At 36.6% G+C, this 245,649-nt stretch overlaps 4 protein-coding genes across 5 annotated transcripts; 3 read left to right on the top strand and 1 right to left on the bottom strand.

Annotated features, from left to right (window-relative positions):
• Positions 1-8,398: 8,398 nt before the first annotated feature.
• LOC110675611 lies at positions 8,399-9,788 on the bottom strand. Its single transcript, XM_021841074.1, has one exon. The coding sequence runs from the start codon at positions 9,721-9,723 to the stop codon at positions 8,704-8,706; it is 1,020 nt and encodes a 339-aa protein (XP_021696766.1). The 5' UTR covers positions 9,724-9,788; the 3' UTR covers positions 8,399-8,703.
• Positions 9,789-33,601: 23,813 nt separating this feature from the next.
• Positions 33,602-34,386, top strand: LOC110675610. Its single transcript, XM_021841073.1, has one exon. The coding sequence runs from the start codon at positions 33,655-33,657 to the stop codon at positions 34,177-34,179; it is 525 nt and encodes a 174-aa protein (XP_021696765.1). The 5' UTR covers positions 33,602-33,654; the 3' UTR covers positions 34,180-34,386.
• Positions 34,387-34,535: 149 nt separating this feature from the next.
• LOC5579064 (protein yellow) lies at positions 34,536-196,132 on the top strand. Of its 2 annotated transcripts, XM_021841070.1 has the most exons (5): positions 34,536-34,674; positions 88,427-88,972; positions 194,395-194,727; positions 194,793-195,462; positions 195,520-196,132. In XM_021841070.1, exons 2-5 carry the CDS (start codon positions 88,776-88,778, stop codon positions 195,979-195,981), a joined length of 1,662 nt encoding a protein of 553 aa, XP_021696762.1. In that variant the 5' UTR covers positions 34,536-34,674; positions 88,427-88,775; the 3' UTR covers positions 195,982-196,132. The 2 variants fall into 2 exon arrangements, with proteins under 2 accessions (XP_021696762.1, XP_021696763.1); XM_021841071.1 differs by lacking the exons at positions 34,536-34,674; positions 88,427-88,972 and adding an exon at positions 170,989-171,262 and having other exon boundaries at positions 195,520-196,036.
• On the top strand, positions 59,113-60,502 carry LOC110675609. The gene has a single exon (XM_021841072.1). It carries the CDS (start codon positions 59,129-59,131, stop codon positions 60,338-60,340), a length of 1,212 nt encoding a protein of 403 aa, XP_021696764.1. The 5' UTR covers positions 59,113-59,128; the 3' UTR covers positions 60,341-60,502.
• Positions 196,133-245,649: the final 49,517 nt, after the last annotated feature.

Raw genomic sequence — 245,649 nt, 5'->3', positions numbered from 1 at the left:
CGTGATTTTTTTTTTTTACGCGTATCGTTACACAATCCGATGACCCTGGAGGGATCGGTTTTGCTTTTTACTGGTTGTTGAGCAAAAATATTACTGCACAATCGACAAGCATTTCGCGAAATACTATTTATACTATAAATAAGCTATTGTTTTCTCTTTTGATTGCCGGCATTCAAAAGATTAATTTGAAAACGCTTAAACAACAAATATTTATGGTCTATCGCCAGCTTTCTAGGCGAATCCTGACAATATACCTTCCCCAACCTCCAACTCCGTAGCACTTATGAGGGTGTCGCTGAGTCGGTGGCCTCTCATTAAGTAAGTGCTACATCAACATTTCCTTCCCCTATCCCAAGTTACGGTAAAGATGGGCGTGGCCGGGAATAGCGATATTCATGCTTTTAGTATTCTTGTTTATGATTTGAACAAGGTATACTCCCCTGCCTTGTTCTTGAAAGTAGTCAGGATGAGATTATTAAAAAGAAACATGAATGTTGCTAGTATCCAATCTACGAAGTATACCGTAACTACGCTAACGCTAACGCTAACGCATTATCATATTACAAAAATCTAAAGTTGAACCCATCAACATTTTTCATTTGGACCCCTAGAAGCTACTGGAAAGTTTGAACGAAATTCATCAAGTCTAAGGGGAGGCTCAACGAGCTTGTAGTTAATATGGAAAAAATTGAAAATGGGAAACTGGAACAGTTAAATTTACGGCCAAAGATGAAAAGAAAAAAATGTCATTATTTTTTTGTGTAGATTCTTCAACCAATCAAGGAAGAACTGTAATAAAACGGGTCTTTCTGTTTTAATAAAAATGTGCATAGTGAAATCTAAATGCTGTTCATTTTGAAACTTATAATTTATTGCATCCATTTCTTAACTGTTTGGGGAATCTTCAAGCTACTGATGAAAAAACATCTTTGACTACAGCGTACCCGTTGGCCAAAAATGCAGTTTCTCTCTTACAAGATAAGAGCTTATTGAAAATCATGTCCAAGCATATTGAGGTAAGGCAGATCAGTCGTTCTTTACCAAAAGGAAGCGTAGTAGTGCATGGTCGTTTCATGTTCATAGAAATATCTGATTAGTTAACTCAGATAACGAACGTGGCTCAAGCACTTTGAATAAAACGCTATCAGCAGTTAGATGATTAATATCGCAGGTTCTGAAAACGGCGGTGTAGTGTGGCCCGATAATACGATAACCAGGGTAATCTGCAAAAACAAATGCTTTGTTCTCTTTCTTCTCTGTTCTTGACAAACGAGCCCAACAAAAAACGTTTGTCAGCCAACGAGAAGCGCCACAAAACAAAGATCGTTCATCCCGCGTGTATCGATCTCTGAATGCATATGCAATTTACATTACAATGGTACTTCTGGACAAACATTTGAAAAGGGCCCAAGAGGTCTTGAGCCTTTTTTTAGAAACGTTGCTGTTGAGCCCTTCTTAGCCCGCCCACGCAAACTAACACCACTATCAGAAAGATTGGTATTAGCTCTTTCTGATAGTGGTATTGGTGAGCGTTATCGAGTTGAATTGGGCGCAACAGCGTCTTACAAAGCCAATGTTTACCAATGTCGATGTGCCCTTTTGAAATGTTTGTCCAGACTTAAGCATTCAAATAATTAAGGATTTCAGTTTGCATCCTACAATACAACTGACTTCTCAAAATGTTGCGGAACCAGTACTTTTCAGTACTATTTTTTGTGCCTATAGTGTGTCCCAGAAAGTATGGGCACGACTTTGATAACGAAAATCGTAAAAAAAATTCAAACAGACTTATATTTTTATATTTATTTTTTCTTGAACATTTTAAATGCTACCTGTGAACAAAAAAATGATTAAAGAAACTTTAACCCTGCCTTTTTTATCTAAGAAACTCAATTCTTATTTGGCCAGCACATACCTTACATTTGAGTTTTGTCAGAACTTCACTAGTAATGAATGTTTTTATCAAAATTCTTCGATGCGGTAAGTTCAAGTACATTGTATTTTAGATGTAATAAAATAATAATGATGAGAATTGAATCGCTATGAGCAATCAGTGCGGAGCTCTGGATACATTTTTCGAGCAAAAAATAGAAGAGGCTTCTAGCCTAGGCTCTTCGATTCAAATGAGAAAGCGAATGCGATGCCGTTAACCATTGTCAGTATTTCCCAATTCGGTTGATTAAGGCATCAGATCTTGAACTCCAATAAGGAAATCAAGTTTTAGGAACTAAATGCGAAAGAGGTCAAAAATATGCTATGTAATTTGGAAGCGCGTCTATTTGAAAATCAAGTTATTCAGGATTTTTACCCGTAACGCGGTTAGATCACTTTTTATTGTACTCTTGTTGTATAAGTCTGGAAACGACGATCGATTTACTACATAAGATACTTATAAATTATTACGTAATGTAACATACATGCTTGATGTCTTACTGTACTTAGAATTTCTGAGGAGAAATAGCTTATCAAGTGCAACGTTTTTAGCGGCCTGCTTTTTATACATTTCGGACACCCTCATTTGTATATAATTTGGACAGGGGCATTATTTTAATATCCATATAATGGATTTCTAAAATGACGGCAATAACATAAAGATTTTATATGTGACTTATGCATTTTTTTTGCTTGTAATCATCGAAACCTTAACAACAGTTTTTCTGTTCAAAACTAAAATTTATCTGACAAAAATGAGTTCACTGTATTTCGGTTGAATAATAGAATAAAGTGAATACATTTTCAACAATACAACAGTTTCATGATTTTAACGAAAAAACTGGCTTTCAAATTTCTCAGATTGATGACGGATCCTACCCCCTTAAAGTAGTCTCCCAAAATACTAATGGAAACTTGCATACTTACAGAAAGAAGACCATCAGCAGTTCAATCAGAGATTTCTACATGAACTTTCTCAAGATCTCTAAGAATACTGAGCTTAGAAAGCTCAGAACGATGACACAAACGAACAGACAGAAAACAGTTGATATCCACGCTTATCAATTTCTACTTATCGTGTCTTGTAGTATGGTATAGTAAAATCCTTGGTTTTTTCATAAAGTTATCGCTAAATGTTATCTAAAGTATTGATCTTAGTTGATCTGCTCAAATAAAACATTTATTTGGCGGTTTCGCGATTTGAACCAAGAAGTTTCATATATGATCGTAGAAATTTATCCGCGTGGACTTAAACCGTTCCCCGTTTGACTGCATTGTGCCAGTTTATGAACCCAAGTTTGAACCGAAGTACACATGTACCGGGTTTGGTTTGAAACACTGGTACACTCAGAAATAAAAATAGTCACAGAATTACTAAAGTTAATGCATTAATCACTATTTTCTATCTGCCTCTCTTTTATTCTGCTGTGAATTTCTACACTAAATGTCAATTCGCCTGGGTTGAAGCTTAGCGATGCTTCAACCCAGGCGAATTGACACATAGGAATAAAATTCCCTGCAGAATGAAAGAGAGGCAGATAGAAAATAGTCATAAATATAAAAAAAATGTTATTCTGTGACTAGCCGTGTTTCTGAGTGTACAGAGAAGAAGCGTGTTAGCGGTTCAACACTAGTTGCAAGGTTCAAACCAAAGTTGCACTTCGGTTCTGTTCATGGGAAGACTTCTTGTTTTTTATGATTTTCGTGGTTTACGGCTAACTAGCTGAGTGGAAGCACAGACAAACAGACGTAACACTCTAGAAATTTCCATCGACCACTCATTTAACGATCATTTCAAATACGCTATGTTACAAATCTCACAACCAGAGGCGTGCGCATCGTTTTTCTTCGCGTTTGACGTTTCACATTACCGCCATCTGCCGGTCTCATTGCACGAAACACCTTCTCGTGCAACATGCTCACCAGATGACGATGGTGTAAACTGGGCGATGGATTTTGAAGAAATTTGTTCTAATTGTTACGTCTGTTTGTCTGTGGTGGAAGTTTGACAACTACTGAATAACTAAACATTACATATACTCTGCAATTGGATTAAATGGACAAATTGATGTGAAGTTTTGCGAAAAAGTTACACGTCTTCTCGGTGAGAATCGAACTCACGACTCCCTGATCTCTAGTTAGGGCGCGTTACCCCTACGCCACGAGAGGACTCATGGACGCAGAAGTTAAAGTTAATCTCCCAACTGGTGGTGAACGTGCCTTTGGAGCCGGCCTTCTGATACCCCCACTGGGACAGAGCCTGCTTCTCACACGGGTAGAAATCAGAATCCAAAAACAAGATTATGACTCATGATATCATGATTCCAGCGTGTTTTCGTCTTATGAAAATACACCATGATTTGGACTCATGATATCATGAGTCAGATTGCCGTAACGCAACACACGCGTTAGGTTTTTGTAGCTGATTGCTCGGAATCATGATTCAAATGCCAAAAATGCTGAGTCGCGCATCCGTTTATGATCGACAAAATAAAAAAAAATCAAAAAGCATACATTGAGATACGAGCCAAGAACCTTTCGATTGTAAGCCACGTACTCTACCACTCAACCGCTTCGTCATCTTAAATTAAACGTGATCGATACGAATGAGATGAAGCAGAGTGCGCCGCTTAGTGTTTTCACACTGGATGTTACGCTTATGAGGAATCATGATTATGACTCCAGGAACCATGATTTGTGATCCTGATATTATGACCTACCCAATTTATGAATTTCATGATTTGTAAATCATGGTGTGGGGATCAGATTTTTATCCGTGCAGCTTAGTGTTCTTATGAGCACTTCCATAGTTATTAACTGAGAGCTTACTATGCGAATGACCATTTTTGCATGTGTATATCGTGTGGCAGGTACGAAGATACTCTATGCCCAGGGAAGTCGAGAAAATTTCCAACCCGAAAAGATCCTCGACCGGTGGGATTCGAATCCACGACCCTCAGCTTGGTCTTGCTGAATAGCTGTGCGTTAACCGCTACGGCTATCTGGGCCTTATGAAATTTGTGAAAAAACCCTAATCACGTGGTCCTCTTTCGCAAAGTGCACCTCTTTCGGAAGAATTAGATGCCCATCCAAACACAACGCTTACTGTTTATATCCAATGCCTAGCCCGAGAGCGCATTATTTTTTGAAATACAGTGAAACCTCCATGAGTCGATACTGAAGGGATCATCGACTCATGGAAATATCGAGTCATGGAACAGCAATCCTTTGGAAAGCTGCTTGTAGGGACCATCATAGTAACCATGAAATTTTGTTTTTAATATGGTACCATGAGTCGATATCGAGTCATGGAACATCGACTCATGGAGGTATCACTGTAACACACTAATAAAATAATAATGCGCTCTTCATCAAGTTGTTCAAGGCAGAATCTCAAAAAAAAAAATACACTGCGCAATTTGAAAAATATCTTATGGTATAATCACTAATAAATATTGTGATTGTTACAATGATTTCCGGTTAAAATTGCTGGGATGACAGGGAGCACTTGAAAAAAAAAAAATTCTATGGAATATCATTAGTGGATTGGAAGACGAATATTGGGAAGAATTGTTAAAAAATCATTAAACATTTCGAAAGAATCTTTGCATACATTACTGGATTGCTTCATGAAGGAACTTTCTTGTGTTGTTGAAAAAATATATTTAGGAACTTTTAGTGAAGTTATTTAATAAGTTCCTTGTGGAATGTTTGAAAACATTTCATACAAATTCCTGGAAGAATAAGAGAAGTCTTTAATGTATCATTGTTCCAAAGAAAAATTAAAAAGAAATCAATAGCAATTCTAGCAAAAAAAAAAATCAACTGAAAGAAAACATGACCCGAGAATAAGGGAATATAAGAATGACGTTAAACGAAAAGACAACAGGACATGGCTAGCACACCACACATTATTTGACGGGCAATGCTGACCAGGAAAGCAGGATCGTGGCGGAGACGTTCCATATCAAATTTGCAGAAGAAAGCAATACAGTCAACCTACAACGTGAGTGTGGTTCGTTCAACACTACCTATAATTCGTTAGAAGTTAAACTACGACAAGTGACCAACAACGAAAGAACATGAAGCGAGAATGATAGAGGACGTACACCACAACAGCAAAGTACCTCTCTGAACAGTTGTACGTGATCTTCCAGCTGGATTAGAAGGATGCGGTGATTAATATGTGAGTTGTGGTGGAAAACAGTGATTGTAAAATGTTGTGTCAATTTGTGTGTTTTATAATAAAGAATTTAAGGCGTCTGAAGATGGTCGAAATAGTGCAGTAGGGCGAAACGTCACAAAACAATAATACAATGTTTTATTTGTTCACCGAAAAACATCAATAACATCAATAAAAATGATAGAAATCATAACAAAATGTGAGATAAAATAATTTTATGAAAATTAACAGAGTATTGTCTGTGGACAACTAAAGTTTCAAATACTTAGGACAACAAAACCGTCGCTAGTAAACAAATCAAAGGAGGTGATTTGCCGTTGTGTTGGTAAGACTGGTGAAACGTCAAATTTGCAGTGGCAGGTTGGCTGACGACGATTTTGGGGACGGTTTTACCAACGAGTTTACAAATCGTGGCGCTAGATAAGGTGCAAAATTTACAATAATAGCAAATTACGATAGCACTATATTATTACTTTAATATTTTCATATAAAAAAAACATGAACATAAGTAACTTATTAGTTATTTGTTTTATTGAGACACTAGTGCTATGAAATCAAAATTAGTAATCATTGTGATGTTTGATTAAGAAAACGAATTCACAATAGTGATATCTGGTAGCGTTATATTTATGATTCATTGTATTTCAAAAAACATCAAGATGTAGATCATGCTCAAATATTCAACTCAGCATTATCGACGGAGTTTTTTTGTGCTTCTCAATAGCTTAAAGATAAAAAATATTTCGTTTTGAATAATACGATGAATTTTAATACAACTCTAATATAATTTTCCCCTCAAACAGGTGTCAAAATCTTATGAACCAAGAAATTGTTTGTTTACTATGGTTCCATGAGTCGATATCGAGTTTCCATGTAGTAAATATGTAATGTGGTTTGATGGACATATAAAATTTGAATTTCATATATCAACCCATTGGTTCATATTCCCATACCCCTGGGCGTATTCTGACAACTTCATCGAGGCAGATTTCTTGTGTGAACAAGTTACAACATGGACGTTTTAAAGTGCCAGAATGAAGTGTTGTGCTTGTAATGATAACTTAATGACGTGTCGTCGTGTTATCGAATGGCCGATGTGAGAATATTACCAAGAACTTCTCACATACAATAAAGCTGTATTGCCCTACATTGAAACATTAAGGTTTTCGCTTTTTGGATTTTTTGTCGACATTATTAGATATTGCAGTTTAGTTGAGATGTCCAGACTTCAATTTCTTTCAGTGCCATGCATGGCAACCCAAATAGCGAATTTTGTATGACTTAAGTGTAGGCCAATACTGCAATGAAGCATGTTACAATCACTTACATATCTTCTCTGATTATCCGTGTTTCCATAACTAACCCGCAATTACTACGAAGAAGAATTCATCGGAGAGAAAGGGTATCTCTTCCCATGGCGGAAGATACGATAAGTTTTGGTAAACATGATCCATTTATTGGAAGAATGAATGCTTTCCCTTAACTCGAATGTATGTCAAAAAATCATTCTGTTACCAAACAATTATTATGAAAAAAAAAAAATCCTATTTAATAACCTGTTTTTATTACTTAGATGAGAAGCGTTACGTCAAAGAGAATAATAATAAAAAAGCCGAACCAATTTTTAGCGAAAGCCTCAAAATTCAACATGCTGAGTGCTGACAAGGTGAAAATCTCAATATACTACTTAATATCTAGATAGCGTCCAAATCCAAGATGGCTGCCTCACTCAAAATAATACTGATATTCTTTAATTGGCACAAATAAAAAACTCATGATTGAAAACTTGTTCATCTTTTGTACAAAAAATGATGTTTGCATTGTTTGTACTCGCCATGTATATCAAAATCGTAGAACATGGCTTGGAAAATCGTTATTTTATAGGGCAAAATACCATTTCCTCAAATGATTGTTAGTTACTACAATTTTTCATCAACATCAACAAAACAGCCGGTTATATCTTCTTCTTCTTTTTCTTCTTGGCATTACGTCCTCACTGGGACAAAGCCTGCTTCTTAGCTTCCACAGTTATTAACTGAGAGCTTTCTTTGCCAAAGTTGCCATTTTCGCATTCGTATATCGTGTGGCAGGTACGATGATTCTCTATGCCCAGGGAAGTCAAGGAAATTTCCATTACGAAAAGATCCTGAACCGACCGGGAATCGAACCCAGACACCTTCAGCATGGCTGTGCTTTGTAGCCGCGGACTCTAATCACTCGGCTAAGGAAGGCTCCGGTTTAAACCACAAAGACAAATTTCGGATTCATTTATACATACAAGTGTTGTTTGGCAACAATTCACAGAATTTTATTATCACGTTAAAGTCTAACCCTCACTGCGCAGTTAATGTCATTTTTTTTAAATATCTAGCTTAACATTTATTAGTTGGGTTTCAACTGTTAGTATTGCAATTGCTTCATAAATCTAAAATAACTGACCTATCACATTTACTCCATAATATATTACATATATTGCTCTCTATCTAGTCTCGTCATTCTCTCAATAAAAAAAAATCAACCTATCATCCTATTTAATACAAATGACTCATATCGGTCACCTATTCGGTTTAAGCAAATCAGCTTGGCTACTACTCTCCATCGACAGAATTCTGATCACCAGCGTCGCCAGCAGCGCCGCGACGAGCTCCGCCACGCCTCCTAGTGCGGACTCGTCGACCTTTCGCAGCTGGAGCGCCAGCTCGATTAGCTCCTTCCGGTACGCCATCCTGTTCCGGCTGTTCGGCCAGATCGGCGATGTCCGCCTTCTTCGCGCAAGCCAGAGCCAACGGAGCAGATTCCAACTGTGGAGCTTCAAAACTCTGCTGATTCATAAGGTTTGGTGCTCCGAATAATGATGTAGGTGGTGGATTACAATCAGAGAACGCTTGTGGGGCCTTAAACGCGGATGGGGCTCCAAAAGTCGTACCGAAGGCTTGGTCAGTTCCACCGGCAAACCCTAGCGCTTGTGGTTTGTATCCACTTGGGGCAGGAGGACACACCGCAAGACGTTTCACTGGTTCACCTCCAAAGAAGCACTTTGTGACACGAGGAGCAGGAACGTACGGAGCGTATGCGTTCTCCTTGGCTGCGCACTCTTTGTTCACTGCAATATCCAACGCTTGTTCAAGTTTCAGCGTTTCGCTTTCTTCGCACAGTCGATCCAACACTTGACCAGGACGCAACCCGGTGATAAACTTGTCCAACAGCACACTTTCCAAATTTCCCGAAAATTTGCAGTCCACCGAAAGTCGCTTCAGCTTTCCATACCACTGAGTCACGTTTTCGTACGTCTCCTGACGGGCGTTGTAAAACTTGACCCGCTCGCGGAAGATCGAAATCTGCGGACTGAACTGCTTCCGCAGTAGTTCACACAGGAACTCGAAAGGCTTATCCTTGGGGAGGGCCGGGTGGCACAGGTCTCGCAGACTCTTGTACGCCTCGGACCCAATCACACTGATCAGAAAGGCACTCCGTTTTTCGTCTGGAACTTCATTGACTTCGAAGAACTGCTCCAACCGCTCGTAGTATACATTCCAATCGTCCAGGGAACTGTTGTACTCGGCTATCGATCCAATCATCTGCTTCTGGCTGCTTCCCATGCTGCACATAGGGGTATGGTACTTGTGGTTACTACTTTGAATCGAAGAAGAATGGAAACTGTCGCGCGACGGCCATCCACTGGGTCGCTTTATAGACTATGAAACGAACGCATACATTCGATGCCACTGAGGAGGTGCGCGAGTGGTAGTTCAGCTGACTAATACCACCAGCGAGTAGTGCTGCCAATACCAGCTAGTTGAATGGGTTAGTCAGTCGGTGTTTTCGATTTGATTGTGTTTTGCACCACGTCATGTTTGCTCTTGTGGTAGCTTGCCGGCGGTGAGATCAGAATAAACGCGTGTTGTGATTACGAAATAGTAATTGAATTGCACCGGTTAATGGCGCAGGGAAAGGCAGGATGTTTCTTTGTGTAATTATAAACACATTTGGAATGCATTCGATGATAACACTGGAATAGCAGGTAACAGTGAGATGAATCAACAAATGGGTCCCTTTATTCGATGTTATCAAACAGACCAGAAGGTGTTTGTTTGCTGAATGCTTCAAATGCGATATTGATAAGATTCGCAACTGATTGGATTTTGCAAAACAGTTATCTGAAACTTTCATTGAATAGAGAGTTGATCATATATGAAGGGCAGATAATGATTGCGTGTCGTAAAATAATAACTTTAGAGACCTCATACATAAACAGAGAAAAAAAGAAACCAAACAGGAGCCAGGAGGTAGGAGTTTTAATACAGATTTCTAGGAGAATTCAACTACATTCTTTTAAGAAAGAATTCTTCCTTCGATTTGCTAAGACATTTTTTAAAATTTTCTCCAAATTCGTCGTTCTTCATTTTTTTTGACATTTCAACTACGATTTTTTTTCTAAGGACACTTTACTGCCCATAACCGCATATTTGTAACATTCGACTAAAGTATGCATTGAGGAAATATAGTACCAAATGTGTATTTTGTGACAGTGTGGAAAGAAACTAAAATTTCTAAAAATTACCTAGCCCTCAACAATAATTATTTGATATATTTTTTATTATTGGTAATTTTCGGTGATCATCACCGAAAATTACCAATAATCAAAAAATATAAAATTCGACGGTGACCCAAGCCAGATAGAGTAAAAATAATTATTTGAGGATGAAATTATGTACAGCTCATATTGTATATTGAATGAACAGTCAGAAAATAAATCTGATAGAAATGTCATAGCTACTACATTATGAGGCCCATGTATAATCTCAATGTGACTGTTACGCGGTTACAATTACCAATGTGACAATACAACTTGATTTTTTTAATTTTCTAGAACAATCTCACAGATTTCAGTAAATTGATCGAACATGTTTTTCATTTGATGACCCTCCACGGTATTAACCCGAAATTGTTTAAAATGTCGAATGTGACATATATGCAGTTATGGGCAGTTTAGATGTTACAGTAATTCAGAGTGTATTTCTCCCCAACTCGACTTCTGTCTTCTGTACATCTCCCCAACTCGACTTCTGTCGAGTCTAGTAAACGACACTGAAAACGGCCTTACAGTTGGGGTCAAAATACGCGTATTTGTCAAAAGATACAAATTATAATGGGATTAAATGGTATAGTACTAAATTTATTTCACATGATATACTAATGCGAAAATGCCAAGAAAAGAAGAAGAATATAGAAACAATTAAAATAAACTGTCTCTTACATAATTCACAAAATTCTGAATTCTACCGGTTTATCAACAAGTTTTAAGATTTTTGAGACTTCATTCTGATTCAGTGTTTCCATATTTAGTGAAAAGTATATTTCTTCATGTTAGGAAACCTGCCACAGTAACTGGTCAACTTCAATCAATATCAATATCAATCTTCGTACCTTCCACACGATATACGCATGCAAAAATGATCATTGGCATAGTAAGCTCTCAGTTAATAACTGTGGAAGTGCTCATAAGAACACTAAGCTGAGAAGCAGGCTCTGTCCCAGTGGGGTGGGGACGTAACGCCAGAAAGAAAAAGAAAGAAGAAGAACTGGTCAACTTCTCCCCATAATCAAAAATTCATTATTACATTTCTAAAAAATGTTTAGGTACGTTATTATTATAGCATTTTGCCGAAATATCCTTCAAGTGATTAATATCCAGCCAGTACTGGTTTCAATAAATGCATCCCACCAGATTTTACTGAACAGAATCTCTCAAAAATAATCAACTTCACTTTATCTTACGGTACTCCATATAATTTCTTCCATGATTTTAGAAATTCTTTGGTAAATTTCCCAATGAATTCCTCAAAGAATTTATACGAAAATTCTCCCAGGAAATTGCCAAGGATTTTTCCTAAAATAATCGGAAAAAAAATCTAAATACAGTCGAAGCTCGTTATAGCGACATCGCAAGGGACCGTCGGTATAAGGAGATGTCGCTTTAAAATCGTCGTTATAAAGAGGTTGAATGTCGTTATGGAGCATGGAGGAATAAAACGGTCATACTATGTACTAAAATAGATAAACGAATGTCGTTATATTGAGTGACTATTGAATATAACACTAATGTCGCAATAGAGAACGGTCGAAACAGAGAAATGTCGCTATAAAAGTTGAAATTAGTATGGGAATTTGAAGGGACTATTGGAAATGTCATTATAGAGAGATTTGTCGCAATAAAAGTTGTCGTTATAACGAGCTTCGACTGTAACCGGGATGTAAAAGAAATCTTGTCTGTATAAATTCCATATGAACTACTGCAACGATGCCTGAGAAAAATACTGTGCAGTTAGAAATAATTAAGATTACACGTCTTACAACTATCTTCATTTATGCGATGTAAATTTCAATCCGAAGTCTTTTAAAATTTTGCTAAATGTCACGTAATATTACACAATCCTGCTAGATTACATGGCATATAATTGATATGCCACGCTCCAATTTTGTACATTATATGTCACAGAAGTTCACACGTTTCGTTCAAACCGTGTGGGCTTTTGAAGTAATCTTGGATAATTTTCGAAATAAATTTCTAAGATGATATTTTGAAAATCATCTGGCAGAATCTCTGAAAATTAAATAGAAATCGTTATTGTGAAACCTTAAACTCATATTTTGAGAATCCATGGAGATTTTATTTCTGAGAGTTCTGTAATGATTCCTAGATCCAAAAATTTTGAAATTCGTATGGACTGTTGTCCCAGCCAGACCCCTCTCCCTCCACATGGTTTGAGGACGACCTCTTTAGCATCATTGCGGGACACAGTTTGTAAATTTTAAAAAGGAATGTGAGTATTCATTCACAAATTTCATAACGCTAAAAATGGCAATTTTTGATACCCATCCAACTCCTCTGAACGCATATTCTACAATTTTTGTTCGAGCCGTAACATCGTTAGGATACCCACCTACACGGAAAAAATCCGTTGCTGGATTGATGACTCAAAAGTTTATGTTTCATAAAATTTTATGTTTCATGATATCATGACTAAAAGTCATGATATCGTGACTATTATACAAGCCACTTTTTTCACCTAAGTCAACGCGTCCCATGGCAATCGGTGATGTTTTCTAGTGAAATCATAAAAAGGTTGTTTTTTATAATTTTAAATTAAAGACCATGCTCTTCAGAATCATGTCATCATATCGAGGAGATTCCTGGTGAAATTTATGCGAGTTCTTTCCCACATTGCTTCACGACACAATTAATCTGCCGGAGCTGTTAGATGTTCCGAGATGTACTTGAAAGCCTTCATCCTAACTATGCAGAACCGGACAATGTTTGACTTTGAGCCAGTGTTTGGATTTCGATCCGAATAAGCCGATCGAACCATATTCTGGGTGTGTAACAGTTCGCGAACCATAACAGTTCGCGGCACAACGCATTCGGAGAGCCCTGTGAATGTAAACATTGACTCTCTCGTTTGATACGTGGCACGAGAGCATCCAAGAGCACAAACTCTCAAAGACTGCCACAGTGTCGAGCCATTCGGGTGATTTATGTTCTGCATAAAATTGGTAATAACTTTCATATTTTGTGGTAATGCAACCTTTAACAACCTAATTATGATCTATTGGACCATTGCACACGCCTTTGGTTGCAAACATAGCACAGAAAATGGAAAATATTCGCCTCTGTTTCTTGATCAGTATGAGTATGTGTCAGCGAATGTTACAAGTGGTGGCACACAGTGATCGGCGCCAAGCAGTGGGTGGTGAGTGCCTGTCTTGTTTTCGTTCGTGGCTTGATATTTTCCACGAACGACAAAGGTCATGCGTATTGTATGAATGCAGGCGGATAAATTGGATGAAATTATGGCTTGTGTGTCAATGATCGTTGAATTTTCCATAGCCTGCTTTGAGCGAAGATTTTGCTTGACATCGTCGGCGATTTTAACTATTCGTCCTATAACAGAGCAGACCACAAAAGGCCTTCGGAAGCTGGATGTCTGAGTTCCACTTTCCACATCCACAGTGCAATTCACCAGCATTTTGTGAGCCCAGAGACCATTTGCCAATTCAATTGATACTCGAAACAACATTTTGCGTACAAACCTAACCACTGAATGTTCACGTTCCTGCTAAAGATGTGGCGCTTGATAGGTTGACATTGGTGGAATGTTTTCACTGTTCATTACGAAACTACCGGCACAAAAGCCGTAACAATTCTCATCTTCATTTTATTTGTTGACCAATGAAAAATATTAACTGCAATCTTAATTAACGAATAATTATAGTTTCCATGAAATCAGTTCATGATTCAGCGATTCATAATATTATAATTTCAATACTCAACTTTCCACTTTTCAGCACCAAAATCGGAATCATAAATGACAGGCATCAAATTACATGAAAAGTGCTTATGATTTCATGAACTGTGTTCATGATAGCAGATCTTGTTTCATGATTTCATGACCGAAATTGCCACTTTTCGTCTCAAAAATAGGAATCATAAATGACAAATGATTGAATCCATGAATAGTTCTTATGTTTCCATTAATTTTATTCATGGTTCCAGCATACATGCTTCATGATTTGAGGATTTCAATTGACATTTTTCTTCGCTAAAAATTGAAAACGTAACGTACAACCGGCGTTACGGCAAAATGCTTCATGATTCCATGACTTTTGGTCATGATGTATTTTCATAACATCCCGGATTTGTTGAAGAATATATCCATCAATTTTCAAAATGATCCTTGAAAATCTCCTGAAACTATTTCCCAATCAATACTTTGAGTACTTCCTTGTGAAATTTCTCAAATATTTTCTGATAGACTGCATGAAAGAATCTTGTTAGGAGTACCTGTAGTAATTTCTCAGAGAAATGCCTTGTTTAAATCTTTGAATCATCAACGGAGGTAATCTTACTAAATCAGTCAAATCACTGGAGAAATTACTAGTTGTATTCATGAAGATGCCTTGAACGGATATCTTGGACTTAATACAGACGAAATTGATAGAAAAATATTGCAAAAGTAACTTTGGAAGAATTCCTGAAAACAAAATGAGTAGAGGAATCTCTGAAGTTGTTCTGGAGTAAAACCAATAAAAAAGGTTGAATTTCTAAAGAAATCTGAAACGAAATTCATTAAGGCTGTTAAAAAAAACAAATAATAAATTAATTCCTCAAGAAACCTTCGAAGTGAGAAGTGTTTGATCCGTTGAATCTGTTGAATGCTCTTTTGTGGGCGATCGATGGAATCCGGATCAATTGTGTCCGGTTCGCGTTTTGCTTAAGAAAAAACGAAAACAAAGTGTGCGAGTGAAAAAAGCAACGACGCGTCAGAAGTGATTGATCCGTTGAACCTGTTGCATGCTCCTTTGTGGGCGAGCGACGGAATTCGGATCGTGTCCGGATCACGTATTCATTTAAAATTATATATCTATCGTTTACCAACATATCCAAACTCCCAGTGTTTTCTTGTGGAAGTGCAGAGGACTCCTCGGCTTCCATAAAGCAAGTAACACGTTAACATTTCCCTCCCATTCCCAAATTGACCTGCATGCGGACGCAGCCGGCGCCGGTTTGTTTGTTATAATAATGAGAGCACCAGTACTTACACATTGAGGGTGCTACTGATCCTGAGTAGCGTCTGTTGGTTCCCTGTGTAAATACAGTTGTTCTGGCTAACTACTCCGTTATTAGTAGCAACTGCGGGCGGTTAATCATGCTCATGCTCATGCTCAAGAAACCTTCGAAGTATCAAACATTGAGCAAATAAATTAATTAGTTTCAGAAGCAACTCTTGAAAAAAAAAATCTTAGAAAATGCATACAGCAGTTCTGGTAGAAGGTCTCTTTTTGGAGACTTGATTTCTATTTTACTGCAAGTATCTAAAAAAATATATTTTAATGGTAGTCTCATTTTTTTAACCAAAATGGTCTTGTCCTTCTCCTTGATTCGAAATACCTAACCAGGAATGTCCACCGTGATTACTTGAAAATCTTACACAATGCAAGTCTATGATTTCCTTTGGAGATTTTTCTACTAAAGATTCCTACAGGATTTCTTGCAAAATACTCCTCAAGGGTTTAGGTTTTTTTGATTTTTCGAAGGAATTTGTTAATAGTTTTACAATAGGAATACCTCAAATAGCTCAAACGCCGTTTTTCTCTCAGTAATTACTCCAACCGTTTCCATATGAATTCACGATTAGTTGCTCCAAAACTCTTGCATGGATTATTTCAGGAAATATATTTGGAATTCTTCTATCAATTTCGCAATGCACTCAACCGCGATTCATCATTAAATTCCTCCCAAATATTACCAAGAAATTGCTTCAACATTTCGTCTAAGAATGGAAGTCCTGCAATGCAGTTCTTCCAAATAATTTTCGAGTTGTTTTCCAAGCAAAATATCCATGGATTCTTCAACATTATTTAAGGTTTCACACCAGCAAATACTACAGCAATCATTCCGACCATGTCTACTAAAGTTTCTACAGGGATTTTGTTTAATGTATGCTTTCAGGAAGCCCTACGGGATTTTATCCAAGAACTCAATTCATTATTTATTACAATAATTGTCCCACACATTCATCTATGATGTTAAGAAATTTTAGACAGATCCTGGCAAAATTCCATCAGGAATTTTGTATCAGAGTTCACTGTACGATTTGTTTTAGCAATACTTTCCGAGCTTTTTCAGGGATTCCTCTAATAACGTCTTGAAAATTCCTTGTAGAAATCCCTAAAATCCTTTAGAATAATTTCTCCAAGACTTTTTGCTGGACTTTGTGAAAAAATCTTAGGAGTAATGTTTGGAGTTATTGCTAAAGGTATTCTTAGAAAAATTCTTGGTTGAAATCTTTAAAAAAAAAAAAACGGAACAACAATACTGAAGGAATTTTTAAGAAACCAACGAGAGTATCTCTGAAAAAAATATTGCTTGATTTTTTGAAAATGTCCTTAACAGAAATCTTTGACAGAATCCTAGTAAAATGGGTTGATGAATTATTGGATGAACTTCAAGGTTGTTTTGAGAACAATGAAAGAATCTTTGGAAGAGTTCCTGAAAAAAAAAATCATGGTGGAATCTTTGAAGTAAAATCCAGGTATCTTGAACTCATTTAGCGAATTCTTTAAGAAGACCGCCAAGGAATCAATGAATTGAAAATTTGGGCAAATAACTGAATTCATTTCTTTTGAAATTCCTGGAATAGTTCTTCAAAAACACATACTTTAACATTTAAAATTCCCTAAAAAATAAAAAGTATTCATTGAAATATCTAGCTGATTTTTTCTTAATCATTGATACATCTCATGTCTGGCTGTATTTTCAGAAATTAAAAAAAAAACTTTGATCTCCTTATTTCCTTTTTGGATTGTTTTCGTTTTCAAGGATGTTGGATGATTTTCTTATTCCCATTCAATCTCTTTTTTCATTCCTGTTCGGTTTCTATTTTTCAAACATAAGGTCCCTTAAGTTCATATTATGTCAGAGGTACTTAGTCGCTACCAGCCATGATACAGTGACACTTGTCGTTATGTCATGAGTAATACTTGCAATACTACCCAAGGAGATATGCCTGGCCAGATATTTTGAAAAAACTTGTAATACTTTTACTTTCTGGTTTCCGTATGGTCTCTATTTAGTTCGATCTCTTTTTTTATATCAGATCGGTCTCATGTTTCAAGCAAGAGCTATTATTTTTAAGACACTCAGTCGCTACCAGTCCAGCAACCTAGCACATGAGAGCGATGTGGATGATTGGCAAAATTCAATGAGAACTTCCAGGTTCTTAATATATTGTCAAGATTATTAACCTCGTTGAAAAAGATCTGAGGTACATGCAATTTCGATAATAATTGATGTTTTGACACTGTTGAGAAGAGTTGTAAAAATCTTCAACATGTTCAGAAATTACTGATTATGTAAAAGCAATGACACTACATTTTTAGTTGTGGTAAAAAAACACAACGGTGATAACTATCCACTGCCGGTGTAATATCATGACTCAAAATGTTGAAATACTTAGCGAAAGTTGAAGGTCCTTTCCGGTGCCTACTGAAATCAATTGGATTTCTCTCAATTCTTTGCATGACAAAAACCATTCAACTGAGTCTGTCTGTCGAAATAAACAAATTAACTAATGCAAATTTACTGATTTAACTCACATACATTAGCGATGTTATTCCGATGACATCAGGATCTACAATTTTCAGTTATTTCTGTGAATTTCCATTTTACATCATCGACCAGAATAACGGAACATGCATACAAAATTCCATTCATGCGAGGCTGCTGAATACAGTGTCAAACTTTACAAATAATATTCCGAATGAACAAGCTGTTGCATTGAAATTAAACCAATGTCAAAAAAAGCAAAAGCAAGAACACATTTATCTTTCATCCGATATCGATTAATTCCAGAATGCTACAAATCCCATTCGTGACAAAATTCATCAAAAACCCCTTTCATTAACGTCCGAGCGCTATCTCTTCAGTGGCATCACCCGATTAGGTACAGGGAGCTGCAACACATGTTGTGAAATTGTAATCCCGCTATGCCGCCGTTTGCCGCAATTAGCTATATGAGTCAGTACCGACCGGCGTTTCTTGCCAAGCCACGCTCCTCGCAAACTAGTAAGGCAGTGTGTCAGTAGTGGTTCAACTACCACTACACGCAGCACCAGCACTTGCTGGTGTGGATCGATTTTGCTTCAATGACGTCAACTTTGAGGGTATAAATATTCCACCCGGTGCACTTACTAGCTCAGTCTCGTTTTCAAAGATGTAAAGTGACCAACCAAGTTGCAGTGCAGTGGGAGAAAATGGTTCCCTGCCCATCACCACCGAATTGCAGTTGATGGAACTGTATCATCCAGAAGGACTCCGACGTGGATTCGTCAACTCCACACAACAAATCGTCATCGACCACAGGCGCCGCGATGTAGACCGATTCGTTCCGGTTTCCGCCCCTCTGATGGGATGACGTCCGAGTGATATCTGAGCACCTTTCTGCGAGAAACGAAAATTGTGAACCCCTGCGGATAAGGAAATCATGTGCGATGCGGAAACTGACTCAGGAGAGTCGGGAATGGATGCAGCCAGCCAGCGTCTACGAGATCTATTTGTTCGAGTGAATCAATCAATGGATCAGATGCAGTAGCAAAATCCCGTTTCCAGACCCTTGGAACCAGAAACACCCGCATCCCCGGAGAGTACCCCTTGGGTGCCCATTTTTGCGACGTAACAGATCAGAGTGCCGTGCCTCGGCAATGCAGGTTTTTTTTAGCGCGAAATCTGTTGAAATAGCCTTCCCGGTTGATTCCAGATATCGCACAACCCCGGCTCAACTTCGGTTGAGCCAACCAAGGTCTCAAACTTTATTGTTTGAGAAAACAATCGAGATACGTCCTTACAGGATAATTCTCACCCAAACGGACACTTAGTCCAATCAGAAATTTGCAATCATGCAACTTTGATTCTGCGGACCGAGGTCACCTTTGAGGCAACCGTCTGCAAACTCCTCTAACCTCTTCATCTTGGATCATCATCAACTGTTGAGGCATCTCCGCTATCCAGACCGGTCAATCATGAAACCAAATAGAATCCGACTTGAATAATATCAATCATTGTGAGAAAATATGAATTGGAAATGCTGTTCGCTCTGTGTGGCAATAGCCATGCTTAACGGCACAGGAACATTCAATTCCTCGTTTCTCACAGTTTGGCAGATCTAAAACTCCGCTTTTATTTGTGGCGATGTGAAGCATGCATGTGGGACAAGCGTCGAGCCATTGCTTCCGGTTATCGACGGTCAACCAAGTCACGAGTCGTCCAAGAGTCGAGAGCAGACCCAACCAAGAAGACACCCCGGAAAGGAGAAACCCCCGTCTCCTTTCGCCCCCTGCCTTCATCCCCTAACAATGAATGGCTGTCACTTCCGACGGTTCTCCTCCTCCCAGTGCGTCGTCGACGGAAGAACTGCCACACGAGCTGGACGGGAGTCGATTCGAGCTATACGAAGGAATCACCAACGATGTCCTGTGGGAGTTCGGCTAAAGTGAAAGTCGAGGCAAACAACGACGAACAAGCAGGAGAGAAAATCCCACTGTTGAGCCATCGCTCCGTGGGACCGAAAAAAAATGAAACCAATAAAAAATAATCAACAAAATTTCACCCCCAGTGAATACCAAAACCTACATGTTTTCTCAATTTAAATATCCGAAATGTCATGTAACTTGATTCAAATTACAGTATATTCATTATCTTCAATCGAGGCATCCAAAATTACGTAGGATTCAAATATGCTGTTTTAAACTTTAGGACTGCTCATTTTATAAAGTGGACACCTTGTGCATGCTATATTAGGGCAGTTCAAAAAAAAATCCTTTCTCCCATATCTTTTTTATCATGCTTACCATAAAATTAGTGTTCTTTGAAATTTTCAGCTCTCTAGGTGGTGATTTAAAGGTGGCCCAAAGACTATGTAGGTTTATATGGAAATTACTATGTAGAAATTTTGAAAATGGTCCAAACACGTTAGTACTGGAATGTTAGTACAAACTTATCATTCCAAAGCGAAAACTCATTCTTCTTACCATAATGAAGAAATTTGCTGATGAGTGCAACTCAATCGGACGGATAGGAGAATTGATATTCATAAGTTTATACCTACATTACAATGCTAACATGCTTGGAACATTTTTCAGAATTTCTCCATAGTAATTTTCATATAAACCTACATTGTCTTTGGGCCACCTTTAAATCACCACCTAAAGAGCTGAAAATTTCACAGAACACAATTTTTACGGTAAGGATGGTAAGAAAACTGAATTTTCAATTTTTATAAAATTTTGAATCGCCTTAATGCTATTTCATTTTATTTCGTCAATTACATTGGACTCGGTTTGCTGTATATCGTTTCACTTAAAGCCTGTCCACGATAAATTTCGGACACCCAAATAATGGCAGCAAAAAAAAGTTACTCATAATTCAACAAAAACAATTGTTTATTTCAGAATAAAAGAGTTATATCTACAAAATAAACAGTTGACAAGGATGTTAATCCTTCTTTCTGTAAAATTCTCGAACTTTTTTTTGCTGCCATTATTTGGGTGTCCGAAATTTAACGTGGACAGGCTTTACAATTTACCTACCCCTTCATAAAGTTGCATATTTGGTCTCCACGGTTTATTTAATGCACAACAGAGAAAAGGCGTTATTTTTAGAAGGCTCGAAGTACAATACAGGTTGTCCTTCTATCCGGGAAAAGCGAAAACAACCCTGGAATTTAAAATAACCGAGAAAAATACGGGAAATACCCAGGAATTTGGAGAGAACTCTGGGAAAATATGTATTTCAAACATAAGACTATCGGTTTGTTATATAGAAATTTTGAAAATGGTTCAAACACGTTAGTACTGGAATGTAATTACAAACTTATCATCTCAAAGCGAAATCTTATTCTTCTTACCATAATAAAGAAATTTGCTGAAGAGTGCAACTCAATCGGACGGATAGGAGAATTGATATTCATAACTTTATACTTACATTACAATACTAACATGCTTGGAACATTTTTCAAAATTGCTCCATAGTAATTTTCATATAAACCTACATTGTCTTTGGGCCACCTTTAAATCACCACCTAGAGAGCTGAAAATTTCACAGAACACAATTTTTACGGTAAGGATGGTAAGAAGACTGAATCTTCAATTTTTTTAAAAATTTGAATCGCCTTAATGCTATTTTCTTTTATTTCATCAATTACATTGGAATCGGTTTGCTGTATATCATTTCACTTATAATTTACCTACCCCTTCATAAAGTTGCATATTTGGTCTCCACGTTTTATTTAATGCACAACAGAGAAAAGGCGTTATTTTTAGAAGGCTCGAAGTACAATACAGGTTGTCCTTGCATCCGGGCAAAGCGAAAACAACCCTGGAATTTAAAATAACCGAGAAAAATACGGGAAATACCCAGGAATTTGGAAAAAGCTCTGGGAAAATATGTATTTCAAACATAAGACTATCTGTTTGTTTAAATTCTAAGCGAAATAATGGCGAAACTAGATTTTTTCCAGGAGACGTACGAGTCCTGTCATGACTAGCTTTCGGTGAATTGAAGAGAGATAGTTAATGATTCAGATCATTCAAATACTTTTTGAAGAGTTATTAGGGATTCCTGTCAAGGTTCTTGGCGAGATGCTTGTTAGATGGACCGAAAATTGACCAGTTTCTTGAAAGTTATCTTTGAGAGATCACTGAAATGGTTGTTAGAAGTTTTCTCATATGTTTTTGAATGAATTCTAGGAAAAAATATTGACTGATCTTGCTGTAAATTCTTACTAAGTTTGTAGAGGTTAGCGAAAAGCTGAGCCAACAACATTTTCGGCATATCTCTTGGGAGGTCTACAGAAATCCTGGACAGATTTATTAAGAGTACCATTTAACGAGTAGGTAATAATTCTGATTCCTGATGTAGCCTTATCTGGATTCCTGGTTTGACTAAACCTTGATCTATGACATAGTTTTTATGACGTTTCTGACGAGGTTGTATGGATTTCTGCAGATTCACAGCGAATTCTTATAATTGTTCCCAACAAATAAATAAATAAATAAATATTCAACATGAGTTTTACTAGATCAAGAATTTATCCGGGAACCAGAAGGTAATTGGTTGGCTATTGAACTTTGCCCTTCTGTAGAAGTTTTGATACTGAGAGCAGAAATTAGTTTATACAGTTCCGAAATATTTTTGAACTTCCTATGCATTCTAGGAGGTGGATGGTCTTTTTTAAATACCACTACAATGGTGGATGAAATCGTTTGATCGATGAGTTTCCTCGCATAAAACGCTATTTTATGAGTTCATATGTACATTGCTTTTCGCCCCGTATACTTGTACAAAGTAAGTCGGATTAATCCGTAGCAGCTGTCAAATAAATTTTGTTTTCATAGATTAAGTCGCATAAGAGTACATAGGGGGAGATCCCCCAGTACCGGACAGCACCCAAAACCGGACAAAGTCAAAACATTGAGAAATCATCGTCCAATCAAGATGGTGTATTAGTAGTAAAGGAAGCTGTTATGGAGACTAATGTTTGCGTAGAATAACACATCCTTGAAATATGCATGCCTTTTTAAAAAAGTACAAAAGATCGGACATTTCAAAAAATTTGACGTATTGCCTTAATTTTGAGCCTATTAAGTAATTATTTTGAATATGAAAAAATACTTTGGATCACGCAAGCATATTCGAACATGATCCTAATTTGATAGTATGAATGTATTTTGTACCATAATTGGACTAAATATGGACAAATTACAATTTTGTTTAAGCACCTCCTGTCCCCCAGTTTCGGACAACCTTATTTGTTATATGATATCTTTGTAATTATTGCACGAATGTCTCAAAATACATTCATTTTTCATGGATTCCGTCGATCATGGTTTCAAACATGCAATAAAATTAGGAAAAATGAACATTCAGAACAACATCGTAAAATGTGCTATTGTTCATCATATAAGAAAGAGGTTTTTGATGGACATCTTGCAAACTACGATATACTCAAATTGTTTTTGTAAATGTTGCAAATGCATTGAATTGGTAATTATATACTATTCCTAAAGTAAACACATTCAATGATGTTCAAATTTACAGAATTCGAGGCATTTCCAGATTGTGTCCGGTATTGGGTGCCACCTTTCAAGATCGATCAATTTGGTACTAAAATACATCATCAAAATGCAATGTCAAAATTCATACTTATATTTTCAAATTTATTTTTGTACACTATAAAAATGATAATATTTATCAGAAATGGGTAACACGAGCACATAAAACCAATATTTTTCGAATTATGACTTTAGTGGCTTAAGTGTCCGGTACTGGGGGATCTCCCCCTACTAATTCGCAAGAAAATCTACACACTCGCATTGCATGTTATGTTTCATCATATAAAATATGCACGTATATCGCCTCCACTTTTGTACGTATAAAGCATTTTCGCGACATCCTATACGTGAAACTGCACATATAAGCATCGCATAACGCAAAAGGTGATTTGGTTATACGTACATTCTGGTTGACTGGGTCTTCATCGATCCTCTCTTATGTGAATAAAGATGATAAGATGCGTGTTTGTTAGTATTTTTCACTCCAGGACGCTAGGCATCGATGCAATCTTACGTCCTGTGGTGAAAAAATGCTGACAAACTTGCGTCTTGTCGTCTTTATTCACAGAAGAGAGGAACGATGAAGAGAAATCGACTATGCAACTTACATCAATTTTAGTAATTTATGACTATTTCCTATCAGCCTCTCTTTCATTATGCAGGGAATTTTATTCCTATTTGTCAATTCGCCTGGGTTGAAGCATCGTTAAGCTTCAACCCAGGCGAAATGACATTTAGTGTAGAAATTCACAGCAGAATGAAAGAGAGGCAGATAGAAAATAGTCATGAATGCATAAACTTTAGTAATTCTGTGATTATTTTTATTTGTGAGTGCATGTTGTATCACGCCGTCTTCAATTACACTAGCGCAGGGTTTCTCAACCGGTGGTCCGCGGACCTTCAGGGTGCCATGTCACTCCTTCAGGGGATCCGTGAAGTCATTGTAAATAAGTGTCGTGATTGATTGATTGATAATCAAACATAACGAATCGATTACCTTATTCGTATTTAAAAAGAGTGTTGTTTTCGAGCTGCATTTTTGATACTGCTAATTTTTGAGAATGCAGGACAGGTAAATTTATCTTTCCAGTGGTGCTTAGTTTTTCAGTGCGAACTTGTAAATGGAATTTTAATCGTTCCTGAAGGTATTCGTAGTAAAATCCAGGCATATGTTTGACTTGACTCTTGTCAGATTTCGCCAGAAATGTTGAAGAAATTCGAAATCCTTCGATATTATCACTCAAATCTCCTTGAATCTACCAGCAGGATCTGTGGTGAGATTTTTGACAAATCGCAGTATTAATGATTCTTAGAAGAAAATTCTTGACGCATATCTCACAAGGTTTTTAAATTTTTATTGGTCGACAATATGATTCAGAGAAGAAGGCCATGAGAAAGTTAAAACAAAATATGCACATTAGCTACTAGTGGCAAATTTTGGTGGACACTTAAAAACATTTTTGTATGAAAAAAGTAAAAAATAAATGATCTTCGTGAATTTCTGGTAACATTTTTGGGTATACACGAGGAAATCTTTTAAGGTACAGTGGGGGAAGTGTAGCAGTGGGGTAAGTGGATCATTTGTCAATATAAAGCCTAAATACTTGAATATGTTGAATGTTTTCGTACCATTGCTTCGTTTTAGGTTATATTCTTACGCCCACACTGAAACTATTGCAAAACTGGTACTACACGTACACTAACACAAGCAAACTTGTTAGCTGCAAAAAGCAATTAATTTGAAAATTGTTTTCCATCAATCAAAAATTCATTGTATCTCTGTCTAAAATCGAATTCTATTATTTTTTTCGACACATGGTGAGCATTTCAGTTCTAATCGAATGAATCACAATGAAAAATATGTCATTTTTATAAATAAATACAAATATATTGGACATGGTACACTTACACCTACTTTTTAATGGGGTGGGGTAAGTGGATCAAGAATAATTATCATTTATTGGCAGACTGCTTACGAGAATTTTAATAAGCTATAATATCCGCAAATGTTGTTTTCCTTTATTTTGTTCCATTCCCAGCTTGAATTTGTCAAATTGACCATAGAAAATTTGAATTAATCCACCTAAAAGTTTTTTTAACCTTTCTTGTATAAAAAAAATATAAAAAGAATAATAATTTCAAAATTCACACGAAACTTTTCGTGGTTTATCTAAGCTGAGTTGTAAAAGAGCATAATATACTTATTTTCCAATCGAAAGCATAGTATCGTACCTTATTTGACCATATAAATTGTTCTAGACAGATGATAAACATATATTCACAAATAAAAAAGAAGGATTTCAGTTTGTTATTCAAAAGTAAATGTAACTAATATTTTTAAACCAAGAGTGTTTTTCCAAAATATCTTTAAGAATAATCCTACAATACTTCTGTATAACTTATGCGTATAAATGGATGAATTTTCTCAAAATTTTTCTAATTACAATGTTTTTTTTTGTTCAAATTAGAATGAATTAATATATACATACTTTTTATAATATTTTGATTTAATAAAAATACTTTTCAATTTTAAAGTACTAAAATGTAACATATACAACTAATAACAAGAGCGAGGGTAACATCATTCTTATTAAACATAATCACACTACATTTGTTTCGAGAACAGATTTTTTTTAAAGGTGATCCACTTACCCCACCATGGTGGGGCAAGTAGATCATTTGGCGCAAATTTTTAAGTCTCTCATACTCAATGCATAACAATCAGAAAAATCGAAATAAATGACGATTTTAAGTATAATAGTCCCTTATTTGTTATCCACAGAAAAAAGTTTGAGTTACATTATTCACGTTAGCTGTACATAACAATGAAGTTAACTATTGATTTTTCTGTATCCACTTACCCCACGGTACCTTAAATATTTTGAAAATCTTTTACTTTTTGAATACTTTTACTTATTTTTATCTTCATATACTTGATATACTTGTGAATATTCTGAAGAATTGATGGAGGGAATTTTTGTTGGAATCTTCAGAGGAATGTGAATTGCAAGCTTTGCTGCTGGATTCCGGCCAAATTCTCAGTGCACTTTTCCACAGGTTAATATTAGAATTCTTGCATTATTTGTGGTGCATTACGTATGTCATTTTTCAGTGAGTTCTTTTGCAGGTTTGCTAAATCGTGTATTAAACAGAATCGGAGCTAGATGTATGGGTATTGGTAAGATTTTAGACGAATATATTTATCCAAGTGTAGTTATTTCAGTCAATCCTGTTGGGTTATAATTTTAAGCTGTATGGAGTTTAATTTACTCACCCAGACAACCAAGAGTCGCATAACAGTTCACGTAATAACTCCTTTATTCATACAAATTGCATCACACTCGCACTACCACTGTTATCATAGATTAAGTCACATAAGAGAAAGTCTTAAAAATAACATAGTTAGCTCTGATAGCAAAATTTATATATATTTTGTTTTTGATTAAATCAAATTATTTGTCATTCACCTCCAATCGGATGGAGGCTCAATCGGGTACATAGTTGGAAAGGAAATTTTTGGATAACACGTAATCAGAAACAAGAACGTTCATTTATAGTAACCGAAAAATAAACTATTTATTTCTTTAAGATTTGTTGAACATTCGAAAGAACTGTTTGACAAATAACGTAGTTCTTAAGGGAGTAAGGAAGTGGACAACTTTCATCCAGAATCAATCAAAATTATTCGAGCTCGATAGACTTCGATTTGGAAAAATATAACAAATAATTCGAAGTAGATGAAAAAACCGAATTTAGTACTATACCATTTAATTCCACTAGAGTTTGTATCCTTTGACAGATACGCGTAATTGCAGTCTAGTACACGACACTGAAGACGGCCTTACAGTTGAGGTCGAAATACGCGTATCTGTCAAACGATACAAACTCTAGTGGAATTAAATGGTATAGTACTAAATTCGGTTTTTCATCTACTTATAGGTATTCTACTTAACAGCTCGAAGATTTATTATCAAAACAATTCTAGTTGTGATAGAATATAAAAGTTTTTTATAGATAATGACACAATTTTGATTTTAAAGTATCTTCCAAATAGGGCTTGTGTGTTTTTCCATGAAAATTATTTAAAAATGTCGAATTCCGGTCGTTTTTCCAGAACCATCAGTTCCGTAGCTAATATTATTCAGAAAGTTGTGTGTAAAATAAAGTGAACAGACGTCCCGGATTGTGCGGGACACTCCCGGATTTGATCAACGTGTCCCGCATCACCAAGCGTCTCGGAAAACGTGAAGAGATAACCAAAGATAAAGGAATTTATATTTGAAATATGAACAATGAAATGTTCAAATGTTCTTACACTAACTTTCAAATGATTACAAATTGTGTCCCTCATTGAAGCCAAACATGTCTGGTTACATTAATGTAAAATCTCAAGGCTCTTTTTAGTAGTTTCTTCAGTGTCAAAAAGGTTGCATTATCTATGACTTCAAAATTCAATACACATCAAAGCGCTTGAGTTTGGTGACTGATCTATTCGACATGGAATTCGTCAGAAGTGGAAAAAATATTGGAATAATCCCTGCAGCAATTAATCAGATAATATTTAGCCGTGGAGGATTTTTTAAATATTAAATATTGACATACATAGGTATTTGTAATCCAATTTTTAAATTAAAGTTTAAATATGATACATCCGTTATTTGAGCGGGAAAAAATGCTAAAGTAGTAAGAAGTAACATGCTATTTCGTGTTATTAAATGAAAACAAGATTTCATTAAACATTTTAGGACCCTATTTAGAGCATTATTGGTAACATACGATAATGAGTACTTGTCACATTTCAGTTTGAGTTAGTTATTAAAATATAAAAGTTCATTTTTGCTCCGAAAATCTGTACAATTTTGATAGAATTCTGTGAGCAGAATCTGTTAATCTGTAATTTTCTAAAAAATCTGTAATCTACGTATAGGGTCGATGAAGCCTTTGAGCAATTCCACCGAACATGACGAATTTTTTTTTAATATAATTTTTGTATTTTTTGAATCGCCTGAAAATTTGCATACAGATTCTTTATGACCAAAAATGCCATTTTGCACCTTCAGACCGCCATTTTGAACCTCGCCTTAATTTTTAGAAGGGCGTATCGGAAAATGCATGGCAAATCTTTTAAATACTGTAACTCTAAAACGGTTTGTCCTATCGATTTGAGATCTTCTACAAAGTTGTAGGTATTGCTTAGGACTATATGGAGAAAAATATGCACGGTAAAAAAAAGTTTACAGATTATTTTTTATTTTAAAAACAAAATTTTAAAATCAATTTTTTCCAGAAACGCAGTTTTGATTTTTTTTATTTTTGGATATGTTTTAGGGGACAACTTATGTGATTTATTGCACAATGTTTCAAAATGGAAGAATGATGGACAAAAAAGTTATGATTTTTTAAAAAATTACAGATTTTGAAAAAAAAATCGAAATAGAGGAAAACAATAATTTTTTTATGTAATTATTTGAAAGTAGAGAAAAATTGCAATCGAAAACTACTTAAGTAATTTTTTTCTAGGTTGCATCGATTTCGAGATATACTCATATTAATATAAAATTTTCAAATAAAAAAAGAAAAATAGGCCCTTTTCAAACATATTTCGTGTTTCTCCATTCCAGAAATATTTTATTTTGATTGAGTGAATCGTAGCTGAATTTTTTATTGTTTGATCAAAACCTATTTACTACAGTATTTAAAAAAGTATGCACGGTAAAAAAAATATTAACGAAATTTTCAAATGAAAATTTGAAGTTCATTGTTCTTAAAAACCGCAAAATTGATGTTTTTAATTTTTGGATATGTTTTGCAGCATATTATTTGTAATTTCTAGCACAATGCCTCAAAACGGAAAATTTTTTGGATAAAAAATAAATTATTTAAAAAAATAAACAAAACGAATTTATGTAAAACGATATTTTGGTGCGTTTTTTTAAGAACAGAAAAATAACTATGTATTTTAAAATATGAAAAATTTCTATCGAAAAATACTCAAGTAAAAATTAGTTGAGATGCATCACTTCCGAGATATACACGGTAAATCTAAACATGGCATTGAAAATGTGATTCTATCACAACGGTGTAACTTTGGTCCCCAGGGCTAAGCCCGGCTAATGGGTAAAGCCCTCTCATCGCGGCAAGATCGTACAACCATGGAGAAGAAGTTTGTTTTTTTTTTTGTTTTTTATGTATATATATATATACTGCAATTTAATTTCTTAATTATATCAACTACTTTCTGGTTATCGTCACAGCTCGAAAATTGTCTAACTTCAATTTGTGTTTCAGAGATAGGGATAAACGAGTGATATTTCTGAGTGCCTTGAACTGTTTTTGCACTTGAAAATAGTTGGTTAAGTTCTTGTGCAATGATATCATATTCCTCAGTTGTTGAATAACAAAAGAAGATTTGTGTAAGCTGCTCTTCTTTCCGATTTTGAGCCCAATCATATAGTTCCTTAGCATTTTTTATCGGATGTTCACGTTCTTTGGCAAGACTGGCTCTGGTAGCCATACGTTTGAGTGTCCCTCCTATGGCATCGCATGGCCCTTTTCCATATGATGTTGCAAAAAAATGCTATTTAACTTCTATATCATATTTGATTTTAAATTGCCAAAGAGTTGAAAAGTTCTTCCTATTTTTATACTGTGATGCAGACATAAAATATATCTTGTTGACAGTTAATTTGTGACCTAGAAAAATTTTACTAAAGTACTCTTCCAATGCATTTTTTGTACTATCAAATAAACATATAAAAATATTGTTTTCCTTTATTTCGATTTTTTTCAAAATTTGTAATACAGGTCGGACTCGATTATCCGGAGACTCGATTATCCGGGGACTCGATTATCCGGGATTCGATTATCCGGAATTTTAGACTCGATTATCCGGAATTTGTTTTTTGATGTTCTTGTTTTTCAATTTTCATGCATAAATCTGAGATAATTTGGTATTGCAATATACAATAAGAATGATTTTGCAGTTTTGAACGTATTTAAGGAAAGGTGGGTTTGAAAAAGTGTTTTTTTGTGCATGTTGATCAAAAATTATTTTTTCTTATAAAACCCTCTACAGTTCCTAGAAATATTTTTTTGGCTACGCCACCGCATCATATAGATAAAACAACGAAAAAAGGTAATATTTAAGTTCTCTTGTCGAAGATTTCAATTTTTTTCTTAGTGATTCGATTATCCGGAGGATTCGATTATCCGGAGTGAAATAAAAATCGATACTCCGGATAATCGAGTCCGACCTGTATTTTATAAAACTATAACTTTTTTGTCCATAATTCTTCCATTATGAAACATTGTGCAATAAATCACATAAGTTGTCCCCTAAATCATGTCAAAAAATAATAAAAATCACAGATGCATTTTCATAGAAAATCGATTTTATTTTTTTTTTATTAAAAAAATCTATCATTATTTTTTACCGTGCATATTTTTTTCAAAATAGTCCTAAATAATACCTACAACAACCGCAAAATATATCCAAAAATTAGAAACATCAATGTTGCGGTTTTTAAGAACTATTAGCTTCAAATTTCCATTTGAAAATATCGTTTATATTTTTTATCGTGCACTCTTTTTTCAATACTTAAGGTGATTATAGAACAAAGCCACACCTCAAATTTTCAAGAGCACAAGACTTGAGAACCAAACAGTGCTCCGCGTTGAAAATCTATCCCCTTGGTCACCACCAGCAAGCAAGCAATTTGATTGGTTTTTAACGCGAACTGTTGTCAGATACTCTCGTCTTGTGCACTTGAAAATTCAGAGTTTGGCTTCGTTTTATAATCACCTTAAGCATACATGTTTTGATCAAACGATAAACGATTTATCTACGATTCGCTCATTCAAAATAATTTTTTTCTGGAGTGGAGAAACACGAAATATGCTTGAAAAGGGCCTATTTTTCTTTTTTTATTTGAAAATTTTATATAAATATGAGTATATCTCGAAATTGATGCAACCTAGAAAAAATTTACTTAAGTACTTTAAGATTGCAATTTTTTTGTACTCTCAACTAATCACATAAAAAAATATTGTTTTCCTCTCTTTCGATTTTTTTTTCAAAATCTGTAATTTTTTAAAAAATTCATAACTTTTTTGTCCATAATTCTTCCATTTTGAAACATTGTGCAATAAATCACATAAGTTGTCCCCTAAAACATATCCAAAAATAAAAAAAAATCAAAACTGCGTTTCTGGAGAAAATCGATTTTAAAATTTTGTTTTTGAAATAAAAAATAATCTGTAACTTTTTTTTTACCGTGCATATTTTTCTGCATATAGTCCTACGCAATACCTACAACTTTGTAGAAGATCTCAAATCGATCGGACAAACCGTTTTCGAGTTACAGTTTTTTAAAGATTTGCCATGCATTTTCCGATACGCCCTTCTCAAAAATAAGGCGAGGTTCAAAATGGCGGTCTGAAAGTACATAATTGCATTTTTGGTCATAAAGAATCTGTATGCAAATTTTCAGGCGATTAAAAATATACAAAAATAATCGTGTTTGCGAAACGGCTGGAACCGCTCCTCTGTAGAAGTCTCCTATTGTCGAAATAGTAATTTTATATGGCCCTTTTGCTTTGAATATTGCAAAATAATTGTTGACATGAAGGACAGGAGGCATTTATCTATGTGCCATTGATGCACAGCTCGAGTTTGCTCAAAAAATTATCGAAGTAAATCAAATAAAAATTTAAGCTCCCCTGCACATATATTTGACCTATTGTACCCATAGCACAAACAAATATTTTTTTATTGAACAAAATAAAGAAAGAATTAAGAACTTGTTTACATCCATCGAACGCTTTAGATCATTTTTATAAATAAAAGTTTTATAAAAATGAGACATTGATTTGTGTTTTGCCTGCGCCGTGTAGCTATTGCTGCAATGAGAACAGAAATTAGAAATAGTGTTACTATCCACAAAACCAAGACAAAAAGCTTACAGACGACGTAAAAATAATGGCGATGGCTATGTTTTTCGGTTTAGTACAACTATTTTTGGTATACTGATTCTATAGATTCTTGGTCGTAATAAATTCCAAAAAATCTGTAAAACATAGATAAATCTGTACATGTGACAATAATGCTTGAAGAATTTCCTTAAAGAATTCCCACACGATTTTATTCAAAAAATCAATCATGAAAACGCTGTTGATGGGTTAAGAAAGTGCCAAAATGTTGTTTTGTGTGAAATTTATTATAATGGAATGATGGAATCTTTAAATATTGGATTCCATCTTAAGTATTCCAGAAAAGCCATGCTATTCAAATTCCTGTTGAACTTTTATTAATCTATGAAGTTTATATTAATTACAAATTTAACAAAGTTACTAAGGGAAAGTTCACATGTCTTAGCCAACAAATGTATATTGTGTAATTTTGATTATCAAATATTGTGAAATTCTTTTGCACATAGTCTACGTCATATACTGCTTTCCTTACTGTTTATTTATCCTGATCATTCAAGTTCATCAGCTTTCTCTGCAACCATGACTCACTTCTATTCATGTTCCTCCCTGGAAAGCACAGACCGACTCAGTGTATGTAGATTGAGTAATCAAAACAAAAACGCGCAAACCCCATAATAATAGCATCCGACCAGAGGGGATTCCCCAAGCTGAGCCGGGCACACACCACCAGACGCCATGTGTGTCGGAACACAAAAATCCAATCGCGACACTGTAAACCGTGTACGAGAATAACTGAATAACCGTATAAACGCGTAAGCCCCTCGCGGACACTTACACCACCTTGAAAACGCCGTTCATAAAAGCAATTTTCCGGCCGGTCAAACCACTCAGTCGATTAGTTGAAGTTTCGTTGAAGACAAGAAAAAACAAACTCTCGTATCGCAATGGCTGGACAAAATCTGATCGGTTCCATTCCGGAGTTCTACGGTTCGGTCGATGACTGGAACGTGTACCAGGAGCGGTTGGAACAGTTTTTCGAGGTGAATGATATCGCCGAAACGAAACGGGTAGCCCTGCTGATCAGTGTCATCGGTGGTGAATCGTACAAAACCCTGCGAGATTTGTGCCATCCGGTGTTGCCCAAGAATAAGACCTTCGATGAGTTGTGCACCCTCCTGCGGAAACAGTACACCCCACAAGTGGCCATCTTCCGGGAGCGAACGAACTTTTACAACAGCCGCCAAGAACCGCACGAAAACGTGACTCAGTGGTATGGGCGGTTGAAGAAACTGTCGGTGGACTGCAAGTTCGGCGAGAATCTGGAAGCGATTCTGCTGGACAAGTTTGTGACCGGGCTGAGGAGTGGGCAAATTATGGACCGGCTGTGTGAGGAAAACGAATCGCTTAAGCTTGAACTGGCTCTGGAGCTGGCCGTGAACAAAGAGTGCGCTATCAATGCATCGAGTTAAAATGTGATAGGGGGAGGGGATTATAGTGAGTGGATGAATGTTGCGAGGAACGATAAGAGAGGATTGAAGAGCTTTAAGTATTAATCGTAGAAATGTGTGCAAGAGTGTATTTATTACCTTAGCATCTAAGGTCACCGCAGTTAGATAAGAAGCTTAATTATCTAGAGATGTCGTAAAATAAATCAAACAACATGAAGCGAAACGAAACATGGCGTAATTGTATTTTCTGGGAAAATGAAGTGAAAGAATATCCTCTCTAGATGTTAGCTTTAGGACATTTGGGACTGTCATTTTTCTGTGCGATGAGATTGAAACATTGCGTGGATGCGACCGCAAAACGGAACCTGTCGAAAAACCGAAAGTTGATTTCGTCTGAGTGAACGAGCTGAGCAATAAAATCAACATCGAGTAGAGTGATGGCTGAGAAAGCAAAGAACTACCGGTCGTGAAATGATTCTTTTGTTTTTACTGGGGATGACGATGGAGCTTGCTCTGGTGAGTTTCGATTTTGTTTTAAAGCTTATGGATTGAACTGTCATTATGTGAATTTTTAAATTTGATAGAAAATAGTTGCAAATGTACTGCCCAAGTAACACAACATTTCTCATACAAATCACAGTGACTTCAATATGACTAGGAGTAATTCTCGCTGCGACCAGGCCGCCATCGGCATACATCATTAGAATTCCAATTTTAGGTCACTTATTACTAGTATATGCTAAAACTAGAGGGAGGTTGTTTTGGTTTTCTCAAATTGATTGACCCCTCGTATGCCAGCTAGCTGAACAGTTTGCGAAAAAGCCCATTTTTTGATGAATCATGGGTATTTCGTTTCGTGATATGTGTCATATTACCCTTGAAACACATAGCAAACTTAGTGGCATCGTATAGAGGAAAGATGTAACTTTCAATGGAAGCTATAAAAAATTGTGGTGCCCATTTAGAATTTGGCCACCATTTTGAGTTTTGTCAAAAAAAAAAAGCTTTTTGACCAATAGCGCTCCGCTGGTTTTGAATTCTGATATTATCATCAGAAAGCTGAGAAAAACCTGAGCACGATAGGCTACAAAACTAGGCGAGCAGTGGTATTCACCAATAGAAATATTAGTAGTAGAACGCTAGTGGCGCTGTTGTCACAAAACTGATTTTAATTATTATTACCTTAAATTATGGTTCTTCACTGTTTGTTCAATACAATGTCGTTGTTTTGGTTTTTTAAATTATTTTGACACTTTGAGGCCCGGTACTCACGCAGTCAGTTCGTGGCAAACAAGATGTTGGTAACACGAATAGCAGCGACATTAGCATTCTTAGGTTAATGCTTCTACTTATTTACACGATGATTTGAATGATTTTCTCAATCATCTTTTACGATTTTGACCTATATGGCGAGTGCAATTAATGCAAACATCATTTTTGTACAATAAAGATACAAGTTTAAAACCATTGGATTTTTTGTCAAGTCGAGTGAAGAATTCAAATATTATTTTGAGTGGAAAAATCTGTATGACATCTTGATTTCAATGTCATCTTGGTTTTAAGTGATAGAATTAGTTTCTCACTTTATTAGCACTCAATATTGTGCATTCAGATTAACTTTAGACCGAAGTTCATAAGAGAAATGAAATATCACTAACAAAAGTGAATTTCGGCGTCGGCATTCTAACGAAGTGCTATGACGACAAAGGCATTTCTTATGCACCGGCGAAGCACTTCGTTAGAATGCCGACGCCGAAATTCACCGAAGTTTTGAAGTTTTGTCTGATCAAAGTACCGTTTTGTCTCAAATTCCGAACAGACTCATATTCCGAACACTCAGTTTTTGTATGGCGGTTTGGTTGAAATGTTTCGCTGAAATATGTCACCAAATGACAAGGAAATGGCAGTCAATTGCAATTCAATTTTAACGTCTCCAATATAATTTATACCGCGGCAGTAGTGATGATTCTCTAGTTTGAGACCAGTAGAATAAGCTCAGATGAATTTATTTGCGAAATTATCCATTTGGATACGATTTATTCGTGCTGTTCGGAATTTGAATCAAGGTGTTCGGAATATGAGACAGAATGAAAACAGTGTTCGGCATTTGAATCAAAATGTTGTTCCATACTTTTGCGTAAAAACAATACTAAAAATAATTAAATCAACATTATTAATGGTACACCCAACAGCTAACAGTTAGGCTTTGCGAAGAAATTAAAATAAACACTAATATCAGTCAATTTATGCCAATCAGATGTATTTGAAGTCACTGTTGGCCTTAAGTGTTCGGAATATGAGTCAAAACGGTACAACAGTGAAACCAATTGCCTGTCAAAAAAGTCGTTTTGGCAAAGGCCTACTTTCACATCATTGAGTTGGATTGCAACAGAGCACTTTGTTGGCCCACAGTTGCGCACGGCCAGACAAAACCTCCAAATTTTATGTTCTCAAAATCACGTGTTAATATTTGTTATAGACTTCTGTTCCATTAAGTGACGTTTCCTCAACATTTGAGACTGATCAGTTTTGTGTTCGATTTTTGACAGCTTCGTAAGTGTCGTAAAGTCAGCAAAATTGGACTGCTTCAAATTCATCAACTATAGTTTACCTTCAAATTTCAAACAGCTGTATCTCAGTGAAATCATAACCGATTTAAGCTCAATAGGTTCCATTTAAAAACATAGTCTTAAACCTTTGGTTTGAAGACAACAAATCAATTTTTATAACGATAGGTTGTTGCTTGTAACAAAAAATATTTTTAAAAATCCTTCCTAAAAAATTTTGTCCGTTTTATGTGAAATGTTTCGTGAAACTGAGTCACCCACTTTTACGCAGCAAATAATCCATACTTTCAAACGAATAATAGTTTTTTCTTGGCCCTTTTTGCCCCTAGAGGTGAAAGTTAAATATTTTGCTAGTTCATATATTAGAGGTTTCATCAAAAGCTTTGAAATTTTTCCAATATCTTTTTGTTTCAAATCTATTTATACTCGATGTTAAGTGTACCACGGATGATCTTACAATACTAAAAAAATACTGAATTGAGAGCAAAATAATTAAAATTGTGACAATTTTCTCTAAAAATATAACCTGTTATGAAGCTGAACTTTGAAAAATATAGCGTCCTCTTTTGTATGAGCCTTGATATCTGAATTTGTTCACAATATTCGCCTAAAAAATACTGGAAGCACTGGCTTTTGTATAGTCAAGGTAATCGACTGAAAAACAACGGGCCAGTCTAAGTTGAGCTGTCACGTCCTGTCATAGCTGAAAATTGGTTACGCTTCATCTTATAATTATTCTTCTTTTTCCTAGTGTTAGTCCTTACTTTAACATAGCCTACTTCTCAGATTAATTAGTACAGTGGGATTCCGTTTTTGGCAACAAAGTCGAAATTTTCAGTTGCCAAAAACGGAACCTATATTTTGAATTTTATTTTTCAACTATTGGATTCGAAAACATCATTAGAATGTTATTACATGATCCATATGGAATCATATGACATTCGGAACGGTTCACTTCGAAGCAGTTTTTCGTAGGATTGTTGTATGCTATGGATCTATAGCTCCGTAATGTTAGTTCTGGTAAACGTTTAACATGAGGTGATCCATAATTGCGGCTTTTTATTTTGTAGAATATCATTTTTACTTGAAATGAGCTCGAAATTTGTATTACATATACCTTATGAGATCAACATAAATTTACAGGATCCCGCTTTGAAACCTCAAGAGCTTGATAGAAATCTTCAGGTGCTTGTAAGGTATCTACAGAAAAACGATAGGGCTCTGAAGCATCTTGCTAGAAATCCGTAGGGTCTTGCCTAAAATTCTCAGGATCCCGGTAAGGATTTTGCTAGGAATTAGCATCTTTGGATTCCTCCAGAAAAACTAGAAATATTTTTAGAAATCCAAATTATCCCGCTAAAAATTACAGGACGAGTTTATTATTATTATTTTTTTTTTTTTTTTTTCTATCTTTATTAACGAGATTTTTAGCCCTGGGCTAGTTCATCTCGGGACGAGTTTATTAGGAATCACCAGATTTTGGACATAATCCCTAATAACCAATTATACATTCTCAGGACACCGCCTGAAATTCTCAGTGTCCGCTAGAAATCTACAAATATCCTCAAGAATCCGTTGAAGTTTCTGAAAAGTTCCCCAAGAACCGAGATTCTCAAAGGATTTTCATAGACCCAGCTCAAAAGGAACATTTTGATTATGTTCTGTTCCGTATTGTTGATTAAAAATCTTGTATAGAATTCTGGATCGTCTCTTAACAAATCTAACGTATCACAGAATCTCTAACAATGAAGGAACGCAGCTGTAAATAGTTGACGCAGAAAGATCAATATGCATACCAATACCACAGAAAGTTAAAACACTGTCAATCGTTTTTTATCGCACGTTTCAATCATATTATTGAGAATAAAGTGTAGTTTGGACTGTTTTTACATTTGTCATGGTACTGGTGGAATTCTTTAAAAAATAATACAGAATGTAGTAAAATATACAGTCTTTTCATGGATTATAAACATTGGCACTTTTACAATTCTCTGGAATAACGCAATTCGTTCAATAAAAATCCTTAAAAGTTATGATACACGACATTTTTCTGTATTTATATAAATTACTGCGATGTGTTTTGACATATGCAATGTATGTTAATCCATAATAATAAAAACAGTGAGCCAAAAAGCAGAGACGAAATTGCAACTCAGTGTGAATCATAGAATTTTTGTTCCTCTTATGTCGGTGCTTGTGCTCAAACAAGCTATTCCAAATATGAAGAAAATGGTTTGTTTATGTATCAGCTACTGGCAGACTCAATTGGGCTGGTCACTCAGTATGAATGCTTAAGAAAAGAGATTGATCTCTAGTTGAGATACTAGTGGAGATTATTTCTCACCGAAAAACATTTGAAAAGATTAAAAAAAAAAACAAATAAAACCAGTAAATTATTAAATTGTTACTAGGGATAACTATAATAATCAGTTTCATTAACTCGTTAACGCCCAAGGTATCTCATAATTCGAATTCAGCTCCGTTTTTGTTATTCATAGTCGTATTCCCATAAATTAAACCTTATTTCACCAAAAAAATTTAAGTCTATGGTGGGGATCCAAAAAAAAATCTTGAAAGTTTGTCGTCCATATCTAGCTGTTCTATAAGTTTATTTTCGAGATGAATCAAATATATTTTCATGCAGTTCGACCCATTACAATGTAAAACAGTTGGAAAAACTGCTCGTGAGGGGTAATTCATAAATTACGTCACGTACAGAAGCGCAAGGAGGGGGTTACAATGAAACATGACTACCCATATAAAAATTGGAATCCATACAAAAAGTGTGATACAGAGGAAAATTGAGGAGGATGAATATGGCAAAACTTTGCGTGACGTAATTTATGAACGTACCCTGATAAAAAATTGCAACATAAAGAATAAAAATTTCAGAGGCGAAAGGTGCAAGCCAGAACTAAATCATTTAATGACTTCAATTCAATTTTCTGCTCTACCACGTTAGTAAGATACAGACATACATACATTTCCATACAAGTACATGTACAATTATGCACACTCAAACCATTTATAACAAAAACAAAATAGAATCTTACATCAAATATTTTGACTTAGAAAAAAAAACCTACAGATGTTTCAGAATAGTCTTCAAAAAGATTATATAGAACTTGCCAGCTGATAATGGAAACATAACATGATCGAAATATATATATTTGACAATATCAGAATTTCGTTAATGCTGATCAAAAGTTAGTCCTTCAGTCCAATGACAGTCAAATATTGGACTCCAACTATTACATGCTTTACAGATGTGAATATTTGAAGCCAACATTATTCGGCTATAACGTTGAAGTTACTGCATCACTAATGCATATAGTCTTATTCACCGATAGAACCGAATCCACGCGGTCCAGGATTTTTGACACTAGAGCTGGCCAGAATACCTGGGGAGCATACTGAAGCGTGCCCGCTCAAATGTCACAATTCTTGGACCGAATGAGTTCAGCAAGGAAGGCTCTTTACTGCCACCTCAACGCGTCGCTGGTTCTAAAAAGTAAACAGCCATACAAAACTACGACCAAACAATGGTGAAGGCGTAATAAATTATTTTGAAAACTTTCATTTTGGGAATTAAGTAGAATTTTCTGATTAAATTGGCAACAACGCACTGCAGTAGCGCGTAGTAAATAACTGCTAGCAAACAATATCTTTTAAGCGCATTTATTACCTGTAATTTTGCGAATAATTATTTTTACTTTTCCACGATTAAGTCATAAAACTGGTTCTGGACTTAGGTTGGCGGCTATTCAATTTTACTCTGATTTGACAGCCGCCCTTCATCCTTGGAGTTCAGTTCATGGATGGATAAGTCAATTTGTCGGTTTTTTCGTTCTTCACTCCCTTCAAAAGATCAGAAGATCTAAATGGTGTCAAGGTTCATCTAAAAATGTAAGGAGCATTGCATCCTAAATAAGCTCGAATTGATAGTAAGTATCCATTGTTTTGATCTAGGCAGACCAATTTCTTATTGGTTGTTTTCTCGATGTTTCGCACATCAAAGCAATTCCCAGCTAATATGTTTTTTTTGCGAAAATATCTCCTTTAGTTGATCATCGTTTTCGAAGATACCATATTTTTCATCACTGAATTTAAATCATGAGAAAGACTTCCAAATTAAGAAGGTTTAAGGCGAATAGCTTTTTTTGGATTTAATCAGTGGACTGATATATAAGCGAATGAAATGTGTGCCCAGTAGTGCCATCTAGATGATTTCCGAAGTAATAAGTTTCCAGACGAATAGGTCTCATTCAGTTCTCCAACTTTGTCTAAAACACTAACTTTGTATCCAATCTCTAGATTGAGATAAAAGCAAATAATATGTTTGTCTACTAGCGCCACCTTGGGAGAATTTTCCAAACTACTATGTTTCTGGGCGAATAGATCCCATTTAGTTGAACACTTTTGTCGAAGATACCAATTTCGAGAGTTCGATTTTTTCAGTCTCATCGCTGGACTGATATTAAAAAAATAAAATCTTTGCCCACTAGCGCCATCTTGTGAGTGTTATAAGGTTTTATGTGACTAAGTATCATTTAGTTGCTCAACATTGTCGAAGACAACAATTTTGTATCTCATAACGGAACTGAGATGCAAGCAAATACAATATTTGTCCACTAGCGCAATCTAGTGAATGTTTTCCAAACTAATAAGTTTTCGGGCGAATAGATCTTATTCAGTTGAACACATTTGTCAAAGACACCAATGTTGTATCTCATCACTGAACTGAGATATAAACAATCAAAATGTTCGATCGCTAGCGCCATCTTTTGAGTGTATTCCGAACTAAAAAGGTTTTAGGCGAATATGTCTCATTTAGTTAACCCGTTAACGCCCAAGGTATCTCACAATTTGAATTCAGCTCCGTTTTTGATATTCATAGTCCTATTCCCATATATTGAACCTTATTTCACCAAAAAAAAATTCAAGTCTATGGTGGGGATCCAAAAAAAATCTTGAAAGTGTGTCCTCCATATCTAGTTGTTCTATAAGTTTATTTTCGAGATCAATCAAACATATTTTCATGCTCTTCGACCCATTACAATGTAAACAAATTGAAAAAACTGCAGGTGAGGGGTAATTCATAAATTACGTCCCGTACAGAAGAGGAAGGAGGGGGTTACAAGGAAACGTGACTACCCATATGAAAATTGAAATCCATACAAAAAATGTGGTGCAGAGAAAAATTGAGGAGGATGAATTCGGCAAAACTTTGCGTGACGTAATTTATGAACCCTGATAAAGAAATTGCAAAATAAAGAATAAAAATTTCAGAAGCGAAAGATGCATGCCAGAACAAAATCATTTAGTGACTCAATTTTCTGCTCTACCACGTAAGTAAGATACAGACACACATACATTTCCATACATGTACATGTACAATTATGCACACTTACACCCTTTATACCAAAAACAAAATAAAATCTTACGTCAAATATTTTGATAATAAAAAACCTACAGATGTTTCACAATAGTCTTCAAAAAGATTCTATAAAACTTGCCAGCTGATAATGAAAACATAACTATCAAAATATTTTTGCTGGGTCAAGTTATTAGTATACAATGTGGCTCGGATCTGACAGCTATCGAAATATATATTTGGCAATATCAGAATTTCGTTAGTGCTAATCAAAAGTCAGACCTTCAGTCCATTGACAGTCAAATATTGTACTCCAAATATTACATGCTTTACAGACGTGAATATTTGAAGCCAACATTATTCGTCCATAACGTTGAAGTTACTGCATCACTGATGCATATGGTCTTATCCACCGATAGAACCGAATCCACGCGGTCCAAGATTTTTGACACTAGAGCGGGCCAGAATACCTGGGGAGCATACGGAAGAGTGCCAGCTCGAATGACACAATTCTTGGACCGAGTGAGTTCAGCAAGAGAGGCTCTGTAATGCCACCTCAACGTGACGCTAGTTCTAAAAAGCGAACAACCATACAAAAATACGACCAAACAATGGTGAAGGCGTAATGAATTTTCACGAACATTCATTTTTGGAATATAGTAGAATTTTCTGGCAACAACGCACTGCAGTAGCGCGTAGTAAATAACTGCTTGCAAACAATATCTTTCAATCGCATTTGTTTCTTGTAATTTTGCGAATAATTATTTTTACTTTTCCACGTTAAGCTATAATACTGGGTCTGGACTTAGGTTGGCGGTTATTCAATTTAACTCTTATTTGACAGCCGCCCTTCACCCTTGGAGTTCAGTTCATGGATGGATAAGTCATTTTGTCGGTTTTTTCGTTCTTCACTTTTTCAAAAGATCATCTTTTTCATTCGACGGCTAGAAAACAAGGTTCAGCTAAAAATGTAAGGAGCATTGCATCCGAAATAAGCAATTGTTGCTCGAATCGATAGTAAGTATCAATTGTTTTAATCTAGGCAGACTAATTTCTTATTGGTTGTTTCCTTGATGTTTCGCACATAAAAGCAATTCCAAGCTAATAAGTTTTTTTTGCGAAAATATCTCCGTTTGTTGATCATCGTTTTCGAAGATACCAAATTTTTCATCACTGGACTTCAATATAGGCGAATAAAATATTTGCCGACTAGCGCCATCATGAGAATGACTTCCGAATTAAGAAGGATTTAGGCACATAGCTTTCTTTGGATTTGATCAGTGGTCTGATATACAAGCGAATAAAATTTGTACCCAGTAGTGCCATTTAGGTGATTTCCGAAGTAATAAGTTTACAGGCGAATAGGTCTCATATAGTTCTTCAACTATGTCAAAGACACTAACTTTGTATCCAATCACTGGATTGAGATATAAGCAAATAAAATGTTTGTCTACTAGCGCCACCTTGGGAGAGTTTTTCAAACTACTATGTTTCTGGGCGAATAGATCCCATTTAGTTGAACACTTTTGTCGAAGACACAAATTTCGAATTTCATCGCTGAACTGAGATATAAAAAAATTGACCGCTAGCGCCACCTTTTGAGTGTTTTCCGTACTTATAAGGTTCTAGGCGAATAGGATTCATTTAGTTGTTCAACATTGTCCAAGATACAAACTTTGTATCTAATAACTTGACTGAGATATAAGCAAAATAAAACCTTTGCCCACTAGCGCCATCTAGTGAATGTTTTCCAAACTAATAAGTTTTCGGGTGAATTGATCTCATTTAGTTGAACACATTTGTCGAAGACACCAATGTTGTATCTCATCGCTGGTCTCAGATATAAGCAAATAAAGTTTTGGCTCACTAGCGCTATATTGGGAGTGTTTTCTGAATTTATAAGGTTCTATGTACCGTTTTGACTCATATTCCGAACACTTAAGGCCAACAGTGACTTCAAATGCATCTGATTGGCATAAATTGGATGATATTTGTGTAAGTTTTAATTTCTTCGCAAAGTCTAACTGTTAGCTGTTGAGTGTACCGATAATAATGTTAATTTGATTAATTTTAGTATTGTTTTCACGTAAACGTATGGAACAACATTTTGATTCAAATGCCGAACACTGTGTTCATTCTTTCTCATATTCCGAACACCTTGATTCAAATTCCGAACAGCACGAATAAATCGTATTCAAATTAATAAATTCGCAAAGAAATTTATCTGAGCTTGTTCTTTTGGTCTCAAACTAGAGAATCATCACTACTCCCGCGGTAAACATTATATTGGAGACGTTAAAATTTAATCGCAATTAACTGCCATTTCCTTGTTATTTGGTGACATATTTTAGCGAAACGTTTCAACCAGATAGCCATACAAAAACCGAGTGTTCGGAATATGAGACTGTTCGGAATTTGAGACAAAACGGTAAATAGGTATTATTTAGTTGTTCAACTTTGTCGAAGACATCAATTTTGTATCTCATCGCTGGACTGAGATATAAACGAAGCAAATATTTGTACGTCGGAAAGTTGTTTCATATGTTGCTTATATATGCAACATTTGTTGGCATCTGTGCGCCACCAGGTGAGTTGATTCTGAATTAAAATACTTACCAAGTGGAAGTCAGCAGTCCTGTGATCAACTTTACAGAAGACAGTTTTCTCGCAAACCTCTTTATTTTCAAGATATTTGCACTACAAGTACTGTCCTATTTATAGGACGCTGGGCGTTCGAGGCTTCTGTCCTATTTTTAGGACGCTGGGCGGATATGGGTTAATCAACTTTGCCGAAGACATCGTTTTTGTATCTAATAACTGGACTGAGATACAAGCAAATAAAATCTCTGCTCACTAGCGCCATCTAGTGAGTGTTTTCCCAACTAATAAGTTTTCGGGTGATTAGATCTCATTCAGTTAAACACATTTGTCGAAGACACCAACATTGTATATTATCACTGAACTGAGATATAAACAATCGAAATGTTTGATCGCTAGCGCCATCTTTTGAGTGTTTTCCGAACAAATAAGGTTTTAGGCGAATAGTTCTCATTTAGTTGATCAACTTTATCGAAGACACCAATTTTGTATCTCATAACTGGACTAAAATATAAGCAAATAAAGTTTTGGCTCACTAGCGCCATCTCGGGAGTTTTTTCCGAATTTATAAGGTTCTATGCGAATAGGTATTATTTAGTTGTTCAACTTTGTCGAGGACACGAATTTTGTATCTCATTGCTGGACTGAGACATAAACGAAGAAAATATTTGTACGCTGGAAAGTTGTTTCATATGTTGCTTATATATGCGACATTTGTTGGCGTCTGTGCGCCACCTGGTGAGTTAATTCTGAATAAAAATAGTTACCAAGTGGAAGTCAGCAGTCCTGTGATCAACTTTGCAGAAGACAGTTTTCTCCTAAACCTCTTTATTTTCAAGATATTTGCACTACAAGTACTGTCCTATTTATAGGACGCTGCGCGTTCTGGGCTTCTGTCCTATTTTTAGGACGCTGGGCGGATATGGGTTAAGAAGTTTTGACGAAAGCACCATACATTATTTTTTTCCTTATAATCTGACTTTTGCACCTTGCTCTCAGAAGATTTGCAATAAAACATGATCATTTGTTTGACTGATTTGAAGTTATTTTTCACACAGTTGTGTCCAATTCAACTCAAACAAATAAAACAATTCGTTCCGGTTATCAAACACTTGTCGTTATGTCAGATAAAATTTATTTCACCTAGCTTGTCGCTCTCTATGTCCCTATTCGAAAAAAAATTGCCATCATATTTTTCTGATTGTGTTATTTTTACCCACATGAAAGAGGTCGGACGAAGGCCAGAAACGACAACTTTATCATATTTCAATAGCAACCCACACAGACGAAGTAATTGAAAATAATCTATATACAGTGGGATTCCGTTTTTGGCATGCTCCGTTTTTGGCATGCTCCGATTTTGGCACCCCCCGATTTTGGCAACAAAATGGATCCGTTTTTGGCAACATTTTTCAATACCATTAAAATTTGTAATTTTTTGTAAATATTATCGTGTCTGTTGCTTTAGTCATTTGAATAGCATGTCGACTCCACACCAATTACATTCCAGAGCTCCATTTTCGTCGATATTTTCCCAAATCTCACCAACTACTAAGGACTCGGATACGCGCTTATTTACTTCAGGATGGTCATTGGTCGTACATTGACAACGTTCCATGAGACCAATAATCTTCAACAGTATATTTTTTCTAAGGCATTCATATCGAGTGACCCACTTGAGTCTGCCAATAGGTGATACAATAAAAAACACTTTTCTTCAGATTTGGAACAGCTTGTTCGAACAAAGCACCAGCACCGACATAAGAGCAACATAAAATCTATGACTCACACAGAGTTACAACCTAATTAACTCTAGGGCGTCCTGTAAATTTTAAGTAGGATAATGTGAATTTCTAGTAGTATTTTTAAAATTTATGTCAAAAGCTTGGGGAGTTGAAAAGATTCCCAGAGGAATTTGAGGTGCGCTAGTGGCAGCCTAATTATAATAAACTTCAAATGTTTTTTTCATCGGAGACCTGAGAATTTTCAGCAACATCGCAGCTGAATTCCAAGATGTTAATTCCTAGCAAAATCCTTAGCAAGATCCTGAGAACTCTATGCGAGATCCTACGGATGCTTGGCAAGATGCTTTAGAGCTCAAGCGTTTTTTTTCTGTAGATCCCTTATGAGAATCTGAAGATTCCTATAAGGTTCTTGAGGTTTCATAACAGGGTCCTGTAAATTTCAGTTGATTTCGTAAGGTAGGTGTCAAACATATATCAAGCTTAATTTAAAATTATTTCAAGTAAAAAATAAATTCTACAAAATTACAAGTCACGATTATGCATCACCTCATGTTTATATATGCCCTTTTGATTGCAGTCAACCATTCATTATAAAATGCTTTACTTTGTCAGAAGCATAAATTGAAGGAGCAATTCTAAACCGCCCGAAATTTTCAAATTTCACGCTAAAGTCCAAAAGTTAAACTATTTTAAATGTTCATACAATTAGAAAAAAAGCTAATACCGCTTTGCAATACCCAGCGCTTTTGATTCATAAATACGTCTTTATAAGAAAACAAAAAAAAAATCATTTTCTCTCATAGTTTTAAGAAAATGTCGAGTTCTTGAATAAAGGTCACTTACGCGATTATTGGTTTTACAAGGCCCTCTTATACAAAAATTATACTTAAAGCTTCTAAAAAATAATTGAAGACGTTGACGCCACCAGAAAAACATTTGCCAGATTTAACATTACAGGGATATAGATTCATAGCACAGTATAACCCTTCGGAAAAATGCTTCGAAGTGAACCTTTTCGAAGTCTCAACGCCTTATGATTCCATAAAAATGATATATTAACATTGTAATGATGTTTTCAAAACCAAAAGTTGAAAAATAATATTTGAAATATGGGTTCCGATTTTGGCACGGTTCCGTTTTTGGCAACTGAAAATTTCAACTTTGTTGCCAAAAACGGAATCCCACTGTATTTAAGCCTCTCGTAATGTTACCTTTTCGGTGCGATTGATGTCCTCCGAAATTCAATCGTTCATTTAGCTTTCCAGAGAGTGAGGTGTTCATTGCCTGTCGTTTCACGATCACACCCTCGTTTATTTAATTGATAGCTGTGGGTGCCCATTGGCATGGAGATGCAAGAAATAAAATTCCAAACCAGACGGGTTCTAGTGGGGCAGGCCGAAAAAATCAATTATATAAATTACTGCAAAATTTTTGCATACAGTAGGAAAAAGTCAAACATTTTTATGACGTTACCCATGGAAATTCATCACTCGTGATTGAAAACGTTTCGCATTGGTTATTAACATTATTAAATGGCACAATTTACAGGCTTTTCTCAGTATAATTCAAGTGTTTTTTTTTTTGACTACGGAAACGTTTTGCTTTCGGGTGAATTTACCTTTTTTTGCGATTCCAGAGCTCATTAAGCGTAATGATTGATAGGTTGCAAACACCCACGATAGATTTTTAATCACGTGAAATTCTATCCATCAAGTTGGGTCATCACCGTGCAATTATCACTTTTTTCAGCTCAGTTATCCATAGTGCATCATAGTTTGTTTGACTTCCTCATTCGGCGAAATTTTGATGATAGATTGTTATTTATTTTAATTTCCACATTTAATGTTTAATCGTTCAGGGAAGAGCGACAAAGATTTAACAGTTAACGCATGAGTAACTATTTAGTAACAGGAATGGACAACATTTAAAAGCGGACATCGTTTGGAAATAGAGAATTCGTAATCCAATCAAAATGTTGTGCTAGAAGAGGACACAATTATTACAGAAAATAATGTGTGCCAAGCATAGCACATCATTATAAAATGCATTTTTATTATTCAGGAAATACAAATGTTTGGAAACTGTTTAAAATCGCTGTTAACTTGAACTTTATTACTAATGCTTCTGGATATGAGATACCAATATAGAATATTTTTCAACAGATATAAAGAAGCTACAGAAAAAAAATAGTCTTATAAATATATGCACAGACCTTCTTGAGGCTTCACGATCACCATAGATTGCTCAAATGATCAGTTTCGTGAATTCACTCACGCACGTATTTCACGATTTCACGCCGACCGATCGATGGACATAGATTTCGGAGCGGAGCTGTATCTCCGCTGTTTCTCAACCGATTCTTTTCATTTTTTCTGTGACGAACTTCAAATTTCTTCAATTTTCTAACTAAAACTTGTTTGAAAACTCTTGATTCGAAAGTTACAGATAGGTTGAATTTTGACATAAAAAATGCACCAAGACATCAAGTGATGCAGCAGAACAACTACGCGTCGTAGCATCTTGGTGTCTTCAGCGCATTTGTTCATTGCGTGATAAGAACCAAATACGCTGAAGACACCTAAAGGATACGACGCATAGTTTGTTTGATACCGTAAATTCGGGTGTAATTGATCAGTAGGGTGAAATTGATCACCGTGTCACGCGATTTTATTTCTTACTAATAGTGCACCAAGCTCATCACAAACTATAGTAAATGAACGTTGTTTGTCTTAAATAATGTCTAATTGTGTATAGTGAAGTTTTTTGTGCCACAGAATGTTTATTTCCATGAAAATAATGTAAAATTCTAGAATCAATTTTAGTGTGAAATTGATCATCATCTATAAACTTCTAGTTCTAAACAAGGATTTGGACATGGTATAAACCTGAAAGTTTGTGAGGATGCTAACAATATATCTCCAAAACAGATTTTACTATCAAAACTCTTACCAATTTGCTCGTTTTGTTGAAAAATTCAATTTTCTGCAACAAAGTAGGGAAATCCTTTGGAAATTGCCTACATTTAGGCGTTTTTCGCGGTATTGTTGAAAATTAATTATTGATTATTTCCATATATATTGTCTCGTTAAGAATTTGGCAAGCATATTTGGATTCAGGAGGCCCAAATTAAGGATGTAAAGTTGATTTTGAAACTAACAGTAATAACAATGATAAGTGATCAATTTCACCCCGAAATGGGATTCCCCGATTTTTAATTTTAGACCAGATTTTTGGCACTAACATCACATTTGTTAAAAAATTTCGGTGTATGAGCCAATGAAGTTCACCGTCGTACTTGTTTTACTGCATTTAGTTGTATGATATTGATAACATTTTAGTAAGCATACAAAGAAAACAGTGAAAAATGATCAATTTCACCCGAAATTACGGTACATTACTTTTCGTCTTGGTGCATTTTTTATGTCAAAATTCAACCTATCTGTAACTTTTAAACTAATAGTTTTCACACAACTTTTTCAATAGTTATCGAAAATTGAGGTAATTTGTAGTTCGTCACAGAAAAAAATGTGAAAAAATCGGTTGAGCAACAGTGGAGATATAGCTCTCTGAAGTTGACCATTTTGTATGGGAAAACGGCTTTGGTGCATTTTATATGTCCGATACTGTATTTGCTACTGATTTAATTGCCATTTCTTCGGTCAGGCAGAAAGTTCACCGTTCGTATTCGCTCTCAGTAGAGCTCGTGAGAGTTTATATAATGTTAGGGTGGTTCAAATTCATTGCTTAATTCTAGGGTTAATGGGGTATTTACATATTTACAAATTCACATTAAAATTATGATCAGCTGATACTGATCAATTTCCATAATTAATACACCTACCCTAGTCTATTCCAACTTTTTCAACTCATTTGAAATCATTATGCTTGTTGCAGATTCGCTTGAACCGGTTCCTGGGGCATCAGATAGGAACCAAAATTTGGTCAGCATAAATCATATCGTGCGACGCACCAATCTTCAAGATTTTACAACAGAAGTATAATACAATGCTTATTGTGTAATTGTATCCCAGACAACCAGAAGTTGCATAACAATTTACGAAAAAAGTCGTTTACTTGTGCGAATTACATCACTCTCGCACGACATGCTAAATTAAATCGATTGATTTTCTTCGCATAGAACGCTATTTTCTGAGCTCATCAGTGCATTTTGTTTCGTTCCGTATAAACGTACAAAGGAAATCGAATCAATCCGTAGCAGCTGTCAAATCAACTTTGTTATTATAGACTAATTCGTATAAGGTTACAGATTGATTCGTAATGAAATCTGTAAACTCGCATTGTATGTCTATTTTCATCATATAAATTATGCACATATATCGCCTCCACTTTTGTACGCATAAGTTCCTTGTACGGATAAGCATTGCATAACGCAAAAGGTGATTAGATTAAATTCTGGGACCCTGGAAAAAGACATCAATCCGATGATTGCAAACCATATCATGCGACACATTTTAAAGGTTTTTCACCAGGAATATACTATGATGCAAATTGAGCAATTTCTTGCAATATAAGGTAATTTACAAGTACTTCCGAGTTGTCCTGGAGTCGATTCCAGGACCCTGATAGGAGACATGACCTCATGTTGCAAGAAATTACTTAATATGCATCACATGTTATACTTCCGGTGAAAAATCTATACGATTGATGTGTCGCCAACCATAACGGCCGCTATGGAAAGCATAGATAGCGCCACCGTAGCCTTGTGTGTTTGACAGAACAGCAATGCTGTCACAATGTTAAATCCCATATACAGTGGCGCCTTTGTTTTGATGCAATGAGCACTGACAAAAATTACCTTCAATGATCCATTGAAAAAATCTGAATAAACTAATGGCTTAAAATTCAGCTACAAATACTATCATTTTGTTCGATCCATGCAAAATAATTAAATAAATGTCTCAAATGATCTTCCGACAGATCCCACGGAACATCCGTAAAAATCCGAAACCAACCATCCTACTTTGGATCCCAGTACAGGTCACGAAACTTGAAAAGCGTTGTGGTATCGTATATACATTTGAAATAGGCTGAAAATGGTAGAGATAAGAGCCCAAAGATCACAAAAATTTGATTGTAGAATAGGTTAGGGACACAAAGGTAACATATCACTTTCCTTGAAGAAGAATCAAATAAAATAATTTATTCAAGATTGTTTCAGGTATTGGGTATTATAAAATTTGATACTTAAATGTATCATCAAAATACAATTAACAAATTCGTTTTGATACAGTAGTTTTTCGATTTTATCACTGCTCGGTTTAACCCGTTAAAGCCCAGCGTTCTATATTGAGGACAGTGATTTGTGCAAATACCTTGAAAATGACTCATACGACACGAATGCACTTCGGTGTAAAGTGTCTCTAATAAATAATAATAATAATAATTAAAAATGACTCAAAATATAATGATGTGATGTTTGGAGAATTACAATAAAACGAAATCCAATGCGATGAAATATGGTATTTTAAACATGAAATTTTTTGTAGAAGTGCGGTTTTAGCAGAAATTGAGTTTTTTTGGTTACACTCAAAATTTTTTTACTTAAAAAAATTATAATAAATACTCTTTATTTCAAACTATTTGCTTATAAAACCTAAAAAAAAAGAAAAAAAGAAAAACGATGACATGTAATTTAATTACCGTAAAACGGGGTAACTTTGATAATGCGGGTAATTTTGACAGTGCGAAACTCTCAACATACTATACGAAATAACAAAAATCCTGTTAATCTGTTAAGCAAAACGAATGCAAAAGTAAAGAGTATTAGTATGACACTTCATGTTAAAGCTATTTTCGTTGGAATCAAGTACATTTGAGGATTTATATGCAAATATGGAAACTTTATAAGATTTTAGCAATTTTGTAATGCTCTCAAACAATCTGTTCTACGATCACTATTTGATAAATTCATAATGAATTCGTCACTTATACTTGATAGCTTAGTTATAGTAGAACTCGAATTCGGTCTCAAATCTCTTAGCGAAAACTATTTTTACAAACTGGGACCATTTTTGTAATCTAGGTAAGAAATTTCCATATAGCGTTAAACGCCTAAAGGTATGCAACGCCCTATAAATGTTCCATAATTCATTCAATTCTGTTCGATTGATGCTCCATTATCAATGTTACCCCAAAACAGAAAATCGACTTTCGATTATATGAAAAATTATATACCCATCAAGAATAAATCTTTTGGAAATCTATCAACTGCAATCGATAGTTAGGATACCAGTACTTGTTTTAAAAATATGAATTAAAATTCTTTGAAACAGCATGCATAAATATTCAAGTTTTCTTCGAAAAAACTATCAAAGTTACCCCGTTTTACGGTACCATCAATTTGACTGGAGTAGTCCAATTAACATTTTTGAGTAGAAATATAAAGACACCGATACATTAATGCTTCCAGTGGACGGTTATGTGTTTTGAAGGACAGCGGACTAGCATGCAACACCCAGTGGCCCAATCGGAAAACGTTCCTGACGGGATATTATTGTTATCATTTTTTTTCTTGAAAGTTCAGAAAATTTTACGTTAACTGTTAAGTTTTCGGCGATGTGTGTTTTTTATATTAAAAAAAAATCAGTCATTTTATATCGGCACACATTGTAGGTCTTCTTCTTCTTCTTTCTGGGACAAAGCCTGCTTCTCAGCTTAGTGTTCTTATGAGCACTTCCACAGTTATTAACTGAGAGCTTACTGTGCCAATGACCATTTTTGCATGCGTTTATCGTGTGGCAGGTACGAAGATACTCTATGCCCTGGGAAGTCGAGAAAATTTCCAACCCGAAAAGATCCTCGACCGGTGGGATTCGAACCCACGACCCTCAGCTTGGTCTTGCTGAATAGCTGCGCGTTTACCACTACGGCTATCTGGGCCCCACACATTGTAGGTCTCAGTGCATTAGACATTTTATTTGAAAAATAAATCATAACTTTTGAACAGCTCAACCGATTTCCAATCTTTTTTTTATGCAATGAAAGTTTAAGATTTCAACTTTCCAAAAATATATAAAACTCTAAAAAAATTAACATGAAAATTTATAAAAAATTCTAGTTTTTTGAGAAATTTTTGGTTGATTACACTCGAAATTTTTGCTTAAAAAGCAGGAAACCGAAGTTTTGAGCATATCAAAGCGATTACATATATTTGTTGGCATTAATTTGCTTATATAAGTTTGGTTAACATGTTTAGGGTAAAAAAAAAAACAGACACACTCAAAACTTATTTTACTTAAAAATAGAAGAAACCCTCAAAATTATTTGCTAATTCAAACTTGAAGCGAAAACATTCAATTTATTCAATTCGACATATACTTCCTTCTAGAAATCTAGAAAATATTTTTGAGCAGGTATATAAATATTGAAAAACACTCAAAATTTATTTTACCTACTACCGTACTAAACAACTTTAAATCATTTTTTTTAAACTGTTTGCCTGTAAATCAAAATTCATGGTTATTACATGTTTTTTCTTAGAAAATGCATTGATTATAGAACTCTAGTCAATGCGTCAGTGCAGAAATAAAAACACTTGTTAAGACTTATTTTTAACCTAAAGAGCTATTAAAAACTCAAGGTTTTAGCCTGTTAGTCTGTAAATCAAACGCAGAGCAATGATATGTTTAGATTTTTACAATAATTTGTCTTTAGATATCTAGTGGACATATTTGAGCAAGAATTGATTTTTAGAAAACACTCAAAATTTATTTCACATTAAAAACTGGCAAATATCCAACTATTTAACCCCTTTTACCTTAAATCAAAGCTCAAAGCGATGGCATGTTTTTTTTATCTAAGTTTGTTTGCATAAGATGTTTGTATAGAAATTAAACGATTTCACGAGTCATCGCATTAAATTTTGGATTGAAAACAATGCTTCTTTCATAATTCTAGTAACTCATGGATTTAGCCTCAATCTCAATATAATAATATATATCGGCAATTAGGTTAAAGATGGGATATGCGTCATTTTCAAAATTGAAACCATTTTAGAGAGTAACCAAAAAATTATGTTTCTGCACAAATAGTGATGTGCTAGTATCCATCGTATTAAGCTTTGATCAGAGAAAACCTGCAATTTTCCTAGTATTGCAGTGAATGATGCTGATACAAACAGATGTCAAACAATTCTTTCCCAAAACGGTTTTTGCATTATACAATAAGATTTTGATAAATCTTGATCGTCTTATTGTAAATAATGCATTAAAACTGCATCGTGTCGTATTCTCAATTCGTCGTATCGTTTTAATTTCTGTCGCAATCTGTTTCCAGATTCGTCGCACAACTTACGGCTCACAGTGATATAGTGAGGGGTCAAAATAGAACATATCAACACTATAATAAAATGTTTTACTAGAATATATAGATCAACGGGCATCTTCCTCCAATTCTTCAGCATGATGAAATATATTAATTTCCTTTAAAATTCATTGTTCGCCATTAAAATTCAGCTCAAACATATTAACACAATTCCTTTTGACCCGAACAATTATGACATTTTCTCACAGTGCAGCGATAACAACACAATCAAAGGAACCGTTTTTTTTACACCGCGCACAAGATTTTTGTTTCAGTATGACGGATGAAACTTTGTTTATATTTTCAATTTGACGCAGTCGTTGAGGAAATTTCATAAAATTTCGTGAATTATAGTACTTTTACGGCATGTGATTGGAAACAAATCCTTCAGTGAAGAAGTACGAAGGTTTTCCATAGTGAAAATAAGTGCCCGGTGAATTAAGTCACACAGGGGGGCGGGAAGAAACTTGTATCATAAAGTGGTGTGACTGATGTCGATCGCTAAACATTTCTCTCAAATCGTGTTCTTCTATGCGATTTCGGTGAAAAAGTGCAAAGTTGATAAGTGAACTGAAATTATTTATCGAAATATTGCATTTTTGGTGTATAAGTGTACGAACGAAATAACACTTGGAATATGAATCACTGTAGCAGGTAAGTTGAAATATCCGCCACTTTAAGTTTAATACAACGAATAAAGGCGCTTACGACGAAGAAGAACGAAACCCTTTATTCAATACATTTCAGCAGTCATATTTCAGTCGCGAAATTCCCCAGTTATTGCTTTGAATTTGGCTTTATAAGCTTACAGTGTTGAATTTTTTTTTAATATGAAAATATTTTGAGTGTAGTCAAAAAAATTTATTTCTGCTCAAAAATGTTTGCTGGGCTCCTACAATCCAATTTTTGTAGAAAAAAAACTACATACCACAAGGTTAAATTTTCATTTACAGGTAAATAGATTGAAAAACAGGGTTTTTGAAGGTTTCTTGAGTAAAATAAATTTTGAGTGTTACCGTTAGCGTAATTACGGTATACTTCGTAGGTTGGATACTAGCAACATTCATGTTTCTTTTTAAAAATCTCATCCTGACTACTTTCAGGAACAAGGCAGGAGAGTATACCTTGTCCAAATCATAAACAAGAATACTAAAACCATGAATATCACTATTCCCGGTCACGCCCATCTTTACCGTAACTTGGGATAGGGGAAGGAAATGTTGATGTATCACTTACTTAATGAGAGGCCACCGACTCAGCGACACCCTCATAAGTGTTACGGAGTTGGAGGTTGGGGAAAGTATATTGTCAGGATTCGCCTAGAAAGCTGGCGATAGACCATAAACAATTGTTGTTTACGTGTTTTCAATTTAATCTTTTGAATGCCGGTAATCAAAAGAAAAAACAATAGTTTATTTATTTATTTTACGAAAATACGCGCGAAACCGTGAGCAAAATCTATCGGACGACGCAAAACCGAACTGTCCTGCTTGGGCTTCACGAAGCACTACCCACAGCAAGACGCTCCAAAACAGAAAAAAAAATCCCCGGCGACGAAAACACGCGCGAAATCGTGAGAAAAATCTATCGGACGACGCAAAACCGAACTGTCCAGCTTGGGCTTCACGAAGCACTCTGAGTAAAATAAGTTTTGAGTGTAATCAAAAATTCATATTTCAACCCAAACATGAGAACTGTGGTTCCGGAACTTATTTTCACCAAAGAAACCATAATTTATCATCTTAAATATTGTTACATTGCTAAAATTGTACCGTTCCAGATAACACTAAGGGGCGATCCATTAATTACGTAAGACAATTTTCGGGGTTTTTCAAATCCCCCCTCCCCCTATGGTAAGATTTTTTGTATGAAAATCAAAAATATATTGTATGGCGCGTAAGAAATCTCAAAACCTCCCTCCCCCCATAAACCCTTACATAATTAATGGACAGCCCCTAAGAAGAAAATGTTGTTAAAAAAAGCTTTGGGTATACTATCTTTTTGAATAAATTTTAAATGGATTTTGATCGCGAAAAGTGTCCAATTCCATTGGTGCAAAAAAAAACAAAATCGCTAAAATAGGATAGAGATATGCATTGTCAAAGTTGGACTTTTAACTTTTTCTCGACCCTTTGTTATAAGCTTAAATTTTCTCTCTCATGGTGATGAAAGAGTTGAATATATTTTTTACAGCGCTTACTGTTTCTAAAGGATCAACTAGCATTTATTTTGTCACAATAAAATGCAAAATAATTCTTTAGAGCTATCAGATGTCGACGACACACTTTTGAGAAGTTTTTTCGGATCCTCACCATAGACTTAAGTATTTTTTTATTGTTGAAACTGTGTTTATTTTATGGGATAATAACAATTTCGGGACTTAAGCACAATTGTGGGATACCTTGGACGTTAACGGGTTAATATCGCTTTAATATATCATTTAAGCACGGTTATCTGTTCGATTTTAACACGCCACAATAATTGTATCAATTTCATACATTTTACATTGAACAACCATGATATATTTATTTGACCCATCATTCACGGGATTTTAATTTAAATTGCTCTATTTCTGCAACATAAAGCTCAAATTTCGAATCAAGCTATATAGCAGAAAACACATGTTCATTATATCACGCTCTGGTATATCATGCTAAAATTTTTTGGATCCCTGATAGAATCGTAAAATTACTGTATTTTCGAATGAAACAAAAGTGCTCATATTTATAAGAAACTAGTAGGCTGTTGAAAAACGCTTTGGTCGGTTTCGTACAAAATGACAGTTCCGTTCACTCCCGTATTTCCCGACCTTTCCGTTCAAGCACCTGTATACACAAACACGTCGGAACACTTTGGGAACATAACTATGAAAGAATCTTCAGAATTCGATAGCCCATTCTGAAGCCATTTCGTGACATACAAACTCCATTCCATTTTAATTTATACTAGTGGTCCCAGCAAACTTCGTCTTGCCATCAAGTAGGCTGATGGAAAATGTCAAGAAATCCCCTATACAAAATGATACTTTAGTCTTCTCCCGTTTTCCCCATTATTCCGGAGACTTTTCGGAACTATTTCCTCGCACGAACACGTCGCATCCCTTGTGGAGAGCAACAGTGAAAAACTTGCGTCAATCCGATGACCCGTTCTCGAGCCATTTCGTGACATACAAACACCACTCCATTTTTATTTATATAGATAGATATATATAGATATAGATAGATGGGTAATTAAATAACATAAACTCAATAGTTTTGGAGATTGGAGTATAATGGCTAACGTGTGGAGATCTTCCTCTAAGTGCAACGAATGAGTCATAATTTTGATAGTTTAAAGTCAGCATTTTGCAATTGCCCATTTTGATTTGAATATGTAAAATAATAGTAAAACCATCCAAAAAAGTATCCTGTTTTTAGTATGGATATTTTATATAATTGTATTGTAAATGCGCATAACAACCCCGTGTTTCTATAGTAAAAACATCATTTAAAATTATTCAACAACACACAACAATCGAAAAGACGGCGAATCAATCAAAAAGAATTATAATAACTACATTTCGTTATATGATAAACCTGTTGGAAAATTACTGTTGCTCTAATAAAACCTATTATTGATTCACAATGTTTTTTGGATCAGGAAAGTCATTTGTTTATTATCAAAAAAATATAAAACTCACCCTTCAGTGTTCCCTTGATAGTGATTACACAGCTTCCTTGTAAATGATGACTCATCATCCAATTGAACTTCGATTGATAAGGAAATATAATACAGAACTAAAAACATGCACAAACAGGTTTGGTCATGCAGACTCGCTATTTACAACCACTAACACAAGCGAGGGGTCTCTCAATGTATAGGGCCAGTTTTGCGGCGAACTTTATTCCCAACTAAATCAGCTGGAACGGATATCTCAAGAGCAGAGATTGAATTCAATCAAAACAAGCGTATTTGTTTGCCAACAAACCTAACCTTGACACACCCCTCGTAAGCTTTCTTCGTTCAACCAGAACCAACTTGAGATAGCGCTGAATCACGTTGATGCGCTATGCGATCGTCAAGCCGGCCGGCATTTTCCACTTCAAGTGTATTAACAAACAAACCAAGCAATTGCCCCACACTGACGCAAGATTGCTCATGTGTGGTGAAATTCATGTTTGTGTGACCGCACACTTGAAAACATGACATGCTCATGTCAGCGGCGGCGGTGAGTCATCAGCGCTACATCTCGCGCGAAGGTTTACGCGCGTGACATGAAAAAACATGACCAACGTGTTTGTCTCGCCGCAGTCATGCGCGGATAATGATAACGAATTATATATACTGCTGGGTTGCGTATAAATAGTCGCTGGGGTGGCAACTGGATGCATCAGAACGCAAAGATGGCTTCGAACAGTAAGAGCATCCCGGCCAGTCAGCAGGCTCAGTTTGTTGGAATCATCCCCGAGTACGATGGGGACTGTGATGATTGGAGCGTTTACCAGGAGATTCTGGAGGAGTACTTCAAGGCCAATGGAGTGCCGGACGCCAATAAGGTTTCGGTGTTGATCAGCGTGATTGGACCCGACACGTATCGATTGCTGCGAGATCTATGTCACCCGGATTCACCAAAGAACAAAACCTATGTGGAACTGTGCGAGATGTTGGCGAAGCAATTTCTTCCGGAGATTGCCATTTTCCGCGAGAGGGCCAAGTTCTACCGGGCTGAGCAGCAACGTGGTGAGGATGTCAAGACGTGGTACGCCAGGCTGAAGAACTATTCGGTGAACTGCAAGTTTGGAGAGCATTTGGAACATTTGCTTCTGGACAAGTTCGTAGTCGGTTTGGCACCGGGACCGATTCAGGATCGCCTGTGTGAGGAGAGCGAAAAGTTGACCTTGAAGGAAGCATTGGATTTGGCAGCCAATAGAGAATCTGCCGTTCAGGACGAAGAAATGGTGGACGATATGGCTGAAATGAACTTGGATGAACATCGTCGCAGAGGTTGGAAACATGGCGGTCGTCATCGTCATCGAGGAAGACACCATGGACACGACCATTTTGGCCATGGGCATCCAGGTGGTCCAGGGCATCACGGTTGTCATGGACCGCATCATGCTCGTGAAATGGAGTTTGGATTTGGTCCTCGTGGACCACACGGCCCACATGGACCACATGGACATGGCCCCAGTGTTTGGGGACGTCACCCGATGGGACCGATGATGATGGGACGTTTCGGTCCCGGACCAAGAGGATTCCACGGCTTCGAAGGCATGGTGCCTTGGCGTCGTCACGAGATGAAACATTGGGCCAAGTTCTGTCGCAAGATGCAAGCTCGGAAGGCTAAGGCAAGTTCAAGCTCGAGCAGCTCGAGTAGCAGCAGTAGCAGCAGTTCCGACAGTGAAAGTGACAACGAAGAGAAGAAGTGCAGAGGTCGACGATCGCACGGAGGACACAAGAAGCACCGGCATGGAAAGTTCGGTCATCATGAAGCCGGAAAGTGTCCAAGAGGCAAGCGACGTGGAATGGACGAAAAGAGACAGAAAGAGGTGGATGCGGTTGTGGCCGAAAACACCGAACCGGAGCTGATTGAGTAAATGATGAGATCTGAGCAGTTATATGTCAACTTAATATTTTAATCGCTAATAGGTTAAGGACAAACATAAAAAATATAAAAAATGTTAGATGAAAGTATACGAAAAAAAAATACAAATATGTTGAAAAAATTCAATAAAAACTTATAAAACGATTGAAAATGTATCATATGTTTTGATCGATAAAAATATATCACATTCACAAATAGCTTGTGATTTTAGTGTTAGTGAAATAAAAATATTGAAACACTTTTATTTAAGTTATCAAACTTAACTTCATCTGAACAAATTAATTGGAACACTTCTCATCGTAACGGTATTCTACTTGAATCGACACCTTCAGAGCTTTTAGTTATGCTGCAATATTATTAGTTGGATTTTGGAAGCATTAAGAGAACTATTCCATTTTTGAAAGTATGAAGAAAAAATATCCAAGCTTTTTTTTTGCAATCTACTACAGATAACCCGCAGTCTTCGTCCTTTGGTGAAGAGGCCTGTGTCAGCTGCAAACAAAGATTTTTGACATCCCTGATGAAACTCTGGTAAGTCAGATGTGAAAATATTGTATAATATTGGTCCCAAAATGCTGCCTTGTGGAACACCAGCTCTTACAGAAAGTTTTTCCGACTTGAAGTTCTGACAATTAACCTGAAGTGTACGATTTGACAGATAACTTTGAATTATTCTAACAATGTATATTGAAAAATTAGTGGTTTCAAATTTTACAATCATGCACTGTCAAATGATTTTTTTATGTCTAGAAGAGCAGGACCAGTAAAATAGCCTCCAGATTTGTTGGAACGGATAAAATTTGTTACACGTGAAAGTAAATGAGTGATCGAATGTCCATGGCGGAGTTCGAACTGTTCATTGGCAAACATTGAACTTTAGTTGATATGGGCCATCATTCTGTTCAAAATAACCTTTTAAAAAGTTTACTGATGGAAGAATGCAAACTGATTGAACGAAAGCTAGAAGCTTTTGCTGGGTTTTTGTCAGGTTTTAAAATTGGTACAACCTTTATCTGGAAAATATGCTAATTGAAAACTTTTGTTGAATATATCAACCAAGAATAATAAGCTACTCGCTGGAAGTTTTTTAATGAGGATGTATAAAATTCGATCATCGCCAGGAGCTTTCATATTTTTGATTTTTTTGATAATAGTTCTCACTTCTTCCAAATCAGTCTCCCTGGAATTTTAGATTGGACTAGTAAGCTCTAAATTAAAATTGTGCGCGCTTTCAAACTACATAGCAAGTTTTTGAGCTTTTTCAAAATTAGTTAGTAATAGGGTAGGTATACCAGTTATGGCCATAGTGGTTCCTTATTTCGCCATACGTGATATCTAGAATGCCTACACATTTTGAAAAATCCTTTGTGTTTCAGCAGAAAAACAAAGGATAAATCTTGATGTTGAAACATTCAAAAAGATCAAAAATATGAAAGTTATCAAAATTGTGCATATGGCCAAATAGGGAACCACTATGGTCATAGCTGGTACACTTTCCCTAATTTGTTTTCCTGTTTCAATGCCGGTATTGGCTTCTGAGGTTTTTTCAAAATGTTAGATAATTTCCAAAAGGGCTTGAAAAATCTTATTTTCAAAATTTTTGTTTCTTAATAGTGCAAAACGTTTCTTCATTTCTTTCTGCAAATCCTGCCATATAATTTTCATAGCAGGATCGTGAGTGCGTTGAAATTGCCTTCTCCTCACGTTTTAAAGATGGATCAAGAGTTTAAGATCATCGTCTATAATCACGGATACAAATTTTACTTCATACTTTGGAATTGCAATGCTCCTGGCTTCAACAATGGAATTTGTGAAAGTTTCAAGAGTATTGTCAATATCAAGTTTTGTTTGTATAGAAATGTTAGCATCAAGATTAGAGTAAATATATGTTTCATATATATTCCAGTCGGCTCGAAAATAATTGAAAGTGGAGCTGATAGGATTGAGAATCGTTTCATGGGATATTTGAAATGTAACAGAAACATGACCAAACTCAAAATCAGCATGAGTAACTGATTGGCTTCAAAGATGCTAGAGTCGGTTAAGACCAAATCAATCGTAGATGGATTTCTAGAGGAGGAAAAAGACGTAGGGCTGACAGCGTATTGAATTGAGAAATATCCTAAAGAGCACTCAGCTGTGGTTCAACAGAAACGCCTAAAGTTTCAAAAACTTTAGTTTCAAACGACGAAAACAGTTGATTACAGATATTACGATAAACAAAAAAGTTAGGATCTGTTTTTAAGTTTGAATCCAGGTTTTAAATATGTTTCAGTACTAACTGCTACATGCACGTTATCAGCTGTAAGAAAATTAAACAGCTCGCCCTCTTTCCCATTCAAGGAACGAGCATTCCAATTTAAAATAGTTAAATTATTTATTGGATCCATTAGAAAAACGTAATACAATAACAATTTGATTTGTAAATTTTACACCTACTTGGACTGCTTCAGTCATAGTGGTGGCTTGTAACATTGCATCAATCATTAGATTCAATTGTTCAGTTAGAAAATTAAAATTCAGAGGCAGACATATCACTTGAAGTGTGTACATTATCTGATGATTTTCCGTTAGAATTTTTGGTAGACGAAGAGGCGGAGTAGAAGTTTCTTGTGGCGGCAGGGTTTTTTTTTCATTTAATTTGAAACAATTAGAACGTACTTATAGTACTCATAGTATGTAAAGGGGAGGAGTTCAAATTATCTGCTACGATATCGGCATAGGATTTGCTTTGGGTAGATCCATTCGAAATCAAATGATTCGAACGGCTACCCGACGGAATAACATTAGTTTGTGAATGAGCATGGTTATAATCCATCTGATGGGTATAATTCCTATTTAAGCGATCGTTAACTGAGAAATGAGCACTATTCGATACTCCACCAGGTAAATTCTGAAAACGACCGTTATCATTACCGTTCATCTGCCTGGCACGAGCCTCGACGACTCGCTTACGCGAAAGGCAATTCCAAAAATTTGACTTATGATTACCCCCGCAACTTGCGCATATTAACATTTTGGTATCTTCTTTCTCAGAAAAATCTTCCTTAGCGTGAGAAGAACCTCCGCAAATCATGCATTTAGCATCCATGCGGTAATGTTTGGTACCATGACCCCACTTGTGGCACCGACGGCACTGAGTAGGGTTCTGAAAATTTCCTACAGGTTTCTGGATTGTTCCCATGTCAGACGGACATCGAACATATCTCTTGCTTTTTCTAATGCTTTATTATTATATAGCTCACTTTTGTTAAAGAGAGCTAAATAATAATCTTGAGAAAGCCCTTTCCGACGAATGCCGGATTGAGTTCTCTTCTTCATAATGATTACTTGAATTAATCCAAATTTGGACTTGGACTTGAGAGAACTGTCAAGACGACTTTGAACAAACTTTCAGTTTTATCGTCATAAGTAAAAAAACTTGCTTTTTCTCTTCTAGATGTTTAAGAAGAAATTCGCTTAGAGATCGGGTTTCCAGCAATACGCGACGGACTCCTTTCTTTGCAATTTGGAAGGAATCCTTATTTTCGCTATTAGAGTTCAAGATCTCCTGCCTTAATTCTCCAAATATGGAAGAACTGACCACGATAGGTGGCACTCCTTGTTTCTTCACATGAACCAAAGAGCCTGGGTAAGAGGATAATTCGATTTGATGTGCGCAAAATTTGTCGAAAGCATCAAACTGATTGCTTAATGTTGATAACCAGTATCCCTTGGAAGGAAGTGTGCATTCCGCAGAAATGTTTCTATTTTTCATTTTTGCTACGTTTAATGACAGTTTTCAAACCCACCGTTTTGGAAGAAAGTTGTGGATTCAGAGCTTCACCCTTCCTTTTGATTGTGGTTGCAGCCATGTTTAGTGAATAAACGAAAGATGACTCGATATTTTAAGAAGTTTTTTTAATATCCAATGAAACAAGAAATAAACGATAACAATTTGAAGCGTCAAACTTGTTGAAAGTTCCATTCAATAACTGTCCAACAGATACTACATTGACAAGCCATTGTTGAGGTTGATTAAAAAAAAGCATTACATAATTACAAAGATCTGAAAAATCATCCATTCACGTATGACATTCTATTACCTCGATTAAATCAATTCGTCATGTGATGTGCAACTATACCTTCATAGCACGGTTGATTTACATATTTTCACCGAGGCATACCAATTCCAGCTTAATCCAACGTTTTTTAAATGATATCTTTCAAATTTTCAAAGGCTTTACTACGAACTGATAATAGCCGTCGATTTGATGATTCGTTTGGTTGGATTATTCCACTGGCTATTGAGCGTGAGTAATTGAACTGCAGATCACACGCATTTTTTACATTACACAACCTAACAAACCCTCACAAAGTATACCCGTCCCCAATTCAAGGAGAACAAAAAACGTCGCAAGCATAATTGAGGAGGTTAGAGGCAAAAAGGTGTAAGTAACGAAAAGCCAGTTTTGCGAAGAAGTTGCGAACAAGCCTAAAAAATTATATTCTTCAAACTCTGTTTTTCTCTCTGTTGAACGGAAAAATCAACAAATATTGCCGCCAAAAAGCTTGGACACAGTAGAACTTTCCAATATACTTAACCAAAAACCCACCAAAATGTCATTTACACCCCTTCGCATTTGAACTCCTCAATTGGTAAGTTATTTCCGTTGCTGCTTTATTCGTTTTCTATGAATAATGTATGGCGAAAACCGATGTTATAGTGTATGTAGCTCAAGGTTCAAAGCTCGCCAACAAGTGCTTCCTCAGAGGGTTCTTGACACATTATGAGGGTGCAGAGCGTGTCACTTGCACTTAAACTTGCATTATATGTTGCACACTCCACTTTGGCGGGGTTTTACTTTCGCGCTCATAACACGCTGCTGATTCACTTTCATCTATTGAAATTTTTCTCGGCTGCTTGCGGTTCCACTTTTCGCTTGATTATTCTTGCTAGCTTGCGGTGGAGGATGCGTGAGGAAAGATTTCAACTATCGTTGAATGGTGTTCAAATTTACAGAGTTATTTTTTCGCTGATTTAGTGGTTGAAATCGTTTATCGTCTGGATAGATGATTTCAGTATCAAAGTTTATTCTAAGAAGTATTTTCATTTTTGGAAGCACTTCTTTTGACACTGCTGAGTGGTTATTTTGCTTAAAAGTCGAGAGATAGGAGACATACATATAACAGACATAGTCATAGAGATGTTGCTAGCAAATAAAAACAGTATTAAGGCCTGTACTAGAAAAAAAATGCCCCATTTTTATCCGTGTGTAACTTTTTTGTCCGTGGGTAAAAATTGATGAAGATCTGGGTATAACTAGATTGGAGTGTATTGTTTACATGTGCAAAATTTCATAACAATAAGGTTCAGTGATTATAGAGATAGCATCGAAAAAAGAAAAAATCGCCGGAGAATTTTGCGCGCCATCATGGAAAACCTGACTGCGAGCTTGACATGCATCGGAAGACAACTGGGAATCACCCATACAACTGTATCTCGGAACAAATTCTCCAAAAAATACATGCTTTAGCAGGCCTTATGCAAATGCGGTAAACCTGAGTAAACTATACATTACGGGGTGTAAAAACCACAATGCAGCATTACCAGCTCTGTCGTCCTGCTTAGTCGACGACTAAGAAGCTTTTCGCAGATTTGTTTTCACAATTTTCACCCTAGTTCATAAAAAAAAGTACAGAGGTTTGCGAAATGACCTACAAACTAACGAACCAAATTAATACTGTACCAACACTTCTTCTTTCTGGCGTTACGTCCCAACTGGGACAGAGCCTGCTTTTCAGCTTAGTGTTCTTATGAGCACTTCCACTGAGAGCTTTCTTTGCCAATTGACCATTTTTGCATGTGTATATCGTGTGGCAGGTACGAAGATACTCTATGCCCTGGGAAGTCGAAAAAATTTCCAACCCGAAAAGATCCTCGATCGGTGGGATTCGAACCCACGACCCTCAGCTTGGTCTTGCTGAATAGCTGCGCGTTTACCGCTACGGCTATCTGGGCCCCAACACTCTGGAGTAATTTAACCAACCCCCCCGCGCAGTGACAGATAACGCAATTTTCATGTACCTACTTGCAACGTAAACAATGGGGTCATCCACCGCTGCCGGCACGATTTTTCACTATGGCAGATCGGAATTTTGTTTCGTTGTTGACGGATGCAAAACAACGAATGGCATGAAATGAAATAAGGGCGAATCTGAGATTTTCGTCTTCCAATGGAAATAAATTTAATAAAATGATGATTGATGAAGTTTAAGCACCAAATGAACTTAAGAGCGCACCAATTCGTTCGATGAAAAGATTATATGACTTGTTAGTGCTTTATTTTGCGGGAAAGTAATCCATGATTAAGGCAGGTTTGCTACTGACAAGAAAAGGAATCGCCTATCTCGATTCGTGGAAAATTTCTTCCCAAAAATAATCCAGAAAATCACATTTTTCTGATCGCAGTACGCAGTTGAGAAGAAATGTCATTTCAAGTGGAGCTCTCTGTAGGAAATTTCTTGACTCATTCAGTCAAGGAATTTCTTTACTTTTCTTGAGCGAAACAGCATACTTAGCTTTAGGTGGATCGCTTTTCTGCTTTCAAAAGAAATATTGTGGGCCTCGCGGTCGTGCGGTTAGTGTCGTCAGGCATTTAAGCGCATCGTGTCATGGGGTGTGGGTTCGCTTTCCGCTTCAGCCATTGAAACTTTTCGTCAGAAATGTTTCTCAGTCGTGCCACTAGAGCATGCTTGTCCGTTGTCTAGTGTTAAGTTACAGTTTGTGCAGCTAAATGGCTGAGGACGGTGTCCTTGTCTTTTTATTTGAATGGGTTTCAATGAGATCGAATCAAGTCAAAAAGTGAATAAATTTTATTTGCAGATTTTTTTTCTATGCGGCTTTGAACACTTTTTCTCATACTCACCACCAAAGGTCTAAGTTTCAATCAAATAAGCCTATGAACTAATGTACGATGACGTCACGCTGCAACTTCCAGCGAGAGGAAAACCTCTACTGCATACAGAAAAATGTATAAAAATGTATGTATACAGAAAAATAAACGATTTCGTTGCACATTCATCCACGCATTGTTCATCCGGTGAACATTCGTGTTGGTACGGATGTCATTTTATGTAAACATATTTAGATCGAAAAAAACGACAAAAAAGAAGACCGTGTATAAGTCCATTGGATGAACTATCCAGCTTTTCAAAAGCGGTATTGTGAATAAGTGCGAGAATGCAAACAAAAGTGCGAGAATGCATCGAATCATGTTGGTGTCTTCAGAGCACTTTTTCTTTGGATTGCGAAGACACCGACTCGATTTTATGCAATCGCGCACTTTTGGCAGCGTTTCCGCTCTTGTAAAAACTTCTGCGATAGTCCAGTTGTGAAAGAAATGCGCAATAATGGCCGCCAAAAGTTAGCACATTTTCTGGTAGGGATCCAACACATTGACGTTTGGTTTGGGTCCGGTCCAATGAGAATATATACCGAGGTGTGGAAAAGACATTTTAGTGTGCGTGACATCCGTGTACAGTGCAAAATGTTTTACAACTACAAGCGAGTGAGCTCCCATAAGAAGCCGTGTAAATTAGTGACGTAGTTATTTTTGTTTACGTTTTTTCTCCTTACTTATACATTGCCATTGCTTCTTCTTCCACACCTTGGTATACAGTTGTGTTCAGAATAATAGTAGTGAAAGCCGATTTTCATACAAAATGCTCAACTTTGGCATGCTGTAACTTATTTTCCTTATGAGCAATTGGCATGAAATTTTGGCAGTAAACTACAAATATACTCAATTTCATTATCACAAAATTTGAAAAATTTCACACTACCGGCTAAAAAGTTAAGCACCAGGTGAAATCGCTCAAAATAATAGTAGTTTTTCTTTTGTAAATTTTTGTTCAGCATCAATTTTATAAAAAATTGGCTTGTTTATACATTTGTAGCTTGGATGGAAATAGTTATTAAAACTGCTATTATTTTGAGCGATTTCACCTGGTGCTTAACTTTTTGGACGGTAGTGTGAAAATTTTCAAATCTTGTGATAATAAAATTGAGTATATTTGTAGTTCACTGCCAAAATTTCATGCTGTTTGCTCATATGGAAACAAAGTTACAGCATGCCAAAGTTGAGCATTTTGTATGAAAATCGGCTTTCAATACTATTATTCTGAACACAACTGTTTATTCTCATTGGGTCCGGTCAATTGACTTGTCCACCGGGTTGATAAATTCACTCGATCCAAGAATTTTGACACTTTAGTAGGTCGCGTTTCTCAATAGTTGTTTCTGCGCTCGTGTACATACATGTTACATGTCACCAACACTACCTAAAAATTGCTGGTGGAAAATATAAACAAATATCAGCTGTTCCCAGCAAAATCAAACAGCAGTATTTTCCACCAGCAAATTTGTGCATGTGTTCGTGACACCGCTCGGCAAGAGCTCAATGCTCCCCACGTGTTTCGGGCAAGTGTCAAAATTCACGCACTGAGTAAATTTGGTGCACCGCTGGATAAGTCCATATCAAGCGACCCATGTCAAACGTCAGATCACTGGATCCCTTTTATATAAAAGTAGGCTAATTTTTGGTGATATTTGCGCTCGTATAAAGCTGGATAGTTCATTCAATAAGTTTATCTGATTGAAACTTAGATATCTGGGGGTGAATATGAGCAAAAAAAAATGTTAAAATCAGCAGAAGAAAATGTACTGCGAGTCAAAAGCTGAATATGATTTCAGATTGATTTCTAGCTTATTCAGCTTTTTAACCCATATAGGCCTGAGTGAAAGCAAAAATTCTAAAACCCTCACCGCTCAGCGAATTCTTAACGGATTCAAATGATTTTTTGTCAGTATACTGGCACCAAGCTTATGAGAATGCATTTTAGGTTACAATTATGTTTGATTTCTACTTTTTAAGAATTGATACGGTTTAGTATCCAGCAAATCTATGACCGGTTCCACAGGGCATTACGTCCGAATGGCCACATCCGGTATATTTTAAATGGCGCAAAACTCTTTATTTATAACGTTGAATATCAGATCTTAATGATTTATGCAAATTAGAATGATTGTTATTGCAAATAAATAAAGATAAATTGGCATGCCCCAAAAAATAGCCCTTTTTTACCCGACTTGACCCAGTAACCCACCAGAATAACTCCGGCCACAGAAATATTTCCGAGTTCCTCTGACCACTTCTAGAAACAAGATATGTGGGCCAGTGAACTGATAAAAAATCATTTGAATCCGTTAAGAATTCTCTAAGCGGTGAGGATTTCAGTATTTTTGCTTTCACTCAGGCCTATACGGGTTAGAAGCGCTAATGGCTGCCGCAAATAGGCTCGCTTTCTAGTAGGGATCGGTCGATTTGACATTTGGCTTGAGTCGTTTTATATTATTGAGCGGACCCAAGCCAAACGTCAAATCGATCAATCCCTACCAGAAAGCAAGCCTGTTGGCGGCAGCCATTAGCGCTCGTTAAAAGCTGGATACAGTAATGTTTTCCATAAATTAATAATTCTCGTGAATATTTAAGGGGTGATTCAAATATTACGTAACGAAGACATTTGCCAATTTAAATTCCCTCCCTCCCTGGAGTAACAGATTTTGTATGGAAGATTTCAATTTATTGTATGTACCGTTACACTACAAAATACCTCTTCCCTCCCCCTGTTGTGTTACGTAATATTTGAACGATCCTTAACAAATTAGTATTTCGTAAACAAAGGATCGGTTATTATATTGTCAGTGCAGACAAAAGCAAGAACGAAAACTAACTTCGCTCAACTATTTCGCGCGACCGATACGTCGCTGGGCGCTGGCTTCCTTTTCATGTTAGTGCTCGAGCGAAATAGGCTATTTCAATGCGTCGCTGGACCACTAAACTGCAAAGCGCTCAACATTCCAGCAACGCGACAGTTGAGCGAAGTTGCAGCGATTACCCGAATGCCCAATAAGCAACTTTACAGCATGCGGACCACATCACACCACTACCCAAAATACGCTCATGGGCCATACAAAATCTTCCCAATGGCCGTACAAATCCTTTCAGAGAATCGTAATTTGGTGATTACACGTTTATAATGATATTACAAATGCCTAACAAAAATTGTAAAACTTTTTTATGTCCATCAGCATAATTCTAGTTTACGCCCTATTTTGAGCACACTCCATGATTTCATTGAGTTTGACAGTACCACGGACCAAAATTTTTCGGTACACTGACGTTGTATTGCAGCTGTCATGATGCTCCCGGGTTGAATTTAACCTTACCATATATAGATCAGATGCATCTTAACGCCCTGTAGATCTGAATCTGAAAATAATAAGCTATATAAACGCTCATGAGTAAAAAAGACCTTACTCCACGAGGATCAGATAAATATCTAGTGCTTTTCAACGCCCTGACATCAATCTAAATTGTCACGCAGTATTAACACTCTGAATAAATTTTGACTTTTCTCCACATAGATAGATGCGAGATCAGGAGCATCTCACCGTCATGTAGAAAATCAATCAAAATTTGCAAGCCGTATCAACGCCCATGAGTACTTTTGTTTCGAATAAATCAGGTGCATATGTTCGGCCTGTAGGAAATCAATTCAAAATATCATTCTCCAAAATGGCTATGAGTATATCGGGTGGATCTTAACGCCCTCTAGAACATCAATTGAAATTTTCGAGCGGTACCTACTCCCAGGAGCAATTTTACCTTATTTCGTGTAGATCATCTACATCTTAACGTCCTGTTTGACATCAATCGAAATTATCAAACTGTATCAACTCCCTGGAGTAATGTGACCTTGTTTCACGCCCTGTAGAACATCAATAGAAAAGCTGTATGAACGCTCTCAAATGGTCTGGCCTTATTCTAAGTAAAGCATATGCATCTTAACGCCTTATAGAACATCGATTCAAAATTCAAAACTGTATCAACGCTTTGGAACTATTTGACCTTATGTAGATCAGATGTATGTCAATACTCTGTAGAACATCTTTTGAAAATAGCGAGCTGTATAAACACCATGGGATAGGGCCTTTTTCCACGTAGATCAGGTGCATCTTAACGCACTCTAGAACATCAATTTAGAATTCAAAGCTTTATTAACTCTCTGGAGTAATTTGGCCCTATCCCATGTAGGTCAGGTGCATCTCAACGCCCTAGATGACATCAATCGGAATTGTCAAGCGGCATCAACGCCCGGAGTCAGTATCGTAGTTATGGGAGTGCGGTGGGTGCGGTCCGCACCGGGCCCCGAGCTTATAGGGGCCCCCAAATTGTGGTAAGAATTTAATTTGATATTATGAATTTGAGTTCTAGAAAACTATAACACGTTAACAAGCAGATAAAAAATCAGTTTGAAGTTGACCTTAATCGGCAATATGTAGTGGCTACATGATCAATGATATTAGTGATAAGACTAGCCGAAATACCTACAGTCCAAGCGCGTTATAACGACATCGCAAGGGACCGTCGCAATAGAGAAAAGTCGTTATAGAGAATAGTTATAACATCGAAATGTTTTTCATGGGACCGAAAAATGTCGCCATAGAGAGCTTTTGTCGTTATAAAACTTGTCGGTATAACGAGCTTCGACTGTATTCAAAATGCATTCTCGATAACCCGTTTTTATTATTGTAATTCAGACGGATCTACCTAAATGTGCGGGGCTCGTAATCGTACCTGGAACTGATTCGGAGGCACAATGTTACAGACCATTTGATTCTACCCCATTACCTCGAAGGCCCTTACCCCGAATTTGAAATCCGCGAACCTCGAATGACATTACCCCGAATTCCGAAATCTTGGGGAAATGTCCTCAATTTCATCATGTCAAAATTATTGTTAATTCGGTGAGTTAGCATTCGGGGCGATGGATTTAGGGGTAATGGTACAATCGGGGTAATGACATTCGGGATGATGGCATTCGGGGTAGAATTGGTTTGTACACATTCAAGGCTGGCAAGTATCGATTTATAATGGAAGGTCTTGAAAGTCTCCAGTTTATGCAAAATGGTCTCTAAAGTTACTTTTTTATATACTGCTTGCATTGCACATTGGACCGAATCGACAATTTAGCCGGAAAAAAGTGTTATTTCTGTTCTCGTCGAATTTAGACGTTTGATGTCTTCAGAGAAGTTATTCGTAATTGAGTTTTGCATCTTTTAAGGAAAAAGTTAAATAGGGTGGCCCATATTTAAGCTAAAATTTTGACTCAAACTTTTTTGTTTGATGAAATTTGTGGCTGCGCTCTTCTACAAACTTTTAGAAAATATTATTTTGAACAACTTTGTCGAAGACACTTTTGATCTAACTCTTCATTTGAGCTAAGTTAATTGATTTTGAAAGTATTAACTTAGGGTGGACCCAAAAAATCAGTTATTTTGGTCTAACTTTTTTGTTTTCAGTTTTACGTGAATGCGGTCTTCAGAAGAGTTGTAGAGGAAGTAAAGATACATATTTTTGCTGAACATCGCAAGTTTGTAATTCTTGTGATTTTGAAGTTATAAGCAATTTTAAGTGAAAAACTATGAAATCTTTAGATGCCCATAAGTCATGGAGTTAGTTCGATAAAATTTTTCTTTAAGTGCCATTTGAAAGGCCATACAATATGCAACTTTTGCTGCAAAAACTGCGAGAACGTATTTTTTGTAAATTGAGAAAATTCACTTCAAAGATACACTTAAAAAACTCGAAATTCGCTTGTAACTCACAGGATTTCAAAGTAAACGGCGTGCTATCTTCAGCAAAGTTGAAGAATTTCATTAGATCTACAACTTTCCCATACACCAATTTTAAGAGAAATGTGCAACAAAATATGAAGAAATGATGATACGATTCAGATGTAGGTCACCTTATATTTATTACTATAAAACATTAAGTTAGTATATCAGCAGTCGCTTTCATATACTTGTTGTTGTAAACTTTGTATGGTATTATGATTTTATTATTATTTTATCAGTACTCAGTGGTATAATTCACGTATAATTTAAAATGTAAAATGATGCCAATGCAATATAAGAAACTTTAACTGTTTCGTCATTGTGACTGCTATTATTGTGACTGAAAACATACAATAGTGTCCTGGGATACAGAACTGTAGAAATGGTGGAATAATCTAACATTATTGAAGAAGCAAAGGTTATCAAAAAGTGTGCAGGTTTGGAAAATTATTGATAGAATAAAAGTACAATTATATTGCTACTACTTGAATAATTTTGTATCAACTAATAGTAAAATGTATTACAAGTTCTTATATTTTTGTTTCACATTTCTCTTAAAATTGGTGTATGGAAAAGTTATAGATCTACTTAAATTCTACAACTTTGCTGAAGACAGCACGCCGTTTACTTTAAAATCTTGTGAGTTACAAGCGAATTTCGAGTTTTTTAAGTATATTTTTGAATTGAATTTTCTCAATTTACAAAAAATACGTTCTCGCAGTTTTTGCAGCAAAAGTTACCTATTGTATGGCCTTTTGAATGCCACTTGAAGAAAAATTTTATCGAACCAACTCCATGAGTTATGGGCATCTAAAGATTTCATAGTTTTTCACTTAAATTTGCTTATAACTTCAAAATCACAAGAATTACAAACTTGCGATGTTCAGCAAAAATGTGTATCTTTACTTCCTTTACAACTCTTCTAAAAACCACATTCACGTAAAACTGAAAACAAAGAAGTTAGATCGAAATAACTGATTTTTTGGGTCCACCCTAAGTTAATACTTTCAAAATCAATTTACTTAGCTCAAATGAAGAGTTAGATCAAAAGTGTCTTCGACAAAGTTGTTCAAAATAATATTTTCTAAAAGTTTGCAGAAGAGCGCAGCCACAAATTTCATCAAACAAAAAAGTTTGAGTCAAAATTTTAGCTTAAATATGGGCCACCCTATTTAACTTTTTCCTTAAAAGATGCAAAACTCAATTACGAATAACTTCTCTGAAGACATCGAACGTCTAAATTCGACGAGAACAGAGATAACACTTTTTTCCGGTTAAATTGTCGATTCGGTCCAATGTGCATTGTTTTTCAGGAATTTCCTTTCCAGATTCCGCGAGGAATTCATCTTGTAATTTCTGCAGAACATTCTCTTTTGATTCCACCAAGTTTTCCAAAAACTCTTCCGGTGTTGTTTCAAGGGATGGTTAGAGATTTTTTTCATAATTTGCTCCAGGAAATCCATGAGCACTACAACATTTTTCTTGACTATTTTGATTTCCCCAGTTGTAACTATAGAAGATCTTCTAAATTTCCTACAGGAGTTCTTTTGAGAAAATCATTTGGGGATTTTTCTAGGGAAATCTACGAGAATTTCTAAGCCAGTTTCTTCAGTTGTCCTTTCAGGAATTTTTATATGAATTCCTTTAAGGATTCATCCACATTTACCTTAGGAATTGCTCCTAAAATTCCTTCAAGGCTTATCCGAGCTAATATGTTTAATACTCTTCCAGGAATTCCTTTTCAACTTTGACCTGAGATTCCTCAGGAAGCTCCTTCAGAAATTTTGCTAAAAATTTCTCTAACATTTCATGTGAAATTGCTCCTGCAGTTCTTCCAAACAGTTTCTCGTATATTTTTTTCAAGTAAAATCTTAATGGTTTCTTCAAAAGTTCATCTTCGGTTCTACATCAGCTAATACTACAGTGAATATTCTAGTTATTGCAATCATCAAAGCAATTTATCTAAAAAATCCTTCCAGACTTCCTCAAGAGCTCAGGAGTTTGTAGTGTCCAGGTTTAAGAAATTGACTATCTATCATAAGATAAGTAAAATGTGTTGAGCGTGTGTATTTCAGCATCAGCGAGTTTAGCCCTTGAGCAGGGTTGCCACATATACAGATTTATCTATATTTTACAGATTTTCTCGATTATTTTGTGACCAAGAATGTGTATATACAGATTACAGATTATTCTGAAAAATACAGAAATACAGATTCTGTATACAGGTTTCTACCAATATCATACTGATTAATACAGATTGTCGTCCAAAAATAAAATGTTTATATTTGAAAACCTTTAAATTCCAACTGAGAATTAACAGTCCGGCACTGTAGTAACAATTGATTGGTAATTCCTTGAAATTCTTGTGTAATTGTCATTATTTCTTGTTTTTTTTTTATGGATACAGATTTAAAATACAGATATTTTGCTCCATGATACAGAAATACAGATAATTCATGAAGAAAATACAGATTTTAATGTGGCAACCCTGCCCTTGAGCTTTGACGTTTCGCGTTGAAGTTGGATGGCGAGAGATGGAATTGAATGCGAAAAAGAAAAAAGGAGCGGAAAAGAGAGAGCTTTATTCGATCGAAGACGGGTTCGGTTCGGGCTCTCGACTTTGAGCGCCAGGGATGCCAAGCCAATTTTTCAAAAATCTGGAAGATTTTGAAAATTTGTCTGGAAAAGTCTGAATCGCTCATCTCGCATATGGAGAACCTTACAAATTATTTACAAAACTTTACAAATTCGTTTCAAATTTTATCTGGATCTTCCAGATTTTTGTAAAATGGGGCCTCAAAAATCTGGAATATTCCAGACAAATCTGGAAGGTTGGCAACGCTATTGAGCGCAGCTCTGCGTTTTCAGTCTTGGAAATAGTTTGGAATCGAAAGGTTCAGTTTAAGCGATGAATGTGATGAAGTGAATTTATAATATTTGCCGAATTCGTTTACGACATGGCACAGCCGGTAGCGAAGCCGACCCGGAGGAAAATGTGATAAGGTATAAGCATTCAGTGAATAGTAGGAATCTGATCCCGATTTTTGAAATAAATGGACCTCGATTGAAAAGGCGAGTGTCTATATTTGACCCCGACTGGAAAGGCGGGTTTCATAAACCTGGACGCTACAGAGTTCTTTCAGAGTTGCGTAGGACTTCATCAAGGATTACTTTCAAACTTAATCAAGTTTCATCAGATTTTACTTTGAGATTTCCTTCTGAAATATCTCCCGGATTTTTGGAGAATTTCACGAGTGATTTCTGAAAAAAAAAACATTTCTTAAATAGGGCAAGTGTACCAGTTATGGCCATAGTGGTTCCCTATTTCGCCATACGTGATAATTTGAATGTCTCAACATTTTGAAAAGCTTTTTTGTGTTTTAGCAGTAAGATATAGGATATATCTTGATGTTAAAACATTCAAAAAGATGAAAAATGTGAAAGCTATCCGAATTTCGCATATGGCCAAATAGGGAACCACTATGTCCATAACTGGTATACTTTCCCTAGTGAAACATAGAATCGTGTTAAGTTGTATAAACTGACAGATCGTATATCAATCCAGAAAGCATCATATGAAATCGCAATAACTTAGAAAAAAATTGCCACCCAAACTTGGTACCTATCTGCTGACGATCGGCCTCAAAGAAGAACATAGCAGATGTCACTGAACATGAAAAATGCATTAACATTGGCAAATAATTGCATAACTGTTATGTAGCTCGTAGTGGTACAGTGGTAGGGGAATTCGGGGTAAAACCGACACCCTAAGCTTATTGATAAAATTTATGTACTTTAGCTTATTAAACGAACCCAAAATTGTTGTAGAATCACATATTGGTTATAAATCTATCAATCCTTGCAATCGCTGGATGATATATTTAGGTTATATAGTGATTTAAATCAAATTGATATTGCATCATTTTTAGATGAGACAATTGAGAGTGCGGGTAAGATCGACACCCTGTTGGGGTAAAACCGACACATGCACTTTGAGTAAAATTTATACGTTGTAAACATCACCATCACATTTCATATTCGAAAGAATGCTTTAAACATGACTTTCGACATTTATGACCCCTTGCTCTGAAGGATCATACACATATTACGTAAATTATTGAGAAGAGGTCAAAGATCCACTAAATAAATGTGAAAATTTCAAATGTTCCATGCTAAGATTATAAAGTTGGGGTGAATACACATGGATATTATTAATTTGTGTTCATGTAATGTTTACGTAGATAAAGTTGTAGCGAATGATTGGTTGTGAAAATAAACACTGTTTTATTTTTACAAAACAGAAAAGTGTAATTATTTTTAGATAATAAAAACTGTCGAACCTCATGGTTTGTAAATAAATAATAAGATTAATTTATGTGAAAATATTTCAAATTCTGTTAATTCTTCAATTTTAAATGAGAAATTTTTCTTCAAGCTTCATCAAATAAGTTGAAACGTGATAACATAAAAATATTTTTTAATACTTAATAATAGCTTGTAACAAGTTACATAGTGTCATATTTTACATGTTAACAAGTTCGCCGTCCATGAACTTCACTGGAATTCAAAAATAAAGACTCACATAAACTACAGAGATAGTCCTCCGATTAGAAAGATTCCCTAAAATTAGATTATGAAGCAAAGAAAGGTGTCAATTTTACCCCAAATGAAAGTGTCGATCTTACCCCGAGTGGACATTTATTTTTCAATAGCGTTTTCAGCTGTCGTAAAACCAAAAAATAATTTCTCCTTCATGTTGTATCAACGTAATAATAGTAAACGATGATGTAGACGCAGAACAAATAATGACATTTAAAAAATTTCACATGCGAAATAGTTAAAGAATAACAGCCCCATTTTGCAACTGCTGTTGCTTCTATGTTATCCAATATGATTTTGTTGTTTATTTTGGCAGTTTATTGGTAGCGTAAGTTGTAATGTCATTCGAAACACAATATTTCACAAGTTAAGATAGTGCGTGGTGGGAACTGTATGAAAATCTGCTCAAAACATGAAAAATCAAAGGGTGTCGATCTTACCCACAGTGTCGGTTTTACCCTGATTTCCCCTAAGGTGCCCGATTCCTGATTCAGAGGTTCCGTGTTCGTACCAAGTACGCATATAGCCCACACTTTGGTAGGCATATAGCCTTTGCGTGCATTCTATACGATTGAATTGATTCATATAGAATGATGTATAACAAAAGTTATACCAACCAAAATGTTGACTGGGTGGTTACATTCCTGAAGTACTTATGATTTTCTTGGAAAATTTCTATAAGATGATTTGGAGGAATTCATGATGAAATCTCATAGGTTATCCTCAGCAAAATTCTACGTTGAATTTTGAAGGTATCTAAACGGCCCAAAGAAATCTTTGGAAATTCATTTTGTAATTTATTTGAAGTAAACTTTGGGCAAACTTATTGATTTTTAAGGCATTTCTATTTCTATCAACTATCTCAAAATCAATTAGGACTCAAAACACACAATTTTGAAAATGTTCGAATTTTCATGGAATTCCCAATCAAAGCTATATATGACTCATTGTTTTCCAGGGATACTTCGCCAGCTAATATTTCCACTTCCATAGTAATTCACTGGAAGTCCTCTCGATGATTTTCAGTACACTAATATATTTCTGAACAAGATATAAGAAACGAAGAACTGTAGACTCATTCATTGACATATTTACCATTCAACTACTACAACAACATATCAACATAAGTGCCATCACTTTAATTATAATTCTGCAAAAGCTGTTTATCGTTTATTTCGACATTCGATTTTACATTAGCGCAATACATTTCGACGGCGTTCACCTTAATTTTGAGGGCCCCTAAGTCGAACTCCGCAGCGGGCCCCAAAAACCCTAGCTACGCCACTGCCCGGAGTTATGTGACCTTGTCCTCTGCAGATCTGCTGTAACTTAATGCCTTGTAGAACGTCAATAGAATTTTCAAGCTATGTTAGGCCCAAGGACTAAGGAGTTATAGTTCTTTGTGACGTCATGAGTATACCAACGCCCTAATGCTCAGAAATTTCTATTGTTGCATCTGATTCTGTAAAGATCTATGTAAGATAAGGTCATGCTTTTCCATTTTCGTTTGTTGTCCATCAAGGCGTTAACAACATGTACCCGATCCCTGATATTCTTTATTATTGAAGTAATTTCGGGTTAAATTATCTGGAGAGATCCCTGTGGTCGATTCGGAAGGATTGGGACGTAATACTCAAGAATTGAATAACGTGGCTTATGGATAGCGCCTAATTTCTTTGTAGAAATTCAAGATTATCAACTTGCAAGTCTATGAACAAGTTGAAAGAAAATTGAAATCAAAAAAGTATTTGTGCAAAATTGCCTATGTAAGTCTCAGTGTTGGTAAACTCACACACTCAAATCTCAATCACGCATGAGGTTTTGATGCAAAATCACGTGTTCACGCTCATGTCGCCAAAAATTATTAAGTAGTTAAGCCCATCGTATATCTGTCAATAACCAATGTTATGGTTTACATTAGGAAGGTTTGATTTATTTCTAGTAGAATAAGGGTTTTGTGTGACCAAACTGGGTAAATAGAAGCCAATGAGTCAAACGGATGATCCAACTCATGCATGATGTTTTGGTTGTTGAATTAGGTGAGCGTGAAAAACTTCATGCACAAGAAATGAAAATTTGAGATTTTCGAAGTTTCGAAGATAAGTCAAATCCATTCAGATAGCAATTGTTGATATTTGATGAAATATGTGAAAGTTTGAAGTTGGAAAAACATACAACTCATTTGGTTTAAAGACAGTCAGTTCATTTTATTATTCATATTGGACCATCAAGTATTATGAGATAGCATTTCCGTTTGTTCTAAGTTCGATGAAGGTAGTTTGAATAGATCCGTTTTGGTAAACGGATGGAAATCTAGTGATCATGATAAAACAAATGATGCATCGTGGTTGTTCTTTATCATGCGATCATAGCAACAACGATAAACCCTTAGTCGTCAAGCCAGCACAACAAACTCCGCTCCACGAAGATGAATCGCTCGGCCTGTGAGCTGACGATCAATTGTTCGCCAATTAAAGTCATTATTTTTGAGGATTTTTATGATTGCACTCCACGATTTGTCTCCTAGCTTGTCGTTTTTAATGTGAAAGTCAATTGTGCATGGTATGTGAGAATGTTTAACCATGAATTTTCAATAGATTTGCCTTAATCGCTACATGTTACAATGTCCGACAAACCCTTTGTCCTACGACAAACAGTTCATCAGATGCTCGATATATCTATGATTAGCGCGCGTGGTGAGGTGTTGAAATCATGTTGCTGCATGAGCGACGGCCCTCTTGGACCATTCAAATACCGTGTTGTTTGTCGTTAGAGCTGACTTTTTTCCATCCTTGCCGTTTACACATATTACAAAACTTGAATAAAATATATTGGAATCCAGAGCATGTGCATGAACTTGAGCATGGACATTCGCTACGTAGTTTCACTCCATGATTGACAAAAACTATCGAAGTTGCACAGAGATTTGATGAATGGGGCTTGGGATAAGCTTACCATTCTTAATATGCACAAATCGAAATTTCAAAGTTTGAAAGTCAACAATCTCGCCGGCCTCGCCCAATGCGGTCATCGGGGAAGGGAAGGAATGTTAGTTATACAACCATTGTTACTAGAGACCGAATATACCTTTGCATCTCCACAGTTATCATGTAAAAGAGCAAACAACACAACTAATGGATCACTACTGACTCGATAACGCCATTTTTTCTACGCACCGCGCGAATTCTAGATCGAGAGTAGTTTTTGATCCGTTGAATCTGTTGCATGCTCCTTTGAGGGCGAGTGACGGAATCCGGATCAATTGTGTCCGGATCGCGTTTTTCGGAAGAAAAAACGAAAACAAAGTGCGGGTGAAAAAAAAGAATCGACGCGTCAGTAGTGTTTGATCCGTTGAATCTGTTGCATGCTCTTTTGTTCGGATCATGTCCGGTTCGCATAGTAATCGCACTATCGATATCGATCATTGTGTATTTGTTCACGTAATCATTTAAAAATATATCTTTATCGTTTACCAAAACGAATCCTTTCCCATATCCAAACTCCCAGTGTTTTTTTGTGGAAGTGCAGAGGACTCCTCGGCTTCCATAAAGTAAGTAACACGTCAACATTTCCCTCCCATTCCCAAATTGACCTGCATTTGGACGAAGCCGGCGCCGGTATTGTTTGTTATAATAATGAGAGCACCAGTACTTACATATTGAAGATGTTACTGATCCTGAGTAGCATCTGTTGGTTCCCTGTGTAAGTACAGCTGTTCTTGCAATAACGGAGTAGCAACTGCGGGCGGTCAATCATGCTCATGCTCATGCTCATGCACTGCGCGAATTCAAGATTGATCCATTTTGCACCTCTGCAATCTTTCTAGTCTTGTTTTCATAAATATTAAAAGTTTCTTCGTGAGTTTTGATTTAATAACATATATTTTTTCAAGTTTGTTTCATACATAACTTCACGTTCAAAGACAATCGAACATTCTTAATATGATATCTTTAGAAAAAAATCATTGAAATAAATGAAAATGAAATAATCATTTCTTTAAATCACGGTTATATATGTTGAGTGGTGCCACCAATATAAATTGTCGTTACTTAAAAACTGTAGCAACAATTTGCTGCATTTTTTCACAGTATACCTTCATTAAAAAAAATTAGAGTGCATTATCGAAAATGAGAAAAATATTGTCTCCTAAGACATTTAACCCGTAAAGGCCTGAGTGAAAGCAAAAATACTGAAACCCTCACCGCTCAGCGAATTCTTAACGGATTCAAACTATTATTTGTCAGTTTTCTGGCCCACATATCTAGTTTCTTGAAGTGGCCAGAGGAACTCGGAAATATTCCTGTGGCCAGAGTTATTCTGGTGGATCACTGGGTCAAGTCGGGTAAAAAAGGGCTATTTTTTGGGACATGCCAAGTTATCTTTATTTATTTGCAATGACAATCATTTTAAGATCTAATATTCAATAGATAGATTTGTTGGATACTAAACCGTTTCAATTCTCTAATAGTAGAAATCAAACATAATTGTGCACTAAAATGCGTTCCCATAAGCTTGGTACAGATGTTCAGATACAAATTGACCACTTTATCGTAAGTTTGAGGCGTCCTGGGACCTGAAAATGGTCATTTGTAGGATCAATCAAATGCAAAACTCATAGTTATCCAATTCAATCGTTTCTCATAAGGTTTAAACTGATACAATTTTCTTAAAACTCCGTCATATAGGGACCACATTGAAGCCGATTCAGGAAATTATCTATGACTTGAAATTTGCCTATCTCCATAAGGGCACAAACGCACAGACCCAGTGATCCACCGGAATAACTCCGGCCACAGGAATATTTCTGCGTTCCTCTGTCCACTTCTAGAAACTAGATATGTGTGCCAGATTACTGACAAAAAATCATTTGAATTCATTAAGAAATCGATGAGCGGTGAGAGAGTAGTGCTTTGTGAAGCCCAAGCAGGACGGTTCGGTTTTGCGTCGTCCGATTGATTTTGCTGACGGATTCGCGCGTGTTTTCGTCGCCGGAAATTCTTTTTTTCCCCTGTTTTGGAGCGTCTTGCTGGGTACGTATTTGGGAAGGCCAAAGCAAGACGGTTTGTTTTCGGGACGCCAAGAAGTTTTGCTGTCAGTGTCAGTTTTGTGTTCAGTCGAGAATGGATTACCAACTGGTGAGTTCGTTTCATGCTTATGATAACATATTTTTTCTTGAAAGCGTAACTTTTATGTAATATTAAAGCAAACCTTCTATGGTTCGTCACTATAAGTGTCGGCATTATGCTTTTTTCTTATACAACTTCATTATACATATATTTTTCTCTTTTTGACATTAATTAAAATTATCTCTTGAATTGTTCGACATTGTGAATGTTGACGTATTTTCTAAAACTTCTACCTTATCGAGACAAAATGCACAGTAATATTCATACGTAATTTTCAAACAAACTATGTATGGTTCGTCACTACAAGTGTTGGCATTATTCTTGTTTCATATAAGTTAAAATATATACATGCAATTTTCAGTTTTCGTCATTAATAAAAACGTCTTTTGAATTGTTCGACATTATAGATGTTAACGTATTTTTTCCAAAAACTTCTCGAGACAAAAATACAAAACTAGCTTTAAACACAAGTCGTATATTTCCCCCTTGTCCATGGATCGCATCACCGACCAGAGGTGACTCCCAGATCTTTTCCTTCCTCACTAATAAACACCCTTCCCGTGGTGATTGTGGAGATGCAGAGGTATTCTTGGTCTCTAGAAGCAACAATCATTACACCCTAACATTCCTTCCCCATCCCAACTGACTGTAAGGACTTGGCCGGCGCCGTTATTGATCAATAATATTAGATCTGTTAAAATTGCACTTCGAGAGTAAGCGGAAACTCCCATCCCTTATTCATTTGGATCGTAGTGCAATTCTTACCAGTTCCGATCAATCACGGAGTAGCAACCATTGACATGTACAGTCAGTCTATGCTATGCTATGCTATGCTATGCTATTAAGAAATCGATGAGCGGTGAGAATGCTTGCTTTCACTCAGGCCTATACGGGTTGAGTGGAAAGTGGCTACTCGTCGGTCCACCAAGGAATTTCGGAATATCCCCGGAACAAGAAGACGAATGGCCAATCCAACAAACATTCAATATAAAAGAGATTTTGGAGAACTTGCAGAAAAATCAATTTCTGAGAAAATCCTTCAGAAATTTCTAGAAATTTGTATCATGCTCGTAAATGATGCAGTCATGAAAACTTTAACCGGGAAAATTTTCCATATAATTCGGTTCCTGAATATGTGTAAGCTTTTAAAGGTGTAGTTGAACGAGTAAAGATTCATAATAAGTTAAGATATTAAAATGTATTCGAAATCTATCTTCTTCTTCTTTTTGACATTACGTCCTCACTGGGACAGAGCCTGCTTCCCAGCTTAGTGTTCTTATGAGCACTTCCACAGTTATTAACTAAGAGCTTTCTTTGCCAAAGTTGCCATTTTCGCATTCGTGTATTATGTGGCAGGTACGATGAAGGCACGATGAAGGTACGATGATACTCTATGCCCAGGGAAGTCAAGAAAATTTCCATTACGGAAATATCCTGGACCAACCGGGAATCTAACCTCGACACCTCCAGCATATATTTGCTTGGTAGCCGCGGAATCTAACCACTCGGCTAAGGAATTCGAATTCCAAATGTCTAATTGTTGAATTTAGTAATGAGAAATCCTTACAATACATGCATTGAAGGAAATGAATCTATATAAATAAAAATGGAATGGTGTTTGTATGTCACGAAATGGCTTACGAACGGGTCAACGGATTTCAATGATTCTTTCTCAGTTTTGTTCGTCAGGGGTTCCGACGTGTTCGTGTGTATAAAAATCCTAGGATATTCACCGGGAAAGATGAAAAAAACGAGCGCGAACGAAACTGTCATTTTATATGGGACGATCAAAAGCGTTTTTCAACAGCCTACTTGATGGCAAGACGAAGTTTGCCGGGACCACTAGTAAATAAATAAATTTCAGAAAAAAATTTTAGAGTACAGAATGATGTTCTGATCAATTCATGGTAATAAATAAAAAAGTCCCAGTAATTTCAGTGAACAACGGTCACACAACGCGAATTCCATCCAGAATGAGTCGAAAAATAAAAATAAAAATCGTGCTCGATAGTCTTCGATTTGAATTAAATTTTGCATATGTTTTTGGTATGGTAGAATATGTGTTTTCCATAGAAAAATTGGTCATTTTATGAGATGACCTCATCAACGCTTGGGAGTAGAAATGCCCCCTGGGTTACTGCAACGCCCCACACTGGGGCAGAATTGAAAAAACGCGGAAACAACCTGTAGTTCTTCGGAATGAAGAGATAGACGTTTGGTGTCTTCAGCGAAAATGATCCTTTCAATGAGGCCGATGTTTTGAGATAAAGTCATATTTTTTAGTGTTATTCGCATAAATGACTGAAATGCCATTTCGGTCAAATGGCAGTTTAGGTGTATGGTTTCTTCGGCAAAGTTGATCATTATTTTATACTGAAAATAATTGCTGAAGACGTAAAATTTCCAAGGCCTACTATTTTTGAAATATAGACAATTATTTAAAAATATATTCTTAAATCTGAAATATTTGACTTTTGCTTGTAATTTTTCAATTGAAATACCATACATCGCCTATGACTATGTCATTAATTAACATAAAACAGGTCTGGTGAAAATTTGATGGTAAAAATAAAATTTTGTTGGACTTTTTAATTAAATTTTCAAAAAACAGGGATATTGCGTATAGGCCATTCTTGCGATCGGGCAAGTTCGGGCAGGTGTTTTCGTCGCCATCCACTTACGAAAGGTCAGAGAATTCATGTCTAATTTTTCCAAGGATATGATATTTAATATATTTTTTCTATGTGATCTGAAAGTATGCCAAGCTTATGAAAAGGTTCAAAATTATTTTACATGACAGTGTAATAGTTTTACAATGTAAACAAACGTTCAATATAATCATAAACATTCTTGCGGTTTACTGGTACCCAAATGCACTTAACTATTTGCTTTTTGCATTGCTTGTAAATTTGCTATTCGCAAAAACGCCCTAAGCGCCTGACTCATAATATCAAACAATTTTGGTCGAATGGAATTGTAGGTATATGATCGCTTCGGCAAAGTCGGCAAATGGCATATTTTTCTGTCGCTTGTATTTTTGTGTGGTTTGAAGATGCATAGATGTTTAGAACTTTCCTAGAAACTAGAACTAATAGAAAGTTGAATGCCGCCGGACGCATTGAGATTCATTGGAAACCTTCAGAAACATGAGCATTTCCGTAAAACTGGTTCCATATTTTCGGTCAAACATGTATTTTAAATCGAGACGAGTCTAGCCTTAGAAATACGCGTATCTGTCAAAAGATACAAACTCTAGGGGGATTTAATGGTACAGTAAATTTTGTTTTTCATCTGCTTATTAAATTCTTACCAGCTCTGCCTCATGCCAATGAATGATACAATCATAAGCGATAAATGGTATTTAAACTGAAAAATCACAAAACTTATGTATATTTTAGCACAATTTATCCAATTTTTGTCAGTTTTTCAAAATAGAAGGCTTTGGAAATTTGACATCTTTAGCAATTGTTTACAGCTTAAAATAACGATCGAATTTGCCGAAGCAATCATATACCGTAATCCGGGGTAACATTGATCAGTTTTTGGGATATTTTTTAAATTTTTCATTTGAAAATGCAAATGTCGCAGGTTTTATATTTTTAAAACAAGTACTGGCACCCACCGCTCGTGACCATATATTGCATTTTGATTTATATATAAACAACGTTCGGTAATATTGAAAATGTCGTTGCTTACTTGAATCATGGCCCCTGAAGCCGAATATGAAGACCAAACTCTTACAAGTCATTTACTTTTTGAGTTATTTCAAAAATAAAATCCCTTTGAACCGTGCAATACGCCTAAAGGTAGGCAATTTCCTAAGGAAATTCTAAATTCCCAATAGTAGTTCGTTAATGTTGCTAAATTGACTAAAATTATGAAAGATTTGACAACGGAGTCGTTTTCGGCGATGCCATTTCTAGTAAAAATCACATTTTCCTTGTTCATACCATTTGCAGAACTTGTGTGAGACATGAATCTTTGGTACTGTAATCCATAAAGATAAAAATCATTGATTCAAAATGTTGATAAATTTACGCATGAATTAAATGCAATTTTCACAAAAACCTCAATTTTTATTAGCTTATGAATGTAAGAAAGTGTGGCATCATTCATGCTTTGAAAATATTTCATCAATAAATGATGATTTTAACTTTTTACGAGAAGGATCATACCGATCAATGTTACCCCGCTGATCAATGTTACCCCGGATTACGGTACCTTCATTTCCATTCGACCGAAATGGTTTGACATAACGAGTCTGGTGCTTAGGGCGTTTTTGTGAATAGCAATTATACAAGCAATATAAAAAGCAAATAGTTATGCGCATTTGGGTACCAGTAAACCGCAAGAATGTTTATGATTACATTGAACGTTTGTGTTTATATTGTAAAACTATTACATTGTAATGTAAAATAATTTTAAACCTTTTTATAAGCTTGGCATACTTTCGAATCACACAGAAAAAATATATTAAATATCATATCCTTGGAAAAATTAGACATGAATGCCCTGACTTTTCGTAAGTGGATGGCGACGAAAACACCTGCCCGAACTTGCCCGATCGCAAGAATGGCCTATACGCAATATCCATGTTTTTGTTGAAAATTTTACTTAAAAATCCAACAAAATTTTATTTTTACCATCAAATTTTCACCAGACCTGCTTTATGTTAATTAATGACAAAGTCATAGACAATGTATGGCATTTTAATTGGAAAATTGCAAGCAAAACCCAAATATTTCGGTTTTTAGCACAATTTTTTAAATAAATGTCTATATTTCATAAATAATAGGCCTTGGAATTTTTACGTCTTCAGCAATTATTTTCAGCATAAAATAATGATCAACTTTGCCGAAGAAACTATACACCTAAACTGCCATTTGACCGAGATGGCATTTCAGTCATTTATGCGAATAACACTTAAAATATGACTTTATCTCAAAACATCGGCCTCATTGAAAGGATCATTTTCGCTGAAGACACCAAACGTCTATCTCTTCATTCCGAAGAAATACAGGTTGTTTCCGCGTTTTTTCAATTCTGCCTCAGTGTGCGCCCCCTAGAAAAAGAACGACTAAGCAGCTCAAATTTTACGACGACAGAGCTGAGCATTATAAATTGACAAAGCTCTTGAAACGTTAAATAATTCCATTGTAGACGCAAGAGGCATTGCAATACCAAAATTCGAATTCGTTATTATGGACAATGATCACACAAGGATCCAGGTCTTAAAAACGTGTGGGAAGGCAATTTCAACGCACTCGCGATCTAAAAAATAATAAACTATTTTAATTTTAGAATCAAATCAGTTGGATTCTCCAAATGTTCCGATGTGTTGTGTTTGTTCGAACTAGCGGAAATAATCTCAATTGGACAACAACAAGTTGCCCGACATGGTTCTAGTCACGTCATCATGAAAATGTAGATTCATCTACATATTCGGTTCGGTTGAAGCTACTGATAGTAGCAACTGTTGAATAATAGTTAATTTCGATTGGTTGGAATAAACAACTGGGTTCCAACATGTTTCCATCCTCGGTAGGTCGGGAGGCCAACCAATAGTAAAATTTCAACATTCGGCTCCTTTATTCCCAAACTAATTAGATTTTTTTTCTCATTACCGTTTCAGATCATTAAACCGCTTTGTCCACCGTAATCAAAAAAAAACTGACCTAGACCAATCAATTTGATAGCAGCTCGTTGTATAACACTTCCTTGAATTTGACACACCCCTCGCTAGCGAGATGCAAAACCATCAAACCATTCAGATGAATCAAAGTTGCTTTCGTGTTCAATGCGAACCTTCCAGGAAGCTGGCCGGAATTTCACCATGGGAACTTGAAACCAAAACAAATCGGTAAGGCGAGACCGTAGGTCACATGATCGGCCTGAATATGTGGGTCAAAGAGGATGTCACGACGTCGTAGGAATGATGCGTCAAATATGTCGCAAGATGCAAGCTCGAAAAGACAAATAAAATGCTTGTTCGTCCAGCGCAAGTAGCAGTTCTGATGGTAAAATCGAATTCGAGAAGAAAAAGGGCATCGCTAATGGCTGTACAAGAAGTCCTTGACGTAGAGAGATGGAGCATCACTGCAAGAGAATATCTATCAAATGCCCATGGCGTAAACAACGCTGCTCAGTCTGTCTGTTCAACATGGACTTCGCCCCCCAAGTTAGTCAAGCCTATTTATGTTGATGCAACCGTTTGACCGACTGTCAAAGTTCGTTGCAGCAATACTTTATCTCTACTCATGTTTTGATCGATTTCGGCAAGTCTAGTGGATATGTGATTGTTACTTTTAGGAATTTTACCATTTTTGGGGAATAATCATGGTAAGGAAGATCAGAACTTTCTAAATTTGAGTACCGGAAGAAATAAATATTGATGAGGAAAGCCAGTTATAATTCACACCAAGTACTTCATCAAAACTCTAACATTATAAGGGGAATATTCTGAAAAGTCATCGGTATGGTCATTTTTCCTAACATTTTCACCCTCATTCTTGTTTACGGTGTATCCAACTTTCGATCGAATCCTATTCGTTCGAATCCACGGCCCACTTGATTTTGCTGGCGTAATCGAGAATGCAAAACGGTTTTCGATCGAAAGAGCATTCGAACGTAAACAAGAATAGGGGTGTTTATTCAGAATTTTTTAGTGGTTTCCTCTAGTTATTCTAAGATTCCTCCAGAATTTTCATGATACTTTTGTTCAATTATATCATTCGTTTAGAAATTCCTTCCGAAAGATCAGCTGGAATTTCTCGTAGGATTTCATTAGGAGTTTCTCTAGGGATACCTTTAAAAGTTCTTCCAGGAATTCCATTAGAAAAACTTTCAAGTTTTCATCAGAAGTTATTGTAAAGATTCCACCAGAAATTAATTCAAAGATTTTTTCAGGACCTCTATCAAAATTTACTCCAAGAATACCAGTAGTAGTTCCTTTAGGAATTTAAACGTGTTCGCCCAGAAATTCCATCAGGAGTACTTCTAAAGATTCTATTATGAATTTCACGAAGGATTCCATCAGAAGTTCTTTGAGGGTTTCCTCTAGTGATTTGACCTGAAGTATCTCTAGTAATTCCATCTGAAGTTCCTCTAGCGATTCTATCGAAAGTTTTTCTAGGGATTCTGTCAAAAGTTCTTGTGGGGATTACATCAGACGTTTTTCTAGCGATTACATCCGGAGATCTTCTAGGTATTACAAAAAATTTCCTCCAATGATTCCATCAGGAGTTCTTTCAAAAATATCTTTACTAATTCCTCCAAGGAAACCACCTAGAATTCTTCCAGAGATTATATCAGGAAATCCTCAAAGGAATGCATCAGGATTTCCTTAAGGGAATTAATAAGAAGTTCCTCGAGAGCTTTCATAGGGATTTCCTTCAGGAATCTTATCAGAAATTCCTCCTGAAATTTCGATTGGAGTTCCTATACGGATTTTACCAGGAGTTCCTCTAGAGATTACATCAGAGGATCCTTCAGGGATTTCATGTAGAATTTCTCCAGGGACTCCATCAGAAGTTGCTTCAGGGATTCCATCTGAAACCCCTCTAGAGATTCCATCAGGAATTTCTCTAGCAATTCCATCAGAAGTTCCTTCAGGGATTTCATCAAGAGCCCATCCAGGGATTCCATCAGGAGTTTCTATAGGGATTCTGTCAGGAGTACCATTAGGGCTTCCAGCAGAGGTCTTCTGGTGATTTCTTCTGGATTTTTTTTTTCAGGGATTCCATCAAGAGTTATTTCAGAGATTCCACCTGAAATTTCTCCAGAGATCATATCAGGCGTTCTTCAAGAGATTTTATCAGGAGTTTCTAACGGAATCCATCAAATATCTTTTCAGGAATTCCTCCATGAATTTCATCAGGAGCATCTATACGGATAACATTGAAAGTCTAGATATTTAATCAAAAGTTTCTACAGATATTCCACCTGGAACTCCTTCAGGAATTGCATCTAGTTCTTATAGGGATTACATCAGGAGTTCTATGTTTATATTTTTCATCTGGTATTCCTCCAGGGATTTTATCAAAAGCTTCTCTAGGAATACCATAAGGAGTTCTCCTAAGTCTTTCTACATGAGTTCTCCTAGGGAATCAATCAGGCGTTCCTCAAGGGATTCAACCAGAAGTTCCTATAGAAGTTCAGTAGGTAACTCCTTTTGGGATCCCGTCAGGAGCTCTTTCAGAGATTCCATTAGGAGTTCCTCCAGGGATTACATCAGAAGTTCTTCTAGAGATTATATCAGCAGTTCCTCTAGGGTATCCATGAGAAGTTCTTTCAAAGATTCTACCTGGAATTACTACAGGAATTCTATCAATGATTTCTTCAGGAATTCCTCTAGGGTTATTCTGGTTTCCAACACGCTATTTACTACGGATTACTCGCGGAATTAATTAAGGGATTCTACCACAATTTTGTTCCATGGGGTTCTGTAGGAAACTCTTCAAGAGATTCTTCCAGAAATTCTCCAAAAGAATCCTCCAGGAATTCCTCAAGAGATTCCTATCGGAATTTTTCAAGAAATTCATCGCGGAATCCCTGAAGGGATTCCTCCCGAAATTCCTTAAGGAATTAATTCCGGAATTCCTCAAAGGATTCCTCTCAAAAATTTTCAACGAGTCTCTCGCGGAATACGTCCAGGGATTCTACAAGAAATTTCTTTTAAGATTTTCACCAGTAATCCACCAATATATCCTCCAATGATTATATCAGGAGTTTCTCCTGGGATTCATTAACGGAATTCCTCCAGGGGTTCCTCCAAGGATTCCATAATTGATTACACTAGGAATTTCTTGAAAAAATCCGCTAGAATTTCCTCTAAGGATTGCAATCCAAAATCCCCCGCAATCATTCGAGGATTTCTCTCCATTGAATTCATCTAGAATTTGCCCAGGTTATTCTCCAAGATTACCATTAGGTGAACCTCCAAGGATTTCAGCTGAAATTATCTTCGGGATTCCACTAGAATATCTTTCAGAAACTCCATCAACATTTTTCCGATGGTTTTATCGGGAATCCAAAAAATCCTCCAGAGGTTCTACCAAAATATTCTGAAAAAAAATTCCTAAGGATTCCGAAAAGTTGTTCTTCAATGATCCCATAACGATTTTTATTAAGGGATTCGACCATAATTTCCTATAAAGAATCCACCAGTTATCCCTTCAGAGACTTCAACAGTTTCTGTAATTAATTCACCAGTATTTGAAGAGAGATAGAGAGGTTTTTTTGAGGAATTTCCTTAGTAGTTCTTTCACGGTTAATACTGGGAGTACCACCAGAGTTCAGCCAAATTTTCCACCAGAAGCATCTACTAGAGTTTCATCAGAAGTTCAACCAGAAAATACTTCAAAGGTTTTACTAAAATTTCTTTTCTTAGAATTCATTCAGGGTTATCGCACTTTCCTCTAGAGAATTGACCAAAAGGTTCCAAAGAATCTTGCTCTTTAAAACATCCAATTTTTGCGAGAGAATCTACCAGGAATTCCAAGAAGCAATGAACTAGAAATTCTACTTTTCTCTTCTCTAGGTATAACCTCAGGAAGCTTCCACAAAATTCCAAAAGATTATTGAGCCAGGTATTCCACTGATATTTACTCAGAAGAATCAACAAAGGATTTATCTGTATGCCTCCTGATTGAATCCTTGAAGTAATTTGGAAGATTTTTTTGGAACATTTCCGGAAAAATCCATGGCGAAATTTCTTGAGAAATCCATGGACGAATCACCAAAAGAAATTACCTGAGAATTCACAGGAGAAACTTCTAAATATATCCTTGGAAGAACTTTTAAAGCAATCCCTGAAGAAGTTCCTAAAGGATTCCCTAAGGTAATTCTTGTTGAGTTCCTTGGAAAAAATCCTGTAAGAAATACTGGAATTGATGGATACATTTCTTTTATAGTCCTCGGAGGATTTTCTAGTAGACTCTTGACGTAGTTCCTGAAGAAATCCCAGGACGAATGCCTCGTAGAACTCCTTCAGCAATATCAGGAAGAATCTTTGAAGGAAATACTGGAGGAATTTATAAAAGAATTTATTGAAGTTTCCCTATAAGAATCCCCGGAGAATAACCTGGTAGAACCTCTTTAAAAAATTGCAAGCGGAATCTCTAAATAACTACCTGGTGGAATCCCGTGGAGAATATTTTGGTGAATCCTTTCGCAATATTTTTTGGGGAATTCCGGAAGGGTTGCTGGTGGAATCCTTGGAGAAATTTCCTGGAGAAATTCTTTGTTGAGAATTCTGGGTAGAATTGATGTCACACTTCCTGGAGTAAATCACTACATTTATTTCTGTAGGAATGTAGGAAAACCGTGTAGGAAACCCAGTTCTTGGAAGATTGTTTGGATTGTTTGCTGGAGGAATCTGTGGAGGAATTTCTAGGGAAACCATTAGAAAAATCACTGGAAGATTTTTGGTAGGAGGAAGAGATTTTTTGAGCAATCTCTTTGGAGGATTTTTAGTGGAATTCTTGAAAGAAGCATTAGAAGGAATCCTTTTGGACTTTTTGGATAAATACCCTGAGGAATCTGTAAAAATATTACTAGAAAGAATCGCTGAGGAAATTCCTGGTGGACTTTCTGATGGAACTCCTGGTGGAATTCAAGGAGGAATCCTAGGAGAAAGCCCTGACAAACGTTCTGGTGAAAGCCTTGGGGGGATTTCTGATGCCATATCCCTAGACTAGTTTTTCAAATAATTTGTTATGTGCTTCCTGAGTAAAGCATGATGAAGTCCTTGTAACTAACTTATAGAGGAGTTCCTGAAGAAATCTTTGACGAAATTGGAGGAATTCTTGGATGCTGCCTTGGCGTAAGCCCTAAAGAGTTACCTGAAGAAATCACATGACGATTTTTTTCTGGATTGATCGTTACAGAAATCACTGAAGGAAGTCCTGAATAATTTATATAAGATCTTTGAAGGAATCTTTGGAAGAATGCCAGGATGAATTCCTGAATGTATGCCTGAAGGATTCTGGTTGAAACGGTGGATAAATTTCTGCAGGAATTATTGATAAAATTCCTGATAGGACTCCAGGAAGAATTTCTGGTGGATTTCTTAGTACAAGCATTTTAGTAGAATTTCTTAAGAAATTCCTGCAGCATTACCTAAAGGAGCTACTTGTAAAATTCCTGATGTTATCCTTGAAGAAATTCCTGGTACAATCCCTTGAGGAAGTTCTTCTTCAACTTTTGATGGAATCATAAGTTGAACTGCTGGTGGGTTTGCTAAAGAAATACTATGAAGATTGTGGGAAATCGCTAGTGAAATGTTTAGAAACAACTCAAGAACGCAAGGTCGCCAAGGTATCGACACTGCATAAATTCACGCATTTGGCTTAACACCCAACACATCGTGCAACATCCCTACAGACAGTACGATCAGTTCGTCAAATATTTGGCTCCGTCCAGCTGAATCAAACTCATTTTATTTTGGTCAACCGATTCGCCAACCATCAAATCGGTTGCACAAACTTTCAAATTGGTCTGTCAAGCAGCATCACACACGGTCAAACATGGCACCAACGTGGGGGCAGAATCAATGATGGTCTGAGTCGTCTGTGGGCTGTATAATCAGGAGTTGCCAGTGAAACATATATTTGCTAATGAATTTCACCAGAAAATCTATCAGGTCAATCCTTGAAAGAATTTCTAAAGGCCCCTTCGAAGATAGTTCCAGGCGAAGGCTTTCATTGTGCATAGTAGTCTGAATATTTTTTACCGTCTGAGTAACTCAGCAAAATTAAAATTTTCCTGTTGAATCAGTTAGTTCTTCTATTTGATCTGAAATGGCTCGGTGTTCTCAGCACAAGCGCAGTGGCAATGTATTTGGCCACTCTTGGATTAAAAAACCAGAATTTAGAGAAAATGTTAAAATGCGACACTTTGTTTTGGGTGTAACTTTTTATCGCGTGGGTAAAACTCAATGAAGTTTTGGGTAATACTAATTTAGAGTGTTATGTTTTTATGTTTAATTTTATCGCAATCTGTCAAGTAGTTTTCCAAATGCATTCAAAACAAGAAAAGCTACGCCAGCAAATCTTAGGCGCGGTGATCGATAATCCTGTCCAGTCACACAGATTGAAGGGCAAAAGGCTTGGAATCCATCATTCCTCTGTGTCCCGCGTTGTGAAGATGTTCCAGGATACGAAGACTTTCGAGCGGCGCGCTGGAAGCAGACTAAAACCGAAAACGGAATACTCAGAGAAAGTGCGGAAGACAAGACAGTATTTTAGAAATAACCTGAACCTTTCCACCCGAGACGTGGCCAAAAAGGTCGATTTGTCAAAGTGGTTCGTCCAGCAGACCGTGAAGTGGGCTGGGCTACGTGTTTTTAAGGACAGGAAAGCACCAAACCGGACTGCCAAACAAAACACAGAGGCCAAATTGCGTGCGCGGGGTGGCTGAATAAGCCAGGCTGTCTCGTCATGGACGACGAGACATACATCAAGGCAGACACCAAACAAATCCGCGGCCTCGAGTTTTTTGTCGGTACGTCCCGCATGGAGGTTCTTGCAAAGTTCCGGAAGAGAAAGATGGACAAACTCGTGAAGTACCTGTTGTGGCAGGCGATCTGCGAGTGCGGACGGTACAGTAAGCCGTTCGTTGATCTCACGAGCAGTTTCAAGAGAAATGTACAAGCATTCAGCTTGGGGGAGGAAATGCAATAAATAAATTATGCCTATGTTTCGGCTAATATGGTTCCGGGTCATTTGGCCGAATGCCGTTTGGCCGAACGCCATTTGACCGAAAGGGTCATTTGGCCGAAGGCCATTTGGCCGAATGCCGTTTGGCCGAAATTGAAAACAAAAGTGAACTACAGTTAGCATGAATTTATGATGAATTCCAATGAACTTATTCAGCTTATTCATAAAAAAGATAAATCATCATTGATATACATAAGCTTTTTAGTGTTAGTTGAAGAAACAGTCAGTGCTGAAAGATCCTTAATGTAAGCAGTTGTTCACAGCGGTAATAGCCACCAGCAGATGTTTTGGCATCGCGTCTGTAATTAGCTTTTGACAGTAATTAAAACGGTTTAAAACTTATTCGTTCTTCTGCTGGATCGGCTTGCTTCGATCTCTTGAACCGTACTAAGTAATATATGTCATAATTCTGGCATCAACAAGTCTTGGCTTCCTTTTTTCAAAACGGAGAAACAGTGTGCTTCATTGACGTAAGTGTTCGTCGAGTCGTTAATTGCTATACTCAAGCAACGGTGCAGAGTTCAGTTCTCATGTTGTAATCTTAATCTTGGAGGAGAATAACATCTCACCTAAGTTAACCCTTGAGCTAAAAATATATGTTTTGAATAAAACTTATTATAAGCTTTAATTCCAAAAACTATGAAAAATATTTCTCTCTTGAAAGAAAAGCCTATGATCAAAAGAAGGAAAAATCTCTTATGAAAATTTAAGCAAGTGTAATGCATATAATCATTCCATCAGGACAACTACAAAGAACTACCGATTATTTAAAGAAGGAAAAATTTGCAATTAAAATATAAGCTAAACCATTACCGTTAGTAATGGGACCAGTATACCTCGAAAGAATAGCCTTTGTTTAAAAGAAGGAAAAATTTCTGATGAAATTATTAAAAACATTTGAAACCTTTTTACACCGTTGGTAATCCAGTGGCGATTCAATCATCACTTCAGAGTCTTGACGCGAAGTGTGTTGTTCACAGCTTCGTCCTGAATTAAAGATTCGATGTTATCATTCTCTTGGAGCTCATATAGTGGCAAACATGACGTCCTGTCACATCATAAAAATCGACATATTAATTAGCTTATCAGTTATTGGGTCACACTTATGAATCCTATACATCAGCGTTGTAGCAATTTTTTTCATGATTCGGCCAAACAGCATTCGGCCAAATGCCCCTTTCGGCCAAATGGCATTCGGCCAAATGGCGTTCGGCCAAACGGCATTCGGCCAAATGGCGTTCGGCCAAATGGCCGGACACCAGCTAATATAGAGTTATGAAAGTTTGAGAAATATCCGACTCAAAATGAATTTTTGGTGATTATTTTTTCTGAGTCAAGTCTTTAGTAAGCCCTTCCCAGCAGCAGATACATCGACAACCCTCCAATTAAAATCAGCCTATGTCAAAAATCTTCATAGCCTATGAAAATGCAGTGGACTCCATGGAAGAAGTAGACCAGTAAATGAATCATAAATTCCTCAAAAGTCAAAATAGAAGATCACAAAATCATACACAAGATTGTTTATCAGCCCCAAACAGTTCCATGTCAATGCTGGACTAGCAACCATAGATTAGTCAAACGCTGTCTAAGAATCTGCGGGAAAGTTTGCTGGGAAAAAGTTGGTTTGAATGTTGTCGCACCTCTATTTTCGAGTCTGATGCTGTTCAAACGAATGTGCAATCCAAATAAACCATGTGGGTCTCTTTGAACACGGTTCACCTACTTCTAGTAGATCTGGAGAGAGTACTTCTTACGTTATGATACTTGTTTTGAATCGGAAAACTTTTGGAAATGGAGAAGCCCCGCAGCGCTGTTAACTGGAATGTGAGCATTTCTCGGAAGGAAATTTCAATTCTATTCACGTGTCGCGTTGTGGCAATAAATATGCCGATTCTGCACCGATAAAGTTATTGATTTTCCCGACGATTATCATTTATTTGATGATGTGGGAAAAAGCAGGACCCAATTGAGCGGTATCGGGAAACATATTGGAAAAGTTTTCCTCCCTGTCAATGCCTGTGTTTATCACAATACTATTCTAATGAAAAGGATGCTTCAAAGATGGATAAAGTTTGAACGTTTCTTGTTGGACGAAGAGAGTGTTAATTGACTGAAGAACGATGTTCCTGCTTATTTCCTGAGTAGAAGATAGTTCTTTGCTCATGGGAAGACATTCTTCGCAATAAATACTTGGGTGAGTTTGAAGAATGTGCTGCCTACTTTTCTTCCAGAAAACTCGGTCATCGTAGTTGGAATTAGCTTGTAGTGTTCAACATCGGTAAGTTTAATAAATAAACAATGGTAGTTGGTAGGCTAAAAGAAAGTTCAGTAGTTGAACCGGAAGTTATTAAACTAAATATAACATCATCAAATACAGGTTCAGAAATTGCTTCTTAAAGTGAAACAATTATTTTAAGCCTTGTGTTTTATCAAGGTGTTCTGTTTTAGAAAACGCTATCATCCTAATTTGGTAAAACTTAAAAATGCATTTATAAACATTTTGTTAACAACATATTACATTTCATTTGCAGTAGCAGTTCAGAATTTTACAGGTGAGTGTATTTCAGCTGTTTATAAGAAAAAAAACCGCTTTCAACGCAATAATCGTGGTTATAGAAATTGCAACGATTTTTGCCTAAAATTACTAATTATTTTATTTGACATTCGTTCCAACGTCTCAACACTGGATATTATATGTAACGCATTAGTACTATACCAGACAGAGAGCTGCAGAATCATTTCCAAAATTTTATTTTGAAACCTCTACAGAGATTTCTTTCTGGTACTACAACAGCTAGTCCATATTGGTACAGCATACAACATGGCTGGCCTCAAAGTTTGTTTGAATATCATAAGCTAGTTCTTAAGACAAAGTTTTGATCATCTTTTAATAAGGAGATAAAAACATTTTACATATTTATTACATTTGGTTTGAATGTTTTCAATGTTATTTTGAATGTTAATTTTTTTCTAGCTTGAGTCCTAGGCATTTAACTTCGTCTGACTAATTTATAAGAATCCCTTTCATCGTTACAACATGTCTACTTGAAGGTTTCAAATACAAAGCTTTTGGTCTAAGTGGGAATATTATAAGTAGAGTTTTGGAAGCATTAGGAGAAATTTTTCCTTTTTGCATATGTGAAGAAAAAATATCCAAACTTTTTTTTGTAATCTAATACAGATGGCACGCAAGCTTCGTCCTTTGGCGGAGAGGACTGTGTTATTTGCAAACAAAGATTTTTGACATCCCAGTGGTGACTCAGGTAAGTCAGATGTAAAAATATTGTATAATATTGGCCACAAAATGCTTCTTCGGGTATTTCATCAGGAACTCTTACAGGGATTCCTTCTTCGACTCTAAGATATTCCTCAAGGAATTACTCCAAGAATCACCCCAAAGATTTCTCCAGAAATTTCTCTTGGAACTCGTTAAGAGATTTTGCAAAAGAATTCGTTCAGATTTCTCCGAAAACTCCTCCAGAGATGCAATCTAGTAATGGATCTTTGACGGTAACTTTTTTCGACACTCACTGCAGCAAAACAAAGGCACCACTATGTTTGCGATTTGTGACAGCATTGCTATCTCTGTCAAACACACAAGACTACGGTGGCGCTATCTATGCTCTATCTATACTTTTCATAGCGGCCGTTTTGATTATTTTAACGATCTATTCGAAAAATATCTAAAATTATCCTCATGGTTCCTGGAGAAAAACTTCTCGAAGTATTTCAGGTAAAATTCTTAGAGGAATTCCTAAAGGAAATCACTGAGATAATTACTGGTGAAAATTTTAGTAAAAATCAATGGAAGAATTAATGCAACAAACATTCAAATTCGCATTCCTTTAGGGTTTGCTACAAACAAATTTTCTGGGTTTTTTGCAGAATACCTTCAGAATTCTTCCAGAAGCTCCTTCAAAGATTTCGCTAAAATCCTCCAGGAACTACTCTAATAATTTACATAGGGAATCCTCCATGAATTTGGAGGCTTCTCCACCAGAAGTTCTTGCAGAGATATTCAAACGAATGGTCCCAGGGGTTTCTTCATGGATTCTTCTAATAAATTCCTCCAGTGCTTTTTACAGGAATTCCTTCAGGGACTTCTCGAAGAACTCGTACAAGAAACCCTCCAGGAATATCCCAAGCTGCCTTCGGAATTCCTCAAGTAATTTCTCTTAAAATGTCTCCAATAGTTTTCATATTTTTAAAAGATTCATCCAGAAATCTCTTTAGAAATTCCATCAGGGATATCTTGGGGAATGCCTACAAGGTTTCATCCAGTTCATTTTCAAGAAATTCCTTTAGGAATTTCTCAAGAATTTCGTCCGAGAATTCTCCAAAGTTTTTTCTGAGGATTCTTTAGGAATTTTCTGGAGCGGAATCTCAGGAGAAATTTCTAGGGGATTTTACGAGGAATACCTGAGAGAATATATGGAAAACTCCCTGCAAGAACTTCTAGAGCAATTGAGCAATCCATTGATAAATTATTAGAGGAGCGCTTATTAGAAGCGCTGGAAAAATATTTAGATGAATTTCAAGAGTAATAATTCTGAAGGTATTCTGCAAGAAACCCAGAACAATTTTTTGCAAATTTTGTTTCTTTAGAAACATCTAGAACAGTCTCAGGAGGAACATCTGAAGGAGTTCCTGGAAAAATGTTAAAATTATTTCCCTACGGAATTTTTGGAAAAAATGATGGAAGGATTTTCCTAAGAAGATCTGAAGAAATTTAAATCCGATCGCTTTCTTCAGGATTTCTTCCAAGAACTCTTACCAAAATTCCTCTAGTAATTCCCCCAGAGATTCCTCCCGAAAAACCTTCAAGGATTTTTCAAGAAAATCCTCCAGAAGTTCCTTCAGGTATTTTTCCAGGAGCCATGAGGGTAGTTTGAGACAGTTTTCGAATTATTGCATCCCTGAAGGAATTCTCGAAGGTATCCATTGGGAAAATCCTGGAGGAATTCCTTAAAAGAGGATCCTTCAAGGAATCCCTGGAAGAACCCCTGGAGAATTCTTTGGAAGTATTTCTAGAATAATTCATGAAGGAGGAAACTCACGAAAAAATTCTTACAGGAATTCCTGAATGCTGCCCAACTTCATGGGCAAGCCCTGGATGAATCACTTGAGTTATTACCGTAGGAATCTCTTTGGAAATCTTCAGTACAATCTGTGGTAAGTGCCAAGAACAGAATGAGCCTTCATCACATTCGACAACATCGCACATCTCAAAATTGAAAGCGAGACTTCCAAGACCGAACTGAGCTGATCCATCTACTTTCGGACAGTCAGCAAAACATTCACTGACAATTGATGGCTGCATTCAAAAATTAACATTATTCCAGATAACAATCCTTCTCTGGATAATCAGTAGAAACAAAGGTACCCTCAAAGTGCGTTAAAAAATACGGGTTTGGAAAAAAATTCAGCCTTTGCTCCAAGACTTGATGGCACCAGTGTTGTGAAAAACTCAAATTCTCATAACTCACTCCTGATTTTTTTCATGCGTGAGTTGCCAACACTCTTCTGGAATCATCATTGCACAAGAGAGATTTAAAAAGCATGTCTTAGAAAATTTCATGATGATAATGATAAATTCAAATCCTCGCATTTCATTGCTCCTATGATCATTTTAGGTAAAGAATTGCATCATTGATGCAGATCATTCTAGCTGCCCTGGAATCGAATGTTTTTGACGATGGTATATTGCATCAAGTGATTTCAAGGAATTAATTCAGAAAATGAACACTAAGGAAATTATCTGATCTACTTACATAAGGGTCCCATAAATCCCATATCCCAAAGGATAAATTATTTTCTTGAAAGAATTTAACCATTTGGAAAACCATAGCGTATTTATCTTTAGGAAGGAAGAATTTCAAGAATGTCAATTTAAAAGAAGTTGGTAAGGACTCAAAGGGTCAAAACAATTTCGATCATTTTTCTCCACATCCGCAACACCGTAGAAGGGGAATTTTATTATACTATATGAACAGTATTTACCAGAGTCGGATATCAACTAAAAATAAATTGTTATACGTGTGCCTTATGAGGGTGATCTTCGGTGAAAATGTCTCAAAAATAACACACTCAAACAGAGTGTGAGAGTTCGGTAAATAAATTTACCGAAACAGATCGGTAGTTTACAGAAATTCCAAAATTTCGGTAATCTATGAGGAGTTTTGTTTGATCCTTCGACCTTGACGCTTGCTTCTTCGGGAGCGGGCTTGATCTTGTCGCTTGCTCCTAAGAGGGCGAGTGACGAACACTTATTTGGCGTTCAATTCGTTTATCGAGTAATATCGCGAATCCGGTTAGACGCATTCATTTCAAATTATATATTTATCGTTTACCAAAACGAATCCCTCCCCCATATCCAAACTCCCAGTGTTTACTTGTGGAAGTGCAGAGGACTCCTCGGCTTCCATAAAGCAAGTAACACGTCAACATTTCCCTCCTATCCCCAAATTGACCTGCATTCGGAAGCAACCGGCGCCGTTATTGTTTATTATAATAATAAGAACACCAGTACTTACACATTGAGGATGCTACTGATCCCGAGTAGCGTCTGTTGGTTCCCTGTGTAAGTACAGCTGTTCTTGCAATAACGGAGTAGCATCTGCGGCGGTCAATCATGCTCATGCTCATGTTTCAATTATTTATGTTTTTTATTTCGACGTTGAATTTTTGGTGGAGTGCATGCTCAAATCATTTACGTGCCCTAAAGTTTTACTCGATATGGATGCGATGGAGGTGAGTGAGAAATAGATAACAAATGATTAATGTATGGACTAGCAAGTTTTTTCAATCTCATTATGCAAATTTTTCAATCTCATAATGAAGCGATAATTGCACGGTTGCTATGCCTACTACCAATGTTCGTCTAATGTAAGGAGCTGATATTTTTTTAGATCATTGATGCAGTATTTTTCCGAAATGATAGGAGTAAATCAAAGCAATGTTGGATTGGGAAAAGAGGAGTGTGCATTTGCCTACTCCTCAAATTATTGCTCAAAGCAACGCAATGCAAAGGATATTTCGAAGACTGGCACATAACACTGAAGACGGCCATACAGTTGAGGTCGAAATACGCGTATCTAGGATACAAACGCTAGTGGAATTAAATGGTACAGTCAGTGGCGTAGCTAGAGTCTTTGGGGCCCGGTGCGGAGCCGGATTTGGAAGGAAATCTTCTTTGGAAAAGGAAGGAGGTTTGTAAAATTAATTTCTTACCGAACTCACACGTACTTTCCACATTTTTTCGAAAACTTTCAATATATAAATAATTAACTCATTGCGCGTGGTAAAGATGGATGAATTATGAGTGAGTAAAAAACTCACGAGTTCAGGTGAGATTCGAACCCACGACTCTTGTATGCGAGACGAATGCTTCACCAACTAAGCTACCCAAGCAACACGAATGTTATAATAGAGTATTTTTAAACTATATATGACCAAATTGAGTCATACACAGCTAAAAATATGTTGTAAATTTAAGTTTATTTTCATGCACATATTTGGAGCATCAAAATAATCCTAAATTTCAACGACCAATCCATTATTATTCAATCGAATTCACTTTAACTTTACACGATCATGTAATATTCAACCATTTCTAGTTGAAAATTGAATGTATATTCATTTAAATTTACATGATGCTGTAACAACACAGGAATTTGATTTATTTTTACAGTAGACTTCAGTTTACATCACATTGAAAATTAAATATTTTTTTCTGTGTGTATCAGTTGATAATGCTCAATTATAACATGTGTGCTACTCAAATACCTAGTTACTTGGCTATTCATTAACTCAGAAGGTTAATTCAAACCCAATATTTGTAAAAAAATAATCGTTATTATATGGTCAAAATAATCTCTGCCTGTGAAAAATCACCCATATCAGGGCGTAACTAGAATTTCGTCCAGTATATAGTTTTTATTGCTTCGTCTTGTGAAATTAAAAAAATATATTTTTATGTTTTTTATGTAGATCTAGCAGGCTCTGTTAAGGTAGCCCGGGGCAAGTGAGAATCCGAGGTAAGTGGGACATTCCGTCATAGCTCGTTTAGGAAAAGTTTTTCAAGGGGGTATTGTTCTAGAAAGTTGAAGATACAATGATAAGGAAAGTGTTTACTACAAACATTATTGTTATTTTTAATACCTTGTGCTACATGTAACAGTTTTCAGCTCTGCACCATTTTCAACTTGCATGATAAATTGTGACACGTTTCACGTTCTGCATTGGCTCGCAAAAAATAATTGTGCTATAAATCGACTTAAAGTATTGTTACAAGCTGCTTACGATAAACAGGTATTTTGTTTTCATTTTATATGAAAATTTCTATAGTCTAACTTACCTCAAAATATATTTGTACCCGGGGTAAGTGGGACCCTGGGAGGGAGAAACCGATACGAAATTTATGTACGTCAAGGTGAGCCGAGATTCTGCTGTCACGAACTGTCACTGTGAGCCCAGATCTAAAACAATGGACAAACATGATAAAAGTGCGTAATAGATTTAAACATATTTTTGCATTGTATCAAATGTGACAAAAAATCGATTGAAAAGCTATTCATGCTTATTCAAAAGTAATGTCACAATAAAAACTTTTATTCTGATTGAATATAAAGTATTTGAAACGCATCATTTTACTTTTTCCAATAAAATCGAAAATGAAACGCATAGAAAACTTTGGCCCTTTTTCCATGTCTGTCCAGAACGATCGAAGGAACACAACAAATGAAAACTATCGATTTTCATCAAGTCTGCCTTGATTGTCGTTGGCAAGCTGGAGTTTTCTTGCAGTTCGAAATAACTTTGTGTCATATTTCGTGTCTAGTATCGGTGCCTCCCTCCCAGGTGGGACCTATCGAAACAAAAACCAGAATCAAAACTTTTCCTACACGTTTCAAACATTTTCTTGGATAGTAGCTCTAAAACATTCAAACGAATGATTTTTATCAAAAAAAAAAAATCTTATATTATGTAATTGTTGAATAGGGAGAAAAAATTACAAATCTGTCTAAATATTTGTTTCTATTTGTATTTTTGAAATATAAATTTAAAATTGAACGAAGACCGAGATAAAATTTAAAATACATCATGAGAACGATTACTTTACTATTTTTTTTTTGAACTTTATTTGATATTTCTACCAAATTCAATAGTTGTGGAAAACAGTTCCATCTCATTAAGTGGTTTTCCGCCATGAATAGAGTAAGGTGGGGCAAAAGTTCGACCTTAGTGGTATAATCAAATTTTCCAGGAAAACAATAGCAGTTAAAACAAAACAAATACCATACAGTGAACCTTCAACATATTGGCTATAATTTTGCTGAACAAATTTGTGTCAAAATATTTACTCATTTTTAGTTATAACAGTTTCAAAATTGATTGTCTTATTCGAACTTTTGCCTCACCGGTGGGGCAAGAGTTCGAATCTAGTGTGGGGCAAAAGTTCGCTGGCTAAAACACAAAATATCGATCCTTTTATGACAGGCATACTTTACACCAGCCGTAAACTTAAGTTTGCCGAAAAATACACACTAAATTTTAATCAAAAAATTGCCCAAAACCAGGTTAATTGTAATATATTCAAAAATAGCAGTTTTTCGCAAAACTAAGTGAAAAGGTAAAATTTTGGTGAAAGTATTCACACGATCAGACAAATTTAACTAAATTTGAAGATAATATGTGGATTTTAGACAATTTGCAAATTTTTCCGTGATTTTATACATGGGTCGAACTTTTGCCCCGCTGATTCGAACTTTTGCCCCACTATGGGCCAAAAATTGTTTTCAAGCATTTATGCAAAAACTAATACACCTCAAAGCAACCTTACGATCGGCCTAGAAACGCCCTTACATAAAATATTGAGAAAGATTTTATCTGCAATTGGTTCCATGCAACGAAATTTTGACCAAAAATTACAATATTCACATCAAAAAACAACAAATAGCCATAACTTTTCCAAATCTCAATCGATTTTTATGATATTTGGAGTAAAAGTCTCTTACTTGAATAGCATTCGAACCACCATGACATTTATAAGATTTGTTTTGAATTAAGCTAGAAATCTTAAAAAGAAACTCTTACCCCACTCGAACTTTTGCCCCACTTTACTCTAACAGTAATAACAAATAATAATTAAATATTCAAAAATTCATCAATTATTGAAAGTTTACGTGCTACATTTCGATTGATAACTTATAAACGATATATTTCGAACATGTTTTATACATCTTTACGCTTTTAATGAGGAATTTTTAGTTAAAATTAAATGCGATGTGACATAACCTTACATTTACGTTTTCTTCCTAAAACGTTACGTATTTTATGGTTGATTCCTTCTGTACATCAAATATGTACTCAAACTTGTAAATCCGTGATTTGCAAATCCTATTATTGCAATGGTTGAGTTACTGATGTGGTTTGACGCATGAAACTGGATGTGTCCCACTTGCCCCGTTTAGTGAGGTAACTGCTCTAATGGCTCATTGGCCATCTTTCTTCTAAGGTTTTCACAATTTCGAAATTATTCGATCAAATTCATCCACACACCAGCAAATATGTTGCCAAAATGTGACCGTGTTGTTGGATTTGCAAAATGTTGACATTTTTAAATAATATTGAACAATCTGTTTAAACTATCGTTTTTTTATGTCCCACTTGCCCTGGGGTACCTTATGTTATATTATGAGGAATTCCCAGCGAAACTTATAGAGGTATCCCAGAGAAAACTTTTCAATTCTTTGAAAAATAAATTATGCACCGATTTTTCTGTGGTAAAAATCTGGAATTTCTGTCTGGAACACTGAATTTCTGTCTGGACTCTGTCGAAATTCCTTAATTTTTTTCGAAACTTTTTGTAAACGAAGTCTTAGAAGAAATTTTGCAAGAATTTTTAAAAGAATGCTTAAAAAACTGGTACTACCACTAAGGTGCTCTGGGACAATTTCTGCTTCAACCCCTTGAAGAACTCCTTGTAGTAATGAAAGATTCCAAAAAGGGTTCACTGGAAAAAATGAAAGACGAATCTCAGAAGATTTCCATTTACCTGAGGAATTCTCGCAATTTTTTTAACATAAATACAAGAAAAAAAATGTCAGGTAAATCTCAAGGGGTATATTTGAAATAAGTAAAATAATTCGTAGAAGGATCCTTGGAGTTAATGTTTAAGAAATACTTGCGAAAACCACGGGCTTGGCCAAAGGTACGCCAAGAAATCCCTTCAGTGGTTTTCAGGGGAAAATGTTCAAAGGTCGCCTCAGTGAAATTCTTGGTTGAAACCTTGATAAATTCCTAGAATAATTCCTGTAGGCAGTCTTGAAGAATCCTTCAAAAATAAATAAAATAGACCTATTCGGAATCTCTGTGGCAATTTGTTAAAATCCCGTAATGAATTGACGTCCATGTAGGAACGCCAGATAGTTTATTACTAGCTTTATCATAGTAATTTTAAGCCTTGTTCAGAAATTAATAAAAAAAAATTCTTGATAGCATTGCTCAAAACATTCTATAGAGTTTCTACATGAAAGCACTGGAAAAAGTTCCCTAGATATATGGCTAATCTAAATTCTGTAGGAATCCAGTTAGGATTTCTGCAAACATTCCTGAAAGCATTCAAAGCGATATCTTGAAATAACTTACTCGTATTTTGTAGGAAAATCTCTCGAAACATTTAACAAAAAAATAAATGTTGGTAAAATTCATGGCAAAATTTTGTATAAATTACCAGGAGAAATTTTCAAAGAAATATCCTTATGAATTATGAACCCGACAAAAAATTTTGATGATTTTTGATTGGTTAGAACGATTCAAAAAATAATATTTGAAGAAATTTAGATTAACAATAAATTTCATGGAGCAGTCATTGAGGATTGTTCAGTGTAAGTGATTATTGTAAGAATAATCAAAATACTTCCTAAAACAATTTCAACAAGTTATTTGTTTACATTATAACAGACACCCTGGAGAAATATCTGTTATAATTTCTAAAGGATTGATTTTGAGATAAGGCAGATACATTTTTTCTTCTTTCGTCATCACGTCCTTTTGAGGACGAGACCAAAAAAGATTCATTGCTCTGTTCAACCCTATCAGGGTATTAATGTTTTTAATTTCAAATAACCCCATGGAACAACAACCCCAAGGACAACCTTGGAACACAAAGAGCGTATTGTTCCGTCTTATTTCAAGAAAAAAAAAAAAAATTTGCTAAAATTTCCCTTATTTATGTATTTTATTTGTTTACACCCCACTTTTTACCCTGAATATTTTCCCCGCCTTGGGCCACCCAAACGCTTACCACTACACCACAGACGCCACTTATCGAAGTGTCAGTTTTCTCATGAGTGCAATCGATTGAACAGCATCAAGGAAAATTACTTACAAAACAAATATTGCGCAATTCTTTCACCACTGGACTACCGCAAAAGTTTTTACAAGTGCGGAAACGCTAATAAAAGTGCGCAATTGCATCAAAAACGGTAGGTGTCTTCGGGAGACTTATTCCTCGCAAATCAAAGAATATGTGCTCTGAAGACACCAACAGGATTCAATGCAATCCCGCACTTCTATTTACACTTTCGCACTTATGAGACCGCACTTCGCAGTCCAGTGCACACTGTAGCCATCGCTGAAAAAACGTGATCGAAATTGTTTTGACCTTGAAAACATGATTTTAGTACTATAGTGTCTTCGGGAAAGTTTTTCCATAAAATAATCGCTATTTTATGAAAGTGTCAATTTGGTGATTAATCCACCTAAAAGTGAGAACGAAATTTTATTTTTCGTATTTATGAATTTAAATATAAACTTTATTCGGGAAAGTTGTAGGTAATATTAGAAGAAACAACTTCGCTGAAGACACCGTATGCATATTTTTTGATTTTCATGTACATTTGTGGATTTTTTTGTGGAACGCCCCTAAAAATCACTTTTTTCATCATAACTTGGTTGGATGATTTTGTACAATTTTCAATTGTTCTAGTGTTATTTGTTACTTGCAAAAACGCATAACTTTCTCCAAAAGAGCATATTTTTATCTCTCATACTTTTCGAGTTATTGAAGGTTTTATATAAAATTTCGCACCTTTTTGACACTAAAAATCATTAGGTCGCGCACATTTCCGCAGTCTGAAACATGTTCATCCAATGGTGTGAAACTAATACTATGAAATGCAGAGAAAGCCGCTTTTAGCCTGCTTTAGCCTGACGGTCAAAAGAAAGTCTGAAAAAAATGTTTACTTACATGCAGATATAATTTACACTTATTCACTACCCCCTATATTGGCTTAACTTGAATATCTGGCATCACTGTATCGAATTTTATGCAATAAAGTCAACAATATAATCAATCAACAAAAGGTCGGAATAATCTGTTCAGACAAGTTTATCACAGACAAACAGACAACATATCCAACACACTTTTCGTCGTTCACCTTTCCAACGTTAGCTGTTTATTTTTTGCAGAAAAACACTTATTGCCATTTTTTTCTGCAGGAAGTCTCAGCCCTTTCTTGAGAATTTTTCGGAGCTCGCAACAAAAACTAAAATATATAATATAACCATGAAACATTTATTTTTTCCTTTAAAATTCATATGCAATCCATAAATCAGTAAATATTAATGTTTAAGATTATCATCATTAATTTTAGCTTCGCTATCACTGGTTTGTTCGTTATCTTTTTTAACCAAAAGATTTTCCCATCCTGATAAGGAAACACTTTTTTCTCGGGAATGCTCTAATAGATGTAATCACAGGATTTGATGTCGCCAACAAACAGTGTAATAATTCTTAGTCAGTATCAATTCTGGAGATCCTCCCTGCAATTCTTAATATCCTTGTTACATCCTCTTGAGCCTCTTCGGTCAACTGTCCAATAGAGACCAAGAAAGAAATTACCTCACTTCCTCGTATAAGGATTCAGTGTACAAAGCGTTGAGCAAATATCTCCATAGCATCGATGTTACTGAATCGATTCACATTTGAACTGTCGAATCTATTTATTGATTTAATCGAATCCCTTGCATCCATATATTTGAATTGAAATTTATGAAGTTTGGGATGGGATCAAATGAATTAGCAGTCAACATCTTTAAATAAAATCAGTTTTCATAATCGATACAACAAATTCACTAATAAAAAATTTGTTTTCTCTCCCATCAATTCATTAAGAAATATTTATCGATTTCTACAAAATGAATCGAATCAAAAACTCGAATTAAGAAAATCAATTCATTCGATTCTAGATGCTCCAAACATCGATTCAAAATATCGAGTAATCGTAATGACAACTTAAATATTCGAAATATCAATTTAAACTCAGCCAAAGCTAGTACGGATGCTGATATTGGGTGATATTGCCACTCATATAAACCAAAAAGCAATTAAACAGTTTGAAATGCATACTTATCGATTTTCTTGCATTTAAAGATATTTACACAATTATGAAGAAACAATCCACAATCGCCTTCGTGTACTGCCGTTCTACGCATATTTGGCTAGCAGCTCATAAGGTGAATCTATGACAAAAGGTCGAAAGACAAAAGGCCGAAAGGACAGAAGGTCGAAAGACATAATTTCGAAAGGACACAAGGTCGAAGAACAAAAAAGAAGGGACAAAAGGTCGAAAATCTGTTTTCAAAGAAGGAAAAAATTCTCACCAGGGCATTTTTTAAAATTATCGGACAGGTTTGGGCCGGAGGTTCTCCGATTTGCATGAAATTTTCACCATTTCGTGGATACATGACCAAATGTGAAATTCAAAAAATTATAGTGGCCTATTTTCCCGGAAAACTCTAGATGAATTTTCACAATTTCTCTATATACCTCAAACTTTGAAAATTCATATCTCCTGAACTAAGCATCGCAAAACAAAAGTTTTTTAGTGAAATCGAAAGGAAATTTTCTCAGAAATCTATTAAAAATATAAAAAGAAAAACATTTTTTTCGGAAAATTTTTCACCATGGAGAAAATTGTCGGAAAAATAGCGAAAAAACTATCGTCTGTATCATGAAAAATTTTCAAAAAAATATTTTTTGTTTCATCAATCCATACTCTAACTTTCGTCCATAGACGCCAAAGTGGTATCTTTTACCGTTCAGGCGACAGAACTGAAAAACCGATGACCACCCGCACGCTTCCCATAGGAAAATGTGTTCTATTGTGTGCCTCATAATCGTGCGCTAACGGCGGCAGTAATTTACACGCATTGTAAGTGTAACACAGTAAACCGTCCTTTCCTTTCCAGTCAGAAGAAGCTTTTCGTCAATCGGACCACTCTCCATTGGTCAGTTGGGTGTTTTGTGTGCCCTTCATCAGCAACGTTATTTAGTATTAAAGCTAACAGCCTCTATGAAAGCCGCACGGGAAGTTCTTGTTACAATCAATCATTATGGTAACGTTTGAAGGATCACATCTCAAGATCCACTTTCTTTGAAAACTTATGAATATGTTGTTTCGGCCAGGACGTCTTTCCTACGTTGTGTCTTTTACGATACAACGGACGGCAAATCAAGCGAACGGCTCCACTTAAACAGATTAATTACCACTGAGATGCAGCATGCCTACTCGGTGGAGAAACGAAAGAAACTACATTCTTACAAATTCAATGGGTGCGCCTTATATAGGCGCACCATACGGCCAGACAAAACATACAATAATTATTCATTATGCGCGTACGCTTCTCAATACAGTTTGGCGCGCTGTTGGGTTGGCGCCAACTGTAGAGGCTGCACGCTGACTGGCAGTGGAATATTCCACAGCAGCCATCAATGTAACAATAGATAGCGTCCCTGAGTGTTATACAGTTGATTGACATTATTTACATGCAAATATTATACTATATTCTTCCAAGGAACAATCAGAATTTATATCAAATATATCACTTTGTATAGAAAACAAAACTGAAAATTTATTCGCGCGCTTTTAGTTAATTATCTAATCATTTGATAAATTGAACAAAATTTGAATAAAACAAGAAAATTACATATAGCACTTTATGTATGCATAAATATCCTTTTTGCTTGGCAACTATATGATACTGAGGGTCAAGCATGGGAAACACTCACTCAGTTATTGTGTTTCCCTCACTCGCTTCCACGCACAGTCGGGAGCGAGAAAGCCGTTTTTTAACCAAGCCGAACGTTTCAATTTCCAGTGCCAATTCTGCTTCTTCGGCGAGCACTAAGCGAAACAAAAAACGGCATCTGATCAGTCGAATGCAATACCAAAATACGGACAAAAGACAAACATTTGAAAAGGACCCAAGAGGTCTTGAGCCTTTTTCAAAAACGTTGCTGTTGAGCCCTTTTTAGCCCACCCACGCAAACTAACCCCACTATCAGAAAGATTGGTGTTAGCTCTTCCTGATAGTGGTATTGGTGAGCGTGATCGAGTTGAATTGGGTTCAACAGCGGCTTGCAAAGCCAATGTTTACCAATGTCGATGTGCCCTTTTGAAATGTTTGTCCAGGAATGATTGTTTACATTCTGATTCCGTTCGAATGGCATTCGGGTTTGAGTGCTAATGAGCGTTCACTGACTGGCAGTCCACACCACGGAATGATTCAGTGAGTAGGAATCCTCTCAGTTAGTTCAATGCATTCGGCGAATGGATGCTAAGTGCATTAACTCGTGCCTCGCAGATACAAGTGTATTGGTACTCACTTCTCTTCGCGTTCCTTCCGATTGTCGCTTTTACACAATCGGTTTCGACGCTACACTCCGCCTAGGATGGTTCAGCCAGAGTCTATGAATGGAGAGTTGCGCGAAGAGTGAAACCAAATCTACCTATCGAACTGTCAAACCGTCTACCTATCGAGCAGACCAGCAAAACAGATAGGGACTATTTTCGAAGACGAAGAAGAACAACCATTCAAAGAAGCCTCTTCGCGCAACTCTCCATTCATAGACTCTGGGTTCAGCTATCACTGAATGTTCGATAGCAGCAGATTTTTTGCTATTTTTCATCGGTGGCGTTCGGGTGAGTGTGTGAATTTTCCCATGCTTGCTGAGGGTCAGTTCCTATTACCTATATTATTAAATGTTAGGATCGTTTTCAATTAAAGACTGTTGGTCTCAATAGTAAAGGTTACGAATAAAGGACATACAAAAAACCCAACACACCAAAGGAGAGTGCTCCGATTGACGAAAAGCTTCTTCTGACTGGAAACGAAAGGATGGTTTACTGCGTTACACTTACAATGCGTGTAAATTACTGTCGTCGTTAGCGCACGGTTATGAGGCCCACAATAGAACACATTTTCCTATGGGAAGCGTACGGGTGGTCATCGGTTTTTCAGTTCTGTCGCCTAAACGGTAAAAGATACCACTTTGGCGTCTATGGACGAAAGTTAGAGTATGGATTGATGAAACAAAAAATATTTTTTTGAAAATTTTTCATGATACAGACGATAGTTTTTTCGCTATTTTTCCGACAATTTTCTCCATGGTGAAAAATTTTCCGAAAAATGTTTTTCTTTTTATATTTTTAATAGATTGCTGAGAAAATTTCCTTTCGATTTCACTAAAAAACTTTTGTTCTACGATGCTTAGTTCAGGAGATATGAATTTTCAAAGTTTGAGGTATATAGAGAAATTGTGAAAATTCATCTAGAGTTTTTCGGGAAAATAGGCCACTATATTTTTTTTGAATTTCACTTTTGGTCATGTATCCACGAGCTCTACCTCTGGTGAAAATTTCATGCAAATCGGAGAACCTCCGGCCCAAATTGTCCGATAATAAAAAAAAATCCCCACCAAGCAAATCATTTTCGACCTTTTGTCCTTTCGACGTTTTTTCTTTCGACCTTTTGTCCATAAACCCTACCGATACTGATCGATGTTGTACCGTTGAATCGGTATTCAGCAAAAGTAGTTGGAGCCGGAATCCCTAATTGGCCACTTACTTCATATATGGAACTAACGTTAGAAAAGTGAACGATTAAAAGAGTGTATGATATTTAGTCTGTTTGTCTGTGGTAAACCTGTCTGAACAGATTATTCCGATCTGTTGTTGATTGATGTCATTGTTGATTTGATTGCATAAAATTCGATACAGTGATGCCAGATATTCAAGTTAAGCCAATATAGGGGGTAGTGAATAAGTGTAAATTATATCTGCATGTAAGTAAACATTTTTTCAGACTTTCTTTTGACCGTCAGGCTAAAGCAGGCTAAAAGTGGCTTTCTTTGCATTTCATAGTATTAGTTTCAAACCATTGGATGAGCATGTTTCAGACTGCGGAAATGTGCGCGACATAATGATTTTTAGTGCCAAAAGGTGCGAAATTTTATATAAAACCTTCAATAACTCGAAAAGTATGAGAGATAAAAATATGCTCTTTTGGAGAAAGTTATGCGTTTTTGCAAGTAACAAATAACACTAGAACAATTGAAAATTGTACAAAATCATCCTACCAAGTTATGATAAAAAAAGTAATTTTTAGGGGCGTCCCACAAAAAACTCCACAAATGTATATGAAAATCAAAAAATATGCATACGGTGTCTTCAGCGAAGTTGTTTCTTCTAATATTACCTATAACTTTCCCGAATAAAGTTTATATTTAAATTCATAAATACGAAAAATAAAATTTCGTTCTCACTTTTAGATGGATTAATCATCAATTTGACACTTTCATAAAATAGCGATTATTTTATGGAAAAACTTTCCCGAAGACACTATAGTACTTAAATCATGTATTCAAGGTCAAAACAATTTCGATCACGTTTTTTCAGCGACGGCTACAGTGTGCAGTGGTGAAAGAAATACACAATATTTGTGTAGGCCCCTAAACTGTGGGCCCCAAGCCATGGTCCATTCGGGCCCCTCGACCCACTCTAAACCTAGCTCAAAGTATTTAAAATAAGGGATAATCATTTCTCAATTCAATCTATATTACTACAAAAAGCATCGAACTGATTGTTCATTTTGATACAAATATTTTGGAATGAAGTTGTGAATTCAGAGATTCACCCTTCCTTTTGTTTGTGGTTCCAACTAAATTCAGGGAATAAACGAAAAAAGTGACCTTTAAAGAGGTTAGGATTACCACCGCTCGCTTTCGCTAACAGGTCCAACGAAAATTCGGAGCCACTAGTCCAAACAACCATCGCGAAAGGATCAATAGGTAGAAAACAGTAGCATTGAAAAATATTATTGCTTTAGATAGCTTTCAAAACTTCCGAGTAGAAAAAAATGTGTACGCACAGCACGAGAGTGCGATGCGCATCGTTGAAATCTGTAGTTAAAAATCTAATCTTCAAATCACAAACTGGACAGCATGATTTGTCCCAAACTAAATTCAACTACCTTCGGATGTGTATCATTTTGAAGCATTAAAAATAATCTCAACGGCCAATGCTACAGATAGTGGACCTGTACCACGCTTCAACTTTAGACGATCCTCAAAACGTCGAACACGTTCATTTGTAAACTTCCATGCAAGCAAGGCAACACACCGAAAAACCGAATTATGCATAATTGAATTAAGTGGGGAAAAACTTTCCCACCGAGCGCGGCAAACAACTGAACCGAACTCGAAAGCACTTCAACAAATCGTGGTGAAAACAAACCAACCGACACCCAACTGCAAACACAATGCTGCACTTCGCGCGAGGAAAACAGCTAGCGAATATTCAGACACGTTTCGTGAGCAGCCTAAACCGAGGGGTATTATTTTACCGAACTGCTCGATTGCACGGGGAAACAAACAGACCTGCCACTGAGAGCGTGCGAAATATGTTCAGCCTTCAGCAACGACGTCATCCATTAATGCACCCCGCACACGAGCTGGGACTGTTTGACCAACAATGATTTCAACCCCTAGTCTGTCTCAATTTGGTCGTATTTGCAACACTGTTTCATGCAGTTTGACGAACTGATTTTACGATTTCAGAGATTAAGACGATGGTGAATTTCTGAAGGTATTGCTGAGTGTTGAGAACCTGACCATGATCCTGGAAGTAGTGTTCAATTTGGGACGGAGACAATGTTGGTATATATTTAAATAAATTTGTTTCAACAAAGCTTTCTACGGCTGGAGGGTTTCCAACTTAACTCCAAATTAGCATTTTCTTTTACATCGTGGTTTATTCATTGGACACTTTCGTTCCAACAGTTGCCTCATTCCGCGGATGGAAAAAATCAGAATACCTTTTCGATCTTACCAATTCAAATGGGTATCACTTTACATCTTGGTTCATTTCAGTGTTTACTTTGAACCTGACTTTGAAGCAGTATTTTTAACTGAAAGCACTTACCTTTCGTCTTCGAATGGAGAACATATTAAACTAGACACTGTCTGCAAGTAAGTATTTTCCCAGAACGGAAGCCAACATTTTCCCAGCACACACAAACACACATTTTTTTCGTGATCACTGCACGTAGCACAACATTGGCGTTGGGAAATTATACAAACAGTTTCTTTTTTCGTATCTCCGGGAAAATCCGCCGGCTGCAGTTTTTGCTCCCAGAAAGGAAGCTTTAGTGCAGGGAATCCACTCAAGGTCGCCAAGGCCACCACCAACAGCTTCGAGAAAAGAGGGCGAGCGCTAGAAATCAGTGTTATTTATTCAGTGCTAACGAGTGTAATTCGAGCGAACCGATCAGCATCACCCCCGGGGGTAGCCAGGATGTGCATCAGGGGGTGGCCGAGGGACCACCAATTTATTACAAAATGAACTCTTCCGACACTTTCTGAACTTTTAATGTACACTATTAAAAACAATGAAAATCTTAGTGGACGTCATTCTGGTTATGATTGAATGACACATGTAGTAAGCGATGGTACGACACAAAAATGTGTCCTTGAAGATGTATTAAACAATAAATGTAATTTTACTTGCTAAGGTAACGATGGAATCGACATTTCCCAAACCAGACACTCATGTATTTGAAATTCGACACAAATTTACGTAATTCGGCTCAATCAGGTGTCAAACCAAGCCCACGCACAGGTGAGTGAGACGAGGTAGGCTGTCAAAACAATACATAGTGTGTACCAAGGTTTTTATAATGACAGGTTTACCGATCTTAGCAGTCAGTGGGTGCGCGGTGTGCTTAGCTGCGGGGAAGGCGGAAGTAACAGCTGGCGAGTTGGCTAGCTGGCGGATTTGTGTAAACTGTTTTTCACTCTACCGTTTCTATGGGGTTGTTAGGGAATGTTTACTCCAACAAACATAAAAACAGTGAAGTGAAAATTATCTCCAGCATTTTGTCGCGAATCAAATTTTCGTCTTTAATGTAGTATTCCGGTGTTTTGTGCCTTGAAAAAAAATGATTTACAATTGCATGTAATGCATGTAAATGTTGAAATTTCGAATAGTGCAGCGGTTGAGAGCCACCCACCACCGATGATCTACCGATGAAAGAGAGGATGTGGCACGGTGTTGCCGTCTGACGATGAAGGTTGTATTCTTGTAACTTTAACTCGTAAGTTAAGTGCATTATCAGTGCATTACACAGTGAAGTAAATTCAGTATACGGGTATACCACACAGATGTGTGTGTAAAAGAAACATTTTATACTTTGTCACGCCATGCATCTGATATCCAAACAACCAAAACAAACTCGCCAGCTGTCACTTGGCATTTCAAAATGGCGGAATTGGAAATCTGACACATTGGACTACCTCCTTTCAAGATACCTTGGTGTGTACCGAGACTTCTTGAAGGAAGGTTCATCAATCTAGGAAGTTAGTGGGTGCAAGGTAAGGTCAGCTACAGGGGAGGAGAAAGTGAGTTGGAAAGATGGCGAGTATGTTTGAATGCATATCTGAGTAACGCTTCTTTGTGTGTTTTAGAGGACGTAAAATGCAAGTATTTTATTGTTTAAAGTGAGGAGTGGCTGCCAGATGGAAGGAGCACTTTCAGCAATTGTTGAATGGTAAAAATGGAAATGTAGCGAGGAACAGGATGAATATTGATGATGACGATCAAGCTGTGGACCCGTCGAGGTTAAGAAGGCATCAGCGTGCTGAAGAACTGTAAGGCTGCTGGGAAGGACGAGATTCTGGTCGAGCTTCTCAAACACGGAAGTGAGCAGCAGTCGATCCACCGAGTACTTCTGAAGGTATGGGAGGACGAAGAATTGCCCACTGGCTAGTTGGATGGCCTCATACGCCCAATTTACAAGAAAGGGCACAGACTGGAGTGTGCCAATTACAGAGGAATTACCCTGCTGAATTCGGCGCACAAAATTCTGTCGCGTATCCTGTTTAACAGACTGAGACGTTCGGGGCAACTGGAGAAGTTTCGCCCAAGACCGACGAAGATGGAACTCTACAATCGCCCGGCAATGGCGTGACACTACGCTGTAGCCATCATGGTAGATAAAGTGAGGAGAAATTACTAGGATGCTAAATTTCTTCCATGACATGGGTGAATTAAAAAGATGAACGAAACGAGATGGAGTGTGGCTATGAAACATTTCTGGTCGTAGGTTAGCATCTCAAAATCAAAACGAACTGGCCAGCTGTCACCTGGTGTTTCAAAATGGCGTATTCCACATTCTGACACAGTGAACTACCTTCCTTCTAGATACCTTGGTGTGTTTTCTCTTCTTACTTTGCTTCCATGCAGCAACCAGATAGCATCTTGATTGATACGAATCAAAAGCAGTCCGTGCAATGAAAGGGCCTACTAAAAAGTAAAAGATATTCAATAGCAGTGCTTCTGCTAATTAAATGCAGCTAAGCAATCAAATTGCTTCGATATGGCAGCAAGCAGTACAAATGCAGAAAACTTTCTGCCACCCTACTTATTCAAATGCTTATTGTTTATCTGGGGAGGCACCTAATATGACTTTTCTAGACGGAAACCTGGTCACGATTACACAGAACAACTGTCAAACTTTTCCACCATTGGGGGATCAACAAGAAATAAAATGTAAACAAATCTATTATTAGTCATGAAAAAGTATTTAAAGTGCAAGAACGGTTGTTTTCTCTCGTGAAACATTTTTACCGCACCAGTCTCATTGTGAAATTGCACATGAAAATTTGATGTCCTAGTGATTACGTGCAGCTAATAAAGAATTATGTGTTTATTCTGGGATTGTAAAATAAAACATATTCTGGCGCATAAGGGTTAAGTTAGAAACTACTAAAAACAACTAATAGTAATATTCTCAGAAGCTTCTATTCTGATATATTTAAAAATATGTTATGATGTTCCATCTGAAGTTCATTAAGAGATTTTCGAATGAATTGTTCCATCGAAAGTTTCCTTAGGAATTTCCTCTAGAATAAGTTCTGAATTCTTCAAAGTAATTTCTGAATTACAATTTTATTAAACCTAATAGAAAATAGTTTGAGGAGTTTGTCTACTATGGCCCTATCTCTAGTGTATTGTTAGTAGAATTTCTGGATGATTTTTCTATGTATTCCTTAAAATAATCAACATATTTTCCTAGGGAAATCGCTGGACTCAATCCTGAAAACATCCCTGAAGTTCGTGTTTCAGAAAAATAGTACAAATTCTGAAAAAAACTTAAACAGAATGTTAATGTAAAAATCAAACCAAAATTCTTGGAAGACACCTACAAGAGAACTTCTGATGATATTATTGGATTGTTTTCCTAAAGAAATTTTGGAATTCAGTGTTGGAAAATTATTAGAATATTGGAATCCTGAAAAACTGAAAACAAATTAACCCTTCTACCGGCAGCTTCATTTTTTATCGCTATTCAAAACGCGACAATTTTTTGGTTTCTCGATGTTTTTGCAGCATTTTTTCACAAGATCTCAAAAAACTCTTCTTGATGTCTTAGTTGTCTTCAATCTGTCAATATATTACAGTTTTTTTAAAAATGGTTTTGACTGAGGTATTTAACAAAAACTACCCCAAAACACGATTTTTAAATGAACAAATCTTTTTTTTTTCGGATTATTCAAATTTTTTCGCCGGATTTTTTTTTCTATGAAACTTAAGTTTATAAAGCATATTGTTTTAATTACAAGTTGAATAGTGCATATATTTTTCAAAATGTGCAAAAATATGTTTGTTTTAAAATTATTTTAAAATTGTTGCAAAGTCGTTTCCAAAAGTTTAAACCCCAGTTTCAGCTTTTAAAGTATTGTTTGACTGTTACAATTTTGAAAAAAATAAAAATTTAATTTTTTTTTTAAATAACGTTTCCGTGCATTTTTTATTGAATAACATGATCAAAACAATTTTTTAGTGAAATGTGTTGTATTAGTGAAGTTATGGTCAAACAAAGATAATTTTCTTTAGTAAAACGAAGAAAAGATTGCATTAAAACACTTTAAACTAAAATTAGTTTTGATTTTAGTAAAATTTGGCGTTCTACAAAGTTTTCATAAAATTAATTTTGAAGATAATGGTGCCAAAAGCTTCAACATTGCTTAGTAAATAACGAATCTATGTTTACTTCACTGAAGGCCATTTTTTATAACTTGAAAATTCACCTTCAAGACGCTTGCGCCTCCTCTACATCTTAATATTTTAAGCTCAAATTTTGAGGATTCTCATTCATTGTGATTTGAATTCATAAGAGCACACGAATTTTCGGTTTTGAGAAGTTATGAAAAATAAGCCATACCCTAATATGGAACATCCAGTAATAGCACCTACTATTACATGCTTTACCCTTTTTCAATTACTCAATCGTTGAGTATTTACGTCAAAAAGACAATCTGTAAAATAATCTGAAAAATCTCCATTCGACTAAACTCCTTTCAACCAAATACCATATGTTTTTTAGAGCAATTTAATTCTTTTCAATCAAATGTCCATTCATCGAAATGTCCACTCCACTAAATGTACTTTCGACTTAATGTCATTCGACCAAATGTCGTAAATTCAATAAGCACGTACCATACATGAACTCCCATTTTTGGATGACCCCATCACTGTGTCAAAATGTACTATAATCTGAAAATTTCCTATTCAGCTAAATGTCCATTCGACCAAATGCAATATGTTTCTTGAACATATTTAATTCTTTTACTAAACGGCATTCAACCAAATGTCATTCGAACAGGTATCATAGATTCGAATAAATTAGCATAAAAAAGATTTGTTGGTCCAGAAGAGCCCGATTTTGTGTATTTTTTTAAGAGAGTGTTTTTAAAAGTGGCGATGGTGGCAGAAATTCTTAAAGTGGCTTTTGCAAAACTTCTTTACTAAGCTGATTAATTCTAGCAAGCATATGTGGAGAAATCTGCTAGAGTCTCCTTGGAAGTATTTCTGAAGAATTAATTGGAGGAATCTTTGGAAACTCTTGGAGAATTATGATCAATTATTGGGATGAACACTCAACACACAAAAGCGATTTTCTTGGAAAAGACCTTAATAAATTCTAGAAAGAATATAAAAAACTTCTGAAGGAATTCTGAGAAGTATTTGTGAACGTGTTAACGAATAAATGACAAGGGAATTCAAACATTCTATAACACTTTTTGGAGAATTTTTCTTGATAAAACTTCAAGGAAAAATCTCTGTAAGAATGACTGGATAATTCCTAGAAAAAATCTATTTAAAAAATCTTATGAGAATCCTTTGAGAAAACCCAAGGAGGATTCTGAAGGTTTCCCTCCACATAAAATCATCGAAAAAGTGTAGAAAAACTTGGAAGTACCTAGCAGGATTTTCCGGAAAAATCTAAAAAATAGGTTCTTGGGAGATTTTTTGTTGAAATCCTTAGAAAAAGGAACATTATAAAGGAAAACCACGAATAACTCGGTAGAATTACTATAGGATTTCGTATAGGAATTCCCTGATGAATCATTGTAAGAATTCTTCGAAAAAGCTTTGAAAGAATCACTGGAAAAAACATACGGAATATTTCCAAAAGTGGTGCATGGATAAATCCTCGAAAAATTAAATCTGAGGCAAATTTTCTCACGATTTGTTATTCTATGCAAGTTCTTCCAAGTTGTTTTGAAGAAATCCCTATTGAAATTCCAGGAATAATTGCTGGTATTTTGTGAGTGCCCTAGAAAAACCTGTGAGGTAATTTAAGAAGTGATTGTTGGAACAAATCCTGCACAAATTCAAGGAGGAATTCTAGGTGAGTTTTGTTGAGTCCTGGTAGAACATCTGAAGGCTAAATGAAAAAAAAAAAAAAACGCTGATGGAAATCGTTAAAAAATTGGAGAAATTCTTCAAGAGATTTTATTTGAAAGAGTTTCAAGACAGAATCCTTCAGTAGTACTGGAAAATAGAGGAATTTCAGAATGAATTCCTAAACGAATACTGTGGACAACTTCTTGTAGGAACCCCTGAAATCTTGGAGGAAACCTTGGAGATTGTTTTGCAGTTGTTGAAAAAATCTATTACAGAAGCTTACAGCTGCTCTGTCAAGGATGGATGATCAATTTGGTGAGCTCGTTTCATGCTTTTATTTTAGATGTACAATATTTTATGAAACGTATTTTTATCATGACAACGGTGGGAATGTTACTTGGATGAATTGATTTAAAAACAAATATGAACTGTTTACACTGTAAGTGTCAACATAAACTCTTGTACATTAACAATTAAATCCCCATACCTTTCCTTTCACCTGATTTTTTATCGTCTTAAAAAAAACCTTTGAATGATTCGACGCTAAAAGTGTCGATTTACTACGCCTTCAGAGTGGATTTTTTGAACTGAGTTTGCATGAATCGCATAACTTAACAAGGAGAACTTTAAACATGCAGCTATGATCCATCTCCACCAACAAAACTCCTTCGCATGACAACCATGGAGATGTAGAGGTGATCTCGGTCTCTACTAACAATGGATGTCACACTAACATTCCTGCCCTTCCTTGATGACCGTAAGGACGTGGCTGACGCCGTTATTGACTTTTTAATGTTTAAAGTTCTCGAAAGTGTACATTGAAGATGGAAAGCTACTTCCAAGCTACATCTCTTTGTTCCGATTATTTCGGTCAATCACGGAGTAGCAACTACGAATTGTACGATCATGAATGCTTATGCTTGAATTCATCGACAGTATTTCACAAAATCTTCTCGATGGAAGACGGTAATAAGTTGCATGAAGGTATTCCCGAGAAAAGTCGGATTCCTGGATGATATTAAATTGATAACAGCTTTTATTATCGCGGTTATCATTTTGATATTTTGTTATCAGTGATTACCAAATTTCAATTACTGTATCCGTGACTGAACTGTTTGATAACAGGTCGATAACCAAATTTGTTGTCATACATCTTCCCCATAACATTTTTATAAAGCGTATGCTAATAAACAAACTTGCCTTTTCGTCATACCATATTTTGATTTTGTTTTGGTAATGATTCACAGTGATAACAGAATTAACTGTTCTTTTGTTATTCGACGAACAAATGAGAGTTTTCATTTTAGTTATGTTGGCTGTTAATTCTGCAAAAATGATAACAAAACCAGTTATCAAATTATAAAAACCAGCCAAGAAGGAGGAGGAATTTCTATTTCCTTTAAATAAATTACTAGATTGATTCTTGAGCAACACTTTAAAAAACGTTATAAAAAATACATAAAACTTAACTTCTTGATGAGATTCTTGAAGATTTTTCAGGAAAATATCAAGAAAAATCCTAGCTAAGATTTTCAAAATGCCAGCTCCAAAGTAAAATTCCCCACCAGTTGAGAGATTTTCTCTTCTTCTTCTTGGCATTAACATCCTCACTGGGACAGAGCATGCTTCTCAGCATGGTGTTCTTATGAGCACTTCCACAGTTATTAACGGAGATAATACACTATGCCCAGGGAAGTCAAGGAAATTTCAATTACGAAAAGATCCTGGACAGACCGGGAATTGAACCCGGACACCTTCAGCATGGCTTTGCTTTGTAGCCGCAGACTCTAGTCACTCGGCTAAGGAAGGTTGGGAGATTTGTGGTAAGATTTGATAGCTAAGATTTTAGTAAGAACTTCTGGTTGAACCCTTGAATATTTTCCGAAGAAGTTACTGTAAGTACATTTGTAGAAACTCTCAGAAAATATCCTTGAAAAAAATGAACTCTTAAAACAGTCTTCGAAAAATTCAACCATAATATTGTTCATCATTGCAAACAGGTATATTTTGAATTTATTATCTATCGGTCAAGTAGGGGTGGTGTCTCCCGGGTCCTTCTCTAGCTACTCTCATGACACCACCTCCGACGCGTCGATGTAAGTTGTAAAAGCGTCGCACCGTCTATTTGTCCACTATTTGAGAAGAATGTGGTGTCACTCAATGCGAAAAGTTTTCTGAAAAATTTTTCCCCATTTGCGGGGGTGATGAGAAACTTCTTTTCGAATGGAGTGGAAATTATTTCCCATTGAGCAGAAATAGATATTTCTCCTTGGAAGGGGTTAACTATTGTGTCGAAGTTTGTGGGGGCTGTAAGAGTTTTCCGCGCAGTGAAACGAGCTCGTTTAGTCTCTTGTAAGGTTGCTTAGCACAAGGTAAGGCAATGTTGGCGTCAAACATGTTTGAACTTGAGGTCGAACTTTGTTGAATGGTTTCCAAAGTTTTCACGCGATTTTATCCGATGTACAACTATGGCAAAGAAGAAATTGGCGTCACTTACCTGAAGAACATCAGAATCACCAGAAGATTACCGCATAACCCGAACATCATCATCATGAAGTAGATGAATCCTAGGATGTAGTGGGCGGTTCTCGACGGAGGGTCGAACTGTAACCAGAAAGGGTTGATCCGGTCCCGAAAGGCATCCTCGATGGTTGGCCCACTGTAGCCAGATAGGGCCATGTACCTACTGTTTGGGGGGAAAACCGATGAAAATTGAGTGAGTAAGGAGATAGAAGAAGGGTTTTTGAACAGGACAACCGCAGATTGTAATCTCTCCCGTTTACAGCTGGATAAACATAATTGGGAATTTGCAAATAGCTTTTCTCGTATCTATTGTTGGGACCAAAATTTTAGTTGCTGTAGAATGGCGAACGATTATGGGAGGTGTAAAATGAAATGAGAAAAATAGGATAAGCTTCATGATAACAGTTGATGCTTTCTAGAATTATATATTTGTTGGTTATATTGTGCAACATTATCATCTGATGAATACGGGTTGCGAAGCTTTTTGTTTTAATAGCATCTCATCGAACTTGAAAAAGTTTAGTGCTTTCTTTTGATAAAGGAAACCAGACATTGGGACAGAGCCTGCTTTCAATGAGCACTTCCACAGTTATTAACTGAGAGCTTTTTTTTGCCAAATTTTCGCATTCGTATATCGTGTGGCAGGTACGATGATTCTTTATGCCTGCCCAGAGAAGTCCAGGAAATTTCCATTACGAAAATATCCTGGACCGACCAAGAGTCGAACCCTGACACCTTCAGCATTGCTTTGCTTTGTAGCCGCGGACTCTAACCACTCGGCTAAGGAAGGCCCCAAAGACAAATCTGAGATAATATTAGAACAAAATTATGGAAAAAAATATCTGACTTAAGACACAATTAAAACAAGTTAAGACAAGAATTGAGAAAAAATAAGACAAAATTGAAACAAAATTAGAACAAAATTGAAACTCAATGAAGACAAAAACGAGTCACAATTGATACACAATCAATATAAAATTGCCACATTATTGAAGTAAAAATAGAGCAAGCTTAAGACAAAATTTACAAAAAAAAAAAAAACAAAACTGTGACGAACATTGAAAATAAAATCAAATTAATTTGAGACAGAACTGTGACAATTTTTTTGGGCTTCGTGGCCGTGCGGATAGAGCTACCAAGCATTTAGTCACATTGATTCAAGGAGTGTGGGTTCGATTCCTTCTTCAGTCCGGAAACTTTTCGTTAGAAATGTTTTTCGACTGTTCTACTGGGCGTTGCATGCTAGTCCGTTGACTAGTATGGTGCTTCTTTCAAAGAACAAATCGTCGACTGGAAGTAATAACGTGTCGTTGTCTTAAAGAATGAGATGAACTTAAAACTAAGATAAAATTGAGACGAAATAAAAAAAAACAAATTCGAGAAATTGAAAGGAAAAATAAACAAAATTAAACAATATTGAGAAAAAATTAATCAAAATAAAAAAAAAATACCGTAATTGAAACAAATTGACCAAAATTAATACAAACTAGTAATAAAATCAAAACAAACTGAGGAAAAATTTCCAACAAAACATTGAGCTACAATTGAAACAAAATTGAAATAATATTTAGAATAAACTAAGGATACAAATGAGACAAATTTTTTTTCAATTTGGTTTAAAAATTGAAAAAAAAAATTCATACAAAACTGAGGAAAATTTGAAACAAAATTAAATCAATATAATATTGTTTAGAAAATTATATAATATATAATATAATATTGAAAAGTTTTTTTTTCGTATCTTTGTTTATTTAAATTTTAATAAAGAATACATAGTTCATTCTACCTTAGTTACTATTTGAACAACAGACAAACTTCCTTAGATTCAATTTCCTATTTTACCAATCTACGGTCGACAAATATTTAAATAATCGCTGCACTCCTTTTTATGTGAACAATGACTTTCCATCTCAAATCCCTCATTACCCTCTTAAAACTTCAGATCAAATCGAAAAAAAAATGTGATAGGATTGAGATTAAATTTGAGAAAACATAAAAATTAAAACATTATGAAGGCAAAATTGAGTCAACATTGAGACAAAATTGAGGAGAAACTGAATGGCAAATTGGAAAAACATTATACAAAATAGATTAAACTAAAATAATCTTGAAACAGAATTTAATCAATCATGAAGCAAAATTGTAATAGTATTGAGACAAAATTCAAATAAAGTTGCTACAAAACTGAGACAAAAGTCAAAAACGGCGCCAGACATTTCCTGATGGTCAACTGAAAAGGGAACGAATGTTATTGTAAAATAAATATATAGGGTAGAAGTACCAATTATGGCTATAGCACCAATTATGGCAATAGTGGGAATAAAAAGAGATTTTTCTTATTGTTTCACTTGAACATAACGGCTTATATTCACAAGAATGATGAACCTATTTGTATTTGATGGTAACTAAACCTTAATGAAACCATTCGTGCAATAAGCTTCGAAAAATGAACATTTGAAAATTTTGCCTCACACATATGTCACCTTCTTAGCAGTTTGCTGAAGAACACCCATTACGAAATTTATGTTATCATCCCGAAAAACTGCTTTACCCAATAAATGTATGTTGCTTACTGAGCACAAATGATTAAATTTAGTTAGTGAGCAATCAAATCTAATGTTTTAAGCTGGAAATCGTGTTATTTCCACTATGTTGATAACTGGTACAAATAGTGTTTGAGATGGCAATACTCTGGAGGCGGTTTGTTTACATATTTTGATCAGTGAAATAAAAGAAGTAACGCTATTTTACGGGTGAATTCCACGACGGGATGGTTCGGTAAGGCATTATCTTCATGTTTTGTACACAATTATTAAGATTTTTCAATCACACGTTCGAAAACTTTGGCAAGCGGAAGATGCTAATTTCATGGTAGAGAGGGGTTTTCAGAGATACTCGATTTTTGAATTTTCCCTCTTTTCTCGTTAAAACTTTGCACTGGAGAGGTAATGTGAGTTCATTAATGCTGTTTTGTATCATAATTTGCATTTTCATTACATTTCGACTCCTTCTTGAAAATAAATTTGCTCCCATGAACCCATTGCACTAAATTGATTTAACATCTAACACAATGTTTTTGGAAAAGTTTATGAGCAATAACTTCATTATATATTAGTGTTGCATTATCATTCGCTCTGGATGGCGTTTGAGTTCATTTCCTGCAAATATTCGATAGTCCATAATTGGTACACTTTTATGTCGAATGCTAGGAACGCTATTGCCATATTTGGTACAAAGACAACACTTTTTAAAACAAATTTTTAGATGCCTCAAGTCAATTTAGTACTAAAACTGTATATTTCAACTAGTTCGCAAGGCTTCAGTAATCAACACCAACAAGTCATGCTTACGTTTTAGAAACGCGGTTAAAACTTTATTTTTATCCATCCTGTTGACATATTGCATCCATAATTGGTACACCTACCATAATTGAACATTCATACCATTTTCACAATAATGATTTATGTAATCATATTTCACTCATTAAGAATAGAAGCATGAAACGAGCTCACCAATTAAAAATCCATCGTAGTTTAAATTTTGTAACCTACACGGCTAACTCATACAGGCTAAATAAACAACGCACTTTTTGCTACGAAACGAAATCAATACGAAAAACTTAAAACAACTTTAAATAAATATTGAAACATAATAGAGAACAAACAAACAAAAATTATATGAACTTGTAACAAAACTGAAACAAATTACAAAAAAAAAGATTGAAACAAAGTTGAGAAAAAATTGAGCCAAATCGAGACAAAATTGAGACAAGATTTAGACAAAATAGGGAAAATTTAAACACATTTTAATTGAAATCAAATTAAATTAGAAGCAAAAGAAACAAAAGATACAAAATTAAAATGCGTTCCAAATGACGTAAAATATAGTCAAATTTGAGAAAAAATTAGATTGAAATATTAGATTGAAATATAAAAAAAAAGTGAAAAACAGGTAAAAAACAGAAAATAATAAAAAAAACTGAAACGAACATGAAACAAATTTGAAACAAAACTGAGTCAAAATAGAAAAAAAAGGTAAGGCAAAACTAAAAGAAATTGATTGAGACAAAATTGTTATAGAATTGACACAAAGTTGAGACCAGATATGAACAGAATCGAAACAATATTAAGACAATTTTAGGCAAGTTTGAGACAAACTTGATACAAAATTAAGACAAAACTGTTGCCTAATAAGAATAAATGAAAACTTATTAAACGGTCCGCATAGTTATTAAATTATTTTACTCATTACGCATGGTAAAGCTGGTCTGCGTGATCTGTGAGGATTTGAACTCAAAACTTGTAACCTTTTTAGTTATTGGGTCACCAAGTGAAACGGTAGCTTAGTTGGTACCGTGCTCGCCTAGCATACAAGTGTACTGGGTTTGAATCCCGTAATGTATGCATTGTCAAACCATTCGAAGTTTTCTTGAAATAAAAATAAAAATGAAAGTATGTGTCCTTCAATATGTATTATGTAATACGAACTTGTTGTGTCGAGCCAATCATCGTTTTTGAATAAATACATAATTGCAATACTCATAGCGTTTTCATGATAAGGATGTGGGTAAACATATTTCACTCATATGGAATAATGACATGAAACGAGCTCACCAAATGAAAATCAAACTTCGACAGGGCAACTCTAAACTTCTTTAAAATTCGTCACCAACTCGTCGAACTCATATGAGCTAAATAAATAACAAAATAAAAATAATTGAGAAAAACTGGACGCAAAATTAAATCAATATTGAAACAAAGTTGAGAAAAAATTAGCAAGACAGCGATAAATCAAAACAACAAACACAATTAAATCGAACTCCAGAAATAAATGGAGACAAGATACAGGCAAAATTGAAACGAAAGAGAAAAAAAAATCAATCATTTTGAATTCGAATTAGACCGAATTAGAAACATAACAAACAAAAATGAGGCATTATATACACAAAGGTAAGACAATTTACAGACAAAATTGGTCAAATTTAAAACATTAAATACCACAAAATGGAGAAAAACTGGTACAAAATAGACAATTATATAAAAAATTGAACGAATTTGAAACGAATTCAAGATAAAGCTTAGTCAAAAAAACAAAAAGATGAGACGAAAATGAAACAAATTGAAGTTTATAAGAAATAAGAAGAAAATTGTAATAAAACTGGCATAAAGTTCAGAGGAAAATTGAGATAATATTAAGATAATATTGAGGAAAATTTGAGACAAACTTGATACAATATGAAGAAAAAACTGTTTCTCAATGGAAAATGGAAACTTATTAAAATTGAGACAAAATCAATTGAAAATCAAGACAAAATTGAGACAAGATTGAGGTTAACCTGAGTCAAAAAAGAAAAATATTTCACGAATTTGAATTGAAATTGAAAAAAATAGGAATACAAGAAGAAGAAGAAGAAGGAACAAAGCAAACATCATTGTGGCATAAAAGATACGTAACTAAAATAAAATTTAGTATTAGATTGGAGTAAAAACTTAAGATGAAATAACGACAGTTGAACCAAATTAAAACACTGAATTTGATGCATGATGGAAAATTATTTAAGCAAAATAAAGCAAATTTGAGACATAACTGAGACAAATAGAAAATACATTAAGATAAAAAATGAGACGAAATTGTAACCGCATGAGGTTGAGACAGCAGTGAAACGAAATTATGACAGAGCTTATACAATAATGAGGAGAAATTGAGACAAAGTTGATACAAAATAAAGACAAAACTGTTACTTAATAAGAACAAACAGAAGCTAATTAAAAAGATTTACAGAAAATGCAAAATAACAAATTGGAACTCTACACAAGCAATAAACAGGGAGAAAAAGCCGTCAAATATTTCTGACGAAAAGTTTCCATGGTCTCTTTTCGAGCTAAATCGGTTCTGAGCTGGCAGACCTTGAATAAGTCAGCTACTTTGCATAGTTAGTTTTCTTCCAAAATTTATCAGGACTTTCATTGGAAAGGGGCCAAATTTGTCGACCCGGTTTTATTTTAATTATTTAATCGAAAAATGACAACTGTTGTATCGATTTTTGAAAAGTGTTTGAATAAAAATTATAAAAAAATCTCATTTGTTGGCCTACACTGAAATAATTGATTTTCAAATTTAATGTTCTAAAATAACTGGTCATTTTTTATTTTGATCAAATTTTGTCTCAAGATAGGTAACTATGTTTACGATCATATATTGGAAAATGGATACTTTATAGGAGAAAATAAGTATTTCTAACAAAAACTGTCCCTTGCCTTATACAAATTTTTAAGTGTGTCAGTTTCAAACAAAACTAAACAAGTGAAAGACACAACAATTCCTAAAATTATCGAGCATTCCATATAAAAATTGTCTCATTTGTAGCCAACACTAAAAAGAAAAGGTTTGCAAAGCTTTTAAATCGACTTTAAAAGGCAACTCCCTCAAAAAAGTGTTGTATGGATGAAATTTAGACAATTGCGTAAAACTTGTTTGAATAAAAAAAATATATATATCTACATATCATTTGTGGCCTACACTAAAAAAAACTTATTATGTTAACTACCAACCGTTCAAACATCGCAAAATGGGTAAAAAAAAGTGTTCCTAGCAAAACCTTTTTCTTGTCTTAGATAATTTTTTTAGAGTGTCATTTTCAAACAAAACGAAATAAGCGTTAGTCACAACCTGGGAGGGAGGCACCGATACTACACACGAAATATAGAACAATGTTTGTTTGAACTGCAAGATAACTCCAGCTTGCCAAGGCAGGTTTGGGGAAAATCGCTAGTTTTCTTTTGTTGTGTACTTTCGATTTTTCCTCACAAACATGGAAAAAGTGCCACAGTTTTCTTTGCACTAAATATTCATTTTTATTGGAAAAAGTAAAACGATGCGTTTTTCAATGCTTTATATTCAATCCGATTGAAAGGTGCTCACGTGACATTACTTGCATTGTGTGCATGAATTAATTGTCATTCGATTTTTGTCACTTTTGATGAAATGCGAAAATGTGTTTTAATCAGTTACGTGCTTTTTCCATGTTAGTCCAATGTTTGAGATCTGGGCTCACAGTGACTGTTCGTGACAGCGGAATCCCGGCTAACTATGACGTACAGAAATTTTGTATTGGTTTCTCCCTCCCAGGTCACAACCATCTCAGAATTCAATGAAGCTCAATAAGCGGTTCAATTTTGTCTAATAGGTTTACTTTAAATTATAAAGGGCCTGTAGCGCGTTTTTCGCCACACTACAGTATGGCCCATAATAAAAATGCGAAAATCGTCATATCATGTTTATAGAAGTATTTATAAGGAGAATGTGAATGAAACATAAATGTTATTCATTACTTGTATTGTTTGATCTGTTTAAACTCAGTTTTTCGTTTTGGACAAGATTTTTATCTGTTATTATTACTTTTCTAGAGAGAAATTGGAAGCATACCTTGAAATATTATCATGTAGTCATCGAGATCAATAAAACATCAAATATGGGTTGAGGTTCAGGCCTTGTCTCCAACATTCGCCCATATCAAATGATGGAATGGGTTCATACCTGGGTCATTGGAGACTCAAACATATTATCGAAAAAAGGGCTAATTTTGGAGAGCCATGGTTTAACCTTCATACAAGTGTGATAAGCGGCTCCGTTTCACTCAAAACCTATGAGCTAGTATAGATATTAGTTGTCTCCAACCGATGGAACAAATGTATTCCTCAAAAAACTGTTTAAGATCTCTGTGTATGTTTTTTATTAAACCTTAACATAAAATAAAGGCAAATGAAACCCATAAGACGCAAATGCCAGTTTAGATAATTGATTTTTTATGAAATAATGTTCTTCATTAAAATAAATCGTTGTGATCTCAAAAATTGAAAATGACACACTGGGACGAAATAGTCACCATATAAAAAAGCAGGTTTAAGTATAAACAATTTCCCTATTTACTAAATTTGGATATCCTGAATCTAAAAATGATGTCAAAATTTTTCCAGCTTTTATATTTCATCATATTATTGCATAATTAAGCTTTGTCAATCTGCATATCTGCCGTTTGAAACAAGCAGGTTGTTTGTGAAAAAACGGATTTATGAGCGATTGAGCTGAAAACCTTATCGATTGGTCACCACCAGCTAGTGACCAATCGATTAAGTTTTCAGTTCAAACGGATATTTGGTTCTCCAGATCCGTGCTCTTGAAAATTTGAAGTTTGGCTTCGATTCATCTTCACCTTAAGCACCCTTGGAAGGAAATGCAATTTGGTACCGACCTTATCAAATTTACCCCATGGGATTTTTTTTATTTCCGTACGGGTTTGGGCCGAAAGTTCTCAGATTTTCATGAAACTTTTTCCACAGGCAGGGCTCATCAATATATGAATAAAAAAATTGAGTAAAATTCAGGGTCGCCTATTTTCCCGGAAAACTCAGTTGGAAATTTTTTGTTTTCCCCTGATACTAATTACTTTGAAAAATCATAACTCAAGAACGAAGCATCACAGAAACAAAGTTTTTTTTTATGAAAATGAAAGCAAATTTTCTCAGAAATAAAAAAAAAATAACTTAAAAATGTTTTCTACAAAATTTTCCACCGTTGAGAAAATTCGTAAAGAAAAGCCGGAAAAACTATGCTCCAACTCGTGGAAAATGTTCAAAAAATATTTTTGAGAAGATAATTTCATAAGCTTTAACCGCTGAAATTTTTGAAATGTACGTTTTTGAGTTAAGGTCAATTTTGTGGAAAATGACCATATAAGCCTTTCTTTGAAAACCCATATTTCAATCGAAGCATCTGAAAAACAAAGATTTTTTTATCAAAGCAATTGCAAATTTTCTAAAACATCTGAAAAAAAAATGGGATTGGTTTTAATAAAGTATAAGTCGGAATAAATGATATTTTTCATGAAAAATTATACCGCTAAGAAAAACTGAAAAAACTGTTTCTGCCCCATTTTTTCATTACACTGAAAAGGGATTCTTTCTTTTCTATGGAACAAATAAGATTATTATTATTATTTTTTAATTTTATTTATTCAATTATTCAGTATATAACTTACATTTTCATCTTAATATTATCTATTTTTTCAACCGGGAAGATTGTCTTTGGTTGCTAACACCAGAAGATTTTCATTTCTTTGTATTATTAAGAACAAAGCATGCTGTATTTTCTTGGTATTCATGTACATCTGAGAATTCACTAGCAAAAATGCTTCGTTCGTCTTTTGGTATAAATGAATGATATTTTTTGTTCCAGGAATTGGAACAAGGTTAGAAAATCTTTCCTGAAGAAATTTTTCAGCTTCTGAATAGTCATTTTCAGTTGCATAGATAAATTCCCAATCTTTTTTAAATTGGTCTTTCACCTTTTGCGACACAGCTCAGTCGAAAAATTGTTTGGCGTTATTAATTTCTGCTGACTTTCTAATACTACCATCTCTAGCCATTCACTTAATGTTGCCACCGATACCAACACAAGGACCTTTTTCATGTGAGGTTAGGAAAAAGTGCCATTCTGACTCAATTTTAAAATCATTTTCATGGTTGCATACATTTTTGAAATTTGACATTAAGAAACAAAAGAAAAGCCTCTTTACGAATTTTCTCAACGGTGGAAAATTTAGTGGAAAACTGTTTCCAGTTAATTTTTTTTTATTCCTGAGAAAATTTGCTTTCATTTTCATAAAAAACAAAACTTTGTTTCTACGATGCTTCGTTCTTGAGTTATGATTTTTCAAAGTAAGTAGTGTCAGAGGAAAACAAAAAATTCCAACTGAGTTTTTCGGGAAAATAAGCAGCCCTAAATTTTTCTCAATTTTTTTTAATCATATTTTGATGAGCCCTGCCTGTGGAAAAAGTTTCATGAAAATCTGAGACCCTTCAGCCCACTTTGTACGGAAATAAAAAAAATCCCAACCCAGTGATCAATTTGCCCCCGGATTACGGTACCGAAGGAAAATGTGATAGCATGTGAGAAAAAAAAAACAACAATTTGAGAACTCATAAATTTCCAACTACAGGTTTTTTGATATTGTCAATTAATTTCTTTCGATAATGATCTTTTTTTTATGGAACATATGCAAATGATATTGCACACTCCATATTGTTGCTAAAGAAGAAGATGATATATTTGTTTATTTTTTGCCGGCGTACTTAGCACTGTACTTCGTCTTGTTTGTCCCGAAGCGATGTTTTTCGCGGGTTGTTCGAGTGGGTGGAAGCTTCATTCTTATGTTTATGTCAGGCTTCTTCCACCTTAGTCCGAATCCGGTTGCACGTGTTCTGACTACACGCATCATTGCAAAAAGCTCGATACTTATTCCCAGCACGAGCGTGGTAAAGCTGCTGATGGATGTTGGGCGCGTTCACTCTTATGCTGAAATCTTTAGTGCATACTGTCGGCTTTCCTTCCAGGAAGCTCTGATTTTGACATTCGATTTTACCATTCCTCGACTGCATTGTTGGTCGAAAGAGTGTTTCCCCGGGGAGATCGAATGCTTCCGATGCATATTTACGTTTGATATGGTGCTCTTACTTGTCAAGCGTGGCGTTTATCGGCATGCCGATTGAACCCAGAAGCATTTCCGCACTGTGGAAATGTAAATCTTATTCTGCAAAATCCATTACTGCAGGAAGCTGTAGCCGGTGAAATGCCACTCGTCATATAACGTCAGTCCTCGCTCAGACCAAAAAAGATGCGGTTTACAAGCTGAATTGATTTTCGCTTGAAAATTGTATGCATTATAGTTATGAGCAATTCAATATTTGTCTCATCTGTTATGTGTATAAAAAAACTTTGGGTAACCTAGAGATATCAAATGACTGTTAAGCTTAGAACACGGTTACCGTTGAGAACATTTTGAATAAATTCTTAAACAGATACCATTTTTTTGATAAATTTCACCAAAATTTATAAAGGAAAATTACTCTCGATAGATCTTTTCCTTGTAGTAACTCCTGTTCTCAATTTGTGTAAATAAAACATTATGGATTTTCATGTAATAGTGATTTTTTTTCAACAGTAGTCAAGCAGCCCTCAATAGCTTTCTAATACCGTACTGTGGTATTTTTAATCGTTTCAAACGATATTCTAAATACCATAATATCGAATTGAAATGAGGACAATACCTAGACTATTGAACATTTCCTAATTATGTATGATACCAACATCTTCTTCTTCTTCTTCTTTCTGGCATTACGTCCCCACTGGGACAAAGCCTGCTTCTCAGCTTAGTGTTCTTATGAGCACTTCCACAGTTATTAACTGAGAGCTTACTGTGCCAATGACCATTTTTGCATGCGTATATCGTGTGGCAGGTACGAAGATACTCTATGCCCGGGGAAGTCGAGAAAATTTCCAACCCGAAAAGATCCTCGACCGGTGGGATTCGAATCCACGACCCTCAGCATGGTCGCGCGTTTACCGCTACGGCTATCTGGGCCCCTTATATGGTATGCTATATAAATGTGCTAATTTTGCGATACTGCTCGGGCACTGGACCATAGCATATGTATGGTTCAAATAGTGTGATTGAATGTCCTGAATTTTACGTAACAATTGAATTTTGCATATATCTGTTTTTGTGACACATTTTGAATGCCTGTTATTTTTTCCTATAATTCAACATTTAATAGTACTGGATTCAAACATCAAAAGCAAACTGCTCGTATTCTCTGAAACATTTGCGGTTGCATTAAATTGGAATCGAGCCAAGTGTCAGTTCAATGTGGTTGGATGATTGATGAGGGTTGGTACACTTCCCAATGTTCAATCACAGCTCACGGGCAATGAACCCCGGAGCTGTAGGGTGGCGAAAACTGTGAAACTTGATAAGTCATATGGCATGTTAATGGCGATAAGCAATATCAGGGTAACATATATACTACGGTGTCCCAAAATTTTAATTGTCAAATATCTTGGAGGCTCAATCACCCTACCATTTGGTGATTACATACTAAGGATGTTACAATCAAACTTTTGTATGGAAGGGAACTCTCAGAAATGACGTTAAGAGGTTGCCCCGTGGATATTTTTGAAAAAAGTTATGTTTTGTGAGTAATACCAATAAAATATTTCTAATTCAGAAACATTCAGATCATTCGGAGTTTAAATTAGCTGGATGAAAAAACGAAATCTCGCGAAACATTACTAAAGGACCTATGTACAAATGAGAGACTCTCTTTGTTGACTTTCTCTTTGATCAATAACCGAGTCACATTACGCTCTTCTGTTGCGTTTTTCGAATGAAACGCTAGTGAAGGAAACTGCCTGTCGATCTGTAGCGAAAAACTTCCCAAAAGCTTTAGTATTTCACTGTTATAATCGAAAGAGAGTGAGAGAGGAGAGAATCTCCGTGGTAAATCATGAATTTTTATATGATATGTCATGTAAACTTCAATTATATATCATGTAATCCAGCAATCATTCCTATCGTACCATATACCATCTGGACTGCACTAGATAATTCGCAAAACAAAAATCCTTATTTTTATGAACAAATTGTATGTTTGTATCCTTTACTATTCTACTAAAGGTAAAGCTTTAAAAACATCAATTATATTCCACCATTCTATGACATTAGGTAACTTTAGTGATTTACTCATTTATGGCCAAATTTGCTGATACACCATCCTTTCACTCCCAGCAAAAGAGAAAAGTAAAAAGCGTGTTCAAAACTAGTTTGGATTACTAAAGAAACTATATTAGTATAAACGAAAGCTAAATCGTGAGATTAAACTACAGTCTTAAGTATACATTTTACTGTTTATGGTCGTTTTACTAAAAAGTCTCATACTTTTAAAATCATGTACGCATATTTATCGATCTACAGCAAATTGTAAACAGTTTTCTCCGAATTTTTCCCTTGGTAATCTCAGAATAACATATTATGAAAATAATATGTGGAAAATAAAATCGATTTTATTACAGCAGTGTTGCCAATTTTGATGATTGTCAATGTACTTTGATAGGTCTTCTAAGGATAAAACAATTGTGTTTCTGTTGTGCTTTGAATGTGACGTGGGGACTTACTAAGTATTTCTATGAAGGCGTAAGTTATTTTTCATATTAATACTATATTAGGACTTCCGTCAGGACGTACTTTTACACAAAAAATTCTACTCATATCAATTCCCATCAAATTTAAAAAAAATTTCTTTAAAAATATACGGGAAAATTGATTTTATTATATCTGTAAAATTGTTGCTCCAAAAATAACTTGATTTTTTCCATCAGGCTTCTGCTTGATGATGTTTTCGAAGAACAAGCCTTTTTTGAAAATAGAAAATATAAATTATCGAATTTTCCAGCCAATTTCTTACAATCATTGATTTTGATAACCTCAAAAAATCGACCGATTTAATCGTTGTTCCTTATTCGTGTGAAATTTAATTTTTTTGGAGAATTTTTATTATCACAACATTGTACAATACTAGTCGAACGATGTGCAAAAAACCGATTGAAATTTCATTGATTAATAAGAAAGATACAGCATGCACAAGGTGTCCATTTTATAAAATGAACAGTCCTTAAAAATGAAATAGTTCAAAATCATCATTAGACATCTATAAACTAGAAAACATGGAATGTCTGTGGTGCCAACGAAACCTTCAGCATCTTTGGGAGGAAAATGTTTTTTGGTACCGACTTGATCAAATTCACCCCAGTGATCAATTTGCCCCCGGATTACGGTATTTGACTTTTATTTTACTTGCACCTCCATGCTGCTTGTTCATTTACATAACATCCATAACTTTGGCAACAAACAGTACAAGTACACAAATACGTCTGAACACTGTAGGAATATATACTGGGTGAACCACCTTGCGAAATTTGAAATCGCATAGATGCGCACTATAGCGTAGTGACTCGCGACGCGGCGAAGTTGGTCAAAAATCGAACTTATACCGTTTTGACTCATATTCCGAACACTTAAGGCCAACAGTGACTTCAACTGCATCTGATAGGAATTATTTAACTGGTATTTGTGAAAATTGCTATTTTTTCGCTAACTCTAACTGTTAGCTGTTTGGTGTTGCGATAAAAATGTTTATTTAAATTAGTTTAGTATTGTTTTTACGTAAAAGTATGGAGCATCATTTTGATTCAAATTCCGAACAGCACGAATAAATCATATTCAAATGACTAATTTCGAAATCAAATTCATCTGAGCTAGTTCTACTAGTCTCGAACTGGAGAGTCATAAATACTCCCGAGGTACAAAATAGATTCATAGACGATAAAATTGAATTGCAATTGACTGCCATTTCCTGCTAATTTGATGACATATTTCATCGAAACATTTCAACCAAATCGTCTTACAAAAACTGAGTGTTCGGATTATGAGTCTGTTTGGAATTTGAGACAAAACTGTATCCATTTTTAATCATTCAATTTTAATTATATATCCATTTTTAATCGCGTATAACTATAGTGGTTTCACAGCGCCATCTCACTAATACATTCTCACTTGTGTAATTGTATCAAACCGAGTTGTTTTCCACCAGTAAATCAGCTGGCAAAGTGTAGTTGTCGAAAAATATTGAAATAGATTTCGTTTTCAAAATGGTACTAAAATGTATAATTGTTTCGTGTCCAATTTATTCAAGCCATAAAACACATCGAATGTTTCGGCTTCTATCGATATTCAAACGGATGACCAAAACTGAGCGAAAATTAGCTAAAATCGACATGAGCTATGGATACAAGCATGCGGATTGAAAAAAAAACTCCCACTTCTCCAAGGATTGGAATCCGATGCAAAAACTATCAGATGAGGTCATATCGGAGAAGGCAGACTCGGGGAATATATCGGTAGAATGTGAAAAGGATGGTAACAACGGCACTGAACTTAATCCAGTTGCCCCGGATAATGAACACTACGACAATTTAGAGTGCAGTGTTGGTAAGTCCTATGACTTGACAGCATTTTGATTATATTTTCAACCAGCAAAACTTATGTGGTTGTGAAACATCTCACAAACACTAGAGAAAACAGAAACCACTTTGGAAGAATTTTCAAAATCCGATAGCCTTTTCTAAAGCCATTTAGTGACATAAAAAGACCATTTCATGTTTGTTTATATAGATACGTTTTTGTAATAAGGGTTACCTCGTATTATTTCCATTGTTAAGAACTGGTTGGAAATAATTATAGAGTAAGGTGGGGCTGGTTGGAAATAATTTTAGACTTCGACCTTAGTGGTATAATCAAAGTTTCCTGGAAAACTTATTTTTGGATTTTGGCTTGCAGTCACAATCAAAGGAGTTGATAATTTTAATTAATCGCCGACGCTGTTGCGAGACAATGGTAAATGTCATGCTGGCTCTTGACGAATAGGAGATAGATTATATACAAATTCGATCGGTGAAACCATAGCCTAAATCTTGAGTACTTGAACAAGTTATTATAATTACTCGCTGTATCATAAATCTTATATTTACCACGCTATGTAAGTAATTTTGGAAGATAAAAATGAATTTATCTAATTATTAACCTAACTTCTCTAAACAGTATCTAGCAGTATAAATTGTATCGGCCTACAATCTAAAGAACTACTAGAATTGTAACAGAAAAATTCGTCAGTATTATGTTTGTAAACTAAAAAACAAATGAATTGAAATCTATTAAAAACTTACAACTGAAGCTGATCTCAACAAACGAATCGTATTTCTTGTGGGACTGCTAAGAAAGTTCAGCTACAAATTAAAATGATCAACGCTTTTGATTGTGACTGCAAGCCAAAATCCAAAAATAATTTCACAAAAATACCAGTCAAGATCACTAAAATTTCCTGGAATACAATAGGGTACTTGCAGTTTTTGTTTAGTGTGCCCAACAGACGCCTTTTATTTTGCTGGGAAACGTTTCGTAGCGTGTTTCCCGTCTCAAACCGTTACCCAGCAAAATCAAAGGGAGCCGATGGGTACACTTTTGTTTGCTGCAAGCGCCCTATAGCAGTTGAAACAAAACAAATACCGTACAGTGAACCTTCAACATATTGGTTATAATTTTGCTGAACGAGTGTCAAAATATTTCCACATTTTTAGTTTATAACAGTTTCAAAATTGATTGTCTTAAACGAAGTTTTGCCCCACCGGCGGAGCAGGAGTTCGAATATAGTGTGAGGCAAAAGTTACAAAGATGCACAGCAATACTCATATGTAATCTTCATACAAACTATGTATGGTTCATCACTACAAGTGTCGGCATTATTCCTGTTTCATATAATTTAAAATATATACATGTAATTTTCAGTTTTCGCTATTATTTATAACTTCTTTTGAATTGTTCGACATTATAGATGTTGCGTATTTTTTTAAATCTTCTACCAAAAACTTCTCGAGACAAAAATAGAAAACTAGCTTTAAATATAAGTCGTATATATCCCCCTTTTCTATGGATCGCATCACCGACTAAAGGTGACTCCCAGATCTTTTCCTCCCTCACTATAAACTCCCTTCCCGTGGTGATTGTGGAGATGCAGAGGTATCCTCGGTCTCTAGAAGCAACAATCATTACTCCCTAACATTCCTTCTCCATCCGAACTGACTGTAAGGACTTGGCCGGCGCCGTTATTGATCAGTAATATTAGATCTGCTAAAGTTGCAGTTCGAGAGTAAGCGGAAACTCCCATCCCATATTCATTTGGATCGTAATGCAATTCTTACCAGTTCCGATCAATCACGGAATAGCAACCATTGACATGTACGGTCAGTCTATGCTATGCTATGCTATTATATAGCATAGAAGGAAGTAAAAAAACATTTAATTTGGAATTTCATATTTGATTTAATTTAATGCAATAAATGTGGCTTTCCTGGTGGTGTTTCTGACCTCTGATGATGTTATGAAAATCAATAAATAAGTAATAAAACCACCTAATGTTAAGTTCGATACTCAGGATTGATAATATAAACTATAAATGTACTGAAAAAACTTAGTTTTCACATCTTCAAAAAATCAGTGCACACAATTTTTGAGCAAAACATTCAGTGAATGATAGTTTAGACATCGAGGGATCTGGAAAAAATATAAGAATAATGGGTTTTAAGAAGTTTAGCTGAACTTCATATTTTATAGAAATTAGGATATAGAAATATTGAGATTAACAGGATTGGTAAGTGGAAAAGTGAAAATGGATCATGGATTCCATTTTTTTATATATGATTTCCCGTATTTCCAAAATGGGCACTTTTCTCACGAAAATAGGATTTTTTTCAATCCCATGGGAGCAACCTCTAAACATTATATCTTCCCATACACAAGTTTGATAGTTACATTCTTTGCTACCTTGATAGCCCACAAGTTTTCTGACAAAGTGAAATTTTGGGACACCCTAATATACACATATTAATAATCTCTATCTACTAGTATGGATAACAAGTGCAGAGAAGCAAGAGATGGTTCCAATTCTGCCTGTTTTATGGACACCTTATGACGATTTTGTATTAAAGTTTTGAAAACTTTCGGTGTTACGAGCACTTAATATTAAATGAACCAATGTTCTATATTATGATTTTTAATATCGGTTTTAAATGATGAAATCGATCAGTGTTTTTAATAGGATGATGAACATGGAACCTTATTTTTAATCAGCCTTCAGTGTTTTACGGATAATTTTAAATTTCTATTTCAAATAGAATGCATATACATTCAATAGTAGGGGGAGATCCCCCAGTACCAGACACTTAAGCCACTAAATTCATAATTCGAAAAATATTGGTTTTATGTGCTCGTGTTACCCATTTTTGATAAATATTATCATTTTTTATAGTGCACAAAAATAAATTTTAAAATATAAATATGAATTTTGACATTGCATTTTGATGATGTATTTTAGTACCAAATTGATCGATTTTGAAAGTTGGCAGCCAATACCGGACACGATCTGGAAACGTCTCGAATTATGTAAATTTAAACATGTCAATTGTTAATTGTCAAAATTTAAACAACTGTCAATTCAATGCATTTGCAAGATATCCATCGAAAACCCTTTTTCATATATGATGAAAAATAGCACATTTTACGATGTTGTTCTGAATGTTCATTTTTCTTAATTTTACTGCATGTTCGATACCATGATCGACGGAATACATAAAAAATTAAGGTATTTTGAGAAACTGGTGCAATAATTACAAAGATATCAAATAATAAATCAAGCTGTCCGAAAATGGGTGACAGGAGGTGCTTAACCAAAATTATAATTTATGCATATTTAGTTCTATTATGGTACAAAATACATTCATATTATCAAATTAGGATTATGTTAGAATATGCTTGAGTGATCCAAAATGTTTTTTCATAAACAAAATAATTACAAAATATGCTCAAAATTAAGGCGATACGTCAAATGTTTTAAGATTTGCAAACTTTTGTACTTTTTCAAATCTGAGTCAAATCTGGGCTCGTCAAATTGTAGGTCCCGTTTTGAAATAACGTCCTTTTCATGGAAACTGCTATCATATGTCGTAGAAGTTTTTCACAATCAATTCGTTTCTCATATGCTCAAGCGCTATAAGGTATTATGGAGCCAATTTAATATTCCTTTGAACCGTGAAATAATCTTTATAGTATAATAATTTTGATAACTAATGAAATTGAATACTCACATATAACATTTTTTTAACTTCACTTTGCTTCAAAGAACACTTTATAAACTTGATATTTTGATTGTGTGCTTCGCTGAATTTGTTTTTGATTTCGATCTTTTGAAGGTTGAAAAGCATGAAAATGTTCTTATTTATGTTCGAATCCTCTGAGCAGAATCTCAATAGAGAAACTTAAAAGTAAATGGAGTACCGTGTACACGGTGCTCCATGAAAATGTTGATAATCAATAACAATTACATGATTTTCGACCATTTTGGAAAAGGTTTTCAAAAATAGCTTTCAAAATAATATTGATTACAGAAGTGATCATAAAAGTATTGGAAATTTAAAAATTTGTTTCTTTGATCCTAGGATTTTAAGTGTCGGTTTATTCTATAACTTAATAATTTTATAAGTCGATGGTCCCTTGAATATCGAGTTATGGAGAGTCTACTGCATGATGGAATTTGCAGAAATATCATTTTATTACGTCAAACAAAAAAGAGCTTGTTAAAAATGGGTTTAGTATACTAACGAAGGTATATTTATATTACGAGGAATTATTATGTTTATAAAGTGATGAGTTTTAAGCCCTTCGATATTATATTGTTTTCTCATTTTGGTAATTTTATTTAAAATGGTGTTGCAATTAATGCTCATACAAGGATGATTCAAAGCACTGGGTTTCAGCAACAAAGTCATTCAAAAACAATTGATTCTCTACACTAGGTAAGCCAAATTATGATGATTTAAAAGACGCGAGCCATGTTTAGAACACGATATTCAAGTGGCTGCTGAATTTTTAGGAGTGGTTAGCCTAGTAATTCCAGCGATAAGTTCAGATCAATTGTTATTTCCAAAGTGATGACCACGCCTTAAAGTAACTAGAAAAATTTTGAAATCGACCCTGAAATTTTTTCAGAATTTTCTTAAAAAAGAGGAAGTGAAACAAAATTTTGAAATTGAATTGTTGTTGTTTAATTTCAATACCACGCCAATACCCATAATAAGATATTATGTATAAAAAATTAATAAAACATTTTATGGCGAAAAAAAAAGTCAAACCCATAATTCTTTTCGAAAATATTTGTATTTGAATTCAGGTGCAATAATATTTATTACAAAAAAAGTGTTTTAACTAATCAATCCAAAACCTTTCTGTTTCAAGCCATTAAAGCTGAAATACAATTTATCGAACTCATGTCGATAGTTCACCACTCCACCGCAGTCGCATCCGGTGGGTTTCCCTCTCCCCCATCCATCGGGAAAGATTACAACTGCTGCGGCTGTTCCAAAAATAATTTCCCATCATCAAATCAAAACAAAACCCACCTCCAGAGGGCGCTCACATTGACTACGATGGCGGGTTCCTCGAGTTCACCGCCTCCGGTTGCCACGGCGGATGGCGAAAGTTTCTGCTGCTGCTGCTGCTGTTCCTGAACGGTCGCGATGACGGAACCGACCGTTTGCAGCGTGGCCATCATACGCGATGACAGCGGGGGATGATGGTCATCTGCACAGAAAACGGACAAGAAAGGAAATTCAAAATTAATCTCCATTTCCGCCGGATGACATGGACATGGACATAAAATAATAGGATGATAGTGTGGCTAACATAGAACACCTAGATATAAGAAATGAATGTTATGTTCAAAATGATACAAATAAAAGAATTACAAAATGGATATACACAGCTGTACAGACCATAATAAAGTTTGAACCAATTTTTCAAAGATGTTGCTGGATATGTTGCTAACAATTTTTCGGCACAGTCCTTACGATAATTTCTTCCGGCTTCGATAATTTCTTACCTTCAAGCAAACCAAACGGAGGTCGCACCAGCTGAGTTTGTGTATTGTCGCCGGATCGCTGTTTTAGCAGGTCGCCGTAGTTTGCGCTAATATCGGCGATTATCTCGCACAGCACGAACAGAACGGACACAAACTGTTTAAGCATTTTTTTTGTTTCGTTCTTGATGTTCGGTAATATTCTTGCCGATGCAAGTAAGAAGTCACACGCACGTGTCGTGCCTTATCTTCTTATCGGAGTTTGGTCCGGGGTTCGGGTGGAAAAGCGATCGGTTTTGCTGTGACCGGAGATTTAATTTGCTACTTGGTTCCGGTAGCCATTCGGGAGTTTCTAGTCCGCAAAAGTTTCCTTCGCGGATTGATGTGCTTGGACGTCTGGAAAACGAGAAACAAACACAGAAACGGTGAGTTAAATTTGAGAAGCACCCGTGATGAATAGTAAAACTGAAAGGAGAGATATGCGGGACGTGTTTGGCTTTGGTAAATATGTTTTCCACAGGCATCCTTTCGTAGATGTATGGTGAGAAAAAGAATCTTCCCAGATGTGGGCGTTACTAGTGATGATTCTTAAAAAGTTTTTGAAAAACAAACATTGTAAGCCAATTGAGTAGCATGGAGTATCTACACGTAGAAAATTCATGAAGGATTGATTTTTCTTTTGTTGTTTCAATAAGTTTCTTTCTAAAGTTTTAAAACGTTAATTCACATATTCAGTAAAATATATCAATTGTTTTCACTTACCCCATTTACCCACTTACCCCGCGGTACCTTATTATAGAGGAATGCAATACCTCATTTAATTATCAGTTTGCTGTTGTTGTAAAAAATATTTAATAAATCACCTACCTCTAAAAATTTCAATTTGACTCGAAAATTTTGAAGGAAGAGGAGGGGCAAGGTGTTTACTTCAAATTTATTATGAAACGATTAATTTATTACATGCTTATTAGGAGACCAAATAGCCGTAGCGGTAAATGCTCAGCTATTCAGCAAGACCAGGCTGATGGTTGTGGGTTCAAATTCCACCTACCGAGGATCTCTTAGGGTTGGAAATTTTCTCTACTTTCAAAGGCATAAAATATTTATGTATCTCCTATACGATACACACATGCAAAAAAGGTCAATCGACAAAGAAAGCTCTCAGTTAATAAGTGTGAAATTGCTTATAAGAACACTAAGTTAAGAAGCAGACTTTGTCTAAGTTGGTACGTAAAGCCAGAAAGAAGACGAAAAAGTGGAAGAATCTTATTGAAACAATTTGGTGAATGCTTTCGACTGTGATGACTAATTTCTTTCTAAAGTTTTATCGGCTCTATCAGTCTTAAGGCAGCTAAAACGACTTTTGCTTCTACTTCTCCGACGTTTCGGCGTATATTTCGAACTTTGAATGGCCGGCTCGCCTACAGAATGAGATGATAGAAAATTGAATCGAATTATTTTGTCATATCAAAAGTAATCAAAAAGGTGAAATTTTTTAAATGTCCTTGTGCGGGGTGACTTGCAACACTCAATGCTAATTTAGTTTTTTCCAACAAAATGTTGATATTTTTTATTAGTCACACTTGTGAAGTATTGTTATTCATGTATTTAAAGCATTCGAACCAGTACAAGAGCAGTTAGAATGCATTTTTGTAAGAAAATAATTGAGCTATTTTTGTATGGAAAACAAAGGCCTTAAATCATCAAGGTCCAATATCTTAACTGAACAATATTTTTAACGAGTGTCTGTAGTTGATTGATGAATTATTACTCTTTTGATTATAAAGTAGACCTAACACAAAAGTTTTTAACTTTTATAAAACTCTAAATTGCATAGAAATAAAGTGTTGCAAGTCACCCCGCATAGGTACATGTATATAAAAATTATTTTTATTAAAAAGTTGTTGCTACAATTTCGTAAAATAAAGTTCGTCATATTATCACTTATTAGTTATAGAAACAACATGCAGAGTATTACTTTTGTACAATAAATCTATCTCATGTTTTCAGGTCACGATTTAGAACCTCCATCAAGTATCAGTTTTCAAGACATTTAAAAGAATTATGTTTATTGTATGAACATATTTATAATAACTGCTTTAATCGTGGCCCCTCCTTGAATTGTGAGTCACACGTATTGAAGCACCGATTTGAAACGAATTTTCTATTGAAAATTGTGTTTTATAGTGAAATTTAGTTGTAAATTACAATGTGTTGCAAGTCACCCCGCCGTTGCAAGTCACCCCGTTTGACGGTACTTAATTGAAGGATTCCGGTCCAAGAAATTATGTCTTCCGAAGAGTTATCCAACGTCATATTCGATTTTCTTAAAAAACAAATAACGAGCGGTGGAAATTCTACAGATCAGAAATGCAATTGCTGTCCCATGATGTGAGAACTAAAATTGGAAATGTTGTAGTTATAATGTTGTCGAATCATTTCAGCTAACATAACTGAACAGAAGAAAATTGAAGTGAAAAGAATAACATTTTCTTTGTTTACATGTTACTTATGTTATTGTTCATTGGGAAGCCTTAACAAGTGTTAAAGCTAATAGAAATCGTGAATATAACTGTTTGTTTTTGAATTTATTGTTAAAAATGGTAAACTTTTCACTTGCCCCACTTTTGGGGCAAGTGAAAAGTAAGGAGACATTTTTCAATAACTTTTTCTGTACTTTTTTCTTCAATTTTTCATAAAAATCAATTTCAGCATGCTGTTTATATATGGTGGGAGTCAAGCTACAAAATATACACAACCTCATTTGTTTCAGTCTTTAAAGTCTATAAAGTCTCTAGAATTGGAAGAATCTCAACTATGCGAACTCCATTACCCACTTGCCCCACGGTACCTTACATGATTAAATTTAATAATGAAGTGATTTTTTTCAATTGTAGTTTAATTCCTCAAGCAGTCTTCAATAGCTTGCCAATACCTCAATGAGGTATATTTCATGGTTTAAGTAAGTATTCCAATAACATAATAATTTCAAATTGAGATGTGGATAATGCCTGGAAAACTAATTAATCGAGGTATAACACAAAACTATAGTATTTATAGATAGTAAACTGGCTTCAGTAAGACTTCCTGAAAAATTTAGCTCATTTGGTCGTCCCATGAGCTGGTGCATTTGAATTGAAGTTAATATGGGATTTTCAGCTCAAACATGTACATCATCTACAGTTTGCTTCAGGAGAATTGTTGATCGCGTTCAATTGAACCCAGAATGTTAAAAACACTAGCTAGCTAACTATCTGAAGTAGATTTATTAGGCTCATGCAATACTGCTTTGTGTTTCTTCAACATAGCCGCTAAGCGCATCATAGCTACAATGTCGAACTGTACATCTTCTTCTTCTTTCTGGCATTACGTCCCAACTGGGACAAAGCCTGATTCTCAGATTAGTGTTCTTATGAGCACTTCCACAGTTATTAACTGAGAGCTTTCTTTGCCGATTGACCATTTTTGCATGTGTATATCGTGTGGGAGGTACAAAGATACTCTATGCTCTGGGAATCGAGAACATTTCCTAAACGAAAAGATCCTCGACCAGCGAGATTCGAAGCCACGACCCTCAGCATGGTCATGCTGAATAGCTGCGCGTTTACCGCTACGGCTATCTGGGCCTCTCGAGCGGAATCATTTTAATGATTTTGGCTATCTAGTAACCTAAATGGTGAAAAAACTTTAAGATGAATTTGAAATTGTCAAAATCTCAGCCGTGGTGAATCAAAATCCGGACTGCACCAATATCCAGACACTTTGATAATATTGATTAATTTATGCATAATTTGAATGTTTTTATGTTTGGGATTTTTTTCAAAGTCCATACTTTAAACATTGAAGATTATTATACTATCATTTTGAATCTAGTTAACATTGCCAAATAATTAATAAAAATAACAACACGTTAATCGTTTCTGTCGGACGTCATTCCTTCGTGGTCCATGTTAATTGACGATTTACGTTCTTTGGACGCACAACCCAAACCAGAGGTTGAAGAAAGAGTGTGTGAAGTATATTTTTATGAAGTGTTTTCAACACAATTGAAAACAGGGACACATTTTCAATGTTTCGTAACAAAGTTGGTGTGAATTATTAAGCAAATGTGTATTTAAAGGACTATAAAGAGACTGTCCGGGATTACGGGTCAGTGTTTTTAAACCCGGACATCGTGTGGAAGACCAGTGTAAATGATATTTTGGATATAGAAAACAAGAGAAGACTTGAAATATATACTTATAAAGTGTTGTGAGTTATATGAAAATGATGTAATGTAAGATTAATTGCGTATATCTGAGATTCCTGCCACACGTTAACGAGTTCAAGCCACACTCGCTTCAGTTCAGGCAATTAAATCACTAATATTACTTACGTGTTGTTCTCTGTGACAGTATTGGGAAAAATGTTCGTCGAATTGATTAAAAAATATTATTTCGACGAGTTTGTATGATTTTCTTGAAAATATATGCAAAAACATCATATAAAAACACAGGTGTCTAGATTTTGATCCAAAAATGTCCGGATTTAAAAACATCATTTGAGTAGGTGTCCGGATTTAAAGACAAGACACGCTCCAATAGTTCGTTGATTTACTTGTAAAAATCATGAATAATATCGAAAATTTGGTCCCTTTTATGAAGATCTGAAGTGTAAAAATATGTTGAATAATGACACTTCAAGAATATTTTAACCAAACATACCTAAACCTAAGTTTGAACATTTCTGTTGACTTAAGCGTCCGGGTATTGATGCTGCACGGTATTCAAAATTAGCGTTAGCATTTGCGTAGCTTTCATTTGATGTGTCATTCCAATAGCATACTTACTTAACTACTATATTACCCAAATTGATTCCAAAGTCAGATTTAGTTCTTGTATAATACATAGGGTGCAGAGCTACTGGTTAGTAGTGTTTGATCCTTTGGTCGCGTTGCTTGCTCCTGCGAGGGCGAACGATGAACACTTGTTCGGCATACAATTCATTTATCGAATAATATCGCGAATCCGGTCAGGCGTGCAAGGATCGCATCATCAACTAAAGATGACTCCCAGATCCTTACCTTATCCCACTAACCCAATATCCTTTCCATGACAATTATGGAGATGCAGAAGATTCTTCGGTCTCTAAAACCAATGGTTGTCTAACTGACATTCCTTCCCTTCCCCGATGACCGTGCGCCGTTATTGACTTCTAAAGTTTGAGCTCTCGATTTGTGCACATTGAAGAATGGTAAGCTAATCCCAAGCCCCATTCACTAAATCCCTGTGCAACTTCGATTGCTCTGGCCAATCATGGAGTAGCAACTACGAATTGTACGGTCATTTATGCTCATGCTCATGCTCTCATGCTCAATACATAGGGTGCAGAGCTACTTGGGCACTTCCATGATTCACTTTGGCATGGGGGGTTTTTCGTAGCCGAATTGTCTGGTACTACACACTCAATCTGTTCGGTAAAAATAACTGGGTTTTGGAACTACCGAAAAAGTCAGTAAACTAAGAAAAATGTCAGAAATCGAAAAACAGAGATTTTTTTCTGAAATTTTGCAGAGAGCTTTCTTTTTATATCATATATCGATAAAAAATTAAACATGGTGAAATTTGCTTTTCAATTACGCATGGCGACAGTTTTCATTTTACTGACTTTTTCGGTAGTTCCAAAACCCAGTAAAATTTTACCGACCCCAGTAATTTAATCTAAGTGTGTATGGTAAAGAATAACTTCAATGTGCCGCATATTGTGGCCAAATATGAGGTCAATAGCTTTAAAAAAAAACCCCACTGCCGAAGTGAATCAAAAATGCCAAGAATAGGATCCGGCTCCCTATGGACCGATGCACGAGTTCACTATCTGACGTTTGAGCGGTGCCGTGTTATTTATGTGACCATGGAAACCAGTGAATTCGGCACCGCTCAAACGTCAAATTAGTGTACTCGTGCATTGGTCCATACTTAAGGTGACACGGGAGACCGTGTTATTTTCCCTATCTTTTGTCTCATTCTAACAATTATCATCAAAACTTTGTGGAAGCAAATCTCGAGTTTTGGTGAACCGATGAAGCTGAAAATGTATTGGGTTGTGCACTACATATATAGAATTGTAGTGATACATTTTTCGCATCGATACATGGAGTGGTTCTTGGGATTTGCTTCTTCAAATGGATAGGGTGGTTATGATGACGTCCCGTGAGGCCTTAATCAAACAAAAAAGAGAGGAGATGGTGGCTTTGATTGTGAGCTAGGACAGGACGTGACAGCTCAACGTTAACCTTGACGATACCAAAGCCAGTGCTACCAGTATCCTTGTTAAGCAAATCTTGTGAACAAATTCAAATATCAAGGCTCATAATTTGGTTGTTTCTTGCACCCTTCATTCATTTAGTGCAATTGAGGATGCTAGCCTTTTCAAAAATCAGGTCTAGGGTTTCAATGCTAGTAATAGATCCCTTAGTAGCTGAAATTCATTCTCGACGCTTTTCCGCAATCATATCTTAGACGCATGTACATTTTGTGGAGTCTGACAACAAGTTCAATGTTTTTACTTCATAGTACCGTAATCCGGGGTAACATTGATCATTTTTTTTAGTTTTTCTTAAATTTTTCATTTCACAATACAAATGTTACAAGTTTCATATTTTTAAAACAAGTACTGGCACCCACCGCTCCTAACTATGTACTTTATTTTGTTTTTCGAAAGATTTAAACATGTTTAAATAAATGTTTTAAGTGATTTTTTGATTCAGCTGATATGGGGTAACATTGATCACCCAAGTAAACAACGTTCGCTAATATTGGAAATGTCGTTACTTACTAAAATCAGGGCCCCTGAAGCCGAATATGAAGACCAAACTCTTACAAGTCATTTACTTTTTGAGTTATTTCAAAATTAAAAACACCTTGAACCGCGGAATACGCCTAAAAGTAGGCAATTTACTCAGGAAATTCTACATTCGTAATAGTAATTAGTTAATGTTGCCTAATTGAATAAACTTATGAAAGATTTGACAACGGAATCGTTTTCGGCGATGCCATTTTTAGTAAGAACCGCATTTTCCTTGATCACATCGTCTGCAGAACTCATGTGAGACATGAATTTTCGGTAGTGTCAGTGAAAATGATAGAAATCATTGTTTCAAAAAGTTGACAAATTTGCGCATGAACTAAACGCAATTTTGGCAAAAACCTTAATTATCATTAGCTTATGAATATACGAAAGAGAGGCACCATTCATGGTTCGAAAATGTTTCATCAATAAATCTTTATTTGAACGTTTAACAAGATGAGTCATCCCGATCAATGTTACCCCGCTGATCAATGTTACCCCGGATTACGGTACGCCTATGAAACATACAAAATCATTCGATTTTTCCATCGAAATATGCATTTGGAAAACTGTTGTCCGAATGTCTATTATGGACCCTTTCGGGGTCAATGTTAGGAATTTTTACAAATTTGATGTTTCCTGTTATGGGCCCTCCATTTGATTTCCATGTAGGGTGATGTGCTAGTATCCATCGTATTAAGCATTGGTCAGTGAGAACTGCAATTTTCCCAGTATTGCAGTGAATGATGCTGATACAAACCGATGCCAAACAATTCTTTCTCAAAACGGCTTTAGCATTGTACAATAACATTTTGATATATCTTGATCTCTTTTTGGAAATAATGCAAAGAAAATGCATCTTACCGTATTCTCAGTCCGTCGTATCGTTTTCAACTCCGTCGCAATAAGTTTCCAGATTCGTCTCACAGCTTACGGCTCACTGTGTGTATTGAATGGTTAAAACACAACATATCAACGCTATAATATTTTTTACTAGAATATATAGATCTACGGGCATCTCCCTCTATTCCTTCAGCATGATGGAATATACTAATTTCCTTTAAAATTAATTGTTCGTCATCAAAATTCAGCCCAAACATATGAACACAATTCCTTTTGACCATACAATATTGGCATTTGCTCACAGTGCGGCGAAAACAACACAATCAAAGGAACCCTATTTTTACGTCGAGCGTCGCGCACACATTGATGCGCACAAGCTTTTTTTTCTCAGTACGACGGATTGAACTTTGTTTACATTCTCAATTATACGCGGTGGTTGAGGAAATTTCGTAAAATTTAGTGATTTGTAGAAGTTTAACGGCGTGTGATTGGAATGAAATCCTTCAGTAAAGAAGTACGAAGGTTTCCCATAGTGAAAATAAGTGCCCGGCGAAGTAAGTCACCCACGGGAGCGGGAAGAAACTTGTGTTGGAAAGTGGTGTGGCTCAGTCGATCGCTAAGCATTTCTCTCAAATCGTGTTCGTCCATGCGATTTCGGTGAAAAAGTGCAAAGTGGATAATTGAACTGAAGTTATTTACCGAAATACAGTAGTTTTGTTGCATTTTTGGTGTACTAGTGTACAAACCATAACAGCTTTTACAAAATTACACTTGGATAATGAATCTATGTTGCAGGTAAGTTTGAATATCCACCGTAGTGGAACTTTTAAAGTTTGATACGCCGAATAGTAGCGCTTACGACGAAGTAGAACAAAACCCTAATCCAGCTCGCTGCCGACGTGCCTATTATGTGCCCACCTGGAAATGTGTATTATGGACCTTCTTGTGTGGTTTAATTTACAAAACGGTTCAAATATCTGTATTTATGCGTCTCAAACCAAATATTTTGCCTGAAACTGCTGACTAACAATGCTAGCGAAGTTCCCCCGGTATTTTCTTAGGAATAAGGCTTCTTTTGAATGTTGATTTTATGTTTTTCTGTAGGGGGTCCATAATACGCAAAGGGTCCATAACCGTCATTATCTCCCTATTTTCAAAACCGGTAATTTCCTACAGAGAGCCCGATTTGAAATAACATTTCTTTTCAACTTTTCAACGTACTGCGATCAGAAAAATGTGATTTTCTGGAGCATTTCCGGGAAGAAATTTTTCCATGATAGACGATTCATTTTCTTGTCAGTAGCAAACCAGCCTTTAGACTGTGAGCTATCAAAAGTCAATGCGAACCTGTCAACAACTGTTACTGAAAATCATACATTGGACATTTGCCCATTGGACGGTGACGTCATCAGAAAATCGCTCTGTTTCCCTCCTTCGGGAAATATGAAAACAACGGTGCCAGTACCTGTCAATGTTGACAGGTACTGGCACCATTGTTTTCAGGTTTTGTTGAAGAGCGAAAAAGAGAGAATTTTGCCGTGAAATGCCTAAGGTTCGATTTTAGACGTTCAATGTCCTCAAAGAAGTAACAGGTATGTTCCGTTTTTATCATGTTCTGATTTTGTCAACAAATTATTCCGTTTTTATCAACACAAAAAATTGTTCTTTTTTATTTTCAAAATATTTAGAATTTACACTAAATGCTTGTTCTGAAGCAATTTAAATGCTTTTCAATAGCCTCAGAGTTGAATTTTCGACATTATAATAATGTTGAGCATCTACGATACATGGTAAGTGTTAAGACAAATACGATTCAAAAAGGTTTGACTCCTTCTTATCCACTAATCAATTGGAGTTTTCAAACATAGCATGGTATGTTGGGCAAGATTGACCCATTCTTCAACAATGGATAGATGTTCTGGCCACGTCCTAGCAACACCTGGAATTTGTGATTAGTTGAATACGTACTTAAGAAAGTTGCAGAGACCTTTCTTATATTAAATGGTATCAAAGAAATTTCTATGATAATATGATAGCCATAGTTTCAAAACTCACTCGAAACTTTTCGTGGTTCATCTAAGCTAAGTTGCATAAGAGCAAAACATACTAATTCTCCAATTGAAAGCACATTATCGTACCTTATTTGACCATCTAAATTATTTTAGACAGATGATACAAACATATTCATAAATAGAATAGAAAGATTTCAGTTTGTTATTAAAAAAATAAATGTAATCAATACTTTCAAACAACGAAAAATTTTTCAAAAACATTGTTAGATATAATCCTACAATACTTCTGTATATAACTTTTGTGTATAAATGAATGGATTTTCTCCAAATTAGTCTAGTTACAATGTTTTTTTGTTGTTCGAATTAGTGTAAATTAATGTAAACATATTTTTCAACATATTTTGATTAAAAATAGATACTTTTTAATTTAAAAGTATTAAAATGTATCATTACTAGAATTAATAACAAGAACGAGAGTAGTACCATTCTTACTATACATAACAACATCACATTTGTTTAAAGAACAGATTTTTGCTATTGGTGAACCACTTACCCCACCATGGCGAGGCAAGTGGATCATTTGGCGCAAATTTTCAAGTCTCTCATACTCAATACATAACAATCAGAAAAATCGAAATATTCGAGGATTTGAAGTTTATTAGTCCCTCATTTATTATCCACAGAAAAAAGTTTGAATTACATTATTCACGTTAGCTGTACAAAACAATGAAGTTGACTATTGATTTGTCTGTATCCACTTACCCCACGGTACCTTACTTTGCAATTGGATTAAATGGACAAATTGATGTGAAGTTTTGCGAAAAAGTTACATGTCTTCTCAGTGAAAATCGAACCACACTGTGGTGTGTTATTTCAATACCGTTAAGTCACCAGTCATCGTGCGGCCTACATTCACCGTGCACATATACAAATTCTTACAGAATATTCATACAATTTTCACAAATTATTCTTTTGTCAGCAAAATAAGATAAAACTGATGAAATGAAGTAGTTATAGTCACAAAGCATATTGAAAAACATAGTTTATGGAGTCAAAATCATGTGAATTCTGTTTGATAATGAGATGTTTCAACACTCTTAGTAGAAACGCCAAAAATTCACATTTTTCATTTTAACGTTAGAGTATGAAATTTTTCAAAATTTCAACAAGTTTTCACTGTGGATACTACTAGTAAGATGCATTTCACCGTATGAGCAATGAGATTTTATGCAAATTAAATTTTTTTTATTGTGTTTCAGTCGAAACCCAAATGCACGATGAATGGTCCCTTTTCAATATATGTGGTTCCTATTACCGTGCATTAGTGTAAAAGGCATGAAATTATTCGGTAATATTAGATTTATTGTTGTGTCGTGATTAAACTACTTCATATTTAATTTTTGGGTGAATATGGAATGGTTTGGACAATACAGTCAAACCTCCTATAACGATTTTAATGAAAAAATAATGATTTATCCAATGTTCAAACTTTTTATGGTTTTTATTGTAAATGAAGATTTGAATACTCTTAAAAATGAGTGCGCACATTATTAGCAACATAGTTGCTCAATGAACAGCGTTTTCTCAAGATACAACATTAAATCATGACGAAAACTATACGCACGGTGAATGGTGCACTAGTGTGCACGGTAAATGGTGACATAGAACGGTGCGAGGCGACCTTAACATGACATTTTCTAACATAATTTTTGAGTATTTTTTTGTTAGCCATCACTAGTTTTAGATTTTTCCCTGAAATATGATATAATTGCACGCTATGTAGTGGTATTCTAGTACACTTAAAATTATTTGGAAAAATTATATAATTTTTTGAAGTGCAATTTTTTCTTAAATGCACGGTGCTTGACGGTACCAAAAAAATAATACGCTCTCGGGCTAGGCATTGCATATAAATAGAAAGCGTTGTGTTTGGATGGGCATCTAATTCTTCCAAAAAAGGTGCACTTTGCGAAAAAGGACACCGTGATTATTAAGCTGAAATCGAATTCAGGTTAACATCTGCGTCTATGAGTCCTTTCATGGCATAGGGGTAACGTGCCCTAACTAGAGATCAGGGAGTCGTGAGTTCGATTCTCACTGAGAAGACGTGTAACTTTTTCGCAAAACTTCACATCAATTTATCCATTTAATCCAATTGCAAAGTATATGTAATGTTTAGCTTTTCGGTAGTTGTTAAACTTCCACTCGGCTGTTTAGCCGTAAAGATTCATAATCAAAAACAAGTACTTTAAAACCAATTCGCCAATCATCAATATAGACACATATTCTTAAACTAGAATAAAGAGTTTTTTGAGAACTTGTGAAAAAATGGTACAAAAATACTGAGAAACAAAAAAGTTATCGCGATTTGATTTTTTTTTCTTTCGGTAAAAAATGAAGCTGCCAGTAGAGGGATTAATGGAAGATCCCATTTATGTTTAGTTCTTTTTTATAAGGGATGCATTTGGGAATAAACTCAAGAATGTTTGGGGAACGGCAAGAGACATGAAAGAGTTTGTCTTGTTTTGAACATTATTTTCGATCTCTCAAACTCGATAGCATTACACAAGTTACAGCAAACAGCTATTGATTAGATCCTGTTCCAAAGGGGTAAGGGAAGAGGACCAGCAAAACTAAGCAATCTATAGAAGATTTTGGATTATCCATATAATAAGTTTGTATCGAGAAAGAGGGCAAATGGCTGAAACAGCTGACAACTTGAGAAACTGTTGATACTGGATGTTCCCAAGTCACGCACGTTGCCATCCCAAATTTTCTAGAATCTTGATTTTTGAGCAGACATGAACTTATTCCAAACATGAGGATTAAAAGGTTAATTCAGGAGTTTTATACCAACAGCCATACGCTTATTCATGGTTGCTACTCCAGTATCACCAGATCAGCTGCACTTACACAAGGAATCAACCAGATGACTGCTTGGGATTAACAGGTGAACTTCTATTTTTAGGCAACAATGGTGCCTGTCACGTCAGTATGCAGACCAATGAGGGGAAGGGGAAGGAATTGATGATGCATTCAACTGGCTCCCACGGTTGACCGTATATGGTATATACCACTGCGTCGACGCCAGTTTATGCGGGAAGGGTGAAAGAGTGGGGTAATTTTTATGGCAGAGCTTGCTGGTTTGGTTAGCAGACTGCCTATGTATCAGGCGTAAAGAAAGGCATGCTATAATGTTGAACGAAAAGAAGCGTAGGGAAACGGTTTATTTCTGTCCGTCTCGGGTTCTAGCAAATGCTATGAAATGTGATAGATACATCAACTTTGATACTTTGTATATTAAGAACGGTAGATAGGAGCAAGTGAAAGATACAACTACAAAGTACGAGGAGAGGGACGGGCTTATGAAGCAGAATCAAACTGCCTATGAAGCAGAATCAGTAGCCATTTGACCACCAACACCATCTAAAACTTTGCAAAAGAGTTCCTTGCCATGAAGTTCTAATTTGGTGATGCTTGTTCTAGAGTTTGTACACTTTTGTGTTTTGGTGATCTTCTATGCCTATATACATAAAAATGGAATGGTTTTTGTATGTCACGAAATGGCTTAAGAACGGGCTAAAAGACTTACATGATTATTTCACGGTTCAATTGGTAAAGTTTTCTGACGTGTTTGAGTGAAGGAAACGATTTGGAAAATTCTCTGAAACCCCAGGCTTCCTTATAAATAGCCAACTTTATTCTCTTCCATAAATGAGCACAAAGAAGCGTGACCTTGTCTTTAATGGAGATATAAATAAATTTAACACTTTTCTCTATTATTGTTGTTCAATTCTTTTCATGCATGAGATAAGTTGCTCAATGCCTATCCCTTCGACGAAAACGATTTATCTCACTCCTAGCGAGAGTTATCGCCCATTACACTCTTAATGATAGACTCGTGGTGTGCATTAATGTGATGGTCTTTTGCTCCTAAATTTCTTCTCAAAATACCAAAGCATCGATTTGGACTAACAAAATTTGCTCACTCACAGCTGAATGGTTGTAACCTAATCATTTAATCGACGAGAACGCACCGGAAATATAAAACCGTCACTTTGGCCATTCTTCTCGTGTTTTTGAACTCGATGCCTGTGAGCTTTGGATCAAATGTTGGTGGTGACGATGAAGGGGTCGAGATCATGGATGTAATAGCCAACTTTGACTAGAAGGCACGTCACGTCGCCAGCGGGTCTACCGCTAGGCTATGATTACGATAATGTATCTTATTTGGACCATCTCGGCGCAGTAATACCACGGAAAACATAAGTCATGTGTCGCGCTGTTGATTGGAATCGGGTTTGTCCTTTCGTCGTTACGCGGATAGCCGATGACACGTTCTCTATGGTGTAGCAGAGGTTAAATATTGGCAGAAGTATAATTTTATAGCCGATTATGTAAAAAGTGAAAGCAATGAGGGACTGTCAGTAAACCATAAAGATTTATGGTGCCAAAAAAGTGTGCATAACAAGGAACCATCAATTTCGGCTGAGATTCAAAATAAAATCGGTTAAAGTTATTTATACGTGATCTCCAATAAATTTACGGAATCATGTGTTGATGCTGTTGACATATCTACATGTGTGTTCATCTTTCATCTTTCATCTTCTTGCAGTGACATAACACCCTCAATCAGACAGCTGTTCAGCTCCCTTACCGTGACATGCATAAGATTAACTGTTTCTTTTTCTCTTAAAGTGTCTATTTTCGCATTCGGTGGTGACATAGTTAAGCGATGACATTTCATGCCATACGAAGTCAGACACATTCAAAACCCAAGGATTCTTAAGACCTTTCCAGGAATCGAACCCAGATACCTTTAGCTTGAGTTTTCTCCACAACTACATAAGTTACCACAAAGCCAAGAACGACCCTCTACTGTGCATTGTATAAAGGGAGACGTATCATCCTCTGGTCCTATTTGGCCTTCATGGAAACGATTCACGAGTGTACCAGACGGAACAATGCCATGTGCATTTGTTGAATATGTCAGAGCTATATGGAACAGTTTATCTTTAGGGTTGAGTAAACACATGATGAACATACGAAAAGCAATATAATCAATTTCCTGTTTTCTGTTGAGTTTGAATTCGATTCAGAAAGGACAATTACAAATTATTTTTTATAACATTATACAAACAAGGCACGTTGAAGTTTCATCCTGATAACTCTTATTCTAATCTCGTTATAGCGGAGTGGAAATTTTATCAGTAGGGGAGACTTGATACCCTTTTATTGATGCGGTTGCAAGTTCCCTGGAACTCTGCAGGGAAATCATAATTGCACAGGTTCTCTTATTTGCAATGGCCAACCCCTTCGTGATTCTTTTTGGGTATAATAATTGTGTCGATAGTTTACTAAGTTATCGACTATTACGTATTTATATCTGAAAACTTTTACTTACAACTTTCTTACTTGTGTCACCCTCAACTCAATTCAACTACTACCTCATCTTTACCTAGTTGCTGCAGTTGTTTTTCTATCCTGAAGCCCTAACTCAAAACAATTTATTGAAGGTCTTAATTTGCATACATTCAAACCTCATTCAGAAACCCAAATACAATTGACATACATATTTATTCCAGAAAACTTAACAGTTTCTCAACATATTTCAAGTGAACTTCTTACACACAGACTCACCCTCGTTTTATTCACTGTTACAATGAACGAAACAATTCTACTTATGATCCCCAAATAGAGGTTCCAGTGTATAATAGTCATTGTCCAAAAATAGCCTCAACTGCATCAGAAATGGATCCCCTTCCCCTGCGGATTTGCTAACTGGAAAACTCGCTGCTGTTTGGCACAATTTTGCGGCCATTAATTGCTGTTGTTCGCTACTCGTTTGTAACAATGCTTGCAGCAGGTAGCAATTTCTCGTTGTTACTTGTCTTTCGCTCTAGATAGGGCGGCGGAAACGCCAAACTGAATATAAATCTCCGTCACTGTGCTATTGTCATCCTGGTCCTGGTCGACTGGGACAATGGTTGGTTTCCGGAGATATATAATGCTGGGCATTTTGATGTTATATGTGATACATTTGAAAATGGTAACATACTCAGCGGAATTAAATTAAATCTGAGGCGTACAGTTCATCTCCGTTTGTTCGTTAGCTAGGCCATTGTCGTTCCTCAGCCGAATGTGAAATGACTGTAAAATTATTATCACTGCTTTAATTGCCGCAGGTTTGGAATTTAGATTGATTTCCAGGTCTAATGTAAGTGATATTGTTCTTGTGAGGGAACTCGAGACAGTTTCTTTGAAATTTCGTTACCCTGCCTGAACAAAGTATTGAATATTAGTTATGCCTTAACGTTAAAGCTAACGTATTGGTGATTTTAATGTTCTGAAACGCGATACCTCCCTAATTCGATGATCACTTCAATATTGAGTTAGCGAGAGTTGACTGTAGTATCAAGAAAAATCCCATATTTACTTTAATACGTTGTTATCAAGAGTTTCCTACCAGTTTACCGATTTTTCGAGATTGGACATTATTGGTGATATTCAGTAACAAACAAAAAAGACCCGTTTACTTTTACAATGCAGTTTTACTTCACAGAACAAGCTTAAAGTATATTGGAATATATTACGGCATAAATTGAATGAGTTTAGTAACTTGGAAAAAGTAAAGAAGATAATCCCCCACCCCACTTTTTTTTTCGAAAAGAGACTTTTTCCTTAAAAAATATTAAAAGTCAGAATCTAGATAGATTTTCAAAAGTTTTTGTCTGCGTTATAATCTTTATCAAATATACTTACCTTCTGAGTTACTCACATATTTTTCTTAATATTGTTTCATAGTTTTGTACTTAAATCTATTTAGCCGATAAAATTCGAATAAAAATGTTTTAAAACGTTTTCAACATCTAGGTTCCACAATACTTTATTTTCATAGACATCCCCTATTACATAATGCAGCTCGAAATCCTCCAAATGAACGAAGCATTTCAGATGACTGATATATCAACTTTCGACGTTTTTGTGACTTGTCAAACTTAATGGTGAACCCACATGTCCTTAACACCCCATTTTACGGTATATATTTCATCATTACCATATATTTATTATATTACCACTTATTTCCATGAACAATCAAAATAATCAATTTTGTCTAATAATCATGAATTCTGATATCATTGGAAAAAATCATGGTGATGTAGAATGATTTCCACGAAATGACCATTTTCACGGATGTTCCGTAGGCCATTGTGGTGACTACTTATGTTCATGACAAATATATCACATTCGTTATGTTTTGTAATTATAAATTACGATAACCATTACCAACCAAGATAACCATTTTCACGAATGTTCCGGATCGTTCAGCTGCCAATATAGAGGCCACTTATGTCCATGAACAATACAAGTCATCCGTAAGGCTCTAAAATTATAAATTACAGTCGCCTCTGCACATCTCAATATCGTAGGGACCATCGAGATAGGCAGAGATCGAGACATTGAACCAATTTTAAACGAATACTAGATTGAAAATCACTCCGTTGCCAGGAAAATAAAAAACAAACAGATGTCATTTCGTCTTCGCAAATTGGTTTGAATCTCCAAAATCTAGTCTAGTAACCTTTGATAATGGGCATATCGACATACGGAGTGAAAATTGAGAACGAAAATCACATCGAGATAAGGAGGATATCGAGGTATGGAAAGTGAAAATGTATGCAGAATGAAGGGACCAAAAAAATCATCGACATAGGAAGAGATATCGAGATGTAGAACATCGACATGTGGAGATTCGACTGCATGATAGCATTGAAAAAAAAATTGTAGTCTAGAATGATTTTCACGAAATGACCATTTTAGGGACGTTCCTAATCTTCCGAAGGCCATTATAGTGACAACTTATGTCCATAAACAATCCAAATCATCCATTTGTTCTATATTCATGAATTCTGATACCATTGGAAAAAACCATGGTGGTTTAGAATGATTTTCACGAAATGACAATTTTTACGTATGTTCCGTATCTTCAGGAGGCCGTTATGGTGATCACTTATGTCAATGAACAATCCAAATCATCCATTTTGGTCTATATTTATTGGGGAAAATCGCGCTGGTCTAGGATGATTTTTACAAGATGGCCATTTTTACGGATGTTCCGGATCTTACGGATGCCACAACAGTAACCACTAATATCATGAACATTATAAATCATCCGTTAGGTTATACAATCATATATTATGATATTATTTAAAAAATATGGAAGATTTTCAGGAACTGGCCGTTTTTACGGATGTTCCAGACCTTCCGAATGCCACTATAGTGGCCACCTATGTGCTTGAACAGTCCAAATCATCAATTATATTATATAATTATCAATTCTGATATCATTGGAAAAAATCCCGGTGGTCTTGGATGGTTTTCACAAAATTACCATTTTTACGGATGTTGCGGATCTTCCAGAGGCCTTCATAGTGGCCAATTATGTCGATGAGCAATTCTGATCATCTATTACGTTCTTTGATAATGAATTCTTATGATTTTGCAAAAAAAAAACCGCAGGTGTCTAGGACGACTTTCACGAACAGATCATTTTTACGAATATTCCGGATTTTCCGGAGAAACAAGTTGTTTACCAACGGAGCCAAGTTATTCCCAAAATGTGTGTAACCATCTCCTCACTGAATGGCACCTCTCTGATAAGATTTAGGTAACTGGGCGATGAATTCATTTAATAACCAGAGCAAGATGGTCAGCTCAGCGTGAAAAACGGGAAAAAACACAGACATATTTGCAACTCCAAAAAACGGGGAGAGCATCAACGCTGAAGGTTAGTACAACTATTCGCCTTCACTTAAAGCCAAAAATCTCGAAAATCGGTTGGAGCATTGCTGAGAACGAGAATTTTGAAAATTTTAGGTTCGTCCCAGCACTTTGCGGGTTTATGAAATAAGGGTCAAACTATTGAAAAACAATCAACAAACAATTGAAAAACAATGTTGACGAACAAAGCTGTGGGAAAGAAAGGGTTAAGGAACTTATCAGATACAAGTAACTTTTAGATAACAAAACCGAATGTATGTATGACAAAATCGAATCTATGTATGGTCGAAAATTCATCATTTGGACGAATGTGCATTTCGTGAAATGGACTTCTGGTCTAATTTGGTTCTTTGAATTTACTACATTTGGTCAAATAACATTTGGCCGAATGACGTTAAGTTGAAAGTATGCTTGGTCGAACGGACATTTTGTCGAATGGACACTTGGTTGAAAATGTTTTATTGCAGTATGCAAGGAACCATCATAGTTACCATGAACTTTGAATTCTAGTATGAGCATAAGGTTTCTCTGTACTGCTTATGACATTCGATCGAACCGACATTTCGACGAAAAGACATTCGGTCGAATCTTAATAATATGGAAACAAAGTTTTGCGTTTAGTCAGATTATCGTCGAGAGTAGCGACAAAACCACATACCCCTACAAAAGTTTGAGCAAGACGATACATATATCTTTAAGATTATGAATTATTATCAATGTTAACCAGATTTGCAAACGGTCTGATTATTTCATCAGATATAAACAACAATTCATGTTTTCATACTATACAGCAAAAAAAAAATGGCATAAATCTGTTGGTCTCAAGGACACTTTTTTATAAATTTTACTAGTGATCAAAGAAATTCAACATAATCCAAAACATTGCCAGAATTAATAACCCCCGCAAGATGATTTCAAAATCTATCGACATTATTCGCATTTTCAAGAAATTTACGACATTCAATAAGAAAACTCACTTCTAATACATGGCATTCTGCAACAGCCTAAATTCTCAACAGAGTCCTAATGTTCAGAACCAATTTTAGAATCAAATGCTTAAGTTAAAGTCAAAAACACATGTTTGCATAATTTGTAAATGTTTTTTGTTAGTTTAAGTCCAAAAACATTTTTTTACGGTTTTTAAGATTTTGTCACACCCCTTTAAAATTTGGGTGTATTTTGTTTTCTGCGTCTCTTCCAAAATGTCACATAAGAACAACCCCAGTGTTAAAACTGAAACCCCTATGACGTTTTTGTCGGTTAGGTGAACGTCAAACATGATCAAAAATGTTAAGGTTATATTTGGACCCATTTTTTAAATTTTAGTTTAAATATGATATAGCCGGTATTTGAGCGAGAAAAAAAAATCTAAAGTAGTTACAAGAACATGCTCTTTCGTGTTATTAAAAACAAGATTTCATTAAAGATTTCCGGACCCTATTCAAATGATAAGCAATCAAACAGTCGTTTACACCTGTGTACCGCGCGCGGAACTCAAAGCTCTGTAGACTATACAAAAAAAAAGAAAAGGTGGATTAGGGGCATAATGAAGACATGGAGCGAAACGGACACCCCTTTATTCTCTGGGAATATGCATATTTCCCCAAAAATCATACACAGTACGAAATTGGTTTATAAGCAAGGCGGTGCAAGAATCTCATTTTTTGGAAAAGAAACTAACCTAGAGAAATGTTTTCTTGTTATTGCGATAGAGGGTGAGCACTTTTACATATCAGTACATTTGACACCCATCAATAAAAAAGTTTTCACTAAATTCCCACGAAAGTGTTCGTTTTGCCCCGATACCTTTTTACCGTGTTTTCGGTACAATTTTCTAAATAAATTTTCAGACATTTGATATGATTTTTTTTCGCCATGAGTGAATGCAGTACGTCATACTAATCACAAACATGGAAGCCAGCCTAAGGTGACTGAAGAACTTTGCCATTCTATGGATTTAAAATAAGCATTTGCTTAATGTGTCCAATATGCCCCCAATCCCCCTCAACTACGTCAATATATAAATATATCCAATATCCATCACTATAATCGAGGCTTACATCGTAGTTTATTAGTGCCCCAATTATTTTTAAACATATTTTACAATATAATCAAAACATCCGCTTTTTGAAGTGTGTTCATTGGCGTAGGAACAGGGGGGGGCCATGGGGGCCTGGCCCCCTCCAGAATCATCCAGACCCCCCCCCCCCAGAATCTTTAATAATAAAACATATTAAAATCAATAAAAAATATTAACATGATTCTTATGTGAAGAAAAATCTCCTAAATCAATTTACATTAATAAAAAAAAAAACTCTTCAGCAGTAACATTATTTTATTTTGTGCACCATTGGTAGGACAACCTCGCTTGTCCTACACAGCATCAGCGTGGTGGTTCTGACTTCGGTGAATCGCGCGACAACCGAAAGATTAACCGTCCGTCCGTTGTTGTGTACGATAAGCGCAATTTGTTGACATCTTCGTTGCAAAAAATACAGGGGTACAAAAAACCATCAATATCCTGGAAACACGGCTCATTAAATATGTATTTTCTGTATAATATAAACAATGCTGTTCTATACATTATAGCATAAAGCAGCATATTCATTGATTTCTCATGTTTTTGGAAGATCTCCTTCTCGAAGTAATAATGATATCCCTTCTAAGAATTTACTAAAGAAGTCCATACATTAAGTACAACTAGTATAATGTCCGACAAAATTAATTGAACAAATAGGATAAATTACTAGAGAAATTTTCAAACCATGGTAGTGGATATTTTTGTACAAGAATGATACAGAGTTTTTCTGCAGATGGATAGCAGAAAATGAAACTCTTTTATAAAGCTCAATCAAATCCAACATAGTGTTTCATTCCAGCGAGAAATTCTTTCTCTGATTTTGTTTTATTTCCTTAAAGAATTTCTCATTAATAGGCTTACTCTCAAACACATTTTTTTTTCAAGAAGACTAATTATGTTTTAATTGTTAAGAAACCCAACTAAAATTACTTATTTTCAACGGAATTGTAGCAAAAGCTACCCTTCAACACTCCTTGAAGAATTTTAGTATAATAAATTCCGCAGGGAACATTACCGGTTGGCTTCAGAATATTTGCAACGAACGTTTTGAAAAATAATCAAATAATATTGTGAGATATGTTCACATTTTCAACGTGAATTCCTTCTGGAGGACAACCATTCCTTTTATGTCTACTTTTTATCCACAAAATGATTCGGAATATGTTTCTGTGTCCCATCCTGAATCCCACGCGTATGACATTAAATTTCTTAGCTACGTCAATCCCAACAATTTAAATCCGGTTGCTTCACTCACTTATAGTAAACCCATTCCTTCCATATTATCCCTTTAAGTAGGTGTCATATCATCATTATCCTTTCTTCGTAATGAAGAAGATGGGCGTTGCCGGCAATCGAAATTGTATTGTCTTTTCATCTCTGATTTTCGATTGAACGACTATTTCATTCAAAACAGTTTTTCATGAGCTATTGCATTAAGAGTGGTGAAATAAAAAACATGACAGTTTTCAGTATGTGATCTACGAAATACTCCGCTACCACGTAATGCAACGCAACGCAACAAATTGATTCGGAATATGTTCCCGGATTCAACTAAAAAACTACTTAGACTTACAAAAGTTCAATCTTTTCCCTTGCAATTTTTACAATTCATTGATTCTGTCAAATACCGAGATTTTTTTACTATGAATTCCTTTCAATAGTTTTCCCAAAAATGAAATGACAAATTCTTTCGCGATATATATCAAAAGTTCTTCATAAATGTTTGCAAATACATCATAAATTGCGTCAGAAATTCTTCTATGTTTGTTTTTAGAAATTCTGCTTCAAATCCCCGAATAATGCAAGAATTATCTACGAAAGTTGCAAAAAATCACAGGAATATTTTGCTTAAAAAATTAGCATAGCAGTGAAAAAACTGTAAAGAAGCATTACGTCGAATAACTGGGAAGGGGAATGGATTTATTAAGACATTTATAAAAAAAATTAAGGGTCTACTTAAAAAACATTTCTTAAGAATTAGTTTTATCAATTATTGACAGAATCCATACTCTGGGATTCAATTCTCGTGCGATTACAGGACAGAATTCCTAAAGGTTTTCTTGCAGAATTCTGGGAAATCCAGACGTCAAGCAAGATTAAAAGGATACCTATTTTCTAGATAAGATTCTGAAAGAATTTCCTGGAAAAAAATGTATAAGAGAGGTTATAATGTTTTAATTATCTTAAAATCATTCACTTTAACAGAAAAATATAAAAAATCTCTTATTTTTCTTTGTTGCATTTGTTGTTTATACCAACTTAAACATTTTGTTGTTTGTCTTTCCTTCGTATGACGTTTTCTTCAGAAACTTCGTAGAAAAATCTTTTCATATTCAAATGTTCTAAAGAATCTACAGATAAAGGTAAATTATAGAAGTTTTGAAAACTTGCAGAATTATTTAAACGTATAGTTCCTGATTTTTAAAGTCTATCACGAATTGTTCAACAAATTTTCACAGGTATGCAACAGTTTCCCCTAAGATTTAATTTCAATTCAATCTTACATTACGAATTTTACCGTTAGACATCTTCGGCAATGTTCTTAAAAAGTACCGCCAATATTTTCACGTAAAAAACTTCTAAACTGTAAGCAGTTTTAAACTGTAACAGTTGTAGCATAATAATTCAAAATAGCCCGACGAAAAAAATGGCAAGTTCGAAACAAAAATTCTTCTTCAATCTGTTCGAATGATTAACCACATTTTTTAATATGTTAGATACAAATACCCTTCAGTATAATTTCGTTCATTTTAACGCCAAACATTGTTGAATATGAAAGACGAAGGAATAAGAACAATTTTTTTTGTAGTAAATCGTTGAAATCCTACTTGAGCTTTTCTGTTCGTTCGTCAGGAATTTCGTCAAAAAGTTTCAGAAATTATAAAATATTTTTTTCAATAGAGTTTTGAAGAAATGTAGGAAATTGATTTGCATCGAATTGATTTTTGAAGAAATCTAAAGAAACACTTAAGACGATTTTCTGTGAAGACGTGCAGATAGATGAATGAATGAATGAATTGTCTTTATTATTTATGCAGATAGATCTGCGAAGAACTTCTTTGAGAAATCACCAAAATAATTTTCTCTCAATTGAATCCTGTTTAAATGTTTATGAAAATCTTATGAAATAGTAGACGAAATCCTTAAATTAACACTAGGAAATAAATTTCTAATGTTTTTGCAGGAAGTTTTTAATAATATTTGCCGCGATTTTTTCAAGCGATCTCTGAAGAATTTCTAAGGGTTTTCTGAAACATTGGTTGACGAAATCTGAAAAGAAATTGTAAGAAGAACCTCAAAGGCGAAGTTGGAAAAAGTGTTGGTGAACTCCTTGAAGAATCCTTGTTTAATGATCATGAAGGCAATTTTGATGAGTCTCCCAGAATTTCTTGTACTATTTATTGGAAAAATCCTCAGTAATTCTGGAAAATTCTAAACAAATTATTTATAAATAACTGGATGATATTATGAACTTAGAATTGGAATTTATATGAGTTCGCACGTAGAAGACTTTCCTGGAGATAAGTTTAAAGAATTTCTTAATCATTCTCTGGTGGAATTTTTCAAGAATTTTTTTAAGTAATTTATTCGATTTTTCGAGAAATCTCCTGGTAAGATCATAAAGCACTGAAAAGCGTAAAAAAAATCTGTTGAATAATAACTACTAATCCCGAGAATGATTTTCCGTACGAACTCAGTGAAAACTAGTAAAATAGTTCTTGGTGATAGCAAAGAAAAAGTACGGAAATAATTAATGAATAAATCCGCATGTGAATTCTCTGAGGGATCTTTTAAAAGCACACATTTGAATATCTGAAAAGTTCGTGGAAGAATAACAGGGAGTATTCCTCGTGAGTTTTTTGGATTTTTTTTTATTGGATTGGACAAAGAATGAACATTTTCCGTGGTGAAACTCTAAATTTACAAATATCACTAATGTGCAGCGATATGAGACGAAAACACTAACTGATAATACCAAAGTAAATTACAAAATTTGTGAAAATCGGGATTATCGATATTACTTCTGTAAAATAAAAATTTGCTAGGCCCCCCTAGGCCCCCTCCAGAAAAAAAATCCTAGCTACGTCAATGAGTGTGTTCTGTGATTTGAGACGAACTGTTCTTAAATGGAAGTAAGCCGAGTTTTGTAACTTCAGTCATTTCATCTTACCTCACCTGGCATACAGAATAAGCACAATTATCTTGTTAAGTCGTGCCCTCTTCATAACCATTCAAAGCTTCCACCGCAAACTCAACGCCATCAGCAAAGTCATATATTTGTTTAAGGAATGATATTTAGCTTGAAGCCTCAATAAGCCAATTGACCAACATTAAAACTTATCCTGTTTCCGACACTTGAGATTCATTTGGCAATTTTTCCTGCCATTTTAAGTATGATTTCAGCATTTTACAATCTTATCAACGTCCTTAAGCTTCAAGATCTAGAATTCAAAATGAAATCCCAAGCACTTTCTCCGAATGCTCCATCAGATCAAGTTCAACAATTTATTATTAAGAACGATGAAATTTTGGAAGAATAATTAATTCAATAAATTATTTTGTTTACATCATTAAGTAATGAAATAACTAATCGAGCATTTATTTAAGGATTTATGATATTTTAAAACAATAATAAATTCACTGAAGTGGAATATTTCAGTCAATGTGCAAAAAAACAAATACCTTTTGTTCATGCCAATAATAATCGAAATCCTAGATATTTGCATAATTTCAGAGGCATGTGGTCCCCAACAATTGCCAACAATTACCAAAAATAAGCATGTGATCAAATGTTACAAAGTTCAAACCATTCATTCCATTGTTGCATTTTAGCCATGTCTTTTTTATCGTATGATCTTGCAATAAATCAGAAGAATCAATAGTAAATGTAACATATATTGGGAGTTGGATAATTGCACTCATAAACGGAACATATTGTTGCAAATTGTGGACTCCGTAGTTTTCAAAATTAGCCTACTGTAAAGAATCACTAGCGTCATCATTCGAGCAAATATGAGGAGTAGCTTGCAAATCTGTTTCAATATAGTGCATAATTCCTAGCGCTATCCATCTCACAACAGCCCTTGGCACTACCAATCACCAATCGTCTGATAAACGCTTCAATAGAGCTATTCGTTATCGCTGTTTCTGTACCTTCAAAAATAGCGTTCTTGAGATCTTTTCTCGGTCTAGTGAATTTTAATCACCAATCTCAGCTATCCGATCATACATTTATAGCAGCAAAGTATGCAGAAATGGCCCACTGATGAACACCGCACGAACCATGTCACTCACGCAGCTGAGATCTTCGACCATCGCACAATGGTCGAAAAAAAAAATAAAGTTTGACCAAAATTAGTTTTTTCGCTTTTCTCTGATCCTAATATTTGGTATTTGGTGTTTTATTGTTTCAGAAAGGTCTATTCACATACCACGTAACTTTTTTTTTTTGGTAAAATATTAAATAACTGAATATTAATAAGACAGCATATTTCTGAAAAATAAACTTTTTTTGTTATATCTAAGGATATGTTCAAATTTGTACCATTCAAAATAACGACGATATGACGCAACAGTTGTTTTCCAAGTTAAACATCAAATTTCTTAGGTCTAATGTTGAATATTACTTAAACTTCAATCAAATACTTTTATTCATCTTAATGAGCTTTCAGATGGTGCATAACATTAGAGAAATATTTCTACCCAAATATATGAGTTTTGTACCTTATTTCTGCATAATATTTTTTCAATTTATTGCCATATACCAATTTAGCTACTTAAATTTAAAGAAATTTTTAATTAAGTACAATATGAACCGAGAATAATGAACACATAGTTAATAAGATAAGTTTCAAAATTATTAAAAAATCTCAAAATAATGTTTGATAGTTTTGACCGCCTTTTTTCAAGACGCCCGAACATTGTTCATCGATCGAGATCGAGCCCACACACAATCCGACGATTTCAGCAACTCGGCGCCTGCCGACCAAAGCACGCGGTGCGTTAATAAACCACCCGATCCAAGCGACCAACCGATCAGTTGATATCGAGTCTCGGTGGGCATCGGATTCTTCGTTGATCGCGTGATCGTCTACGGAAAGAAGTTTTGGCGCGCGCGCAATTTTGCCGTTTTGGTTGGCAACTTGGAGCACACACACAATAGGCTCCGGTTGTTGGTTTTATTATCGTTCGGGCGGTGAAGAAGTGCAACCCCGAAGACAATTGCACTAATAAATAGTGAGGTTATCGAAAGCTGGCTGCCGCGGATTACACCCCCCCCCCCCTCCTCGGCCAGAATCACGTAAGTGTCCCGTGTCTGTTCCGAAAGATAGACAGGTGGAATTGATACGTTGTTAGTTAGTAGTGATTTGTAGGCTTTCGAAATGTTGTCACCTAGTTTTAGCGGTATTATTTTTGCAATTGAACGCATGGCCGATGTTTGCGTGGTCTGAAGTGTGGTGCACTCGAGGTGCAACACCACCTTTCGCTTTTCATTCATGCTGCTTGATTTGAATGGAAAACAGATAAGAAGTTGTTTTTTGTTCGGTGGAAGCGTGTTGGGAATTTTGAAACGATTCCGCCGAAGAACTGGTTTCTGATTAAGATCAAACGAGAGTGGGTTTACCAAGCGTTCGAGACTGACAGCTTTCGGTGTGGATTTTCAACAGCCAAATTCTAGGATTAATTATGGCGTCCAATGCAACACAAATGTAAATTTGTGTCTTGTGAGATGACAGAGTTAGTGACACGGAAATAATCTGGTGATGCTGATTCAAGTAATTACACAAGGGCGTAGCCAAAGGGGGCAGAGGGGGCCGTTGTGCAATGGTTGGCCTCCATACAAAGAGGCGAAAATTGTTTTGAGATTTTAATACTTTTAATTATTTTGGAATATAATTATGATTAAAAATGGAATTTGTTCTAAATTGGTTCAAATTGGTCTAAGCCAAAAAAAAAAAATGCGATATTAGAATAAAGTACAAAATTTATATAATAGGAACGAAATATTTCAATATAGTAGCAAAACTACAAAGATTAAAATATGTTGTAAATTTCAGTTTGTTTTCATGCACATATTTGGAGCATCAAAATAAACTGAAATTTCAACGCTAAATCGCTTATTTTTCAATCGAATGCACTTTAAATTTACTCGATCAGGTAACATTCAATCATCTTTAGTTGAAAACTAAACGTGATGCTGTAACAATAGATGGATTTGATTTACTTTTACTTTACTCTTCTGTTTATGCTTCATTGAAATTTAAAATTTTTTATCTGTGTAGGATCGGTCATGATAAAAAAGTATTTGGTTGATGTATTAGTACCGGGGGTTTCAGACTTTTCGGATTGCAGAGCACTTTTTAGAATTAAATTGTTGCGTATAGTACCTGTTCGTTTGTGCGACTCCGTTTAAAATTAGGAATTTGTGACACACATAAAATAATTCATTTATTAAAACAGGAAGATGTTTTAATAAATATTCGAGATGTTCAGTGGAATACCGTTGAAAAAATGAAAAGGAAGAAATGCTTTCTCTAATTACACGAGCTGCATGGAGACAACATTTCGATTATTATTGAAGTTGCATGTACCTCAGATTCAGTCGTTTCGAAGTGATCTAACTTTTTTTTTCAGTTCGGACAACTAAACGAGATTTTTTTTTTACTAGCAAGATATTCTGAATTTGTATCTTAAACTCGTGTTTTACCATAAAACTTGACGTCTTAATGAGTAGATTAGGGCTGCCCACCGTAAGGCTCGCGAAAAATTTGAAGATTCGTCTTATATACGGCGCGTTGCGTGGTTAACTAATTTGAGGCTGGAACATATTAGTTTCAGTCATTTCATTCAAAGCTGAACTTCAAAATCAATTTTCGAATTTAATTGCATGTTTAGTAGCTGAGATTCCAGTACATTTTTTTTATCGAAATCAGAATAATAGTTAGAGCTGTTATTCATAATCATCTAGTTTCAAAGGCTTATAGCGTAGTTTATTAGCTCAACTCTACTACGATTACAAGAGGATTTGGCCAACCAATAAATTTTTTTGACTACTTGATAGAGGTCAAAAAAATCGCAGCTTATAGTTAAGGCTAATCTTCAGGGTATTCCAGGCATCATAGTTTGACAGAATTCTGAGCATGAGTCTCATATAACAAGATTCTCAAAAAATTATGGGCAAGAGGAATTTTAGTAACAAGTGGAATTCTGATAGAATCCTTTGCGGATAAATAACAAAACTCTGATTAGGTTCCTTATAAAATCTTGAACTTCATTCTTAAAAAGTTTTAAGCATACTGGGGTAGATTACACAATTCTTATCAAAATTATAACAAAATCCCAAAAATCTTCCAAATAATGTCAATTTCTAAAAAAAAAACTTTTTCATTGAATGACGTTTGTTCGATTTTATGAAAATTGATTTGTTTGTGCACTACAAAAAATTGGCCCACCGCCAAAGTACAGTGCTGAGAACGTTCGACATTTTTCACGACGTTCCTTACGCTTGTGGGCTTCGTGGCCGTGCGGTTAGTGTTACCAAGCATTTAGCTACATCGAGTCATGGAGTGTGGGTTCGATTCCCGCTTCAGTCCGGAAAATTTTTCGTCAGGAAAGTATTTCGAAAGTGCCACTGGGCGTTTCATGCTAGTCCGTTGCCTAGTGTGGTGCTTCCTTCAAAGGACATAATCGTCCACTGGAAGCATTAACGTATAGGTGTTTGTTTTTTCGCTTCCATGGTCAGAAGTCAAATGATTTCTCTGCATTTGTCCGTTACCGTCACCTCTGATACGCAGCACGAGCGGTAGAATAAATTTCGTGAAAAATGGTGGAATTAATGACACGATAACATTTTCATAAATCATGAATTTTGATAGATTTCAGAAATGTCCGATCAAAAAGAATAGTGTGCGCGATGCTCGGCTTAAAAAAAAAACGATTCCTTTGATTGTGTTGTTTTCGCTGCACTGTGAGCAAATGTCATAATTGTTCGGTCAAAAGGAATTGTGTTAATATGTTTGAGCTGAATTTTAATAGCGAACAATGAATTTTAAAGAAAATTAATATATTCCATCCTGCTGCAGGAATAGAGAGAAAGAGATGTCCGTGGATCTGTATATTCTAGTAAAAAGATTATAATAGCGTTTATATGTTGTATTTTGACCACTCACTATATCACAGTGAGTCGTAAGTTGTGAGACAAATCTGGAAACTGATTGCGACAGAAATGAAAACGATACGACGAACTGAGAATACGGTAATTTCGGAGCAGATCCCTAATGAGTTTGCTCTCGTGGGAGAGTTTATTGATTGAGATTTGAATGTGAGTCTGTCAACACTGAACAGAGGGAGAGATATCGAGATATACACAGCTAAAAATATGTTGTAAATTTAAGTTTATTTTCATGCACATATTTGGAGCATCAAAATAAACCTAAATTTCAACGACCAATCCATTATTTTTCAATCGAATTCACTTTAAATTTACACGATCATGTAATATTCAACCATTTTTAGTTGAAAATTGAATGTATATTTATTTAAATTTACATGATGCTGTAACAACACACGAATTTGATTTATTTTTACAGTAGACTTCAGTTTACATCACATTGAAAATTCAATATTTTTTTTCTGTGTAGATATGGAGAGTCGAGTGTAGTTCATAGATTCATATGAATCATATAAAAATATAAAATCATATAAAAAATTGACAAAATGGTAAATTAGGGTAAAATGAGCGTGAAATCGATCTGTGCAGACAGACTAAGAATGGACAGCTGGAATTAATGCATTCACTTTTCTAGGCTGTTATCGTCATGAAAACGTTATTTCGACAGATCGTAATCAGCTTCCCTGCATATAATAGGAAAAGTCCTATCAAGAGTAATATGATCATGGTAACGATCCGTGCGGTCAGGCCCCGCTCCTGCATTCACTTCTTCATACTTTTACTGTCTGAATAACGATATTTCAATAGCTCATACAATGTTTTCCTACATATAATGTGAGAAATCCTATCGCAAATCTAATAAAATGGAGAAATCTAACTAATTTCATTCGATTCCATAGACAATTTTACATGAGATACAGTTATTATCTCAAAGTTTATGCGTTGCTCTCACAAGGTACAGAATTCTTCGTCAGTTTGCTTTTTTTTCTTCCCACTGTGCATTGTGCATTACTCTTCACTCTCTCCTTTATTTTCTAAATCAAAAATTTTAAAACTATCAACAGCTTTTATATACTAAAAAATAGTTGCGTCATGATAAACTTCATGGTTCCTCAACATTAACAATTTCCAATTCTTTTACATATTTTACACTTTTTTTCCAATATTTCCTTATAAATTCGTTCAAACTTCAAGCCATTCTAAATCTTATCCTCAATAAATTCGTTATTTACAATATTTATTTGTTTTTAAGCACTGATAACCCTTCTAGAATTTTGTATCAAATATCTCTACTCTGGAAACTTTTGATGAAAATCAACCTACGACTCAAGGAAACATTCATCGTCAGAAACACCTAAAAACTCATCTTAGAATTCTTATAGGGATTATTGCAGATTTTTTTTTTCAAATTTCTGCAAATTGTTCCAGAAATTAAACTTACTCTGAGTGCTTCTTCAGCAATTCCACCATGATCACCATTTGAGATAAATCAAAATTCCCACGAAGACCATCTTCAAGAATTTTTTAAAGATCATTTATTTCTCCTGAGAATAGTTGCATCAGAAATTATTGCAAGGAAAATTCTTAGAAAAATTCATGAGAAAATACTTGGAGGATTACCTGAAGAGTTTCTGAACTAAATCAAGAAAAAAATTCTGGAAAACCAGCTGCATCCACAGAAATCCTTGCATTCCATTAACGGTTAAAATCCAAAGAAACAGAATTGGATAAATTGTGCATAAACAAATCTTGAATTGAGAGAATCAAACGCAAAGGGGTGTAAATGACAATTTGATCGGTTTTGAATTGAGTAAATTATATATTCTACTGTTTCGAAGCTTTCCCATGATCTCTTTTTAAGTGATGGTTCCATCCAATAGAAAAAATAACACAACTCATAGAAGATTGGCTCTCATACAATTTGCAGGGAATGAAATAAAGCTGAACAAAGTCGATTTTCTCAGAACTAGTTATTTTTGTCATACACACCCCGCTGCTTCTTACAGAGTAATGCTTGATCCTTCGACGTTGTCGCCTGCTCCTGCGGGGGCGGGCGATGAGGGCAAGATCAATCGTGTGGCGCGCCGCTCGCGTAGCACGGTGGGATAGTGTCGCGGATCGTGGAACGGGCTAGTAGTGTTTGATCCTTTGATCTTATGTTTAGAAAATTTCTGGATATTTTTAAGACACATAAAGGATGATGAAGGATTTTTTGTAAAAAAAAAATAATAAGCAAAGCTCATGAGTAATTGCTAGTTTTTTTTTTAGGAAAACTATAGTAAACATTTAAGAGACTTTCCGGAAGAACCTCTACGTGAGTTCAATGATAAATTGCTTGGAGAAATACTGCCGGATTGCTTAGAGAAATACATCGATACACCCTTGAAGAGGAATGATTTTTTATGTTCGGGATGAACCACTGCGACAAGTTTTCTTTGATCGTTTGTGGTATACCCGTGTCCTTTAATTAGTGCACGACGATCTACTCTATTACTTTTGCGAAATAATGAAGTAGTCCTTTTTTATACAGTTTTCATTCTTCGCCAATTAGCAAAAAGCCTGCTTAGAAAAAAGATTCCGCAAGTATGCCATGGAAAGTAAAGATTTTTTTTTTCTACGAAAAGATCTTCGACCGGTGGGATTCGAACCCACGACTCTCAGCTTGGTCTTGCTGAATAGCTTCACTTCACGCCAGAATTTATCATATATATGACATTAGAGTGGTTCAAAAAATCGTTTTTGCTCCACACCACTCATTCGATTCTAGATCAAATTCTGAGTGTTCTCCCAAAATTTGAGCTCATTCGGATGAAAACTGAGACTGCACAAGCCCTTCAAAGTTTATATGGGAATCACTATGGGAAAAGCAACCAATTCATTCAATCGGTCATAGTGTTTGCCCATGTGCTCTTAGGGATTAGAACTACGTTGATACTGTGAAATACATTCATCAGCTACAACTTTGCCGAAGACCTTTTTCAAATCGGACTCCTCAGTGATTAGTTATTGATTTTTGAATGCGGTGTGGCGCAAAAACGATTTTTCGAACCACTCTAATATGGCATAGTATGCAAAGGATGCTACAAAATCACTTTGAGGTGGCTTATCCCTCCCCCTGCTGGAAATCCTGGATACGTCCATGTAATTACATAATTAAAAACCAGTTTGGTGCCACCAGCCTGATTGTGGTATGTAGCGGTGAATAGCTAGATATTGTACGATTTGTGACTATTTAACGCAATCAAACATTATGTGCTGCTGCTGCTGGTGGATGCCATACTCGTGTATGATTAATTTATTTTCCAATTGCGGAAGTCATTAATTACAAATCTGTAACTTTATTGTTTGTAGTGTTTGTCAATCGTTACACAATTTATTCTGTATCAAATTAATCTTCTATCAGCGCATAGATAAACGAGTGTGCTTAGAGCCTTTTTATTATTTATACCTCATCATTGAACAAAATAGACCGTTAAACTATAGCGCTGAAACAAGCGTCAAGCGGTGAGGTTTTTTATTTTATCCTGGTTCGACCGCAACCGGTTGGTACGACCTTGTGCTGTTTGTTTTCAAAGTGCAATGTATGTATGTCAGTGGAACCAATGGAGGTGAACCTCTGTCTAACCGGTAAAACCGTTCGATGGGGGAAAAGACTCGCAAGCTTAGGTTCGATGCGTTCAATTTTGAATTGGGGCTGATTTGAATAAGTCACAGAAGTTTTGTGAAAGAGAATTTAAAATACTAACTAGTCAAAATTTGTTCAAAAGGTTATTGAAATCTGTTAGATATCAAAGTTTTCTTTGTATCATTTATGAAAACAAAGCAGTAAATAGCTTAAATTCTCTTCTTAGTTTGTTTTGAATGCAAAATTGCAGATGTGCGATACTGATGAGTAAACGCAATGCACCTTTTATATTACACGTGTACCCCGACCGCATCTTCATATAGAATCTTTTGCAATACCTAGCCGGCGTTCCGTTTAACCGTGATGGGAAAACATAACCAGCAAACACCTGGCTAAAATCGTTTCAATCCGTCTCGCCAACCACTGAACCATTAGCAGGCACCGGTATTGCAGAGTGTAGTGCACGAACCAAAGACGTTTCCCATCTAGACTGACACTAATTCAAGAACGACCGCTAGTTACTTATGCTGTTGCTACTAAGCTTAGTTCCCGACGCCATCGTATCAATTAAACAGCTCTATTAGAGCTCCGAGGGTAATGGATAGCATGTTCATTTGATTCTTTTTGCTGCTTCATTGGTTCAACACCTAAGCCCGCTGCGTGAGACCGAAATGCGAGCTCAATCCATCACAAGGTCACAAATGGTCGGTGCTGGGCAGCAGCCGACAACCAAATTAACAACTCGGATTTTCTTGTACAGCACCGAAAGGTCAACGTGCATTAGGTTTAACACCCCCGTCGTATCGTCCATTAGCAACCGGAGAGTGCTTACTGCTTATTGTCTGACATTGGGCACTCCCAACCGAATTGCATCGAATCAAAAGTTCAAAATTGCCAAACTTTTACATTAACTCGCACGGATCACCTTTTTTAGCACAGCGGGAGCTTGGGGCTGGTAAGGCAGAACTGAGTTGCTAAGGTCATGGTGCAACCTTCTTCTGTCCACGACGGATTTGTTGCCTTCACTTCTGATACCCTTCCGTTGCACAATGGTCGGACAAAACGAAGTTTGGCCAAAACTAATTTTATCGCCTTAATCGATGAAATATGTAATCTGAATATGTTATTTGGCGTTTTTATTGTTTCAGAAGGGGTTATTCACATATTACGTAACTTTTTTTTTAAGTTTTTTTTTATTAGAAATGCTATCAAATTTGGCTGAAAGCACAAATTTTGTTTGTATTTAAACGAGTTTGATCAAAATATGTATGAAGAGTGGTTAAATATATCTATATAAATAAAAATGGAATGATGTTTGTATGTCACGAAATGGCTTACGAACGGGTTAACGGATTTGAATGATTATTTCTCCGTTTTGTTCGTCAAGGGTTCCGACGTGTTTGTGCGTATAAAAATCCCAGGATATTCACCGGGAGAGCCGGAAAAAACGAGAGTGAACGGAACTGTCATTTTGTATGGGACGATCCATAGCGTTTACAACAGCCTACTTGATGGCAAGACGAAGTTTGCCGGGACCACTAGTTTTATATAAACTTTGTATGAAAAATATCGTCAAAATGTATGCAAATATTGAATTATTCAAATAGCTCTAACTTGCAAATCAGCAAATTTCTGCAAAAAAATTTAAACGTTTTTTGTAAGATCTAAGGATGTATTTTAAAGTGCAATATTCGAAATCGCGGCGACATGACGCGACAAGAGTTGTTTTTCATGTTCAAAATCATCAAAATTACTAAAGTGTAATATTGAACAGTATTAAAACTTCAACCAAATATTTGTTTCCATCCTCATGCTCGATAAAAGTGTTGAACCAGTTTTCTTTCAGTTAGTGTGTAACTTTGGGAAAATATTGCATTCCTTATATATGAATTTTGTACTTTATTTTATTGCTAAATTTTTCATTTTATTGACTTCAGTCATTTTGACGTTATAAAAGTCAAAGAAATTTAAATTTTAATACAATTTCAATTGAGAATCATAATAATATAATACATGAGGTATATTTTAAAATGATAAAAACCATAAAAATCTCAAAAAAATGATTTGGTAGTTTTGGCCGCTCATTTATATGGAGCCCGACCATTGTGCGTAAAGGGGCCCAGATAGCCGTAGCGATAAACGCGCAGCTATTCAGCATGACCATGCTGAGGGTTGTGGGTTCAAATCCCGCTGGTCGAGGATCTTTTCGTGAAGGAAATTTTCTCGATTCCCAGGGCATAGAGTATCTTCGTACTTCCCACACGATATACACATGCAAGAATGGTCAATCGGCAAAGAAAGCTCTCAGTTAAAAACTGTGGAAGTGCTCATAAGAACACTAATCTGAGAAGCAGGCTTTGTCCCAGTTGGGACGTAATGCCAGAAAGAAGAAGACCATTGTGCGTTGGTTGTGAGAAAAGAATCTAGTTAATGGTTTCACGCAAAATTGAAATGAGTTGTCTTCTACCTACGACTATGATTCAGTAGCTGGTGAATACTGCCTAAAAAAGCATAACTGTCCCATATGGATTTTCGAAACTGGGACGGAATTTGATTGTGAATCACAAAGCCTTTGGTTAAATACATTAAATGCGTGAATAATAGCAGACAATTAATCAATCAAGTCACGCAATCTGGCTTATGCCGGTTTAACATAGAAGCAATTCAAACTGCGAGTTTATCTCATATCAGAATAAAGATTTATTGTTGGACGATTTAGCTGGCTCGGCAAACAGGTTGCCTCAAAAGCTTTACACGACCCGTTTAATCTGACATGGTGAACCAGTTTTGTAGCGCAAACAAAAATAAATTTCACCAGAAACAAATCTATCGGAAATCCAAACCGCATATTCGACAGGATTTTTTCTCCCATCAATGCATTGAGTGAAATGTATCTCCATGGTTTCACATTTTCTACGACTGAAAACGAGCCAATCCAACGACCGAACGATATCAGTTATTGCAATATGCACTCGACAGGACGCCAGAAAACTGTGCGATATTACTTTTCCATTTGTTTTATTCGCCTGTTTCAACGCAACGTGTAAACACGGCAAAACAACTATGCAAAATTGCAATTCTGATCAAGCGTTTACGGGGATAGCGCAGATTGTTTCCTACTTTTTTCTTGCGGAAGGATCTATGGAAGCGTAGCATCTTGAGCATTCTCTACGCCTCTAGGTTTTAACTGAAGTAAATGTTTCTTGGCACATATTTGAAAAGGGGATCACTAAGTCTGACAGGAAGCCCTATTTCACCCGCCGTTCGTTCGATTCGGACCTTTCCAAGACAGATGCTTCCGCTCGTTTCGCCCATTTGTCTCAGTGTAACGAGAATTTGCGTGAGAGCATCTGCATACACTGTGAGCCTTTTGCTACGGCACCGATACAATGTGTACCACCAGAGACAGTTTTCACTGCTTTAGAGCATCGGCTGTTGTTTTATTCTCTATTCATTCTTTCACTGCAATAGGCATCTACCGCATGTTGATTCGTGATGAATCTTTTGTTCTGGCTCTAGACTGATTGAAATCTTTCCCTATTCCAAAAGAAAACAAAGAGAAATCATAAATTCTCGGATGAATAGAATGTTCGTCCTGAATTCAGTGCTGACAAGTAGTTCAGCAAAATTCATGTTTGTGTAGCGTTTAAGGTGTACAGGTTTATAGCATTGTTTTATTGATCATATCTTGGGCAGCGTCCATTTTTGACGTAACGCAAAAATTGGCAATTTTCGACTCCTTCCCCCTCCCTCCGTAACGCTTTTTGTATGGAAAATTTCAAATTGTTGTATAAGCCGTAACGCTTGAGCCTTTCCCTTCCCCTAGAGCGTAACGTAATTTGTGGACGTTGCCTTGGTGTTCTGTGTTATGCAACACTGTGATCTTAATTTAGTTAATTTAAATTAAGCTATTGTTAACATTGTATTCCATTTATTGCAGCAATTTAAGCTTTTTAAAAATGAAATAAATTTATCGTATTAACGGATAATAAAACCTTTTTTTTATAAACTTACTCCATTATGATCTACCTATCACAAAACGCTTCACGTGGCAATAGAAAAATTGTTACAAATTTTTTGTTGAATTATTGATAATGGTACATATTCGCCATTTGCCCTAATATTTCAACATAGTCTTGTGTGATTTATTAGTACTGTACCAGGGATGAAGGAGTTTCATTAAATTAACTTTTGTTTTGGTAGATTAATGCGGGCACTGGTACGTACTTCATCTGTACTCCATGTTAGGAGCGTCTCACAACAGCGTCTGTTCCCCAGGGGCTGTTCATCGTCCGAGTGCCAGAGAAGGACTCTAAGCTAAACTGCGTACTATGGCCCTCCGAACATTTAGGGAGAATGGTCCTCCGGAAATCTAGGGGGTTGGTGTCAGGCCCTGCAAGCCAACCGTAAAAACACATCAGCACAGGAACGTCAACGAGAGAATACGGACCGGAACAATCGGCAAAGACCACAGCGACGAAAATGGAGAAGAATTGGAAACTCGGTACGTGGAACTGCAGATCTCTCAACTTCATTGGAAGTAATCGCATACTCTCCGATGTACTGAAAACCCGCGGTTTCGATATCGTAGCGCTGCAGGAGGTGTGCTGGACAGGAGCATTGGTGCGGACGTTTAGAGGTAATCATATTATCTACCAGAGCTGCGGCAACACACGCGAGCTGGGAACAGCTTTCATAGTGATGGGTGATATGCAAAGGCGCGTGATCGGGTGGTGGCCGATCAATGAACGAATGTGCAAGTTAAGAATCAAAGGCCGATTCTTTAACTTCAGCATAATCAACGTGCATAGCCCACACTCAGGAAACACTGATGATGACAAGGACGCATTTTACGCGCAGCTCGAACGCAAGTACGACCGCTGCCCAAGCCACGACGTCAAGATCATCATAGGAGATTTGAACGCTCAGGTTGGCCAGGAGGAGGAGTTCAGACCGACGATTGGTCAGCGCCCACCGGCTGACGAACGAGAACGGCCTACGACTGATAGATTTTGCCGCCTCCAAGAACATGGCCATTCGTAGCACCTATTTCCAGCACAGCCTCCCGTATCGGTACACCTGGAGATCACCTCAGCAGACAGAATCGCAAATCGACCACGTTTTGATCGATGGACGGCACTTCTCCGACATAACCGACGTCAGAACCTGTCGTGGTGCTAACATTGACTCCGACCACTACCTGGTGATTGTGAAACTGCGCCCAAAACTATCCGTCATCAATGATGTACGGTACCGACGCCCGCCCCGATACAATCTCGAGCGGCTGAAACAACCAGATGTCGCCAATGCGTACGCGCAGCATCTTGAGGCAGCCGGATGAGGGCGAGCTCGATAGGGCCCCTCTTGAGGACTGCTGGAGGACAGTCAAAGCAGCCATTAACGACGCTGCCGAAAGCATTGTCGGATATGTGGAACGGAGTTCAAGAAACGATTGGTTCGACGAGGAGTGCCAGGAGGTTTAAGAGGAGAAGAATGCAGCGCGGGCTGCAATGCTGCAGCATGCTACGCGGCAAAACGTGGAACGATACAGACTGAAGCGGAAGCAGCAAACCCGCCTATTCCGGGACAAAAAGCGCCGCCTGGAAGAGGTGGAATGCCAAGAGATGGAGTTGCTGTACCGTTCTCAAGAAACGCGGAAGTTCTATCAGAAGCTCAACACATCCCGCAAAGGCTTCGTGCCGCGAGCTGAGATGTGCCGGGATAAGGATGGGAGCATCTTGACGGACGGAGGCGAGGTGATCGAAAGGTGGAAGCAGCACTACGATGAACACCTGAATGGCGCAGGGAACATAGGCACAGAAGGTCAGGACAGCTAAGGCGATGGCTACGTCAGCACAGCGGACAGCGGAAACCAACCAGCTCCCACGATGGGGGAAGTTAAGGACGCCATTCAACAGCTCAAGAACAACAAGGCCGCTGGAAAGGATGGTATCGGAGCCGAACTCTTCAAGATGGGTCCGGACGGAGGAGGGGAAGCAAGGCGTTATATGCCCTATCTACAAAAAGGGCGACAAACTGGAGTGTGAAAATTATCGTGCAATCACCATCCTAAACGCCGCCTACAAAGTGCTATCCCAGATTCTCTTCATTCGTCTATCACCTTTAGCAAACGAGTTTGTGGTAAGTTATCAAGCAGGTTTCATCGACGGCCGCTCGACAACAGACCAGATCTTTTCCGTGCGGCAAATCCTCCAGAAATGCCGTGAGTACCAGGTCCCTACGCACCATTTGTTCATCGATTTCAAGGCGGCATACGATAGCATTGACCACGTAGAGCTATGGAAAATTATGGACGAGAACAGATACGCTGGGCAGGGCATGTTGCAAGAATGCCGAACAACAACCCTGTAAAGATGGTGTTCGCTACGAATCCGGTCGGAACAAGAAGGCGTGGGGCGCAGCGAGCTAGGTGGATTGACCAGGTGAACCAGGACCTGAAGAGTGTGGGTCACAGTCGAGGATGGAGAGAAGCGGCCATGAACCGAGTGAATTGGCGAAATATTGTTGATGGGAGCACCTTGATGAACGGACGCGAGGTGATCGGAAGGTGGAAGCAGCACTACGATGAACACCTGAATGGCGCAGGGAACATAGGCACAGAAGGTCAGGACAGCGAAGGAGATGGCTACGTCAGCACATCGGACAGTGGAAACCAACCAGCTCCCACGATGGGGGAAGTTAAGCATGCCATTCAACAGCTCAAGAACAACAAGACCGCTGGAAAGGATGGTATCGGAGCCGAACTCATCAAGATGGGCCCGGACAGGTTGGCCGCTTATCTGCATCGGCTGGTAGTCAGAATCTGGGAAACGGAACAGCTACCGAAGGCGTGGAAGCAAGGCGTTGTATGCCCTATCTACAAAAAGGGCGACAAACTGGAATGTGAAAACTATCGTACAATCACCATCCTAAACGCCGCCTACAAAGTGCTATCCCAGATGCTCTTCCGTCGTCTATCACCTTTAGCAAAGGAGTTTGTGGTAAGTTATCAAGCAGGTTTCATCGACGGCCGCTCGACAACGGACCAGATCATTTCCGTGCGGCAAATCCTCCAGAAATGCCGTGAGTACCAGGTCCCTACGCACCATTTGTTCATCGATTTCAAGGCGGCATACGATAGTATCGACCGCGTAGAGCTATTGAAAATCATGGACGAGAACAGCTTTCCCGGGAAGCTCACAAGATTGATCAGAGCAACGATGGACGGTGTGCAAAACTGCGTGAAGATCTCGGGCGAACACTCCAGTTCGTTCGAGTCTCGGCGGGGACTACGACAGGGCGACGGACTTTCGTGCCTGTTGTTCAATATTGCGCTTGAAGGTGTCATGCGGAGAGCCGGAATTAACAGTCGAGGCACGATTTTCACGAGATCCGGACAATTTGTATGCTTTGCGGATGACATGGATATTATTGGGAGAAAATTTGGCAGATTTGTTCTCCCGCTTGAAACGCGAAGCAACAAGAGTCGGGCTAATGGTGAATGCGTCGAAAACAAAGTACATGCTGGTTGGCGGAACTGAGCGCGACAGGGCTCGCCTAGGAAACAGTGTTACGATAGACGGGGATACCTTCAAGGTGGTGGACGAGTTCGTTTACCTCGGATCCTTGTTGACGGCTGACAACAATGTTAGTCGGGAAATACGAAGGCGCATCATCAGCGGAAGTCGTGCCTACTATGGGCTCCAGAAGAAACTGCGGTCAAGAAAGATTCACCCCCGCACCAAAAGCACGATGTAAAAAACGCTCATAAGACCGGTAGTCCTCTATGGGCATGAGGCGTGGACTATGCTCGAGAAGGACTTGCAAGTTCTTGGGGTTTTCGAACGCCGAGTGCTAAGGACGATCTTCGGCGGCGTGCAGGAGAACGGCGTGTGGCGGCGAAGGATGAACCACGAGCTCGCTCAACTCTACGGCGAACCCAGCATCGTGAAGGTAGCTAAAGCTGGAAGGATACGCTGGGCAGGGCATGTTGCAAGAATGCCGGACAACAACCCTGTAAAAATGGTGTTCGCTACGAATCCGGTCGGAACAAGAAGGCGTGGGCGCAGCGAGCTAGGTGGATTGACCAGGTGCACCAGGACCTGGAGAGCGTGGGTCACAGTCGAGGATGGAGAGAAGCGGCCATGAACCGAGTGAATTGGCGAAATATTTTTGGCGAGGCTTTATCAAGATAATTGATGTAAAGCCAAAAAAGTAAGTAAGTAAAGGTACGCACTTAACATTCCGCAGAGAATATCACGCCATTGCCGGGCGTATTCGTCGGTCCTGGGCGATGCTTCTCCAGTGGCCCCGAACTTTTAGGGTTGTAAGGTCCTCTTCTCCTGCGTACAGCCAGCGCATTTGCGGTCTTCCACGAAGTCACCATTTCCTCACGAAGTCAAATGGTTCCTTGCTGAATATTCTTTTCGAAATTCTTGCTTCCGACATTCGCACCAAGTGACCAGACCACTGTGGTCTGTCGTATTTCACATGCTTGATAATACATATTCGCATCTTTGTACACTTGCTACAACTCGTGATTCATGCGTCTGCGTCACACCATTTTCGAGTTTCCACCGAGTATTGTCCGCAGCACTTTCCGCTCGCAAACACCTAAGGCTTTCCGGTCTGCCTCTTTCAACGTCCTCGCTTCGTGCCCGTAGAGAGCCAGCGGAAGAATCAATGTTTTAAACAGGGCGAATTTTGTTCTGTTTCCGTTTGAAAGTTGCGGGGCCTAAGCTGGTTACATAGTCTGTAAAAGGCCTTGTTTGCAGCCGTCTTTTCACTTCGTTTGAAACGTCCTTGTCACATGTCACAAGTGTTCCAAAGTAAACAAATTCTTCAACAACTTCAAACACACACCCATCAAACTCTACCTCAGAACCTACAGCCTGCCTCTATATCTATCTGCAACCATGCACTTCGTTTTGGTAGAATTAATGGTCAGGCTTATCCTCGCTGTCTTCTTATTCAGAAGCAAAATGGCCTCCTCCATTGACCTGGGCACGATTAAAATAAGGTCGATAGCGTCCGCAAAGCCAAGGAGCATGTGAGACCGCGTGATAGGGCCGTTTCTAATAGCATCATCGAGTGCAATGTTGAAAAGTAAATTCGAAAGTGCAGACGCACTTCACTTCTGCTTCAACCCGTCTTCGCCGGAAAACCATGTTTAGGCATTATCTGCCACAGCTCATTTCTTGCCAGCTTGATATTTACCGACAAAAGACTCCTCGTGCGGTGTCAGTCTGATAAACAGGATGCGCGATAGAATTTTGTACGCTGAATTCAGCAGGGTAATCCCTCTGGAGTTGGCACACTCCAGTCTGTTCCCTTTGTTGTATATTGGGTGTATGAAGCTATCCAACCGGCCGGTTGGCATTTCTTCGTCCTCCCATACCTTCAGAAGCATTCGGTTGATTGACTGGTAAATATGCTTGAGAAGCTCGATTGGGATCTCGTCCTTCTCAGCAGCCTTACAGTTCTTCAGCTCGCTGACAGCATTTTTAACCTCTCCTATGGTCGGTGGATCTACAGCTCGATCATCATCATCAAAGATCAAACTTTTTCGTGCTAATTTCCCATTTTTACTACTGGTACGGTATTGTGTCGCTTGCCATTGACCGTTGCATAAAATCTGCGCATATCGTTCCGGTTCATGCTATCTTGCGCATGACCGCTAACGCATGTCGGCTTACCATAGTAGCATGTCCGAAGTAGCATTGAGCCCTGATAAAGGTGGACGGTTATGATGGCTATGACCGTTGTCTACTTGTAAAGAACCTAACGGACAATGCTGTATTGTGTCAGCATCGAGGAGGCTGCTCCTTTAGCACAATGTAGGTAGCGCAATCCTGGTTAGGTGGCCTATCGAAGGCTCTTCACCAACCAAGAAAGGCAAAAGTAGAACAAACGGATTGGTTTTACCCGGCGACGAATTAATACCTTGACATATTCACCCTCATTCTTGTTTACGACGGATCAAACTTTCGATCGAATCAAATTCGGTCGAATCCATGGCGCACTTGATTTTGCTGGCGTAAACGGGAATAAAAAACGGTTTTCGATCGAAAGAGCATTCGAGCGTAAACGAGAATAGGAGTGATTAATTTTAAAACGAAGAAATTGTTTTTTTCCAAATTCCATTTGTATTTCATGAAAAATAACATTAAGTGCGACAACTCAAATGCGAACTTTTGCTCCAACTACACACAAACTGAAACATTTGAAGGTACTATGATTGTTTTGCTTTGAAAACCTTTGCCCTGATTTTTATGTCAAATGAAATGCACCCTACCACGAATCATAATATAAGACTTTATAAGTTACTAGAGTTTCTTTGATTTTTTCAAACTTTTACCATCCAAAACTCTTAGTGAAAACTTTTTTTATTAATAGAACAGAACGGCTCAAAACACTGCTTCATTTATAACTTCGTCCTACTTTGATGAAATTGTTTATAAACATCTGCGAACAGCTGACCTTATACATAAAGTGTCAAACCCATACAGTGTTGCCAGGGTCATTGAAGCCCTGAGGCGCGAACGAAACACTCTGGACCCAAACGGTGAAGAGCTAGTTGCTGTGATATCACGAGCGTGTGGTGCTTTTATGTCGAGAGCAGCCCCTCCTAGCGATCTGCCTTCGGGCTAGACGAAGATTGCAACACGCAAGCACAGAAGCACAAAGAGAAGGACGCGGTGCAGCATTCAGGAAGGCAAAGTTAGCTCTCAAAAGGGAAAAAAATAAAATTCGATAACTGGCATGCTTTGATAGACTATGTCTGTTTTATTAAATTTAGGGGAGGGATTATTAAAAGTTTTATGTCAGTGTGTCAACTCGAGTCCGTGAGGTGACGCCTACAGACTGGTAACAGCTACGACCAGAAGTGCCATGGCGCCCCAAAAAAAGGCGCCCAAGCTGCTGCAATCGGTAATCGGATCGGAATCTTCCCGGATGTATGGGAGCGACAGAAATTGGTGCTACTACCAAAGGCGAAGAAACCACCGATGACCCGTCGGCGTATAGATATATCTGTCTACTAGATACAATTATGTGTTTATTTATTTGGCTTTACATCAATTATCTTGATAAAACCTCGCCAACAATATTTCGCCAATTCACTCGGTTCATGGCCGCTTCTCTCCATCCTCGACTGCGACCCACGCTCTCCAGGTCCTGGTGCACCTGGTTAATCCACCTAGCTCGCTGCGCCCCACGTCTTCTTGTTCCGACCGGATTCGTAGCGAACATCATCTTTACAGGGTTGTTATCCGGCATTCTTGCAACATGCCCTGCCCAGCGTATCCTTCCAGCTTTAGCTACCTTCACGATACTGGGTTCGCCGTAGAGTTGAGCGAGCTCGTGGTTCATCCTTCGCCGCCACACGCCATTCTCCTGCACGCCGCCGAAGATCGTCCTTAGCACTCGGCGTTCGAAAACCCCAAGAGCTTGCAAGTCCTCCTCGAGCATAGTCCACGTCTCATGCCCATAGAGGACTACCGGTCTTATGAGCGTTTTGTACATGGTGCATTTGGTGCGGAAGTGAATCTTTCTTGACCGCAGTTTCTCATGGGACGACTTCCGCTGATGATGCACCTTCGTATTTCCCGACAAGGATCCGAGGTAGACGAACTCGTCCACCACCTCGATCCCCGTATCCCCGTCTATCGTAACACTGCTTCCTATACGGGCCCTGTCGTGCTCAGTTCCACTAACCAGCATGTACTTTGTTTTCGACACATTCACTGACTCTTGTTGCTTCGTGTTTTGAGCGGGTGAACAAATCTGCCACCGTTTCAAACTTTCTTGCAATAATATCCATGTCGTCCGCGAAGCAAACAAATTATCCGGATCACGTGAAAATCGTGCCTCGACTGTTAAGTTTGGCTCTCCGCATGACACCTTCAAGCGCAATATTGAACCAGTGCTGGGAATGGTAATAGTAGTAGGCTTGAATTTCGCGAAAATCACGTGGCTTTCCCAGTACAGTAGTTCAAAAACGTGAATCTCATCAAGTAATGTTGGGTGCATGAATTTTCTAAATCGTTAGTGTCATTCCAGCCTCCAGGCTCTAAATGCGGGAAATGCAGCGGGAAATAGAACATTTTTCTACAGTAATTTTGGGTTGCCCGGGTGTTTTGCGATTTTCACTGGCTTCGCTGACTGCGATTGGCCTTGTTTGGCTACTGTAGAATGAATTTCAGATTTTTTTTCCCAACCCTGTATTGAACAACAGGCACGAAAGTCCGTCGCCCTGTCGTAGTCCTCGCCGAGACTCGAACGAACTGGAGTGTTCGCCCGAGATCTTCACGCAGTTTTGCAAACCGTCCATCGTTGCTCTAATCAATCTTGTGAGCTTCCCGGTAAAGCTGTGTTCTCGTCCATAATCTTGCATAGCTCTACACGGTCAATGCTGTCGTATGCCACCTTGAAATCGATGAACAAATGGTGCGTAGGGACCTGGTTCTAACGGCATTTCTGGAGGATTTTCCGCACGGTAAAGATATGGTCCGTTGTCGATCGGCCGTCGATAAAACCTGCTTGATAACTTCCCACGAACTCGTTTGCTATAGGTGATATACGACGGAAGAGAATCTGTTATATCACTTTGTAGGCGGTGTTTAGGATAACGATAATTTTCACGGTCCAGTTTGTCGCCCTTTTTGTAGATACAACTGGAAAAATATTAGAGAGGTTTAACCTCAACAGGCTAGCGCTGTATACGGAAGGTGCGGACGGCCTGTCCAACAACCGGTTTGGATTCAGGAAAGGTAAACCTACTCTGGACGCTATCCTTTCGGTCGTTCAGACATCTGAGGTGGCAATAGAGCATGAAAAAGCTGCATCTGTAACTGCACGGTTGTCACTCTGGATGTTGAGAATGCGTTCAACAGCGTTAACTGGGAAGCGAGCTGTCTTCACCGCCTCAAGGTACCGGTGCATTTGTGTATGCTTCTAGAAAGCTATTTTGATGGAAGACTTCAACTTTATTTATGATATAGAGCAAGGACAAAAAAGCGTTTGAATTATCGCGGGAGTACCTCAAGGTTCAATCCTAGGCCCGTTGTTATGGAATGCGGTGTACGATGACGTACTGGGGCTGCCCCTTCCGACGGGTGTTAAGATTGTTGGCTTCGCCGACAACATCACCCTATAGGCTCATGCCCAACCCATTATACCATAGTTTTTTCGACACCTGTGGAAATATGGAATGCAGCCATCTAGCCATTTCTCCTTCTCTCAATTTCTGTTGCCAGCTGATCAAGGTCTCCCGACGAGCCATTCATTGAAGGCAATTTGATGCTCGTAAACATCGCCTTCTTTAGCGAGTCCGCTTTCTCATTGCTCGGGATGGAGCGATGGGAAGGGACCCAACCTCTGGAAGGTTGGTGTTATTGATAAATCGGCAGAACTCGAACGAATCTTTGATGTTAAATTTGCTGGTGAGTGACTGCCGAAGAATTAGACCAATAAACTTTGAATATTCATGAAACGGAGCCGTCATACATGGTACTATGGGGCGAAGGGGTAAGTCTGGTTTGTGCGCTTTGGGCTGCCCGTAGATTTTGAGAGAAACAGCTTTCTAGGTCCTGAACTTTACCGCTGTACGTGCCTTGATTAGTTGAAGGTCTTTCAGGCGCCTTACGATTTTATTATTTTTAGTTTGAAAGAATGATGTTGGATCGTTTTCGACTATCACCTTTTGGTCACTCGTTAGCAGCTGTTTCATCTTACTTGCGTATTCGTTCATGAGCACCGTCTTGTTGCTTTTATCTGCTTTGGCAACTACCTTGCCGGAATGTGCCTTTTAGAAAAATCTGGTTGGACCGTCTCTGCAATTACTTAGTTTTTGGTGCACGTAGTTCTAGAAATGATTTACAACTGCGCATCGTGTTCGATCCTGCACCTGCACATCTTGTTCTTGATGACTGCTTCGACGTCAGAGAGAAGGTTGTGGAAGGGGGTTTCCTCCGGTGGCATTTGATGGGAAAACTTTGCGTATCCCCATGTTGCTTAGTTTCCTGTTTGCATCTGAAATCTTCGAAGAATTAAAAACGTTAGTTGTTCACTTTTCCCAACGTTTCGGTCAGTTTTGGACCTTTTTCAAGGTTTTTAAAATTTTAATATTATAATCAATATTTTAGTTTTCCAAGTAATATAAAAATCTATATAAATAAAAATGGAGTGGTGTTTGTATGTCACTAAATGGCTTAAGAATGGGACAACCGATTTACACAATTCTTTCACTATCGTTTTCTTGAAGGGTTCCGACGTGTTCGTATCACGAAAAAGTTTGAGGAAGTTTTCGGAAAATTTGGTAAAACGGGAGAGTACTACTGTGTCTTTTTGTATGGAAGATTCCATGACATTTTTCAACAGCCTACTTGATGGCAAGACGAAGTTTGCCGGGACCACTAGTATAAAATATAATTACCAATCACTACTAGTCAAGATAGCTTTGATTAAATGACACACAATCGACTGGAGAATTGACACACACAGGTGAAACATAATCATGCGAAAAATAATGGTGGAAGATCTAAACATAAAACACCGAATTCCAGACCGCTCGCTAGGTAGTAGATTGTCCGCATCACGACGGTTTACAACCGGTCGGACTAAATCCATGTGAGTACAGTGTAGGACGATAAAACCCTGACACATGAATGTTAATTTAAAATCATCTAATTTAGGCCGATTTTTTCGCATGACATTTTAAAGTTTAGCAAAGCCATCTTGACTAGTAAACCATAGTGATTGGTAATTATATTTGTTTTAAATTACTTGTAAAACTCAAAAATTGATTATAATATTGAATTTTTAGTACCCTTGAAAAAGGTACCAAACGGATCGAAACGTAGGCAAAAATAAAAAAATAGCGTTTTAAATTCTTCAAAGACTGCTAAGCCAAAATAATGATGGTCATGAACCACCCTTTTCAATCAAAAAGGCGTAGCTTTTTAGAGGGATGGAAAAGCCTTGGATATTGCTACGCACCATGTATTAGATATGGAAAAAAGCAAAGATGGTTAAAAGGAAAAAGATGATCGACACTCTATTTTGTCATATATTTTTCCGACGACACGTTTTTCAAGTAACACTACTACCATCTGTTGAGTTAAAAGCGCGTTAACATTATATTCAGCTAAATTTAAATAATCGTGCAATCAAAAAACGAAAAGTGGAAGAAATCAGAACAACCATGCTTAAAAAGTGTTACACAGAAGTGAGTTCGACTCACATAACATCAGGCTCCTTTGGACCAACACAAAATTTAAGTAATTTTTATACATGCTAAAAAATGTTCATGAGCTGGTTTTTTCCTTTGATTATTACATTTTATGCCATTTAGAGATGATTGGCAATATCGTACATCCCCGTTTGGGCTTTGTACATTTTTTCAAGCGTGAATGTCATAAACGAACACCTTAACATCTGGTGGTCACTAGGACAACATTGCATATTAGTTGGCTTTAGACTCATCAGAGCGGCGCTATTCATGTTGCCTAGAAAAAATGGGAGTCGGTTATCTTTTTCCTTTTATCCATCTTTGAAAAAAGCTATGATGAGGGAGAGGATTGTTAACTAGTGTTTCGTATAGAAGATTGTTATAACAAAATAACAAAATAAGTTTGTATATCAAATTTTATATTCAGTAGTTTATCCTATAACATATACTCAAATGATAAAATATTTTGCTTTTGTAATGATATTTTCGCTTCTTCATGAAAATATTGAAAAATCTTAAAAAGTTGCAAAGGCAAAATATGCTTTTATTTCGTTTTTGATCATGAATGATGATGTATGTATGATGATTTTTGCAACGTTTATGCAGGAGATCAAGGATGGAAATCTCGTGACCATGACAAAATCCACAATGCATCGCAGTTGTTTTTTTTATTATGGAAGATTAACAACAACGAAAACCTTTGGTCGTTAAATTGTCGCAACAAGCATCGCTCCGCGAATAATGAATCGCTTGGCTAACAATCAATAGTTCGTCAAGCAAAATTAAAAATTTTAAAGTGTTTTTGTCATTTTCAGTCCGTGATTTGACTTCTGGTATGTCGTTTTTGATTTAAAAGTCAGTCAGATATAGATTGGGCAGAAAAAAATGCTATGAAACGTTCCGATTCACGTTGATCGCAACATGTTGCATCATCAGACTTAATGATTGTACCACGACAAAAAGTGCATCGGATGCTCCATAGTATAGGTTTGAAATCATGCTGTTTCCAGAACAACGGCCCTATTAGACCGTTCACATACTAAGTTATATGTCGTTAGAGGTAATTTTTTTGTCCTTGTGGAAAACTAAAGCTTTACCACAAAGAGACAAAGAACAGCTATATTCCCTATCTAGAGTTGTGTTCAGAAAAATAGGAATGAAAGTCGTTTTCCAAACAAAATGTTCAACTTTGGCATTTTTTGGATAATTAAATTGATCATATTGGTAGTTCTCTTCAAAATTCCATGCCAATTCCTCATAGGGAGCACAACTCTACCTACATGGAAGACGACAAGTTCAACTATTGAGTTTTTACCATTCTAAATGCCACCTAAAACCTATATTACAGTAGGTAAACGGTTTTGTTGAAAGTTCCCATAATTACTTCTTCTTTTATTTTATCCACAGATACAAAATGACAAAATTAATCACTCAAGCAACCTCCCGGTTGCTCCTGCTGGCAGCTATTGCCCTATTACCAGCAGCCCTCGGTGGATCACCATTTATGCACTCTCGCCCTAGAACCATCACACGAACTGTTAGTTCCAACATCACTCTCGATGAACCGACCCTCGCAAATCCATACCTGGCCCCGGGCGGAAAGGAAGCCCTTGGCACGAAACAAGTGTCGGATTTTAGCCTTAGCCAAGGCAAGAACGTTTTCGATGTAATCTACCAGTGGAAGATTATCGATTTCTTGTACCCGAGCCTGCAGGCTCGCAACGATGCCATTCGTACTAAGTATGTTTGTTCTAGCGATCATTTGATTTTATGACTTGGTTATTATCATCATTGTTTGATTCTAGACAATTCATCCCGGAGAACAACCTCCCGCTGGGCGTTGATCGCTTCCGCAACCGCATCTTCATCACCACCCCTCGCTGGAACCCAGGTGTACCGGCTACCCTGTCGTACCTGCCCCTTCCCGTTCAGGACCCAAGTCTACCTCTGATCCCCTATCCAGACTGGAGTTTCCATACGTCCCCCCAAAACCCCGACTGTAGTCGTCTCGTATCCGTGTATCGTATCTACGTGGATGAGTGCGATCGCCTTTGGGTTCTCGACGCCGGAGTCATAGACACCCTTACCAACCTCCAACAGATCTGTCCGCCAAAGATCCTAGCATTCAACCTTCACACAGACGAACTGCTGTTCAGCTACACTCTCCCAGCGGATCAGGTCAAACAGGACTCGTTGCACACCAACATCGTTGTCGATATCCGAGACGCTCAGTGCCAGGATGCGTTCGCCTACGTTGCCGATGTGTGGCGCTACGGAATCACCGTGTTCAGCTTGCGGGAATTCAAGAGCTGGCGCACCACCAACTACCTCTACAACCCGAATCCCTTCGCCAGTGACTACAACTACAAGGAGCTGAACTTCCAGTGGTCTGATGGAGTGTTCGGAATGTCTCTTTCGCCTGTCCATAGAAATGGCGATCGCATGCTGTTCTACCACCCGATGTCCAGCTACACGGTTTGTTACACCTTCCATTCGCTCTAAACCTACAAAGCTCACAATTCCCAATTCTAGGAGTTCCAAGTACCGACCTCGGTCCTGCAGAACGAAACCATCTGGCAGAACTTCGGTCTGGCCAAGGCATTCCAACCGGTGGGCAGTCGCGGTAAGGCCGGTCAATCGTCCACCTCCGGAGTCGCCCACAACAACGTGCAGTTCTTCACCCTTGTGCAGCAGAGTGGAGTTGGCTGTTGGGATCTGGCCAAACCGTACAACCGCAATAACTTAGGTGTGGTCGAGAAGGACATGGACAAGCTGACGTTCCCGAATGATTTGAAGGTGGATCGCGAGCCGAAGCAATCGCTTTGGGTGATCAGCAACAAGCTGCCGGTGTTTTTGTACTCGCGACTGGACTACAGCGAGGTGAACTTCCGAGTGCTGAACGCCGGAGTGCAGGAAGCGATTAAGAACACCGTGTGTGATCCACGGATGCCTCCGAGCTTGGCCTACGAAAAGGAGCCGGAGTGCGATGTGTAGAGATTTGATTTCTTTTATGTATTTTGATGTGTAAGTTTTACTACTGTTGATAAGAGTTGTCTAGAGTAAGGTTTAAGTTTTGATTCAGCCGTGCTGATATGATAATAGTAAATCCATGCTCGACCAGTGAAAATAAATGATTCAAAGAACATTTTGGGGCTCAGATTATTTTTTGAAGAAACTGCAAATTCTAGAAGAAAGCTTTAAATTGTTAGAAGTTACCAGAGTACTTTGGAAGAACTATGAGAATTTCATTGTACAGTGGGATTACGTTTTGGCAACAAGATCGAATTATCAGTTGCCAAAATTGAAACCGTTTTATATATGTATCCCAAAATCGTCTTATAAATCTCAGTAGTTTACTTGAAACTACAAGGCAGCATCACGCAGCATCTCCAGTAACCAATTATACATTTTAAAATTCCCGGAAAAAAGGCTTCTGTTTTGGCCTATCGTATTATTTCGCCTGCGGTATACTTTGACATACGCAATGCATATAATCCCACAATGATAACGACTGTGGGCTGAAAACCGAGACAAACTTTGTGCTTTGTGATGAGACAATGCTTGTACTTTGTGTGAACGTGTTGTTTCAAATCTGAAGAAATGTGATTTTTATTAGGTGTAGGGGAAGACGGGGTAAGACCGCCCGCCTAAGCAATTTAATTCATATGTCAAAATCAAGAATCAATAAATCTTTTTTCGACACAGCATGTCGTTTTTTGAAGCCTTAGGCATGATCAAAAAATATCACAGGTGTTGTATTTCTAAAAAAATATTTATTTCTTGAAGCTTTTAAAAAGTGATGTCTTATCACAAATATTTTTAGCGACGGGGTAAAACCGCCCACCCACGGGGTAAGTGCGACCACCACGATTTTCGTACATAATTTTGTGAAAAAATATATCAGTTCCCTGTGATTCATAAAAGTATAATGCTTTATGAATTCTACATTGATTAACGTGAATATTCAATTATTTTTAGGGTTAATTATTTCAAAAAATTTTAATGTATACTTATAATTACCTTGAAACACCCATATTTTGGAAAAACTATGCGGATTTGACTTGTATTTTTCACAAAATTGATTTCATTTCACTTGAACAGTAATGTACAACGTAGTTAAAACTTTAAAAATGGTTTACACAGTTATTTGATATAAATAAGGGGTGGCGGTCTTACCCCGTCAACAGTGGTCGGTTTTACCCCGCTTGCGCAATTTTCACAACTATGGCCTTATTTCAAAGCTTAATATTTACAATTCATATTCCACTTCACCGAAGCATATTTCACATTTCTGTTAAAGCATGGACGGGTAATTTTTATGTTTTTCCAAAAAAAAATCCCTTCCGAAATCCTTAAGTAATTATTTATTTATTTGGCTTTACATCAATTATCTTGATAAAGCCTCGCCAACAATATTTCGCCAATTCCCTCGGTTCATGGCCGCTTCTCTCCATCCTCGACTGTGACCCACGCTCTCCAGGTCCTGGTGTACCTGGTCAATCCACCTAGCTCGCTGCGCCCCACGCCTTCTTGTTCCGACCGGATTCGTGGCGAACACCATCTTTACAGGGTTGTTGTCCGGCATTCTTGCAACATGCCCTGCCCAGTGTATCCTTCCAGCTTTAGCTACCTTCACGATACTGGGTTCGCCGTAGAGTTGAGCGAGCTCGTGGTTCATCCTTCGCCGCCACACGCCGTTCTCCTGCACGCCGCCGAAGATCGTCCTTAGCACTCGGCGTTCGAAAACCCCAAGAGCTTGCAAGTCCTCCTCGAGCATAGTCCACGCCTCATGCCCATAGAGGACTACCGGTCTTATGAGCGTTTTGTACATCGTGCATTTGGTGCGGGGGTGAATCTTTCTTGACCGCAGTTTCTTCTGGAGCCCATAGTAGGCACGACTTCCGCTGATGATGCGCCTTCGTATTTCCCGACTAACATTGTTGTCAGCCGTCAACAAGGATCCGAGGTAGACGAACTCGTCCACCACCTCGAAGGTATCCCCGTCTATCGTAACACTGCTTCCTAGGCGGGCCCTGTCGCGCTCAGTTCCGCCAACCAGCATGTACTTTGTTTTCGACGCATTCACCATTAGCCCGACTCTTGTTGCTTCGCGTTTCAGGCGGGTGAACAAATCTGCCACCGTTTCAAATTTTCTCCCAATAATATCCATGTCGTCCGCGAAGCAAACAAATTGTCCGGATCTCGTGAAAATCGTGCCTCGACTGTTAAGTCCGGCTCTCCGCATGACACCTTCAAGCGCAATATTGAACAACAGGCACGAAAGTCCGTCGCCCTGTCGTAGTCCCCGCCGAGACTCGAACGAACTGGAGTGTTCGCCCGAGATCTTCACGCAGTTTTGCACACCGTCCATCGTTGCTCTGATCAATCTTGTGAGCTTCCCGGGAAAGCTGTTCTCGTCCATGATTTTCCATAGCTCTATGCGGTCGATACTATCGTATGCCGCCTTGAAATCGATGAACAAATGGTGCGTAGGGACCTGGTACTCACGGCATTTCTGGAGGATTTGCCGCACGGAAAAGATCTGGTCCGTTGTCGAGCGGCCGTCGATGAAACCTGCTTGATAACTTCCCACGAACTCATTTGCTATAGGTGATAGACGACGGAAGAGAATCTGGGATAGCACTTTATAGGCGGCGTTTAGGATGGTGATTGCACGATAATTTTCACACTCCAGTTTGTCGCCCTTTTTGTAGATAGGGCATATAACGCCTTGCTTCCACTCCTCCGGTAGCTGTTCCGTTTCCCAGATTCTGACTATCAGCCGATGCAGACAAGCGGCCAACCTGTCCGGGCCCATCTTGATGAGTTCGGCTCCGATACCATCCTTGCCAGCGGCTTTGTTGTTCTTGAGCTGTTGAATGGCATCCTTAACTTCCCCCATCGTGGGAGCTGGTTGATTTCCGCTGTCCGCTGTGCTGACGTAGCCATCGCCTTCGCTGTCCTGACCTTCTGTGCCTGTGTTCTCTGCGCCATTCAGGTGTTCATCGTAGTGCTGCTTCCACCTTTCGATCACCTCACGTCCGTCCGTCAAGATGCTCCCATCCTTATCCCGGCACATCTCAGCTCGCGGCACGAAGCCTTTGCGGGATGTGTTGAGCTTCTGATAGAACTTCCGCGTTTCTTGAGAACGGTACAGCAACTCCATCTCTTGGCATTCCACCTCTTCCAGGCGGCGCTTTTTGTCCCGGAATAGGCGGGTTTGCTGTTTCCGCTTCTGTCTGTATCGTTCCACGTTTTGCCGCGTAGCATGCTGCAGCATTGCAGCCCGCGCTGCATTCTTCTCCTCTAAAACCTCCTGGCACTCCTCGTCGAACCAATCGTTTCTTGAGCACCGTTCCACATATCCGACAACGCTTTCGGCAGCGTCGTTAATGGCTGCTTTGACTGTCCTCCAGCAGTCCTCAAGAGGGGCCCTATCGAGCTCGCCCTCATCCGGCAACGCTGCCTCAAGATGCTGCGCGTACGCATTGGCGACATCCGGTTGTTTCAGCCGCTCGAGATTGTACCGGGGCGGGCGTCGGTACCGTACATTGTTGATGACGGATAGTTTTGGGCGCAGCTTCACCATCACCAGGTAGTGGTCGGAGTCAATGTTGGCGCCACGATAGGTTCTGACGTCGGTTATGTCGGAGAAGTGCCGTCCATCGATCAAAACGTGGTCGATTTGCGATTCTGTCTGCTGAGGTGATCTCCAGGTGTACCGATACGGGAGGCTGTGCTGGAAATAGGTGCTACGAATGGCCATGTTCTTGGAGGCGGCAAAATCTATCAGTCGTAGGCCGTTCTCGTTCGTCAGCCGGTGGGCGCTGAACTTTCCAATCGTCGGTCTGAACTCCTCCTCCTGGCCAACCTGAGCGTTCAAATCTCCTATGATGATCTTGACGTCGTGGCTTGGGCAGCGGTCGTACTTGCGTTCGAGCTGCGCGTAAAATGCGTCCTTGTCATCATCAGTGCTTCCGGAGTGTGGGCTATGCACGTTGATTATGCTGAAGTTAAAGAATCGGCCTTTGATTCTTAGCTTGCACATTCGTTCATTGATCGGCCACCACCCGACCACGCGCCTTTGCATATCACCCATCACTATGAAAGCTGTTCCCAGCTCGCGTGTGTTGCCGCAGCTCTGGTAGATGGTATGATTACCTCTAAACGTTCGCACCAATGCTCCTGTCCAGCACACCTCCTGCAGCGCTACGATGTCGAAACCGCGGGTCTTCAGTACATCGGAGAGTATGCGAGTACTTCCAATGAAGTTGAGAGATTTGCAGTTCCACGTACCGAGTTTCCAATCGCTAGTCCATTTTCGTCGCTGTGGTCTTTGCCGATTGTTCCGGTCCGTATTCTCTCGTTGACGTTCCTGTGCTGATGTGTTTTTACGGTTGGCTTGCAGGGCCTGACACCAACCCCCTAGATTTCCGGAGGACCATTCCCCCTAAATGTTCGGAGGGCCATAGTGCGCAGTTTAGCTTAGAGTCCTTCTCTGGCACTCGGACGATGATCAGCCGCCCCTGACATGGGGAACAGACGCTGTTGTGAGCCGCTCCTAACGTGGAGTACAGACGCTCCAGGTTTGCAAAAGCAAACCCCCCCTTCCCTGTCAGCATACGACCAAAGTTCCCACCGGGGGTTGGTTACCCGATCTTCCCCAAGGTTACTCGTACCCCGGCCAGTACCACGAGGAGGTAGGGATAGGAGTTGCTGGGCAAGAGGCTAAGGACCGCACAAAGGGGTCTATTTTATTCCTGCAGGTACGCGAGGTACCAATGGTACGCCATGCCCAGCCATTTACCGCGCCCAACAAATAAGTGAATATTTTTTGTGTACCACTACTTTCAAACTGAAATTCACGGATTCAACGGAGTTTCACCTTAAATGCCTGACGACACTAACCGTACGGCCACTGTAAGCGAGGTCCACAGAAATTTCTGACTTAGATTACAAAACTGTTCCCAGTTTGTAAAAATGTACTAGGCTAGGCTGTAACTAGGCTGTCAAGGATAAGTGGCGAACTCATTATGACTTCATTAAATAGTGATCGTAGAACAGATTGTAGAAATCCTTAAGTAAGCATCTGTTAAATTTAGATCAAATTCAATGTCGACGAGCAGAAACTTTGTTGTTGACATTTGTTATCAAAAATTTGATTTAAATATCACACTAAATGCTCCGGAATGTCAAAAATCTTGTGTTTATGGAAAGTACTTGATGAACTTTTAAGAAAATTGCCATTTTCATGCCAAACTGAAGGTGGTCCGTCTTACCCCGGCGGGTGCTCTTACCCCGTCTTCCCCTACAGCATACTCAAGTGGGCGGGTCATACATTATGGATGTCCGAGAAAAGATCTTGGATTTCTATTTCGGATATTTATAGACAATTTTGACGCCATGAAACGTTGTGAATACATGCCCATCCTTTCCTTAGCCGAGTGGTTATAGTCTTGAAATTTCCTTGACTTCCCTGGGCATAGAGTATCATCGTACCTGCCACACGATATACGAATGCGAAATGGCAACTTGGGCAAAGAAATCTCTCAGTTAATAACTGTGGAAGTGCTCGTAAGAACACTACGCTGAAAAGTTGGCACTGTCCCAATAAGGATGTTAATGCCAATGAGAAGAAGAAGAAGACATGACCATGATATGACCGAAGTAAATAAGCTCGTACGGGACCCCTAATAGTTGCTGGGATTTCGGGAAATATCGACGAAAATGGTGCTCTGGAATGTGGTCAGTGTGAAACTGATCTTCTTCTTTCTGGCATTACGTCCCCACTGGGACAAAGCCTGCTTCTCAGCTTAGTGTTCTTATGAGAACTTCCACAGTTATTAACTGAGAGCTTACTATGCCAATGACCATTTTTGCATGTGTATATTGTGTGGCAGGTACGAAGATACGCTATGCCCTGGGAAGTCGAGAAAATTTCCAACCCGAAAAGATTCTCGACCGGTAGGATTCGAACCCACGACCCTCAGCTTGGTCATGCTGAATAGCTGCGCGTTTACCGCTACGGCTATCTGAGCCCCTGGGTGTGAAACTGATCTGATTTTCAAACGACACGATGATATTTAAGGAAAAAATCAAATATTTATGGTATTCAAAATGTTGCCAAAACGGATCCATTTTGTTGACAAAATGGAACAAAGCCAAAAACGAAGTGTTCTGGCAGCACGGACGACGGCGAAGTACAGAATCCTAACGAACGAGAGGCTTATGAGGGCTGAGACAATGACTATTGTCTTCAAAACGAGGCTGATAGAACGTGTATTATAATTGGTCAATTCCTTTGAAAAACCTAAGCTGATGATAATCGTGTTGTAATAATTAAATTATTTCTAGAAGTTATTTCTTGAGTGCAAAACCGAAGATCGAAGTGTTCGGTAAGGATGCAAAGAATTACGTTTCCTTTTTGAGTCTGATGAGTTAAATTAACCACACTTACCGACAGATAGCGTAATTACCCACTAGATTTGTACTCGGATATAAATCTAAATATCATTAGTGTGTGATCATTGAGTTCGGCTAAGTATGAATGTCATAATTTTAAGCTTTTTTAATTTACTAAATTGTTGTGTCACTTTGTATATCACAGCGTTTTCAAAAGCCAAAAAATAGCAAGACAAATTTTGCCGGAACCAGCAGTAAATAGGGGAAAAACACTAATTTTTGAGCTACAAGAATTCCGTGCCAATTTTCGGATTTCCATACGAAGTAGGCCAAAATCGTATGGATGAGTCGAAATTAAGTGCTTCTCCCGTTATAGCTTTTCCAGCTTTGAACAGTGCGAAATAAACGCTAATAAAAGAATTTCCTACACCAGCACGAAGCATTCCAAAAACGGAAGTCTACTGTATTAGTGAAATTAAAAAAGATTGAAACAGAAAGGGTCAGTGATACTTTTATTTTAGAATCAATTACCATTGTGTTCATCGCACTGAACTTTTGTGTTATAACTAATGGTGATCGTGCATTCCGAAAAAAAATCATCGCTTAAAAGTTCATAAATAGCTATCTAGGAAACGATATTAGAATTCTGAAGAAATCTGGGGTCACAGGTAAAACGATATAACATTATTTCTGTTAACCAGTTAAGCGAAGCGAATACATAAGTTAACAGTTTTAGCAAAGACAAATTTAAGACCTCCATGTCCCTTGCAGTAGTCCAAAATTTTATGGCTCATAAGGTAATCTAGAATGCCGTGAAAAGTGTACTGCGATCTGTCAAACTTGGGTACCTTTTGCACTACCGAGGGACCTAATGCAGTACTAGAAGTGGTACCCAATCTGCACGGATAAAAATCTGATCCCCACACCATGATTTATAAATCATGAAATTCATAAATTGGTTAGGTCATAATATCAGGATCACAAATCATGGTTCCTGGAGTCATAATCATGATTCCTCATAAGCGTAACATCCAGTGTGAAAACACTAAGCGACGCACTTTGCTTCATCACATTCGTATCGAAGTGGTTGAGTGGTAGAGTACGTGGCTCACGATCAGAAGGTTCTTGGCTCGAATCTCAATGTATACTATTTTTAATTTTTTTTTTATTTTGTCGATCATAAACGGATGCGCGACTCAGCATTTTTGGCATTTGAATCATGATTCCGAGCAATCAGCTACAAAAACCTAACGCGTGTGTTGCGTTACGGCAATCTGACTCATGATATCATGAGTCCAAATCATGGTGTATTTTCATAAGACGAAAACACGCTGGAATCATGATATCATGAGTCATAATCTTGTTTTTGGATTCTGATTTCTACCCGTGTGAGCCCGAGTGGGACGGACCTGGTTTTAGTATGGCACTATATGCTAGAGCTATTTTCAAACTCAAAGTCAAAAGTTTTTTATGTAACGTGAAACGCTTAAAGGTATGGAATGCACTATGTTTATTATATTTTGTTCTTTTATGACAAAATCCAATGGTTTATATTAAACTTCGTTTTATATATATTTAGAATTTTAATTTTATACATTAGGAAACCAGCTACGGGCTGAAACTCTCCCAAATAAAGCTAATAATAACAATTGGAATTATGATTATGGTTATCATGATGTTTTTCCTGTAAATGTTGTACTTAAATGCATGAAATCTTAACCTCGTTCTTTATTAACTCCAAACCAGTTCTAATTGCAATGATGCTGAACAGTACTTTTGTTATGGATTTCCATGTGTTTACAAATACATTAGGGGTATTCACTAACCGGTGTAACTCCCTGCGTATATCGTGCTAAATTGATAATTTTAAATCATTCACAGTATTGTGTAAACTACGAAGGAAAGATTTAAAAAAAGTTGAGAAACGACAGTCAGCCAATCCTAGGCGGCGTCGGTGTTGCAACAGCTGTCATCAAAAGCATTATAAACAAATAATATTCTAATTTCGAAAACGAAAAGTTGCTTTTAATTTCAACATTGAGCTATCACTAAACACGAAGGATTATTAATTAAAAAAAAAACAGTCATGAGAGTAAGTTTGTTCACATATTTGCAGGAGTTTATTGGAAAAGGGCTGGAGAGTGGTTACTTATGCAACTGATAAGGGTGGTATTACGTGTATGGTGGTAGTTCTACAAGAACGAGGAATAAAAGCTCATCCAGCTTGTTTTCTTACAGGCAAGATCTACTGTTCGGATTGTGATGGCCCTATCATTTTCATAGTGAGGAAGGAAAGGAACCAACGAAGTGTATTGCTGTGTGCATTTGAAATGCAAATATCAACTGCGGGAACACCAAACGCGGTAAGATTTTTCACAAGAAATGCGATAAAAAAGATCGATTTATCTTGCTAGGGCGGTGGTGATTTATTTGATCGTGGCTAGGTGTCCTTTGATTGTTTTGTGTTACCGCATATGGAGAAGTTTACTCAAGATTTGCTCTTCAAATGCAAACAGCAATATAAATTCCTGACCAAGTCGAACACAATACACATAGAATCCCATTAACTGCTGTTGTATTTGGTTTAGTCAATAAAGGCGGTCCGGTTTCGGCTGTTTGAGTATTCAAACCCAAAAGAAGGTTTTTTTTTCATTCTATACACTCTGAGACATTTTCAGTCACATACAAGGCAATATACAAACTCAATCACACGACGGAAATACAAAATTTAGAATAACATGCAGAATGTAGAGATTTTTAAGCTTTAGAACAAACTTTCATCCATTGGTGATTAAAAGATTCTGAGCACCGTGAAGAAAATGGTCAAGTTGTCTATCAAGCTACTCAAAATAAGATGGAAAACTGTGTGCTTATGGACCGATGCACGAGTTCACCATTTGACGTTTTAGCGGTGCCGTGTTATTTATGTGGCCATGGAAACCAGTGAATTCGGCACCGCTCAAACGTCAAATTAGTGAACTCGTGCATTGATCCATTGCTAACTAGGTGTGCTTATTGGGTAACTAGAATTACTAGATTATTATTTTTTGCATTTTTGTTGCATTGAGTCGGAATACGAATATTTCATTTGAAATATTTCATCATCAATTTGTCATTTTACGCAACTTTAAGTGAATACCCCTATTATCAAAGTTACCCCAAAAACAAAAATTCAACTGCAATCAGTTACTCAGATACCTTGTCTTAAAAATATAAAAAGAAAACCTTTAAAGCAGAATGAAGATATAATTTTCCCAAAAACTAACTTTGATACGTTTTACGTCACTTCGGAGTTTTCTCAGAACTCATCGAAGAATTCTTCTTTCAATCTCTATAAGGCTGTCTCTCTTCAGATGATTTCAATCGGACGTGAACATTTTTGTGTCAGATTTTTCATTTGTAATTCGGAAGATTGGTGGAATCAATGTAGATCTTGATATGCCTAAAAAGAGTGCCAAATAGATCATTTTTTCAGCAAAAATTCCTCCTGTTTAATAGGTATTGTACAGGGACTGTTCCAAAAAATCCTCCAATATAATATTCCGTGACAGATTGAGCCAGAATCTCCAGAGATCCCACAAACAGTTTCTCCAGAGAGTCCACAATGTTTTACTCCTGTGATTCCACTATGGGTTGCTCTAGAAATTCCAACTGCTTGCACAAGGAATTTGTGCAGAAATTCTACCAGAAAACCATCGCAACTCTACGCGAAATTCTTTTTCTGATTCTTCAACAGTTTTCCATTGCGACTTCAGCTGAAATTGTACAAGCAATCATCCCAGATATTCTGTCAAGAATGCGTTGAGCGAATACACCAGGAATTCCTTTAGAGTTTTCACCCTGGGATTTCAAAGAGTTTCCATGTATTCTACCAGCAATTTCTCCACAGATTCCTCTAGGGATCTAGCCAGTATAGGCTGGTTTGCTACTGACAAGAAAAGGAATCGCCTATCTCGATGCGTGGAAAATTTCTTCCCAGAAATGGTTCAGAAAATTACATTTTTCTGATCGCAGTACGCTGTTGAGAAGAAATGTCACTTTAAAGGGGACCCTCTGTAGGAAATTTCTTGACCCATTCAGTCAAGGAATTTCTTTACTTTTCTTGAGCGAAACAGCATACTTAGCTTATATACGGAAGAATTTCAAAAAAAAAACCGCGAGGAATTCAACCATGAATTTTTCCAGTGATTTCTTCAATAGTTCCACCTTGGAGGGTTTAGGGACAAAATGTCGAAAGACAAAACGTCGAAACCCAAAACGTCGAATGCCAAAACGTCGAAAGGGACAAAACGTCGAAGAGACAAAACGTTGAAAACAGTATTTTTTTCTTGGAAAAAAAATGGTTGCGATGCGGATGGCGTAAGAATAAGCAAAATTTTATCACAGTAACCATGAAACTAATATTCAGAAAAATGTCAATCTTACATCTTATTCTGACGAGAAAGGAAGGATACCAGCACACTGTGAAGCAAATTTGAATTGAAGCTTGAGATATGAAGTGATCAAACCAGTCAATAATTAGTAAGTTCTTTATTCTTTGAAAATTTACTCATTCTTTTTTCTACTCATAAGTGCAATTGAATTGCTGATTGGGTTGCTTTTCAAAAACAGATATTTGAGACCAGGAAATCTGGATAACCAGAATGTACCGTGTTGATTCGAATTGCCCGGACCCTTCGATTCCCGAAGACAGACCTTAAATCATCAAAAAATGAGAGGGTTAGAAGCAACATAAAACTAGTTTTGGAAACGAACTTGAAGTTTTTTCTAGCAATTTTTCATTCCATGCAAACTGTATGGGAGCCCATCTTCCTCGCATGATGTTTATTTTTTATAGGATGGGAAAATTACGTAAAAATACCGTTAGAAAGCATGGAAATTGTTTCAGTAGGGTGATGTGCTAGTATCCATCGTATTAAGCATTGATCAGTGAGAACTGCAATTTTCCCAGTATTGCAGTGAATGATGCTGATACAAACCGATGCCAAACAATTCTTTCTCAAAACGGCTTTAGCATTGTACAATAACATTTTGATAAATCTTGATCTGTTTTTGGAAATAATGCAAAGAAAATGCATCTTATCGTATTCTCAATCCGTCGTATCGTTTTCAACTTCGTCGCAATCAGTTTCCAGATTCGTCCCACAACTTACGGCTCACTGTGTGTATTGAATGGTTAAAACACAATATATCAACGCTATAATAAAATGTTTTACTAGAATATATAGATCTACGGGCATCTCCCTCTATTCCTTCAGCATGATGGAATATACTAATTTCCTTTAAAATTAATTGTTCGTCATCAAAATTCAGCCCAAACATATGAACACAATTCCTTTGACCGTACAATTATGGCATTTGCTCACAGTACCGCGAAAGCAACACAATCAAAGGAACCGTATTTTTACATCGAGCGTCGCACACACATTGATGCGCACAAGCTTTTTTTCTCAGTACGACGGATTGAACTTTGTTTACATTCTCAATTATACGCGGCGGTTGAGGAAATTTCGTAAAGTTTGATGATTTATTGAAGTTTTACGGCGTGTGATTGGAATGAAATCCTTCAGTGAAGAAGTACGAAGGTTTTCCATAGTGAAAATAAGTGCCCGGCGAAGTAAGTCACCCACGGGGGCAGGAAGAAACTTGTGTTGAAAAGTGGTGTGACTGATGTCGATCGCTAAGCATTTCTCTCAAATCGTGTTCGTCCATACGATTTCGGTGAAAAAGTAAAAAGTGTATTAATTGAACTGAAGTTATTTCGATGAATACAGTAGTTTCATTGCATTTTTGGTGTACAGGTGGACGAATCATAAAAGCTTTCACAAAGTTACATTCGGAAAATGAATCTATGTTGCAGGTAAGTTAGAATATCCGCCGTAGTGGAACATTTTAAGTTTGATACGACAAATAGTAGCTCTTACGACGATGTAGAACGAAACCCTATTCTCAATTCAAAACCGACGCTCCTTTGCATTTGTGCCCCTCAGTTATCATTTCAACAGCTTCTTTTTCGAATGTTCTCAATTCAAAAATTCAAAAGCTCCTCTGAGTTCAAATCACATGAAAAGAGACACCTCAAGTTTAAGGCAAAAATTTTAGGATTTGAATGTGACGCAAGTGACTTGGAGGTGAATTTTCAAATTAAAAAAAATGATTCAAGGTCGTCTTCACTTTGATATTTTCCAACCAGTTTTGAAGTTTTTGGCATCATTCTCTTCAAGATAAAATTATAAAAAGTTTATAGAACATTAAATAGAGCAAAAAAAATCGGAATTGAGTTCAAAACATCATAAAAAAGGGCATTGTCTGGCTTTCACTAGATTATAAATCAGATTTTAATCACTTAAATATATAATGGATCAGACTTAAATTATTTGAGTATTAAATGATTTTGACCTTAATCACTTCCACTTCCAAATGTCAAAGTCTTTCTGAACAACATTCTGGACATTTTATCTTATAACAATTATGAGATGATATAGGTCAACCTTTCATAACTGAATGTTCTATATCTCGATATCGAGTAGAAGAACCCGAGTAAAAGTTAGTTTTCATGGCTTACTCAAATCGCAGTAACACTGATTAGGTATGTGTTTAACTGGATGATTTGTTTAATTTCAAGTTCGAAACACATGCTCACTTCCCAGACAACCAAAATGTACGTATAACGAAATCGCCTGGAGGCTTTATATGTGCAAAATTTCACTTATAAGATGTCGCGAAAAGGCCTTCTACGTACAAAAGTGGAGGCGATATGCGTGCATATATTATGTGATGAATAATAACATACAATGCGAGTGTATAAATATTCTACCGAACTAACCTGTGATCTTATGCGACTTAACTTATGATAACAAATGTTGATTTGACAGCTGCTACGGATTCATGCGATTTACTTTGTACGAGTGTACGAGACGAAACAAAATGTATAAATGAACTCAGAAAAGAAGTGTTTTATGCGAGGAAACGCATCAAACTGACGAGTTTATCCACGGTGTTTTGCGGGTTTGATGTAACTAGTATGAATAAACGAGTTGTAACGTGAACTTTCATGCGATTTCTGGTTGTCTGGGTTGCGCCACCCAGCGGATGGGTAACGAATCAAACTGCTTGCCATCCGGAGGTCTTTGGCTATCTGAACAACTTTGCCGGATATTCGAACTTGCTATTTAATGTGGATCACAATACAGAAGTAGCTTAAAATTCTCATTTCGATATTTACACTACCGTCACCTAGCGCCAAAATTACGAACTAATCTATTTGCCGATTTTCCTTGAACATCTGAATAACTTTACCAGAAACTTTCATTCATTCTTCTTATAAAAATTATGATGATCAATAGTACCACCTGACGGCAAAATGAAAATGCAAACTGTCTGCCTTCCAAATGCCCTTGACTTTCTGAACAACTTTCTCGAAGACTCGAACTTCTTTCCTAATCTGGTTCACAAGGTATAATTTATTTTATGTTCGAACGGATTTACTCTCGGATGCCCTTGGCTTTATTAGCAAATTTGCCGAAGACTCGATCTTTCTATCTCAGTTGAATCACAAGATAATACTAGTTTAGAATGCTCAATTTCCTATACTCAAGAGCGTCCCCAATCGGCCAAATTTAGAACCAAATGGTTTGCCTTCCTTGACATTTTGAACAACTTTGCCAAAAACTTGAACTTTCTATCTCATGTGGATCACAAAATAGAACTAGTTTAGAACGCTCAATATTACATGCTCACTAGCGCAACCTAGCGGCAAAATTTTGAACCAAACTGTTTGCCTTTTGGATGTCTCTGACCTTCTGAACAACTTTGCTGAAGGCTTGAACTTTCTATTCCGTGTGGATCACAATATAAAACATATTAAAAGTGCTCACCCAGCGGTGAAATTGCAGACCACACTATAGTCAACTCTCCACATCTCGATGTTCTACATTTCGAAAACTCTCCCTATGTCGATGATTTCATAGGTCCTTTCAGTCTGCATACATTTTCTCTCTCTCCATATCTCGATGTGTTTCTGTTGTTTTTTGTTCCCAATTTTCTCTCTGTAGGGGAAGTGGTGGAAAAATGAACAGGGGTGGTAAAATGAAAACCGTGCCTTTTACCAAGAAAAAACAAATATCAACGAATTTTTATCATGCACGGACGATTTAGAGCATAAATTGAAGTGTTCGGGTTGATACGGAGGTCAATTGAAGTGAAAATATCATTTAAAACTAGGATTTCAGAAAACCACGTTGGAAAATTAGAACTGACGTAACTTTTAGCTCGGAAGTCTAGAGGTTTTTCAGAGAGGTGAATATCGTAATGATATGATGTCAAATCTGATACCTTTAGATTTCTTTTTGAATGGGTTACAATCAATAATGGATATATTTTCAGAAATGCAATGAAAATTTTCAAAAATATTTGTTTTGCTCATATTTTTTGCATGATGTTTATTTTACCACCAACAGCTGTTCATTTTACCCACATAGTGCAGGTAAAATGAACATTTGCATCGTTTTTTGCTAGCGATAAAAATATGTAAACATTTAGCTATTTTAGTCAGAATTCGTGTCGCTGCAATAGATAACATCCCTATTTTTGATGCTTTGCAATACAACTATACAAATTCCTTGTTTTTCTATCAGAAACAAGATGATTTCCTTAAGGTGTTCATTTTACCACCCTTTCCCCTATGTCGAAATGAAAATGACTAATCGAAGATTACTAGACCAAAGTTTTGGGATCAAAAAAAAAAATGGGGAGCGCAAAATGGCATCTGTTTGTTTATTACTTTCTTGGTAACGGAATGTTTTTCAATCTAGTATTCATCAAAAAAAAATTCTTGAGTTCTTTGCCTCGATCTCTCCCTGTCTCGATGGTACCTTCGATATCGAGATGTGGAGAGGCGGCTGTATGAACTTTCCATATGTTCTTGATCGTCTGAATAACCTTGTGCGGTCCCAATTATAGATCATCAGCATCTCGAGATATAGCATCATGAATGTGTCTGTTGTAAGGTGATGCTAAACTTTTCAAGTTGACTCAATATTCAGCTGAGTGTTGGAATGCTTTTTCAAGCAAATCCGTATTTATGACGGGTAGTATATGTAATACCAATTAAACCAGGGAATTCCTTTAAGATTTTAAATAAAATTTCCTTCAATCCTTTTTTCACAAATTAATCTAAGGGTCGTTTTGGAGATCCCTCAACATTTTTTATAAAGCTAACGCGGTAGTTTCTTTAGAGATTTGTCGAGATGTTCTCTCAAGATTCCTCCGTTATGTCTTTCTGGACACGTTTCAAGTAGAAGTCCTGGGGGAATACCAGATGAAATTATTTTGCGAAATTTTCGATAAAATCCCTCGAGGAATCACTGGTGGAATCTTAGAACGAGCTCCTGTCGAAATCCTTGGATAAATTCTTGGAATTTTTTTAGGGGTGCAAGGAAAAAGCGCGAGTAGAATCACATGAAGAATTCTTGGTTAAAAATCTTGGTGGTATCCCTGGAGAAATTTTTGGTGGAGTCCCTAGAGAAATATCTGGTTGAATTTCTGATAAAATCCCTGCTAAAATCTTTGGCTGAATTAGAGTTAAAATTCCTGAGGCAATCTCTGAAAGAATTTTTGGTTGAATCTTTGGAATTGAACCCCTGGTTTATCCTCTGGAAGAATTCCTGATGGCATTATTTCAAATCTGTTGGCTCGAATAATGATAGACCTTGACAAATTGAACTACTTTGCTGATGGATCGATGCATTTTGGAACTAAGAATCATTAATCTTTGACATTGAACATTAAAGTTAAAAAAAACATTGAAAGTGAAGCATTTTCTGAAAACTTGATGCCACATTTCAGTAAAACAACTCAACCAAAACGGCTTTCCAATCCCGTGTGTTCGAAATATGAGGCTTGTTAGATTTTGAAACCGAACCATATTTGAATATACAATGCCATTATGCTGTGAAGGCTGTGACAATGAAAGTTCACAGCTAGCCAAATTGAAACTGATGATAGAACACTTAGCTAATAAGTGCAAACTTCATTTAGCCTACACGGCATACAGGGAAAACTAGCTTTTGAGTACAAACTCTTCTGTTTTCCGACTAAACTTCCGTCATGTGAACTGAATTTTTAATCGAATTAAAACCAGAACCAACAAACAAAGCCATTTCACCCACTCTTTGCTCATTACTAGAATAACAACACTCCATTTCATCGGAAAATCTGTACAAGTTCTGGCGAAGTCCATGTTCGAATATCACTGCCATTACGCTGCTGTGAACTTAACCACCCTTCCGCAACCAACCAGAGCCAGAGTTCTTTTCTCACGTTTGTACCACTTGCACCAAAACGGAAAACCAACAGAGTTGACTGATTTCCTACCCAGCATCACAGTCAGCAAAAGCTAGCCACAGTAACTCCTTTTTGCAAAGTTCATGTGCTCCATCCATCCGTTGTATTCTATTCAGGACCGGATTTACAAATGTGTGGACTCGAACACTGTTTTTGATATTACATTGCGATTGCGAGGTCATTATTCACAAGTCCTCTTTATAAAAAGAACACTACATATCTTTGTAGAATTTATCCTTTACATAGATCCTTGTGTTACTATTTGGCCTGTTCATCAGTGACATCATCGATAATTTCCTAATATTTTCTTCTTCTTGACATTACGTTCTCACTGGGACAGAGCCTGCTTCTCAGTTAAGTGTTCAATGAGTATTGCCACAATTATAAACTGAGAGTTTTCTATGTTGCCGTTTTCGCATTCGTATATCGTGTGGCAAGTTCGATGATACTCTATGCCCAGGAAAGTCAAGGAAATTTGCATTATGAAAACATCCTGGACCGACCGGGAATCGAACCCAGACACCTTCAGCATGGCTTTGCTTAGTAGCCGTGGACTCCAACCACTCGGCTAAGGAAGGCCCCTATTTCCTCATACGAGAGTCGTTAATGAAGGTTACGGAAAATTTAAATAAAGGCAAGTTTAAGTAATGGCTGATTTTAGATAAATTGATTTCGATTCTATGATTTAAATCGATTTTGAGTCTTTTTAAAATCTTAGGATAATCTTACATTTGACCGAACCCTTTTCATGAAAATATTGAATATTTTATTTTAGTTTTTCGCCATGATTTTGTTTTATTTAAACCTCGTCTATTTTTTTTTGTGATCACCAAACCTTTCAAAGTTTTTGGTGTGATTCACAAGAGGGCCATTGCCCCTCAGCCTCCTCGTAAATACGACCCTGTATGTATTGTACACCGCGTGTCATATGTGGACCAGGAGGACATCCTCTCGTTGAAGCCCACAATCTCAAGCCACTGGCTTATTCATACGTATAGGATATGACTTACCTACAAACAAAGAGCTAAACGGGTGTTCGATGACGGGCATTGTGAACGCGCCACAGAGTCTAGTTTCAAACGGGAAACCGTTGTTTTCGCTTAAATGCCGCTCATGGCGGTGGAAATTTTAATCTTCGAGAAAGATTGACTTTTGCCTCTGTTCACCAGACTTTTCCGAAGAATTCGATGGAATGCTTACGGTATGAGTTTTGGGCAAATTCTTTATTTGTATATTAATATGAAGATTAAAATTTCCTAGACATTTCGATCACATTCAGTTTTTTGGTATAAACGAATGCAAAGAAAGATTGCAGAACAAATCATTTCCAGCAAAATCATTGGGACAAAAATTTCAAATTGAAGCGACAATGCAGGCCATATTCGGAGCGTAGTAGAATAAGATTTTAGAGATTGCAACAATGTTGCTACAAGCTTGGTTCTAAAATGAAACCGACAAAATGGAAAATGGATCCATCTGAAAGCTTTGTAATTGAAGAAAAAAACGTTCGACGCGAGGAAAATAAGTCGAAACAGAATTGGGAAGTTGATTGCTTTGTCGTAGAAGATCTTACTTTGGTTCGAATCTATGACAAAACGTCGAAAGGACAAAAAATCGACGAAGAAAAAGAGGAAAGACAAAAGATCGAAAATCTTTTTTTTTAAGGAGGCTTAATTTCTCATCAAGCATCAATGGTTTTCGACCTTTTGTTCTTTCGACGTTTTGTCTTTCAAATCTACTGCCTTTCTACGCCTACTTGTTTATAAAATAAACAAATTTTTCATCACACTGTTTTTTTAATTGTTCGGGCCCTTTTTCAGTGTACCGGAATCGGCTCCAGGACATCCTGGAAGTACTTAAAAATTACCTCATGTTGCAAAAAATTACTTAATGCAGCCCACACACGACTCAGACAGTTTGACAAACAATGACTCCGCACCTGCTTGGTGCTATGTTTGAACGTGTATTATGCTGCTTGACGAACCAATTTGACGGTTGATGAATCGGTCGGCCAACATCAAACGAGTTTGATTTTGCTCAAACCATCGCACAGTGGGCAAAAACCGACCCAAAATTGCACTTATTTTGTGCCGCTGATTTCAGGAGGTGGGAAGTAGCTATTTTCATTGAAAAACATGCGAGGAATCGAATGGCGCCATTTTAATTCACCGCACGCCATCGGAAGTACCTCATTTTGGCCCATTTTCCCCTTTCTGATATGAAAACTAGAGTTTTTAGGAGTTTATTTGCTTCTGCTGATTAAAATCGATGAATTATATAATTGAAAACCCATCGGCAAACCAAATATGTATACGAAAAATAATATTTTTGGACAAACTTGACCAATGTACCAGTTTACCCCTTTTTCCCCTATAATTTAGACATTTTGATAGTTTCAATAAATTTCTCAAAACTGATACTTGATTTACAATTCATAACTCGCAAACCCTTCCATTAAAAGTTTGCGAAATGGACTGAGGGATATATCGAACTATATATCGACCACGACGAATAGCTCATTTTACCCTTTTTCCCCTAATATTTCTTCATATATGGCAGTTTTACGATATTTCATATTACTGCCGCCAGATTTTCAATTCAAACCGACAAATCCTATTGTAAAACAGTAGTATGTGAAAGCGACATATGCGTGAATCATGGTTTACGAACCATGATAAATAGCTCATTTTGCCCCTTTTCCCCTATAATTAGCTTTATACGAAGATTTACTATATTTCTGAATACTGCAGTTAGATTTTAAACTTAAAACATATAATTTATTTTGTAAAATAGTATGGGAATTTGACAGATGCATATATCAAGCTTAGCGTACCATGATGAATAGCCCATTTTACGCATTTTACCCCTTTTCCCCTAATATTTCTTCATATATGGCAGTTTTACGATATTTCATATTACTGCCGCCAGATTTTCAATTCAAACCGACAAATCCTATTGTAAAACAGTAGTATGTGAAAGCGACATATGCGTGAATCATGATTAACGAACCATGATAAATAGCTCATTTTGCCCCTTTTTCCCCTATAATTAGCTTTATACGAAGATTTACTATTTTTCTGAATACTGCAGTTAGATTTTAAACTTTAAACATATAATTTATTTTGTAAAATAGTATGGGAATTTGACAGATGCATATATCAAGCTTAGCGTACCATGATGAATAGCCCATTTTACGCATTTTACCCCTTTTCCCCTAATATTTCTTCATATATGGCAGTTTTACGATATTTCATATTACTGCCGCCAGATTTTCAATTCAAACCGACAAATCCTATTGTAAAACAGTAGTATGTGAAAGCGACATATGCGTGAATCATGATTAACGAACCATGATAAATAGCTCATTTTGCCCCTTTTTCCCCTATAATTAGCTTTATACGAAGATTTACTATTTTTCTGAATACTGCAGTTAGATTTTAAACTTTAAACATATAATTTATTTTGTAAAATAGTATGGGAATTTGACAGATGCATATATCAAGCTTAGCGTACCATGATGAATAGCCCATTTTACCCCTTTTCCCCTACATATATTAGATATATTAAATAGGATATACGTATATGTCGCTTTTACTTACTGTGTTGTGAAAGGATTTGGTAGTTTGAGTAGTAAATCTAGCGGCAACAATGTAAAATATCGTAAAACTTTCATATAAACCGAAGTATTGGGGAAAAAAAAGGAAAATGGACTATTCACCATGGTACGCTAAGCTTGATATATGCATCTGTCAATTTTCCATACTATTTTACAAAATAAACTATATGTTTAAAGTTTAAAATCGAACTGCAGTATTCAGAAAAACCGTAAAACCTTCGTATATAGCTAATTATAGGGGAGAAGGGGAAAATGAGCTATTTACCATGGTTCGTAAACCATGATTTACGCATATGTTGCTTCTACTTACTGTATTGCGAAAGGATTTGGTAGTTTGAGTTGTAAATCTAGCGGCAGTAATGTGAAATATCGTTATACTTCCATATGTATCGAAGTGTAGGGGAAAAGGGGTAAAATGGGCTATTCACCATGGTACGCTAAGCTTGATATATGCATCTGTCAAATTCCCATACTATTTTACAAAATAAATTATATGTGTAAAGTTTAAAATCTAACTGCAGTATTCAGAAAAATAGTAAATCTTCGTATAAAGCTAATTAAAGGGGAAAAGGGGCAAAATGAGCTATTAATCATGGTTCGTAAATCATGATTCACGCATATGTTGCTTCTACTTACTGTATTGCGAAAGGATTTGGTAGTTTGAGTTGAAAATCTGGCGGCAGTAATATGAAATATCGTAAAACTGCCATATATGAAGAAATATTAGGGGAAAAGGGGTAAAATGGGTAAAATGGGCTATTCACCGTGCTACGCTAAGCTTGATATATGCATCTGTCAAATTTCCATACTATTTTACAAAATGAGTTATATGTTTAAAGTTTAAAATCTAACTGCAGTATTCAGAAATATAGTAAAACCTTCGTATAAAGCTAATTATAGGGGAAACGGGGCAAAATGAGCTATTTATCGTGGTTCGTAAACCATGATTCACGCATATGTCGCTTTCACATACTACTGTTTTACAATAGGATTTGTCGGTTTGAATTGAAAATCTGGCGGCAGTAATATTAAATATCGTAAAACTGCCATATATGAAGAAATATAAGGGGAAAAGGTGTAAAATGAGCTATTCGTCGTGGTCCGCATAGTTCGATATATCGCTCAGTCCATTTCGCAAACTTTTAATGGAAGGGTTTTCTTAGTTATGAATTGTAAATCAAGTGTCAGTTTTGAGAAATTTATTGAAACTATCAAAATGTCTAAATTATAGGGGAAAAAGGGGTAAACTGGTACATTGGTCAAGTTTGTCCAAAAATATTATTTTTCATATACATATTTGGTTTGCCGATGGGTTTTCAATTATATAATTCATCGATTTTAATCAGCAGAAGCAAATAAACTCCTAAAAACTCTAGTTTTCATATCAGAAAGGGGAAATTGGGGCAAAATGAGGTACTTCCGATGGCGTGCGGTGAATGAAAATGGCGCCATTCGATTCCTCGCATGTTTTTCAATGAAAATAGCTACTTCCCACCTCCTGAAATCAGCGGCACGAAATAAGTGCGATTTTGGGTCGGTTTTTGCCCACTGTGCATCGGTGGGCGACAAGTTAGAACGCGTGATTTTAAACGACGACATGGTGATATAGCAAATACACCAGCAATTCATTCAGGGATTCCGTCAGGAGATTTACCATCAGAAGCTATTGCAAGCAACTAGGATTGTTATGTCTATTACGGCTTATCATCAGGATTATTTCAAAATATTCAATCATGGGTTCCACGAAGGGTTACAGTAAAAGTTACATCAGGGTTTCCATTAGGAGTTTCTCTAGGGATTATATCGGAAATTACTCCAGTGATTCCATCGGAAGTTTCTCTCAGAATTCCATCATGAATTCTTCTTTCATGAAGAGTTCTTTCAGGGATTCCACCTGGAATTCATCTACGAATTCCATCAGGAATCCTTTAGCAATTATATGAAAAGTTTCTCCAAAGATTCCACCAGGAGTTCCTTCAAGAATATCTTTAGGAATTCCTCCAAGGATTCGATCAGGAGTTCCTGTAGGGAATCCATCAGGTATACCTCTGAGAGTTCTTCTGAGGATTTTATCAGGAGTTCCTTCAGAGATTTCATCAAAAGTTTCTTCAGAGGTTCTATCTGGTCTTCCTCCAGAGATTTCATCAGGAGTTCCTCCAGAGATTATATCAGGAATTCCTCAATGGATTCTATCAGGATTTCTTCTAGGCATATCAAAAGGAATTCTTCTAGGAATTATATCAGGAGTTCCATTAGGAATCTTATCACGAGTTTCTCGGGGGATTTCATCAAGAGTTTCTCTCTTCAAAGGATTTCATTACGAGATCCACCAATGATTTCATCTGGAGTTCCTTCAGTAATATCTTTAGGAATTCCTCCGAGGGTTCCATCAGGAGTTCCTATAGAAATTATATCAGGAGTACCTTCAGCGCTTCCATTAGAGTTCTTCTGGGGACTTCATCAAGAGTTCTTCAAGAGATTCCATCAATAGTTCCTGCTGATATTTCAGCTGGAATTCCTCAAGAAATTTTATCAGGAGTTCTTCCAGAAATTACATCAAGAGTTCCTGGAGGAATTTCATCAGGATTTCTTCTATGGATGTCATAAGAAGTTCCTCTAGGGATTCTATCAGGAGTTCCGTCGGAGATTGCACCTCCAGAGATTATGTCAGGGTTTCCTGAAAGAATTCCATCAGGATTCCTTCTTGAGATTTTATAAGGAGTTCCGCTAGGCATATCATCCGGAATCCATCCAGGGATTTCATAAGGAGTTCCTTCTGAGATGTAGTGTAGTATACGTGTGTAGTGTTCATGAGTTGGATGGATATGGATTATGAAATAGGTCTGCGTGATCTGCGTGGATTTGATTTCGTTACCTGAGTTATTTGGTTACCCAGTGGCTCGCTTGCTTAGTTGGTAAAGCGCTCGTCTAGCATACGAGAGTCCTGGTTTCGAATCCCAGCCGAGTACTTGGATTTTTTTTTTCATAATTTCATCCATAATTTATCCATCTTTACCACGCGTAACGAGTTAATTAGCTTGTAAGAATGTTCGGATTAATTGCTGGAGTTTTTTCTGGATGAATCTGTGGAGGAATATCTAGCGAAATCACTAGAAGGATCACTGTAAGGTTTTTGATAGGAACATTCTGGTGGAATTTTGGATAGGATTCCTGTAATAATTTCTGGGAGTGATCCCTTGAGCAGTATCCTTGAATTTTTTTAGAAGAATTCCTGGTGGAATCGCAAGGAAAGAATCCATAAAGAATTTGTTCAGGAATTCCTGAAGTTTCGTAGGAGAAATCCGTAGATGTATCTATGGAGGATTTTTTGGTGGAATTATCGAAGGAAGCATTGGACTAATCAGTGTAAAAATCCCTTGGGTAGTTTTTGGGTGACTCCCCAAATGAATATGTTGAAGTATTACTAGAAATAATCGCTGAAGAGTTTTCTGATCAAATTTCTGATGGAATGTAAGGAAGAATTCTAGAAGAAAGCCTGGAAAAAAGTCCTTGTGAAATCCCTGGGGGAATTTCTGGTGATGAATTTCTTGAGGATTCCCTTGAGAAGTTTCAGAAAGAATTCGTGAAGTGATTCTTGAGTAATGCGTGATGAAATCTTTGGAACTAACTGCTAGAGGAATTCTGGAAGGAATCATAGAGTAAACTGTTATAACATTTCTTGAGGAGTTCTTGGAGGCAGATCTTCCCAAGAAACATTAGTAAATGAACAATAGTTTCTTCAGCTGAATTAGGCTTTAGAGCGATTTGTTCAACTCTTATCCAACTAAAATGTTTGTTGGGTTTGAAGGAATCAGTCAGTAGCGTAGCTAGGGGGAGGCGTGCGGTGGGTGCGGTCCTCACTGAATTCCGAGCTCATAGGGGACCCAAAATCGCGTGGCGGATTTCTCATAGCATTAAAAGTTCAACATAGCTTGGAGGGAACAGAGAGTTCACAAGATCTCAAAATCAAAATAAACAAGGCACGATGAATAAGTTTTGGAGGAGATGGTGATTTACAAGGGCCTCTTGATTATCTCTTACTAGGTTTAGAACAGGTTAAGGGGCTCAAGGGAACCATGGACTTGGGCCCTCTCTTTTCAAATGCCTTTGCAAAAAATAGTTTTGTAAATTACTTTTCTGGTTATTCATTCAACGCATGATATAGTACCTAGTCCCCTCGTTGCTAAATGCGGCCCTGAGATAGATATTTAAGTTATCCCAGGTTCCTATTTTGAAGGCGTTGAATCTGATTTACGACATTGGATTTATAATTTGTTTCGTCATGTATTCTGATTTTCAAATCTACCCAAGTTTGTTCGTAGGCCTTTTAAATTCTGTAGCATTGATTAGTTTTGTATTAGTTCGAGCACAATTTTTTGATGACCTGAAATATTCAGATCTCAATATCACACATGTTAAAAATGATACAGAGACCTTTGCAACAGTTTCAGCATATGTATGAGTTGAAAGTTTGTTCTTTTTCTGATTTCTGTGCTGGAATAATGTTCAAAAGAACGTTTTTTTTAGAATTAGTGAACCAAAGATTTAGATTTTCAATTAAGGAACTATCTCTACACTAATCCATAAGATATAACTCCAGCTATTTCTCCTACTTTTCTGCTTATATCTTACACCACTGATTCTTGCTAGCATTTCTTCTGAGAGAAAGTATTAGCACAGACAAACAGGCGTAACAAAACGTAACTAGAACAATTATCAACTTAAAACAATTTCATGTAAGCACTTAATTTTCGGGTGATCTTCTGTAACTGATCAAGACATATCCCTGGAAATTTATTAGGTTACTTTATATGAGATTAAGCGATTGATTCCATCAACAATATGTTATAAAACATATACAGAGATTCTTCGATAATTTTGTTTAAAAAACACGAAAACATTTGAAAGAATTTGTAAAGAAATGGTTTCAGGAATTCTCACAAAAATTATTACAATATTTTTTCAAGAATCATTAAAACAATATATCCAGGATATTTCTTTTAGTGGTATCATGTAGAAACTTTACGGAATATTCTTAGCAATGCCTTCAGGAATTTTTCTAATAGGACTTGTTTTGAGCAAAAAACCATTATAATATAGCTTGTCATAATCAATTTGGCATGAAAAGCAGAAGATTCTGAAAATTCTCACCAGGTTTTTTTTTTATATGGCTCTTAATGCATTCCTACAGGACTCATCCTAGTATTTTTTTTTATTTCTATTTAATCTTTTCTTATCTTTCAAGAGTAATATGACAAGGAGTTTCCAATAAAACCTTCTAGTAATTTAAGGGATATTAATAGAGCTCCAGAAAAATATTTTTACTTCTTTCCACATCGTTTAAGGCATTTTCTACTTTTTTTTTAAATTCTTAAATAATTTGACCAATAATTGCAATCCAGTGATTTCACTAGATATTTTCCAACATTTTTTCTATACTACAAGCATACTACTGAATTACTGCAAGCATACTACTTAAAAATAATTAAGGAGTGTTTCCTCAAGACCTAGTGCAAAATATTATTGATGAAGATCGCTTAAAACAAATAGAAACTTCTGAAGCAAATTTATGCTTTGGATTCCACAAGATGTCACTCATTTAATTACTTCCTGGTGGGAATCCTGGCGACGCCCTTATATAGGTGTATCAAAGGTTAACGTTAAAGTACAAACTTTCGTCAAAATGCCTAACATTATCGGAACAATGCTGGAATCAGTGAAGTAAATCATGAATAATTTGTAAAGGAACCTCTTAAGGAATCTCTGGAAGAATGAAACCTTAATGCCTGATGGGTTTTCCCCGGAGGAACGGTATTATTGATGCAATTCTTGGCAGAATCACAGGAAGAGTTTCTGTCGGAATCCCAGGGATAACTATAACCCATAAATTCCTGGAAAAACTTCAAAGTAGAATAACTAGAGGAAACCATCTAAGGATAGAATGTTTGAAGAAATTCTCATAGAATTTTTTTCATATCGCTGACTTTTTAGAATAAACCCCGACAGAGACTCCTCATAGTTTTAGAGTTTTGCCGGAATACTTCGTGCAAATTATAATTGGAGTTCCTCATCAGTATCCCATTTTTTCGGAACTAAATTTTTTTAAAGTTTACTCTGCTCCTCCTCACAATGATCGCATGGTATGATTTGTGTTGATCAAATTTCGGTCCCCCTTTGATGTCCCAGGAACCGGTTTCATGGAATCCGGAACCGGCCAGAATGATTTCAAATCAGTTGAATGAGTCAGAATATACTAATGGTTTATGATTTAACTACAAACCTTGCTGTTTTGTTAGAGATCCCTGCAAAATAATTAGGAAAATGTCTTAAATGACTTTCGGACAGACCCCACGGACCATCCGTATAAATCCGGAACCAACAGTCCGACTGGAGTTTAAAGAACAGGTCACAAATCTTGAACTAGGCTGAGAATTATGGGAATTAGAGCAAGAAGATCATGAAAATTTAGTTTTAAAACTAGGTCAGACACGCGAGGATTGATGCCAAGAGGGGTCTAGATAGCCATATTGGTGACCGCGAAGCTATTCAGCAAGACCCAGTTGAGTGTCGTATGTTCGAATCCAACCGATCGAGGATCTTTTCGTAAAGGAAATTTTCTCGACTTTGCAGGACACACAACATCTTCGATATACAAACATATGATTGAAAAAGGAATATTGACTATCAAGGTATCTCCAACCTATTTTAGGACCCTTTACATAACAAGGGTCGATTAAATCGTGTTTTAATTTAATTATGGAATGTGTTCTTACCGAAGCAGTATTTTTCTCTCTCAATAACGGCTGTATCAAATTAATATTTTATTTTCAAAATTATTCCAAATATGAACCTTGACACATTTGATCATTTTTTGACGTTTATTTGGTCGACAAAAATGTCGGTTATTTCTATCTCACATTAGAGCGGTTCCACGCCAAATCGATAAACGATGAAACTCGACTACCTTGGATTCAAATGGAATTTTGCACATAGTTACGATATAATAGAATAAGTTTTTTCCACTGGTGGAAAGACCATTTAAAATCAAGAGTAACTTCTGATAAGTGCGTAAGTATTTTTAGCATCACCATTTAAAAAAAAAATGTACCTCGGAAACCGTTTGTTATAGAGAAAAAGTGTCTGAGGAGGGATGGTAGACAATCAAATAGGCTTTGAAAAAAATATACACTGAAAAGAAATACCCTTATTTACATGAAAAAATCGAAATTAAACCTTAGAATACAAATTGCAAAAAATAGGTATCTTCGATTTTTTTTTAATTTTTTCTGTAAAATTTCAATGTAAAACCAGATGTTTAAAGCACAGTTTCAACATGGTGCAATCTAAAATAAAAAAAAGTTTTTCTCAGAGCAACTTTTGGTGCATTTCTGAAAATTCAATTTCTGGCCGTAGAAAAGACGTTTTGATGCTGTAATATGATTCTTCGCCCAAAAACAATCCAAAATGATAATAACAATGATCTTCCTTAAACTAGCCGTTTTCAAGATATTTAGGATTCAATCATATTAATATCATAAAACTTAAGAAAATACGCCCGTTTCATAAGTTACTCCAGATGCTCCACCAACAATGTTACATTCATCTCTTTCCACATTAATATCCCATGTTTTAAGGGGAGTTTCAACATGGTGCAATTTAAAATAATTTTTTTTTCTAAGGGCAACTTTTGGTGTATTTCTGAAAATTCAATTTCTGGTTATAGAAAAGGCGTTTTGATGCTGCAATATGATCTTTATCCAAAAACAATTCAAAATTCTAATATCAATGATTTTCCTATAAGTAACCGCTTCAAGATGTTTGGGATTGAATTATATTAATATCATAAAACTAGAAAATATGCCCGTTTCTAGCATTATTCCAGATGCTCCATCAACAATGTTACGTTAATCTCTTCCCACATTATTGGGTATTTCGTTCACCACTGGACTGTGCAGTCAGTTTTCATAAGTGCGAGAATGTAAATAAAAGTGCGATCCTGTATCAAATCTTGTTGGTGTCTTCAGCGCACTTATTCTACGATTTATAATGAATGAGTGCGCTGAAGACATCAACACGATTGGATGCAGAATCGCACTTTTATTTTCCTTCCCTCACTTATAAAAACTAACTGCGGAGTCCAGTGGTGAATGAAATGCACATTAATATCCCATAAACTTTATCTTTGACACTTACACAAATAAACGAATTGTTGAGAAGTAACAATAACAATATGTAACAATATTATTAGCCGCCACCAATCCCTCCAAAATGATCCGTCAAACAAACCAAGACAAATGCGGAGGCAATGAAAACAAAAGTTGATCAAGCGCTTGGCTCGCTTGGGGCACATTCACTGTTTCGCTCGAAACACTAGCGGGTACATAGCGATACATACATACTTCAACGAATTCTTTGTTCTTTTAGTGCTTGAACTAGATTTTTTATATGCGTTTTCTATCTAGGTGTCGTGACCGTACGTCACATCTCGACCACTATCTACACAAGAATGCCCAGAGCCTGATCGTTCCCCGCCTTTTCTAGCGGATTCTATCGAACTTTTCTATCTACCCACTCTCAATTTTCTCTTACTCGAAGTACACACGATTCTGTTTTTGCACGGGGGATGCGTACCGTGTTAAGAAAAACCGTGCAAAAAAAAATCCGTGTTATTTCGAGAAACCGTGCAAAAAACATCCGTGCTATTTCGAGGCACCGGACATCTATTTCCGGCATCTACGCGTCGGCCCCGTTCCAAAAATACCCATATTGTTTGGGTTCTAGGTGATTTTCCCAAACCGGAAGTCGCCATCTTGGATTCCCAATTGGCACCGGACATCGATTTCCGGCATCTACCCGTTACAAAAATCCGGTCGAAATCCCAGGAATTCATATGGAATCCCAAGAATTACTTTGAATAACAAAGAACCGTGTTATTTCAAGAAACCGTGCAAAAAAAATCCGTGTTATTTCGAGAAACCGTGCAAAAAAAATCCGCGTTATTTCGAGAAACCGTGCAAAAAAAGCCGTGTAAAAAAAATCCGTGCAAAAACAGAATCGGGTGTACCTCCCATTTTGCTTACCCGTACAAGCGTATACCTGGCCATGCTGGCAAATCATGACCGTATAAATTTTTTATTTTAAATTGCACCATGTTGAAACTGCCCTCAAAACATGGGATATTAATGTGGAAAGACAAAAACGTAACATTGTTGGTGGAGCATCTGGAGTAACATATGAAACGGGCGTATTTTCTTAAGTTTTATGATATTAATATAATTGAATCCTAAATATCTAGAAAACGGCTAGTTTTAGGAAGATCATTGTAATTATCATTTTGAATTGTTTTTGGATGAAGAATCATATTACAGCATCAAAACGTCTTTTCTACGGCCAGAAATTGAATTTTCAGAAATGCACCAAAAGTTGCTCTTAGAAAAACTTTTTTATTTTAGATTGCACCATGTTGAAACTGTGCTTAAAACATCTGGTTTTACATTGAAATTTTACAGAAAAAATTTGAAAAAAATCGAAGATATCTATTTTATGCAATTTGTGTTTTAAGGTTTAATTTCGATTTTTTCATGAAAATAAGGGTATTTTTTTATCAGTGTATATTTTTTTTACAAAGCCTATTTGATTGTCTACCATCCCTCCTCAGACACTATTTCTCTATAACAAACGGTTTCCGAGGTACAATTTTTTTTTTAAATGGTGGTGCCAAAAATATATACGCCCTTATCAGAAGTTACTCTCGATTCTAAACGATCCCCAATTATATGAGATAATTTTCGTCTCATATACTTAATACATCTACGCAGTTTCATCCAAATCGGAATGGTACATGTCAGATTTCAGCATTTTATGGACGATTTCGCGTGGAACCGCTCATTACCGAGAGAACACGAAAAACAAAATATCCCCAACATTAAAGTATGAACTAAAAATTGCGACAAAATGTCCAAACCGTAAACAAATGTTCTTCGACTTAAACCAACAAAAAACATTTAAAAGGTTTAGTAAATTTGTATTTTTGGCCTAAAGCGTTCGGTACTGCAATTGGACAAGTATTTAGGACCTAATTATGAAATCATTCTGTCTTGAAAGAACAGTCTATGATTAATTGGGGATAATGTTTATTTTAAATTCTCAAAAGCTATGCCATAAATAATCGTCATAACAATATTTCTCGAGAGAACCGCCTATGTTTGAAACTAGAAAATGTTTCTTGAAAATAAAAGTCACTTTTGGCACATAGAGTACTCTTCATTGAAGCATTTTTTATTCTCTTACCTCCAAACAAATTTAAAACTGAACTCAACCAAATGATAAGCACTCCTGAAAATCAGATCATGTTTTGGTTTACAATTCAACCAAATGACATTTGACCAAAAGATCTATTCGGCCAAACGACATACGTTCAATGGCATTCAGCCAAATGGCCGATACCGTACTAAAGATGTATTTTGTCAATTCGAACAGAGCTACCTTTTGAAATGTTGTTGCGAGTACATGGAACTTAAATTCCGCTTTTTCATAAACAAGGAATCCCCGATATTTTTCTATTTTTGATCACATGTCTGCATCTGTTTTCAATTTCTTTATGCGAACACTGAAAATTTAGTTTTATATATTCCGTTTGAATAATCGTTGAAATGTTGTTGTTGTCGACCCAATAAGAGTTTGAACTCGTTGATAATGTTGAAGAGGTGCTCTGTATGGTTGAATGTGTGTTAAATGTATCTTCGTTATTAGATAACGGTTCAAAGATTTGAAGAAATTCATACATTCGTAGGTGCATTGAATGTATATTGAATCATTACTGCTGTCAACCATATCTGTTCAATTGTACTGAAGCATGAATTTTGTTAGCAATAGATAACCACAAGAGTATAGCACATTCCAAACAACGAATCAACCTGCATAACCTTTCATTGAGATTATCCAACCGATTACTCTCATGACTTGTTCCGTGATTCAAGTTCCTCTTAAGAACGTATCAATTTTCACAGACATTGTTATGTACCAGTATCAAGCAAATTGACCTACATAGACACAATTCACAAAATCTACCCCTTCAATTCAAATTATCTTACGATCCGATATAATCCTTCGATGTTTTCGTGTCAATAGGTAGGTACATTTCCTTCCCGTATCACAGAATTTCCCTGTCCTTATCAAAGACGTCTGCCATTGTTCGGTTTTCAATCAGTGCACCCAATTTTAATTCAATCATTTCCTCAATATACCGTTCGCAAGTAGCAGTGCACTCCAGTTGCAAAATTTTCCATCAAAGACGGTTGATCAGTGCATCTGGAAGAGAAAATTGGAAAAATTCGCTTCCATCGCTGCGCTGACGGATGCCCGTGCATTGGTGCTCCAGTAAACGTCGATAATATTCCCTGGCGAAATTGAGTCCGGAGGTCTCGAAATAATGGCTTGTCTTCTCGGTTTTTGCGTCCCACGAACAACTTAATCCTAGAAATGACCTGACTGGAGATTGACTGCTTTTGCTTTTCACATCATGGAAAAGTGCAGCAATCGACGTCCCGTTATAACAAGGCTCTTAGACTCATAGAGAAAAAAAAGTAATTACCAGGAGCGGAGAAAATTGTTTTCCTGCTTTACACCCGCCATATGGACAACTGAACTGTTTTATCAGGTAATCATTTGAACAGTATATGTCCCGCCGAAGTGTTGATTGATACTGCACCCACATTGAAAGGAAGCACGCATTTTCAGTTCCACGATAGATCTACAGCCACTCATCCGCCCACTATTGAGAATGAATCGCTGAGCAATTTCGGCTCACACCACTTGGGTACAGTCTCTGTTTTATCAGGTAAAATAGATCAGAGTATATGTCTTGCCGAAGCCGGAAAGGATACTGCACCTTCTCTGAAAAGCGTTTCCCGATTACAGTCATCCAATACTGCCAACAACAGACCAGCAGCTATCGGCCCTCCGTTAGCATCATTACTCGTCGATCCCCTCGCCGGAGATGTTCACCGCGTCAATGAATCGACCGTAACTACGGTTGCGGGTTGCAACACATACCACTTGGCATCATTCCCTACAGTGTCGGGTAAGTCTGAGAGTGGTATATGTCACGCCGAAGCAGGAAATGATACTGCACCAAATGTGAGTGAATCTTCTCCGTTACAGCATGCATCTTCATGGCGAGTACAGCCTACAGCCGTCAATGCACTCCAATGCTCTTCGAGCAATAACTTGCTAATATATTATCAAAATGTTCGCGGCTTACGGACTAAGATTGATGATTTTTATTTGGCTACCGCCGAGTCTAAATTTGATGTCATAGTTCTCACTGAAACGTGGTTGGACGAGCGAATATATTCGGCACAGTTATTTGGCAGTCAATACACCGTATTCCGCAACGATCGCAATCAAGAAAACAGTACCAAATCACGTGGCGGCGGTGTACTGATAGCAATCAATAGGCGCTTGTGTTGCAGCCTTGATTCTTCCCCAATCAGTTCTTCCCTCGAGCAGATTTGGGTCAAGATCAAAGGGCAATATAGATCATTGAGCCTTGGTGTTCTATATTTGCCTCCGGATCGGAAATCTGATTTGGAATGTATTCACAATCACGTAAACTCGATCGGTAATGTACTCGGTCAACTAGCCTTAAAAGACCTGGCGCTGATTTTTGGCGATTATAATCAATCAAACCTGGTGTGGATCAAGCAAGAAAATAAACCCCCAACAATCGACATTCTTCGATCTAGCATATCTGCACCATGCTCAGCTCTTCTGGACGGGTTCAGCCTACACGGCCTAGTGCAAATAAATACTGTGCTGAACAGAAATTCCCGTTTACTTGATCTCCTTTGGGTTAACGACATCGCACTCTCTGATTGCTCCGTGCATGAATCTATTGACCCTTTGATAGATCTTGATTCTGATCATCCTGCTCTGGAAACATGCGTTAACATGTCGTCACCTATTACTTTCGAAAGCACCGATGACGTAGAAGGACTTGATTTTCGCAATGCGAATATAACTGCGCTTAAACAAATACTTGCTCAAACTGATTGGCATGTTCTTGATACCGCATGTAATGTAGACGAAGCCGTTGACCATTTTACTCAAATAGTTAATCAAGCGATTATCGAAAACGTGCCACTTCGCAGGCCGCACCCCAAACCCATTTGGGGAAATGCTCGACTTCGTTATTTGAAACGGACAAGATCTGCTGCTTTAAGGAGGTACTGCCAATATCGTAACCCATCAACCAAACGCATTTTCATAGAAGCCAGTATTGACTACCGTATATACAACCGGTTTTTGTATCGGCGATATACGAGACAAACTCAGAAAAATCTCCGCCTAAATCCATCACAATTCTGGTCCTTTGTAAAATCCAAAAAGAATGAAGAAGGCTTACCTGTTGAAATATTCCTTGGAGACCGCCAAGCTCGTACATCGGCAGATAAAAGCAACCTTCTGGCAGACCACTTCAAACAAGTCTTTAGTAGCTCCTCAGCTTCTTCAGTTCTGGTACATAAGGCAATAGAACATACTCCAAGCGATATTCTCAGCCTCGATGTAATTGCGATTACTCCGGAATTAATTGGAACGGCCATATCGAAGTTAAAATCGTCTTATGCAGCTGGCCCAGATGGAATTCCCTCCTGCCTACTTAAAAAATGTTCTACTGAGCTCATCGAACCACTAGCAAAAATTTTTAAGCTTTCTTTTGAACAAGGTGTGTTTCCTAAGCGATGGAAAGCATCCTACATGTTTCCAGTTCACAAAAAAGGAGACAAACGAAACATCGAAAACTATCGAGGGATAACGTCTCTGTGTGCCTGCTCGAAAATATTCGAACTTATTGTCAACGATGCCTTGTTCTCTGCTTGCAAGAGTTATATATCTACCGATCAACACGGGTTCTTTCCAAAGAGATCAATATGCACCAACCTTGTACCATTTACTTCGATGTGCTTGAGGACTATGGAAACTGGTGCGCAAGTCGACGTCGTTTACACGGATCTCAAAGCCGCGTTCGACCGTGTAGACCACGGTATACTACTGGCGAAGCTCAATAAGCTTGGTGTGTCTGGAGCAATGATACGCTGGTTCAGTTCTTATCTTACCGACCGACTTCTTTGTGTAAAAATTGGTACAGCTGAATCATATTACTTCACCAACCCTTCAGGCGTTCCACAGGGCAGCAACTTAGGACCGTTGCTGTTTACGATTTTCATCAATGATGTTGGACTGATCCTCCCACCAGAATGCCGTTCATTTTACGCAGATGATGTTAAACTGTATATTATTGTTCGTTGCTTCAGAGACTGCTTACAACTACAGAGCCTAATTCACAGCTTCGAAACGTGGTGTTCAGCCAATTGTCTAACGCTGAGTGTTCACAAATGCAATGTAATCACATTTCATCGCAGTAAGAGCCCTATTTTGCACGACTATAAGATGAACGGCCAGAGTCTCCAACGCGTCAACAATATTCGTGATCTTGGAATCTCACTGGATGCCCGCTTAACGTTTAACCAACACTACTCGGATATGATTGCTAAAGCAAACAGACAACTTGGTTTTATATTCAAGATTGCCGACGAATTCCACGATCCTCTGTGCCTCAAAGCGTTATACTGTGCGCTTGTACGTTCGGTTTTAGAATTCGGATCAGTCATTTGGTGTCCATATCACGCAACCTGGATAGCGAGGATTGAGGCCATCCAAAGAAGATTTGTACGCTATGCCCTTCGGTATCTACCATGGAACGATCCATCGAACCTTCCGCCCTACGAAGAACGTTGCCAATTATTGGGTATAGAAACCCTCGAACATAGGCGTACAACCGCACAGGCGGTTTTTGTAGCTAAACTGTTTACCGGAGAAATTGACAGCCCCGAAATAATAGGCCAAATTGGCATTTATGTTCCCGAACGGAATCTTCGCTCAAGAAACTTTTTGCACCTCGGTAGCCGATCATCAAACTATGGCATGCATGACCCGATACGTTTCATGTCCACGCGGTTCAACGAATTTTACTCGATCTTCGACTTTCACGACACCTCTACAACATTTTGTCGGCGAATACAACGGGAATTGATCGATCGACAGCGTAATATTCCGATATAATCATATGAACATCTACTAATTTGAACAGGTGAGTCTCTGTCCAAGTCCTGTACTCAGTAGTTTTGTGCTATACCCTTGTTTTTATTACATGGATTCCAACCGACCCGCTACAAACTTCGAGTATCATCTGGATCAATGAACCCCGACTTCCCGAAAATGTTTTTAAGTTCAACTATTTAAGAGATAAGTTTTAAATTGTTTTCGTTTGTTTTCTGCTGTTTACTATGTATAAGCTTAAGTTCTTTGTTATTTTTCGAAAAGATATGGGGTTTTTACGCTTTCTTGTTTCCGGCATAATGTGGCTGACTCAAGGAAGCTTTTCCCCATCCAACCTTTTTCATTAAGACTAAAAAGGTCAGATGAAATAAATAAATAAATACAAATAAAATAAAATAAAAACCGTTGCATTCGGGTGGTAAGTTCGTTATTTGTGTGCTGCTCTACGGTGGAGATTGTTACGGATCACATGTTGACGAGTCTTTAGTACAAGAACGGCGCATAACTAGCAGTAATGCTTTTAGTAAAGGCATAATAATGAGCATTTTCTTTAGCTCTTGGGCGAACAAAAACAAGAGTTGTTGCTGATTTAGATTTTTTGTAAGATCAGAGTTCATTTCCAGTTTGTAGTTTTAGTTTATAAAATATTGTATTTATTTATTGGTTAGTTGTTCTGATTTTTTGTTTTTATTGTTTCTTTGGCTCCTATTTTCTAAATTCAAATCACAGTATTTGTTTTGTTTGCTTTTGGCTTCGAACTCATTGTTTCTAGTTTTTAATTCGTATTATCTATGTTTTAAGTTCTTACACTCGTTCTGTTGATTGCATCTATCTTACACATTTACGTTTCTATCTTCTAGCTTCAAGCATTTCTAGTTTGGCTTCTATCTTACTGTTTTTAAAAGTTGGTCTCAGTTTTAGGGATTTTTAAAAGTGGGTTTATAAGTTAAAACGGTTAAATCAATAATTGCGTGAGCGTGTGTAAATTTTAAGATAGTATTCATTCGACAAACTCAGTTAAGAAAACGACAAGTTGCATTATTTTTCCAATGCTTACGCGTATGTGGAAGCATAACAATAAACACTTGCACATGTCATCTCCTTGGAGGATTATGTTGCATGCACAGTCGTGTGCAAAACTCTAACTCTGTAGAAGAAAAACAAAGCATCGGTTTCATTGTTCTTCGATTTCCAGCATGCAGTCAGTGATGGCTCGCATAGTTCATCTGAAGTGAACTCAAATATGCAAACAGAAAAAACATAGCAAAATGTAGATATGTATGCGGCTAACCACACCACAACTGTTCATGCTCCTGGTAACCTTTGAACTTGTCAGGCCAGCAAACAAGTTCAACCGCAATTCCATCGGACAGTTTTCCCGCAGACAATGTGTTTTTTCTCCAGTTGCTCTTTTTCCCGTTTCGGGTCGAGTGTCAACCAACAAGAGCTACAAGCTAAATTTTGAGGTACTTTCAGTTTGTATTCAAATCGTGTCCGAGAATGTCACAAAGATAAGGGCTGCCTCCATCATGAGTGCTCAGTTATACTAGGGAAACAAATTAGGTTTTCTACAAATCGGTCGTTTTTTTTTTCTTTAATTCGACAGAATTTCTGAATATACCAAGCGGTGAATTGGATTTGAAGATTTTTTTTAGATGAACTTTGAACCTTTTGGATTTCCAATTATTGCTGTGTATTGGAAGCATTACAGTTAAGCTTGACCCGTATAAGCCTGAGTGAAAGAAAAATTACGAAAACTCGCACTGCTCAGCGAATACCTAACGGATTATATATATATATATATATATATATATATTTTTTTTTTCAGTATACTCGTACACATATCTAGTTTCTAACAGTGGTCAAAGGATCTCGGGAATGTTCATGAGGCCGGAGTTATTGCGGTGGATCTCAGAGTCAGGTCGGGTGACAAGGGATCTGTGCTTCTGTGCTCCTGGAGGTAGGCAAATTTCAAGTCACAGATAAATTCCAGAATCGACTATAACGTGGCCACTATATCAAGCAGAATTAGGAAAAACGCATCTGCGTAAACCTTCGATAAAAATGAATAATTATGCCAACTGCATTAGATTGATCCTACAAATGACCATTTCCGGGTCCCAGAGATGCCTCAAATGTATCATAAAGTGCACAATTTGTATCTAAACATCTGTGTCAAGCTTATGTTAACGCATTTTAGTGAACTATTATGTTCAATCTATATTTTTAGAGATTTGAAATGGTTTAATACTTAACAAATCTAGAGCCGCTTCTTCAGGACATAAAGCCCGAGTGGCTATGTGTAACAGATGTGTTGGCCATTGGCTGTGCGCGGATCGATGGAAATGGAACTGTCAGTCATCTCCCGCGCGGCAGCAAACAGTTGGCCGTTGGTAAGATGGGGAGTTTTCTGGGATTTTTTCCAGCTGAAGATGGTCGCAAATGCGAAAGTTTTTTCCCCATTTGCTTCCGCTTCGGCTATTCGAATTAAAAAATCTCCGGTAATTTAAAAATTTGAATGTATTTTCAATGTTTTCAGAAGCAAAAACAAAAATGGAAGCGTATTCCGCATTCCAAGCGTTCCTCCTCTGTGCGCATTTCACTCATTCGGTTTGTTAACCCCCCTTTGCACAGCATCTGCGCTGCATGAAGAGAGGCCGATTTTGTGTGCTCGGCACTTATTTTTGAGCTTAGCAAGTTTAGCGTGTAGCCAAAACAAAACAAAATGCTCGCGAGCTGATTTACTCGCTTTTTTCGTGCTTGCGAGTAAACGAATCACTTGGAACGTGTTCGAAGCTGTTCATAGTATATTGCACTTTCGTAAAAAAAAGCAATTTTCACTTCGAAATTTTTGACTACAAACTGATAGTTTACTGTAGATTTTATGGATATAGAATTGATTTGTCTCTCAAAACTGTAATAAATTACATCTTGTTCGGTTACTCGCGAATAAACGTTCGCGAGTTTTTTGCTATTTCTTCTGGTATATTCTTACTCACACCTATCCTGTTCGCGAGTTTGTCGTCTGTGTTTTGTGTTGGTTTACAATCGTAAAGTGCTTCGTGCTGCGAACATATCCATCACTGCTCTTCCATCTATCGTACCTCTTTGTTTTCTCTTAATACTGCTTTGTCTTTGTCTCACACCGCTTCTGTTTATATTGTAACAAGTTTTGTTGGTATATCTTCATTAGGGTGCCAATGAAAATCGATTTTTCGAATTTCAAAAAATGGTAGTGCTCAAAAGTTTTGTCTCCTCGAAAAAAGTCCCCATGCAAAATTTGAGCTCAATCGGACTTCATTAAGTGGACCCCCAAAGCGGTCAAAGTTTGGCTTTTTTGACCCATGAAAAATCTCCAAAGGGGGGGTGGTGTACATGAAATTTCCGAAATCGAAATTTTTTTTTGATGCCAGATGTCTTAGATATGCATGAAACGTTGAGATCTGGCGTTATTTGGAAAAAATTTTTTTGAAAAAATCAACCACTTGGGACTTAGTAAATTTTTGAGTTGGGGGAGTGAATTGAATTTGAAATGAACGATTTGAATTCAATTGCTGAGAAATTCAAGGCAATAGTATTGAAACATATCCTATATCATTGTTGTCCACTGAAAGCATATTATATGTGATATTTCATTAGGGTGGTTCATTTACTTTCCATCCTTTTTGTTAAAAAATAAAATAAATAAAAAATAGAATTTTAATTGAATATTGAAGACATTAGTATTGGAACATCTTTCACATTATCGTAAGCCATTTTCTACATTTAATATGTGGTATTTTATTAGGGTGGTTTACTTATTTTCCATTACGGTGGGCCTTTCTGTCGAAAAATCATAATTTGAATGGGATATTAAAAACAATAGTATTTTATCACCTCTTTCATCATCGTAGGGCATTTCCTTCATTAGATTCGAGATATTTTATTGGGGTGGCTCACTTATTTTCCATTGGTGTTTGCCGAAAATAAAAAAAAATCAAGAAACTTTGAATTTGATCCTTTTAGTATTTTAACACCTCTTTTATAATCGTAGGCCATTGTCTTCATTTTTGTTTAGAGAGGCTTTAAATTCCTCTGAATTCATGTGGCTCTAGTTCCATTTGATATGCGGCATCATCGTAGGACACTGTTTACATATTTCATTAGGGAGTTTCTCTCATTTTCCATTAGGGTGCATCATTTTTCGTACAGTTTGAAACCATGATTTCTCGAAAAAGTCTCGTCCACTTTCCTTAATTATGGTGTCATTGTAAAAATTTCAACCTTAATATCTACAGACCGAAAGATTATGGTGTGGACTACTACATAATATTTGCGTAATGTTCGACGAAAAATGTAAAGGTAACTTAGTTAACAACAAAATAGTTTTCTAGAAAGCCTCTCATTGTTAGAAAGGTCCTTTTGAAAAGTTTTGCGTGATTTTCATTCGGAATGCAACACTTCACTAAGCTGAACCAGTTCGGAGTCCTCCTCTCATACAAAATCCGCTTGCTACTTCGTGATTTCAGATGCACTCATCTCAGATATCAAGCATTGAGCCTCAGTGACCTTTCCAATTTAGTTTTGCAAATTCCGAAGGAAATTCCAGAGAAAATTCTGAAGGAAATACCGAAGGAAATTCCAAAGGAAACGCCGAAGAAAATTTTGAAAAACTGAAGAAGGAAATTCCGAAAGTAATTCCAAAGAAATCCAAAATAACTTCTTGAAGCAACTTACTGAAAGAAATTCATGCAGAAATTCCAAAGGAAATTCTGAAGTAAATGAGATATGAAGTTCCGAAGAATACAAAGGAATTTTAAAGGATACTTCTAAGAAAATTCCTAAAAAACAATTCGAAGGAAATTCCAGAGTAAATTCCGAGAGAATTCAACGGAAATTCTGATGAAAATTACTTAAAACAGTCCAAAGGAAAATTCCGTAAAAAATCCAATGAAAACTTCAAAATAAAATTCCGAAATCTCCATAGGAAATTCCAAAGGTTGTTCCAAAGGAAATTCTGAGGAAACTCTATAACAAATTTGGAAGTAAACTTCAAACGAAATTCCGAAAGAAATTTCAAAGAGAATTTTGAAGAAAGTAATAAAGGAATTTCAAAAGAAATTCTGAAGAAAATTTGATAAGTAGCCTCAAAGAAAACTGCAAAGGAATTTTAAAGGATACTCCTAAAGAAATTTCGACGGAAATTCCAAAATTAATTCCGAAGGAAACTAAAAAAATCCAACGGAATTTACGAAGCAAATTTCAGAGGAAATCCTGACGAAAATTGCGTAGAAAAAACCAAAGGAAATTCAGTGGAAAATTCCAAAGGAAATTCCTAAAACTCCATAGGAAATTCCATAAAAAAATTCAAAGCAAATCCCGAATCAAATTCAAAAAGAAATTTCTAAGGAAATTTCGAAGAAAAAATCACAGCTCCAAAAGAAATTCCAAAGGAAACTTCGATGGAAACTTTCAAAATATAAGGGAAATCCCAAAAAAAAAAAAACTGAATAAAATTCTAAAAGAAATTCTGAAGCACATTCCAAAGGACATTCCGACGACAATTCTGAAAAATATCCAAAGCATATTCAAAAGGGAATTTCTAAGGAAATTCTAAAGAAAATTCCAAAGCAAATTGCAATGAAAAAGGGAAGTTAAAAGGAAATTAGAAAATTTCTAAGGAATTTTCTATGGAACATCCAAAGCAAATTTGTAAGGAAATTCTCAAGAAAACTCTGTAGAAATTCCAAAGAAAATTGTAAAGGAAATTTCTAAGAATATTCCGCACTAAATTTCAAAGGTCCAAAAGAAATCCCAAATGAAATTCCGAAGAAAGCTCCAAGGAAAATTTCGAAGGAAATTCCAAAGTAAATTCCAATGCTTCGAAAAAAATTCCAAATAATATTTCGAATAAATTTCTGAAGGAAGCTCCAAAGATAATTACACAGGAAATTCCGAAACAAACTCTAGAAGAAATTCGGAAGGAAACTCCAAGGAAAATTCCAAAGCAAATTTCGAAGGAAACTCAAAAAGAAACTCCGAAGTAAATTTCGAAGAAATTCCAATGAAAAGTTCAGAATGAAATTCCGAAGGACACTTCATAGGAAATTTCGAAGGAAATACCACAGAAAATTTAAAAGGGCACTTCTAATGTTACCGAAGAAAATTCCACAGGATATTCCGAAGCAAATTCAGGATAAATTTCCAATTTTGCTGAAAATTCCGTAGAAAATTTCAAAGGAAGTTTCGTAGAAAAGTCCAATGAAAAATTTTAAAAGGAATTTCGAAGGAAATTCCGATTAAAATTCCAAAGGAAACTCCAAAGAAAATTCCGTTGAAAACTCCAAGTTCCATATGAAATTCCGACGAAATTTCTATAAGGAACTTTGTTACATCTTTGAAGAATAAACGAGAACTGATTGTTAAAACTGGAATTGCCTACGTTGTCACAACCGAATTGCGTGTACTATAGCAATCAGAAGGCAACGTACTTTTGTTTCGGGAATGAAGGAGCCTAAGGCTAAGAATCTCTTTTGAAAATATAAACTAAACACTTTTGTTGCCCTTCATCGTCGCCCATCAAGCCATTGTCATAATTTGAACACGTCAACAATTATTACATTCCTTTTTTATCTGTATTTTGATTATGTCAGTTAAAGTTGTGCTTCACTGAATTCGCTGATTATTGTTATTGGAACGTTTTATTTTAACTATTCAAAAGAAAACCTTAATGAAAATATCTTATCGAAGAGTTGCATGCCAATGAAGAATCATGATTCAAAACTATACAAACAAAGTTGATTTGTTAGATCTGTTGAGAATTTTTTTTTTCATTTACAAATTAAATGATCACCCTTATGCAAAACTGAGGACAATAGCCCCAATGAAATATCACTTATTATATGTTAACAGTGGCCTACGATGACATAGGAGATGTTTAATTACTCTTGTATTTATTATTCCATTCAAATTCTATTTTTTTTAAAGGACCACCGTAATGGAATATAAGTGAGCCTTCCCAATGAAATATCACGAATCTAATGAAGGAAATGCCCTACGATGATGAAAGAGGTGATAAAATACTATTGTTTTTAATATCCAATTCAAATTATGATTTTTCGACAGAAAGGCCCACCGTAATGGAAAATAAGTAAACCACCCTAATAAAATACCACATATTAAATGTAAAAAATGGCTTACGATAATGTGAGCGATGTTCCAATACTATTGTCTTCAATATTCAATTAAAATTCTATTTTTTATTTTTTTTTATTTTTTAACAAAAAGAACCACCCTTATGGAAAGTAAATGAACCACCCTAAAGAAATATCACATATAATATGCTTTCAGTGGCCAACAATGATATAGGATATGTTTCAATACTATTGCCTTGAATTTCTCAGCAATTGAATTCAAATCGTTCATTTTAAATTCAATTCACTCCCCCAACTCAAAAATTTACTAAGTCCCAAAAGGTCGATTTTATCAAAAAACATTTTTTTCCAAATAACACCAGATCTCGACGTTTTATGCATTTCTAAGACATCTGGCATCAAAAAAAAATTTCGATTTTTTTGGAGATTTTTCATAGGTCAAAAGAGCCAAACTTTGACCGCTTTGGGGTTCCACTTAATGAAGTCCGATTGAGCTCAAATTTAGCATGGGGACTTTATTCGAGGAGACAAAACTTTTGAGCACTACCATTTTTTGAAATTCGATGGCAAAATTTTTCCCATACATTCCATTGGCACCCTAATCTTCATACTCGTCTTTTCAAGCTCAAACGATTTACTACAACTTCTCCATATATTTTCTTCGAAACAGCAAGAATACTTAAAAAAAATAAAAATACATGCAGAAACTCTTAGGCTTCAAAAGTTATACTAGATTCACTTACCTTACCATACTGAAAACATGTATAAAATTTAATCCAAATCGAAAATTATCGTGCACGATTTTTTGATGAGTTCTGGATGGAATGTGTCATTTCATGCAGAATAACAATAAATGACTTTTTAAACTTGGCTGAGTAATAATTTTGAATATGTTCTATACGATTAAGTATAGTCTACTTCAAACTTGAATAGTTTTATAAGCTTACAAATTTCTGTTGCAATCTATACAGTCGACTCTCCACATCTCGATGTTATACATCTTGTTATATCTCCCTATGTCGATGATTTTTTCAGTCCCTTCATTCTGCATACATTTTCACTCATATTAATATCTAGATATTGTCCTTATCTCGATATCTCCGTATCTCGATGTGATTTTCAATTCAAATTTTCTCTCCGTATGACGATATGCCCATTATCAAAGGTTACTAGACTGGATTTTAGGGGCTAAAAATAATTTGCAAAGATGAAATGACGTCTGTTTGTTTACAATTTTCCTGGTAACGGAGTGGTTTTCAATCTAATGATCGTTAAAATGTGTTCTGTCTCGATCTCTCCCTATCTCGATGGTCCTTTCGATATTGAGATGTGGAGAGGCGATTGTATTACATTTGATAATAGTTTAAGCCTACTTTTGTCCCGCTGTCAATATTCTCTTTTTATTGTTCTGTCGTAAAAAAGACATATGAAGCATTTACCTTACGTTTGAAAAGTGTTTCCAGCGTGTTTCGATTTCTCGAATACAATAAATAACACTTGAATGTATGAATCAATGGATTAATGCACGCGTTCACTGATTTCACGTTGGAGCGCTGCCGAATTTACTGGTTTGCATGCACTGCAAAAATTATTGAAATCTAAAGGTCATGTAAATCATGTAGATTGTGAATTTGCACTGATTGAATCTTAGTTTGTCACGATTCCAAATTGAGTGATTATTAATGCACATATTAAGAGCGTGAAAAAACATACAATACTACATTTTCCTTCACTTGATATTACTGTGCAGTGTTTTTATCACACCCTTGATCAAAAACAAATAGATTTGCATTGTATTTTAAATCGACATTTAGAATAACAGCAACCTTTTCCAAGTGAAAACAAATATGGCACGTTGAAGTAGCTTCGCGGTTAGTAAAAGAATCGTTTTCGTATTTAGTGGATTCCATCTGATTTTTAAGTACAGAAGTGTAATTTTGTACGCATTTTCAAGCAAATAAACAAATCACACAATTGTAGCATGCAGGTAAGTTTCTGTTGATCGTTTTGGTACCTAACAAGATTGCGAAATTATTTTGCATCCCACTTGATGACTATTGCTCCCGTTCAGCAACAGCAACTTGCATCAAGCAGCTTTCTTTCCTGTAATATTCGAGAAGTGCATCGATTTACAGATATTTTGTATCATGCAGCCTCTAGTGTAAAATTCAAAAGCTTTCATGGAAATAAAGAATTAAACTTTATATCTGGCACAGGTATTTATATTTTTATTTTGACGTGGAAGAAGGAAAGAAACAGGACGACAGTAGGAACGTATGGGCAAGGAAACGAACCAAATTCAACGACGTTGAAATTTACGCGATTGTTCCTCATTCATGAAAATCATCTTAAATTTACATCATTTTTTTAACTGTATGGTTACATAAATAACACGGCACCGTTAGAACGTCAAATAGTAAACTAGTGCACAGGTCCACTGTAGTCAATTTGAAATATTGAGCTACTTAGATGACCTCTTTTGTCGTAAATTTGGGATTTGGAACTTCTCTTGTGCATTTTGTTTCGCTTTTTTTAAGACGTTTTCAGTCGAATGCTAGTTCACCTCTCTTCCCTTAAATCTGTTTAAGGTGACACATCTTGGAATATAAAGATGGCCGTTATGGCAAACTTGTTCCCCTAATCGTGATTTCAAAGGCACTAAACTGGAGAAATAGTTGTCAGACATGATTCTGATCTTCTTATTTTAAGCCTTCTGCTAGTGCACAAAGCCAAAATAAAGAAGTTCACTGTTGTTGGATGCTTTCTTTGGGATATTTGTGCCTTTGAAGTTAAAGTGCAATCTTAGAAATTGATTTCAATCTGTTTCACTTTGAGCAGTGTGGCCAGCAACATGAACATTCGTGTATCGATACACTGTATGGCATTTCAAAATTTAATAATATCAGAATGTTACACTCCCTACTAGTCAGCTAGTTCTTTTATAGCAATTGAACAGTGTTATCATTAACTTATAGCCAGAGTTGGAGAACTTCGCAAAATATCTTGGATCTGTATTCTGATATCTGGTCTTTGCATTCCACAAAAAAACACAGCATAACCTTAATTTGTTTTAACGATCGATATTTTTTATGACCCCCTTTGTCGGTCCTTTAAAGTAGAAAGATTGTAATCTACATGCAATATAATTGGTAACTGATTATTGCCGTTTTAAGCTGTTTGATACTGGCAGCTCACAATGTAATCAAGAGAAATGTTTGATCTTTAAATTTTGTGTTGGGTTAGATTGCCACCGATAATCCTTTATTTTTCTTGACATTGCACACCACTGAAACGTCAACTTGTAACGTTGAGTTCTTCATTCATGGCTTACACCAAATACAATGATGCACTTCGATGATATCAAGATCATCAAAAAAGACCTCGTTAACGACATACCACAAAGCAATGCTCTTCTTAAATTACAAATGTGCCCTAGAATACAAAAGACCTTTCACTGCTTTCCGTAAATGATAGCATGAAAAGCTCCACGGATGAACGCTCACAAGGCGTGCTCAAACGATGATATACCATCGCTTCGATTTCTTTGATTAGCGCAGATTTCCCAAGAAACGTTACTCGTTTGTAAGCCTTCCGAGACAGAAGGAAAATATGTTTTTTTCGCTCCACGATTAATTCCGCGAACAATCTCCCGTCGAAGAATGTCACTCTGTCTCTGTGCTCGTCATGTATGCCTAATCAGCACGAAACTTTTCTCGCTTTCTCTCTGGGAAAAGTAGCATTGTTTTTATCGCAGACGTGCCCGGCAAAAAGTATGAGTGAAGTTATTCGACTGATGCTGCGAAGTCTTTCTGTTTCTACAAGCTCAAAACAAGACCAATTAAAAATATACTTAGGTCATAACAAACACAGAAAAAGGACGTTGCAAAAATTACCAGCAGCATTATACCGGCACATTCCAGCTTGATATCATCAATTAAATCTTCAAATTCCCCCCACACCCAAGTATTAAATAAAGTATTCTTAAACCCGTTGCACAGGACGATTTTTTTATGCATTAATTGTTATAACTTATTGAAGGTCCTCTTTTTTCTATGAGCTATCAATATGTGGCTCTTGAACGTTATTTATTCTTAAGAACAAGCTTTTGATGTTGTATGCTATATCAATATGGACTAGCTATTGTAGTACCTACCAGGAAAAAATCTTTGCAGAGGATTCATTCCCTGGTATAGCACTAATCAATAACAGAATATCCAACGTTGAAACATTGGAACAAATATTGAATTATAAATTTGAATGAAAAAATCGATCCAATGGGAATTTCGTTTTAAATTTTTGATCATAATATGAGATAGATACATTAGATTTCGATATGTTGAATTTTTCCACATAAAAATGGAACACCTCGATCACCACCCATTAAGTTAATCTGTGTTCCGCGACGTGCCTGTTAGAAATAGACGGATAAGTTCAGGGCCCTGCTCCTCTCGTCTGCTGAATTGATGCAAAATAAACGCCTCGCGAAGCAGAAGACAGCCCACATCGGGAAATTGTTGAGAAAATTGTTCTCATCCGATGATGTTCGACTGCAAAAAAAAGTAATCGTCGTCATAGGCGACGGAAGGCCGTTTTTGTACACGTGCATGAAAATTGTCAGCCTCAATTACCACCCGTCATTGGCCCGGGTGGTAAAGTTGCGGCTCCTGTCAATTCATTTATTGATATCACTCGATTCCACGCATGTTCCTCATAGTGATATGACCACTCGGGTTTTTGAATGTGGGGAATCATAAATGAAATAATAATAAACCGATACGTGGAAATCATTCAGGTTTATAATTGTGAATAAATGAGCGGAGAATTTGCACAAGTTGGGCAATTTCAATTGGGCTTTTCAAGTTGATTGATCTACTAAATTTAATGTGTATAGTTAATTATTTGCTTTCATCTTTTAAACTAATGATGATAGTAGATAAAAAATAATAATTATAATGATATTATTAAACATAATATTGGAATTTCACCTTTTGTCTGCTGCAACTGTAATTTTGATTATTTTTTAGCAAACAACCTTTCATAACCACTCTCTCTCTTAGTCCAAGTTTTCATCCTCATTAGCAGTTCACTGAATCTGATCAATGCAATGTCCAATGTCCATTCGTATCATGTACCTATTAATGGCAGCCAAAATCTCTATTTATTCCTCAGCTAAAACCAGCTCATTCATTGGACGTGATTACTCTACGTAGGACATATCCGTCTCTATAGCATGTATTATCCAACGTCGAACCCAATTAGTCCTTCTCAATGGACGAATGTGCTTCCACTCCACAGGCATCTGGTACCAGTACAGGGCATGCATTACAAATGGCTATTCAGCAAACGGATGTCACATTGGTACTCTGCAATAGTGGATACGAATCATGGTTGGTACCCCCATACTGTCTGTTGAACTATTCTGATGTGGAATCTCATTTCACCAGAATCACTCAGCCCGTTTTCCGTTTGACATTCTTGTCCTTTCACGCATTTCCATATCAAGCCCCCACATCAAATGGTAAATATTTGCAGCATTTCCAGCTCAAAACTAAAATATAAATTTCAGTTTATTTCCAATGAAAATTGAAGTTGAGAGTATGGATTAATAGGTATCCGATTTGGCACTTCCTATAAACATTTTGCTTAATTAACTGGACAACGCCTTAAACATGGTCTATCGAGGACAAGGATTTTCATAATTTGAAAATTTAGTGCTTAAAAACGGTGCCTTAAATTAAAATAGTGACTCTTGTGCACAAGTTAATAACAAGGACTATAAGAAAAAAAAACACTGGAATAAAAAATAATTGTGATTCTACGATTTTCTTAGCTTCATACTCTTTGATTTTTTATATTATATTTGCTTCAGAAAGCTGAACTGTAGCCCTGAGTTCGGTCATATACTTTATCATTATCAAGTTATTTTGAGTACCATGAAAAATGAGAACATTTGTAAATATCATCATCTATTCGTTTTATTTATTTAAACAGTAGTTCAGCTTCAAACTTACCGCATTTCAGAGCTTCATATACGTCGATATTCTCCTAAATTACACCAATTAATAGGGCTCCCGTACACGACGGATTTCACGCCAACTCAACACGCGATTGGCAGCACCCCTTCAGAATTCAAGGAAACTTTCTGGGTGTGAAGACTATGTGAAACTAAGATACTTTACATACTTTGTTTTTTTCCAAATCGATCTAGACTAACATTTGGAAAGGGTCAAAGTTTTTTTTACTTTTTTTTTTGTAAACCCGTATAACTCGAAAACGGTAAGACCTACAAACAAGTGTTGTATGGGGGACTGTCGTGAAATTTCCTGACGTTTTAGACAAAAATATTGAAAAAATAAAAAAGACATTTTCTACACCGAAAAAACAATGATTCAAAACTTTAAAGTCGATTTAAAAAAAAACGGCCATTTCAGATTTTGATCATCCTTTAGCAAAAAGTTTCGTAATTAAATTTACTAAAAGTCGTCCATACATTGCAAATTGGGCATATTTTAGGGAAAAAAGTTTTTCTAACAACAAATTTTTTAAGTCCAAAATTTTGTTTTGATTTTTTTTATTTTGCTTTAAATAGTCTAGTATGCTCATATTTTGAAGTGATAAATGAGTTTTAATCACAAAATAGATTATATTTGTTTTATTGGGAGTAGTTAAAAGAAATAAAACGCAATTATACAGAGTTTTTTTTAATTAAATACAATTGATCTCGCACCAAACCGCTTATGAGAAAATGAACTCCGTCTAACAATCCGATGGGTTTTTAATGGTTGGAGAGATATCACAATAATATTTTATTTCTTATTTGGTCAAAGCCAATCTTAACAGGTGTCTGGAAAGGGTCAATTTTATGCTTATAAAAAAAGTCGTGGTTTTTTTATCATGCATCATTATTTTTATTATTGCTATATATATTGTAGTATCTGCACATGAATATTTACATTATTTTTGGGCTTTACTGAATAAATTGAATATTTTTGGTTCATCCTCTGAATTGGTATATCGTTTGGCTGCAATTTGTGTATCACTAATAGG

This window comes from Aedes aegypti, chromosome 2 (assembly GCF_002204515.2).
Source record: "Aedes aegypti strain LVP_AGWG chromosome 2, AaegL5.0 Primary Assembly, whole genome shotgun sequence".
NCBI lineage: Eukaryota > Metazoa > Arthropoda > Insecta > Diptera > Culicidae > Aedes > Aedes aegypti.
Note: the sequence above shows the minus strand (reverse complement) of the source record. Positions and strands in the feature narration are given on the sequence as shown.

What these genes read in the sequence shown, in the direction of transcription:
- LOC110675611 (XM_021841074.1), bottom strand. Translation starts at nt 9,723, where the DNA reads ATGTGCAGCATGGGAAGCAGCCAGAAGCAGATGATTGGATCGATAGCC.
- LOC110675610 (XM_021841073.1), top strand. Translation starts at nt 33,655, where the DNA reads ATGGCTGGACAAAATCTGATCGGTTCCATTCCGGAGTTCTACGGTTCG.
- LOC110675609 (XM_021841072.1), top strand. Translation starts at nt 59,129, where the DNA reads ATGCATCAGAACGCAAAGATGGCTTCGAACAGTAAGAGCATCCCGGCC.
- LOC5579064 (XM_021841070.1), top strand. Translation starts at nt 88,776, where the DNA reads ATGCTTGTTCGTCCAGCGCAAGTAGCAGTTCTGATGGTAAAATCGAAT. An exon ending in ACATGGACTTCGCCCCCCAA is followed by an intron (nt 88,973 to 194,394) that starts GTTAGTCAAGCC and finishes TTTTATCCACAG; the next exon opens with ATACAAAATGACAAAATTAA. An exon ending in ACCCGATGTCCAGCTACACG is followed by an intron (nt 195,463 to 195,519) that starts GTTTGTTACACC and finishes TCCCAATTCTAG; the next exon opens with GAGTTCCAAGTACCGACCTC.